The sequence below is a fragment of the Ambystoma mexicanum genome, chromosome 12 (assembly GCF_040938575.1).
Source record: "Ambystoma mexicanum isolate Mex_15411 chromosome 12, UKY_AmexF1_1, whole genome shotgun sequence".
Classification (NCBI taxonomy): Eukaryota; Metazoa; Chordata; class Amphibia; order Caudata; family Ambystomatidae; genus Ambystoma; species Ambystoma mexicanum.
This window is the reverse complement of record NC_090936.1, coordinates 572151161-572439518: the sequence shown is the minus strand read 5'-3', so window position 1 is coordinate 572439518 and position 288358 is coordinate 572151161. Positions and strand designations below refer to the sequence as shown.

At 46.4% G+C, this 288358-nt stretch overlaps 1 protein-coding gene across 1 annotated transcript; it reads right to left on the bottom strand.

Annotated features, from left to right (window-relative positions):
* Positions 1-57623: 57623 nt before the first annotated feature.
* Positions 57624-276493, bottom strand: PRPF19 (pre-mRNA processing factor 19). The gene is made up of 16 exons (XM_069628891.1): positions 276262-276493; positions 219967-220116; positions 219564-219640; positions 219346-219487; positions 181340-181419; positions 181004-181066; positions 167854-167895; positions 167662-167736; positions 163346-163421; positions 162854-162963; positions 142732-142887; positions 111405-111474; positions 87110-87195; positions 60766-60936; positions 60571-60676; positions 57624-60226 (listed from the first exon to the last, which is right to left on the bottom strand). The coding sequence occupies exons 1-16, from the start codon at positions 276278-276280 to the stop codon at positions 60129-60131; spliced, it is 1521 nt and encodes a 506-aa protein (XP_069484992.1). The 5' UTR covers positions 276281-276493; the 3' UTR covers positions 57624-60128.
* Between the last annotated feature and the right edge of the window lie 11865 nt (positions 276494-288358).

Below are 288358 nucleotides of genomic sequence, written 5' to 3'. Positions count from 1 at the left end.
ACCTCTGCTACTGTAGGCCTGAGAGCGACCCCTCTAGGCTTCCTACGTGGAGTATCCCTTGGATGATCTGCTTTATTTTCCCCTGGAGGAGCGAAAAGACAACTAGCAATGCTGCAGAATGCCAAGGGAATGTGCAGTCTCCGTCTTTATGGCTTGAAGGGATTCATCGACCACCTTCCTGAACAGATTCTCGCCATCGAAAGGCATGTCTAGCACCTACACATGAACGTCCTGGTGAAGGTTTGTGGCCTTCAACCATCCCTGCAGACGAAGGCAAACTCAAGTTTCCCCATCTGTCGGAAGTCTGCATCAGTGATGTCCACTGCCACTGTAATGGCATGGTCCAACGCCACCTTCCCTTCCTGAAAGAGGGCAAGAGCCTCTTTTCTTGTCTGGGTGGAATTCCAGGTTGAGGCCCAGCTTGTCCCAAAGCTCCCAGTCGTATCCGGACAAGATAGCCAGAGCATTAACCGCCCTGATTGTGGATGCCGCCATGTAGATGACTCTTTTCCCCATGGCGTCCATCTTCATCCCCTTGCTGTCCAGTGGGACTGATGATGCGGAAGTCAGGTTGGCCGAACGTTTCCTTTCAGCGGCCGACGGTTGTGACCTCAAGCACTTGGGTGCGGAGTCCGGCACCCTGTATTTTTTCTCCAACCGGTCTCGTTCGGTTGGAGCCGTGCATGGGTTTTTCATGAGGGCTAGGCCTTCCTCCCAAATGTTGTCCAAAAAGGGTAGCGCCATGATAGTCTTCCTCTTGGACTTACGTCACCCATATAGGAAGCCCCCCTCCTTGGTTTCCTCAGGCACCAGCTGTAACAACTCGGAGGCCCTGGAGATCGAGTGGAATGATCCCACCTCGTCTGGTGTAGAGCCTCTATGAGGGGCATCCAGGTGCAGTGATTCCTTGTCTGCCAGGACAAAGTCCTCCTCTTCGTCAGTGCGTGGCAGTCTCCGTACCAGTGTCTGTGTGTGTATCCGGGTCCGTTGGTGGAGTCGGGTCCTGACGTGGTGGAGGAGGCTGATGCAGCGGCGTCGGATGACGCTTCCTCGTCTTACATGGAGGCTGGTCAGGGGCCTGTGGTGCAACAGGTGCCGGTGCTGGGGGAAATGTCTGCTGGATCTCCGTCACTAGGGTGTAGAGAGTTGACAGGATGTCCATGGATATATCCCTCAGCTGTGGAGTGAATGATGGAGTGCTAGGCCCTGCGCGGCTGTCTTCCTCATAGACTGTATGGATGGATGGATGATTGGACGCCGTCCATGGATGAGATGAATGGTAGGGCCTTGAACTGGTAGTGCTGGCCCTGGCACCAAGAAACAGAGAAATGCTTGATGTCTCTTGTGAATGGGGATGTGAAAATAGGCATCCTCCAGGTCCAACGATGTAAAGAAATCCCCTCTTTCCAGTTGGCTGAGAACATGCTGCAATGTCACCATCCTGAATTTTTGGGATTTAAAGTATTTATTCATATGGCGTGGATCCAGGATGCATCTCCAGCCTCCTGTCTTCTTTCTGACCAGAAAGTATCGGGAATAGACTCCGGAGCCCCAGAGCCATAGGGGAACAAGCTCCATCGCCCCTTTTTGTAACATGGCTTGCACCTCTTGCCGGAGCAGAGAGATGTTCTGCTCCTGCCAGGGAACTAGTGGAATACAGGACACCATAGTTAGAACTCCAAGGTGTGCCCATGGGCGAGAGCATCCAGCACCCATCTGTCGTGGTGATCTTCCTCCACTCGCTGAGGTGCACGAGTCGGGGCACGGTGTCTTGGCCGGTTCAGGATTGCTTGGGCACTGGCGTCCTACCCTGCAGGCGATGTCCTCTGCTACCATAGGCCTGTGAGCGGCCCCTGTAGGCTTCTTGCGTTGAGGAGCAGAAAGGCTGTCTGTAAGATGTGGAGAAATTACCTGCTTGATTTTCCCTTTGTCGGAGTGAAAAGACGAGTGGTGCTGCTGAAGAGTGCCAAGTGAACGTACCATCTCTGTATCTGTTTTGATGGCCTGTAGGGACTTGTCAACTGCCTTCCTGAACAGATTCTCCCCATCGAAGGGCATGTCCATCACCTTCGCTTGGACCTCCTGATGAAAGTTAGTGCCTTCATCCTTCCCTGCCAACGAAGGCAGACACCACTCCCCATTTGCTGGAAACCTGTGTCAGCAAAGTCCACTACCACCATGATGGCATAGCCCGATGCCACTTCCCCCTTCCTGAAAGAGGACGAAGGCTTCCATCTTCTTATCGTCGGGGAGGAACTCCAGGATAGGTCCTAGTTTGTACCACAATTCCATGTCATACCTGGCTAGGATTGCCAAGTAGTTAGCCGCTTTTATTGTGGACACCGCCATGTAGATCACTTGCTTCACCCTGGCGTCCATCCTTTTTCCACCCGCTGCCCGGATGGACTGATGACAATGAGGACGGGTTAGCCGACCGTTTCCTCGCAGTGCCGACACCACTGAGTCTGGTGATGTTTGTGACCTCAGGAGCTTGGTTATGGAGTCCGGTACCCTATACTTCTTCTCCAGCCTATCCCGCTTGGCTGGATCCGTGCAAGCGTTCTTCATCAGGGCCAGGCCCTCCTTCCAAATATCGTCCAGAAAAGGCACTGCTATGATAGTCTTCCTTTTGGCTTCTCGCATTTGATACAAGAAGCCCTCCTTCTTGGTTTCCTCTGGCACCAGCTGGAAAAGCTCAGAGGCCCTGCCGATCATGCAGTGGAACAATCCCACCTCGTCCGGTGGGGATCTCTAGGAGGAGCATCCAAATCTGGTGATTCATTGTCTGCTGAGACAAAGTCTTCGTCCTCATCCGTACTCGTGGCCTTATCCGCCCCACTACCCGTCTCTGGGTCTGCTGGGGCCCAACGTGGTGGAGGAGATTGATACAGGGGCGTGAGATGAAGCTTCCTCTTTTTAGGCGAAGGCTGATCAGGAGCCCGAGATACTCCGGAGCCGGTGCCGGCCTCGATCTCCGACACCAACGTGTGGAGAGTCAATAGAATGTCCAAGGAAATGTCTCTCGGCTGAGAAGGTAAGGAAGGAAGGAAGGAAGGAAGGAAGGAAGGAAGGAAGGAAGGAAGGAAGGAAGGAAAACTAGGCCCTGCACCGTCGCCATCATCTTAGCGGATCATATGCACGGACTCTTACTCATTGTCATCCGTGGACGAGACAGCCATAGGTTGAACGGCAACCTGGGGGGACTGTTTCAGGGCCTCCTCGCCCCCCTTTTTCGTCCCAGAGGGGTCTGAACTTGGGCCCACACTTTTACCCCCTCTGGAGTGCCTGCAGCCTTTGTCAAAGCCTCTGCAGTAGTGTTGCGTCGTGCGGGCAGGGACACTTTCTGCGCTGCGGGAGCCACCCTACCTTAGCTGCCGTAGTAGTAGACACCGACGAAGTCGCTGATGAGGACTTTGTCTCTGCCAGTTGAGGCTGTTTGGGCTGGGTGGCCTTCTTCTCCTCTACTGTCCTTGGCTTATCCGATTCCTCCCATCTAAGCCAGGGTGGATGACTTCCTCTTTGAAGAGGAGCTCGATGGTAGGCTGGAAATGGAGGCGGAAAGCGATACTGATTGCACCCTATCCAACTTGGGACCTGCATCAGCAGCGAACCCGGTGGACTCCGACTTGCAGATCTTGGCCTTATCTTGGACCCCCACAGATGGGGAGACCTCAAAAGACTTAGAAGACAGTTCCCTTGACCGGCCGATCCTTGACGAGGCATGACCCTGCTCCAAGCATGGGGCAGCGGCCTTGTTCGAGTTAAACCCTGCCACCAGCCTACTATGCCTGTCTTTCGTCATTTTCTTAGAGAAACCGAGGTATATTTTGCACTCTACATCCTTATGGTTGGGTGTAGGCAGTAGAGGCATTGTAGGTGCTTGTATTCCACAAACACATTACATAGCCCAAATTTCATGCAGGGTCTGAAGAGGGACCCTCCCTCCTTCTCCTCTACCATGGTCGGAGGGCACGAAGTAGGCCTAAAATGGCCTTCTAGAAACTTCGATGATTCTTCGCCCTTGAGGGGCACAGAGCTTCACCAACAATGGATCCCTGTTGCCGGCAGATGAAGAAAAGAGCACAAGGGCTCTTTGGAACAAACATTGAAAAACTACACTAGCTTGGAGAGTATTTCAAGGACTCCCAACACTGAAGCGTGTGGCAAAAATCTGAAGATGGCTGCCAGAGGTGGGGCTTATGGAGAGGACTGTCATTGGATGGGGGCAGTATGACCCCAGAGGACAGTGATTGGTTTAGAGGAGAAATAGTTTTAGAGTGAAACTGTTTTTTCTTGTTACAGAGTATTCCCAGCCTGACGATGGGGAATATTCATGAGCATGTGAATCCATGCAGACCCCATGCTGGAGAAGGGAGTCATTCTCCCGGTTCCTTCACCTAAATTGTTGAATCAGAAACTAAGGTAAAAGATTACCAAACAGCACCTTGGAGCCTGACCAAGTCAGCCAGGAGGAGATAGCAGTTGTTGTACTGTTGGACCAGATGAAGGAAGTAATGACCCACTATTTGAGCTGATGTCAGTCTTCCTCAGGACGTGAATGTAGCATAGGGTGGTTCCTTATGTGTTTCTAAATCTCTCACACCATCCTGTATAGACTCGATACATTCTAAAATGACAAACACTTATATAAACCATTAACATCAACATTGCCTGTCCACAAACCAATGGACTACCTTGCTGCCCCCATTATTCAAAAGAAAGAGCATTTACCATTAACTCTGTAATGATTGCATGGCGGGGAAACACCTCTGACTTCAATCAAAAAAGCAGGAAACCAACCCTGCAACAACATAACGCAGAATGGGGTATTAATAATATTCCATGCACACCCAATTAAGGAATACCAAAAATCATCAGCAACCTCAACCGCAATTATAATTCTTCTGGCAGTGAGGCACATTCATTATTCTTTTACTGACTTCCCTCTTAGCGGTTCATTTATTCAAATTTTCTTGCCCGTTGAATGAAACTCTCTCTATACAGGCATATAAGGTCTGAAAAGACAGATCACAAATTGGTTGTAATTCATCAAATATATTTTGTCCATACCGTCTTGTTTTTCTTTTTGTAAAAAATGTTGGCCATACTCCAAGTCAATTATACCCTTACCTTCTTCACAGTGTTATGTGCCCAGAACGATGTCTTTCTTTCCGAAAAATGCTGGTCCTCTCTGAACGCGGCGATAAATACAATGAATCTGCGGGTTAGAGGAAGGATTTACACTAAGTGCAATACAACACGAGCTGAATTGTGCGGACCAATGGTATTTCAATAAACAATGCTGCATGGTATACTTGCAATACAGCATCATGTTTACTAAACATGGATCCATATTCAACAAGCAAAACAGGCCAAATCTCTGGCCATCTGCTGTCCTCGATGGAAGATGCCACATAATATGATTAGAATTGTGTAGAATCTAAGGACCAAACTTATTTTCCCTTTTATTCTTTTATCATTTTACCCATGCTGTCCCTGGATGGAAATAAACCTGATGTAAAATAAAACCTTGTGCCCCATACATCTTCACATGTTGTTAAAGTGGCCATTAACTGAAGCCAATCAACAAACAATGGTCATTCTCATAGCCTAAATCATACACCAGTATGCAAGATCAATTCTTCTCAAGACAATAGTAATGTGCCTGTTAAAACAGTACAAGATGTTTATATACACTGGTTCCAATCCTCTTGATTTAGTCCATTCAGCTAGCTGTGTGTGTGGTAAAGCCACCATTGTTCTCTCTGTGAAAGTTTAACTGCTGTATTCTGGCCATCACTCCCCCATATCTCGTCAATTGCCCACCATTTAAATTCTTCAGGGCTATGTTTTTCTGCCAAAAAGTGTGCAAACAGGGGCGATGTTAAACTCTTGTATCCTGGATTTGTGTTCTGTGATCCTAAGCTTTACAGCTCTGGATGTTTTTCCAATGTGTCTTATTACATGGACATGTGATAGTTGATAATTATTATTATTATTATTATTATTATAGCATATGCGATATATTACTCCCCGTAATCATATTTCTGATGCTTGTATCTGCTTAGATTCACATGTTATGCATAGGCCGACATCTAGTGGGAGTCGCAGAGTATTACATTATTTGCTTTTGGAACTCAAAAAGGGACGTCGACAGGGCATGTCAGTAATAGTATCCCTAGTGCGACATCCACTGTACCCATGATCCTTCAGGCTTCGAGGTACCTCAGATTGTTTTTTCAGCCATGATCTTCAGAAGCAAGTTGCAGAGTTCCTTCTTTATGGCTAACGCCATTGATTATACACATTTTAAAAGTTAGATTTCTTCCTATGCCTTCGACGGCCGTACCATCATAAGATTTTTGGCTGGATGTAATGGTGGGAGCCTCAACTTTGGACCCTCTTTCTGCTCAAGATAACCATTATTTTCGATTCTTTCCTTTTTTTAAAGCAAACATGGGGCGTTGTAATGTTGGATTGTTCATCTGAAATAAGTCCCAATGTCGCGAGTTTACATTCCTAATCTCATTATGATGTTTGTTCAATGTCATGACACATAACTAGTCGAGAATTCCTTCTATCTGACCTTCCATTTTTATTCAAAAGATTGTATCTAGACTGATTTCTTGCTCTTTTTTTTAGATTGTCCAAGTAATCTAGCATGGTAACTAACCCATTTTAGATAAGCGAGCTTGTATTGTGTATAAAGAATTGCCCATACTGATTATTATTTTGAAGGGTTTGAGAATGAAAACTATCATACCTCAAGACGGTATTCCTATTGAATTCCTTACAAAATAGATCCACAATTAAATGACCACCTTCTTCTTTGATAACAAGATCCAGGAATGCTATCTGTCTGGTATCAAGAGTACATGGTAAACTGCAAATTTGAATTAAGGGAATTAATCCACTCTAAAAAAAAAAAGGTTATGGCTCCTTTTTTACTGTCCCAAATGAAAATAGTGTCATCTATATATACTGCCCAAATTCCATAAGGACCCCCTCAATCCTCCTGGCTGGTAGACCCATACTATCACTATGTGGGTCTATTTTGGAACCCATTGGGCAGTTCTTCGACTTCTTTTAGAAACCTTTGGTGGCAAAATCTTTCACTTACTTGGCTGATATGACAGACGTGATAAATCAAGTAGAGGGATTACCGTTCGACTTTAATACAGATGTTCTTATTACTTTTGATGTGGAATCCCTTTACTCCACTATTCCACACAGAGAGTCTTTGACTATAATGACAGATTTTTTTTGATGAAAGTGGACATGTTACAGTTCCTAGTGAACTTTTGGGTTGAGCTACTGAAGGTAGCTTTAACTAAACATTTTTTTCGCTTCAAAACCACACATTACATGCAGATAAAGGGGACAGCGATGGGGGGCAGCATTCACCCCCAATTTTGCCACCCTTTATATGTGGAAATTTGAACAACCTTTCCTTTTGGTGGATATTTAGACGAGCACAGATATTTTACAAACATTATGTAGATGACGTTATTATCATCTGGGACAGTAAAAAAAAGGCCATAACCTTTTTTTAGAGTCGATTAATTCCCTTAATTCAAAATTGCGATATACTATGAAATCTGATACCAGACAGATATCATTCCTGTGTCTCGTTATCAAAGAAAATAGTGGTCATTTAATTGTCATCTATTTCATAGGGAATCCGATAGGAATTCCATCTTGAGGGATGATGGTTTTCATTCTCAAGCCCTTCGAAATAATATTCTGCATGAGTAATTCTTTAGGGCTAGACAAAATTGCACGAAGCTAGAATTGCAGAACTAGAAACAGTACCTAAGCCGTCGAAAACAGAAAAACATCTTGGAGTTCTGATGGACAATGAACAAACAGTAGAACCACACTCGCCATCATCTCCCTCATCCTGTCCAGAATTGACTACGCCAACCGCCTATACCTTGGAATGTCGAAACGCCTACTAAAGAAACTACAATGTATCCAATCAAAAAGGCCAGACACCTGCTCAGATTACCACAATGGGAACACATCACCACAGCACTTAAAATCCAACATTGATTACCCATCAAACAATGAATAACATTCAAAACAATGTGCATAACACACAGAGCAATCCACGGCCAAGGATCAGAATTCTTACAAAAGAAAATAAGCATCTACCTTCCAGCAAGACCACTCTGATCAAGCAACAACGTTCGCCTAAAACTAAAACCATACAATAAGACTATGTGGAGGCAGCAAAAACCTGGAATTGCCTCCCAAAAAACATATGCAATACAAAGGATCACTTGAAATTCTGGAAACTACTCAAGACTTGGCTCTTCACATTAGAATCAGAAAGGAACGACTGGCAAAAACCAAAGACTCCACTGGAAACAGAGCTCGCCCCAAAAACGTACACAGAAAAAAACAAGCCAGGGAGGAAAAACAGAAAAAAGAACTACACCCTACAATACACACTCTAATCAACACCCTGGGAACAAACCCCCCCGACAAAGACAGTGGAAGTATCAACCAATAGTGCCAACCCAAGAGGGCTCAGGGCACCCAACCCGAGTATGGTAGATACCCCAAAATAAAACTCAGGGATGCACCCCCAAACACCTAACCTAATCATCTCTAGAGAGAGGGCAGGTGGAGGCCATCGCAACCGCTCAGGCACACAAACAGCAAGAAAGATGCAGAAGAAAAACCAACACCCTACGCAGTGCTGGTCGATCAAATTGCCCCATAACATCCAACACAAAGGACGGACAGAAATGATTAGCACAGGAGTCTGAAGCAACGAAGTAAGAAAATATTCCCAATAACCAAACACTAAAAAACACAATTTCCGCATACACTCCTCAAACACAAACAACCACATCTCTGCACACCAGTCTGCACACACTTCACCACACTGCAACAACAAAACAAACACAGTCACGCAACAATAGCAGATGGGAATTGTACCGACCCGAAAATCGCACCAAAGCTCAGTGAACGGTGCAAACCGACAGGACATCACAACCACCACTCTAGCTATTCCCGCTATACCCTACTAATGCACTGCAACCCCCCCTCCACACTCTCCTTTCAGATACGCCAGTGGACCATTCCAATTGTGATTTTGCTTGGTATAACTGCCCTTTAACATTAACATTCAGTCTAACATGATACAAGCTCACTTATCTGAAACGGGTTACCCTGCTAGATTACTTAGGCAATAAAGAGCAAGAAATCGATCCAGAATCCTTTGAATAAAAATAGAAGGTCAGAGACTGAATACTCGGCTAGTACGTGCCACGACATTCAACACACAATTTGATTAGGAAGGTTAACGAGACATTGGCACGCACTTCAGCTGAACAATCCAGCATTACAACGCCCCATTGCTGCATTCAAAAAAGAAAAGACTTCGAACAGACAGAGGGTCCAAAGTTAGAGCACCCCTCATTACATCCATGTGGGGTATGGTGCCAATATCATGCCATTTCCCATGCAGAAGTTGCAGTAATCGATGCTCAATATCTGCATGCAGCTCTATTGTAGTCAATCATAAAATATGGACTTTGAGAAGTCACACGACATGCAATAGCAATAATGTTACATTTGCTATCACATGTCCATGTAATAAGACTTACATTGGAAAAACATCCAGAGCGGTAAAGCTTAGGATCAGAGAACAGAAATCCAGGATACGAGAGTTTAACGTCACCCTTTGTTGCCCACTTTTTGGCAGAAAAACAGACGTGAAGAATTTAAATGGTGGGCATTTGGCAAGGTATGGGGGTGATGGCCAGAATACAGCAGTTAATCTTTCATAGAGAGAACAATGGTGGCTTTAACATACACAGGGCTCTCTGAATGAACTAAATAATCAAGAGGAAAGGAACCAGTTAATATAAACATCTTATTCTAGATTAACAGCAACATTGCTATTTGTTTTGAGAATTGATCTTGCATACTGGTGTACGATTTAGGCTATGAGAATGAGCATTGTTTGGTGATTGGCTTCAGTTAATGGCCACTTTAACAACATGTGAAGAGGTATGGAGCACATGGTGTTATTTTACATCAGGTTACATTATTGCCATCCATGGACAGCATGGGTCACAAGATAAAAGAATAAAAGGGGAAATAAGTTTGGTCCTTAGATTCTACACAATTCTAATCATTATGTGGCATCTTCCATCAAGGACAACAGATGGCAAGATATTTGGCATGTTCTTCTGGTTTAATATGGTGCCACGTTTGGTAAACATGATGCCTGTATTCCAAGTATACCACGCTGCATTGTTTACCATTACCATACCAATACCATTTGGTCCGCACAATTCAGAGGACAAGTAGATGACTAGAGTTTGGATTTGTTCTGTCGGCCAGAAAATGGAACTAACAGAATAGGGTTATATAAGAAGAAAGATTGACCTTGGAATTACATGGTCCACAGTTCTTACCATTTGGAAATACAACAATGTGCAATAAGAGTTGAGCACATGGCAGTGGGATTTGACTCTAGGAAAAATTGAGTCATTAGACATTACAATATGTCAGCCACCGTTTTTGTATACCGCAAACTAATTTAGTTAAATGCGACGTCCGCTTGGGGGAAAAGCTGCAAATAGAAAGAAATGACAACTAGTGGCTAAATGTGAGATAGACCACTCACTTCTTTATTAATTACTCGGCAAGAGAAAAATGAGGGGGCATTCCCAAAGCCGGGTTTATTGCTGTTGCGCCATGAAAAGGAAGAACAAAATGTCCTTTGCACAGTGTAGCTTTTAAAGATTGTGGGGAAATAAAATAAGGTTGACGAGAAGGAGTAATTGAATTTATTTCTATTTGAAGAATCGGGCATAGAGACATTTAACTATGGCGCCTGGCATATTAGTCAGCTTGTGTTGTATTGCACTTAGTGCAAGTCCTTCCTCTAACATGCAGAGTAATTGTATTTATCACCACCTTCAGAGAGGACTGTTGTTTTTCCGAAAGGCGTTGTTATGTTTGTTTATTTATTTCTAATGCGTACCAAACCCATGGGTAACAGGGCGCAGCAGTAAGAGAATGCAAGACTTACATGGTTACAAGTACAGTCACAATAAGACATATATACAAATATACAGGTTAATAAGCACAAAGACAAATGTTCCAATATATCTGGGAGGGATAGGCTAAGGCATCCTAGGTGAGGATAATGCAGCGACACAACCTAATGGTCAGTGGATTTGAGCATATTGATGTAATTCCTTCTAAAGTGTAGGTACAGTTGATCTTCTCGAAGCCGGTGTGGTAGGGAGTTCCAAAGTTTGGCTGCTTTCACAGGGAAGCTGTAGCCGCCAATCTTGGCGAGTCTGAATCTAGGTACCGTGAGGCAATTTGGATTGCTGATTCTCATATGTCTGATAGACGTTCTTCTGTGAAGTCTATCTATAAGGTAGCTGGGGGCAGCATTGTTTAGTGCTTTGTGGGTAAGGGAGGCCATTTTTAGAAGAATTTTATTATGCGTAGAGAGCCAATTGTATTGGCGTCATGTAGCAGAGATATGTTCTCTTTTATTCACGCCTAGTGCAGCTCTTAAAGCGTTATTTTGGAGTGTTTGTAGTCTCTGGATAATAGCCTTATTGGCACCACTCTATAGAGCATTACAGTAATCTAACCTAGAGAGTATTAGAGCTCTGGCCAGGATCATGCTGCTGTCATTTGAAAGGAATGGTTTACCTGCCCTAACGAGCTTACAGGTGTAAGCAGTGGTAGAGGCCAAGGATTTCACTTGTTTGTCAAGGGATAGGGTAGAGTCAAGGTAAAAGCCAAGAGTTTTTACCTCTTTGGCTCTCCTAATTATGTTTCCATCGATGGTGAATGAGGAATATTCATGTCCTAATTTCTTAAGGTTAAGGTGGGTACCCAGGATAATCAGTTCTGTCTAATCATTCAGGCATAGACCGTGGGTGGCCAGCCATGCCTGGATGAGATACACTCTATTCACCAACCCAGGTCCTTGCCATAATCCCCAGAAAGTTGGAGGAGAATCGGAGTATCATCTGCATAATAAGTGTAGGTGATACCCAGAAGGCCCAGATCATCGAACAAGGGCTTGGTGAATATATTGTATAATGTGGGGGAGACACAAGAGCCCTGGGATACACCACACGTGATAGGGACAGGGTCTGCCGCTGCCGATGGGGAGAAGACCCTCATAGATCTATCGCTTAAAAATGATTCTATCCATTTGATAGCCTCAGTAGAAAAGTGAGCAGCTGAGTCCAAGTGACTACATAGGTCCTTATAATCCACTCAGTCAAATGCAGCTGAGAGATCTAACAGTAGGAGGAGGGCTGTTTTGCCTTTATCTCTTAACTCATCAACCTGTGTTTTTAGGTCTGAGGGCTGTTTCCGTCCCATGTAATGGGCGAAAACCAGATTGTCTTGCTCCCAGGAGCTTGTGCAGTTCTAGGTATTTTTGGATCTGGGTGTATGCGATCTTGTCAAGTATTTTGAGTAAGAATGGTACTGTTGTGATGGGACGGTAGTTAGTCGAATAAGTGGGTCTAGAGTTTGCTTCTTTAGAAGTGGGAGTACCCATGATTGCTTCAAGTTAGAGGGAATGGTACCGGATAAGAAGGAGGTATCGATCAGTTTAGAAATGAAAGGTGCAAGATCTCTGGCAGCATCCTTTATAATCTGAGCTGGGCAGAGGTCACCTTTGCAATTGGACGGCTTGCGAGATAGGATGACTTTCTCTACCTCTAGTATGGAGATTTTAGTGAAATGGAATCTAGCAAATTGGTCAGTAGGTATTACGCTAGAAACGGGGAGGTTATTTGATTGTGGTGGTAAGTTCAAGGTATCTTTTTTGGGGGCTATTTTATTCTGTAGAGTAGTTATTTTGTTAGATAGTGCAAGTTGAATATCTGAGCACCAAGTCTTACTTTTAATGCAGAGGTCAGGTGTGGGCATCGGGGACTCTAGTTCTTTTAGTATGGTGAATAATTCCTTCATACTGGAGTTTGCTTTGGCAATACGTTTGTTATAGGAATTACGTTTTGCCAGGCAGATTTCATTTTGATATTGCGAGGATATTTTAGTTAGCTTGGATTTATTGTCATTGGAAGGGAATAATCTCCAGGTAGTTTCACATTTCCTTTTTAGGAGACGCAAGTCCTTTAGCTATGTGGTGAACCACTTATTTAAATGGGATTTGGGTTTACTAGGTCCAAGTTTGAGTGTAGCAATTATGTCGAGTTTGGTGAGCATAATTTTGTTATATTCGTGGACCAATGTACCTGGATCTAGGTCATCAGACAGTGAATTTAAGGTGGGGAGAATGGCAGGGATCACTTGGTCCACTGTGGTATTCTTTTTATTCCTTGTAAGGTAGAGTGGAGAAGTATGTAGGGCTATCGGGAGCGGTCTAGTAGTAGATAATGTGAAAGACACAAGGGAGTTGTCTGTCCACAGTTGCGGTGCGATGGAAGTGATGGTGACAATGCAATTATAATCAGCTACCCAGTCTAATGTTCTCCCTTTATTATGGGTAAGTTTGTTAATTTTTTGTGAAAGGCCTAGTTCTGAGAGGATATTAGCTATTTTGAGGGCATGCTTATCCGCTGGATCGTTGAATCCTAGATTGAAGTCACCTAGTAGAAGTAATTGGGTAGTTGGTTTAAGGTTTTTCGATAGTAGGCTGTAGATATCCTCCTCAAATGTCCCAAGTGGACCAGGCGGTCTGTAAATTAAGTTGATAGTGAGTGACTGGGAGTTAGTAAGAGGGAGTTTAGCAGTGAGGACTTCACAAGATTGTGTGATTTGTGGAGGGGCTAGTCTCAGAGAGAGGCTAGATCTAGATATGATAGCAATACCTCCGCCTCGGGTTTCATCTCCGTCTTGTCTAGATATCGTATATCTGTCTGGGATAGCTAGCATAAGTGAAGATCCTGCCGTGTCATGTAGCCAGGATTCCGTTATGGCAAAGAAGTCCAGATTATCTGTCAGTATTGGGTCAGAGATGTCCGTTGCATGGGCAACCAGAGATCTGGCATTTATAAGTGCTCCTTTAATGAGATGTGCCTCAATTTTAGCTGAGACATGGATAGGGATGGGTACGTTGGTGCCAGCTAGCTTAGGTTTATGCACAGTCTGCTGATTTGCGATGGTATAACGGAGATGTGAGGAAGTGGCCGGGTTGGAGTTGTTAAGCTTCTCACCAATGGGGCAGTCCGTTTTCTTGTTAATCGGGGCTAGTGATCTCGTAAGTGGTTTGTGCAGTTTGGTAAGTCTGGCACAGAGTTTGAGGTTTCTGTAATTTGTCGTGCTCGGGTAAATTGCATAGGATCTTAAACCTGTTGCAATAAGGTCATTACGTTCGACAGTACTCAGGTTAACTGCCATTTTAGTCAGAATATGTGAGACCAGTGCACCCTCAGATGGTAGGAGCCAGTCACAATACGCTCAGAGGCTGGTTATAAGGAGTATAGTGGCAGCAAATAAGCTGCAAGTAATGTGTACGTTTGGCATGCTTAACAAGTGGTAAGCTGAGAGTTAGGTACGTCGAATAGCGCACAATAGGCTGCTCAACTAGGCATAGGGTGAATAGTGAGCCAGTTCTGCAGGGTATAAAAGGGCAATAGGCCGGAATGGCTAGTCAGCGGTGTGTAGACGGCTGGTTTAGTTTGGCATGGGAAAAGATTCAATTAGCAGTGGGCAGTATGATCAAATTGCAATTAGTAAATTCAGGTGGCAAATGAGCACAGTGAGCAAGTTCGAATGGCAGGTGGGTACAATGTTTAAATTCAACTAGCGAAGGGCACTATTAGCATGTTCAAATGGCAAGAGAACACAATGAGCAAGTTCAAGTGGCAAATGCGCACAGTGATCATATTCAACTAGCAAGGGGCACTGTGAGCACGTTCAAATGGCAAATGGGCACAATAATCAAGTTCGAATGGCAAGTGGGTAAAACAAGCAAATTTAACTAGCAATGGGCACGCACTATGAGCAAATTCAAATGCCATGCGAGAACAATGAGCAGGTTCAACTAACACGGGGCACTGTGAGCATGTTCAAATAGCAATAAACAGATTCAAATAGCAAGGGGCGCTATGAGCAGATTCAAATGGCACAGGATTCTATGTCAAGACTCGGAGGCTCAGATTATGCTCTGAACTTCTCTTTACTAACTCGAGCAGCAACCAAAATAAACAAACAACATGGAAAACAAATAAACTACAAATCCCAACGACACCCGGATAACATTTGTAGTCTGTTTTCCATAGATAAACATGTGATCCATTCCTCCAATCAGCATCTCTTCTCTCCAATAAACCTCCATGTTCCTAAAGTCCTTCCTCTTTCTTTGCTGCTCGAGCAGCGAGATAAGTACCTTTTATTTTTATTGCTTAACGATTGTTTGATGTTGAATTGCTAGCAAAAGGATAGCGCGCGCGTTTGCAGGCGAGCGCGGAGTTGGCGGAGCACATCCGCAGGGAAGACGCGACGGGACTCTCGTTCCGGCGTCGGTTTCCCGCTAGGAGGCACTACAGGCACGGAAGTTCGCAACGGCGCGACGGGACCTCAGAAGTTCCGGCGCCATTGCGAACTCGTAGCGGGAGAAAAGTACGAGCAGAGTGTCACGGGGCTCGTAAAGGACAATATATTCAAAGCTATTAAACTCCGTCTTCGGCACGGGCAGCAGTGTGTGAACTGAAGAGGCACGGCTCTTTGCCTAGACGGGATCGCCACCAAGTGGCCGAAGTTGATATTGCAGGCTACAACCTGCTCAGAAAGATTATAAGCTGCGAGAACAGCACAAAATCACTGACCCCTCATTCTGCCACTGGGGAGGAGGTGAGCAGAGGCTATAACCTCTGCTTGACGGGCTCAGTCCCAGGTAAGACTGTTATTACCACGAGGTCTCGCCTAGCTACTAATACTAATCTTTGACGGGGGCAGCCCAAGCAAACTGCGCAAGGCACCTTAATAGTGCTACAGAGGCACCAAATCATGAGCGACTACACCGACGACTCAGACGGCCCCCATGTCAGCGGGCGCCGTATGACCGAGGCGGTGCAGTTTCTACAGAGTGCCGAAAGGCCCCGGGAAGAGAGGGGCATTTTGCGAAGCCTGGCGGATCTGTCCCAGGGTAAGGCTCGCAAAAAGAGAGGGGGAAGCAAACACAAAACCCGCAGGGACCGTAGCGCCCAGACCCCCCCGGGTTCACCCCACAGATCGGGGAAAAGGAAGGCGAGATCCCACGAGAGAAGGGTCTCTAGCTCGAGCGAGTCAGACAACGACTACTGTAGGAGCAGCTCGAGGTCTGAATTTTACACCTCCTCAGAAGACCAAACCTCCCCGGAGGAGGAGGAGAGCCGTCCTAAGAAAAAAGGCAGGAGGGAAGAAAAGGATCTGCTCAAGGGGGAGTTCGATCCCGATGATCTTATCCACCCCAGGTCCAATGAATGGGACCCGCCGGAGAAGATCGCAGAATACCTTAGAAAGCGCCTGCGGGCACCATTAAGCAAACAGGCCAGGTCCAAGCTGAAATCTGGATGCCCAAGACCGAGGGTCCCAGACGGAGTAGCGGAGACCCCGGAGATCGACGAAAGGATCTTGACGTTCCTGGGCCGGTATGGCAGGGACGTAAAGAGGGGCATTGACAGATCCTGGCGGTCCTGTCAGGATAAGGTACTAGACATGCTAGGACCGGTCACCAAGATCTGGCAGCTGGCCGAGGAAGCAAAGGCCAAGAAAGAGCCCATGGACCCAGATATTATATCGGGCTGGGCTCAGAGAATTATCTGCCTGCTTGGCAACGCGAATACAGCGTTAGCGACCGAACGGAGAAGGTCGATTCTGATGAAGCTGGACTCCAGGCTGGGAGAGATGGCGACGTCAGAGCAGGCCACAGCAGCGAGAGGCAAGCTCTTCGGCGACCTGTTCATAAAGGACATGGCAAAGTTCGCCAGTACTTACGTGTCGTTGGACAGAGCCCAATCTTCCTTGAAGAAGATTTTTGGTCGAAGGGTTTTCGATAAGGCTGGAGGAGGAAGGGGCCGCTCGTCCAGCCGCGGCCAGCACAGAGGTTCCTACAAGGATAGAGCCTGGAGACACAAAGACCGGAGGTCCAACCCCTTCTTTCCCTCTAGGGGAAGGGGTAGGGGCTGGAGAAACAACGGCAGACAACAACACCAAAGTAACTCAGGTGAGAAATATGGTAGTCACAGAAGGGCAGGATGCAAGCATCCCTCCAGTGGGGGGGAGAGTGAAATTGTGTGTCAAAAATTGGGAAGAATTGTCTTCAGATGCTTGGATAAGGAAGACCATAAGAGGGTTTCTGTTAGAGTTCTGGCAAGTGCCTTATCAGAAAGTGTGGCCGAGACAGATAAAGTTCAGCAGAGAAGACGAGGACCTTCTAGACAAGGAGGTAGAATTGCTAAGGGCAAAGAAGGCAATCGGTCCAGCTTTAGAAAGTTCAGGGTGTTTTGTGAGCAATCTGTTTTTAGTCAAGAAACGACACAAGGTCAGACCAGTAATAAACCTGAGGGGTTTGAACTACTTTCTGGTGTACAGACACTTCAAGATGGAGGGCATCCACCTCCTAAGGGATGTTCTCCAGCAGGGAGACTGGTTAGCGAGAATAGATCTCAGGGATGCGTATCTAACGATTCCAATTCCGCCAGAACAGACAAAGCTCCTTCAGTTCCTTTAGAAGGGACGGAGGTGGGAGTTCAAGTGTCTTCCCTTTGGGTTAGCGTCGGCGCCATGGACTTTCACCAAACTTTTGAAGCCAGTAGTAACACATCTGAGAGAGCAGGGGATCAGACTGATTATTTACCTGGACGACATATGTCTGATGTGCCAGGTCAGGGAAGTGTTAGTCCAACAGGTCCAGCTAACTACGGGGTTGCTACAACAGTTGGGCTTCCTGATCAACTGGGAGAAATCTCAATTAGAGCCAGTTCAGGATATGGAATTTCTGGGGTTCAACTTAGAGACAACCCAGGGTATTCTCAAGTTACCTCTAGCCAAGGTCAACTCTGTCAAGAAGGAGATCAAAGGGATGATAATCAAGCGCAAAATTTCTTTAAGGGAGATAGCAAGACTTATAGGACGTCTGTCATCATCGATGCAGGCGATATTCCCAGGGCCACTGCATTACAGAGCACTGCAGAGGCTGAAGATCAGCCATCTCAGGAGAGGTTTTTCTTACGAACAGAAAGTCAAGCTCTCCCAGGAAGCGAAGCTGGAGTTAGAATGGTGGTACTGCCACATGGAAGCCTGGAATGGCCGGGCGATATTCGGCTCATCCCCGGACCTGGTGATGGAGTCAGACGCCAGCCGTTGGGGATGGGGAGCCAGATGCAGAGATCAGTCGACAGGAGGGAGATGGTCGAGAGAAGAGTTGGGTCTCCACATCAATTGCCTGGAGCTTCTAGCGGGCTCCTTCGCGGTCCAGTGCTGGACACAGAAAGGCACAAAATCGTCCATTCTCTTGAAGATGGACAACGTTTCAGCAGTCCGATACATCAATCGACTGGGCGGAACGAGATCTAAGAAGCTGACGGAGATAGCCAAAGGGTTTTGGCGGATCTGTCTCCAGAGAGGAATAAACGTGAAAGCGGAACATTTGCCAGGGGATCTCAATCTGGTGGCAGATTGGAACTCGAGATACCTAAGGGATTCCAGCGACTGGTGGCTGGACAATGCGATATTCCAAGAGATCATGCGTCACAGGGGTCCCTGTCGGACGGATCTCTTTGCTTCCAGGTTGAACAGGAAACTCTCCAGGTTTTACAGTTGGAGGCCGGATCCGGAAGCGGCAGCGACGGACGCTTTTCTCCAGGTCTGGGGTCCAGCAAGGGAGTGCGCGTTTCCCCCGTTCTCTTTAATAGCCCGCACAGTGGCACAGGTCAGGCGTCAGCTAGCAACAGTGATTCTGATTACACCAGATTGGAAAGGCCAGGCTTGGTTTCCAGATCTTCTAGAACTGTCGTTCGAGACTCCCATCCGGTTGCCAGTCAAGGAGGACATTTTGGTAAATCCAGCAGGGGAATTTCACCCGTTAGTCAGGTCAGGGAGCTTGAGACTTCTGGCTTGGGCGATTTCAGGGAAAACTGGTCTAAGCCGGGACTTTCGGGCTCGGCTCAGGAGTTCATCAGGGAGTCATGGGCTCCGGCGACAGGAAAGGCTTACAGAGTGGCATGGCATAGATGGAGTGATTGGTGTATGGAGAGACAGGTCGATCCCGTATGTACAGATGTAGTGCACATAGTACATTTTTTAGCAGCTCAGGCAGCGCAGGCGAAGGCTTACAGGATCATTAATAATTATAGGTCAGCGATCTCTGCGGGCCATGTTTACATAGTGGGTGAACATCCCTTGGTATGTAGGCTTCTGAAGGGCATCAGGTGTTTGAGACCTCCTACTCCCAAATACTCGCGTTTATGGGACGTGAGTGTAGTTTTAAGAATGTTTGAAGCTTGGCCGGACAATGAATTCTTGTCTTGCAAGGCGTTGTGGGCCAAGCTAACTACCCTTCTGTGCCTTATTTCTTGTAAGAGTCTCAGATGTGAGAGCATTGGAGGTAAATAGGAAATCCTTTTCACCTTCGGCGGTAGTATTTTTCATAACAAAAAGAACTAAAACGAATCTTAAATCCGTGGAATACATGGCCTTTCCTAATAAGCCTAAGTTGTGTCCAGTCAGGTGTTTGAAGGCATATGAACAGAAAGCGGATGAAGTGAGGCCTGCAGGAGAGAATCAACTATTAATAGCAATTAGAAAACCTTTTAGGGCAGTAGCATCAGCCACTCTAGCTAGATGGGTTAGGTGGTGCATGGCAGAAGCAGGGATAGACGTACAGCAGTTTGGAGCTCATTCTACAAGGGGTGCTATGGCATCGTCCGCCTTTTTGGCAGGGGCCCGCCTGGAGGATGTGCTAAAGGCGGCGGATTGGTCTAACGAGGAGACTTTTAAAAATTTCTATTTTAGACCAGTGGAGCGAGTAGCATCGTTTGTGGTAGGTAAGCTTTAAACGAGCATAATCTGAGCCTCCGAGTCTTGACATAGAATACAGATTTTCCACACATTTGTTACAGAAAGTCATGATTCTATTAAAGACTCGGAGGCGAAAGATTATTCCACCCAATGTCAATCGCTATTGTATAAGATATGTTGTCATGTTGTAGATCATGAAATTGTGCTAGAGAATAATGCAGTCTTCTTTTGCAATGATAATGGTATTGTTATGCGATTGCCCACCCGTCCATTATGGGGTTGCTAATGGTTTTATATCTGTTTCAGGAACGGAACAGAAAGGGACAGCTTAAGGAGATTACCAAATTCTAGTTGCTTACCGGTTGGGGCATGAGTTTTCCAGATCAGCGAAAGAAAGAGGAAGGACTTTAGGAACATGGAGGTTTATTGGAGAGAAGAGATGCTGATTGGAGGAATGGATCACATGTTTATCTATGGAAAACGGACTACAAATGTTATCCGGGTGTCGTTGGGATTTGTAGTTTATTTGTTTTCCATGTTGTTTGTTTATTTTGGTTGCTGCTCGAGTTAGTAAAGAGAAGTTCAGAGCATAATCTTTCGCCTCCGAGTCTTTAATAGAATCATGACTTTCTGTAACGAATGTGTGGAAAATCTGTAGTGTTACGCAATATACAGTCTAATGTGAATTATGCTGGTACTAAGTAATTGGATGTGACGATATTTGTAATAACATGGTGAAGTTATATGAGACACATTGGAGAGGAGACAAGTTACTTGGTATGACAAAATCATCAAAGCAAACAGATTTACAAAAGGCAGAATCTTGTTTGCTATATAGCGAATTCGGACTTGTGGTGTACACATTTAACTTGTGTTGGGAAAGCGTCAAGTGGCATCCGTTACAGGGTGGCGTGATGTTGTAACATAATGTTCGTGAGTCAATAAGGAAGCGGATCAAGGACTGTGGTTGCCGTGCGGGGTGAAAACGTCTTGAACTTAATGTTGGTAAAGGATTGGGTAAGCACGGACTTCAGTGGGCCATTGGCAATATGGCAAGGATGATAGCGCGTATCACCTTTGGCAGCAAATATGCACACAGGTAGGACAACAATTCTGGGATATAATAAATACCTTAGTTACATGCGTTAAGACAGCTGGAGACAGCCATGGCTGAACCAACCTGGGCAGGGGTTCTGGCTGACTGCGTGTACTTCTGGGGACAGGCTCGGGACAGGTATTAGCCTTGCTGATGTGGGCCGGCTTCCGCCTGCCGGCACGCGGTTTGGAAGATATGAGCAGACTGTAATCCAATCAGTGCCCAGCAGTGTAGACTGGGCCTGTTAGGCAAAAAGAGCCAGGGCGGTTAGGCAAATAGAGCCAGGGCCATGCAGCAGGCAGCCATCTTGGAAGGTGATGCCTTCCTCATGACAAGCAATGGAGGCTCAATTGGAAATACTACTGGCACTCCGACACAGACCACCGGAGCCTGGGCAATGGCAGCAAGGTGCATTTTAGCACAACGAGGAATGAGGAGAGCTATTCAGCAGCAAATCGAGCCAAACATGGCAATTTTTGGATTTTCAGATTTTTCGGGCGCATTTCTCCCTGTGCTTACCGCATCAAGGGCTAGTGTGCGAGGACTCTACTGAGTTGTCCACTGCTCCTGCAGTGGTCGGGGGAGCTCCTGCTCCATGGAGGGCTAGATAAAAACGTGCATAACACCGTGAAGAAGATAAGTATATAATTGGCGTTGGAGTATGGCCAACATTTTGTACTAAAAGAAAAACAAGACAGTATGGACACAATATATTTGATGAATTACAAAAAATGTGTGATCTGTCCTTTTGGACCTTATATGCCTGTATAGAGAGTGTTTCATTCAACTGGCATGAGAGTTTGAATAAATGAACTGCTAAGAGCGAAGTCAGTAAAAGAATAAAGAATATGCCTCACTGCTAGAATAATTATAATTGCGGTTGAGGTAGGCGATTCTGGTATTTCTTACTTAGGGAGTGCATGCAATATCAGAGCACCACTTATGCAAATTATAGGTCAATACCCTATTCTGAGTTATCTTGTTGCAGGGTTGGTTTTCTGCTTTTTTGATTGAAGACAGAGGTGTTTCCCTGCCATGCAATCATGAAAGAGTATTTGGTAAATGCTCTTTCTTTTGAATAATCGGAGCAGTAAGGTAGTACATTGGTTTGCGGACAGGCAATGTTGATTTTAATGTTTTATATATGTGTTTATGTCATTTTAGAATTCATAGAGACTATACAAGATGGCGTGAGAGGATTAGAAACACATAAGGAACCGCCCTATGCTACATTCACGTCCTAAGGAAGACTAACATCAGCTCAAATATTGAACTAGATGCGTTTCCGTCGAAACTAAGAAAACGGGAAGTTTATACATTGAGTATTGAGCAGCTTGCCCATCTGGGGTTTTGCTCTCCCAATAACCTTTAGTTATATATTAATAAATGAATTGGTATTGTGCATTTGCCTGCCATAACACTGTTACTCATTGATCCCCAATTGGAATAATTATTTTACACCTGCGAGGCATCAGTTTTGTAGTTTATCATCATCAGGAACGCCCCTGCCGACACCACCTTTTTGAATTCCACAAGAAAAACAAGATGCAACACTATTTTATTTATTTTTACACTTATAAAGCGCACTAAACCCGCAGGCATCAAGGCGCTATAACAACCAGTTACACTTTAGTCTTGAGTGGACATACAGAGTAGGTGGAAGGGTTCAGGGGGAAAGTGGGTGGGATATGCGGTCAGGCAGGGGCAAGGCCCTTCTGCACAAAGTTAGTTGAAGGACAATGTTTACAGTGTTCTCCTGAACACCCAGTACGATTGTTTTGCTCTCAGAGATGGCAGGAGAGCGTTCCAATGTCTAACTGCAAAGGTAGGGAAGCTTAGTCTGCTCTGGATTTTTTTAATTTAGGAAGAAGCAGCCTGTTCGTGTAGGCCGATCCGAGTGGTCTGTCTGATTGGGCTCTGTTGATCTTCTGGGAGAGGTAGGGTGGGGCTGAGTCAGAGAGGCATCTGTGTGTGATGGAAAGAGTCTTGAAAATGAATCGCTCATGAACAGCGAGCCAGTGGATCTTTTTCCTGGAGCCAGAGATGTGCTCTCTTTTGGCAATGTTAAGAGCATCCTTTATGGCATTGTTCTGGATCACCTGCATCTAGGTGATGTTGTGTTGTGAGGTGCCTGAGAAGAGAGGTCTAGTAGAAGGAGGAGAGTCGGCGTACCTTTGTCTCTGAACTCGTCAAGCTGGTTCTTCAGGTCGAGCAAAGCAGACTCAGTGCTGTGGCCTGGCCAGAAGGTTGATTGCGTTCCTAGGATGTGGTGGGCCTCAGGAAAATGCTTGATTTGCATGTAGGCTGCTCTGTCTAGAACTTGCAATAGAAATGGGACTGTGGTGATAGGCTGGTAGTTGTCTGCAAAGGTTGTGTTGAGGGAAGCTTTCTTGATTAGTGGGACGACCTAGGCTTCTTGAAGGCTGGCGGGTACTAGGCCGGTGGCAAAGAAACAGTTAATGAATTTGGTGAGGAATGGGACTAGGGAGTCTGAGCATTCCTTGACAATGGATGCTCGGTCGGTGTCTTCCTTTGCATGTGGTGGGTTTCAGGCTGTTTAGGATGGTGGCCGTTTCATTTTCAGACACAGGTCTGAAGTTGAATAGTGGGGTCTGTTCAGGGGTTTGTCTAGCACGGTCAGGAGCATGTGCAGAGGTGGGCAAGTTACGACATTTGAGAAGGGTTTGTTTGTGGAGGATTTTTATGTGTAGCAGATCTATTTTGTTAAACAGGGCATTCTGTATCTTAGTGCACCAAGCTACGTCTTTGGTGATGGCTGGTGGCGGGGCAGCTGGCATTTCTAGTTCTCTTAGAATGATGAATAACTCCATTGTGCTGAAGTGAGCGTTGGCGATTCTATCGTTAAATGAGGTTGCTTTAGCTGTGGTGAGGATGCTTTAGCTGTGGAGGCACTGGCAAAGAGGATTTTGTGCACGTCTGTGGGGCTGTTCCTCCAGTTGGCTTCGGCTGTACGTTTTTTTGGCTGAGCGCTCGAGGAGCTCAGGTTTATACCAGGCGTTGGCATGCCTTGCTTGTTTGGGTTTGCGTGGGGTGAGGGGTGCAACAGTGTTAACCGCAGTGGTGAGTGTCCTGGAGTAAAGGTCCGCTAGTGTGTCAGTGTGATTGGAATGGAGGTTTAGGGGATTCAGATCCTGTATCAGTGGTGCAATGGCATCTTTTGATAGTTTGCAGGCGCTGCAGGTGAGTGTGGGAGGCAGGGCGGCAGTGGGGGGTACAATGGATACAATGTGGTGGTTAGACCAGGGACAAGGGGTGCTTGTGCCAATGGCGATGTGGCAATTAAGGTCCGCTATCCAGTCGGGGTGCAGCCTTTGTCATGGGTAGGGGCATTGATACAGTGAGTGAAGCCCAGTGCAGTGAGCGAGTTGGCTACCAAGGCAGCATTGATGTCTGTGGGGTCATTGAGGCCAATGTTAAGGTTGCCTAGTAGTGTAGTTTTGGTTGTAGGCTTGATGTAGGAGCCTAGTAGATGAAGTTGGTCCTCCTCAAATTATAGGATGGGTCCTGGGGGGCGATATAGGATGAGGAGGTTGAGTGTTTCAGTGTGTGAGGTGGCAATTCTGATGGAGAGTAAGTCACAGTCCTTAACCAAGGAGGTAGGCATGTGTCTGAGAGGGTTTCTTTTCCAATCAGGGCAACACCACACCCCTTCCCACTAGGGAAAGTGCTGGTCTGAATGCGGCTTGCAGCCAGGTTTCAGTGGTGGCCAGAAGGTCAAGATTGAGGGTGCTAATAAGGTCATTAATGTCCAGAGCGTGCAGCGGGATAGATCTGGCATTGATGAGGGCTCCCTTTAGAGGTTGTTGTGTGGTGCTGTGTACCGTGGGTGAGGTGACTATGTTGGTTCTAGTGGCAATTGGTGAGGGGCAATGTGTAGTGGTGGTGTGCTGGCTGGTGTGGGGTCAGGGGGTTAGCAAGGGCTGGTGCACGAGGCAGGGATGGTGAGCTTTGCTAATTGGGAGTGCATGGCAGCATATGCCGATGTGCAGATTCCTATTAGCCCTGGGCTGGGAGCTTAAGGCGGTAGGAAGGTTCCAGGTCCTGGAGCATAACCTAGATTTCCTTTGAGTGCTGGGCATCTACATGGACATAGTAATGGGGGTAGGGGGGCCAATGTGCAGTGGCTGAGGTGCAGTTGACATGATGTAGCATGTTAAAGGTGTTTGTTATGTGTTCAGGGGTAGGGATGTGTGGTAGTTGAATGTGAGATGCACCGGGGGCATTGAGGGTAGATTGTGATGTCGAGATGGGCGAGTGGGGAGGCGAGAGGCGGAGCGGAAGCAGAGTTTGCGCTGAGCCTAGGAGGAGGCAAGGTATTTACTGTAGCACAGACAGGGCACACAGTGCACACGTTCCTGGGTAGTGGGTAGCCTGGAGCATTGAAGATGAGGAGAAGGTTTGCCTTCACCAGTGCAGATAGTGTTGCATGCTGGCAGGGGGTCCATGTGTGGTTGTGTCCTTGGCACTGTACGGACCCGGCGGAGACGGGCAAAGACGCGGAGTGCCATCGCGCTTGGCCTCAGGTGGTGGCCTTATGAGGTGGCCGGCGTTGCTTTCCAGCTTGGTGTTGGTCGGCAGTGATGGGTCCGGCCGTTACTATTCTGGGCTATGGCAGACAGTGTTGGCCCCACAGGTAAGACACGCTGCGTTGATGTGTGCCAAAAAGAGGTGGGGTCATCCTCTCTGGTGTCCACAAGCATTCATCAGTACTGGCTGCATATTAATGGACTCTGAATTAAGGTTGCACGTGGCATGCCTCTCAGCCAAAAATCACCTGCACACTATCCTCAGCATGAAGTCCCTGTTGCCTCCAGCAATTGCACCTCCAGCAATTGCTCTGTTGCCTCCAGCGATTACAACTGCCAGAATACAGTCATATGTCAGGAAAGCAGGTTGTGGAGAGGACGATTCCACAGCCTTCCATTAATGACCCTGTCCCTCACGCTGCTGCCCGGAATTTCTACCCTTCTGTGATGTATATGACAGTGACAGGGCTGGGGCTTAAGTCCGCAATGAGATGCGTGCCCGTGAATGGCTCAGTGGGCTAAATGCTGGCGACGACCGTGATCGGAGTCCATCCCACACCTCAATTCCCACAGGCGTCTCAATCTACATAGAGTTGTGGCTGTGAATCACACCATGGCAGAGGCGGAGAGGGAGGGGTTCACTGCTGGAGAGTCCCTCAGATGGGCTTTCCCCATCCGCTCTACACCCGGGCTCCCCCAGATGGGAGGCCTGGGGCCGTAAGCTGGGAGGTGGGAGCTTTGTGCCAGGTGCGGTGGGGCAGCACCTTTCAGGTGCAGCCCCACTTAGCATGCACATGGTGGGGGGGGAGGGGGCAGCTGTGTCCCCAAGACAAAGGGGACCCAGACTGCCGGTCGCCACCACAGGAAAGCGAGGTAAAGGGGGCAGGTGACAACAGGTAGTCCCTGCTTTCTGTCACCTCGCTTCAAGGGTCCCCCTTCCCATCCTGGCGGATGCAGAGCGGGGACCTTTGAAGGTCAAAGAGGGGCCGCCTTGCCCCCAGGCAAAATGTTGCCTTTATCTGGCAGGGCCAAGGTAGCCCCTCTCATTCTTTTCCCCCTCCATCTCAGTGACAGCAGCAGGACAGCTGCAAGAATAAAAAATGCCTCCTGCCCACCCTGCAAATAGCTGTAAAAAAAACCCACTAGCGGGGGCCAGGTAGACTATAGAACGTACACAAACACGAGGGGAGGCTAAAACACCTAGTTTAAAAAATAAAATTCAACCCCAGGACAGGATTTCATCCCTGCGATGCTCATGCTTTTGTCTCACCATGGGTTCCACTCTCAAGCTCGATGGGGGGCTAGGTAGGGGGTAGGGGGGAGACGAGCAGCACACAGATCACCATATTTCTGCGCCCCACTATGCACCAACCACTCAATGGCACCCTATGCAATCATGTGAATCTAGGCAGATTAACAAACCTCAGACACACATATACACACAGTTGGTGATGCTAAAGTGAGATCCACACTTTACACTCAATACAGTAGCAATACTTCAAGATAATTGAAAGTAAAACTATGCAAAGTGAAGAAAACAGAGCAACCTGTTCTTTTAATTACCAGACTCCTATCACTTAAGATCAGGCAAGGGAAAGTTAGGGTGTTGACTTTATGCCCACACAATCCCTATGATGGGAGAGGGATGGAAACAGCCATGCAAGCTCCCGGCCTTTACTCCCAGTTTCTGGGACCACCCCAGGGTCCTCAGATTCGGTGAGGCCGATCTTTTCTGTCATAGATCCGGTTGCTAGGGTTTCAGGGGCTGCAGGTGCAGTGGTGGGTTTCGGCATTGAGATTCAGTCAGGCTAGACGTCGGTTGCATGCTACGACAAGGTGTTTCCAGGCTTCCTATATCAGGACGGTCCGGGCACTTAAGGACAGCAACCAGAATAGGTGCCATGACAACAACAGACCTCCCACACCCGCAGGACACGGCAGAGAAGGGCAGCTGTCAAGTTCACTCTGATCATGGGAAGGCCCCTCTTCATGCATGGAGAAAAGTATCACAAGTCCCATAACAGATATCTCTGACGCTATGCTAACCTGGCTAGAATGATTGTAATAGACCGGTTGACGCCCTCTTTTGTGGAAAATCCAAGATTCCAGCAGCTCATGGGATTAGTCCATCACTGCTGGAAGGATGTGGCTACAGTGGGGTGGGCCAACAGCACTATGTTAGGCTGCAAAGGTTGTACCTGGGGGGACAATTTACTGTAGGAAGCCAAACGGAACCTATCGAGCAACCAAAGAAAATTGCACCAATCTTTCTATTGGCCAAACAGAAAAATAAATTGCCTAACCCCCTGGTGAAAATTGCACCTATCTTTCTGAAAAGATCAGCAAGGGTGGACTCTGGAACCCTGAATAAGGCTTTGAGTACTAGTAATGAAAATACTCAAGTAAATACCGCTGTGTCAATCAATTGTGTGGGTGAAAGACCTGCTCTCCAAAGGCCTGATGGAATCCAACAAGAGCATCAGGAAAGTATACATCCAGTAATTTGAAATGGAGCTACCAATAGTACTGGAATTCCAACTGGTAATGCACATATGGCACTGGGTCTCCAGAGAAAATCCAATCCATACAAGCAGAATATGGACCTTAGAGCCTTTTTCTCAAGAAAACTAACTACATCGCTAAATAATATGCCATTAAATCGCTCTACAATTCTGCTTGAAATGAAGTCAATCCCAGCTCTGAAGTACCTTTCATCAGCAGATATCGAGGTAGTGAGTTTCCCTTTTGGTACCGATACAAATACGGCTGAAATATTACTGAAATCAAGACTTGGCTGGGATTTAATTATGGGAGAGGGAGCAGCTTGGGACCAGAGGGGCTGAAAATCTTCCAGTATTGCCCAGTACCAACACCTGTCCAATTTTCTGAGTAAGCTAATAAAGAGCTCATGGGGAGTAACAAATAAGGAAGGTACCGCAGCAAGCCAACTGAAGATGTGGGATATGGTCCATGAAATAATCTCAAGTCTTTCTTAAAATGGGCATGACCCAGCCAAAGCTCTAGGGAAGAAACAGATCAATGCAGTATCTTGGAATACTGGAGGTTATGCCTCCTTCTCTCAAGTACCCAGAACGACGCACATTTTTAAGACATTTGATTTAATTTTCTTTCAAGAAACTTGGTTAACTTGTGTGGTGGGAATTGATGCATTCTCTATTTTCCAGCAGTTGGCATTGGGCTCAGAGGGTGGTAGACCAATGGGGGGGCCTTTTGGTGGCTTCTAGCAATGAAGTGTTTAAAACATCCACCGTTATATTGAGTAGAAGCCAGGGCATGCTTATGGTGAGATTGACAAGAAGAAGTGTCAGAGTGCCCGAGCTGGATTGTAGTAAATGTGTATTGGAATCTTGGTGTTCTCTCCTTATGTGATTTACTGTATGCACTCTGATGGTCTAGTTGAATGCTCTATTCCTGGCAGATGATATCCTTATTGCTGGAGAATTAAACTCTCAATGTATTTCCACGTTGGATCCAAAGTCGGGAAACTGTACGCAGAAGTCCAGCAACGGAATAATGTGGGTAGATTTCATGCAGGAGTGGAATCTCTGCATGCTGAATGATAACATCTGGTGTGATATTCCGAATGCCCCTTCCTGGCATAGAGGTACCTCTTTCGCTACGATTGACTACCTGTTTGCTTCAAGAAATGTCTTTGATAGTTGCTTTACTCTTCACATGGGGGATGAAAATGGCGATGATCACGCAATGCTGAAGATGTCTCTGAGCTATGACGGTGATTCAGTGGCTCCTCTCTATGATCAATAGCTTTCGATTAACGGTGCAGGCAATGCTATTAGGACGTTTGCTAAAGGGGGAAGATTGCTAAATGAGGAACTGAGAAAGAGGGTGAATCATCTATCTGTCCAACAACTGTCAGATTGTTGTAGCCCAGGGGTCTTTTCGCACTCTGTCTGATATGGCCCCTTTGGAGCATCTCTCACAGAAACCTCATAACATTCACAAACAGTCCTTTCATGTACAAATTATAGCTAAAAAAAAAAAGAACTAAGACATTGAAAGAACAAAGTTAAAAAGATCACATTTAAGTGTTAAAGCTTATATGGAAGGTGTTAGATACCTTACAAACAACTACAGGACTGGCTCCGTGGCCATAGGATTCTAGTGCTGCAGCACGATGGAGAGAGAATACTCTATGCTCTGTCGCATAGGAACTCTAGAAATGTTTGGACTATGGTGGGAATGAATGAAGTCAGTCAACACCAGAAGCAGGATTCTGCTATTCAGGAGCGGGTCTGGATTGACCACTTCTCCAAGGTTTATGACTCAGAGGAAGCATTGACTTTGGATGGGGTCGAAGTCTCTTGAATTTACTGTCTTGGACCTTGAATTGCTAATAAAGAAATCATCAGCCTCAAGAGCGGCGGGCCCAAACGGTTTGAGTAATTCAATCCTTAAATTGGACCCATTGACCTGGGCGAGGGTTTTAAAACAACTTTTTGACAACATCACTCAGAAGAGAATACCAGATTCATGGAAACATTCCATAGTTATACCCATCTACAAGAAGGGCGATAAGATTATTGGCTTCAAACTATCGCTCGATTTCCCTTCTAGATGCCGATAGCAAAATCTTCTCAGGCATCATATTAGGGGAATTAGAAGCCTGGGCTAAAGCCAAGGGAGTAATACCAAGGCAGCAATCAGGCTTTAGGAAGGGCCTATCTACATCATTAAATGGGCTAGCCCTGAACTACCTTGGTACGAAGTCGTTTAATAAGGGAGGCCCAGTCCTATTTGGAGCCTGGATTGACCTATCCCAGGCGTTTGATATGAACTTACTGTGGAAAAAACTGGATGTCTGGGGGATCCCCCAGGTCTACTTTCTATCCCGAGAGAGCTACACTTTAACAATTTCATGCGGGTGAGACTTTGTAGATCTGGCCTGCTCTCAAACTTGATCAGGATAGTGAGAGGGGTCCGATAGGGTTGTTTATTAGCTCCTTTTCTTTTCATCCTTTTTATGGCGGATCTAGCGTGTTGGCTGCAGGACATAGGCTTAATATCACCATCCATTGGCTATACAAAAGTAAATTGGTTAGCGTATGCGGATGATGTAGTAGTCTTAGATTACTCTCAAGTCGGGCTGCAACGTCTCTTGACCGCATTAGAAACTTATGCCAGGAATAACAATTTAACCATCAATCCTAAAAAATCCAAGATTTTAATATTCAAGAGACCGAAAAGGATAGTTAAGACCCATGCGTGGAACTTGGATCAGCTATCGATCGAGGTTATCTCTGAATTAACCTACCTGGGAGTCACACTGAGATCATTTTCAACAAAGAACAGCTTGTTGATATCCATTGACCTAAAGATAGTGAAATTGGGTGCCCAAATGAAAAATAATCAATTCCAAGTTCGGTAAATTTTCCATCCTTCCCCTTCTGAGATTCTATATAGGAAAAGTAGTTCCTGGAGTCCTGTCCAGTTTGGATTATAATTCTATAGCCATGGGCATAGAATGGGACATAATAGAAGCCAGGTTATGTAAACAAACTTTGGGCCTCACGGATTGTGTACCCATAGTATGCTTAAGATATGAACTTGGTCTTCCATCACTTAGATCATGGATGGAATGGAAGTGGATGTCACTCTATAGATTAATCCTAGATCCACCAAAGAATTCCCTTTTTGAGGAAGTGGCTCTTGAGTTGCTATCTGGGAAGAATAGGTTTTTGGTTAGATTTAGGCAAAAATGCTCAGAAATATTGTCTAAATGTGATTGTGGTATTGAATTGCTCCTTTAGAATCCACTAAAGGTGAAAGACCAGATGAAATTGGTTGATTGGATAGGCACGATCGATAATATGAGGAAAGCTAAAAATCTGCTTCCTTGACAGTGATGGATAAACGACTGTCGTTTGTACCTGCCTACTTAAAGTCTACTAGCCCACGGTTCAGATCTTCTATTTTGAGATTTCGCATAAATCTACTTCCTACTCTAGAAATACTAGCTACTAGATAGAGATAAGGAAGGGGAGATTTTTGCCAAATTGTGATAGGTGTCATAGTAATGAGGTTCCTACTACTAGACAGCTACTGTCTAAATGCCTTGGGACATGGAGTTTGAGGGTCTGAAGATTTAGCAGATTTGTTCATGATGAATCTTGGTTAAATACCGATGAATTTTGGGCGAGACTATCCTCGGGTAACAAGATGGTTCTCTCGGTAGAGGTGGTCAGAGCCCTAAAGGAACTAGAGTTGATAATATATTGAGTCACTAGGAAAGATTTGATAAGGGAGGAAATGCAGAGGCTCAAATACCTTCAATCTGGGTAAAATGTACTTAGTGTGAGACTTTGTTTTTTCATCTTTTTTTCTTCAGTTTTCTGTTTTTTTCAAATATTTTTAATCTACTCTGCTTTTAGTGATGTATGATCTTGTTTTATCTAAGTATTTGTAATCAGATTATGTACATTGACTGTTTAATTTCATTTTTCCAATTTTTGTATGTACACTTTTGTTTAAATTTGCTAAAAGTCAATTTTGGCTACTGCACAATAAAACAATAAAAAAAGCACTATGTTAGACTAAAACACCAAAGACATGTAGCCTAGTGGTCAGGGAATTCGCTGCACGGCTGTCCCAGCACACTGGGTTGCTTTTTTTCATTTAACTAACCAAGTGGGGTGCTGGAGCAATGCAAGAGCAAAGTTTTGAACCAGGCATTGTTATACATGCACGGGTTTCAGGGCAGAAGTCACAGGGGATTTGACACCTGGATAACCAGAGAGGCACTGTGGCAATGGCTTCATAGTTTGTATTTGGGCCTTGTTGCAGCAACAATGGACTAAATGTCCTTACTGCCTAACGAATTGGAAGCAAACCGAATGATCCACGATTTGTGCACGTTCTTCACGTCGTGGACCCCTGCTTGAAATTGTGAGCCTTTGAAATAAATGGTCGCTCTGGCCCAGAAGTGCAGCCCCCATTTCAGCTAGGTTTACTGGTACCAAAAATGCACTGCGCTAACCACAAGTATGCCTCAAATTGCGACTGTACAACCGGAAGACCTCAGTGGCCATCCGTTGGAGCACTACTTTACACATGCTGGGCAGTCTATGTGGGCAGTGCTGTGCCATCACAGATTACTGCCACGTTGTTGAGCAGGGCGTCTCGCTGGCGCTTTGTATCCAATGTTCCTGGTGAATGCAGTGTTGACGCCAGGCTGTCTTGAGTAGATTAGGCAACGCGGGAAACCAACCCAGGACCCACCAAAATGCGACTACGGAGTCCTGAAACACCTCCCCACACCATGGGACGGCTCTTCCCAGATTATCGTGGTGCAGGAATAGTGCAAGCACTGTCTGGGAAGGCAGGTGATGACAGTCCGCGGTTCAGGTCTCACAGTAGGTAGTAGACTGCAAAGATTTGTCGGGGTCCCAATCAGGAACTCTGGGATGGATAACAGGCTAGGACTTGCAGAGGCAGGCAAGGGGGAGCAGGCGCTACAAGCAAGGGAATGGCTGCAAGAAGGACGGCTGGGCAGAAGGCACTGGCGGGGGGAATAGCAAAATGAAAATAAAAAGGTAAGGAGAAGCATCAAAAGGAAGGGAGAAAAGGAGAGGCAGTAGGGCAAAAGGCAGGAGGGCAATGCCCCAAGGAAGGGAAGCCAAGGGCAAAACAAGGCAAGGCCCAAGGGCTAGCAAGTCTTGAGCAGTTATCCTGGAGCGCAAGACGGTGGCAACACACATTAAGGCGCGAGGCCAGGTGCCTCTCGTGATACATTTATGGAGCTGGCACCACAATGAGGCTTGAAACGCAAGCCGTCGTTGCCTAGTGCCCTAAACACCACGCATGCGTAGAACGAAGGACATGACAGTCCGCGCATGCGTGGTGATCCTGAAATGGCCAAGCCGAGTGAGTGCTGTGATCCCACACTGCAAAGTCGAGGAGAGCGCCAATGCGGATAGAGGCACCATCGGCTCAGAAAGGAGCAAGGAAGCTCGGAAGCATGAGAGGGAAGCTCCCAACAGGTAAGTGGAGCTGGGTGGGAGGCGCCTTGCCATGGGCGCAGTGTGAGACACGCTCCCAGCAGAGCTACCAATGGGACATTTTTCACCCCATCAGTGGTGGCTGCTGTCTAATGTCTGCCCTGTGCTATAGCCTTTCTAGGATGCTACCAAACAGGTTAGCCATCAAAATACATCACTGAGTGAGGTGCTCTCTCTGGTGCATCTGCTTGAGATGTACAGACGAAACATAGTGCTGGCCAGTGCCTTGGCAGAAGATGTCAATGTAGCATAGCTGGTGAGGGGCCTGCTTTCGACATTGTGTCGCAATCCATGGGGGAGGTGTATTTTAAGTTAAACTGGAGTTCCTGGTGGGTTCTTTTATGGACACCTGTTTTAAGTTAAAACGGACCACATTGCAGGGCATGTGTCAGGGGAGGAAGGCTCTCACCAAACATTGCAGTGGGGTTTAGAAGAATGAACATCAACCAGCTCAAATGTTTCCAACTGCACCAGAAATGTCAAGCTCAAGATTGACATCAATGCCTCATACATCAATGACACCTGCTGAAAGCTTTGAGTAGTGTAGGTGCGGGCTACCAGGAGGAAATGCTATGGGACACTTTATTCAGTGACTCTGGCATCTTGAATACAGACAGGCCATTAACAGGAATAGACAGCAGATCATAAGTTGCTTGATGGCTAGCTTCTGGACTCTACTCTTAATCCATGGGAAGCGACGACGACCCAGGTCAGTATTGGTCCAGCAAGGGATCCATCTGGCAGGGGCACTTGTGCGAGTTGATGCTGAATCCTTTAGCTGCCCCCACAAAGTGTGCAGTCAGACAGCGCTTTTATCTCTGTTCTCAGTAGTTTCACAGTGCCAGATGCTGAACAACTGTTTTTTTTTTCAATGACAGTCACTTCACTTCTTTGCAAAAGACTATTGAATGACATCCAGAGACATCCTCGGGAGCTCTTCACAACCAGAAGACAACAGAGCGGTTTATGGAGATAAAAACCGGGAATGGCTGCTGTCTGTAGAGCTAATTTTCACTGGAATAATCAGCATTCTTTGAAATGCACGCTCCCCTTAGGGAAGAGCGATTTTTATTGGTCAGGCTGAACCATCTGAACGAAGAGGCATAGGCACACTGTGTGAGTCTGCACAAGACTTATCTGCTTGGTATTAGGTACCCACCTTTTGGTATAGGTCTGTACTACACAGGTTGGTAGTGTGACTGAACAGCCAGGCCCATCTCAAGAGGGGTAAATGTGAGGTGTAGAGCTGTAGAATTGAAATCCGTAAATACAAGTAGAAATAGAACACTTACACTCAAGGTTTCAAATATAAATAGGTCTTTATTTAAAGTCAATGTTAAATAAGCATACTTTAAAAAGGCAAGAGATTGTAACAATACGAATAAACTTTGAAATTACTTTTCAGAATCAAACAAGCCAGTGAATAATCTTTGGATATGCTTCATACACTTCTCCTACACCCAGAGGTGACTTCAATCACAAGGATAGTATTTGCATTTATACATTACACTAGCATACTTTAACAAGATTCAGAGTTGCAGAAAGGAAAGGTTAAGGGAAGCAAAAAGGTTAGAACAGATTCTAAGAATATGAGGACAACTAAATCCTCCAATGAAGTCTAGATAAGCCTTTCCCAGCAGTAACAGTGTTTAACAAGCCACACCCTATGAGGGACAAGCAATATCAAAGTCAATGGATTAAGAAGAGTGCCTGTAGGGAGCCAGAACAGCCAAAGTTATTTGAACATAGTCCATGGATCTGATGAACTTCTTGGATAAAATGTCTTGCACAAAGTTAGAGTTCTGAAAAATCACTTGTAGAGCCACAAGCTGTTAAGCCCGTGAAAAGGGAGTTGAAATCAACTCAGACAGTAAGTAGGTGCAAGTCTCAAATGAGACATCACGATTCAAGGCAAGAAGGTAAGTACTCCCGAGCCCAAACAGTACCTTTGGTTAGAAGAAAAGGTGGTCCAGCTAGATTCCGCCTTGCTACAGCCAAGCAGGCGCTGGTTCCAGAGCCTCAGTCATGGGAACAAGAGGGAGGACGTCTGGAGGGCTGCTGCAGCAGTACTCGGGAAGGTCGTCAGCAGCTAAGGGCTCTTTTTGTTTCAGCAGCACTTTGCGGTTTTAGCATTTAGCAAATAGCACCGATGCGGATCGTTGGACACTGGTTGGACTCTAAGTGCTCCCTCGGTCCTGCACTCTGGTGAGGGGAGTCTGGATCGGGATGTCCTGTTTCTGGAGGGTCCTTAGGAGGCTCCTGTAGCTTTTAGCCAGATTCGTTCCGCAGCTGTTACGCTCACCTGGTCTCTGCGGGACGTTGGGGCACGGTTGGAGCCCTGCCAGGACTTGGCTCCCTTGGACCAACTCTCTCCCCCAGCCGCTGCGAAATTGAAGACCCAAAATGCTGGCACTGCTCCTGAGAGAAGATGAGGCAGTGAGAATGGCGTGGTGGTGTCGTGATCCCCCTCGACCCTTTCGTGCCAGAATGTAGTGAGCAAGCGTTTGCCCCTGCAAGCTCACCTGCTGATGTAAGGGCAAGCTCTCCGACCTGCTTTCTTTCAGCAGGGGCGCTGTGGATGGACCTAGTTGCGTCACTGGTCCTTAACGTGGAGGTCCAGACCAGCTGCGACCGTTCCGTCTTGAAGGTGGGTGTTTATAACTATGATTATTGTCCGTATCTTCTGTGATAATTCTCCCCCCAATGATTATTGTCTGCAACCTTATATTGTCCTTTCTCTCCGGAGGACCCACAAGTGGTAAGTGAACTTTTCCACTGAGACTGAGTCACACTGCTTAGCGTGTTAAAGTCTATGCAATTGCTAACCTTGTGTTTCCCTTTATCTTTGCAGGTGCAGCTGGTCGGCGTTTGATGGTGAGCGGTTTCCGAACTCCTGCCGGCTGCCAGGATGAGAGGATCTGTGAGGATGCTGCACCGGAAGATGGCCCGTGTTGATGGGAGTTCGGGACAGGTAAGGCTGCTAGGTGGCCCCCACAAAGGACTCGAAGAGACAGGTAACATGCGTGCGGTAGCTGCAGAGTCGGAAGTGAGTAGGAGTGCTTCAGGCGATGGCGTGGCTGACTCAAGTAAGAAGCACGGAGAGACCTCTGAATTGGAAGCAGGTTACAGGATTTCCAGCGATGGCGTGGCTGACCTCAAGGTAAGATGCGCACGGCAGCTGCAGAGTGGAAGCTGATTGCAGTGCTTCCAGCGATGGCGTGGCTGATTACTAGGTAAGATGCTGGTGGGTTCCGGAGACTGAAGAAGCTTGTGCTGAATCTGGTAACGATCTTCTAAACGGCGGTAAGCGTTATGCTACTCCAGCAGACTAACGCGAAGCGCCAGCATGCTGGTGGGGTCGGCTTATATAGCCTGGCCCAAGCCACTTCCCTTAGGCCACGCCTTGTGGCCCCACCTTGCCGCCACTCCTGTCTTCTGCACGTGCCTTCCAAACATTGGTAGGACCCTGCCCGGCCTAGGTACACATGCTTTTAGCATTCTGTGTGCAGAGCACACTTTGTAATGAGCTTGGTGCCATAGGCGCCAAGACTGGGTCCATTGGGACCCTGCAGGATGTGAAGTAACTGGCCCTTGACCAGTGGCCATGACAGCAGCAGACATTTCACTCAATATTGGTTCCTCGACCCCGGGTATTAGGCTTCTGCAGCAACGGAGAGGCACAGCAAGTCGGGAGGGGAGTCAAGTGGAGTTAGTCTCAGGGTTAGTTGGTCCCACTAACCCAAGGGGAGAAGCCGTTCCTTAGGAGCTTCTCTGTCGAGTTGAAAAAGGAGGTCAGCACAGCAGCAGGGGTTCACCGAGCATTTGAAGGTCCAGGAGGTTACAGCGAGGTTGTTCACGGTTTCTTCTTCGGATGTTCTTCCAGTGGTCGACTGCCAGTAGTCCCCCATTCATGCACGGCCTAGGCTGTCAATCACACAGCACGGTGGCTGTCCTGAAAGGGCTGACAGCCAGCCAATCAGGACTAGTTTCATTCAAGCATTCCTAGAGACAAAAGACACGGGAGTTTCGGGATCCTCCCTCACATCCTGTCCTTCCAGACACACTGGAGCCAGGGGTGGGCTTCAGGGCTAAAGCCCACCAAAGGCGAGACAAACAAAGGGCTCAAACCTGTCAACGCACAGAGTAAAACCCAAGAATGCCCTCACAAACGGACAATGGTGAAAAAAAGAAGACGGCCCATTTTAACAAAATGGTCACTTATGGGTGCTTTGCTGCAGCTGAAGGTTCATCCTGCTGTAGAAAAGCACAATGGTGGGAAAAATTAAACCACTGCCACCAGCCATTTAAAGTAGTGAGGATAACCTAAAAGTGTTACACGAGAAAATAGGGTAAGGGGCTACTAGGTAACCACCCAGCACTCCAAATACGATGGTGTGTGCTGGACATAGGAAGAGAAAAGTTAAGTAAAATATATTTCACGTTATTATTCTTGGGAACTGTAGTTCACCCAAGAAAAGGTAATTAAACCTTATGAGAAATCCAAAGGATTTCTCAGTGACACTGCACTGAAGGTGCTGTGTGTCACTATACAAAAAGCAGATGCCTGTGGAGTTTGTCAGACTCAAAAACAGTGAAAAACACACAATCCAAATCAGGTAAAAACACATGAGAGAGGGAGAAAAAGGTTCCCCTCACTCAGGAGTTAAAATTAAAAAGTCCTACGTCCAGCAAAAGAGCTGGAGGTCTCTAAGGTGGGAGGATTTTTAGCACAAAAATGAAAATTCTCCCTAACACTATGGCCCAGGTTAAGGATATTGCATCTGAAATGCAATGGCATTTGTAGCACATTGGCACATGCTTTTTATTGGCTGCATTGGTTTTATGCAAATACATAGTTGGTCTCTACCTCAACGATAGCTTGGTGTTTCTCTTTCTTAGGAATGAAAGTAATCCCGGGATAATTACAGCAACACAAACTAAATGTTTTTCTAGTGATCACGCTATGCCAAGTGTATGCAGCCCTCATCGCTGGCCGTTTTCAGCCAAGGCCCTCGGTTTTCCCATTAATTACAGTGGCTTATGCCGGGGTCATGTTCCATAGGGTGTGCACCACATGTTTATACAAACTGACAACTAGAACAATTTTTAATAGTCAGAATGGAACTTAAATAGCAGTGCCCACTCTCACTTCTTGCTTATCCACCTATAGTTAGCACACCAGCTCAGATTCTGGCAATTTTTACCCACTACTTGTCAGACACCGATAAGAGGAGCAGGGTTGTTTTATGGTACATGTGGTTGGGAAACAGATAGCTTTAGTAGTGACTGAGAGGCCATGAACAGCTGCTTACTTGCACATGCTCTTGCCTATTGCGCAAGTAATTTTTTGAATCTTAGTATTTTCCCATAATCACAAGCACCACTTGTCAAAGGTGTGGGCTCTCTCATGGGAAGCAGCCACCCACCAAAGTTCTCTAGTTCTTCAGCTCTCCCACTGATAATTGCCACTCTCACATGGGAATTCACCCTGTAAGGCCAGTCTATTCCCCCCATGACTACCAGATTCCTTCCACATCGCAGGGCCTACAGGAGGGAAGGAAGGTGGTGCTCCATGTGCCACTAGTGATCAGTCGAACTTCCACTAGCTAACAGACTGCTTACAATACATGCAGTGTATCCCAAAATGCTTTATCGTGTTATGAAGTATAGGGATTCTGCCCAAAGGTGGGGAATGCCAGTGGTGCACTGCTCCCAACCGCTTGTTGGTGCGGCACCAGCAACAGTCCATAGTGCCAAAGTTGACGGTGCTACTGGCAGGCTATGGGAATATGGGGGTTTTGGCACAGACAACATCCCTGGTATGCCTTTTGGAGGTACTAGGATACTCTTCCTCCTCATCACCACCACTGGAGGAGGTTGTGGTGGCAGCCTGATTGCTAGCAGGCTGTGCAGGTGTAGGAGACTTGTTCACCCAAGAGTGCAGATGGGGGAAATATTAATTCACCACTGCAATGAGTTGGGGTAGTAGTGTTAATTTGTTGTCCATCAACATTGAGATGTTTTAAATACTTTGGCTTCTTCCAGTCTGTTTTCCATTTTGATAGGTCATGCTATGTGCTGTTGAATGGAGAGGTTGTTCGGCATGGTCATAATTTGTTTTGTTAAGGTTGAGTTGAAAGCTGTTGCTGCTCATCCATCCATTCGCTTGTGGGAGGCAGTTGGTAAGGGTTTGGGTCTAGCGCACCACTGGTGTTGATTTTGTAGACGAGTTGCGTGTCACCAGCAGTGCTCAAGTAAGCGAGACCATGTCCACTGAGGAGTTTCATGAGTGGGGTCACATACATGTTGAAGAGTACTGGTGAGGGGATTAGCCTTGTGCAACCCCATAAGTGGGTGTGGGTGGTGTTGGGCTGAAAGGTGGCAACAAGGTGTTGGGTACGTTTTTCTACTGGTGTGGGACTTCATAAGACTTATCTTTTGGTATTAGGCACCCAACTACCCTTGGCCGGTGACTACCCCTTTCCTATTGGTCAATTTGCGGGCTATAAGAAACTGTATAGCTTGCAGTTTCATTATAGCCCGCAAATTTGGCCTTTGCTTTTTTGTAGCTCGGAAAGTCAAGCACTAACAGTGCTTCACCTCCATCTAGTGGCCTTCTTTAAAATAACATTTGCCTACAAATAACATGCTTTTTTCGTTTGTTTAAATGCATGAGGGCTGGGGGTCGCAATGAAGTCGAGGGACCCCTTTACTTGTCCCTCACGCCCCCGCCATTTCGTGAGCCCGAGCACCCACCTCAAGCTGTGCTCCGTCACTTACCTTCCCCTGTACCCCCTCACTGTGCACTCACTCACCTCCCTCAACTATCCTTTCTCTGGGATCCCTCACTTTTTGTTATGTTTTTCATGTTTTTTATGAACTTAAATATTCCACATGGAATATTTAAGCCCCCCCCCCCCAACAAAAAAACAAATATTTTAAAAAATATATATTTTTACATAAACTGTGTGTTTGCCCATGGGTTCTAATAGCTTTATAGACCTCGCCCTCTGGCCGTACCGTTGTTAAGTGCCCTCATACCTCGTTAAAGGCTCTTGCTTCGCTCGGGCCATTAAGTCTGTCTTCAGGGCCCATAACGCCCGAGACGGCCCTCGCTGCAGGTCTATAGAACTACAATATAGGCCTGCACTACACAAGTCGGTAGAGAGGCTGAGCAGCCGGGATTATGTTAGGAGGGAGTTGTGAGCTGTAGAGCAGTACAATGAAATCAGTTCACATAGGTATCCAAGTAAACACTTACTCACTTAAAGTTATATTAAAATATTTTATATATACACAAGGCCCACAAGCACATCTAAAATGCATCAACTACTAATAATATTCAATGTGAAATGAATTAATATAAGAAACAAAGATGCATTAGTATTTTTCTCTATGCTTTACATATCCAGCACAGAATGGCGTTAATCAAGGTCCGTATCAGCACTTAAATATATATATCTATATACCACTTTTGTCAATTTGAGATGGGATGGAAAGTTTCAACGTTAGGCAGAACACAACCAGCAACTGTAATTACCAAATACACTCTCCCAGATGGGTGTAGGCAGTCTGTTTCCTAGCAATGAAAATGTTCACAATTAAAACCGATGGTGGAACCAGCATTGCCAAAGCCAGTAGGATCAGAAGATGGACCTTTGGACAACCAAGACAGTCAAAGTCAAATGGACAGTTCCAGTTCTGATGAAGATCTTCAGATGACGTTTGTTAACCAGTCTGTGGTTCTGGAAGAAACACAGGAGCTCACGGGGAGTCTACCTGATAGCACACAAGCTGCAACTCTCAATTGAAGAAAACAGCACTTCCCAAGCCAGGAAGCACCGAAAATAGCATGAGGCAATTACAACCCAAGCCACACAGTACTTGCTAGTGAAGAAGAAGAAATTGTAGCTGGGGTCCTTCTAGACGCAACATTGCAGACCCCCGATTCCTGCTCCTTGGTTGTAGTGATGAAGGCGGGGGGGGTAAGAGGGGGTTGAGCGTCTGGTGGGCTTCTGTGGCAGCACTCAGGAGAAGGGGTCAGTAGCAATGGATTCAGATCACTTCAGCAGCTCTTCATGGTTTTGGTGCCTTTTTCTTAGCACCAAGAAGAAACCATTGGCACCAGTTGGATTCCCTTTGATTACTCGGTCCTGAGGGCACTTTTGCCGAATAATTCTCTCTCTCTCGAGGTCCACACAGATGCCTGCGAATTCGTTCTTTGGAAGATGATGCATTCGATAATGGTCCAGATACCCCGGGTATTGGGATTCTGCAGCTCAGGAAAGTCTCAGCAAGTTAGGGATGGCTCAAATGAAAAAGGTCTTGAGGCTAGTTGGTCCCACCAGCCTAAGGGAGGAAGTCATCCTTGGCGGATCTTCCCTGTCAATGTGAAAACTGGGTCAGGACAGCTGGACGGCTTCACCAGTGCTTTTGTGGTCCTGGAAGGTGCTGATGGCGTCTCTGCCCGTCTTCTGCTTCAGATTCCCTGTTCCAGTGGTCGACTGTAGTTCAAAAATCCTCACCTTTTATGCTGGATCCCAGTCATTCACACACTCAGAGCTGTCAATCACCTGCTCAGAGCTGTCACTTCCTGCCTTCCCAGACACACTGGAGCCTGCGCGGGCTTCAGGGCTGAAGCCCGCCAGAGGCAAAACTCACAAAGAACTCAAATCTATTCTAAAGGATAGAAGAAAAGCCCAGAAGGAACGGAAAAACAGAAAATGGTGATAGAAAGAAGACAGGGAACATTTTGAGAAAATGGTCACCCATGGGTGCTGTACTGCAGCCGAGGAATCAGCCTGCTAGTAACCTGCACAAAAGGTAGTAAAAAGTAACCCCCGTCACAAACCATATAAGTTAGACAGTGGGAACAAAAAGGTGACATGAGGAGTGTGAGAAGGAGTTACAATTTAACCCCTCAGTACCCCACACAGGGTGGAGTGTGCTGGATGCACAAACGAAAAAGGTAAGCAAGATAAAAGCTATCTTACTATTCTTGGGAACTGTAGTTCTCACAAGAAAATCTATTTAAACAAAGCGAGGTCCAAGGGACTTTTCAGTGACACTGCACATAGGGTGCTGGGTGTCAAAACAAAAGGCAGATGCCTGTATTACACATATGGAGTTTACCAGACTCCATAAAACAGTGAAAATAAATATCCCAGTCAGAGAAAACGAATGTGTGGTAAAAAGCTGCACTCACTCAGGAGATTAAAATCAAAAAAGTCCAGAGTATAGCAACACTGCTGGGTGTCTCTCAGGTTAAAGGGATTTGGCACAGAAACTGAAAAATCTCCCTAACACAAGGTGATTTCCATTCTGTCTGCCAGGAGGGATTTTATCCATGGTTGCATTGAGGAGGAACATACTATAACACCGCAGATAAAACAGACAAACAATGAAGCTGAAAAACCAAAATGATTAGATACCTGCATCTGTTTGACAGTGGAAAAAGAACAGAAAATTAGAGGCCTCGGACTGTCCCCTCATGAAGGGGAACAGGGAAACTGAGGCCCCACTGGAATATTGCTTAAGATTTTCTGGATACAGTCAAGTGCCAGTGGACATGTCGGTAGGCAGGATGTGCAACAAGTATTCAATGCCAATATCCTTGGGAATTAAGAACACCCAGGTCTGCTGCTCTGATGTTCAGTGGAGACCAGAAAAAAGTGTCATGGTGGCCCAGAAGAACTGAGGGGCCCAGTTCAACCTTTTGCTTTCTTTCTCTGTAGTAGCAAACAAGGAGACTACTGCAGAATGTGTATGCAGGTTGTCGCCTCGTTCACTGTGACAATGTCGTTTTCAAGCACCTCTCTTTTTTTAGTCAACCTCTCATCAAAACTCTTTTTTCAAAAAGTAACTCAATCCAATGAGGGCTAACAGAGGATCTCACAAAGTGGCTCATTTTGCTGGTGGTGGAATCACCTACAGACAGCAGACTTTGAGGCGCTGTGGGGCCTGTGGCACAGGCTTTGGGGTCAGACACTTTTGTGCCCATTTGTTTAAGGGTGGGTTTGGGATCTTCCATAGTAGAATTCCCTAAAATTATTACTGATCAGCTGGCAGAGGGTTAACCTGCAGGGTGATGGCTGGGTAGCAATTAATGAACTAGATCTCACATTGCCATTAAGGATTGGTACCTGTATATCGACACTGAAAAGATTGCTTCTCGATGGGACCTTGTCAAGGAAAATAACATCAGCAAGAGTCACAAACTCAAAGGACTTTTCTCAGCAAGTACCTTATTGACCAATAGGTTGCCAGTGAATCCATGGATGTAACAGTTGGGAATGGTTTTTGGAGGTCTGTAAAGCCTGAGGGTCATTGGGGATGGGAGGCATGAAAACAGGTATGAAAACAGATATCTTGGATGAGGCGGTGCTCTCCCAGCTATGTCCTTCGAAAGGATCTGGATGATGGCCAGATTTATAGTAGTTGGGAACTGGTTTAGAGAGGTACCTGGGAGACTCTAGTAATCTTGCTTTCCCAAGTCCACAATCTCATAAATGACGTTTCCTGACAGATAGGATAGCTCTCAATACAGCCTTACCCTGACAAAAGTAGATGTCATGTACCTAACGACCCTTTTCTGTTGCATTTCAGGCAACTGCTAGGAAGGCATGGTGAGCGACAAGAGCAAAGCCTGTCAAGAAGGAAAACAAGATGGACTGAGAAATAACAGTTTCCTGTTTCCAAATCCATGTTGCAAAGGTAAAAAACTAAAAAGGTCCATTGATTTTAAAAAAAATGAACAGTCAGTTGTAAGGGAACCTTCTCTCAAGTGGAAATAAATTACCAGGTGCTCTTCTGCCATTGCAGTGCATGATGGACAGTCTCTGGAGGCTGGGTCGAAAAAAGCAGAAGTGCGTACCTCTTTTAAAAGAGTTATACCACGTTTATTCCATTACTTATTTTTTCTTTTCTATCCCAAAAAAGAAAATCATTGTTGGGCATATTGTTCACTGGTGCTCAGAGGACTGTTTTAAATGAAAATTAAAGATCCCATGGTGAACAGAAAGTTGCATGCGTAGTACATTACTTGTCGTTAGAGCAAGATTTGAAACTGGTCCTCGTCTATGTTTTGTACCCACAGAAGTCCGCTCCTGAAGAAGGGGCACATTACCCCGAAACGCATAGACCTTTAAGAATAAAACATTATCTGAAGAAGATTGGAAGTTCAATTATAGAATATATTAATATGCTATTTGTGTTGAAACTGCATTAAACTGTTTGTTATTTAAGAAAATGGTTTTGGCCGGTATTCAGCATTACGGTGTGCAGGGGACGGGAGTGTCTAAAGTTTGGATACTATGTGTTATTTTATGTCACGGCTCCGTGCCAGGGCTGGTATTCCCCCCCTGCACCCATATATTTTTGAAATATCATTATGAAGATCTGGTAGAATATTTTTGCTTATTGGTGTGCACGGATTGACAATACAAGATCGGTGCGAACGCACATTATGCATTCACTGCCTTCAGGACCATACTGCCAACAAGTCTTAGCTAGGGCATCAGTCTTAGATTCCCACCTGTCTGCAAATTAGAGGTAGACGTGGCTGGTCTAGAGCTCAACATAGCAGCTTGCACACTCCGGTATTCTGCCGTTGGGTGAGAAGAAAGAAAAGGCAGCTTCCCCCCCTCGCCGGCTTACATTTTTGGGTAAGCGCTGAATACACAGCTAGAGTGGAGCAAGGTCTCAACCACAGCTTAGTAATGTGGTCGGCAATGGCAGCATTAGAGGGTAATGACCTCAGTTTGTGAGCCTTTATCAAGGATGTCTATGAGGTCAGAGGCTGACAGGGCCTCCCACAGGGTACCCAGACCCAATGCCTCAACCACCCTCTCAACCGGCCTCTGGGATTAAGAATTAGGGTGTTCATATGGAGGGTCCTACTGCATATCAATGTCAGGAGATTTGTCCAATCCACTTGCCTCGTGGAGCCTGTTAGGGAGAATTCTCAGAAATGTGCTAATTCCCTTCTACCTTAGAGACCCCCAGATCTTTTGCTGCACTTTAGGACTTTTTATTTTTATCCTGGAGAGAGTGAGACCTTTTTCCCACTCTCTCATGCATTTTTCTTTGATTTGAACACAGTGTTTCTTTTGGTTTTGGAGTCTGACAAACTCCATAGGCATCATCGTTTTTACATTGTGACACAGCACCTTCAGCGCAGTGGCACAGGGAAGTCCTTTAGATTTCCCAAAGGTTTAAATACCTTCTCTTGGTTAAACTACTGTTTCCAAGAGCAGTAAAGTCAAATTGACTTTACTTACCCTTTTGTAACTTTGTAGACCCGGCACACGCCATCTTACATAGAGCGCTGGAGGGATTACTTAGTATCCCCTTTGTCTACTTTCTCATGTAACATTTTTATACTACCCTTTCTACAATTAATGTCTGGTGGCAGTGGTTTACTTTTTCCTACCATTGTGTGATTTTAGCGTGAGTAGCATTCGCAGCTGCAGTATAGCACCCATTGGTGCCCTTTTTGTCAAAATGGCCCTGGTCGTCTTTTTTTGCCATTTCCTGTTGTAAAGGTCCTGCATGAGATTTACTCTGCGCGCCAAACAAGGTTTGGTCCCTTTGCTCGTTTTTCCTTTGGTGGGGTTCACTGACGAAGCCCGCCTCTGGCTCCAGAGTGTCTGGCAGGGCAGCTAGCAAGGTAGGTGCCTGAAACTCCCTGTGCTTAGTCTCCTTGGTTACAGCAATGCACCCAAAAGGTGATTGGCTGGCTGGGTATCTTTGGAGGGCAGTCACCCTGCTGTGTGAGTGACAGCTAGACTGCGACTGAATGGAAGAGACTTGCATAAAAGGCGAGGTCTTTTGCAAGGAAGGCAGAGTCGACCACTGAACGAAGGAATCCGAAGAAGAACTTGAAAGAGACGCTTGCTGCAACTCCTGGACCATTGGTTTGCGTAATGAAGCCCTGCTGCAGTGCAGAAGCTCTGAATTTGCCTCAACTAGAGAAGCCCTGCAGAGGAGGACTTCTACCCTTGGGTTGGTGGGACCAATTGACCCCAAGACGAACATGACTGGAAATCCTCCCTTTGCTGGCTGTACTTCCATTGCTGCTGCAGGAACCAAGTGCCAGGGAGAGGACCACCAGAATCGAGTGCATTGTTTTTAAGCAGGGCCTGAGCTGCAGGAAGACCCTCCGGACTCACTCGAAGCAGGGCTGACCAAGCCTGAGCCACCTCGACAGAGTGCTGGACCCCAGAAGCAAGGAAAGTCCATAAGGTGTCCAAGAACCGTGGTGGTATTCGCGAGAAGCTGAAACCGCGAAGTGCTGCTGATCTGAACATTGCCCATTGCTGCCGCCGACCTTCGAATCATAGTGCATGAGTACCCAGACTTCCTCACTCTTGTCCCAATGACTGAGGCCCAGGAACAACAGGATCTGCCAAGGAACAGAAGCCAACTGGAACCAATTTCTTCAGACCTAAGGTACTGTGAACTAAGGGGTACTTACCTCTTGTTGTGTAGCTTGCTTGCTCTCAGTTGAGACTTGCATTTGCTGCCTTTTGCAGAGTTGTTTGCAGCTTTGCCCATCACAAGCCTCCCAGCTTGTGGCCCAACAGTGATTTCTTTTTCTCCAAAACTCTCGATAACATTGCGCAAGACTTTTTACTTACCTTCAATAAGTGCCTCAGCTCCCCTAGACTTTGCTCAATTGACATTGGCTGTCCTGGCTCCCTGAAGACTATTCTAACCTCCTAAAAATCCTACATTCTTTACTTGTATAGCGGGGAAAGGGTTAATCTACATTGCACTGGGGGGGGGGTTCAAAAGTGTTTACCTGTTTCAGAAGCTTGTTAACCATTGTTTCCTTCCCTAACCTTTTCCTTTTTGACACCAAACTCTGTATTTCTCTAAATGTACCAGTGATATATCAATGTCCTGTGTCCTAGTTATTGAAGTCCCCTTAGGGTGTAGCAAGTGTCCGTGTGCCATCCCCAAAGGGTATCTACTGATTCAATGAAACTGAGTGTGCGCATTTTGAAGTATATTTAAGAGTTACATATTTGCTCCCTTCTAAAGAAGGCTTATTTTAAAACTGACTGTTAAACTAATAAATCATTATTTAATCAGGAAACCCCGAGTACAAGTGTTCTTAGGATACGTGTCACTGTGAAACTATGTTGCAACTCTACAGCTCACATTGACCCCTCTTGAGATAAGCCTGCCTGTTCTGTCACTCTACCAATGTGTGTAGTACAGACTTATACCAAAGGTTGGGTTACCCATTGCCAAGAGGACCGGGCTGGTGCAGTCTCCCACAGGGTACAGCATACAATATTGCCTAACAGAGCCCTTCCAGCAAGGGCAACCAAATCTACCTGGTTGGCAGAATAATCATCTCCACTAGCTCCTTCGCCCATTGGGCCAAAGCTGAAAGGCACCTAGGTCCCCGACAATTGACCGCATTGTGTCGAAAAAAGTGGAGTGAGAATTGGGAACAAAGGAACAATTAACTGTCAGTGTCTTTCCCACCAGGCCTAACGGCACCGGTATCTCGGTCCACTACAGCCAGTTTCCTGGTAGTCGTAGTCGAGCACAAAGGCATCGGACCAGACTTGACAACCTTGGGGCCGGAACCTGTGGGCACGACTGGTGCCGTGGGAGCCTGCAGCATCGAGACTGGAGCCATACCAGCTGCGCCATCTTAAACATTAGGAGTATTTGCTCCTTGAAGCCTCCCACTCTGCTATCGACACGCCCAGGTTTGAGCAGGTCTTACTGCTCTCTCAAAAATCAGAGTCAAGCATGTGTCGGTGGCGTTGCTTCTTATGGGATGACTAGGACTATGAATGGCCACGAGAATGTGAGTTTTAGCCTTTTTGTGACGTCTGTCCTTTTTCAAGCGTGGGACCCTCAGTGTTTTTGCCCAATGACCTGGCATTCAAACGAGCTGGGGATTTAGACAGGGGTTGGTAGAGTACTAGTTTTGCCGATCGCTTCCTCAACAAATTGGGATTCATTTGCTGACAAGAACCACAATCCTCGACCTCATGATCTTTAGCGAGGCACCACACTCAGATGCCATGCGGGTCGGTGATCGACATCTTGGAGTTGCAGTCTTGGCAACGCCTGAACCCAAACACCATAGGAGTAGACAGACAAAATTCATGACATTTTTGTCACATTTCAATTTTGTCTCGGGCCAATCTTTCAGAAAATCAGCATGCTAAGCGGTTGGAAAAAAGGAATAAGGTATAGGGGCATTGTGGCATAGTATGGAATACATTACTCACCGTAATTGTATTTCTGGTGCTTGTATCTGCTTAGATTCACATGCTATGCATAGATCACTTAGGCCGACATCTAGTGGAAGCTGCTGAGTATTACAGTTGTTTTCAAAACTCGAAAATGGACGTCGAATAGGGCGTGCCAGTAATACTATCCCTAGTGTGACGTGTCCCCTGTACCCATGATCCCTCACGCGTGTAGGTCCCTCAGATTGTATTTTTACAGAGATCCCAAGCAGATATATACAAAAAGCTCATATAACATCTATGCACCTTCTCTCAGGGGAGGAAGGGTGGGCGCATGTGAATCTTAGCAGATACAAGCACCAGAAATACAATTACGGTGAGTAATGTATTCCTTCTGATGCTTGTGTAATCTGCTTAGATCACATGCTATGCATAGATTAGCAAGCACCGTTATGAGAAGGTGGTGGGTTGTGAGAAGGAGTAGCGGCAAATAGATGTTTTAGAACCGCTTGTCCCACCTGTGTATAGGACTTGGAATGTGTGTCAATGCAGGAGTGCTGAGTGAAGGTGTGAACTGAGCTCCATGTAGCTGCTTTGCAAATGCGGTCTAAGGGGACGTTTGCAATAAAAGCTAAAGTAGCCCCAGTGCCCCATGAGAGCGAGCTCTTGATGTAGAAGGCAGTATCTTGTATGATAATGAATAGCATAATTGTATACATTTGACTATCCATTTGGAGATGGCTCTCTTGGAAATTAGCTCTCCTTTTCTGCCTGTAGCCATGAAAACAAACAGTTGATCAGTCTTCCTAAGCGGTTTGGTTTTATCTATGTAGTAGAGAACCATCCTCCTCACATCTAGTGTGTGGAGTTTGACCTCAGCTGAGCTAGTTGGCTTCTGAAAGAAGGCCGGAAGCTCGATTGATTGGTTTACGTGGAACTTGGAAATTCATTTAGTGGAGAACCTAGGGTGAGACCGTAAAACCAATTTGTCTTTAAGGATGATAAATAAAGGGTCCTGCACTGACAAGGCTTGGAGTTTGCGGACTCTTCTTATGGAAGTAATAGCCACTAAGAAGGCAGTTTTATAGGTAATGTGTTTAAAAGTAGCTTTATGCAAAGGCTCAAAGGGAGGGACCATGAGTTTTGCTAGCACTACATTGAGATCCCAGCCTGGCGGGGAGATTAGAGATTGGAGGGTGTAGTCTCTTCACTCCCTCCATGAATGCTTTAATGACTGGCACTTTCCAACACAAACCATTACCTTGAGAGGTGGTGTAGGCTGATAAAGCTGATAGGTGGACTCTTAAGGACCAACCCTGAATCCAACAAGTGGAGCATGTTAGAATGTGTGATGGAGTACATTCGATTGATCTGTTTAGATTGGCACCAAATGACGAATCTCTTCCACTTGAGGGAATAACAGTGTCTGGTGTTTGGTTTCCGTGCTTCTTTTAGGATACCCATACACCGCTGTGGAAGATTGAGGTGTCCGAACTCTATGACTTCAGGAGCCATGCTGCCAAGTTCAGAGACTGAGGTGGTGGGTGAATCGGTGTCCCCCCATTTTGAGTTAACAGGTTGATCTGGTACGAGAGTTGGATGGGATCACACATCACCAGCTTGTGCAGATGTGGATACCACGGTTGTCTCGCCCAGATAGGAGCAACTGGGATGAGAGTCATCTGATCCCTGTGTAGCTTGTTCACTATTCTGCTGATTAATGGTGTCAGGGGGGTGGAGGGGGAGCGTAAGCAAATTTCCCTGACCAGCTCATCTGTAGGGCATTCCCCTTGGAGTCTGGTTGGGGGAACCTGGATGCGAAGTCTGGGTATTGCTCATTTTCTCTTGTAGTGAACAAGTCTAGAGAGGGGTAGCCCCAAAGAGAGAAGATGTGGTCTACCACGTCCCTGTGTAGCCACTCGTATTCTTCTGGCAGAGGATCTCTGCTGAGAGAGTCCGCTAGAGTTATTATTTTGCATTTATATAGCGCCTTATATACCATTGGTATGGTCTGAAGGCGTTGGTAGGTTGAACGCCCTTGGGAACCAAAGTTCATATCAGTAGAGGGAGTAGAGATAGTAAAAAAAAAAAGAGTGCGTGCGAGCACCATGTATGTGTGCAGCTCGTGCGGAATCTGTGTGCTAGCTGCTTTCTAGCGATAGGTGTGCCGGTAGAGAGGTCAGGAATATGTGTTCGTTCTGGCAGGATTTATCCAGATCGGATGTGGCTGCCTGAGGAAAACGCCTGGCTGGAGGGGGGGGGGGATGTAACCAGCAGTGATTACTTAGAGTGATGCGGAGTGAGCGGCGCGTGTTGGTATGAGAACAGTTATACCGAATGGTGTCATAGTATCTCTGTGTTCTAGTTGAGTGGTGATGTAAGGAGAGTAAGCGTGGTGGTGAGATGAGTTATATGCCCTTTCAGACATTCTCTGCATTCTAAATCATACTATATTCGTCACATGCTCCTCTACGCACTCTGCCCTCTAAGCATTCACTAGTTTTATGCACTCACCCCGTCTACGCACTCGTCCCGTCTACGCACTCATCTGACTCCCGCGCTCTTTTGCTCCCCGTACTCATCTGTTTTAAGCACTCGTGCCTTTCACGCATTCAATAGCACTATCCTGTCCTATATATTCACCTCTACACTCATCTGTTCTATACCTTCATCTGTTCTGTACACTCATTCACTCTATATTCTTATCCACTCATATGCTCCATCTACTCATACGCTTCATCCGCTCATCCACTCATACGCTCTAACACTCATCCCCCTTATCCACACATCCACTCATCTGCCCTATCCACTCATTCTCTCATCCGTTCTATCCTCTTATCCGCCCTATCCACCCATCCACCCATCCACTCATCCACTCTATCCACTCACTCAATCCAATCCACTCATCCGCCCTATCCACTCATCCGCCCTATACTCTCATCGACTCATCCGCCATATCTACCCATCCTCTCAACCGTTCCATCCTCTCATCCACACTATCCACTCATCTACTCTATCCATTCATCCACTCATCCGCCCCATCTACTCATCTTCTCATCCGCCCTATCCACTCATCCTCTCAACCGTTCTATCCTCTCGTCCACTCAATCCACTCATCCGCCTTATCGTTCTATCCTCTCGTCCACTCAATCCACTCATCCGCCTTATCGTTCCATCCTCTCAACCGTTCCATCCGCTCATCCACTCTATCCACTCTCCGCTCATGCACTCTATCCGCTCATGCACTCTATCCGCTCATCCACTATCCGCCCACCCCCTCTATCCGCCCATCCACTATATCCGCCCGATCTACTCATCCGCCCGATCTACTCATCCTATCATCAGCCCTATCAACTCATCCTCTCAACCGTTGTATCCTCTCATCCACTCCGTCCACTACTCCATACTATCCATTCGTCAGGTCTATCCACTCATCCGCTCTTATCCACTTACCTGCTCTTATCTACTCATCCGCGTTCCTCCGCTCTGTACACTCCTCCGCTCTGTACATTCGCTAGGTCTACACACTCTCCGCACTTCCATATATTTAAGGCTTTATTCATATTGATGTGCACTACATACTCATCAGGTTCACATACTTGTCTTTTTTACACACTTATCCCGTTTACGCTCATCCGTTCTGGGCATTCATCTGTTTTATGCACTACTGCGTTCTACTCGCTTCCCTGTATTACACGCTCATCCGCTCTACACGCTTGTCCGTTCTACACACCCAGCCTGCTCTACACACTTATCCACTCAACATGTTCATCCATTCCATATACTCATCGGTCTACATATTCATTTGATTCCCACATTCATTCAAACTATATAGTTATTTGTTCTAAGTAATTCATCGACGCCATTTACTTTGTTCGCTCTGCAGGTATTCTATCCATTTCGGGAGTTTAAATCTCTTTCCTGTTCCCGTATGATTTATTCTTATTAACCATTTCAATGCTTGATCTACTTTATTAATTTAATTAAGTTTGCCCTTCTAGAGTGTGTAGTACCCCTGGAACATGTTTGGAGGACAGGGACATCCCTCGTCTGAGTGCCCACTTCCATATTTTCTGAGCCAGTTTCGACAGATGAGTGTATGCACCTCCCTGCTTGTTAACATAGAACATTGTGGTGTTGCTGTCTGTTAGGACTTGTACCGAGTGGTTTGTCAGGTGGTTTTAGAAGGCTTGTAATGCTTTCAAAAAACTGCCATTAGCTCCGGTAGATTGATGTGTTTCTGTGCAGTCACTTGTGACCACAAGCCGTGTGCTGTGTGGTGAAGGTAGTGGGCCCACCACCCGGAGAGTGTTGTGTCTGTTGTGACGACCTCGTGTGCTTCCGGTTCATGGAAGGGTTTCCCTTTGAGCAGACTTTCCCTTGACCACCAGCATAAGTTTTGAACCAGTGTAGGTGAAACAATCACTAGATCGTCCCACTAACCACTTGCCTGAGACCATTGTTTCGCCAGCCATTCCTGCATTGGTCGCTGGTGCGTGTGGGGGACCAGCTAAATGCACAATGCTATCATACCTAGCAGACGCACTTCTTTGCGTACGCTTATCTGGAGACCGGCTTGATACAGGGGTATTTGCCGAAGCATAAATTGTACTCTTTCCATGGATGGGAAGGCTAAGCCCGTCTTTGTATCTAATACAGCTCCTAGGAACAGTTTCGATCTGTTTGGTACCAGACTTGACTTTTTCTCGTTTTTTGAGAAGCCCAATTCGAAGAGAAGGTCTATTGTTCTTTGCGTGTTTAGCTTGCAAAGTTGGTAGGTTTCTCCGATGATCAGTCAGTTGTCCAGGTAAGGGTACATTGGGATGGACTCACTGCGTAGATGCGTTGCCACCACCGCCAGTACCTTGGTGAATACCCTTGGGGCCGAGGCTACCCCGAAGGGCAGCACCTTGAACTGGTAGTGCTGGTCTGCTACTTTGAATCGCTAGAATCTTCTGTGCGCTGGGAACATTGAAATATGAAAATAAGCATCTTTCATGTCCAATGTTGCCATGTAATTCCCCCGTTTTAACAGAGGGATCACACTTATAGCGTGGTCAAGCGAAATTTTTGTGGTTTAACAAACTTGTTTGCCGGGCGCAGGTCTAGTACCGGGCGCATGGTTAGATCTTTCCTTGGAACAAGGAAGTGCGTTGAATAAATACCCTTGCTTACCTCGCTGTATGGCACGACTTCGATGACATCTTTGAGGTGTAGAGCCTTGACCTCCTCTACCAGGATGAGTTGTTCCTCCTGTGATGGTTTCTTCTGGCGCGGTGGCAGGTTTGATGGTATTCCTTGGAGTTCTATGCAGTAACCTCCTGTCACCGTCGACCACACACACTTGTCTGATGTTATCCCCTCCCATGTGTGGGTGAAATGCGATATTCGTCCCCCAACTGGGGAGGTATGGGAGGGGACATGTAGCGGGGTGTCATTGTTTGGAGGGTGTTCCTCCACCTCTGGTGTGGGAGCCTCTCCCTTTTCCACAACCCCTGCGCCGACCCCTGGGGTAACCCTGGGACGACTGTTGGCTAATGTTCCACAAGGAACTTTGGTTCTGACTGTATCCGCGTGTCTAAACGCGTTTTGGCCACGAAAACGCCGAAAATTATTGCCACCCCCTCTGCCTTTTTTCTTTTTTAGTTGGTCAAGGGATTTAATTGTTTCGTATTCTTGCTTGGCGGACTTCAGAGCGTCCTCAACTGCCTTTCCAAACAAAATATTAGGCTCAACACGCATGTTGAGTAGGGTAGCCTGTGTATCTTGTTTAAATCCAGACTGTCTAAGCCAGGCGTGACTTTCAGGATGGTGACCTCGGCAATAACGCGTCCAGCGTTATCCGCTGATCAAAGTTGTTCTTTAGCAGGACGCCTGCTGTTGCTCTGCCTTCGGCAGCCACAAGGGAGAGCTTGGACTTAAGTGGTTCTGGCGCTGATTCTGCAAGCGCCGTAACTTCATACCACTTAGTGCAGTCGTAGTTTGCTAGTAAGGTGGAGTTATAAGCAATCCGTGCTTGGTACGCCGCTGAAGACGCTATTTTCCTTCCCATAGTATAACGTGTTTTACTCTCCTTGTCCGGAGGAGCTTCGGAGGAGGACAAGGGGTACCCGCTCTCTTGCGGGTAGTGGTAACTACCAGGGAGTCTGGTTTAAGTTGGCCCCTTATATACAAAGGGTCGGAAGGCGATGGTCGGAACATTTTTTTCGATCCTGGGGTTTACCGCCTTGGTCTGATAAGCCATCTCTAGAGAAGGTTGAATCCTTCTCTGTACAGACTTGAGTAGGGGATAAACCGAGTAGCCGGTTTCTTATCCCCCCCAAGATGTTTTCTGCAAAATCCTTATCTTGTTGGATTTCTTGTGTTTCAATCCCAAAATGTTCAGCCGGCCTGAGAAGTATGTCATTGAAAAGGGGCTGGTTGTCCAACGGGGAATTGGGTAAGGTAGGGTCTTGCGGGACTGGAGAGTCCATGGCAAAGAATACCTACTCAGTTTCATCCTGATCGTCCCTTCTATTGACGTTGTCAATCCAGACGTCTTCATAATAAGGGTTATCCTCGTCTATGTATTCATCATCTCCTGCATCTAGGTCGTAAAGGTCAGAGGCGAAGTGTCTTGAAGCCTGGTTCATCATACAATACCCCTGGGGGATGTGATCTTTTCCCTGACGGCTGAGTAGACAAACGTTACTGATTGGGCACAGATGTCTTCGAGCTTGACGCCTGGGTAGTGTGAAGCGTGTGTGCCAGACTTTGAAGAGCCAGTGGGTGCTCTTCAAAATAATTTGCTAGAAAGGTCATGCGCCTCATATCCTATCTATATCCTATATCCTGGGCAGACCAGTTAGCTGAACTGGGGATAATCCCTGGGTAGGTAGAGGTAGGGGGAGAGGGGGTAGGTAAACCACTATATAACTCCTCCTCCTCCAAATAGATGAGATCAGACTGATGTGTAGGATCAGGCTCATCTGTAATGTTCTGTACAGGAATACTATCAGGTTCCTGTGGGGTAGTTGGCTGTTCCCTAGACTTGTCCCTTTTATCCCCTGTGTCCTTATGAGAGGAACTGGACTTGGGTTTGTTTTTATGATCTTTGCTCTTGGAAGACAACTTTCTAGAGCTAGGGACCATAGCAGGGGCCTTGGGGACATGTTTCTCGACAGAACGGGACAATCTCAACTCTCTGGGCTTCTCCATGGGTGTAGGTCGAGTTTCAACTACTGGAACGGCTTGCGCGACGTCCTTCGATGTCGCAAGGCCGGGCGAGGGAGTTTTGAGTCCGGCGTCTTTTGTCTTAGCAGGCTTGTTATGAGGCGGCCGGTCGGGGCGCTCAGAGGACAGTACATCGAGGATTTGCCTTTCTCCATTGACTCTCAGCGTGCGACTACACTCATATCGCAGTGGGGTGTGCTTAGTGTGGGTGAGTGTGGTGCCCTTGCCGTCGGGTGTCAACCCCATAACAGGACCGACGGCCCATCTGCTAGGGTCAGGGGCTGGCACTGGGGAACGGCGAGGTTCCCAGTCACCCTCGCCATCTGAGAGGACGACGTCGCTGCCGTCGCTGGATGCCCCTTCGATGTCCATGGTGGCCTCTGCCTGCATGGCGTGATGGGCCCAACCTTTTGTCCGTCTATCCTTGAGGGTCTTGGGTCGGAGCAGTTTACAGGCCCGACAATGAGCCTCGTCGTGGTCCCGATGCAAGCAAAGGTGACACACCATGTGCTTGTCGACCCAAGTGTATTTTTTATTGCAAGACGGGCAGAATTTAAAAGGAGTACGCTCCATAATGGGGGCAGGCAGCTGGGCGACTCAGGGAAGGGGTGGGAAAATACATGGTGTTATGACCACCCCACCCACTCTCCCTACTGTAAGCCCGAAGCCCGATGGGCCTTCCGAGGCCGGGTGGTGCTGCTGATCTCCGTTCGACGGTCAGTCTTGTCCTTTCCCTTGAAGTCTTCACCGCGACGAGGCACGGAGTCGATAAAGGACAGAAAGATACACTAATCTTAAATACTTTGTAAGTTCAATCGCGTAAGCCGAAAAAATGCACTTCCGCATATATACGACCGATCAAAATGGCGGAAAAAAACAATCTGAGGGACCTACATATGTGAGGGATTATGGGTACAGGGGACGTCACACTAGGGATAGTATTACTGGCACGCCCTATTCGACGTCCATTTTTTCGAGTTTCGAAAACAGTTGTAATACTCTGCAGCTTCCACTAGATGTCGGCCTATGCATAGCATGTGATCTAAGCAGATTACACAAGCATCAGCAATATTGCGACTGGCATTACGTCTGGGGCAGACGCGTGGCACAGTGAGTCAAGAGGGATCGACCATAGAGTCGAGTTGTACTACGCCCCACTGTCCAAAACTTCTGAGCAGCCAATGCGGGAATGGATATCCGTCTGATGCAGAATCTGTGGGAGAATGCAATCCACCAAAAGAAAGACTAAGGCATTGACTGCTTAGAAAGGAAAAAAAGAGGCAGAAGAATGAGCTGCATAAAGAGGTCACAACCTCCCATGCAGAGTAAGGATGGGTGTTATGGAGGCCAGCAGCCACATGTGGATATAGCCTGTGCACAAACCATGTGTGCGCGCTTTGAATCACTACATTGAACGTGACAGCCCTATCCTTTACCAATATTTCAGGTTCCCTTTTGTACAAGTAGAACATTTTCCATTACTATGAAAGCAGAGCAAGAAGAAGAATGATAAAAGTGCAATACAAAAAGACACACATAGAAAAGATTAAGCCCAGTAAGTTATTTTCTTTTTTTATTATTCAACCAGGTACATACTGCCTTACAAAATACAACTCTCCCTTCCCCTCCAAACTTCTATTTCAGAATAAAACCCCTCAAAAGCTATTGAAAAAATAAAAATTAGCCCTCAAGTAGTTGCATACTTACATTTGATCAGAAGCAAGAATTAAATAGATAGGGTCAGTTCAGAGACTGGACTCTGTTCAAAAGGGGCAGGTTGCCTTCTGTGGCACAGTCAGCATCCAAGTACATAAATTCAACTCATGTAGACAGGGGTTGCAAAGAAGGGGCCGAAATAGATACTGCTATTGCTCCATGAAGGGTCTGCACAAAAAAGGGTGTGTGCTAGGACCTTAAATCCTTGCTGGGGGCAGAGCGTGGCTTGTAGAGCAGATAATGCTTTCCTCCCTGCTGAGCTTGTTCTAGCAGTGCCATAGCACAGGTTAGGCTCCCTTTCTTTGCTGCAAGATATGCATCAGAAACAAGAATGTTTTGGTGGCAAAGGTGGAGTGAGCATACAATGGACAGAGCAGATAGTTGAATCTCTTAAAATTGTAAGTGGGGGGTCATGTCAGTGCAAGAACACACAAGAGTTAAACCATGTTTATTCCATTTCTTATGTTTTCCCCTTTTTAAATCACAAAAAAATTAAATTATTGTTGGGCATATTGTTGACTAGTAATTGCAGAGATTTCAATTGGTCAATGGGTGGGTGTGTGATGCTTTTAACAGGACCATAGCCGAGATTCTATCTCAATGACTGTTAATGAGGTTTGTACAAGACCCACAGCAGAGAAGGCAGATGCAAAAAGGACTTGTACAGCAAGGCATACGGCAGAGACTGAACATACCCAATAACTGCAGAGAGGTGGATTCGGTCAATGGGTGCAGCATGTGGGGTTTGCATAGCAGGTATGGCGGCACAATCAGATAACCCTCTACAGATTCAGGTGAATTGTGAAGCAAAAAGCACAGCAGAGAGGGAAATCCTTTTGCTAGTGCATTGGGGTTGGAACAGTAAATACTGTAATTTCTTTACAGGTGTAGTTAATTTGTACAGCAAAAGCAAGAGCGTTGACGGTTACCTCCGACTGCAGCTAGGGTTCATACAGGAGTCATGACAGTAATGAGAATATCATTGTAAGTACATGCACACTTAGTACTGTAGGATTGTGGGTTTGATGGATGAGTTTAGTACAGCAGGGGGTGGGGTGTGTGCAACGGGTGGTAAAGAGATTTGAAGCTCAGGAAGACAGACTATGTCAAACAAGGGTTAAAGACAGTGACATGCCTGGGTGTGCTTTGTTTAGCAGGTGTCAGACAGAGACCAGCAGAAACTCTGGGTGCCAACGGAGGAAAAAAACCAGAATCTCTGGATACAACTTGTATACCATAACAGGGCTCATGCATTTCGTGGGCTGGAGGATTTATAAAATGGGGGCCACAGATCAAGGAATCTGATCAGAAGAGGGGTTTCTAGAACAGCAAGCAAGGACAAATTCATGTGTGACACTTTGAAATAAGTGGTTATTGTTGGTTTTATACAGAGGATTAGCATTAGAAACTGGAAGCTCTGGGTTGAGTGCGTTAGGGACTACACCTCTGAATTTCTAGGTGGATTATTTATATCTGGGACCAAAGATTGGACATGCTGGGTTGGGTTTGTGCATCATAGACTGGGTTCTCCTTGGGGAACATTTGTAAGTGGGGGTGCAGTCTCTGGGTAGTGTTTATGTACAGGGCCCAGGGTCTGGAATCTCCAGATGTGGTTTATATTCTAGAGGTGTTGCAAAGATTGGAATTACTACCATAGCAGGAAATTGGCTAATATAGCAAATACAAGATCAGAAATTGCTGGAGGAACAGTTTGTGCAACACACTCACAGAGTGGGTTTAGGACAGACAGTTTCTATGTTCGAAGTAGGTTAATATACCAAATGTTGCCTGAACCAGAGCGGTCACATCCAAAACATCTCATGGAGGACTCATTGTTGGGGAGGTCTGTAATTTCAAAATGGAAATCTGCAAGCGTTCAAGATATTTAAGTAGGAGTCAGATGAACGAAGAGGCACTTTACTAAAGGAAAGAATGGTCTTCCCTCCTCAGTCCGGTTTCATACCTTTGTCAAATGATAGGAGGAAGGAAAAAAAAGACTGCTAAAGCCAAGAAAGTCGGCAGGAACCTTGTAAAGTCCACTGCAGATTTTTACAGAGCTTGCAGATGCTTGCTCTGGTGATCAGCTCAGTGAATTCACCCCGTCACACTGCTTAAAAGGACAGAAAGGAAAAACACCAAAGTCTGTCATTCGCATTCCTGTGTTTTAGGGGGGGAAGGAGCGTCCATGAAGCACGGCAAAATCAATCACCATACATATCCATCTCCAATTCAGCAAAACCTCTGTCCTCCAGGGAGCCCCGTGGAATTAACGTGAGAAAGGGCACTGTGAAGTCACGGAATAGGAACAGGGCTATCCCTGGCAGGGTGAAGAAGCCTACAGGCTGTAGAAGCGCAAACTGCGGTCCATTCCCGTAGAGGCAATGAACTTTGCGTGTTGTCCAAATGCCACTCCTGTAGTGAGACCACTGTGTTCTGTGGAGAGAAAAAGGAGAGTGGGAGTAAATGTTTTGGGCAAAACATCAGGAAAATTATTCGAGAGAGATTACTACATTTAACGAAACAAGGAGAAGACTATGCAAAGAGAAAAGGGGGGTGTGAGGATGAGTCGACACAGATCAAAAAAGGCAGAGAAGAAGGCAGAGACGAGAAATGCTTAAAGAAGGACAGGAAAGGAATTAAAAAAAGAAGCTGGAGAAAACACAGCAGAAGAACACTGTATGTAGACAAGGTGAAAGGGATTGAAAGGGTAGGAACCAGAAGATTGTTTACCCTCACTAACAAAAACAAGGGACAAAAACAAGCAGCATGTGCTGTACCTGTGAAATGAAGCACTTCTGTCCACTGCTTACAGATGTAGATCTGCACATCTGTGCCACCCAGAGCCAGGTATGTACCACTCTGGTCGAACATCAGGGACTTCACCTGGAAAAAGAAGGGAGTGTTAAGGACTGTGACACAAATCCACAAAAAAAGGGTTCAGCATAGATACAGGGAGGTCAAAGACAACACACCTCAAAGTTGTCATCAAGTTGCAGGGTTTTGAAGTTCTTCAGTTTGCGCAAATCCCAGAGTTTAACAGAAGAGTCATCTGCAGCAGTGGCCAGATAGTATCCGTTCTCCGAAAAGGCAATGCTTGTGATGGGGCCAGAGTGACCAGGGAAGTTAGCCACGTTTGTGCGTTCCTACATAGAAAAATGTGGAGAGGAAAAAATTACTACCAAGAACCCAAAACGGGAAAGCAAACAAAGGTCAATGTACTTGAGTCCGGAGCACTTTAGCCAGTGTTGATCTAAGCCTGGCTACCTTAACCCTTTCAGTGCTTTTAGGGCTGAAAAAATACCAACATACATATGAGAACACCATATAAAATAAATGTTGTCTAGTTTTGTCACAAGATGCATGTACACATACTAATTTGGGTGAGGTGGTGAGGGGGCAGTAAAACCAGTCCTGAGGACCCCTGGGAAAAAGCATGCCAGTCCTGGCACTTAAGTCCCTAAGGATGGGGGGTATTGCAAAGGTTAACAGAAGCTGCCATCATGTGATCATTTTGGTTATCTGGAAAATGTATACAAATTGGTGTAGCTCCATGCCCCACTCTTTCCATTATTGCCTGTATGGGGATTTTGCTTGCACGAGCAGTCCCAATTACATTTAAAGATTGTATCGATCTCTGTTTCGATAATATACAAATTAGGATACAAAAACAAGAAAACCTTTTGTATAGCTGCAAAGTCTGCAAAACAAGAGTTTACACACACAAATATACAGCCATCATTAATTGACATCCCCGAACCCTAAGTGGCCAGCCACCCTGGTGTTTCTTTTTAGCAGAGTAACAGGACAAAAAAAGAATTCACAGTTTGACTTCAACAAAATACTCTGCCTCAAGTACTTGACACTAGCTGTACCACTCGGCGGGCCTATAGATGACATGCATGTGGGGGTCTGCTATAGCCTTGTGTATGTTTTATGGTGTCAGAACGTCACAAAAATCATAATCTCCCGAAATCCGCACACCCCAGACTAGAATGCCGAACGTGGGCCAAATTTTCAGCCCACCAACTGTTATGGGGCTGGTGCCAGCCCCGAACATACAAACACACTTTCACAAAATATATTATATAGATACATTACTCACCGTAATCGTATTTCTGGTGCTTGTATCTGCTTAGATTCACATGCTGTGCATAGGCCGACATCTAGTGGAAGCTGCAGAGTATTACAGTTTGTTTTTCAAAACTCGAAAATGGGCATCGACACAAGCCGTGACAGTAATACTATCCCTAGTGTGACGTCCACTGTACCCATGAACCCTCACGCGTATAGGCCCCTCAGATTGTATTTTTTCTGACATGAGGTAGCGCGAGTACAGATTATCCAAGCAGATAGAAAGCTAAGACTACAAGCATCCATGCGCCTTCTCTCAGAGGGGAGGAAGGGCGGGCACATGTGAATCTAAGCAGATACAAGCATCAGAAATACGATTACATTGAGTAATGTATCCCTTCTGAGGCTTGTGGAATCTGCTTAGATCACATGCTGTGCATAGATTAGCAAGCAGTGTTAGAAGGAGGTGGGATGTGAGAACGGTCATGAGCGAACAAATGTCTTAGAACCGCTTGTCCCACTTGAGTATCTGTCTTGGAATGAGTGTCAATGCAGTAGTGCCTGGTAAACATGTGAATAGAGCTCCATGTAGCTGCAGTACAAATGGTGTGAAGGGGTACATTTGCAATGAAAGCCAGAGTGGCTCCAGTACCTCTTGTAGAGTGGGCCCTTGGCTTAAAAGGCAGTGTTTTATCTGAAAGGGAATAGCACAGTTGGATACATCAGACTATCCATTTTGAGATGGCATGCTTAGAGACGCGATCTCCCTCTCTGTCTGGAGCTATGTAGACGAACAGCTGATCTGTTTTTCTTAGCGGTCTGGTCTTGTCTACATAGTAGAGGATGGCCCTCCTGACATCTAGTGTGTGCAGTTTCACCTCAGCAGAGCTTTTGGGTTCTTGGAAGAAGGCCGGTAGCTCAATAGACTGGTTAACATGGAATTTGGAAACAAATTTAGGTGCAAACCTAGAGTGAGTGCGTAAAACCAGTTTATCCTTATGAATAGTAAAGAAAGGATCCTGCACTGACAGAGCTTGAATTTCACCTACTCTTTTTATGGAGGTGATGGCTACTAAGAAGGCACTTTTATAAGTCAGGTGTTTGAGACTAGATTTGTGCATGGTTTCAAAAGGGGGTCCCATGAGCTAAGCAAGTACCACAGTAAGGTCCCAACCTGGTGGTGGGTTAGAAATTGGAGGATGGAGTCCCTTTACCCCTTCCATAAATGCTTTCACAACTGGCACTTTCCACCATGACAAAAAAAGGAGAAGCTCATGTTCGCTGGAGGAGTTTGGAGAAGTTAATTACTAGGAGAAGGGGACGGGACACATTGGTGATACCTCACTATGAATGTTGATAGGCAATCACAATGTACAAGGAGAATTAAACCGGTCACTGTATAAACCTTTTTCATAATTTAAATAACAATACAAAAATATTTGAATGCTAGAGAAAGAAAATACATTAAAACCACTAAAAACCATAGTGCGGGACAAACAATTTATAAATCAACTTCCGTCTGGGGTATTTCACAAATGATAGTAAAGTGCATACATCATACAGGCCATTGATAAGAACATAAATGTAAAAGGCAGTATACCAACCATAAAGAAGCACAATTTGTTGATACAGCAAAACAGCAAACAACCGCAACGGTTGTAAATGACAGAGGATTTCAGTAGAGGTAATGCCTCTGATGATTATGTGGTGGTATAAATATCTATAAAACACAAGGCATCTTGATGTAGCCCAACACAAATCTTACTCTTGTGTTAACTAACATCCATACAATATGGAGGAATGAAATATGTAATTGGTCAGTTTACTGTGGGAACTTCTTCGGGGGAAGAACTAAATAAATCAGGACCGTCTAAGCAGCAATCTGGCGTGCGTTAGCTGTGCAATTGTGCTTAACAGTATCTATAATTCAAGACTTGTTAAGTAGTCAGCGGTATCTTTCAGTCAGTATCCATAGGAGTAATCTTGTTAATGTTCTGCTTCAGTCACACCTCTCACCGTACTAGGTGTGATCCTAGACCAAACCCGTTCCTAGTAATCGGTAATGCATCTGTACACACTGCATTGCTCGTAGTGCGGCAGATAGGTATCTTCTAAAGTTGTGTGCTCTCGATAATTGTAGAGGCAGATCCACACCACAAATTCTGTAGTTGTATGTCAAAAAATTCAGAGGAGGTCCGTGGTCGCCATAAGTGCCCTTGGTACTGATGCAATAGATTTCGCCTGGACAACTGGCACTTTCCACCATGACACCTTGTTATGGGAAGTAGTGTAGGCTGATAAAGCTGCCAGGTGCACTTTAAGTGAGTTAAATACTAACCCTGCATCCAATAGGTGACAACATTAGAAGGCGTTCAATCAACTGGGTTGATTTGCTTATTCTGGCACCAAATAACTAATCGTTTCCATTTGTCATAGTAACAGGGCCTTGTGTTCGGTTTTCTTGACTCTTTCAAGATAGCCATACATCTCTGGGGTAAACTGAGATGTCGAAACTCTATGGGCCTCATTACACGGATGGCGGAGAACCATGGCGCTATTAGCGCCATGGTTCATGCCGGTAATATACCGGCACCGCCTTTGGCGGAAAGGGGAATTACCGCCCCATTCCAAGGTTGGCGGGGCGGTAATTCCCCCTTCCACCATTGTCCTTCCCCATAGGGCATAATGGGGAAGGCGCTAATTACGGTACCGCAAATTGCGGTACCGTAATTAGCTCCCTGGGTCCCTTTGCGGGTTGGTTTTTAACGCCTGCAAAAAGCAGGCATTAAATCCCCCAACCCGCAAAGGGACCTTGTAGTAAGGCAGTAAGGATTTACCGGTACCAGTATTTTACCGGTACCGGTAAATCCTTACCGCCATCCGTGTAATGAGGCCCTATGACTTCAGGAGCCATGCTGCCAAGTTCATTGAGTTGGGCTGAGGATGCACTGTCAGACCCTCGTGGTGGGAGAGTAGGTTGTACGGGCACGGGAGGTTGATGGGGTCGCACACTGCCTGTTTGCGTAGGTGTGGATACCACTGTTGTCTCACCCACATAGGAGCAACTAGGACAAGTGTCATCGGTTCCCTGTGGATCTTGTTCAACACCTTCCTCATCAGAGGGGTTGGTGGAAAAGCGTAGGCAAACATCCCTGACCAATTCATCGATAGGGGGTTCACCTTGGAACCTGGCTGGGGTAACCTGGATGCGAAGTCTGGGCATTGCCTGTTTTCGCTTGTGGTGAATAGGTCTATAGTGGGGCAACCACACTTAGAGAAGAGGTCTCCTACGACCTCTTCGTGTTCTTCTGGAAGGTGATCCCTGCTCAGAGCATCCGCTAGCGATTTGAGATCCCCTGGAACATGTTGGGATGACAGGTAAATCTTCCGTTTGAGTGCCCATCTCCAAATCTTCTGGGCAAGCTTGGACAGATTTGGAAAACGAGTGCCCCCTTGTTTGTTTAAGTAAAACATTGGCGTTGTGCTGTTTGTTAGGATCTGCACTGACAGGTTGGATAGGAGGGGTTTGAATGCTCAAACCGCTCTGAACACTGCCAGAGGTTCTAGCAGATTGATGTGGTTCTGAGCCACTGTGTGAGACCAGAGACCCTGAGTTGTATGGTGCAGGTAGTGGGCTCCCACCCTGCTAGGGAGGAGTCTGTTGTGACAACGGCCTGTATCTCTGGATCGTAGAAGGTTTCTCCTTCATAAGATTCTCTCTTTTCCATCAGCGAAGACTCTGTACTAGTGTTGGCGAAACGACCACTAGATCGTCCCACTGACCACTTGCTTGAGACCACTGTTTCGCCAACCATTCCTGCATAGGTCGCAGGCGCGCGTGGGGAACCAGGTAAATGAAGATACCATCATGCCTAGCAAATGCATCGCTTTACGCACCCTTATTTGGCGACCGGACTGATATTGAGGAATTTGCAGCAACAGATTCCGAATTCTTTCCTCTGATGGAAAGGCCAACCCCTCCTGGGTGTTTAGGACAGCTCCTAGGAACTGTTTTGAGGTGCTTGGCACCAGGCTTGATTTTTTCTCATTGATCGAGAAGCCCAATTGGAAGAGAAAGTCGATTGTCCTTTGAATGTTTAGTCTGCAAATTACGGGGGTTTCCCCTGTGATGAGCCAGTCGTCCAGGAAAGGGTACACTGGGCCTCCCTGCGTAGGTGCACCGCCACCAGCACCTTGGTGAATACCCTTGGAGCCGAGGCTATACCGAAGGGCAGCACCTTGAACTGGTAGTGCTGGTTGTTTATTTTGAAACGCAAGAATCTTGGATGTATACGAATTGTTCGAACTACAATTGTTCGAATTACAATTGGCCTTTGCACAATTGACCGAATTGTGAAGGTCAATTGTTACATATATGCGGGGGGTTTTATACATATATATATTTATATATATATGTGCGGTCAATTGTGCAAAGGTCAATTCGGACCCTCGACTTTCGGTCAATTCAGTAATTCGAACAATTGTGTTCGAACAATTTGGGTAATACCAGAATCTTCTGTGCGCTGGGAACATTGAAATATGAAAATAGGCATCTTTCATATCCAATGATGCCATGTAATCCCCTTTTTTAGTAGTGGGGTGTAGTCATGCAGAATTTTTGTGGCTTGACATACTTGTTTGCAGGGCGCAAATCACACTGGGTGCATTGTTAGATCTTTTTTTGGCACAAGGAAGTAGGTTGAATAAATAACCCTGTTTACCTGGTTGCCGAAGGACGAGTTCTATGGCATCCTTTGCAAGTAGAGTGGCAATCTCCTCGAGAAGGATTTTCTGGTGCTCCAACGAGTGTACCTTTTGTCTTGGGGGACCTTGGTGGGGCGCGCCAATAGTTCTATACAGTATCCTGTGGACACTGTGGACAGCACCCATCTGTCCGAAGTGATCCCCTCCCATGCGTGGGCGAAGGTGGAAATGTGACCCCCTACTGGGGATGCATGGGAGGGGACCCGAAGCAGAACGTCACTGTTTACTGAGTGGCGTACCACCTCTGGGGGGGCTGCCTCTACCCCTAGTGCGGCCCCTACACTGGCCTCTGGTGAATCCCAGTGATGTCTGGAATTGATTGTTGCCCCATGAGGTTCCTTGATTTTGGTAGTAGTTGGAACCCCTCTGGAAGCCTTGGCCGCGAAAGCGACAAATTATTTTCCCTCTGACTCGAAGGTTTATTTGTGAGTTGGCCGAGAGATTTTAGGGTCTCGTACTCATCTTTAGCTGTCTTTAGTGCCTCTTCCACTGCCTTGCCAAACAGAACGTTCGGCTCTACCGGCATGTCTAGAAGCATGGCTTGGGTCTCGGGTTTGAACCCCAACTGCCTTAGCCAAGTGTGGTGTTTTATTACTGTGCCTTCTGCTATCAATCTTTCAGCATTATCTGCTGCATCAAAATATTTTTTTTTAAACATATTTTTATTATTTTCTTAAAAACATATAACATCATCCCCGAACTCCCCCCGCCACACCCCCTCCCCACCCCCCGAAAGAGTAGGATCACATGTAGTCGTAATTTCAAAAAGTTATGTACCAAAAATGTCTGAGATTTTGATATTGTGCGGGCACCATTGCTCCATATAGTCCGACCGTAAATACTCCAACACCGCCCCCCCCCCCCATTCCTTCGTAAAGGAATTCTTCTGGGCCTGGAGATGGTGTGTAATCTTTTCCATTGTCATTTGTGAACACACTTTTTGTAGCCAGGTAAACACTAAAGGCTGGGCCTGTTTTTTCCAGTTTTGGGCGATTGTGGCCCATGCTGCAATAAGTAAGCCCCTGAAGCTTCTCCATTGTGCTATATGGAGTCTTTTGGCCTGAGGGTCCTTTAGCCCACATAACCAGACCCTTTCCCCCTTTTGTGCTGCATCTGGAAATATTTTTGTCATCTCCGTTTGGACTTCCCTCCAGAAACCCTTCACACCCTGACAGTCCCACCAGATATGCCTCCATGTGCCCCTTTCCGTGCATCCTCTCCAGCAGTTATCTGACATTTCCGGATACATTGATTTGATCCGTTCTGGAGTGTAGTGCCACTGTGTAATGATTTTGAGCCACAATTCCCTTGTTTGGACGGCCCGGGTACGTTTCGGGATACCGACCCACAAAGCCTCCCATTGTTGTCTTGGAATATCTTCTCTCAGTGTGCCCTCCCATCTTTTCATGTATGACCATTTCATTTCTTCTTCTGGCGCGTTAATGAATTGGTATAATGTTGACACCAGTTTTCTGTCGCCTGGGTTGGATATTATATATCTTTCAAATGGTGTTAAATCTCTCGTAGCTGCCTGAAAAATCTCCGTAGTGGTGAGCCAGTGCTTTATTTGTTCATATTTATATCTGTCCACATCCGTCAGTTTCCATATTTGTTTGCACTCAGCAAATGTCCTTAGTTCTTTGTCCTGGATCATTTCTCCAATTTTTCTGCACACAGCCTCCTCCCATTTTTCAAATCCCCCTGGTTCGCATCCCGGAGGGAACAGTGGGTTTCGGCAGATTGGAGTAAAGGTGCACAGTGGGGTGGTCATGATTCCCTTCCTGGTTTGAGCATCCCATGCCTCGATGGTCATTTTCAAGACCTCACTAATTCGAAGATTCGGATATCTGTGCTGTTTGTGTTTCCACATCAGGTCCTGCAAAGGGGTCCTAGCCACTGCCCTGTCTTGTGTTGCCCAGGTAGTGCTTTGGTCCTCTGCCAACCATTCCCTCATGATCCAGAGTTGTGCCGCTTGATGATATTTTTGAAAGTGTGGGAGTGCTAGGCCTCCTGCCTTGATTGGTGCCGTGAGGATGGCCCTTGCAACCCTGGGGGGTTTTCTGTTCCATACGAATAGCGATATGGCCTTGGACAATGCTTTGAAGAATGAGTTCGGGACTGTCACGGGAAGGGCATAAAAATAATAGAGCACCCTGGGGAGAATGTTCATTTTAACCGACTGGACTCTGCCCCACCAAGAGTCCCGAAGTGGGGACCATCTGTCTAGGTCCTTCTTAACATCTTCCAGCAGTTTATGAAAATTGTTTAAATAGAACAGGTCTACCCGGCTCATGAGTGTCAACCCCTAGGTACTTAATGCCTCCTTCTGTTATTTTTAGATCGAGTGTTCCCGCCACCTTGCCCAAGGACCCCCTATCTCCCGCCAAGAGCAAAATTTCTGATTTTTTTCTGTTTATTTTTAGACCTGACAGCCCCCCGAATACATCCAGTTCTTTTAGGGTCTGTGCTAAGGAGTTCTCGGGATCTTCCAAAGCCAGCAGCATATCGTCTGCATATGCAATGACTTTGTGTTGTCTGCCCGCCATCTCTATCCCCCTTATTCCTACTGTTTCCCTTATTTTGATTAGGAGGGGTTCTAAGAATATAGCATAGAGGAGGTGGGAGAGGGGACACCCCTGTTTCGTGCCTCTTGATATCTCGACCTTATCCGTTACTTCCCCGTTTATTGCGATTCTTATCGACGGGGAGTTGTAGTTGGCCTGACCACATTGATAAATTGGTCCCCGAACCCCATGTGTTTCAGCGTTCGAAAGAAGAATGACCATTCCACCCGGTCGAAGGCCTTTTCGGCATCTAGGGAAAGCAATACTGCCGGAGTGTGGGTAAAGCCTATTTTTTCTACTAAGTGGATAATCCTTCTTAAGTTATCATGTGTTTGTCTGCCAGGAATAAAGCCCGATTGATTGGGGTTGATTAGGGATGGGAGGAGGGGTGACAGCCTGGCAGCGAGTATTTTGGTGTAAATTTTTGCATCCAAATTAATCAGGGCAATGGGGCGATACGAGCCAGGGAGGATTGGGTCTTTACCTGTTTTGTGGAAAACTAGGACTTTCGCCTCGTTCATGGATGGGGTTATATTACCGTTGTCCTTGAATGTATTGAACAGCCTAGTTAGTCTCGGGACTAGAATGGCCGCATACTTTTTGTAGAAGGGGGCCGTGAAGCCATCTGTCCCTGGTGCCTTATTGCTCGGGAGGCCCTTTATTGCCCTGTGGACTACTTCTTCTGTAATCCTGGCATCCAGGCGCTTTTTTTCTTCTTCCGTTATTGCTTGAATAGGGAGAGAACGCAGAAACCTATCCTGTTCGGGTGCTCCGTCGTGTAAAGGTCTTGGTAGAAGGCTTTGAAGGTCTCTCCTATGCCCTTGTTGCATGTTTGAGTCTCTCCTTTGGCATCCATCACTTTCAGAATCGCCAATGTATTTAGTTTCCCTTTGAGTTGTCTTGCAAGGTATCTGTCCGCCTTATTGGCCTTCATGTAGTAGCGTTGCCTTAAGTACAGAAGGGATTTCTCTGCTTTTTGGTTTCGGAGCATATCTAATTGGCCCTGCACATGCCTCAGCGCCTTCTTGAGGCTTCTATTGGGGTGATCTAACATTTCCTCATGAATGTCTGCCATTTTTCTTTCCAATGTCCTTTCCCACTCATAGGTTTGCTTATCTTTAGTGGCTTTTTGGGCTATTATATACCCTCGTGTTACCACCTTAAATGCTTCCCAAACAGACACCAGAGGTACCTCTCCATTGTCGTTCAGATCAAAGTATTCACAAATTTTTTCCCCCACAGTCCCGCCCAGGGCTCTGTCCCCCAGGATGTCTGGAGGCATTCTCCACCTGCATAGACCCCTTCCTCTGCCTGGGATCTGGAAGTCCAGGCACGGTGTAGCGTGGTCAGAAATTGTAATAGCGCCCAAATCAATACCTCGGATCTTCCCCAGGAGGCCCACCGAAACCCAGAAGTAATCAATCCTTGACATTGTGTTATGAACGTATGAATAAAATGTGAACCCACTGGCCTGGCCCTTTTTTTCTCTCCAGACATCATGTAGTGCCAAGTCTTCCATCTTTTTTTTTCAATTGTTTGGACGGGGCTCCCTGAGCATGACTCCTCCAAACCCCCAGTCCCACCCCCCCTCGTGCTCCTATCCAGCTTCGGTTGCCAGGCTAGGTTTAGGTCTCCTCCCAGTATTAACTCACCCTTCGCGAATCCCTCTAGTTTCCCCAGGGTGTCTCTCAGAAAACCATCCTGTCCCGTGTTTGGCGCGTATATGGACGCCAGAGTAAGCCTAAGACCATCTAACATGAGGTTAGCAAATGCATACCTCCCTTCCTTGTCCACCTGTGTGTCTATGAGGATTGCCCCAAAGCCCCCCCTCACCGCAATCATCGCCCCTGCTCTTTTTTCCCCCTGCATTCGCCTGCGCCCATATCTTACACCCTTTCAGAAATATCTTCTTTTTATCTTGTGCCTTAACATGTATCTCCTGGAGGAGCAGAATATCCGCCTTCTCCCTTCCAACCAGTCCCTCCACTTTTTTCCTCTTCACCGGCAAATTCAGCCCCCTTACATTTAGTGAGAAGATTCTAAACTTCGTCATCTCATCTACTCTGTTATTGCTATCTGCCGACCTGCTATTTGTGATCCCAGCCCTCCTACCGAGGCACACCCTCCCCCCAACCCGTTCAACTTACCCTCAACTAGTAACTGAAACTCAACTTTGATCCCGAGGAGGGCCCAGGCACCTAAGGTTGCTAGGGCATTTCGCCTATCGCTCCTTGCCCTCTCATGACTCAGGATTAACTGTGCGGGGAGTCCTAAACCCCACATCACTCACAGACCCAGGTAGTGTACCCTCCGGAACCTCTGCCCGGCCACCCCATATATGATATTCCGTGATACATTCGAGTCCGTCCACTCCCGCCTTCTCCATTCTGAACATCTTCGCCTCTTTGTTCCTTTTGAAGATATCTACTTCTCACCCGTGGGGTGTCTAGCTTTTCCCCCTCCAGTTTGTTTTTTCATGTGCCTTACCACCTCCCATCCCCGAGGCCTCTTGTGCGGTTCTCCCCGGGGCCTGTCCCCACCTACCGCGCCCTCCTCCGCTTGCAGGCCCATTGTTTGGAGACCTTCCCCACAAGTTGTTACTCGTCTCTGTTTACCCTCCCACTCAAACAGAAGGCCAAAAGGGAACGTCCACTTGTATCTGATTTCTTTCCCCAGAGGTTCTTTCACTAAGGGGGCCATCTCCCTTCTTTATAAGAGTGTCGCCGAGGCCAGGTCTTGATATAGTTGGATTTCCACCCTATTCACCCTTATGTGGTCTAATTGCCTTGCCTTCCTTAGTATCTATTCTTTTTGCGGATACGATGATAGGGCAGCCACCACGTCCCTTGGCCTCTCTCCTGGGGCCCCCGATCTTTTCAGGCCCACCCTGTGGATTCTGTCGATCCCAATAATCTCTGCATCTTGTTCCTCTAATATGTCCCGAAAAACTTCTTGCACCGCACCCTTCAGGTCTTTATCCAGCACTGACTCCAGCATGTATTTTATGCGGATATTGGACCTGCGGGAGCAGTTTGAGATCCTCACATTGAATTTCCAGGTTGAGAGTCAGCCTGACCAGGTGTTCCTGTGTTTCACTGCACTGTTTTGCTTCCTCCTCCACATTTTGTACAATTCTTTCTAGGATGTCCGTCCGTTCCTCCAGCTGGGCCACCTCAACCCTTAGCTCTTGGACCGCCTGCTTCATGTCACTCCTCAATGAGGTGAACTGTTCCTGGACATGAACTTGTCCTGGAGCTCCACAAACCAGGCCCGCATTTCGTCCTTTGTCGGCTGCAGAGAGCTCTGGTTAGGGGAGGCGATATCTGGTACGGTTCTTCTCCCGGGCCTGTCCTTTGAGGTTGTAGTCGCTTCTGTGGACCACATTTGTAGCAGGTTTGGATCCTGTCTGAGGGGTTGCGATGCGGTCTGTGACGCTCCTCCCTTCGCTTTAGCCCTTGACATCTCGCCGGCTCGAGGGCTGGGGTCCGACCGGACGTCCCTGTACTAGATGTGGGAGCTGTGTGTTGCCTTTTGTTGGGGGGCGACTTTGCTCCGCTCTGTGTTTTTCTTCCTGGAGGGCCACCTCGGTGCGGGGTTTCAGTGCAACCCTCCCTATGCTGGCCCCACAATGGCTTATTTCTTCACCCCTAAAGAAGTTGTCCCCCCCCCTTGCTAAGCGCCTCTCCGATGGCATTAAAGGCGGCGCCACCGGTACTGGATCGGTGCTTGGGGGCCTCGCTCAATGGGGAGAGGTGCAGTGCTATAACTACGCACTCACCTCTGACTCCTGTAATCGCCAACTCTGGTGCCTCTGCTCCGCTCCGGTCCTCCTCCGTCTGGCTTCTCCCTCTCGCGACCGTCCCCCCACCGTAGATTCCAGGGGTGGGGGGCACCACCAGTCTCCCTGTTGTGTGTCCCCCGTGGAGGAACGAGGGGTGGCGATCTTCTTGCTATCCCTGCTCCTCGCCGGTGGCCTGCGGCCTGGCCGCTGCTGTCACTGCCTGTGGGAGAGAGCCGACACGCTCATCCGCTATACCGGTGCCACCGGACGCGGACCCCTGCTGGCAATCGTGGGTCCGCCGCCTCAGGGTCAATTATGATTATTGGGTGCACCCGCGGCGCGTGCTATGTGCCTTTGTCTGCTCCAGGCCCCCGGGTGCCGTTCGCCTCCTTTCCCAGCGCCTTACGCCGTTCCCGCGTCCTGGCTGGATTGTCGTCAGTGGGGGAGGGGCCGCTGCTTCCCACCGGTGTTTCTTTCGGCGAAAAGACGAGTTCCCTTGCTGAAACGCAAACGGCCCGTTTCACTACACCTCGCGGGGCGTTCCGGCGTCTAGCCGAGTTTAAACAGCACGGAAATCTTCATATTAAAGTGCTTTTTTGTTGGCGGCCAGGCGAGATTGCGACTCAAACGCGACTACTTCTGCTGGCGGCCATCTTGGATCTCATCAATCAAAATTTGTTTTAAGGATGCATCCAGATACAGCGGAGGATACTAAGGCAGCTACCTCTTCCCATTGATGGCAGTTATAGCTTGCCAAAAAGAGAGACACTGTTGGTGATGCGTGCCCGATAGGCTGAAGTGGAAGCCACTTTCCTACCTAGAGAGTATTTTTTTTTTTTGCTCTCTATCGGGGGGTGCTTCAGAAAAGCAAGAGGTGTACCTGCCCTCTTTCTGGTGGTTGTAACTACCAGGGAGTAAGGTTTTAATTCACCCCTAATGTACATAGGATCAGAGGGTGCAGCACGAAATATTTTTTCGACTCGTGGATTAACCGCACAAGTCAGATTTGGGGTTACCAGCGAGGGATCAATCCCCCTCCTCCTCATAATAATAATAATAATAATAATAATAATAATAATAATAATAATAATAATAATGAGACCCCCGTCTGGTCATCCACCATTTGTGGTTCTGTCTCCTCGCAGTATGATTCGGGGTGGTAAGATTCAACCACCAAAGGGTCTGTGACCAAACTCTGAGTGTACCTCAGAGCAGAATCTTTTAGCAGGGGGCTGAGAGTCCTTAGACTCTGAAGGGGCAGAGGTAGCGGGGGTGTTAGCATAACTATGAAAATAGTAAGGGTCTTTCTCATAGAAGTCTGACATAAATGACATCCTTCTCCTCACCCTATCAATATCAGCCGAGTTCCATTCCCTGAAACTGGGAATACACCTCTCCTGTTCTGGTTCCTCATCCATGCCCATATCATGAGGAATGGGAGGGACAATTTTACTCTTAGGAGTAGTGTCAGGGACCTTGGACTTCCCTATTACTTTAGGAGCTTTCCGTTTTTCCTTATGGTGTTCTGAAGGTTTATTGTGTTTATCCCCCTTCCTGTGACTAGAAGAATGTTTTCCGGAGGTTTTAGGGGTTTCCGAGGGTTTTGACGCTTCACATCGAAGTTTGGAGGTGGTCTATGACGCTTTGCATCAAGATTCAGAGGTAGTAGATGGGGGGCGTCGAATCTTGGAAGTAGACGCTACGCGCTTTGACTTGGGAGCATAGAGGTCGGAATAGTCTTCTGACGATCGAGCCTCTGGAACTATTGGGAGTGCGGCACCTTTTTCAACCGCGGACAGTTGGCCTTTGCCATGTGGCGAACGGGAACGCTCAAGAGGACACAGAATCGTTGGACCTCTCTCTCTGTGCCTTCCATTGCTGATCAATCGACACGCGTGTCGAGTCACGGCTGGGGCTGAAGTGTTTAGAGGAAGGGGTGTGGGTTGCGCTTCTGCCCCCGGGGATGCTGTCCCCATACCTGGGCCGCTGGCCAGTCCTCCAAGGTCATGGGCTTGCGCGTGGGTGTCTGAAGTCACCGTCTGATACGGCGGCGTTGCTGCCATCGCTGAATGACCCTTCGACGTCAATGGCCTCTAGCTGCCTGGCGTAGTGGGCCCAGCGCATCGTCGAGCGTTCCTTAAGTGTTTTTGGCTTGAAGAGCTTACAAGCTTGACACGCAGACTCGGGATTGTCTCGTGGGAGACACAGATTGCACGTATTGTGCTCATCTACCCAGGGAAACTTCCTGTTACACTTGGGGCAGAATTTGAAAGGCGTACTCTCCATATGTGTAAATCTGGCAGCGGGCTGTGTATATGTAGGAAATAAACGTGGGAAGGTTATGACCACCCACCACTCTCACTACTTGTACAGGGCCAAGGCCAAAAGCCTTCCAAGGCCCAAGGTCCGTCGTGTAGTTTTCAACAGCTGGTTCCCTCGATCTTCGCTGATGTCGATCTTCGGCGTAGGATGGAAGATATCAGGGAAAATTATTTAACAATATTTTAGGTATAATTGGCAAATGCCAAGGGAACTCCGCAATATGCGTCCGACAGTATGGCGAAAAAAACAATCTGAGGGTCCTACACGTGTGAGGGTTCATGGGCACAGTGGGCGTCACACTAGGGATAGTATTACTGGCACGCCTAGTTCGACGCCCCTTTTCGAGTTTCGGAAAACAAACTAATACTCTGCAGCTTCCACTTGATGTCAGCCTATGCACAGCATGTGATCTAAGCAGATGCCACAAGCCTCGGAGATACACACACACACACACACACACACACACACACACACACACACACTCTATCCTGACATGGTTATTATATTGCTTTCCGGCCTGTAACCTTTGCTCTCTGCACTAAAACCATGTTCAGTCACCAATTTCAAATGAATGGGACTGTTAGGACAGTTTTTTCTGAAGTCCAACTAAGGGCTTAGTAAAACCATTCAACTGAGACAGTACAAGACTCCACTTTTAGTATAAGGCTGTACCACCCGAGTATATGGTAGCGTAGACAGAGCAGCCAGGCTTAACCTAGGAGGGAGAGAGGGCTGTAGGAAAGTACACAGAACACTAAGGATTCAATAGAAACAGTTACAACCAGATGTATCATACAAAAAGAAAAGTTTATGATAAATAAAAGTAGGTCAAGTTAAGTCTTGGGGTAAGTACTGGTCATAGAGTCATAAACACATTATAAAACAAAGATCGCGTTTGAAATCCTGTGATGGAAATGGTCGAGGAAGAAAAGACTAAAGATTATTTTTCCGAAAATAACCTTTGGTCTTTTCTCCCCTGAACATTTCCGACTTGCCCGTCCCCCACCCCCTGCGGCGGCACACTCGCTGTGTGCTTCTGACTCACTGTGTCCCTGCGACGCCTGTTCCGTTTCACTTCTGTGATCGGCAACTGGCGCTGCAGGGTCATTTAACTTTTTTTAAAAAACTTTTTTATTTATTGGCTGCAGAGGACACCCCCCAATCCCCGCTCACAATATAGTGAACAAGGGTGCGGGAGACACCCCCGCAGCACTTAGCACTGAATGGGGCATTTGGTCAAATATTCTGGCCGTTCATGATTTTAAAACACCCGAAATTCAGCCAAATCTCCCATTCTCGCCCTTTATTTACGGGCTTTTTGGACGTTTCCATAAAACACCACAATGCTTGTAGGTACACAGACCAAGGCATAAACCTTCTTAAGAACACCTAACAGTAATTCTAGGGAAGTCAGACCTTATCATACACATTTAGTATAGGGCACACCGATTCATGGGGAGTAAAAGCACAAGTTACTTTTAGATTACTTTACAGTAAATCAGGGCAAGTAGAGCGTCAGTTATGCAGTGATACTCCACAAATAATCACATAATCAACCAACCCTGTAAGCAGGATACTTTTCTGAATAGTGGAACACAGATTCAAGGAACAGTATGTACCTATAACTACTTTGAGGATTGTTAGGACAGTTTTTCTGAAGTCCAACTAAGGGCTTAGTAAAACCATTCTACTGAGGGAGTGCAAGACTCCACTCTTAGTATAAGGCTGTACCACCCGACTATATGGTAGTGTAGACAGAGCAGCCAGGCTTATCTTAGGCGGGAGAGAGGACTGTAGAATGAATACAAGTGAAATTGTAATACAAATGATCCAAAGAAACACAAACACCATGTATTGTAAAAATAAAGGAAGTATTTAAATACAGGTAGGCCCAGATAAATCTAGGTGTAAGTAAGCACTAAAACATTATATGAAATCCCAGTATAAAAACACAACACTATACTTGAAAGTACACAGACCCAAGTATAGACCTTAATTAAGTACCCAACAGTAGTTCTAGGGAAGTGAAAACCTTTTCATACACGTTCAGTATAGGTCAAGCCTATTCTTGGAGAGTAAAAACCAATGGTTACTTTTTACAATTACATTCAGTAATGCAAGGGCAGTAGACCCTTCCAGTTGTATAATGATTCTCAGTACAAATCACTTAGTCAACTGAACAATATACTTTTGGTGCATTGTGGAACACTTATTCTAGGTGGAATAAAAACCTATAACTACTTTAAAACCAAAGGATGTAATGTACAATTACAGGTGCTTTTTAAGTCAGGGAACCCTAGATTGAGGTAAGCAGTAACTCTTGCAACTTATTTTTGGATGGCACACAGCTAACACAAGGTAAGTAAAACCCACATACTGTTTTAACCTCACAATGAAGGAGAAAGTAAAACCCAATGTTACTCTTTACTGAATGACTTAAAAGTTATTTTAGGTAGGCAACAACCTAATACAGACTTATTCTGGACAGGCTAGCAGCAAGTCAGGTGAAGCAAGACCCAGTTGGAGGAGAATCATACAATTACCCTGCAGGAATAATCTGGTGAAACCAACACTTTACTTTTGGGAAGAGACACAACCTAATCACAGGAGAGTAAAATACCCTCACATCTACTTTCTATTAGACTGGCAAAACAGTGGCTAAGGAAGAAAAGATGTTAACCATACTTTTAAGAATAGTGCATCACACATTCGAGATCAATATCTTTTGTAACTGTTCACTCTTAGAATTACAGTTACCAACCAACTCTTTACAAGTAAGTAACTTTGAAACACTTTTCTTTTGTAGGCAGAAGTCCCAATCCCTTCAAAGTCTTTCCCTTATTCTTGGAGCACAAGTGTTCTCATTGGCAGAATGGGGGTGGGAGGTCACTAGGACTAGTGACCAAAAGGCAGTGTCAGAATAGGTTCTTTAGTAGCAAAAGTCAGAGTTCCTTAGGAAAACTGGGCAAACAGGTGAGTACTTTACTTTAGAGTTAGAAGAGGGTCCAGAGGCTTCGCAGAAGACACCCTAGCAGGATTCTAGCAGTGGGACTGGGTGCACTGGATGAGAGTCCTCCCCGTCACAGAAAACAACCCACAGCTACACAGAAATCTTAACAGGCTTAAGGTAAGTACATACCCAAGCCATCACAGTACCTCAGCATTGAAGATTTTGCAGCAGGAGAACTTCAGGGTCTGCAGCCAAATACCTGGTCAGTGGATTCCTTGTCGTGGAGACTGGAAACAAGACCTCAGAAGGGACTTTGCAGCAGGGATTGATGAAGGCTCTACACAAGGTTTCCCTTGTGGCTGAATGCGGTTCTGCGGATTTGGCGCCTTTTCAAGGAGCACAGAAGAAGACAGAAAATCGCGGTTGTATTCTCGTCGTTTTAAAGGTCCAGCATTCTGGTGAGGGGACTTTTCAGACTCGAATCGGTCTCTGGAGATCCACCAGGATGCCCATAAAGTTTCAGTGAGATTCGGAAGACTGTACACCACACGATGGCTTGAGGTCCCAGGGTATTGTGGTAATGCAACAACGCAAGGTTGCAGCAACGCGCGGGATGGCTCAAAATGCAGGTCTGGAGTCTAGTGGGTCTCACCAGGCTCTGGGTCGGGGTCATCATTTTTCGGAGTCCCCAGGTCAATTGGAAGGAAGTGCTACAGCAGGGTCCGGTTACACAGCAGGCTCTCCGGTCGCTAGAAATTGTCTCAGCCACTTTTCCTTCATCTTCCTCTTCAGTTTCGGTTCCAGTGGTCGACAGGTCTTCAGCTTACAGGTTCGCAGTATTTATCAGGAATTACAGCACAACCTCTGCATTCTCTCCCTGCATTTTACAAGAAGGGCGGTTTGGTTGTCAAATCAGGACAGCCAGCCCCCCACTGGGATGTGTCCCCATTCAAGCAAGGCATATGAAAGAGCTGGGGAGTTTTGGACACCTCACTCACTTCCTACTCTCACAGACAGACTGGAGCCAGGACGGGGAATCCCGAAAACAAAAATCACACAAAGGAATTTCCCACCCTAGATGTCAGGGGAAGGAACAAGAAACAACAAGAAACACTAAAATAGCAAAAAAGAAGACGGGGCCATTTTGGTAAAAATGGACGCCCTTAGGTCCCTTTACTGCAGCTGTGAACACAGCCTGCGGTAAAGGTGCACCAAATTAATACAAGATATCACTGCCACCAGCCTTTGAAGGTAAGCTTGTCACTGTTTGTTACAGTTTTTATGTGAAAGGGGATACATTGCATCTCCCCAGCATGCCACATAAGGTGGGGTGTGCTGGTTTCATTTAACAAAATGTAAAAGGGATCCAAAGATCCTTTCTACCCCTGGGAAGTGTAGTTCACTCAAGGTTAGCACAAGAAAGTTAAAAGGGGAGCCCCTAGGGCAACCCAGCAACAACAGGCACTTATTGGCAATAAGTTGTTAAAGAGGATAACTTTAAAAAGACACTATGGGGAGTCTTAAAAATGACACCCATAAAAAGAGTTAAATATTATGTGAGTGTGGAAAAAGGTTCCCACTCATTGAGGTATTAAGGAAAAATATCACACTAGTAAAGCAAAAGGTTCTGGGGTTGACCCAGGTCAGGAAGATTTACCAGTTCTGAGCCAATCTTACCCAACAAGGAGAACGTAGTTATACTAGGTGAGTAAGACCTTTTTGGTGTAATATACAATTACAGTTGCATTTCAGCTCAGTGGAACACAGTCTAAAATGAGCAAGAACTCTTTAAACTAACTTAGGATTGTAACAGGCAGACCAAGATCAGCAACACCTAATGAAAACCTTTTAGGCAGGTAAAACCTTTTTAATATACTATTACAGTTGTCTTTCAGATCAGTGGAACAAAGATTGAGGTAAGCAATAAATCCAACATATGTTAGGATGGCACACAGCTAACTCAAGGCAAGTAAAAACCTACATACCTATGAAGGAACTACCAGTTACTTAAAAGGTAAGTATAACCTAAGGCAGACTTATTCTAGACAAACAGTAAGTCAGGGGAACCAAGACCCAATTGAGGCACTCATACATTCCTATCCTAACAGGAATAGTAAAGTGAAGTCAACAGCATGCATTTTGGGGAAGAGGCACAACCAATTCACAGGTGAGTAAAATAACCAAATATATTTTTTCAGAATGGCAAAACACACATTCAAGCTATGAACTTTTTAACTGTTCACTCTCAGAGTTAGTTATCAACTAACTCTTTTATAAGTAAGTACTTTTAAACATGGTTATACTTTTCAAGACAGAATCCTTTACTCATTCAGTTCGCTAGTCTATGGCAAGAGTTCGCTCGGAAGAAGAAGAAGGAGGAGGAGGAGCCTAGTGGTCTAGGAGCCAGCTGTAGGCAGGGTGAGATGGGGTTGGTTGCAGGTAAAAGTCAGAGTTCCTGATATGATATGATATGGCATTTGTAACGCGCCTATACACAAGTGTTTCAAGGCGCGACGAGGCAGGGAGGGGGGGGAACAAGGAGAAGACAGACAACGATCCTACTAGGCCAGGTGTCATTCAGACTGCGCAAGTGCAGGGGTAGGGGGAAGGGAAAAAGTGCAAGGGGAAGGGGAGGGGGAAGTGCAGTACAAAGTAAGTAGAATAAAAAATAAATAAATAGGGCCAGCTGGTGGCAAGTGCAAGGTAAGTGCAGACAAGTGCTGGGAAGGGGGCTGTAGGGATACAGAGACAGTCCCACAGTGCAGGGGTTGCCAGGGAGGCAGTGCAAGTGGAGAGTGGCTGGGCCCAGGACCGAGGTCGGTGAGGGTGGCCCAGTTGCAGATTCAGTGCAGTTTCAGTGAAGAATTTAGCAGGGGAGAGGTAGAGTGAAAGCAGAAGCAAAGAGGAAGGTTTTGAGGCGCTTCCAGAACCGGAGATGGTTCTCCTCAAGTTTCAGGGAGGCAGGAAGGCTGTTCTAGAGGGAGGCCCCTGCCGCGGAGAGAGATCTACCCCCAGCTCGTTGCTTCGAGAAGCGGCTGACCCTGAGGGAGTTGGAGACGGATGAGCGAAGGGCTCGGGAAGGAAGATATTTAGGAAGAGAGAGTTGAAGGTATTTAGGCCCCAGAAGGCCTTGTGGACAATGCAGAGGGTTTTGAACTTAATCCTCGCAGCCACTGGGAGCCAATGTAGAAATTTCAGTCCTGGAGAGATACAGTCCCTGGGCTTGAGGCCAAGGACAAGTCTCACAGTTCTGATATGGGTGGAAGACTGTTCAACAAATAAGTAGTTCACTTTAAAGTTATTTAGCGTCCAGGGAGGTCTGAGAAGAAACGCTAGCTGGACTCCAGCAGTGGGCCTGGGTGAACTGAATCCCAATCACAAGAAACACCCCCAAAGGTTTACAGGAATCACATAGGCTTAAGTTAAGTAAATACCCCAACCAACACAGTACCTTAACACGGAAGAAGAGTTGCAGCAAGAAGACTTCAGGGCCTGCAGCCAAAATCCTGGTCATTGAATTCCTTTATCATGAAGCCAGAAGACGGGGCACTGGAAGGACTTTTGCAGCAGGGAACACGGGGAAGGATCTAGGCAAGAGGTTCTTTGCATGGTTTACTCAGCAGAGAAGAAGAGGTTGCAGCGGGGGAAGACTCCAGGATCTGCAGCCAAAAACCTGGTCGCAGAATTTCTGGTCCTGAAGGCTGAAGACAGGACACTGGAACTGCTTTTGCAGCAGGGATCAACGGGGAAGGCTCCAGGCAACAATTTCTTTGTGGCTGGATGCAGCTCTGTGGTGTTGGCGCCCTTTTCAGGAGCCTGAAGAAAACAGAATATCACTGGTCGGATTCTCGTCACTTGGAAGTTCCAGCACTCTGATGAAGGGACTTTTCAGATTCAGAAGACCATGTACTGCACAATGGTACAAGTCTAGTGGATCTCACCAGGCTCTGGATAGAGGTCGTCCTTTTCCGGATCCCCAAGACAATTGGAAGGAAGGGTAACAGCAGGATCCGGTTACACAGCAGGGTCTCCGGTCGCTGGAAATCGATACGACCCTCGTTTCTTCATCTTCCTCTTCGGTTTCAGTTCCAGTGGTCGACTTGTCAGCAGCTTCCAGGTTCAGAGTTTATCAGGAAGGACAGCACAACTTCTGCATTTTCTCAATGCATTTTACAGAAAGAGGTGGTCTAGCTGTTGCGAGAAACCAGGTGGTGTCTCACCCGCTAGTCCTCTGTGATCTGTCATCCAGTTGGCCAGGACACGTCCATCCCTTTTGGATCTAGTTCCTGAGGGTGGACCAGTGTGGTAGGATCACCTGGGTGAGTGGTCTTCGCAGAGTGGGACACCTGAACGCGAAACACGGTATCCCCCTCCCTGTAATACCTTTACCCCATCCTACCTGGTAGGATACTTAGGAACTTTACCACCCCCGTGCCCTTTCCCTACACTCACACAGACAGCCCGCTCTGGAAGAAAACAGACTCACACCAGAGCATTGTACCTGCCCGGCTACTGTGGTCAGGCAAGGTCAAGCAATTACCGGTACCACTCACACCTGACTTCCATTAAGCTTCCCCACGCGGATAAAAGGTGGAGCACAAGAGCACACTCTGAGCGAGGTAAAGCACACGAAGGAACAGTATTTTTCCGATGGCAGCTGAATGAGGGAAGAAAGACAGCAAGCCAAGAAGGGTATGGAACGATGGAGATACCCTTGACCTTTTCATTGAGAAGCTGTTACTTTCCAGAGCCCTTCAGATTGGAAAGGTCCTTCTTGAGATTTGGTCCCTTTGTTAGTTTGGTCTTTGGCAGGGTTCACTGCTGAAGCCCGCCTCTGGTTCTAGCGTGTCTGGCAGCGCAGGAAGCGAGGGATGTGCCCAAAACTCCCTGTTCTTAGTCTCCTAAGGTGATTGGCTGGATGGCGGTCCTTGGAGGACAGCCACCCTGCTGTGAGTGACAGCAAGGCTGCAAATGAAGGGAGAGACTTGCATAAAAGGTGAGGTATTTTGCAAGGAAAGCAGAGTCGACCACTGGACGAAGGAATCCAAAAAACAACTTGGAAGAGAAGCTTGCAGCAACTCCTGGACCGTTTGTTTGCCCGGTGAAGCCCTGCTGCAGTGCAGAAGTTCCAAATTTGCCTCGACTAGAGAAGCCCTGCAAAGGACGACTTCTCCCCTTCGGTTGGTGGAACCAATCGACCACAAGACAAACTCATCTGGAAATCCTCTCGTTGCTGGCTGTACTTCCATTTGCTGCTGCAGGAACCGAGTGCCAGGGAGGGGAACACCAGAATAGAGTGCCTCATCTTTAAGCCGAACCCGAGCTCCAGGAAGATCTTCCAGACTCCCACGAAGAAGGGCTGACCAAGCCTGAGCCACCTCAACAGAGTGTTGGACCACAGAAGCAAGGAAAGCCTACAAAGTGTCTAAGAACCGCAGTGGTGCTATTCGGGAGAAGCTGAAACCGCGAAGTGCTGCTGGTCTGAACTTTGCCCATTACTGCCGCCGACCTTCGAATTTTAGTGCAGGAGTCCCCAGACGTCCTCCTCCCTTGTCCCAACGACTGAGGCCCAGGAACAACAGGGTCTGCCATACTACAACAGGAACAGAAGCCAGCTGGAACCAATTTCTTCAGACCTAAGGTACTGTGAACTAAGGGGTACTTACCTCTTGTTGTGTAGCTTGCTTGCTCCGAGTTGAGACTTGCATTTGCTGCCTTTTGCAGAGTTGCTTGCAGCTTTGCCCTCCACAACCCGCCCAGCTTGTGGCTAAACAGAAATTTATTTTTCTACAAAACTCTCGATAACATTGCACAAGACTTTTTACTTACATTCAAATGACACTGGCTGTCCTGGCTCCCTGAAGACTCTAACCTCTGACTGTGTTTTTATCTGTCCCTCCAAAAGTCATACATTCTTTACCTGTATAGCTGGGAAAGGGTTTCCTTCCCTAACCTTTTCCTTTTTGACACCTAACTCAGTATTGCTCTAAATGTACCAGTGATATATCAAAGTCCACAGTGTCCTAGTTCTTGAAGTCACCTCAGGGTGTAGGAAGTATCTGTGTGCCATCCCCAAAGAGTATCTACTGGTTTATTGGAACTGGGAGTGTGCATTTTGAAGTATATTTAAGAATTACATATTTGCTCCCTTCCAAAGAAGGCTCATTTTAAAACTGACTTAAATTAATAAATAATTATTTAATCAAGAAACCTTGAGTATAAGTGTTATTTGGATACTTGTCACTGTAAAACTATGTTGCAGCACTACAGCTCACATTGACCCCTCTTGATAGAATGTATGAGATAAGGGCTGGGACCCTCTTTTTTTCAAGGGGGCCTGACTCCAGAGGGTTTAAGCAGAATTATCGAAAGAGATGGAATCAAAGGCTACCCTTGTCACTAACACTCTTGTGGGCTTTTGTAAGCAGTGCAGCTAGGATAGCATGAATCAGCTAGCTCTTAGAAAGAACACAAGGAAGTAGGAATTGTTTACAAACAAAAACAATGCATTTTATCTGTACACATGAAATATTTTTAAAAAGAAGGGACATATGCCATCCTAGGCACAAGAAATATGCATTGATAAGTCAGCAATTACAACCAGACCGCCCCTTGTTGTAAAATGCAGGGAGAGAATGCAGAGGTTGTGCTGCAATTCCTGTTTAATACTCCAAACCTGGAAGTTGAAGACAAGTCGACCACTGGAACCAAAAACAGAGGAGGATGAAGGAAAAGCTGCTGAGAATTTCCAGCAATCGGAGAGCGTGCTGTGTAACTTGAGCCTTCTGTAGCCTGTCCTCCAAATCGACCTGAGGACTCCAAAAATCACAACCAGAGCCTGGTGAGAACCACTAGACTCAAGAAGACCTGTATTTTGAGCCATCCCATGCCGTGCTGCAATAACGCAATAGCCTGGGACCTCGAGCCATTGGGTTGTGCACGGTCTTCCGAATTCCAAATCTCACTGAAACTTCATGGGCATCCTGCTGGATCAACAGAGACACAAATCAAGTACGAAAAGTCCCCTCACCAGAGTGCTGGACCTTTGGAACGAGAATCTGATCAGCGATATTCTGTCTACTTCGGTGCTCCTGAAAAAGGCACCAAATCCACTGAGCCGAATCCAGCCACAAGGACAACCTTGCCTAGAGCCTTTTACATTGATCCCTGCTGCAAAATCCCTTCCAAGGTCCTATTTTCAGTCACCACGACAAGGAATCTGTCGACTGGGGTTTTGACTGCAGATCCTGAAGTCCTCCTGCTGCAAAATCTTCTGTGCGGAGGTATTGTGGTATTGGCTTGTTTTATTGGCTATTTACTTACCTTAAGTCTCTTGTGATTCCTGTGTAGTTTTGAGGTGTTTTCTGTGATTGGGAGGCCTCTCGTCCAGTTCACCAAGGCTCACTGCTGGAATCCTCCTGGGGTGTCTTCTGTGAAGCCCCTGGACCCTCAACTAACTCTGAAGTAAAATACTCACTGGTTTGAACAGTCTTCCTTAGGAACTCTGACATTTGCTACTTAAGAACCTATCCTGACACTGCCTGTTGGACATTAGACCCTAGTGACCCCCTTCTGCCACTGAGAACACTCATGCTCCAAGAATAAGGGAAAGACTTTTAAAGGATTGGGCCTTTTGCCTAGAAAATAGAATAAGTGTTCTGTAACTCAGAGTGAACAGTTACAAAAGTTCTTACTTACCTTGAATGTGTGTTGTGCTATTCTGAAAAAAGTATATGTAACATCTTTCTTTCCTTAGAAACCGTTTTGCCATTCTAACAGAAAGTAGATGTAAGGGTATATTACTCACCTGTGATTTGGTTGTGCCTCTTCCCAAAAGTAATGTTGGTTTCACTTTACTATCCCTGTTAGGATATATGTATGAGTGTTACCCAATTGGGTCTTGCTTCCCCTGACTTGCTGTTAGCCTGTCCAGAATAAGTCTGCATTAGGTTTTCCCTACGTAGAATAACCGCGAGTCATTTATAAAGAGTAACACTTGGTTTTGCTTTCCGTGAGCTGTTTTAAACGGACACAAAAACAGTCTTAGGTGTATACCTGCTCCCAAATTGCTCATAGCGCCTTGAAAAAGTATATGCATTTTACTTACCTTGAGTTAGCTGTGAACCATTGTACAATAAGTTACAAGAGTTACTGCTTATCTCAATCTGTGTTTCACTGATCATAAAAGCACCTGTAATTGAATATTACATCCTTAGGTTTTACTCACCTAGTATAACTGTTATCACAAGAGTAGTTGTAGGTTTTTTTTTTTTTAATGTACCTAGAATAAGTGTTCCACTATTCACAAAATGTATATTATCCAGTTGATTATGTGATTTGTTACGGAGCGTCACGGTACAACTGGTAGGATCTACTACCCTTGAATTACTTAAAGTAATTTGAAAGTAACAATTGGTTTTTAGTCCCCAAGAATAGGTGTGACCTATACTGAATGTGTATGAAAAGGATTGATTTCCCTAGAACTACGGTTAGGTTTCCAAATAAGGTTATATGATTTGGTCTGTGTACCTTCAAGCATAGTGTTGTGTTTTGTTTTTATAATTGTGGTTATATATAATGTGACAGCACTTCTTTCCCACCCCCCAAGATTTATCTTCGCCTACTTGTATTTAAATAAACCATTTATTTTTTACAATACATAGTGTTTCAGTGTTTCTTTGGACCATTTGTATTATAATTTAATTTGTACCGATTCTACAGCCCTCTCTCCCTCCTAAAATAAGACTCAGGTGGTACAGCCTTATACTAAGAGTGGAGTCTTGTACTGCTCAGTTGAACTTCAGAAAAACTGTCCTAACAGGGGTGTGTCAGCACTATTGAGTGCAGTGATAGTCGCCACTTACCTTCAAATCCCAAATCTTAATCTGTGAATCCATGGTGCCCGTACCAAAAATGAGACCGTCGGGGTGAAATTGGGCACAGGTAAGTGCTGGAAAGAGATAAGGGAGGCATTAGATTACAGAAAAAAGATCAGATACATTAAAAAAGGGAAATGCTTCAAGTACAAAAAGTCTGAATGTCCAAGAAGGAAATAAAAAGTAGAGAAAAGCAATTAACTTTTGAAGGGAAGAATAATAGCACGCCATGGTGGAGGACGACAGCAGGGCACGAAAAGAGTGCTAAAAATGAGGGTGTTGTGGGGTGAGGGTAAGAATGGAGAACTTGGTTGCTCTCTAAACAGGTTTCAGATAAACACATGAAAATGAAAGAAAACTATAGTGGAGAGAAATGGCAAATAAAACTAGAAGCACTTTATAGAAATAAGGTTAAGTGGGAGTGAGGACAGTTTCAAAGTGAGGTTTTGACCATGAAGTAGACTGGGGAAGGGTGAAAGCACTTAATAGTGGATGGGCAGAACAGCATAACAGAAGATAAAGTGGAGTGTCTCCATAGGGAGGGGCAAGAACAGTGTGCCAACATGGAAGGAAGGGAGAGTGTTAAGGAGATTTTTAATTTTGTATTCCAAATCTCCACCTGCAAACCCCCCCCCCCTCCCAAGTACTTTTTACTGGACTCCTGGATTTTTGTGTCTGTTCCGAGTGAGTGGAAGCCTTTTCACCACTCACTCATTCTTTAGCTCGGACTATGGGAACCCTTGTTCATTATCTTTGTACTTTATTATGGCATCATGCTTTCCTCTATCTTTGTTAAGGCATCTGAACTTTACTTTTGCAGCACACAGCACATTTTATGCAGTGTTGCTGGCAGCCCTATGGCATTACCCCATTTTATTTTCCTTGTGTGAACAGATGTTCGCACGAATAGGGTGATACTTTTTATCCTTCTTCCCTTTCCTTTTGTGAGATCAGCACACACCACCTCATGTGGATTGCTGAGGGGTGTTGGGAAGGCACCAGGGTCCCCTGAACCCTCAAGCGCTTTAAAGTTAGGCAAGACCTCTTTAAGGTGCTATAATAGACTGGGGGGGCAGGTGCACAGGGAAGGCTCTCTCATGCAAACATCACAGACACAGACATAGGCAGGGACTGAAGAAGGTAGTTATTGTCTAAATATGAGGCACAATTAACTACTAGCTGTTTAGATTTGTAATGTCAGATCCTAGGCATTGTCATTCTTAGTGCTGTATATGAGTCAAACTCCCCCTCCTTCTCAGAAGGAATGCAGTCTGTGATCTAAAATGGACCACAGGCACTTATGCGGTGTTCGTCACCACGGCCAGCATGCACAAAATGACTCACTAGATGCCCACTGTCCGTCAAGGGTCCATGCAGGTTAAAAAATTGTAATCACATGTTCTGTGCGACAAAATGCAGAATGGGATAAATAAGAGTCAAGCGTGGAGGAGACTACAGGACCCAGATAAAACGTGAGCAGGATGAGTGAAATATGGATAGAATGAATGAAAATTATGTGTACATAAAAAGGTTTCATTTTTCCTTGTGCTAGGCCTCAAGGTTTGTAAAAGTAAGCAGAGCTGTAGTGTGTTTTTGCACAGCTAGCAAAATGTAGAACACTATGACAAAACCGCTGACAACAAAGAAAGGCTGCTTTGAAAAATTCCCATTATGGAAGAAGGGCGGATTTGGCTGAAGTCATGATCCAGCCCCAGTGATATCATGGCAAGACGGGCCCATATAAACCCCTGCCTGAAGCCACTTTGGCAGGAAGGAACGGAAGAGGGACAGGAGAAGACCGTTCAGGCAGCAGAGTCCTTTGCTACCATCCTCATTTTGTAAGATTAAAGATTGCCTTTTTTGCCGCCTTATTTTCCTAGAGGGTGTATTGATTCTGGCGCGAGTGTAATTAGGTACACCCCAAGTTTAATTTAGTTTATTTGCTTGTACAGGGTGCTGAACCCGGAGATAACTAGGCGCTTGACTTGGTGGCGAATTAGGTTACAGACATAGCATACATATACAGGCGAATTGGTATACAGAAACATAGAAATTACAAAGATAATAGCACATGATTACAAGGTTTACAGATAAGGCATAAACAATTTACAAAATATACATAATGTACATTGTCTTTGGCGGGAATCCTTTGCGAAGCACGCCGAGGCTCCAGATTGTGTGCGAGGACAAGAAGAAGGGGAGGATCCCGAAACTACAAGCAGTTCCAACTGAAAGGACAGCCACTTGCCAAAGTTTGAATGAGGCACGAGTGCGTGTTAGGCAGAATTCTCTCAAATGAGCTAATTCCCTCCACCTTAGAGACCCCTAGCAACTTTGCTGAATTTTGAGGACCTGATTTTTTTAACCTGGAGAGAGTGAGATTCTTTTTTCCAACTCTCATGTATTTTTATGTGATTCTTGAACACGGTTTCTTTTGGTTATTGAGTCTGACAAACTCCACAGGCATCATCTTTTACATTGTGACACACAGCACCTTCAGTGCAGTGGCTCAGGGAAGTCTTTCATATTTCCCAAAGGTTTGAATACCTTCTCTGGGATAAACTACTGTTTCCCAGAGCAGTAAAGTAAAATTGACTTTACTTACATTTGTAACTTTCTAGACCCAGCACACACTATCTTACAATAGGGTGCTGGAGAAGTTACCTAGTATCCCCTTTGTCTAGCTTCTTGTGTAAAAAAAAAAAGCTATGTTACCCTTTCCTCACTGAATGGCTGGTGGCAGTGGTTTCGTTTTAACTACCGTGGTGTGCATTTACCGCGGGCTGCGTTCGCAGCTTCAGTAAAGCACCCAAGGGTGCCATTTTTGTCAAAATGGCCCTGTTCTTTTTTCGCCATTTCTTTGTGGTAAGGTCCTTTTTGAGATTTACTCTGCGCACCAAACCAGGTTTGGTCCCATTGTTCACTTTGCATCTGGAGGGATTCACAAGTGAAGCCCGCCTCTGGCTCCAGGTTGTGTGGGGTAGGCAGGAAGCGAGGGAGGTGCCCGAAACTCCCTGTGCTTAGTCTCCTAGGAGACCCAAATGGACTCTGTGGTGATTGGCCGGCTGACTGTCCAGCAAGGACAGCCGCACTGCTGGGTGAGTGACAGCTAGGCTGGAATGAATGGGAGAGAACTGAATAAAAGACAAGGCTTTTGGCTTGGAAGGCAGAGTCGACCACTGGACGAAGGAACCAAAGAAGAACTTGAAGACGACGCTTGCTGCTACTCCTGGACCGTTGGTTTTCGCTGTGAAACCCTACTGCAGTGCCGAAACATCAGGTTTGCATCGACAGAGAAGCCTCTGCAAGGATGACTTCGCCCCTTGAGTTGGTGGGACCAATCAACTCCAAAGTAAGCCGCCTGGACATCCATCTCGGAGCTGGTTGAATTTCCACAGAGTTGATGCTGGAAACTGTAGAGCCAGGGAGAGGAACACTAGATTGTGTGCGTTCCTTTTAAGCTGGCCTAGAGCTCCAGGAAGATCCTCTGGACTCCCAGCAAGCAGGACTGACCAAGCCTGAGCTCCCTCAACAGAGTGCGGGACCACAGAAGCAAGGAAAGTCCATCTCGACAGCCAGGAACTGCAGTGTTGCTATTTGTGGTAGACGCGAGGAGCTGAAATACTGAACAGCCACTGAAAGTGAAGTTTGCCAGTTGAGAGTTTTGACCGTCCCAGTGCAGGAGTCCCTCGAACAGCAAGATCTTCAGATCTGCACAGGAACAGGAGTCATCTGCTGCAGCTTTTCTTCATTTTTAAAGGTACTGTACAAAGTCTAAGAGAACTTACCTCTTGCTGTAGAGTTGCTTGCATCTTCTACTACTCTAATCAGCATGTGGCCCTAGATTTAATTCTTCTTTTCTTCAAACACTTTTAAAACATTGTGCAAAGACTTTTCCATATGCCTACCAGAAGTGCTTCATCCTATGTAAGACTTTTTGCCCATTGACTTTGGCCTAGCCTATTGTACTGAATTATTCTTTTTGGGGGGATCCAAAAGTATTAGCTTGCTTAAGAATATTTGTGGTCTCTTGTTTGTTCTAAATAATCTTTTGATTATGTGTTTAAATGTTTATTCAAGAAACCTTGAGTGTAAGAGTTTATTTGAATACTTGTACCTGTAAACCTCTGTGTAACTCCACTACAGCTCACACTGACCCCTCTTGAGATAAGCCTGGCTGCTCAACATGCTACCAAAACTGTGTAGTACAAGCTTATACCAAAGGTTGAGTTTCCTATGCCTGTAGTTAGAATTGTTTGTAGTGTTCCTAAAGGGTAATGGATACAAACTTTGCCTAACAGTGCGGATTGGCTGGCTTCCTGGATAAAAGACTGAATTCCTGGTGCACTGACAGTCGACCACTGGAACTACAGATCCGAAGAAGGCTATGACCAGAGATGCCTGCAGCAACTTCCAGCAACCAGAGAAGCCTGCTGAAGTGACCACTTCTATTCTGACCGTTTGCAAATCAACAGGGAAGCTCTGAAGAGGGTGACTTACTCCCGTGGGCTGGTAGGCATAATCTGTCCCAAGACGACCTGCAATTTGAGCCATCCCACGATGACCTGCAAGTTTCCTGGGCAGCAAACCGCCAATACCATGGGCCCTGCGACCATCCTGCAGTGCATCGTATTGCCACAAACAAATCCTCCCGAAACTTTGATTCACTCCTTCCGGACCTCCAGAGGCAAGATCCCCCTCCTCGAAGTCCCCGCACCAGAATGTAGAACAGAGCAAGCGAGGAGAATCGACCGGGTAGTAACAGTTTGGAAGGGAGAACTGCAATTTCTGTGCCAATTCCCTTTACCCTTAGAGACCTCCAACGCTTTTGCTGGACTCAGGGCTTTTTCATTTTTACTCCTGAGCATGTGGGACTTTTCTCTCACTCATTTGTTTTCCCGACTATGATTTTCTGGGTTCTTTACAGTTTTATGGAGTCTGGTAAACTCCATAGGCATCTGCTTTTTGCACTGTGTGACACAGCACCTTTTGTGCAGCGCCACTGAGAAGTCCCTTGGATTTCTCTTAATGTTTAACTCATTTTTTTTGGTGAACTACTGTTCCCAAGAATAGTAAGCCGACCCAGGTCTTACTTACCTTTTCCTTTGTGGGTCCAGCAGGCATCATCCTATGTGAAGCGCTGGGGATTACATAGTAACTCCTTTAACCCATTCCTCATGTAACATTTTGTTACGCTAACTCACCTGAATGGCTGGTGTCAATGGTTTCTTTTTTACAACTTGGTGACCTGTATCTGCAGGCTGATACCCCAGCTGCAGTACAGTATCCAAGGGTGACCATTTTCACAAAATGGCCGGTCTTCTTTTGTCACCATTTCTTGTCAGTTTCTTCTGGGCTTTTGTTCGGTTGTTTGAATCATGTTCGAGTCCTTTGCATGTTTTGGCATTGGCGGGCTTCAGCCTTGAAGCCCGCCCAGGCTCCAGTGTGTCTGGAAAGGCAGGAAGTGAGGGAGGGTCCCGAAACTTCCCTGTCCTTTGTCTCTAGGTGTGCCTGAGCAAAACCAGTCCCCACGGGCTGGCTGGCTGTCCTGAGGACAGGCACCCTGCTTTGTGATTGACAGCCTAGGGCTGTGAATAAATGAGAACATGCTTAAAAAACAAGGTTTTGGGGACTAAGCACAATCTACCACTGGAGGACAACATCCAAAGCAGAAGACGAGAGAAGTTGCCAGCAGCACCCTCCTGGACCGCAAAGTGCCTGGTGAAGCCCTGCAGCTGAGCCGAATCCGTATTCAAATCGACAGGGAAGAGTTGTACGGGACAAATTCCTCCCTTAGGCTGTTGGGACCAACTAGCCTCAAGACAAACTATTTTGGCGCAACCCCCGACTTGCTGCGACTTTCCAAATCTGCAGAATCCCAATACCCAGGGTACCTAGACCATCTGTGAGTGCATTGTCTTCTGAAGTGTGAATCCGGCCAAAACTTTGTAGGCATCCATAAACTTTGTAGGCATCCATAGGACCCCACAGAAGCAGGAAATCCACATCCAGAGTCCCCTCACCAGAGTCCAGGACCAAGGGATCAAAGACCTTCTAACCAGAGTTGTTTGTTGTTCTTTGATGCTGAGAAAAAGGCACCAAAGTCACAAAGAGCCGCTGAATCCTGAGGAATCCATTGCTGCCCAGACCCTCTCTCGAGTGCTGCCACAGGAGCACACCAGACATCCTCCCCTTTGTCACCACAACCAAGGACCAGGAACAAGGGTCTGCTGCACTGCAATCAGAAGGCATCCAGCTGAAGAACCTCATTTCAAAAGGTACTGTGGCGCTTGGGGTACTTTATCCTTTTGTCATTTGGGGTGCTTCCTACCTTTGGGACTGCTATTTAACCCTACTCCGAGTTGATCTCAACTCATTGGCCTTACAGCTTGTGCTGCTTCAAAGTGACTCCCCTTGAGTTGCTGGGATTTCCTTTTTAACACCAACTATTTAAGAAACATTTTCTAAGAAGAAGAGCATCAAACTTTCACTTTGCCCATTGACTTTGGCTGTCCTGTCTACCTAAAGGCCTCCTTCCGAACCTATTGGCTTTGGTAGTGCGTGTTCCCTTACAGGTTTTAATTGTAGGAACACTTAATGCTGGGATAGAACACTGCCTACATCCCTTTGGGAGAATCTAACTGTTTTTATAGAATATCAGTCTGTTCCGATGTAACCCAAACCCTTCCCTCCTTAACTCAATACTGCAAAGGTGAGGCAAAATAAGTGTTATACTGATATCAAATGACGTCACCTCCGGGTGCTTGAAAATGTGTAACATATGAATAAATTACTCACCTGCTTTATTGTTCACTTTTTGAATTGAATTGAATCCTAACTTTGGATTAATGTTACTGCTAGTTACTGATTTTTAAAGAATGCATGAAATATCTTTGTGTATAAATAATGTATTATAAAACTTTAAGTGGGCAAGTGTTTAATTGGATACCTGTATTTGTATTTACTGATTTCATTGTACAGCTCACATTACCACTCATAAGATGAGCCTGGCTGCTCAGTCACACTACCAACTTGTGTATAATGGCCTATATTAAGGTGGGTTACCTAATACCAAGAGATGAGTCTTGTGTAGTCCCACACAAGTTGGGCTGCACTAATTCTTACCTAACAGTTCGTCATTGGTGTCTGAAGAGGCTCCAAAATCACAGATCTGCATTGGTGCACGAAGAATCCTTTGCTGGGGGTTCCCTCTCTTGACTGCTGCTACGACATCCCTTCAAGATTCCCTCCTTTAATCACTATGACCAAGGAACAGGAGACCAGGTCTGCAGCTGTCGCATCGTGATGTCCTCCGGGTTCATCATCTTAATCACTGCTAAGGTAGTGTGGGACTCGGGGTAATACTTACCGCAAGTCATTCTGTCGCTCCTTTACTGCCTATTCCAGTATTAGGGTGTTCGCCTGTACACGTTCGCCCAGGCTTAAGGCTTGTGTGCATTCAGGGAGCTTTCTCCAAAGTACCTGAACCCTTTTTACCAACAAAAGCCTGCTACTTACTTGTAAATGAAAAATCCTCTAGGACTTTGCCTTTTCAACAGCTTTGCCTTACCTGCTTTCCTCCAATTTGACTCTGAAGAACACGTACCTAGCTAGGGATGGAGTGTGAAAGCCATTAGGCCTCTGAAAAGTATTACAAGTCTTAAAATGTGCTTACCTGCTAATTGTTGGCATTATTCATTCATTTTATCCATACAACAGAACATTTTGAGTTACTAGAACAGTTGTGGTTCTTCTTACCTTTGAATTGCATTAATTAACCGTATTACTTTTACGCTCTGGTTTACTCATCTGAATTATAGCATTGGTTGTCCATAGTGTTTATTAGATTTGAAATGGTACTCATCCATCTGAAGAGAGATATAGATATAGAAATATATATCTGGCTGCTCTGCCATACTACCAATACCTTGAGTGGTACAGGCCTATACTAGAAGTTGGAGCCTGGTATACCAAGGAAACAGTTTTATAAAGTCCTACCACAGGTGGACTTTAGGAAGACTCCATAACAGAGTACGATATCTGCTCCCAGTATCCATCAGTGAAGTTTCCCTTACAGTCTAAAGTGGATTCTAGTTGGCAGGATTTTGCCATGAAAGCACACATCCAGGCTATGTTGGTTGCATGTAAGGGATTTGCTGAGAAGAGTTGCAGAAGTATTCAATGAATGCAGAATAGATGTGGTCAGTCTTCTCCCTTCCTTAGCATTATATGGCAGGCTATCAGATCATTCATTTAAAGTGATACAAGTACTGTCAGGGAGACTGACTCAATCTGAACAACGGACCCCTGACAAGATCACATGCTGAAGTAGTAACTCCACCATCTTTTACTCAACATATTTTTGTTGGGGCAGTGGTGTTCAAGGAGGATAAGAGAACAAGTAGGCAGTAAAGAGTCTTGTTGAGAACATGTAGAAAGACAAACAAAAGCAATGGGGATAAAGGTGAAAAATAATCAAACTGTACTGGCAGTGTTGGTGGTACACAAGACTTTGGGGTGAATGGATTTGGGATTACAACAAGAAAACAAGAGGAGTTGCACAAGGTGGTGTGTGGGGGCGCAGTAGGCATTTCTGTGCCTTGCAACATTCACATGGAAATCTTCCTTTGAAAAATCGGTGCAGACGATGGATTTTACTTCTCCGAGGATGGTATACCAGTGGCGTGAACCAGGAGTGCAGATAACTGGCATCTGGAGGCTGAATGTGACTGAAGTGGTAGGGTAGGGTTAGGGGTGCATGGGTCAGAGGGTTTAGAAACCTGAGAGCACTTATGTCAGGAACTTGTACAGCAATCAGCAGTATTGGCCTGCCTGCTTCCTGACAATTTGTGAGAAAAGGTGGTAGGAGTGTAGATGGTTAAATAGGTCATTTGTAAAAAGTGAAAAGGGGGAGGCAGTGGAGGGAGGATAACCAAAAAAAGGATCTTACAGTAGTACAGCATTCTAAGGACGTGATGGGTTATAAGGTTTTTTCGCTGTCTTGAATGTGAGGCGAGTGTGGCTTAACAGACTTTGCAATTGGTATCAGGTGGCTATGCCCGTTTAAGTATTGTGTGTCTGATGAAGGCTAAAGTGAAAGCCTAGAAGACCACAATCCTTCCGATTAAGGTAGGAGGGAGAAGGTTGGAGTGTGGCGGACGAGCATAGGGTTTCAGAACTTTGATGACAACAGTGGTCTTGAAGCAGGACAGTTAAGAGGAGAAGATGTATGGAGGATTAGGTTAAAAAGGCGAGTTAGCATTCCCAGGATGATGGTTTTGACAAAATGTAGGGCTGTCGGTATGAAAGGCAAGCATACTGTTAATGTGAGGAGGTGGTGTGCTGAGGAATAGAATCAATCAAGATCGAAGTTAAAGAGAGTTAAAGTTGGATGAGAGAGAGCAGAAATATTAAAACTATTTAGCTCTTACTGGAGAGGAATGCAGGCAAGATGCTTTCAGGGGTGCAGGATCAGAGGATGGACGATCAGGGCAGGGGAAGAAAGCGGTCATGTGTATTGGAGTGTTTAGTGGGAGGAGAAGGGATATTTTGATAGTACTAGGATTTTCATTGGTAGAGGGGTGCTGAAAAGTTGAAGAAAATAGTTTGCAAGTAACCAACTACTTGAAGAGGGTAGTGGTATACCACCTGCAGAGAAGAAATAGTTACTTACCAACTGTAACATTCTTTCGACTGGATGTTCCTCCCATGTATGCCTCATCTTAGATATATTCGTCAGCTTGCTGCTTCTTCTGGAAAATGTTTTGCCAGTGGGCGCTGTGCTCGAGGCCGCGTAGCTTGGTCTCTCGAAGGCCGCCGTCAACGTCATCCCTCGTATAAATGGCTTGAGCCGCGCCTGTTGGTTCAGTTCTGTTTTTTCGATATTAATGGTTGCATCAGTTGTATTTTATGTCGACAGATGTCAGGCTCTTAAGGAAGTACAAGTGCAACAAGCGTAAGAACTGTACGGAGGGGTAGGTTGGGAGGGTCGATGAGGAATACGTGGGAGGAACATCGAGTGGAAAGAACGTTACAGTTGGTAAGTAACTTGTTCTTCGAATGGATTGTGTCCTCCCACGTATTCCTCATCTTAGATAGACTCCCATAGCAGTTGTAATTTAGAGGAGGAGGGAGTACCATAGTTCTTCAATTATGCACAGAATGAAGGGAGGCTTTTGCAAAAAGGCCTCCTTGGAAAGAAGTGGTGTCTAAACAATGTTTTGCAAAAGTGTGCATTGATGACCAAGTGGCCGCAGCCCAAATGTCTTGCACTGGGACACCCCTCTGAAGAGCCGTGGAAGTTGCTATGCCCCTGGTTGAATGAGCCCTTAAAGGCATGGTCTAGTAAAAAATGTTATTGTCCGTACGGGTCGGCCATGTTTTTTTAAGCCTAAGTGACTTGATTTTAGAAAACTTTCTTACGGACCTTTCCCGAGTTTTCGTCCATTAGACGCACGCGAAAACAAGCACCAGGGAGCCGCCATTTTCTGATAATCCTATCAGTTCCCCCATCGCCCTGGCTGACCTGCTTTTGCGGCACTAAATCAAATCCCCCGCCCCTGAGCCTGTCATCAGCAGACTCGTACCGCCCATTTCCCAACGCCAAAGCACGTCTTGTGTCAACATTCGCTGCGCTTCAGCTAATGACGTGTCGCCATGGAAATGGCAGGACGCCTCTTTCCTCAATAAGTATAAACAGACTGTTTCACAACACACAGCAGCAGACTTTCGATTCCATTCCTCTCTCTGTGTTACTTTGAGTATTCTGCGACTCGTTTCAGTGCTCTGGTCAGCTACTTTCGCCGCTTGTAGCCCGTGTGAACAGATACCAGTACCACGGCTATAAATTATTTTAGTTTGTTTAACACACAATGGCTACAATAATGCCCTACATGTACGAGCCCGAGTATACCGAGGAGGAACTACTGGAAAGGGAAGCACGCGAAAACGATAGGGAGTCGGACGGCAGCTGGCAGGACGAATCAACAGATGAAGAGCCTGGGCCTAGTCGCATGGACGGCGTCTCCACCTGGTGCACATGCAATCGGTGCGAGCTAATGCCAACTGAGGACGAGAACTGCTGCTGCCGAGAAAACTCGGGATGCCTGGCCTACATTCCGGAAGGCGAGCCACGACCGCAATGCATCACCGAGCTGACAGACTTCAGGGCAGCCTGCCTCACACGGGCCGTGTTGAGAATAATGATGGTGCTTATGCACGAACTTCGCGCAACTGTTCGTCCTCGTAATCCGAGTAACGAGCAAGTATACTCCGCTTGTCATGCCACTCCTATTTCATCTTCTTCTACTATATCCAAAATTACATCTACATATCATTGTAACGCATGTAAGTCGTTCAATAGTGTGCATTGTCTAGATAGCATTTGTCCGTGCAGAATGCCATTAGTTACAAGAATTGTCATTGACAACAAACGTTTATTAAACTTATCTTGGTCATTTAAAAACAGTTTGTTTCATTCCTTTTCACAGGTGGTACAGGCTGGTGGCCTATCGTTCCTTTACATGGTGGCTCCACGGGAGGCTTGGACACCGCGTTCGAAGAGTGATACCCGCCTGTGCCGTTCGTGCCATTAGAGAAACGTTCCCGAGTGACAGCGGTCAGTACAGGGGATTTTCTCTCGCTGTGCTGCATCCTGACCTGTATAATCTTTAAAGTCTTGTATTTTTGTGTCATGAAAATAAGATACAAAATAAAACACCACATATATTTTAACAACGGTTGTTTCGATTTTTTAAATGAATCAAGTGTGTCTCCATTCAATGATGAACGTCAGACATCTGTGCTCCGAATGGGTGAAGGTCTGGTCGCTGTGAAGCAGGGTGGTCACTATCTATCTACGCTAACATAACATTCTCGATAATGCACGCACTAAATAACACTTGTTCAAAGTCTTTCAGTAGGTTATGTCTCTATAAAAGTCACACATATATCTATACTAACAATTACCATTGGATTATACAGGCCTTAGGGTCTTGACCACTATAATACACCGGTTGAATTGTGGGTCTGTGCTCACAAGAATCTCCGGTATGTGGCATTTGTTATTGATAAGCAACGATATACTATCATCGATATAAAGGCGATATACTATATTGATATAAAGGCGGTTCGCGCCAGTGGATGAGCGCTGGCATGGGGGGCTGTCAGGGGCGCGAAAGGCCAAGGTGCCAAACTACATGTACACTTCAAAAGGTATCCCACGCAAAGGGGCCATCGGTCACATAGCCTCCTCAGACCCCGTGTCTCCAGCCAGGCCTCCCCTTGAAGCAGGCCACGACATACATACGTCATTCATTCACAAACACACCCCTGTTTCTAAAACTTTATAAACCACTTGATGTCTCATGAGAACATCTTTGTGCTTTGCAAGTCAACTCCTGAACGTGTTACCTGGCAACCACTGAGATCTACGCTAATCTGCTCGTCGTCGTGCTATCCGTGAACTTCTGTGACCGCTTAGAGCAAACCCATCAGTGTGCTACCTGTGGCCACCCACCTATACTCCTGCAACATACTGCTCTGCTTGCTGAATCCAACTGTTTGTTGGTCAAGGTAAGGCCATGTATCCTAGTCATTTTTCGCAGATTTTTAAATTTCTATATATTTGCGAGTTGAGTACACAATAGTGCTATGTTCATTGGTCTCATCGCTATTGACTTGAGTTTCCATTGCTATGCTATCAATAGATCTATTTATTTTCATCTGTGTCTATCGTCATCGAATTGCATTCTTCGGGGGTTCAGTCTATAATGTAAGCATGTTTCCTTATCGTGCAATACAGAACATCCAAGGGATGAGTCACATGTTCAGATTTTAGTCACATCATTTATACATTTCTGCAACTTATGCAAATACTAAGCCGCACATAATGAACTGGTATAGTTCCTGCGACCAAAACAAACCTTGCATTGATCATTGTATGATTCATTTACTTTTGTATCAAATCTTTATTCTTGAAGATTGTATAATAATGTCGATATTTACTTTTCAGATTTATCAACAATGCCTGCCTGTTCGATTAGCGGTTGCCCTTCGAAGACCCATGCGAAATCTGAAGGCACTAAAATGCATGTATTCCCGAAAACTGTTGATCGAATAAGAGAATGGGTCAGACATTGCGGATATCCACTGGATGAGCTGGAAAGTAGAGTCCAACAAGTCTTACAGGACAAGAGGGGTGATTGATACCGCATCTGCAGCCGGCACTTTTCCTTGGACATGTACACAACATCTTGGGTAACAAAGAAGAATAAACGGCGAACGACACGGAAATTGCTCGAAAACGCTATTCGTCCACATTCCGCCACCGGTGAGTCAAGTGTCCGGATTTAGCTTTAGGCCTTGTGGTAGTGTGTAGGTATCCGAACGGATTAATTGATATTGTAGGTGATCTATCCCTTGTAATAATTTCGATATTGATATGAGTGTATAGTTTTTTGAATGACATTTATCAATATATTCTTTTTCGATTTCATAACCCACAAACGCAATGTATATATATGGGAACAGGGAACTGTGCTGTATTGAGCATTTTTCAAGTATTCTGTCGCCTTACATGGCTATTTTTAATATTGGCATTTCATTATTAATCATTAATTTACCTTTACAACTTCTTGACTATCCCTTGAATCTGAAGCAAGAACATTCTACATCCTTGATGTGGTCGCAGTTATCGACCACTTCTAGCGCGTATCAGGTAATCTTACTAGGCTAATCCGCTACAGACTTGTTTTATGCACGTCAAGTAATAGTTTTATTTTATCGTGTAATTATTTTACCGAATGTTTGGTTAGTGCTTTCCAATTGATATACACCTTAGTTATCGTCCACTGGTGTTTGTTTTCAGTTATAATTAGTGTTATCCATACTAATGCAAGTACCGTCTTTCAGGGAGATGCTGAAGCGTCCGCCACATCTACAACATTTCTAGATGTTCTTCACCAGCAGGAGGTATGGATACTGACAGCTCCATCAAGCATCATCAGAGCTGGAATTCTTGTCGTTTGATTGTTCTACACAATTTTTAATTTGTGGTTAGCCGTTGATATGTACCTGTGCTGTCGACCCCAGGTGTGTGTTATGTTTTCACTATTGTAATCCTCACTAAGTTTATGTTTCAGGCAGTTGATGGAGCGTCAACCCCTGCACTTGATGCAGAGCCTGACATTCAAGTAATTCCAGGGGAAGTGGAAGCGGGACCATGCGTATACGAATCGGCGCAACAGCTTTCGGAAGTGCGCACTACATTTGCAACATCCATAGATATTCTTCAGCAGCACGAGGTATGGATAATGACAGCTCCATCATGCGTGATCATATAACGTGATTCCATTTGCTATACTTTCTTCCCTATTAACGCAAGTGCTGTGTTTCAGGGAGACGACGAAGCTTCCACTACAATCACAACATCCAATTTAGATGATGCAGATGTAAATAAATCGGAGAAATAAATCGATGAAATGTGATCATATTTAGATTTTCCTTGATTCTTTTGGACAATGCATCATTTGTGGTTATCTCTTTATATGTACCTGTGCCGTCGACCCCAAGTGTGTGTTGTGTTTCCAATATTGAAAAGCATACTAATGCAAGTACTGTGTTTCAGGGAGATGCGGATGCCTCCTCTCCAATACCACCATTCATGGCAGTCCATGCAAAGCCAGAGGTATGGATACTGACAGCTCCATCGAAATAGATCATCACTGGTCGAATACCTGTCGTTTGATTGTGGCACACAATGTTTAAATCGTGTTTGGCTATTGAGATGTACCCGTGTGTTCGTCCTCACGTGTGTTTTATGCTAACAATACATAGTAATGAAAGTACTATGTTTCAGGGAGACGATGGAGCCTCATTCCGTGCTGTCTATGTGGATATAGAAAATATAGTCCTTGCAGCGCAAGAGGAAGGGAGGACATGCGGAAACGAATCGAAGCTACAGCGTTCAGATGTTGAAGGTCGAGTTAAAAAAGTTGCAAAGAAAAAAAAAAAAAAGGTTAGTTACAAACAGTTCATAACTTTAAAAAAATGTTTGTGCTGGGGACTATTATATGTTTTTTTCCAGTCAATTATACTACACTTTATCTTGTGTTTAAACTGAACATCCTTTTTCCAATCTCTCCTCCAGTTACCCGTGGGTGTCAGAACTATACATACACAGACAGTGAAGCGAATGAGAGATGTGGCTTGCCAGACCGTGTACACTATGGAGGAACTATTAATTGAGGCGAGGCGTGTTCAGGCTCGAGATGCTCATGTCCAATGGCCAGAACATGAATTAACTGTTTTTGGAGACTACAGCAAAGTTGCATTGGACCATAGCTACAGTGCGACCGCACCACCACAAGAAGATGTTATTGAATGTATTGAAGATAGCTCTGAAGTAGTTGCAGATCAATTCACACAATCTACACCCGCCAAAAATTTTGCCACCAAAAAACCTGTCAACATTGTTGTGTTCTCCCATCAATGTTGAAGTAATAGATGTCAAAATGTCAGAGAATGAACCAGCCGCAGCATCCATAGACGCATCAGAACTTGATATCAGCGATATTACTTTCCAATGTGTTGAAATCTCCACGTCGTCACAGGCCGAAACAACGTTGACGCAGGATGACAGTCTAATGAAAGAGAGCAAATACATTGTATTCGACAGTTGTTTGATGGAAATTATAAGTATGCTGAAATGTGTGCATTCAATTAGATGGAAAGTATGTGGGAAGCCACTGATTAATGTGACTCGTCAAATAAAAGGCAGTAACGTCAAAATAAATGCTGCCTGTAAATCATAGGTTCTCATGGTCTGTACAACCGATGCTGGGGAAACTGCCAGCAGGCAATCTACTGTATGCAGCTGCATCACTTTTTTTTTTATAGAAAGTTAGAGGCTTTCTTTCAGTTTGTGGGACTCCATTTCATTTCTAAAGCGCTGTACTACATATACCAACGTGATTATCTGTTTCCGGCCATTAGTGATGCTTGGAAAATTAAACAATTGTCTCTAGCAAGTACATTCGAAGGTAAACGATTCAGGCTAGCCGGCGATGGACAGTGCGACAGCCCTGGATTTTCTGCCAAGTACTGCACCTACCACTTTCAGGACATGGATAGTAAGAAAATGGAGTTCGGTGGTCGTGCAGATAACACAATGTACATCGCCAGTGGCCATGGAGAAACTAGGATTTATAAAATCAGTGGAATATATACAATTGAGGGGAATGCACATCAACCTCATAGCCACGGATAGACATGTTTCAATTGCCAAGACAATGAGAGAGCAGTTCCCACATATTAAACATCAATTTGACGTATGGCATCTTGCTAAATCAATCAATAAGAAAATCTCGGCTCCAGGGGAAAAAAAAAGGTTTTGAAAGTATTTTGCAGTGGTCCCATTCTATCACCAACCATCTTTGGTGGAGCTCAAAAACTTGTGAAGGGTCAGTGGAAATACTACTTGAAAAATGGCGGTCACTGATGGACCACTGCACCAACGTTCACCGCTGGACAGCAAATCAACATTTCCACCAATGTGAACATGGCCCTTTGTCCCCAGAGGAGGCACGGAAGAAGAAGTGGTTGATTCCATCTTCACCGACACACAAAGCCATTGAGAAGATTGTTTTCGACAAAACTATCAAGAGATTTGAGAGGACTGACAGAATTCTGTCACACAGGAGATTTAGAGGTGTTCCACAATATGTGCCTAAAGTGCTTGCATTTTAGCTTTCGGGGCACTCTACTAGCGGTCTTGGCCCATAACAGCAATGTCGGACGTGAACAATCTAGGACTAGGGGTAAAGTAAGGATGCCTCGCTACACTAAGGTGTTTTTAAAACGAAGTAAGCAATGGGTGATCAAACCAGTCTATGATGAAATGCAGTTCGACTGTGTGAAAGGCCTTATTGTTGCTGTGTTAGAGAAGCACAGATATGGAATTTTGGACGTTTCTGTGCAGAGCAGTGATCCATTGCCACCGAATATTGCGACTGTGCCATGCCCATCCGAAGCACAGCTGATTGTGAAGTACAAATCCCGGTTTAAATAATTGCAATACGATTGTCTTTTTGTAAATAAATGTTATTGTACAGTGTACCTGTAACCCTAACCCCTACCTTCACCATCATGGGTGGCGAACAAGCTGGGTGTCATCTTTGAATTCTCTCTATTCACCTCATATGTGTATGTATATATTTTTCTCATGTCTCATCTCATGTAAATGTAAATGCTGCGCACTGTTAACGGAGGGGAGGCTTGCGTATTGCAAATAATAAAACAAACAAATAAATCTCACTTTTAACTCAACTCCTGTGGTACTTTATACTTTCCCTGACCTTCCGCCAAAAATTAAATGTCTCAATTTGGGCTGCAAAGCTCGCAGACAACGGGGACAAAATTGGGGCACTTAGAACGCGCCAGCCAAGCGGGCCGTGGCATTTGGGAGAGAAGCCCGTTCGCATTTGCACATTGAGGCGCACTACATTAGTTCTCATGGATGCCTATACTATGTGATGTTGCAAATAAAGAATGCGAAGGACAGCGGCTTTGATTTTCAGCTCGCGCCCAGATGAGGCCCACAAGTCGCACTGGAAGTATAAGGGTCTATTGTTTTTTTACCTTGAGACAGGGACCATGCTGAAAGAACTACATTTGAAGGGGGTGCGCAATAACATAAGAGACGATAAGGCAGAAAATTCAGAAACTAGACAGAGTTTCATTTTAGTTCAGTATACGAAAAATCGTTGTCAAGAGCACGGTCCGTTTTACAGACTGCATTACGAAGAGACACAATGGAAATTTCAAATATAATGTAAGTAAATCTTTACACGCTTTTATACCGGAATGAAGATTTAATGAATGGATGCATGAATAAATGAATAAATGAAGAGCTAGGAAAAGCAAGGAAAACGTGTTCGTAGTGGGCACATGGACATGCAGGTCCACTGGTCTCACCGATCTCGGTCCTTGGCCCAGCCACTTTTCCCTGCACTGCCTACCTGTATCCTCCAGCCCCTTCTCCCAGCATTTACCTTGCACTTGCCACCAGCTGGCCCTATTTAATTTGTATTCAACTAACCATGTACAGCACTTTTATCCCCCCTCCCCCCTTCGCGATCAGAAAGACAGCTGGCCTAGTAGGATCGTTGTCTGTCTGCCCTTGTTCCCCACCTGCCTCGTCGCGCCTAGAAACACTTGAGTATAGGCGCGTTACAAATGCCATATCATATATCATATCATTCCTCACGCATGTAGACTAACTGTCGTTTATCATTGTGTGTTGGCCTCGATTTATTTCGTTACTTTTCACATTGATTTTAGAGCCGAACATACTCCATTGAACTATCCTTGCAAGCAAATAGTTTCTGATCGGCTGTAATAAATAAAATGAGTAATATTAATGAAGATCGGCTGGCGAGACTAATTATAATTTTTTTATTTTCATAACAGGTATTTGCTCCCCTTCTGCTACTGCCATCGGTTTGAGACACCAGCAGATGGCTTTTACAGTAGACACCTGCAGCTTTGTGTGAACAACTGGAGCACACTGACAATTTTATGGGACAATCGCCAAGGGCCCACATGCCCTTACGCTGTACTAGTGGCTAGAAGCAACATATCAACCTTTACTATGGACTGGTGCCTAGTTGATGGAACAGCTTTGCGGTTCTTTTAACGAAAAGCAACACCCTGTGTACCATGGCGGATACAGATAAAAGAAAATAAATGGCTTTCGGAGTTCATATGGCAATTGCTGAATATTCTCTAAACATTTAATGTAAAATAAATGTACTTTACCAAATGTACCGTGTTGCTGTTTGATTTTAAAGTACAGTTTCATATTCCGAATTGTGGCGCGCTGTGTTGTGAGATGGTCTGTGTTGGTTTCCGGGTTCTGTGTGGAGTCGCGTAGAAGACGACTGGGCGCGTTTGCCTACGCAGCACAGCAACGTCACGGAGAGAGGCGGGGAATATGAATGTTTGGATAATGTCAGGCTCAGGGGCGGGGGAATTGATTTAGTGCCGCAAAAGCAGGTCAGCCAGGGCGATGGGGGGAACCGATAGGATTATCAGACAATGGCGGCTCCCTGGTGCTTTTTTTCGCGTGCGTTTAATGGACGAAAACTCGGGTAAGGTCCATAGGAAAGTTTTCTAAAATCGAGCCACTTAGGCTTAAAAAAACATGGCCGACCCGTAGGGACAATAAAAATTTTTACTAGACCATGTCTTTAAACCATCTGGAGGCTCCTTCCCAGCCTATTTGTAACATTCAGATATTGCTAGGATAATCCATATGGATATAGTTCTTTTGGACACCCTAAGGCCCAATTTGTGTCCAGTATAACCGACAAACAACTGATCTGTTTTCTAAATCTTTCCAGTCTAGATATGTAGAAACTGAGAGCCCTTTTAGGGTCTAGTCTGTGGAATCTTTCCTCCTCTTTACTAGCGTGCGGAGGAGGAGGATAAAAGGATGGTAAAGGGATTTTCTGTGACAGATGAAAATCCGAAACTATTTTAGGTAGGAAAAAAGGCTTGACCTTAAAGCACCATGGGAGTGGTACACTGAAAAGGATCCACACTGTTATCCCTGCACCAGTGACTGAATTTCTTCCAACAACACCAGTATAAGAATTTTGTTGCTGGCCTTCTGGCCGAAAGCAAAATCTCCATAACGTCATCCGGGAGGTCCCAATCCTTATATCTCAACCTCTCAGAAGCCAGGCGTGAAGGTTGAGAGTTTTGACCTCTGGATGGAGAACCCAACCTTCCTCTTGCGAGAGAAGATCCTCTCTTTGTGGAAGACGTATTGGAGGGCAGATGGACATGTCCAGAAGGTCCGGGTACCACGTCCTCCTGGCCCAGTCTGGGCCAATTAGGATCATGGTTCTCCTGAACTTTCTCAACCTCCTGATTACATGAGGAATCACAGGGACTGGAGGAAACGCGTAAAGGAGTGGATATACCCAGTCCACTACGAACGCATCCCCTATAGCTCCTCTCGGGGGAAATTCCCTTGAGCAATACAGATCGCACTTCTGGTTTGCCCTGGTCGTGAACTGGTCCATTTGAGGGGTTCCCCAAAGAGCGAAGATCTCTTGAAGGACTTCCTGAGCTAACTCCCACTCGTGGGAGACTCTGCCCTGCCGGCTCAGAGCGTCCACCGCCGTGTTCAGCTCTCCGGCTAGGTGAACTGCCGACAGAGATTCCTTCTTGCATTGCCCAGAACCAGAGCTGCATTGCCTCTCTGCACAGTGGGAGTGATCCTACGCCTCCTCGTTTGTTTGAGGTAGTACATGGCCACTGTGCTGTCCGTTATTATCAGGACATTCTTTCCCTATGCAGAGGGAAAAAAGGCCTTCAGCGCTAGTCCGATTGCCCTCAGCTCTAAAAGGTTGATGTGTAGTTTTGACTCCGATGGAGACCAACGACCGCTGATTGTTAGATCCTTGGTGTGGGTTCCCAACCCTGTGATTGAGTCGTCCGTCACTACAGTTATCTCCGGCCATGGTTGCCAAAAAGGTTCCCCTCTGAGGATATTTTCCTTGTGAGCCCACCAAAGGAGATCTTGAGCCACCTTGGACGCGACTTGTAGAAGATCCCACATCTCCCCTGAAAACTGGGACCATTGAATCCTGCGGGCCCATTGAAGTGATCTCATCCTCATTCGGCCTAGCAACCTTAGGAAGTCGAACGCCGGTAGATGTTGGGCATTCTGAAATTTTGTTACCATCTGCAGAATGCGGTGAGCTCTTTCCTCGGGAGGCGAGGCTTTCACTGAGGTGGTGTCCAGGACCGCTCCGATGATTTGGAGTCTTTGGCTCGGAATCATTTGTGAATTCTTGCAATTGAGGGAGAAGCCCAATTTGTGTAGGAAGTGACAGGTAATGGCCAGATGTCCCTGGGCCAGTTCAGGTGAACTTGCCCTGATTAGCCAATCGTCCAGATAAGGGTAAATGTGAATCCCCTCCCTCCTACGACTAGCTGCCACTACCGCCATTAGTTTGGTGAAGACCCTCAGGGCGGAGGTGAGCCCAAATGGCAGAACTCGAAACCGATAATGAGATCCGCCAATTGCGATCCTCAGGTACTTTCTGTGTTTGAGATGGATTGGCACATGAAAGTAAGCATCCTGAAGGTCCAATGAAACCAGCCAGTCCTGAAGCTGAAGAGCCGGAAGGATCTGAGAAAGGGTCACCATCTTGAACTTGTCCTTCCTGAGGAATTTGTTCACGTTTCTCAAGTCCAAGATGGGTCTCAAACCTCTGTCCTATTTGGGAATGAGAAAATAAGGGGAGTACCAACCCTTGTTCCTCTCCGCTACAGGTACATGTTCTATTGCACCTTTCTCTAGCAGGGTTAAAATCCCCTGCACAAGGAGCAGGTCTGGAATTTTACAGAGTTGGCTCCCGGTGGATGATCTTGAGGCCTTTGATGAAAAGGAAGGCAGTAACCATGGGTCACTATCTCTAGTGCCCAGGCATCTGAGTTAATGCCCCGCCATTCGTCTAGATACTGAGTGATTCTGCCTCCCACCGTGGTCTTGTGGGTTAAGACCTCAAAGTGGCTTTGCAGTGGCTGAGGAGGTAGTAGCCGCTGCTGTGGCCGATCTAGCACCTCTCCCTTTTCCACCACAAAAGAGTTTTCTTTGTTGTCCCCTCTGACAAGCCTGCCCTCTCCCTTTTCCAAAAGAGGAATAGAAGCGAAAAGGACGACTCTTCCAGGAAGATGACCCTGCGTAAGAGTGTTGTTGAGGTTGCCTTATAGCGGCGCTGAGTGATTTTGCTGCCGCTTTCGAGGTCTGCAGCTTCTCCAAGCTCTCGTCTGCCTTGCTGGCAAACAACCTCAAGCCGTCAAAGGGCATATTAAGTAATCTGGATTGTACATCAGATGCGAAACCAGATTTTCTCAGCCATGCAAATCTACGCAAGACTGCGCTAGATGCCATGGATCTGCTTATACTCTCTGCAGTATCCAGTCCTGACTTGAGGCACTCTTCCATAGCTTCCTTCCCATCCTTTACTATCGCCAGGAAACCATCCTGCTCCTCACCCTCCGGGATGTGATCAGCCGCTGCATCTAAACAGCTCCACGGGGTGTAAGTGAACCTAGCTAATGTACAAGTCACATTAGTAGACTTAAGGGCCATACTACCAGAAGTAAAAGCCTTCCTCGCCCAGGCATCAATCTTTTTGTCGTCCCTGTCAGGGGGCATAGAGGGATAAGCCGACTGTCTATTCGCAGTCGCAGCTTGCATACTAAACTTTCAGGAGAAGGATGCTTAGATAAATATTCTGGATCCAAGGGAGCAGGTCTATACTTTCCTACAAATTTCTTATTTACAGCTGGTAGAGATTCAGGTGTCTCCCAATTTGTAATAATTCTCTTTTGAAGAGCTTTGAGGAAGGGAAGGACTGGGTCTCTGAGGTCCTTCATCAATAATGTCTGTTAAGTCGCCCTGGTTATACCTTGGGGACACCGACTTCCACCCCATAAAATCTACCACTCTTCCCATGAGGTTCCTATACCCCGGTTCAGCATGGTCTGTGGGGTCAGGCCTTTCAAAATCTACCTCAGGTGAGGTATCTAGGCCACTGGCCGATTGTAGGCAGTCAAAGGTCTGACATTTTTGAATTAGGATCTACCAGTTCCTCAGGGACATCTCTTGTCCCAAATCGAACACCAGCTGATGTAATTTCCTCATCAGAGGTTTGTTCCTCAAAAATAGCAGACAGATTTTAATAATTCTTGCCTGGGCGCAGGGTGGACATTTTTTTCTGGTAAAGGTGGAATAGACCTAGCCTTAGCCATAGTTGTCATCTTGGGAACCGGTATGAAAGATTTTCCAGACAAAGGCGTCGACAGAATCGACACCAGCTTCCACATACTCGAAGGAATCCCCGAGGTAATCGAGGATGGCTTTGATGTCGAGTAAGGCTTCGATGCCGAGGCCGCAGGTATCAATGCCATTTTTGGCTTAGACGGCGTTGTCAAAGGACGCGTCAAGTCGATAGCGGACTTCGACGATGATGATGCCATTTTGTCCTCAGACAACCGCGATATATGCACTGATGGTTTCTGTACAGTTTTGTGAGGCGCTGGAGAATCATCTTCCGAGGACGCCGTCGACTTTTTGTCGTATTTAGTGCGATACCTTTTGGATTTCCCTCTGCTACCTTTAGAGTGGACAGGGGCATGCTCTTCACGCAGCTTTTTTGAGGGGGTCAGGCCACCTTCTCAAAAATGTTTAGCATTGAAGCCCTAAAGGCCTCCCCTTTCTTTGGGGAATCATGGTTCGAAGGACAAGAAATTAACCTTCTGTCGGGCGAGGAAGAAGAGGACGAAGATCTATGATGTCGCTTTTTTGATTTTTTTTTCGATGACGAGGAAGAGGACTTCCTCGAGCGACTTTTCGACCTCGATCGCCTCGACTCATGACGAGATTTAGATCTCGATTCTCTCGAGTCTTTCAGCAGACTTGAAAGACTCTTCCCCCACCGCCAGCTTACCTTAGCATTCCTTAAGAGCCTTGTTCGACATCACCTGACGCGACGCGCACTCGTCAACTCGGTGATCAGGACTAAGGCACCAAAGACAGTTGCGGTGAGGATCCGTAATGGACATCTTTCTTCCGCATTTGAGACACTTTTTAAAACCTGTCTTGGGTGTTGTCGGGGTTGAGGAAGAAGAAATTTCTCAATGAGAAAAACTGACGCGCCGTTTTCAATACACAAAGCAGAAGCTCGGAAAAACAGAACTGAAGCAACGGGCATGGCTCGAGCCATTTATACGCCGGATGACGTCGCCGCTCGATGGCAGCCTTCAAGGCACCACGCTACGCGGCCTCGAGCACAGCGCCCTCTGGCGAAAAAAGTTCCGAAAGAAGCAGCAAGCTGACAAATATATCTAAGATGAGGAATACGTGGGAGGACACAAACCATTCGAAAGGTGTTTGCTGGGCCTCCTATCGCCGACTGTCAAGTGTGGGAGACAGGTAGAGAACATGCAGGGTGAGTAGGCATTGGGGGAAATGTTGAAGTAGTTGTGGATGTATAGGGTGTGATGATTTTGAAGCAGTCTTGGGTGAGAATTTGCAATTCAAGATCAGACAGGAATGGGGATGGTCACGGTAGGAAAAAGGGAAACGCATTGGAAATGCTGACATGAGAGGGCAGGCAATTAATAAGATATAGTTAAGTCATAGGTAAGATATGCTCTTGGGATGGTTGAAATGAAGGCAATACCTAGAGGAAGAGCAACTTACCACAGCCGGAGGTATCATCTGTCACTTTAGTGAGAACACGTCCCATGTGGATATCCGAGAATGCCCAGTACTGAAAAACAAACAGATTGTAACCCCATTAGAAGGGCAATGTCTGGCTCAACAAGCAAACTTTTAGTCAGCAGCATTCACACTCACTAGCGAGAACTAACAACATTAACAATAAGAAAGCTAAGCAGCCACAGTCCCTCACATTGACTAGTAACACTTACCTGCACACTATACACAATAAACATGCTTCTATAATCACCATGGCATTCAGGATCATTAAACATTTAACTAGAGGGAACGCACTGAGGATTATGCTTTGCCAAATGCTTGCTAAGGCTTCCAATTGGCAGGTCAACTCAGCCCTTCATTCTTAGGCAGATACATAAGTACCATTACATTGGGTAACACCACCTGATATCACAGAGCTTAGAAGCAGGAGACACCTAGCATTCAGCTCCAAATAATTAAAATTGTTATGATGGATTTCTAGAATCTGGCCTGGTGGTTGCGATGGTTGTAGTGAACAGGTAACTCTGAGAAGTTAGCCAAAACCCAATCAAGGTAAACGTGGAGAGCAGTCAAGGCTATTCTCAGGAGTGTGTGAGTGGGGTCAGGGATCCAAGAGTCCACACAATAATTCAATTTAGTCAGAAATGTATACAAATATTTATTCTAGACCTTTACACACACTAAACAATGAAACTAGCAGGTGATATTGTTAGGGAGATTCATCGTTTTTATGCTCCTTCCCCTTTTCTAGTGAGACCCCCAGCACCTTTTTCCTTCTATCCTGAATGAGGGGAGCCTTTTTCCCCACATTCATTCTCACTTGCTCTGACTTCTGGAACTCTGTTATCTGTGCTTTAACTTTTCTATGGAGCGTGCTTTCCTCCATATCTCTTTAAAAAGGCATCTGCATTTAACTTTTGCAGCACACAGTAACCTATGTGCAGTGTTTCTGGGAACCGTTTTGGGTTCTCCTTTGCGATTCTTCACTATCCTGGTGAACTACATTTCTCCATGATCGAGGGATACTTTGTGTCCCTCCTAAAACTTTGTACTATGAGATTAGCACACACCATCTTTTGTGGAGTCCTAAGGGGATGCCTAGCATCCCCCTTCTCTCTGCTCTTGTGACTTTTCAGTCAGATGGACAACACTATAGTTATGGCTGGTGGCAGTGGACCTGTTCTACCAATTATTAGTCTATTTCTTCTGCAGACTGTATTCATGTTCGAATATGGCGGCTCCTTTCTTTTTTCACCATTTCTTTCGTGGTTATACTTGTAAGGTGCGTGCGCGTCTGTGTGTCTGTGTCTTTGGCGGGACCCCTTGGGTGTCCCAGGCTAGGCTCCAGTGTGTCTGTGGAGGCAGGAAGTGGGGGAGGAGTTTAAAACTCCCCTGCTTTTTGTCTGCTGGAGTGCCTGAATGGAATCAGTTCCCACTGGAGAGCTGGCTGTCCCGATTGGACAGCCACTGCCCCTTTCTGTAAAAGGCTGAGAGTTTGCAGAGGCGTGGGTTCCTGAGGTGAAAGGCAAGTCGACCACGAACAGAAGATCCGAAGCGGAAGACGACCAGAGACACTTGCAGACCCTTCGAGTATCCGTTAAGTGACCACTTCTGTCCTGACTGTTTTCTTATCAACAAAAGAGCTCCAAAGAGGATAACTCCTTCCCTTTGGCTGGTGGGCCCAACCAGTAATGAGACGGACTAAAAATTGAGCCATCTCCCGAAGTGCTGTTCCTTTCCCGAGCTGTAGACCGCGAATACCAGGAGACCTCCGAACCTTTCGCAGTGCAACGTCTTTGCAAGGCCTAATCCATTCCCGACTTTGGCGACGTCCAGAGGCACGATCCTACTCATCTAGGTCCCCTCACCAGAGTGCAGGATTTCAGAATCAAAGATCGATCGTGCGAATACAGTTCTTTGTTGGAGCTGATAAAAAGGCGCCAAATCCGCAGACCTACCAAGGAGACCGAAGAAATCTGTGCCAATGGTCCTCTCTCTCGAGATTGCTGCTGAGACATCCCATTCAGAATCCTTCCTTTCATCACCAGACCAAGAAATCAGGAGACTGGGTCCGTCGCTGCTGCACAGATGAGAATCCAGGTACAGTTACTTCTTCTAACTTAAGGTACTGTGGGGTGAAAGGTAGAACTTAACTTGAACCGAAGAGTCACTCCAGTGTGGCTGAGTGTGTGAAGAAGTGTCCGGGTGTCGACCCTACCTCTGACCCAAGCTTGCCAGCATATGTCCCTTTATGGAGTCCTTTTGCAGTGTCCCCTTAACTTGTGTTATATTCTTCAGCATCTTATTCTAGTGAATAAAATGATCCTGAGGAACTTTGCCTATCCTGCTATTACAGAAGACTGGCTCCACTGCTACACTGACTTTCATATAGTTAGGGATTGGACTTTAAAAAGTGTAGAAGCTAGGAAAAGTGTACTAGAAGTTTAGGAATTGCTGCTGTGTGTATAACCAACCTTTTTCCTTCCAAAAGACTATCTGAAATGGTTTGCTAACTAAGTACAATTACCGGTTATCTGTAAAGTAACGTGAATGCACGGTAGTACCGATAATACAGTAGAATTGTCATTAGTGTCAAACTCTATTTTAAAGGGGAGCAACTACTATTGAAGTTATTACCTCTGAAGAGTATTAACTCACTAGCATCCTCCACCGCCTACACATGCAAGCTAATTAGGGCAAGTAGAGCCTTCCTCACCCAAGCTAGCTGCATCATCATAGCCAACGCCCTAATACTATCCAGACTGGATTATTGCAACGCCATGTACCTAGGAGCCAACAAATGCATAACCAACAAACTACAGACACTACAAAACAACGCTCTCAGAACAGCCCTCAACCTACCCTCTAAGGAACACATCTCCAACAAAAGAAGAGAACACAAATGGCTTAAAATCCATGACCGCATCTCCCTCAAAACGGCATCACTCACCCACAAATGCTTAAACAACGCAGCCCCCCCCCTATCTCGCATCCAGAATAAAGAAAAAAACGTCCACCCGCCCCACCAGATCGATCAATTCCTACTGCCTGCAGGTACCCAATTTCAGACAAAAGAAAACCGGCGGCAGCAGCTTCCCTGTCCTGGCAGCCCAACACTGGAACGCCCTCCCACTCCACATTAGGACTGACCAATCCTACTATAGCTTCAGGCGAAACACCCTCACCTGGCTGCGGGCCAATGATCCTCACGACTAACCCTGCCATCTAATCTGATCATGCCAGTGCTATAACCTGACTACCATGCACAGCCTTAAATTTGTAAATATGTAAATGCAACCGAACTGCCCCTACGCACAGTATTAATATGTAAATTTGTAAGCCTTCGCTCAACTATATGTATATATGCACATCCCACACAATGTAACTGTAAATGCAATGCACTTTTTCTCATGCCTATCTTATTCTGTAACCAAGTTTTTAAGTAATCCTATCTTCCTGACCTCTGTTGCGCCCTGTTACCTCTGGGTTTTGCGCGCTATACTAAATAAATAAACAAACAAACAAACAAACAAGAATTCCTGTGTGTGCTATTAGTGAAATAAGTATTCATCTACATTCCTTGTGTAAATAGGAAGAGATATATATTTTTAATATAACATTTACTGTATAAGAGTTTCTTTGGACTATTGTATTTACTGGGTTCAGTGTACTTGCCTACAGCTCACATCTTCCTCCTATGATAAGCTTGGCTGCTCTGCCATTCTACCAAGATCCTTTGGGTAGTAGACTTATACTAAGATTTGGGGACCTCTATTCCAAGGGGTAGTTTTATCAAGTCTTACCCAAGTGGACTTTAGGAAAACTCCCCTAACAGATATTGCACAAGGAACAAGTTACTTACCTGTAACTATTGTTCTCCAGCATGGATTCACATGCTCATGAACATTCCCCGTTGTCAGGCTGGGAATTCTTGGTTAAAAAAAAAAAAAACAGTTTCACTTTCAAACTATTTCTCCTTTAAACCAATCACTGTCCTCTGGGTCATACTGCCCCCATCCAATGACGGTCCTCTCCCTAAACCCCTCCTCTGCCAGCCATTGTTAGGGAGAATTTTCATTTTTGTGCCAAAATCCTCCCCCCTTAGAGACTCCCAGCTCTTTTGCTGGATTTAGCACTTTTTAATTTTAACTCCTGAGCGAGTGGGACCTTTTTCTCCCTCTCTCATGTGTTTTTACCGGATTTGGATTTTGTGTTTTCACTGTTTTTGGAGTCATCTGCTTTTTGTATAGTGACTCGCAGCAACTTCAGTGCAGTGTCACTGAGAAATCCTTTGGTTTTAATACCTTTTTCTTGTGTGAACTACAGTTCCCAAGAATAGTAAAGTGAAATTGACTTTACTTAGCTTTTTTCGCTTTGTATGTCCAGCACAACCCATCTATGCTGGGATGTTAGGATTAAATTCAAAACAATGTGCATCATTCACAAGGCTTTCTGTGGCCTGGGTCCAAAGTACCTTCAGCTATCCCTCTGCAAATACCTCCCTTCTCGACCTCTTTGCCCCTCTTCCTCCAACTCCCTCCGGGTCAGTCGTTTTTCTAAGAAACGTGCTAAGGGGAAGATCTCAGCCTTCGGCTGGGGCCTCCCAGAATAGCCTCCCTGCCTCGCTGAAACTTGAGGAGCACCATCTCTGGTTACGGAAGCACCTCAAGACCTTCCTCTTTACTTCTTTCACCCCCCCACCCCTCTTCCCTGCTGATGTGTTCTCCGTCTGCACCGTGCACCTGGCCTACCCTCCGCCCTCCAGGACCAGGTACCTGACCACCCTGCCACGCTCACGCACTGCCTCCTGGCCATCCCCTGCACTGGGGTCTGTATTCGTACCCATACCGTCCACCCCCGTTTTCTTCCTGCACTTCGAGATTCCCTGTCTGCTGCCTTCACCCAGCACTTGCTCTCACTGGCTGCTCTACAATGTCTCTTTTTTGTTGTTGTCTTTATTAATCTGCTTCTCTCCTTTGTTCCACACTTTCCACGTTCCCCTCCCCCATACACGTTTTCAATGTCACTGGGCCTAGTAAGATCATTCTTTTTTCTTCTCCCTGTTCCCCTACCTTGCTTGGTCGCGCTCTGAAACATATAAATAAGTGATATAAATATCATATCTCATGTGGAGTGCTTGGGGGTTACTTAGTAGCCTTTTCTACTACTTTCTCATGTAACATTTGTATGTTACCCTCGCTATTTTAAATGGCTGGTGGCAGTGGTTTAATTTTTCCTACCATTGTGCTTTTCTACAGCAGGATATACCCTCGGCTGCAGTACAGCACCCAGGGGTGACCATTTTGTCAAAATGGCCCTGGTCTTTTTTTCTGTTTGTGAGGTCTCTTGGCTTTTACTGAGCGCGTGGAGACAGGTTTGAGACCTTTGTTTGTCTTGCCTTTGGCGGGCTTCAGCCCTGAAGCCTGCCTATGGCTCCAGAGTGTCTGGAAGGACAGAATGTGAGGGAGGGTCCCGAAACACCCCTGACCTTTGTCTCTAGGAGTGACTGAACAAAACTAGTCCCGATTGGATGGCTGTCCTGAAAGGACAGCCACCCTGCTGTGTGATTGACAGCCTAAGCTGTGCATGAATGGGAAAAACCTGCTTAAAAGGTGAGGGTTTTGGGACTACAGACAGAGTCGACCACTGGAAGAAACATCCGAAGAAGAAATCATGAATGAGGCTCGGTGCAGCCTCCTGGACCTTCAATTGCCTGGTGAAGGCCTACTGCTGTGCGGACCTCCTTTTTGCACCTCAACAGAGATGCTACGTAGGAACGACTTCTCCCCTTGGGTTAGTGGGACCAACTAACCCAGAGAAACTCCACTTGGCACCATTCCAGACTTGCTGCAGAAGCCCAATACCCAGGGTCGAGTGTCCATAATCAAGTGCAACGTCTGCCGCAAAACAAATCGGGCCAAAATCTGCAGGAGCCTCCTAAGAACCCCCCCGCCCCCCAGAAGCAGGAAATCCCGATCCAGAGTCCCCTCACCAGTGCAGGGCCGAGGGAGCACGGAAAGTTCAACCGTGTCCAGCATTCTGCATCAGTGCGTTAAAGCGCTGAAACCGGGAAGTGCCATTGAAATGAAAAGAGCCCATAGCTGCGATGACCTTCCAGAGTACTGCTGCAGAATCCCTGCAGAAGCCCTCCAGACGTCCTCCCTCATATCCCCACAACTGATGTTCAGGAACCAGGGTCTGCTTGGCTGTAGCAAGATGGAACCCAGCTGGACCACCTTTTCTTCTAACCAGAGGTACTGTTTGGGCTTGGGGTACTTATCTTCTTGCCTTAAGTCGTATTGTCTCACTTGAGATTTGCGCTTGCTTAACTAAGTTGATTTCAACTCCCCTTTGCACAGGCCTAACAGCTTGTGTGTCTTCAGTGATTTTCTGTGAACATTCTGACTTTGTGAAAGACTTCATCGAAGAAGTGCATCAGAACTATAGACTTTGTCCAAATGACTTTGGCTGTCCTGGCTCCCTAAAGGCACCCTTCTAAATCCATTGACTTTCGCACTGCTTGTCCCTCCATAGGTTGTAGCTTGTTGAATACCGTTACTGCTGGGAAAGGCTTACCTAGACTTCATTGGAGGATTCAGTTGTCCTCACCTTTTTAAGAAACTGTTCTAACCTTTGGGTTGCATAAAGGAAGGGCTAATGAAAATTCAAAGTCTACAAAGTATATTGGTGTGATATATAAATGCAAATACCATTATTGTAATTGAAGTCACTTGAGGGTCTAGGAGAATTGTATTGAGCAAGAATATTCACCAGCTTTATTGATTCTGTAAAGTATTTCCAAAGTTTACTTGAACCGTTACTAAGAATTGCATTATTAAAGAATGCTGATTTAAAACCGATGTTAAATAAATATTAACAACTGAAACCTATGGTGTAAGGGTTACTTGTATTAACGGATTTCATTTGTACAGCTCACATTTACCCCCCCCTTAAGATAGGCCTGGCTGCTCAGTCACACTACCAACTTGTGTAGTACAGACCTATATCAATAGGTGGGTGTTAGGCAAAGTTTACATGCAGTACCCTCTGGGAACACTACAAACAACTATGACTACAGGTATAGGCAACCCAACCTTTGGTATAAGCTTGAACAACATAGTTTTGGTAGCGTATTGAGCAGCCAGGCTTATCACAAGAGGGGAAATGGGAGCTGTAGTGGAGTTGCACAAAGATTCACAGTTACAGGTATTCAAATAAGCTCTTACACTCAAGGTTTCTTGCATAAACAATTATTAATTTATCAGTCAGTTATAAAGCCTTCTTTAGAAGGGAGCAGTATACTAGTAACACACAAATACACTTCAAGTTTCTGAACCAGTTAAGACCCTTTTGGGATGGCCCACAGATACAACCTACACCCACAGGTGAATTAAATAACTAGGGTGCTGGGGACATTAATACCTTAATGTTGGCATTCAGAATACTTTTAGAAATTGGTAAAAGGCAAAGGTCATTAGAACACAAGAGACCACAAATAGTCTTAAAAGGCAAATACTTTCAGATCCTAAAGAAGAGTCATACAATGCAATAGGCTAAGCCAAAGTCAATGGGCAAAGGTCTTTTATAGGATGAAGCACTTCTGGTAAGTAAATGGAAAAGTCTTTGCACAGGTTCTTAGGAGTCTTTGATGAAAAGAAGAATCACATCTAGGGCCACAAGCTGATTAGGCTTGTGAGTTGTAGAAGTTTCAAAGCAACTCTACAGTAAGAGGTAGGTTCTCTTTAGCCTGTTTTACAGTACCTTGGAAATGAAGAAAAGATGCAGCTGATGACTTCTGTTCCTGGGCAGCTCTGCAGATGTCACTGTTCCTGGGCCTCAGTCGTGGGGACAAGAGGTATGATGTTAGTGGGACTCCTGCAATGCACTGGGAGTGTCAAAACTGGAAACTGGCAATTTCAGTGGCTGTTTCGCGTTTCAGCTCCTTGTGACCACCGCAAAAAGCAACACAGCCGTTTCTGGCTGTTGAGGTGGACCTTCCTTGCTTCTGGGGTCCTGCACTCTGTTGAGGGGGGCTCAGGCTCGGTCAGTCCTGCTTCCTGGGAGTCCAAAAGGATCTTCCAAAAGCTCTAGACCAGCTTAAAAGCAACGCACACAATCTGGTGTTCCTCTCCCTGGCTATATGGTTTCCAGCAGCACTCTGTAGAAATGCAGCCAGCTCTGAGATGGATGTCCAGGTAACTTACTTTGGAGTTGATTGGTCACACCAACTCAAGGGGAGAAGTCGTCCTTGCAGGGGCTTCTCTGTCGATGCAAACTTGGCAAGTTGGCACTGCAGCAGGGCTTCACCGGGCAAACCAACAGTCCAGGAATTGCAGTAGGCATCCTCTTCAAGCTCTTCTTCAGTTCCTTCGTCCAGTGGTCGACTCTGCCCTCCAAGCCAAAAGTCTTGCCTTTTATTCAGTTCTCTCCCATTCATTCCAGCCTAGCTGTCACTCACCCAGCAGTGCGGCTATCCTTGCCGGACAGTCAGCCAGCCAATCATCAGAGAGTGCATTCAGGTCTCCTAGGAGACTAAACACCGGGTCGGGCACCTCCCTCTCATCCTGCCTACCCCAGACACTCTGGAGCCAGAGGCAGGTTTCACTCCTGAAGCCCGCCAAAGCCGAAATGAACAAAGACCAAACCTGGTTTGGCGCGCAAAGAAAATCTCTAGAAGGACCTTTCCACAAAGAACTGGCAAAAAAAGAAGATCGGGGACCATTTTGTCAAAGATGGCTCCACGCCATTTTGAAAAAGATGGCTCCCGCGGTTACTTTACCGGAGCCGCGAACGCAGCCTGCGGTAAAGATATACCATGGTAGTTCGAACGAAACCACTGCCACCAGCCATCCAGTGAGGAAAGGGTAACAAAAATGTTACATGAGAGCTAGACACAGGATACTAAGTAGCCCCTCTAGCACCCTATTGTAAAATAGTGTGTGCTGTTTCTAGAAAGTTACAATGGTAAGTAAAGTCAATTTCACTTTACTGCTCTGAGAAAAAGTTTATACCAGAGAAGGTATTTAAACCTTTGGGAAATCTGGAAGACTTCCTTGTGTCACTGCACTGAAGGTGCTTTGTGACACAATGTAAAAGATGATGCCTATGGAGTTTGTCAGACTTCACAACCAAAAGAATCAGAGGTAAAATTCTCTCATGTATTTTTATGTGAGTATGAAAAAGGGTCTCTCCAGGTAAAAAAAAAAAATCAAGTCCTCAAAATCCAGCAAAGTTGCTGGGGGTCTCTAAGGTGAAGGGAATTAGCACATTTCTGAGAATTCTCCTTAACAGTGGGTTACCTAATACCAAGCAGTAAGTCTTGTGTAGTCTTGCACAGTTTTTTCTTACCTAACAAACACTTCCACTTGTGAGCGCAGCACTTCAAAGTCAACAACGCCCTGGTCTTGACGAGGACCTCCCTACAGTCTGCATGCAACTCGTACCATCCAAACTCTAGGGCTGCGGGAGCCAAGCCCTGAGGTTCAGCGATCCTGGGTCATGGTGAAGGATTGCGCCTCCTTCTCTGGTAAGATCTGGAACCACCGGAGGCGACACCGACAGGCAGAGAAGGTCCGGGTACCATAACTGCCTCTGCTATGCCGGGGCGATGAGAATCATCCTGCATTGGCACTGTCCGAGTATGTTGATGACTCGTAGCAGGAGAGACAACAGAGGAAACGCGTACTGCAATGGTGTCAAGCAGGACTTTGGATAATTGTTGGAAAAATCTAGATCGTTCAGCAGCTTGACAGCCGGCTCTGTGTGTTCGACGACCAACTCTTGCGAGTGGGCCCGGATGAGCCAGTCGTCGAGGTACGGGTATCTCCCGTAGACGCAGTTGGGTCATCACCTGTGCCAGGCACTTCACTGTCCTTGCACTACGAAGCCTAGAAACCTTTGTGGTTTCCTGTGAATGGGACATGGAAGTAGGCGTCCTCCAGGTGCAGCAACGTCAAGAAATCCTGCCTTTCCAGTTGGCCGAGCACGTGTTGAAACATACCCATCCTGAATTTCTGAGACTTGAGGTACTTGTTCAGACGTCGCAGGTCTAGAATGGGCCTTCAGGCCCCAGTCTTCTTTCTCACCAAAAAGTATCTGCAAAAGACTCGACACCCAGAGTCGCTGGGGAACCAGCTCTATCGCCTCTTTTCGTAGCATGGCCCGTACCTCCTCTAAGAGCTGAGGGATGTGCTGCTCCCGACATGCCACCTGAGGGATCCGCAGAAACCTGTGCTGAAACTCCAGGGTGTGTGTTGGGTGACAGCGTCCAGCACCCATCTGTTTGGTGGTGATCTTTTGCCACTCGCTGACCAACCTAGTCAGCCGGCCTACCACCGGGGTGCACAACCCACCGGCACCCTGCCCTGTGGGTGACGGCAATGCTGTCCTCGCCACCATAGGCCTGGGCATGGCCTCAGAGTCGTGGATCTGGAAGGCTGATGGTACGATGAGGAGAAACATTTTGAGGACCTGCCCAACCTTCCTCCGGAGGAGCGACAAGAAGAGTGTGCTGCTGGAGGGTGCAAAAAGAGAATGGGCCATCTCCGTATCCACCTTGATGGCTGGTACAGACTCGTTGACAAAGTTGCCGAAAAGGTTATCTCCGTCGAAAGGCATGCCCAGTACCTTTGCTTGGACCTGCTAGTGGAAATTCCTGGCCTCCATCCGCCCTTGGCGACGAAAGCAGACACTGTTCCCCATTTGCCGGGACCCTCTGTTGGCAATGTCCAGAGCGGTCAGACGCTAGTTCCCCCTCCGCAGGAGACCGATTGCCTCCATCCTCTTGTCCGGGAGGAACTCCAAAACCGGACCCAGCTTGTACCACAGCTACCTGTCGTACCTGGCTGGGATCCCCAGTGCGTTGCCCTACTTGATAGTGGACGATACAGTGTAAATCACCTTCCTTCCCATGGCGTCCACCCGCTTGCCCTTGCTGTCTGGAGAAACTGAAGATGACAAACACGGTTAGCCGACCATTTCCTTGCAGCCCCCAAAACAACAGAATATGGCGATGATTGTGATCTCAGGCACTGGGGTGCAGATTCCGGCATCCTGTGTTTATCCAGCCTATCCCGTTTGGCTGGAGGCGTGCAAGGGTTCTTCAAGAGAGCCAGGCCCTCTTCCCACACGTCATCCAAGAGGGGCGCCATTATGATCGTCTTCCTCAATGCCTCGCGCCTCTGGTACAGAAAACCCTCCTTCCTTCGGGTACAAGTTGGAACAGCTCAGAGACTCTGGAGATGGAGATCATGGAATGAAACGACCCCACCTCGTCCGGTGGGGACGCCCTAGGCTGCAGGCACTTGCTGCCCGCAATGATCTCGTCGTCCGTCATGGACGTATCCCATCCCCATACCTGGGCCTGCTGTGGGAGAGGGGCCCGACTCGGATGTGGAGGCTGAAATGGGGACATCAGATGACTCTTCCGCTGACGGCTGATCAGGGGCCTAGTGGACCATTGAAACCAGCCCTTGTGGCATTCTCTTCAGGATCTCCGACACCAAGGTGTGGAGGGCTGATAGGATGTTCAGAGAGACATCCCTCGACAGAGCTTGCATGATCGGAACACAAGGCCCAGCGCCGCTGTCGCCGCCCTCTGCCACGTCCTCGTGGACTGTGTGTACGGGCTCCAGGTCCTAGTCATCCGTGGATGAAATTTCCATGGCTTGGGCCATGGGTGGGACTGATCCGGGTCCTCCCCCCCTCCCCCATTTCCACCCTGAGGGGCTGGAAAAAGGTTCTGAGACGGTGTCCCCTTCTCCGGAGTGCCAGCAGACCTAGTCAAAGTCAATGCAGCGGCTTTGCGCCTCAGAGGGAGGGATACCTTCTGTGCTGTGGGGGCTACCTTCTCAGGTTCAGCCCCCTTAGCTTTCGAAAAGAGCAGCCGCCACTATCTCGGTTGTCAACAAAGACGTATCCTGTGCCGCCGGGGCATTCTTCAGTAGTTCAGACTTATCCTCAGTCCGCAGCTTCTCTGGCTTCTCCTGCAGTTTAGCCGGGTTGGACAATTTTATCTTTGAGGAGCTTGATTGTCGGCTGGCAATGGAGGCGGAAGATGATGTTGATCAAGCCCAGTCTGCCGTGGGACCAGCTTCCACGGCGACACTGGAGGACCCGGATTTGCAGTTCCTAGTCTTGTCTTGGGCCCCCACGGAAGAGGCACCCTCACAGGATTTAGAAGACTGCTCCTTGGACCAACCGGCCCTGGGTGAGTGTTAGGGAGAATTCTCATAAATGTGCCAATTCCCTTCACCTTTGAGACCTCAGCAACTTTGCTGGATTTTGAGAACTTGATTTTTTTTTTTACCTGGAGAGTGGGAGCCTTTTTTCCCCCACTCTCTCATGTACGTTTTAATTGTGTGTTCTTTGATTATGGAGTTTTAGGCAACTCCATAGGCATCATCTTTTCATTTGTGTTACACATCACCCTCAGTGCAGTGACACGGAAGCCTTTCGGGCTGTCTCAAGGTTTACATACCTTCTCTGGGATAAACTACTGTTTCCCCAGGGAAAGTAAAGTTGAATTGACTTTACTAGTCATTTTAAATTCCTAGACCCAGGACACCCCATCTAACAATAGAGTGCTGGAGGGGTTACTTAGTATCCTCTGTGTCTAAATACTCATGTAGCAGTCAAATGCTGCCCTTTCCTATCGAAATGGCTGGTGGCAGTGGTTTTACAATGAATTACCATGATTTTATCCCGGCCGCGAACACCGGTAATGAAAAATTGCAGGAGCCATGTTTTTCAAGATGGTGTCTGAGCCCCCTCTGTAAAAACAGGTCCTGGTCTTTTTTCACAGTTTTTCTTTTTTTAAAAAAAGATCATTCAAGAGTTTGTTTCTGCGCACCAAACCAGGTTTGGTCCCATTGTTCCTACGCCTTTGGCAGGCTTCAGGACTGAAGACCGCCTCTGGCGCTCGAGTGCCTGGGGTGGGCAGGAAGTGAGGGAGGTGCCCGAAACTCCCTGTGCTTAGTCTCCGAGTAGATCCAAATGCACTCTGGAGCGATTGGCTGGCTGACTCTCCGGCAAGGACAGCCACCCGGCTGGGTGAGTAACAGCTAGGCTGGAATGAATGGGAGAGAACTGAATAAAAAGGTGAGTCTCTTGGCTTGGAAGGCAGAGTCGACCACTGGAACGAAAGAACCGAAGACAAGCTTGATGAGGACGGCTGCTGCAACTCCTGGACCGTTGGTTTGCCCGTGAAGCCCTGCTACAGGTCCGAATCGTCAAGTTCACCTCGACAGGGAAGCCCCTTCAAAGAAGATTTCTCCCTTTGAGTTGGAGGGACCAATCAACTCGTAAGCCACCGGGACACCATTCTCTGAGCTGGTTGTATTTTCCTCAGAGTGCTGCAGGAAACCGAATAACCAGGGAGGAGGACACCAGCTTGTGTGCTTGAAGCGAGCTAACGGAACCAAAGATTTGCCTTTGACAGCTTTTTGACCAGTCCCAGTGCAGTGCACGAGTCCCCCGACGTCCTCCCTCTTGTCCCCATGACTGAGGCTCAGGAACAGTGAGATCTGCAGGAACAGAAGTCTTCAGCTGCATCTTTTTCTTCATTATAAAGTTACTGTGAAACCAGATCGAGCTAACTTACCTCTCACTGCGAAAGTACGTGAAACCCTTTGCAACTTTCAGGCCTGATCAGCTTGTAACCCAGCATATGATTCTTCTTTTCGCATCCTACTTCTGAGAACTTTTACAGAGACTTTACAGTTTTACTTACCAGAACCATTTTATCCCATCGAAGACTTTAGCCCATTGACTTTGGCCTAACCTATTGAATTTTATTGACTCTTCTGGTGAACTCAAAGCATCTGCACTAAGAATACTTGTGAACTTTCTTTGTGATATTCTAATAACCTATGTCGTTTTGCTCCTACCTCAAAGTGCTCCGAGTGCCATTTTGCTCCTACTTCAAAGTGATCGAAATGCCTCATAAACTTGTAGCTTAGTACTGAAGTATACTTGTGTAGAATATTTAGTTGCCTCCTTCTAATGAATGTTTTTTAACTGACTGTGAAATAAATAAGTGTTTTACCAAGAGACCTTGAGAGTGTTTATTTGAATACTTGTGATCGTAGACCTCTGTGTAACATTACTGCTCACATTCCCTCTTGAGATAAGCCTGACTGATCAGCCCTGCCACCAAAAACTGCATAGTACAGACTTATATACCAAAGGTTGGTTCTGCTTACACCTGTAGTCCTAATTGTGTGCGGTGGTCCCAGAGGGTACTGCATACAATTCTGCCCAACAGTGAGGCATGACCCTGCTCAGAGCACAGGGCAGAGCCATTGTGGTTGAGCCACGCTGCCAGTCTACTGAGCCTGTTCTTTGTCGTCTTCTTAGAGAAGCCACAGCATATCTCGCAATCTCCTTCCTTGTGGTCCGGATGCAGGCAATAGAGGCATTGTAGGTGCTTGTCCACCACAAACACTTTTTGTAGCCCGCGCATGGTGCAGTACTTGAAGAGGGACCTTCCTTCCTTCTCCGTCATGGTCAGAGGGTGCGAAGGAGGCCAGATGGCCTTCTGGAAACTTTGAAGATCTTCGCCCTTGAGGAGCGCTGAAATTCACAGACAACGGATCCGCACTGTCGGCAGATGGAGAAGAGAGCACACAGGCTCTTTCGGAACAAAAACAGAACCTTTTTCCACCGAGAAACACGAAAATAGGTAAAGTAGCTCACAGAGCAAATTCGAGGACCCCCAACACTGAAGTGTGCAGTAAAAATCTGAAGATGAGGAAGGGAACAAACATTGCCATCAACAAGGCGCCTAGGCTTGACCGCCCTGTCGATTCATCCAGGAGTGTATTAAATCCTACTGACCCTTACTATGGGGCGGGAGGGTGGTTGGGCGAGTGTTAGGGCAAATTTTCATTTCTGTGCCAATTCCTTTTAATCTTAGAGAACCCTAGCTCTTTTGCTGGATTCAGGGCTTTTTAATTCTTACTCCCGAGTGAGTGGGACCTTTTCTCACTCACTCCTGTGTTTTTCTGACTATGATTTTCTATGTTCCTTACTGTTTTATGGAGTCTGGTAAACTCCATAGGCATCAGCTTTTGCATTGTGAGACACAGTACCTTTTGTGCAGTGCCACTCTTAAGGTTCAACTACATTTTCTTGGGTGAACTACTGTTACCAAGAATAGTAAGCTGACCCCCCCCATCTTACTTACCCTTTACTTTATGGGTCCAGGACACACCATCCTATGTGGAGTGCTGGGGGTTTACATAGTAATTCCTTTAACTCATTCCTCATGTAACATTTGGTTACACTAACTCCAGTAGGGGAGGAGTGGTCCAAAAGACCCCCCTGGCCTACATCTCCACCCCAGGTGAGGGCCATGGCTCATCGGGTGCCCCCTCCTTACCACCTGGGCCCAGGTGGTGGATGGCTCACCTGCTGAAGACATTGCCCACACGTATTGAATTTAGCTAGGCCTCAGAAACCATTTTGTCTAATAAAGATGGTGTGAGCGTAGCGCACTGCAGCGCGTCCCCCACCCTCGGAGAGTTTCAATTATCCCTGCCGCCGCAGCACCCTGGCAGATCCGCTGTGAGCACGTTCCCACGAACAGGACAGACATGAGCTAGCATAAGATACTAACACTGTAACATTTCACCGTCCGCAGTGTATCACTGCTCCCAGAATGACCCGGTCAGCAAGGCCTGGGTGATGGGAAGATCTGTAGAATGGTCATCTGATGAAAGCAGAAAGGTACCCCAGATATGAATGTCAAAAACCACTTTTAACACATGTATCCTTCCCATACAACCACTTTTACTAAAGAAACCTGTAAAATTGTGTAATTATTGTACATGACACCAGCCATGAAAGACCCACACCCCTGCAGGGGTGTGCAAATGATAAAAGCATTCCGGGGGAGTGTTCCTTATATGTATCATTGAAAACCGTACACCCCGCGGTCCCGCGCCATAACTGAACTAATGCTGCTAGAGTACACAAGAAAACGAATGTAACCATACAGGGGGCACATGTGAAGGGTGTGCGAGAATGCACTCGTCAGGCGTGTATGTCTAAGCCCCTTACATGCCACCACCGTCACATACGGTGGCGGGTCATTCTCTATGTACTCCACCAACCTCAATACTACCTCACTTACTGCAAATATATATGCATATAGCTAAATACTGTAATTGTTGAAACATAGTGTACGAATAAGGTGCTCAGACTGGATATAATTGAAACGCCTCTAGCGAAATGAAATGTATGTTTTCAAGTAATTCAAACAAATATTATAAAGTGTTCTAATGATTGTGATGTTTTCGCCTCCAAAAACCGGCAACACGCGAGGAAGATACCTTTGTAAATATGTGCAAGGCCATTTCCCCTCCCACCCTGCGGAGACTGCCAAACATGAGAGCAGAGGCCCGCGCCGCGCTGCCCCACCTCCCCCAACTAGACTGGAGCCGCTTCAAAGATGTGTAGCCCCCTCTGCAGCACCCAAGGCCACGGGCCGCCACCTGCATTATTTACAGCACAGCAGTAAACCTCTGCCTGAACCCACACTTCCAAAGGCGCCCCCTCGTAAACCCCACAACCCACCAGATCATCTTAGACTTATGGCCCTGTGCAATCAGGACACCCAACACTGTGGCAACACACAGCGGCATATTTATAACCACATCTAACAAGACAGGGAGGCTTGTACCGTCCGTCCCATGCCCTGAAGCTTAGCCCCTCAACCTATGGCTCCGGTCAACAGGACACTGGTAACCATGCCCTGACGAATGACCATTAGACCCCTCACAAGGTGCATTCCTCCTGTGTTGCATTAACCTGTAGAATAACCTATTGGAAGATTTACTAAAGAAGATAATATTGCAATGACTGAATGACTGCGGTGTGCATGGCCTAGGGCAAATAAGTCAGGAAAAGACATTCATCTCTGACACTGGCCGCGATGGCACAACAACACCGCCCGGATGAACTCTGCCAACCTGCCAGGCCCAGCCCAACCCACAAGGCTGACCAGTGACGTTCTCCAGCCACGGCCAACCACATCGCAGCAACACCTATAGTTAGTCATCGCCACCCAATCCCATTGAACTTGTGCCCCCTATAGTATGTAGGTTCTTATGACGTTTTTTGTAAATATATACGCCTGTCTTTCCTATTGTCAGACGGAGCACTCTCGGAGTTTGCAGAGTTCTTTGCATGCCATATTCTGATTGATAAACTCCCATTTAAGCTCACCCGCACTCTGTCTTGGCCTTATTCCCAACTTGGGAGAGTCCTTCATTGTCTCTCATTGCGGGGAGGATCGTGCTGGCTGGGGACGCTTGCCTTCACTCCCTTGCATGGTTGGTGGCAGTGGTTTCTTTTTACTACCTAGTGACATGTATCTGTAGGCTGATACCTCAGCTGCAGTGCTGCACACAACCTTTTTCTGAAAATGGCCCTTATCTTCTTTTTTTGTCATTTCTTGTTAGTTTGTTCTAGGCTTTTACTCAGTTATATTTGCATTAGGTTTGAGACCTTTGTGTAGTTTGCCATTGGCGGGCTTCATCCTTGAAGCCTACCCAGGCTCCAGTGTGCCTGGAAAGGCAGGAAGTGAGTGAGGTTCTGAAACTTCCCTGTCCTTTGTCTCTAGGTATGCCTGAGTGAAACCAGTTTCAATTGGCTGCCTGGCTGTTCTGGAGGATAGTCACCCTGCTTTGTGATTGACAGCCTAGGGCTGTGAATGAATGGGAACTTGCATACAAGCAAGGTTGTTGGGACTAGAAGCAGAGTCAACCAATGGAGGACAACATCTGAAGCAGAAGACGAGAGAAGACGCCAGCAGCACCCTCCTGGACTGCGAAACCCTGCAGCAGTGCGAACCCCATTTTCAAATCGACAGGGAAGACCCATAAAGGATGCCTTCCTCCCTTAGGCTGGTGGGACCAACTAGCCTTTTGACAAACTGGCAAACTATTTTGACGCAATCCCAGACTTGCTGCGACTTTCCAAGGCTGCAGAAGCCCAATACCCAGGGTACCTCGGCCACTTGTGAGTGCATTGTCTTCCGAAGTCCGAATCCGGACAGATCTTTGTGGGCATCCAGAGGACCCTACAGAAGCAAGAAATCTGCGTCCAGAGTCCCCTCACCAGAGTCCAGGACTGAGGGATCAAGGAAATCCTAACCAGAGCTTTTCGTTTTTTGTTGGTGCTGGGAAAAAGGCGCAAAAGTCACAAAGAGCTGCTGAATCAACAGAAAACCATTGCTGCAGAGTCCCTCTCTCTCGAGTGCTCCCGCAGGAGCCCGCCAGACGTCCTTTTCTTCACCACGACCAGGAACATGGGTCTAATGCATTGCATAATGACAGGAACCAGCTGGAACACGTTCTTCATTTTCAAGGTACTGTGGGGGGGGGGTTATTTATTTTTATAGCCTTTTGCCATTTGGAGTGCTGCCTAGCTTTGGGAGTGTGATTTAACCCTACACTAAGTTGACCTCAACTTACCTGCATTGGTCTTACAGCTTGTGCTTTCTCTTTGAAACACTGACCACTTAAGAACATATTTCTAAGAAGAAGAGCATCAGAACTTTGACTTTGTCCATTGACTTTGGCTGTCCTGGCTCGCTAAGGGCCTCCTTCTGAACCTATTGGCTTTGGCATTGCGTGTTCCCTCAAAGGTTTTAAATGTTTAACACTTTAATGCTGGAATCATTGACTGTCTCCATCCCTCTGGGAGAATCTAACTGTTCTTATCACTTATCAGTTTGTTCTGATATAACCTTAACATTTCCTTCCTTGACAAACTCAATATTGCAAAGGTGATACTATATAAATTCTATACTGACCTAAAATGACTTCACCTCCGGGTGCCGGAACATGTATAACATATGAATGAATAACTCACCCGTTAACTTTTTGAATTGAATCCTAACTGAGAATTAATGTTACAGCTAATTACTGAGTTTTAAAGAATGCTTTTAATATCTTTGTGTATAAATAATGTATTATATAACGTTAAGTTTGTAACTGTTTAATTGGATACTTGTATTGACTGATTTCATTGCACAGCTCTACAGCTCACATTACCCCTCTTAAACTAAGCCTGGCTGCTCAGTCACACTACCAACTTGTGTAGTACAGGCCCATATTAAAAGGTGGGTTACCAATGACCAAGAGAAGTCTTGTGTAGTCCCACACCAGTTGGACTGGTTCTTAGCCAAAACTCCCCTCCCCCTGTGTGACTGACAGCTGTAGGGCTGTGAATGAACGGGACATTGCATAAAAGGCGAGGATTTTAGGACTACAGGCCGAGTCAGCCACTGGAACATCGTATCAGACGAAGAGGACGAGCAGAGACGCCAGCAGCACCTTACAGGACCGCAGAATCACTGGTGAAGCCTTGCAGCTCTGCTAACCCCATTTTCGTTTTGACAGGGAAGATCCATGCAGGACGACCTTCATCCCTTGGGCTAGTGGGACCAACTAGCCTCTTAAACAGCTTCATTTTTGATCATTCCCCGACTTGCAGCGACTTTCGTAGGCTGCAGAATCTCAATTCCCGGGGACCCCTGACCATTATCGAATGCCTCGTCTTGCATAGATCGGATACAGCCAAAACTTCGTGGGCACCTTCAAGGACCTCCAGAAGCACAAAATCTCTGTCCAGAGTACAGTGCCGAGGGACCGAGGAAACACCAACCGGAGCTATTTGTTTCTCTTTGGCGCTGAGAAAAAGGCAGCAAAATGATGTGACCTTGTGGGCAACAAAGGTCCGCCAGACAGGCAAGTCAAGTAGTAGTAACTTTTATTGTTAGTTAGAGTGAGGTACTACCCTAAGATGGTATGAGCGACAACGGCAACATCCCACCCGGCAAAACTGTTCGCTTCAAATGTCAAACATGGAACGCAACGTCGTAATCGCACACTGCACGTTCTCATTCCACAAGCCCAGCTACACATTCACGTGCACATCACTCCAGCACGTAATACACATTACGACACAAAACCACAAAGAACGGCTGAATCCTGTGGAATCCATTGCTGCCAAGTCTCCCTCTAGAGTGCTGCCACAGAAGCCCACCAGACCTCCTCCCTTTCGTCACTGCGACAAATGACCAGAAACAAGGGTCTGCATCACTGCATCACGAAGGCATCCAGCTGGAACCTCTTCACCAATTGTAAGGTACTCTGGGGCATAACTACCTTTCGCCATTTGTAGTGCTGCCCGGCGTGGGAAGTACTATTTTAACCCCTCTAGAGTGACCTCAACTTACCTGTGCAGGCCTTCCAGCTTGTGCTCCAAGTGGGCTCCCCTTCAAATCCTGTGATTTTTCAACAAACTCCTGTTCAATAACATTTATCTAAGAAAAGCTGCATCAGAACGGGAACTGTCCCATTGACTTTAGCTGTCCCGATTTCCTAAAGGCTTTTCTTCTGAACCCTATTGGATTTGGCATTGCTTGGTTTTAATTGTTGACACTATTATTGCTGGGATAAAAGACTGCCTACCTCCCTCTGGGAGAAACTAACTATTGAAGCAATTGGACGTGTGTTCTACTTTAACTGTAACCATTCTCCCTCCTCAACCCAATGTTGTAATGGTTAACAAAAATAAGTGCTAATACTGACCTTGATTGATGTCACTGTGTGCTGGAACATGTTTTAGCATAGAAATGAATTACCCACCTGTATTATTGGTTTTTATTTAAATTAATTCTATCTTCAATTGAATGTTACTGTTAGATGCTGCTTTTAAAAAAATAATAAATTTACCTTGTGTGTATATATAAATAAATGTAATACAAACAAGTGTGCGTTTACTTGGTGCCTTGTGTTTACCAATTTCATTGTGCTACTCTACAGCTCACATTACCTCTCCTAAGGTAAGCATGGCTGCTCAGTCACCTTCCAACTTGTGTAGTACAGGCATATATTAAGAGTTGGGTCTGCCTTATACCAAGAGATAAGTCTTGTAAAGTCCCACAACAGTTGGACTTTACAAATCGTACCCAGCAGGAGTCTCCAGGTCCACTGGAAGGTAGGGCTGCAGCAGGCTCCGGTTACACAGAAGGCCGTCCGTTCACTGGAAATCGTCTCAGCTGTGCTTTCTTCATCTTCCACTTCAGATTTGGTTCCAGTGGTTGACTTGTTAGCAGCTTTCAGGTTTGGAGTTTTTATCAGGAGCTACAGCACAACCTCTTTTTACAACAAGGGGTGGTCAACAATCAGGACAGCCACCCCCCCCCACTGGAAGTTATTCCCTTTCAGGCAAGATAGAAAACAAAGGGCTGCATAGTTGTAGGCCTCTCCCTCGCTTCCCGCCTTCCTAGACACTCAAGCCTCTGCAGGAATCCTGTGCATTCCCGCCAAAGACATAACAGCCATGAGGTGGTTCATGCCTAGAATGGCAGGGGAAGACCTCCAAAACAGCAAGCACGCAAGCAATGGCAGAAAAAGAAGGGATCCACCATTTTAGAAAAATGGTGGCCCTTCTGTGCATTACCGATGCTGAAGTAACAACCTGTGAGTAATAAAGACAAAGTAATAAAAAGGTAAAACCACTGCCACCAGCCATTCATGTAAAACACGCAATTTTAACAAAATGTTACCAGGCAAGTAACAAAGGGGATACATTGTATCCCCCCAGCACTCCACATAAGGGGGTATGCTGGCTCACTATATAAAATGTAAAGGGGGATGAAAATCCCTCTTTACTACTTGGGAACTGTAGTTCACCCAAGTAGATGAAAGAGAAATTAACAGGGGAGCTCATGGAGGCAAACACAGACTAAGCCCAAAGGTTTGTAGGAAACTAACTTCAACCATACGCTATGGAGAGACATAAAAAGGTCACCTATACAGAGTAAAAGACAAGGTGAGGGGGGGGGATTCCTCTTCACCTAGGGACAAGGTCAAATAGTTACCCTAGTCAAATGTTCCGAGGTTGACACAGATCAGGAAGATTTATCATTGATATGAGAATCTTACCTAATAGTAAGTTTTGCAATAACTTACCCCCTGTACTCAGATTATTCATGCGACTTGCCAGGTAGGTTGAAGACGTTCCGAGGCCACTTTTTTAAAAAACTTATTAGTGGTCACAAAAGATACATAGCACTACTCCACATCGCACCTCACAGATTATACAAGGATACATTACATGGTTCATTAATACATTAGATATTACAGAGACTCGTCGTCATTAGGAATCATGTCACACAAGTACATTCTGGAGGGGCCCCAGATGTCCTTGGGCCTACTTGTCACAGGTTGGGTCAGGACAAATTGTTCTTCTGATTCATTAACATGTGTTAGTTCACGGAGAAAGTGATTCATGCTCGGTCGCCCAGAGCTTTTCCATGTTTGTAAGATCCATTTCTTGGCCACCGCACATGAGATGTTGAACAATCTCCTGATTTTTTCAGAGCACTTGGCAATGTCTCCAAACAAGTATTTCTGAGGGGTTAGTTCAGGGGGTACCTGCGTGATCTCTTCCAACATCACAGCCACCGCACTCCAGAATCCCGCCACCACTGGGCAACCCCAGTACATGTTGAAGGATCCCAACCGAGGCGCCCTGCATTTGGGGCATTCGTCTGGGCTATCTGCTGCAAATTTTGCTATTTTAGCCGGTGTATAGTGTAGTCTATTAAAATCTTAAATTGAATTAAGCGTAACCCAGCATTCAGTGACACATTTTTAGTGAGCGAACAGTACTTGCCCCATTTCTTCTCTTCAATGAGCATTTGCAGATCTCTCTCCCACTTGTCCTTGACCTGGTTTGCTGTGGGGGTATGGGCCTGCACCGCTACATATAGTTTAGAGATCCCCAGGCCCTCCTTAGCCTTAACTAACTGTGTACATGGATATGTGGGAGGTTCATCCGGGAAGAGCGGCCACCTCTTTTGAAATGCAGATCTCATATGGTAATATTGAAGGAGTCTTAAGTGGCCCCCCACCCAGTGCCCTCACCAATTCCTTCAGGGCTACACATTGCCCACTGATGAACATGTCTCCCAGTTTTATCTCTCTATTTGGGTCCCAGGATTCTTGCAAGTTACTATCATGCATTGGGGGTAGGCCCAGGAAATTCCATAGGGATATTTCTGAGTTATAGGGTGTTTCTATTCTCAGCCTCTTGTATATCGCCTCCCATGCCCGGACTGTGCAACTTACCGGGTTATATTCCAAGTATCTTTGTATCATGGATCACAAATTATAGATTGTATGTTCGTAGGGTGTGTGGTGTATTCCTCTATCCATGTGTGGGGTGATCCATCTGAAGCATTATACCAATATTTCCCAAATTGTGCTTGAGCAACATAGTAGTAGAGCTCAAAGTCAGGGGCAGCTATACCACCCGAGGAGTACGGTTCAGTCATTTTTTCCCACCCCATCCTCGTTTTCCCGTTCCAAAGGAATGTTACTACCATAGATCGGAGTCTGGCGAAGAAGGTCCTTCCCGGCCATATAGGGACTTTCACAAAAAAATATAGTAACTTGGGTAAGACTATCATTTTGAGAATTGCGATCCTACCATACAACGAGATTGGGAGGCGCCCCCACATCAGAAGTTTAGTGGTTCGTGATTGTAGCGCGCTTTCATGATTATCTAAATATAAGGTAAGTCTATCCCTGGAAACTAGGATCCCCAGGTTATCTGATATGTTGTTCCGAACACTTGAGATCACATATCGTGTCTGGGCATTTGGTAGCTGGAGTAAGTGGAAATATTTCGGATTTGGCACCATTTATAGTGTACCCGGAGTATGCAGCAAACGCTTGTATTTCTGCCATGATGGGTGCAATTTTCTTCTCGGGCTCACAAACATACAGCAGCGTATTGTCAGCATATAACGAGATTAGTTGGGTGGAGCCTTTCATCTTTATCCCCCTATCTGCAAGTCTTAGTCTCACTGCAGTTGCCATCGGCTCTATGGTTAGCGCAAATAGTATGGGCGAGAATGGACCCCCCTGCCTAGTACCCCTGCCCAGTAGGAACAATTCGGAGATGGATCGATTAGTTAATACCCGAGCGCCGGGATCAGTATACAACACCTTCACGTATCTAATAAAATTGGGCCCCATTCCAAAAGCGTCCAGTACAGCTAGAAGATCAACCCATGAGAGCGAATCAAAGGCCTTTTCGGTGTTGAGAGATATAGCCACTGCGCATCTCTCTGGGTCAATTTGTGCCATTATACCGAAGAGCCTACGAAGATTCAGGGCCGTGGACCTTGTGGGAATAAACACGCTCTGGTCAGGATGGACTAGGGTAGCCACTACTGGCAGAAGTTGGTTGGCCAGTACTTTTGCAAATATTTTTGGGTCAGTATTTATAAGTGACGGGGATCTATAGGACGATACATCTTGTGGTGGTCGCCGCTGTTTAGGGAGCACGGTTATTATAGCCTCTCTCATTGTTGGGGGTAGTATATTACTCTCAAGGGCTTCTTCCCATACCTGCATCAGTATTGGTACTAGCTCTCCGCGGAACTCTTTATAGAATTCGGCACCTATCCCATCCGACCCCGGTGCGTTGCCGAATGACAGTGCTTTGATTGCTTCCGTAATTTCCTCAGCAGTTACAGGCTGATCATTAGCCAACCACTCCTCATCAGGGAGTTTTGGTAGGGAGAGTGCCGCAAGGTAGGATTTAATTTCAATGTCCGTTTTCTTATCTTTGTTTGCATATAGTTCTTTATAGAATTTGACAAATTCCCTGTTGATCCCCCTCCTCCCTCAGAAGTACCTCCCCTTGTGCTGTTTGTATGCTAGTGATCTGTTTTGGTTGTTTTTCGTGTTTTAGCAGGTTGGACAGTGTTTTCCCAGCCTCGTTTCCCTCCCCGTACCTGCGTGCCCGTATGGGAGCTGCTCTATAGCACATTTCTCTAGTGGCCAAGTTGTCAAATTCCTGGAGGTGTGTATGTATTTCAGCCAGTATTCCTTTGTCTTGTGTACGAGTGTAGGGTTCCTCCAGTGTATCTAATTTGCTTTCAGTCTCGGCTAGCTCACCTCGCACACCCTTCAGGAGATCAACGGACTTTGATATCAGGATTCCCCTGACCCACACCTTGAAGGACTCCCACACAGTGGAATACATATCAACTGTTCCCAAATTATTAGTGAAACACTCTATTTTGACGTGCAGTGATTCCACCACACCAGGGTCACCAAGCATTCGATTGGGCATCCTCCACCTTCTTACGGGTCTGGCAGCATCACGGAGCGCAACCTCCAACAACACTGGGGAATGATCAGATTGCGTGTGTGGCAAAATCTCACATTTTCAGTACTGCAGTTATAGCAGAGGAAACAAACCAATAATCAATTCTAGGCTCAGAGTCATGCACAGAAGAGTAATATGTGTATCTCCTACTATCAGGGTGTAGTTCGTGCCATGCATCCACCATTGACAGCTGCGGTAGAATGTGACCCAGGGTCAGGACTGTTTTATTCAGTGCCCCGATAGTTGTCATGGATCTATCAAGTGTGGGATCAAGGGCCACATTGAAATCCACCCCCCATATTATAGTGGACACATTTATTAAGGTAATTAACTGATACACATTCATGTAGAAGGCAGGGTCGTCAAGATTAGGCCCATATGTGTTTACCAGCAGTAGTTGCTGGCCTGCGTCCTCGCCCCATACCACAACATATCTCCCAAGCTGATCCACCTTCTGGCTCTCTAGCTTGAATCCCACGCTTGGATGAATAAGGGTGATAACACCTCTGGAATGGGATGAGTAATCAGTATGGAACCTTAGTTTGCCCCATTTGAGCAGTATGTGCATATTGCACGCTCCCATTGTGTGTGTTTCTTGTAGCATTAGGATTTGGGGGCCATGTCTGGCAATATAGTTGCAAATTTTCTTAGCTTTTATCTGGTTGTTCAGTCCCCAGACGTTCCATGACAGCAGTCGTACCCTCAACACGTCACCAGTGCATTATAGACAAGTGTTTTGACAATGTCTCGTCTCTGAGGGTTACGACATGTGCAATATGGGCAGCGCCAGCATCAGATAACCACAAATTTAACAATCAACAAACATTTCACCTCCGTTAACCTCCCACCGGGACATAACGACTTCCAATGGCCATACATTTCCAATTTATACCATAATATGTCTGTTTCAAAACAACAACAAACTCCAGACCCTCGTCCCTCCCACCCACCTTCATCATCACTCCCAACTTGACGATGTTCCCACATGAACTTGTGGAATATTCCAGGGGTAGCCATGTTGCTTCACATGACCGCAAACTTCGGCTCCGCTACTCCATTTAAACATAGTTTGTGGGGCCGCCTTTGGTAACTAATGCAATATAACTGCTGCCATAAAGGATACGGTAAATCTTGTATGTATTTCTCCAGTGCGTGTCTTTAGTCTGCCGGCCGGGGCCTGTTCTGTACTGGTCTGCTCCCTCTGGTAGGCATGGGTATAGAGTTTTCAATATAACTCATGGCTTCAGACGGAGATTCAAAAAAGTGCGCTCTTCCTGCATGTTGAATTCTCATTTTGGCCGGAAACATCACGGCATATGAAATTTGGCTTGCCTTCAGCAGTTTTTTGACTGGTTCATAGGATCTCCTGCTCGCCTGAACCAAGGCGGAAAAGTCTGGGTATATGTGTATCCGGTTTTCTTCATATTGCAGTGTTCCAGCCTCCCTCGCCATCCACAGGATTGCATCTCTGTCCCTGTAGTTAAGGAGTCGGGCAAAAATCATGTGTGGTGGCGCACCCGGCTTAGGTATTGGCGCCAGTGTGCGATGTGCTCTCTCGACTAGGAAGTGTTCAGAGAATGATTCCGGCCCGAATAGGGACTTGAGCAGCGTTTAAAGTTGCTTTTCCATTTGACCTTTCCCAAAGGATTCCAACACACCCACTACTCTGATGTTGTTCCTCCTTTATCTCGATTCAAGGTCTTCATATTTATTCTGTAGTTTGGACATAGTCTCTTTAAGCAGGGTGATGCCGCGGCCATGATGTGCAATGGTGTCTTCATTGGTACTTATTCTGTTTTCGGTTTCCGCGACACGTGCACTTTCTTTGTCCACTCTGGCCTTCAGGGAGCCATTAGTGGCTACTATATCATCCAGCTTGACGTTGAGTGCGAGGAATCCATTTTGCACTATAGTTGTCAGCCTGCAGCCTGTCTTCTCGTTCACCAATTTCGGGCTCAGTGGTCTCAGTAGGACTAGTGTGTACTTCTGCAGTGGTAGTTTGGTTCTGGCTGCTGGTGTAGGTATCCATTGGGACTTTCTTTTTATTGCCAGGGGTCTTTGCCGCTTTGCCCGATTTGTGTGGTTCCCCCATAGTATTATAGCAGTATATGATGCTGCAGTTCCTACAATGGTCGTGTCACGCCCAATGGTTAGACTGTTACACTCCTGCGCAATGTCCCCTCGGCATCTATAGATTGTCTCTGTATAGGATTAGAAAAAGTTTCTCAGGTTGGGGGTGTTATGTTTGAGCAATCATTCGGATGTAGTCCTTCACCACGTGGTTGCCACGAGTGGACTGTGTCCTTTCACGTATTGTATTGCAGCACTGCTCAGCTTATATTAGCCCATAGTGTTGTGCCCCTTCCACAAGTTTTCACAGCTTCCAGTGTTTGCCCAACAACTTCTGCGCGTCTTCCGCCTGCCTCCAGGCCTGCTATCCAGAAAGAATCAGGGGGTTATGCCCTCAAACACTTCAGATTGTCAGGCGACAGCATCCCCAGCGTGCTGTGTTGCATTCACGCACCCATATGTGGTTGGCCGTTCAGCATGTGGTTGCACAGTCTATGTTAGCCAACAGTGTTGTGCCCTATATACAAGTATTCACAGCCTCCCGTGTATGGCTGAGTAAAGAGTAGCCTCCCTGGCGCGTAGTGTTTTGCTCATACAAACATTCAGAGTTGGCCATTCAGCACATGGTTGCCTCGAGTGGAGTGTCCTTCCACGTAATGTGTTGCCAGACTGGGCAGTTTATTTGGCCAGGGGTGTTATGCCTCTCTCCAAAGCATTTTCAGTTCAACTTTTTGGCCGATAGTTACTGTCGGCCAACCGTTTGCTTGCAGACCTGATTCCAGGGTGGAGTCAGGGACATGTGCCCTTAAACATCTCGCATGGCCTGGGTCCAGCAGTCCGGGCGTGCCTTTACCAATGTGCCCGCATCGCCTCCCGCCGCCAGCCCTTCACCCATCCGCCACTATGATAGCCGGGGCCTCGGCACTCGGGAGCTGCACGCGTCTTGTGGGGCCCCCCGTGCGCAAGCCGGCCTCCGCCAGCCGTGCTAACCGATGCCCGGGCCAAGCGAGAGCTGCGCCACGGAGCGAGCCCACCGCCTCGTGATAACAAAACGGGCCAAACGCGGCACCGCTCCCCTCCCGTCACACCTCTTGCCCTCTTAGTGTTATGCGGCGTGTGTTGAGCCAGTTCCAGGCCCTTTCGTGTTGCAGGGCTATAGCACTCTTCGGCGTCCCGGGGGGGTAGGGGGGAGGGGATCCCCCACGACAGGGATCCTTCCCTCGATATGCTCGGAAGGATCAGTAGGCGGTATCCGTTCACTAGGGGTGGGAGCACGATGCGAGCCCCGGCCCAACAAAGAGGTTCGCCGGCCCTCCTCTGCTTGTCGCCTTCTCCGCACCCGCGATCCAGCTCATGCGCATGATTCTAGGCTCTGGGCGCGAGCCGTAGGACCAGGCTCCGCCCACCCGGGGCCTTCCGCCTCTCTGCGTCCCTGGCGCCTGGGTGGTTCCTCGCAGTTCTCACAGCCGGGTTGCGCCAACACTGCACGTCGGCTGATGTTTCAACCACCACAACTTTGGCACACTTAATCGTTGCTTGTCAGGGTATTTGGGCTATCGGCAAATCTGCTTTCCATGCCTGTAGGCGGCCCCTCAAAGGATAACTCGGCTCAGGATGTTTCAGTAGAACGGGAACTCTCGAATCAGGCAGCCATTCCTTCTGTGCGCAACAGCGACCCCCCCCGCACCCCACATCGCGGCCACTTTTCCCGCCGTCAGCCTCAGCCCTTGATCCCCAGGGGTTGCAGGTTCGAGCAGTTCCCCGGTCAGCGACTGAGGCGGGTGCAAGGACTCTCACTAAAAGAATGCAGAAAGACCTGATGCAGGGCCCCCCTCAGGACAGGAATAGATGCAGGTAAGAAATTTTGGACAATGGCCAGCGATGCAAAGGGTTTCACTTGCTGCGGTCAGTCTTTCCCTCCTATCTCAGGTCCCCTTGATCCTAGGACAACAAAATTGTGCAGATGTAAGTCTTGTTGCACACACTAAGAAACCCCGAAGTTCCAGGCCTCAACTCGGAACGGCGACGTCTGCAGCATGGTAGCCCAAACTCAGGGCTGGTCAGCCACAGGGCAGTCCTGGGGCACTTCCGAAGGCTCTTCTTCGTAGGACTCGGAGCGGACTCCGAGAATAGATATTCTCTCCACTCCAAGGGTCGCAGCTCCTTTGCAGGACTGCTGGAGATCTTCCACAGGACAGGGCTCTAACACTGCAGCAGAAAAAGTTGGTTGCCAAGCCTTCTTCCGACAGTTACAAGGTCTCCTTGCAAGTCTTGTAGCTGGACAGGAGTCTTGGCTCCTTCCAGGATCTCTCCAGAGTGGGTGCAGTGGTCCTCTTCTTATCCAAAAAGCCAGGTAACAGCCACTAGCCAATGACAGATCTGACGCACACCCCCATCCAAGCAGTGGTCCAATCAGGACCACTGGTGGCAAACCTCTCATTCCACCCAGACACACTGGCACCAGTATGTGGATTGGGACCAGCCCACTTCCTGGCAGCAAACACACTAGCCCTCCAGTAGCACGCCAAAAGCCTCTGCTTCTCCCGGCACTGGAAGTCCATATAAGGATTTCCCTGGCCTTACAGGCCAGGAAGAAGGGTACAAGACAAGATTGCCAAAGGACAAGCAAAAAATATCATGTTTGACCACTAGCCACAGTTGGTAGCCAAACGCAGTAAACGCGGTAAGGCTAAAACGAAATGCACCAAAACATTTTTTTAAAGTCACTGCTGTCACCAGCTTGTCCATTTAGCACACCTACAGTAACCAAAAATCCTCAGTGTTAGTCTAGGGCAAAACAAAAAGTGTACCCATTGTAATGCATTGCAAGATGCATTGTACAATGATAAAAAGTTACCACAAGTGATAAAAAGTTACTAAAAGTAGTAACAAGGTAACTGAACTAAGGGAAACAATGTTACCCAGTACTGACAGCCTGAAGGACATGTCAGTTTCCCCAAAACAGATGAGCAAAATCCGGTCTAGTGAAGCTTAAGGCTTCACTGCACCGTAAAAAGAACAGGTCAGATACAAAAATAAAAGCAAAACGTTTGGGGGTCCATAGAAATGGAACGGCAGGTGCAGTAAAGAGGAATCTTTTCTAACACTACTCCCCAGAAAATCACCACACTTTATTACAATAAGTCTAGCATGACGGGACACAGAACAAACTCTTTTTTGAAAGGTTTTTTTTAAATCTTACCATATCAGGTTCCATTACAATTGTTTACCAACAAAAGTCACCTTTATAATGTCTAATCTTGACTAGGCTACTCTTGGCTCAGTTTTGGCAGTCCCAGAATTAACATTGTAAAATGTGACCGTGGCACAATTTACAGAGATGCCTAGAAAAATAAGCCCAGGATTTCCCATGCATGCTCTCCAGCACGCCCCCCCCCCCCAACCCCCTCATGCAACCAAAATTACATTGTGTGCCAACTTAAAATTCTCCAAATCAGCATTGGAAACCCAACCCTATTATCATAGAACTTAAGGACAGGACTGCCTCTTCTATTTTGTATAACTATGGCCCACCTAACAGGACGGACCATGCACCCATGCAATCACAAAACATTCTTACCAGTCAAAGCCCTCCCCCCTCTCCATTTGTAGCACCTATTTCCATTTCCCCCATCTGCTTATATTGCCCTTGCTCACTTTCTCTCCTTCAGAAGAATATAACCTGGATGCCCCTGCCAAGGGCACTCCACTCACAAGCCTAGGCACTCTGAAACTATTACAGTTGCAAAGGTTTCATGCAAGCACAGTGAAGCTTTGTTGAGCAGGGAAGGTCCATGCTTGCATCATACAGACACAAGTATGGTAGTTCTTCCCAATCACCTACTCCTTTAACACCACATAGCATTACTCCCCTTTGCAAACAATAACGAACCTGCACACGCTTACTACCAAAGCATATCAATTCCACATCCTATGGGCCCCCCCCCCCACCTCTGTGGTTGCAACTGATGAATGGATTATAGATCCAGGCTTGGCAAATTGAGATGTGCCCATACCCCTCCTACCCAGCTCTTAGTACCTGGTCATCGGAGGAGCTGAGCAGGTAGTCGCCAGTTGCGTGGAGGCTCAGACCAGTCACAGCGCTCTCGTGGGCACGCAGAACCTGTACACAGGAGGTGTTTGGGACTGACCAAATCCGGATTGTGGCATCTGGCGAGGCAGAGAACACCAGTTCCTGTAAGAAACAAAACATAAATGGGGAGAGGGTCATTACTTGGAAGTTCCTTCTATTGAAAAGAAGTTTATCAGTACTAGATGGATTACTGAACAACTTCTGGTGAGTGACGTCCTACCATCTAACCTAAAGGCAAAACAGAGTTCAACCTAAAAGGTAAAGTAAACTTCCCAGAAGGTAGCTGTGAAAGAGCAGTTAGGCCTAACTAAAGGAGAGGGGTCTTGTAGTGAAGTACCATAGCTCACAAAAAAACCAAAATAAACACAACACACTGGTATACAAAACAATATAAGATATGACAAAATATTACATACCTGTAATTGGCTTTCTGATGTTTGTATCTGCTTACATTTAAATGCTTAGCACAGGCCGAAATCTAGGGGTTGGTGGGGAGTATTGCAGGACTTTTTTTTTTTTTAATTGGAACAGGGAAGTCAACAGGGCGGGTTTGTAATACTATCCCTAGTGTGATATGCACTGTACCCATGGTCCTTCAAGCGTCGAGGTCCTCAGATTGCTTTGTTTTCCGACATGAGGGAGCATTGTTAGGCAAGATTTTCATAGATGTGCTAAATTTACCTCCTTTGTGAAACCCCCAGAACTTGTTGATTATTTTCAATGCTCTTGGGTGAGTGGGAATCTTTTTCCCCACTCACTCTTTCTTTTACTCTTTATGGGTAACCTTTTTAGGTCTCTCCATAGTGGGTCTGTCGATTTATAGTTCCCTATAACATTTGGGCTTAATGCATTTTACTATGGCAGCACAGAGCACTTTATGTGCAGTGTTGCTGGGTTGCACTCGGGGCTCCCCTTGTTATATTCTCTTGATTTCCCTTGGGTTAACTACTGTTCCCTAGGGTAGAGAGGGATTTTCATGCCCTTTACGTTTAATATGCGAGACCAGTACACCCCACCTTATGTGGAGTGCTGGGGAGATACATGGTATCCCTTTCTCACGGACCTAGTAACCTTTGTTACTGTGGCAAGCTAACTCTTATGACTGAAGGCAGTGGATATACTTTAATGACTTAAGCTAATATTACACGTAGGCAGTAATGCGCAGAAGGGTCCCCATTCTGCTAGAATGGTGGCTTATTTCTATTTTCAGCAATCGTAGGGTGATTGTCATTTCTTGGGTCTAATGTCCTAGGTGGGGGAGGTCCTGGTTGAAGTGTTGTTCTGTTGGGCGGGAACCATTTGAGCTCCCGCAGAGGATCCAGAGTGTCTGTGAAGGCAGGAAGTGAGGTAGGAATCTGAACCTCTGCAGGCCTTTGTCTGGTGTGCCTGATTGGAACCAGTTCCCACTGGGGGGCTGGCTGTCCTGATTGGACAGGCAAACACCCTTTTCTGTAAACTGCAGGGAGAGTTTGCAGATGTTGTGTGTGGGTTCCTGTATAAAAGTCAGATTCTGGAAGCTGAAGTCAACCACTGGAGCTGAATCCGAAGAGGCAGATTAAGAGCAGACGGCTGTAACTGATTCAAGCGACAAGACATGCGTGTTGAGCATCCAGAGCCTGTTCTGACCCTTTATTCCATCCGACCTCAGAGTCCCAAAGATGACTCCGACCTTTAGGCGGATGAGCCTCACTAGTCTTGAGAGGACCTGCATGTAGCGCCATCCCTAGACATGCTGCGAACTTGCTGGGCTTCAAGCCGCCAATACCAGGGAGCCAGGACAGTCAAAGTCAATTGGAGCACAGTCTATGCAGCTGAGCCACTTATTAGATAACAAAGTCATGCACAAAGTTATAGAGTTAGTTGAAGAAAAAATACTGTAGTGTCACAAGCTGTTACAGTTGTAGAGGATAAAGCTGAAATCAACTCTAGCAATGTAGCTATGGCAAGTATCAACTGAGAAGAGCAAAGCTAAAGAAACTGAGGCAAGTATCCCAAGTCAGAACAGTAGTCCAGCTGGCTTCTGTCTGGTTGCAGTGCTGTAGATCCTAGGTTCCTGGGCCTCAGTCGAGGGGACAAGAGGGAGGACGTCTGGAGGACTCCTTAAGTCGGCGGCAGCTACAGGCTCTTTTCAGATCAGTGGCACTTTGAGGTTACTGTGTGCGGTTGACAGCACCACCGTGGATCTTGGACACCGGTTGGGCTTCCTTCACTCCTTGAGTCCAGTACTCTGGTGAGATGACTCGAGCTTGGGTTGTCCTGCTTCAGGAGGGTCCTCAGCAGACTCCTGGAGCTTTTGACCGACTTACAGCCATTGCACTCTACTACGGATATCTTAACCCCTGCTACTCGGTTCCAGCAGGAGCAATGAAGTACAGCCAGTTGGGGAAGGTCTTCCAGCACTCTGTAAACTGCACCACCGCGGTTCTTGGATACCAGTTGGGCTTCCTTCACTCCTTGGGTCCTGCACTCTGGTGAGTGGACTCTAGCTCTGGTCGTCCTACTTCTGGGGGTTCCTGGGGAGACTCCTGGAGCTTCTGGCCGGATCACAGACGTTATACTAGAGTACGGAATTCGACCCCTGGCACTCGGTTCCTGCAGCAGCAAAGAAGTACAGCCAGTCAGGGAAGATGGCCCACTGGAGTTCGTCTCGGGGTTAGTTGGTCCCACTAACCCAAGGGAAGTAGTCACTTCCGGAGCTTCTCTTGTGGATCAGAAAAAGGAGTTTCAGCACAGCAGCAGGGCTTCAGCGGGCCATTCTAAGGTCCAGGAGGATGCAGCAACCTTCGCTCATGGTTTTGTCGGGTTGTTCTTTCCAGTGGTCGACTGTCTTCAGTCCCAAAACCCTCACCTTTTAAGCAGTTTTCTCCCATTCATACACAGCCTAGCTGTCACTCAAACAGCAGGGTGGCTGTCCTGAAAGGACAGCCAGCCAATCAGGACTGGGTGGATTCAGGTATTCCTAAAGACAAAGGACAGGGGATTTTTGGGAACCTTCCTCACTTCCTGCCCTTCCAGACACACTGGAGCCAGAGGTGGGTTTCAGTACTGAAGCCCGCCAAAGGCAAAATGAAGAAAGGGCTCAAACCTGGCTTGGCGCGCAGAGTAAAACCCAAGGAAGACCTCACAACTGGAAAATGGGGAAAAAAGACAATCAGGACCATTTTGACAAAATGGTCACCAATGGGTAATATACTGCAGCTGAAGATTCAGCCTGCGGAATCAAAGGTAGGAAAAGGGGCTACTAATTAACTCCCCCAGTACTCCACATAAGATGGGGTTTGCTGGATCTACAAATAGAAAAGGCAAGTAAAGTCAATTTCACTTTATTATTCTTGGGAACAGTAGTTCACACAAGAAAAGATATTTAAACCGTAGGAGAAATCTAAAGGCTTTCTCTGACACTGCACTGAAGGTCCTGTGTGCGTCAACATATAAAAAGGAGATGCCAGTGTAGTTTGTCAGACTCCAAAAACAAAGGAAACGCATAATCCAAATCAGGTCAAAAGACAAGAGAGTGTAAGAAAAAGGGCTCACTCACTCCAGGGTTAAAATTAAAAAGTTCTTGTTAGGGAGAATTCTCAAAAATGTGCCAATTCCCTTCACCTTAGAGACCCCCAGCAACTTTGCTGGATTTTGAGGACTTGATTCTTTTTTACCTGGAGAGAGTGTGACCCTTTTTCCCACTCTCTCAAGTATTTTGATATGTGTTTTACCCTTGTGTTTTCTTTGGTTATGGAGTCCATAGGCATCATCTGTTTAATTTGAGTCACACAGCACCCTCAGTGCAGTGATAATGGGAAGCCTTTCAGGCTTTCCAAACTTTTAAATACCTTCTCTGGGATAAACTAGATTCCCAGAGTGAGTGAAGTGAAATTGACTTCACTTAGTCTTTTACATTTCTAGACCCAGCACATCCTATCTTACAATAGAGTGCTGAAGGGGTTACTTAGTATCCTCTGTGTGTAGTTACTCATCTAGCAGTCAAATGCTACCCTTTCCTCTCAGAATGGCTGGTGGCAGTGGTTTTACAACAAACTACCAGCATACTGTCTGCAGCTCCTGTAACGTTAAATTGCGGAAGCCATGTTTTCCAAGATGGCGTCAGAGCCTCCTTTGTTAAAAACAGGTCCCGGTCTTCTTTTTTCACCATTTCTTTTTGGAAAGGTCCTTCGAGTATTTCTCTGCGCACCAAACCAGGTTTGGTCCCTTTGTTCATTCGCCTTCAGGAGTAAAGACCGTCTCTGGCGCCCGAGTGTCTGGGGTGGCCAGGAAGTGAAGGAGGTGCCCGAAACTCCTTGTGATTAGTCTCCTAGGAGACCCAAATGCACTCTGTGGTGATTGGCTGGCTGACTGTCCGGCAAGGACAGCCACCCTGCTGGGTGAGTGACAGCTAGGCTGGAATGAATGGGAGAGAACTGAATAAAAGGCAAGTCTCTTGGCTTGGAAGGCAGAGTCAACCACTGGACAAAGGAACCGAAGAAGAGCTTGAAGAGGACACCTGCTGCAACTCCTGGACCATTGGTTTGCCCAGTGAAGCCCTGCTGCAGTGCCAACTTGCAAAGTTCTTATCGACTGAGAAGCTCCTGCAAAGATGACTTCTCCCTTCGAGTTGGTGGGACCAATCTACTCCAAAAGTAAGCCACCTGGGCACAATCTCGGAGCTGGTTGAATTTCCTCGGAGTTGCTGCAGGAAACCATGAGACCAGGGAGAGGGACACCAGTTTGTGTGCATTGCTTACAGCCACAGGAATTGAAGTTTGCCAGTTGCAAGCTTTTGACAGTTCAAGACAGTTCAAGTGCAGTGCAGGAGTCCCCCCGACGTCCTCCCTCCACACGACTGAGGCCCAGGAACAGCGAGATCTGCAGGAACAGAAGTCATCAGCTGCCTCTTTTTCTTCATTATAAGGTAGTGTGAAACAAGACAGAGAACTTGCCTCAAGCTGTGAAAGTGCTTGAAGCTTTTGCAACTCACAGGCCCAATCAGCATGTGACCCAACATATGGTTCTTTTTACAAGCTACTTCTGAGAATCAAGGTCTTTCTCAAGGCAAAGCTCTGTACTGTTATATCATAAGAACAATCCTGGTGTATTTGTCATTCTGTGATGCAGCCAGCCATAGAATGACATTACATAATTGAACTGTCGTCCGCACCCGTCCGTTTCATTGCAGATTCATTGGAATGGTGCAAACTGTTTAGACTTGGGGTACTTACCTCAGTGTCTTTTTGAGCTGTTCTTTGCCAAGTTGAGACTTGCAGTGGCTTTCCCTTAGAGGGGATTCCAACGCTTCTTTTCACAGGCTTAACAGCTTGTGACCCTACAAGTGATTTATACAAAACTCTAACTTTGTGCAAAACTTTTTTTTATCTAAGAAGTGACTCGGCTCTATAGACTGTGCTCCGATTGACTTTGGCTGTCCTGGGTCCCTGCAAACTTCTAATCCATTGACTTTTACATATCTCTGTCCCTCATAGGTGCTAACTTGTTTTAGACTGTTATTGCTGGGAAAGTCGTCTAGACTTCATGGGAAGATTTAAGTATACTCATATGCCCCGAGAACCTGTTTAAACTTTTCCTTCCTCTAAACTTCCCATTCTGAAACCTCAGAATCTGCAAAGTATAACAAGTGATTTATGAATGCCATTACTGTCCTTGTGAATGAAGTCACCTCCGGGTGTAGGAAGTGTGTAAACAGCATATCCAAAGAGTATCCACTAACTTGTGCCGATTCTGGAAAAGTATATTTGATTGTTACCTGTGTTATCCTTTTTAAAGAACGCTTATTTAAAAATTGATGTTAAATAAATAAGTATAACTGAAACCTTGAGTGTAAGTGTTACTTGGCTACTTGTATTTGCGAATTTCATTGCTACAGCTCTACAGCTTACTTTTATCCCTCTTGAGATAGGCCTGGCTGCTCAGTCACACTACCAATTTGTGTAGTACAGACCTATATCACAAGGTGGGTTCCCTAATACCAAGCAGATAAGTGTTATGTAGTTTCACAATGTTACTACATCAATTCTTACTTAACACACAGAAGGGTCACCATTCTGCTAGAATGGTGGCTTCTTTCTTTTTGTGCCATTTTTATAGTGTGCTTGCCCTATATCTTTGTCCTCCTTCGGCAATCTTGGGTAAGAGAGGTTCTAGCTTTTTTGTCTTCGGTGGGAATCCTTTGTGTAGCCTGCCAAGGCTCCAGCTTTTCTGTGCAGGCAGGCAGGCATGCGTCAAACTCCACGCACCTTTACCTTCTGGTGCACCTGAGAGAATCCAGTCCCCACTAGGGGGTTGGCTAGCCTGATTGGACGGCCACTTCCCCATTCATAAACTGCAGGGAGAGTTTGCAGAGGTTGTGTGGGGGTTCCTGTAAATCTGGCCTTGATCTTGGAGCTAAAGAAAAGTCGACCACTGGAACAAGACTGCTGTAGCTACGACCAGAGATGCCTGCTATGTAACCGCTGCCTGTGCTGACCCCCTTCTTTGATGTGACAGAGGAGTCCTGAAGACAACAACTACGACAGAGAGACTGTTGGATCAGTCTTAAGACTACCTGCATTTCGAGCCATGACCTTCCTGGGCTGCGAATCGCTAATACCCTGGGCACTCCAGCCTGAGTGCTGTGCAACCTCTTCCGTAGAACGAATCCTGTTGAGACTTTAGTGGACTCCTGCTGGACTTCCAGACATAAGATTCCACACCTTGAAGTCCCCTCATCAGAGTGCGGGACTGCGATAATGAGGCAAATCTAATCTGTGATGACCGTCCTCCACCTGGTTCCTTGAGAAGTGCGCCAAAACCACAGAGACGTGAGAAGCACCACATATTCCTTTGTTGAGAGCCTTTTCTGTCGACTGCTGCTGAAAGTTCCCATACAGTGTCTGTTCATTCTTCACCACAACAAAGAATCTAGAGACCGGGCCCTGTACTGCTGCATTGTAAAGGTGTCTGTCTGCAAGCTCTTCTTCACTGGGGAGGTACTGTGTGGCTGGTGGTGTTAGGCAAGATTTGATGTAGTAACCCTGTGGGAGACTACACAAGTCTTGTCCTCTTGGTATTCCGTAACTCACCTATTGGTATAGGTCTGTACTGCATAAGTTGGTAGAGGGACTGAGCAGGCAGAATTCTCTCAAGAGGGGTAAAGGTGAGCTGTAGAGCTGTAGCATCGAAATCTACAATACAAGTACCCAAATAACACTTACACCCGAGGTTTTCTAGTAAAATATTATTTATTTAACAGTCAGTTTTAAATAAGCATGCTTTAAAAAGGGCAATGCGCAACAATAAAAATACACTTCAAAATACTTTCTCAAAATCAATGCAAAGCTAGTAGACACTCTTTAGAGATGCTTCATACACACTTCCTACACCCTGAGGTGACTTCACTTACTAGGACAGTATTGGCATTTATAAGTTGTAAAATTCTGGAGGTTGTAAAGGAGGAAAGGTTTATGGAAGGAAAACAGTTCAACAATCCCCAATGAAGTCTAGATAAAACCTTTCCCAGCAATATTTGTTAAAAATCAATGTATCACCTCTGAGGGACAGTCAGAATCAAAGTCTATGGGTTAGAAGGGCCTGCAGGGAGCCAGGACATCCAAAGACAATTTAAACAATGTTTATGGAGCTGAGGCACTTCTTAGATAGCAAGTCTTGCACAAAGTTAGAAAGTTTGTTGTAAGAAATCACTGTTGGGCCACAAGCTGTTACACTTTTGAAAGGTTAGAGCTAGAATAACTCTAGAAAAGGCAGCTACTGCAAATCTCAACAGAGACAAGCAAGCTACAGACAAAGAGGTAAGTACCCCTTAGACAGAACAGTACCTTAAGTTAGAAGAGGATCCAGCTGGCTTCTATCCTGGTTGCAGACTTGCAGATCCTATGTTCCTGGGCCTCAGTCGTGGGGACAAGAGGAAGGATGTCTGGAGGACTCCTGCACAGCAGTTCAGAGGTCAGCAGCAGCTACGGGCTCTTTTCAGTTCAGCAGCACTTTGCGGTTTCAGCTACTGGCAAATAGCACCACCGCCGATATTGGACACTGGATGGGCTTCCTTCACTCCTGAGTCCAGCACTCTGTAGAGCTTGGGTTGTCCTGCTTCGGGCGGGTCCTCAGATCTTCTTGGAGCTTCGGTCCGGCTTAAAGACTTTGCACTCCACTACGGATTTCTCATCCCCTGGCACTCGGTTCCAGCAGTACAGCCAGTTGGAGAAGGTCGTCCAGCAAAGTTAGTCTCTGGGTTAGTTGGAGCGTCTCTTGTCTATTCGGAAAAGGAGTTTCAGCACAGCAGCAGGGCTACACCGGGCAGTTCAATGGCCTAGGAGGATGCAGCAAGCTTCTCTTCACGATTCCTTCATCGGATGTTTCTTCCAGTGGTCGACTGCCTTTTATGCAGGTATCTCCCATTCATGCACAGCCTAGCTGTCAGTCACACAGCAGGGTTGCTGTCCTGTAAGGAAGGACGGCCAGCCAGTCAGGACTGGGTGCATTCAGGTAACCAAGGAGAGTGAGGACAGGGAGTTTCAGGCCTTCTCCCTCGCTTCCTTCCCTGCAAGACACACTGGAGCCAGAGGCGGGTTTCAGTACTGAAGCCTGCCAAAGCCAAAACTAACAAAACTGGTTTGGCACGCATAGTAAAACGCAAGAAAGACCTTGCAAACAAGAAATGGCAAAAAAAGAAGACCGAGCCATTTTGACACAATGGTCACCCATGGGTGTTATACTGCAGTTGAGTATTCAGCCCGCTGTAGAAAAGCAAAATGGTAGGAAAATTAAACCACTGCCACCGGCCATTTAAAAGTAGTGAGGGTAACATAAATGTTACATGAGTAAGTAGGAAATGGGGTACTAAGTAACCCCCCAGCACTCCACGTAGGATGGGTGTGCTGGACATACATAGGAAAAAGCTAAGTAAAGTAAATTTCACTTTACTATTTCTTGGGAACTGTAGTTCACCCAAGAAAAGACATTTAAACCTTTAGAGAAATCAAAATGATTTCTCTGTGACACTGCACTGAAGGTTTTGTGAGTCACCATACAAAAAGTAGATGCCTATGGAGTTTGTCAGACTCCAGAAACAAAGAAAACAAAGAGCCCAAATCAGATCAAAAACAAATTAGGAAGAGAGAAAAAGGTCTCGCTCACTCCAGGATCAAAATGAAAATTCCTAAAGTCCAGCAAAAGAGCTGGGGGTTTCTAAGGTTGAAGGAAATTAACAAGAAATTAGAATTCTCCCTAACGGGGGTAATATTCATCTAAAGTCTTGTGTTGTTCCTGTGTGGCTAGGGCAGTGAATCGTGTGTTTGGGAGTTCACCCATACCATTTCACCAGGCCCAACACTGGAACACATATAGGGAACCAAATCTGTGAACACTAACTCCAAAGTCTGTACCTACTTGTTGGACGAGAAATCCTCTGGCACTCCGATTTTCCTGCATCCGTGCCTTAGCCTGACCTGCCTACTGTTGGCCACTAGACCACCAGTGTGCCCCCCCCCCACCTTCTGCCTCCGAGATCACTCATGCCTTGGAATAGGGAAGCACGTATAAGGCCTCCGACTAGAAAACGGAACAAGAGTTGCAAAGTACTTCCTTGCTATGTGCTAGTGTTGTAACTGGTTATCTCTGACATAGAATAAATTTTAAAAAAATAATAATAATAATACTTTGTTTTAAGTGTTTTTATTACGTTTTCACATTCCATAACAATTACACCACACAGAGCAACTGGCTCACCTACAATACTTCCACTGTCCTCCATCAATTGCACCCGCCACCGCGCTCCAGACCCCCAGCCTGCCCGACTGTCATTTTTACGATCGCGATTATTGCATCTCCCTCTTCCCATTCTTGCGCATTCAAAATAACTTCAGTACTAGCAAACAGCATTACCGTCAGCGCTATCCATCTCTGTAAACCTATTCCGGACTCTTCTGATTGCACCCCAAGTGCTTTCTCCCACACCCCTGTCTCCGCTGTACACCACTTCTCCAGATCCCGCCACCATCTGCCTGCGCTCGGTGCTCTCGTATCTTTCCATCCCATAGCTATACTACGCTTCCCTGTAATATATATCAAGTCTCAAATTTATTCAATGGTTTGTCTTTCTTATTCCTTTTGAATCACCCAGTTTGCAGGCCTTAGGCTTCGTGACATCTAGGCATGTACCTCCCTGGGCTACCTTAGATGCCACCTCCTCCCAGAAACCAAGTAGCATCGGGCACCCCCAAAACGTGTGAGAGTCCCGCCTCCTCCTCCTATCTGCACTTGGGGCACACTTGTTTCACCGCCCCTTTGAATGTGGAGATCACAGCCGGTGTAAGATACGCCCTGTGCACAATATACAGTTGTATCAATTTTAATCTGGCCTTTCTGGACACTTTATGGTATCTCTGAATCCCCCTCCACTCATCTTCGAATGCCCTCCCTAGCTCCTTCTCCCATTTGCCTCTTCCATGCAGTTCAGCCCGAGCAGTGCAGCCCAGTAACACCTCAAATTCTGGACACCTCATGTCCCCCTTCTGCCGCTGTAAGAATCATCTCCACATCTGCATGTTCAATTTCCCCTTCCGTTGCGTTAGACCATCTTCCCCAGAGTAATCCCATGACCGTAATGTGTAGTAAGAATTGGCCCACCTGCAGCCCAGTGCCTTCCTGTAATTCTTCGAAGGTTTTCCACCTCCCTTCACCCCTCAGGTACCCCACCGTAACTACTCCATGCATCTCCCAACTTGCCTCTACCGTGTTCCTGTCCCTGGCCCTGTTTCCCAGCACTGCCACTATTGGTGTCCGCGGAGAGAGCAGGTCTGCCATCCCAACCACCTTGCAAGCCCTGCACCAGATTCGAATGCCCAGTTTCACCAAGTAACAGTTCCCCATCTGTGTCCACGCGGGGGTCCAGAGGAGGTCTCTGGTGCCATCCCCTTAGCGTGGGCTGCAGCAGCGTTGTCTCGATCGTGGTTTCATCTGCCATCCATTTCACCACGTGCCGCAGCCGACACGCCAGGAAATACAGTTTGAAATTTGGGGCCCGCAGCCCTCCCTGGTAATACGGTCTCTGCAGTGTATGAAGAGCCACCCTATGCCGCTCTTCCTGCCACAGGGACCCTCTGCATAACTTATCCAGTTCCCTGAAAAAGCACCCCGGTAGGTCATATGGAACATTCCCGGAGCAGTGCATGAGCCGCGGCAACGCCACAATTATTAGAAGTGCTACTCTCCCCATCACTGACAAGGGCAACTTACTCCAGAACCCCATGGAAGCAACTAGACCTGCCTTGGCACGCACTGTGTTTTACTCATGTTCTTGGGAGGGGTCTCAGTGGATGTTAATACCCAGATATCTAAATGTTATCTTGCTCCAGGGCAGGGGGAGAACCGGCAGTGTGTCAGCTTCCATGAAGGCGGTAGCCGGCAAGAGAAACAGGCACGATTTCATCTCATTCACTTTGATACCTGTAAGCTTACTAGAGTTAACCTGCACATCCATCATATACATCAAGTTTTACTTTGGGGACTCGCATGTACAACACATCATCTGAATACATGTCTGCCCCCATCCACCTCTATGCCCATATCCCCATATTTCTTTCTCAAATAAGCCTCTATGGGTCCTGCTGCCAGTATATAGAACATCGGGGACAGCGGCATCCCTGCCTAGTGCCTCTGTACAATTGCCAGGCCTCCGAGTAGCTCTTGCCCGTCTTTACCCTGGCCATCGGTGACATGCGTATCAGGCGCATCCACCTCATGTAGCATGGACCTATCCCCATTTTTTCCATCGTTGCATACAACCAGTCCCAATGCACCAAATCTAATGTGTTAACGGCGTCTAGGGAAGCTACAGCGCCTTGGATGGTGCTGTCGGACGTTCTGTAAATCACATGGTGGAGCCGCTTCAGGTTCTCTGAGATACTTCTGCCAGGCACATACCCTGTCTGGTCCGGATGGATCTGTCTATGTAGCACTCTCCGGAGCCTGCCTGCAAGGACGACGGTTAGGACTTTACAATCCTGATTCAGTAGGGACAATGGTCTAGAAGATCCGTAGTCCTAGCTATTCTTGTTTGGTTTAAGCAGCGACACTATCAGGGCTTCTCTCATGCTTGCAGGCAATAACCCAGTATCGAACGACTCATTGTATACTTTCATCAACAGCGGCGCCAAGATGTCCACATTTGCCTTGTAGAACTCACCCGGAAGCCCATCCATACAGCGCCTTCCCTGTAGGTAGGGCTCCAATAGTGGCCACCACCACCTCAGCCGTTATGGGAGCCTCTAGTGACTCCACCTGGGAATCCTCCAGACTGGGTAGATCTATCTGCTCAAGTACATCCTGTATCTCTTCGGCCTTGCTTTCCTGGGGTGCTGCATATGTTTTATAGTATTCAGAAAACACATCATTTATCCCTTCCTGTGTCCCCACAGTCTCCATATTCTCATTACCGACTAGACAAATAGGAGGCCTAGCGGTCTCACGTCTGCACAGCCACGCTAACAGCCTCCCTGGCTTGTCTCCTCTTAACGCATGGCTCCTCTTAACATATTTGGCGTAATTAAACTTTCCCAGCATGTCCCATTAGGAGAGCCCGGTTTTTCTCAGTGCTACCATCTTATTCAACTGCTGCATCCTGCCAAGGCTTCTCTCTCCCGCCCCTCAATTCCCCGTTTTCTACAGTTCCCTCACAAGTACCTTTTGCACTCCCCTGATACGGCTATCATCGCTCATCTTATCATCACCTTATATGCTTCCCAGACTGTTCCCACCTCATTAACACTCCCCTTGTTAACTTTTATACATTCTACGGTTTCTTTCCTAACATGTTTGGCAAATGGCACATCCTGTAGCGCCTCGCTCTTCAGTCTCCACGTGGGGGATCGGTGGTCTGGGGCCGACACCCTCCACTTCGCCACTAGCGGAGAGTGATCAGACAATATTCTGTCTAGGTCGTCCGTCCGAGACTTCTGGTCCACTCGCTTCCCCTGTGAACATGTAATCTATCCTGTTGTACACTTTATGTGGCGCAGAGTAATACCCTCTCAATTCGCCGTGTTCTACCCTCCACAAGTCGCATAATTTAAAGTGTTCTACTAGCAAGTTCAGTACTTTGGCTGGGTACCCTCTTGTGTTTAGAATCCGACCTGTCCAGGTTCAGGTCTCATGTACAATTATGGTCCACGCCCCATATCAGAGAACCACTTCTGTACAGCCCCAACCTTGTATGCAACGATCTAAAGAACACACTGGCATCATGATTCGGAGCATATGTATTCACCACACAAACCTCACGGTTCTCCACTAACCCTTTCACCATCACCATCCTTCCCTCATTGTCAGATTTCATTTTCCAATACGTTAAATGGTATGTCTGGAGCTATCCAAATAAGAACTCATCTCGCATACGTCGTATATGTAGAACCCACCAGCACTCCGCCCCATGCTTTTTCTAGGTTCCTCTTCCTGTCCAAGTGCATCTCTTGTAATAACGCTATGCCCAGCTTATGTCTCCGGATATACATGCTCACCCTCTTCTGCTTCACATTATTATTCAGACCCCTCACATGCCAGGTCATAATTCTGATTGTGTTAGCCATCACTGCTATTGTTGGAAACTTTGTGAGGCCACCGCCCTATGGCAAGACTAAGGAGGAGTTTGATGCATCTCATTGTATCTCGTGACAAGCTCCCCTTTACCTTTCTACTATCCCATATCTCCCCCCTTCCCGCACCCAACTATAACCCCTACAAACACTGCAAACATAACTCATCCCACTATGCAATGCATGCCCAGACTTTCCTGTTTCCGCTCCATACAATCCAGTCGCTACACTGGCTTCCTTGTGCCCTACGGACAGGCCCAATACAGTAGCCCTTAAACTTCTTCTCTGAGGGGTCAGTGGGTTCACTATAAGCGTTCCCTCTGCCAGGTTTCTGTAACTCCTGCTTGTCCTGAAACTTTATTGCTTCGTTACTAGCTTCCATGTCGCTTATAATTTTAATGACAACATCATTATCTAAGCTCACAGTGCGAGTGCATACATCGCACAGTATACATGCACGGACATTATCTTAAGTCTGCTGCCGCCGTCTGCCCCCGGACTCCATCCCTCGCTCAGTTCCGCTGGCTTGACTTCGCTGTCTCCGTTATCTGCTCTCTGTCCATCCATTCCTGCGCTTCCCCTGGTGTCTCAAAGAAGAGGGCTTTCCCATTGTAGAACACCTTGAGCTTGGCCGGATATATCAGCATTTATTTCGGTTCTGCTTTCCTGAGCCTAGCCTTTATCGCAATATACTGGGCTCTCCTCCTCTGCACCTGGAATGTGTAGTCCGGATACACAGAAATATTCGCCGACGCCCTTTGTATTGTCCCCCCTGATCTAGAATAGGCCAGGATTTTCTCTTGATCTTTATAATTCAATACTTTGGCTATCACGGGTCTGGGTGGCGCCCATGGTGGCGTACGGTGCACCAGGGAACGGTGCACCCTTTCGATTGTGAACCCTTGTGGGAGTTCCCCTGCCCCGATTTCTTGGAGCAACATGTTTTTATATAGGTGGTCGGGTCGGACCCTTCCGTGCCCTCCGGCAGGCCTACAATCCTCACATTGTTCGTTTATGCGCGCCCTTTCGCCTCTTCTGCTCTGTCTTCCAGCAGTTTCACCTTCTGTTGTAGAACATCTATGTCTTTGGTACCTGCACCCTCGCCTCGTTATCTTTAACTTGACCTTCCAGTTTTCCAGTATGCTCAGCAATGGCACAGACATCGTGCCTCAGTAATGCCAAATCGATGGCCACTGCGTCAATCTTAGTTTCCAGCCTCGTTTGTAATGCCGCAATGGCCTCCAAGACTTGTGCATTCCCCCCACCTGCCATGTCCTTAGCTGAGGCTGTCTGCCCCTTTCCTTCCCCGCAGCTGGCCGTCTCCTGTTGGCTGAAGGGCTCTTTGTGTGGCCTGCTTATTCTTGCCCTTGTTGAGCTCGGACGCCATTGTCCCCATGCACTTCACTACGCTCCCTGTGTGCTTTAGCTCCACAGGGTCTTTTGTTTGCTCCGGTCTCCTCGGCTCGGTCTTGTGTCACAATAGCAGCACACCTAGTCAGTCCTTTGGGTTCCATGTGATAAAATCGAGGTAAAAATTGCTGTGATTACAACATTGCAGCAAAAATGCAAAAATGCTGTGGTTTTTGCGCCACAATCCATGTAAAGGATGCAGGAGACACTCACGCAACCCCTGGACCCATTATACCATTTAAGAGGAGCGGGGGACAACCCCGCAGCCTCCGCTCCCCTTAAATGGTATAATGGGGCATACCTTTACCGGGTCAAACCACAGCATTTTTGCCGCAATTCTTTACCGCAACATTTTCGCTGCGATTTTATTACCCGATACCATCCTTTCTTTCTTCGATGACCTCTTTTATGTACCCTCTTTGTTAAGGTGGGCTTTCGGCTCACAATGTCATGTCTCAATGCGGAGGGTGGGGGGCACTCTCTCGTCTGGGGGAGACTGTTTGACCTGGGCGTGTCTCAGCAGCTCCCCTGCCCTACGATTTCACCCTTTTCTCGGTTGGGGGTGCACCCCAGCGCTTCTCTCCCCTAGGACCTTCAAGTCTGTTTGCAAGTGAGGATTAGTCCCATTAGCAGAGCTTCAGCATTGTACTTTGTCCACTCTGGGTGACATTTCCCGGGAGGAGTTTCTCTACCTCCCCCTTTACAAAGTGCCACTTTCAGACTCTTCAGATGTGCTCTGGACTCAGAGTGTGGCCCCTCAGTCTGCAAGGGGTGTCTCCTGGGGTCTATACCATTAGTTTGGTAAGTTGTTGTGGGAGTAAGAAGTTATAGGGGGGTCCCCTGCTTCAATGTTACAATGTTATTTTCCTTGCTCAGGGCTCCCCCTTCCTCCACTACTTACCCTTTCCTCTGATGCCCTTTGTATCATATCCCGCACTCCTCGCCGTCACCGTTATGCTTGTGTCACTTCTAGCTTCAGCCGGGGGAGCAGGCGTCAAGTACTCGCCTCCGGTCCGTAGTTCTGAGTACAGCCGCCACCCTACATGGGCCGCGCTACTTCTCCAAGGTCACCAGCTTACCGCTGCAGTGCTGACCGCAACAACTCTCAGTCGTGCCTCAGCTAGCGTAGCAACACTCTTGCAGGCTAACCCCGGCTCGGAACCTGGTGGACCATGCTATCAGCCTCTTTTATCCGAGCTGGCAGGGCTTCTTAATCAAGCCTCTCAGAGTCTTGGCACGAGGAGGAGGAGGAGGAGGAGGAGGCGCCCCACGGGGCGCCAGGTCCTTTGTTCTGGCCTTATTATGTTACGCGTGTCCCGGCCGCCAGAGCTGTATTTTGTGCCCTACAGCCGACGCTCCTCTTCACTTCGGTCTATCCGCACTGCGCTTCATGATTTGCACCTGCATCAGTTCTGGGGCAGCCCGGTGCAGCGCTGTTTTTGCTGCGATCGTTACTTCCCTCCTGGTCGGGCACCCCGGGCTCCTTCAGTTTAGTTTCTTTTGTCACAGGGTCACCGCCATTTTCCAGCGCTTCACTGCGGTGGCGTTTCCCTTGCTCAAAGTTCGACGGGTTCCAAGTCTTCCCCGACTGTGGCACTCGGTATGGGGCTTCCCTCTGAGTTTATATAGCCGCACGGCAATTGTTCCGCATTGTCTCGTCCTAGGATCGCTGCATGGAGCTCTTTATTGTACGGATCTGCAGGAGCTCGCAGAGAGTATAGCCAACTCACATGGCCGTTAACCCACGCCCCCCAGTATTACAGAGTTATTACTTACCTGTGAATTTCTTACTGCCATTTTGAAAAGTATACAAAGTTGTTCACTAACCTTTGAATTGTGTTTCACAATACTAGAAAAGTAACAGAGGTGGTTTTACTCGCCCTGAATAGCATACTGACATTCTAAATGTGTAACATTAGGGTTTACTTACCTTTAACTGCTTATTGCCTTTCTGAAAAGATTTAGAGTTCTTGCTTACCTTAGAATTGCGTTCCACTATTCTGAAAAATAACATTGTTTTAACTATTAATCCTGAAATAGAATAAGTGTCAGAGTTTATTACCAACAAGTGTGAAAGTCATGCACATGGGCCAAAGTGGGTGAGGAGAGACATCTGTACTTCTATATTTCCAAAGGCAACAGCTTATTTCCAAAGGCAACAGCACCCTCTAGTGGAAACAAAATGTGAAGCGGGCAGTCTCTATTGCGTCCGACTGCATCGGACAAACATACATCTGATCCGTTAATATATTTTAGGATAAAGTTTTACTCAGCTTGAATATCATGCTGCCATTCTAAATGTGTAATAATGAGTTCTTACTTCTCTTTGAAGTACATACTGCCATTCTGAAAAGTATTTCATAATGTATTGCTTACCTTTGAATTGTGTCCCACTATTCTATAAAGTACTATGGGTGTAACTATCATTCCTGAAAGAAGAATAAGTTACACATGTTGCAATGTACTTACTTGTAACATTGTTGGTATAACTATATTAATCCTGAAACTGAATAAGCGGTTTGCTACCAATAGGGTCTGCTTACCTTGAATTACATACTGTCATTCTAAAAGTCTACTAATGTGGTTTTTCTCAACTTGAATAGTGTTAGGGATAATTCTCAGACATGTGCTAATTCCTCTCTACCTTAGAGACCCCCAGCAACTTTTCTGGATTTTGAGGACTTGAATTTCTAACCTGGAGAGAGCAAGACCCTTTTTTCCCCACTTTCTCATGTATTTTTAATGTGATTTGAACACTGTTTCGTTTGGTTGTGGAGTCTGCCAAACTCCATAGGCATCATCTTTTACATTGTGTCACACAGCAACTTCAGGGCAGTGGCACAGGAAGTCTTTCAGATTTCCCCAAGGTTTAAATACCTTTTCTTGGATAAACACCTGTTTCCAAGAGCAGTGAAGTGAAACCGACTTTACTTACACGCTTAACTTTCTAGACCCAAGCACACACTATCTTACAATAGGGTGCTGGAGGGGTTACTTAGTATCCCCTTTGTCTAGCTTCTCATGTAACAATTTTGTGTTACCCTTTCCTCGATGAATGGCTGGTGGCAGGGGTTTACTTTTAACTACCGTGGTGTACTTTTACAACAGGCTGTGTTGGCAGCTGCAGTAAAGCACCGAAGGGTGCCATTTTTGTCAAAATGGCCCAGTCTTTTTTCACCATTTCTTTGTGGAAAGGTCCTTCTTGAGATTTACTCTGCGCGCCAAACCAGTTTAGGTCCCTTTGTTTGTTTTGTCTTTGGTGGGATTCACGAGTGAAGCCCGCCTCTGGCTCCAGTATGTCTGGAAAGGGCAGGAAGTGAGGGAGGTGCCTGAAACTCCCTGTGCTTAATTCACTTTGGTTAAAGGAATGCACCCAAATGTGATTGGCCGGCTGGCTGTCCGGCAAGGACAGCCACCCTGCTGTGTGATTGACAGCTAGGCTGGAATGAATGGGAGAAATCTGCATAAAGGGCAAGGCTTTTTGGCTTGCAAGGCAGAGTCGACCACTGGACGGAGTAATCCAAGGAAGAACTTGGAAGAGACACCTGCTGCAACTCCTGGACCGTTGGTTTGTCCGGTGAACACCTGCTGCTGTGCTGAAGCTCTGACTTTGCCTTGACTAGAGAAGCTCTGCAAGGACGACTTCTCCCCTTGAGTTGGTGGGACCAATCAACTCCAAAGTGAACTCGTTTGGACATCCTCTCGGAAGCTGGCTGTACTTCCACTGCTGCTGAACCGAAGTGCCAAGGAGAACACTACTGAGTGGATCGCTTTTAAGTGGACCCGAGCGCTAGGAAGATCCTCCGGACCTCCCTGATGCAAGATTGACCAAGCCTGAGCCACAGAGTGCTGGAACCCAGAAGCAAGGAAAGTCTGAAGTGGTATCCCGAGAACCGCAGTGTTGCTATTTGCTGTCAGACGCGAGGAGCTGAAACGCTGAAGTGCCACGGAATTGAAGTTTTCCCTTTGCTGTCGCCGACTGTCCTGTTGCGTTGCAGGAGTCCCCAGAAGTCCTCCCTCTTGTCCCCACAACACAGGAACAAAAGGATATGTTGAGCCACACAGGAACCGAAGCCAGCTTGAACCATTTCTTCTAACCAAAGGTACTGTAAAGTCTAAGAACGTACCTCTTGTCTTGTAGCCATACTTGTTCTCAGTTGAGACCCGTCTTGGTTGCTCCTGTAAAGTTGCTTGCATCTTCTATACCTCACAAGCCTCCCACCTTGTGGCCCTACTTTGATTCTACTTTTTCTACAAAGACTTCTAAAACATTGTGCAAGACTTTTACTACCTGCAAAAAGTGCTTCAGCTCACCTAGACCTTTGCCCATTTGACATTGGCTGGCTTGGCTCCCTGAATGACTCTTCTCCTCTCTGAATGTGTGTTTTTACCTTCCTCCCAGGAAAGGGTTAACTTACTTTGCATTGAGGGGTTCAAAAGTACTTAGCTGCTTCAGAATATTTGTGTGGTCTCTTGTCTTATTCTGAAACGTGTTTACTTTGACACTCATCTTAGTATTGCTTTAAACGTACCAGTGATAGATTAATGTCCATAGTGTCCTAGAAACTAAGAGTGTTTATTTTGGAGTGTATTTGTGTGCTACTATTAAATTTGCCCCTTCTGAAGAAGGCTTATTCAAACTGACTGTTAAATCAATAATTGTTAAATCAAGAAACCTTGAGTGTAAGTGTTTATTTGGATACTTGTCACTGTGAATCTGTGTAACCACCCTATTGCTCACATTGATCCCTCTTGAGATAAGCCTGGCTGCTCAGCCACACAACCAACCTGTGTAGTACAGACGTATACCAAAGGTTGGGTTCCTATTGCCAGGATGTCATGGTTGTTGTAGTGCATCCAAAGGGTACTGCACCAAATCTTGCCTAACAAGGAGGCATGACCCCACGGGTACACAAGCCTGGGGAAACAAGGGACTGTGAGTCAATAGACTATTCCACAGAGGTAACAGGGTGGCCAGAGTAGATTGGTCACATAATCCCTCATGAAAATGGGAGATGGAACGGGAAAAACAGACAAAGATTAGACACATCACATGTTCTTACTTGCGAAGGGTGAAAGACCACACTGGTAACTTTCTTGGTATGACCTTTGAGAGTTGCAAGGATCTGTTCCGAGCTCTTGTCGAAGACAACCACGTTCTTATCCGCCCCACCTAAGAGGGAGAGACAAAAAGGATGGAGCAAGTCAGATATAAAAATAAAACAACATAATGAGACATTCTGCAGGCTTTGGATGGATGTCTACTGTGCCAGTTGAGGCCATAAATAACATATTTCTCATGCCACATAGACCACACAGACAATCTAGCTTCCACTGTGTTACACAACTTGCACCAGCATCACTGTTCTACACGCAGCACAATTACATTAAAGCTCAGATAAAAATGATCAAACCCACACAACAAAGTTGCACCTCCAGTTACACAGATCTCACAGTCCCAGGCTTTGAAGTTAAGATACCATCAAGCTAGATAGTTCCTTCAGAGACATGCACTGGCTCGATAAATCATGTCAGCAGGAGCTTCAAAAACTCACCTGTGAGTGTTTTGTTGGTGTCGGAGGGACAGAGATCGAGGGCCAGGATTCCTGGTACACTGGCGCTGTGCAGACCCTGAGGGTGGAAATCAAACGCAGAAGCTAAGACACAGAAATACAGTTTGTAACATATGCATGACATTAGACTCAGACATGCAGGGGAATCCAAGGAGCTGAAGAGTCAAAAGGTGGCATGTAAAGGGGGAGAAGAAGGACAGCCTCCCTGCAAGACACACTTGTGTCCCAGTACATAAACCAACAATCGGAGACTCAGGTGGACAGAAGACAGAGTATCTGTATTGTATGGAGGATATGGTATTTCGACACAGAAATTCACAGGTAGAAACAGTAGCCAGGGCAATCCTGCAAGCTGGTATTTTACCACAGAATTTGTACAAAGGAAAAAGAACTAGGTGATGTTACTATTGAAGTAAAATATTATAGGGGTGCAAATGTAACTGAAATTATGGCAGAGATGGGTGATAGAAGGAACGAGACGACATGGACGGGCAGTGTGGGACCATTTTCAAAGTGAAGGAGTTGGACCTTAAGGGCCGTTTTGAATGCATGAATGTTGGTAGCGTTTTTGACTTTAGAAATTAGGAGTTGGTGGGGAACGAGGAGTGAGAAGGAGAGTAGGCATGGGGTGGGAGAGGGCCCGAGATTGGTGCTAGAAAGAGGGTGCACGGTGGGGGGGATGTTAGGAAGAAATCTAATTTCTGTGCTAATTCCCTTCAATCTTAGAGACCCCCAGCTCTTTTGCTGGACTTTAGGACTTTACATTTTTATCCTGGAGTGAGTGGGACGTTTTTTCTCACTCTCGTATTTTTGATCTGATTTGATCTGATTTGGACGCTGTGTTTTCTTTGTTTTTGGAGTCTGACAAACTCTTTAGGCATCTACTTTAGGCATCTACTTTTGTATTGTGACACACAGCACCGGCAGTGCAGTGTCACTGAGAAGTCGTTTGGACGTCTCATAAGGTTTAACTACCTTTTCTTGCTCCCAAGAATAGTAAAGTGAAATTGACTTTACTTTCCTTTATCCTACGTAGATCCAGCAATCCCCATTTTATGTGGAGAATTGGGGGGATACTTAGTAGCCCCTTTTCCTACTTACTCATGTAACATGTTTTATATATGTTACCCTCACTACTTTAAATGGCTGGTGGCAGTGGTATAGTTTCACTACCATTGTGCTTTTCTATCGCAGGTTGAATCCTCAGCTGCAGTATAGCACCCATGGGTGACCATTGGATCAAAATGGCCCGGTCTTTTTGCGCCATTTCTTGTTTGTGAGGTCTTTCTTGGGTTTTACTCTGCATGCCAAAACAGGTTTAACCCTTTTGTTTGCTTTGCCTTTGGCGGGCTTCAGTTCTGAAACCCGCCTATGGCTCCAGTGTGTCTGGCAGGGCAGGAAGAGAGGGAGGTGCCCGAAACTCCCTGTCCTTAGTCTCCTTGGTAACCTGAATGCACCCAATCCTGATAGGCTGGCTGGCTGTCCTTGCAGGGCAGCAACCCTGCTGTGTGAGTGACAGCTAGGCTGTGCATGAATGGGAGAAACCTGCATTAATGGCAAGGATTCTTGAACTGAAGACCGAGTCAACCACTGGACGAAACATCCGATGAAGGAATCGTGAAGAGAAGCGTGCTGTATCCTCCTGGAATGTTGAACTGCCCGGTGAAGCCCTGATGCTGTGCTTAAACTCCTTTTCCGAATCGACTAGAGACGCTCCGGAGGACGACTTCTTTCCTTGGGTTAGTGGGACCAATTAATTCCAAGACTAGCTTTGCTGGAGGACCTTCCCCAACTGGCTTCTTTGCAGCTGCTGGAACCGAGTGCCAGAGGACAAGAAATCCACAGTCGAGTGCAACGTCTTTAAGCTGGAGCGAAGCTCCAGTAAGATCCGGAGGACCCTCCCGAAGCAGGACGACCCAAGCTCGAGTGACCTCACCAGAGTGCTGGACTCAAGGAGTGAAGGAAGCCCATCCAGTGTCCATGAACTGCGGTGGTGCTATTTGCCGGTAGCTGAAACCGTGAAGTGCTGCTGAACTGAAAACAGCCCGTACCCGCCGACAACCTTCAAACTGCAGTGCAGGAGTCCTCCAGACGCCCACACTCTTGTCCTCATGACTGAGGCCCAGGAACACAGGATCTGCAACTCTTCAACTAGGACAAAAGGTAGCTGGATCCTCTTCTTCTAAACTAAGGTACTGTCTTGACTAAGGGGTAGTTACCTCTTGTCTGTAGCTTGCATGTTCTCACTGGAGACTTGCAGTAGCCGCTTTCTCCAAAGTTGATTTCCGTTCTCACCTTCACAAGCCTAACAGCTTGTGGCCCAACAGTGATTCTTTTTCTACAACCTCTCTAAAAACATTGCGCAAGACTTGTGTGCCATCTAAAGAAGTATCTCAGCTCCCTAGACAGTGTTCAAATTGGCTTTGGCTGTCCTGGCTCTCTGCAGACTCTTCTGACCCATTGACTTTGGTTTTAACTGTCCCTCATAGGTGGTGCATACATTTAACTTGTATTGCTGGGAAAGATATAAACTAGACTTCATTGGGAGATTGAAAAGTATTCACATGCTCTGAGAATCCGTTAACCTTCATCTTTCCCTAACCTTTTTCCTTTTCCACAAGTGATATATCAATGTCAAACATTGAAGTCACCTCAGGGTGCAGGGTGTGAGTGAGTGAGTGTGTGAGTGAGTGTGTGAGTGATCCCAAAAGGATATATACGTGCTTATCTTAAATCTGAGGAAGTGTATTTTTATTGTTGCATATTGCCATTTCTAAAGAAGACTTATTTAAAACTGACTTCAAAAAATAATTATTTTACTAGAAAACCTTGAGTGGAAGTGTTATTATTTAGATACTTATAATAGGGAATCTCAGTGTTACATCTCTACAGCTCACATTTACCCCTCTTGAGATATGTCTGGCTGCTCGGTCACTCTACCAACTTGTGTAGTACAGACCTGTACCAATAGGTGGGTTACCTATTACCAAGAAGACAAGGCTGGTTTAGTCTCACACAGGGTTACTACATACAATCTTGCATAACACAAGGGAGTTGTTCTATGGCTCCTCCGAGGGCCTCGGATGGCATTGAAAGTACCCCAGATCGGTACCACGGTAGGGCTAGTTTAGAGGATAGGTTTGGACAGAGGACTATTTTTATTACTTGGACTATTGACGAGTACCTTAATTTAGTTAGGAAACTCCCTTTTATTAGTGGGGCCGAGTCATTTTCTTTTAATTTAAATAAACCTACTTTCAATTATATCCTCTGGTCTGAGTCATCCTAGCTGGCCACACTTGCTATTCTCTTTATGTGCTGAGTATATTAATAGAGTGGTTCTTCATCGTATCCTCACTGCTAGTGGAACCGAGAGGGATCTCTAGCCAATGGCCTTTCCAGAATTTGATCAGGCAATAACTCCAATGATTGGGAGGAAAACAGTATCACCACCTGTATGGAAATCCGATACCATCTCCATTAACTGCTTAAGAGACTCAGGCCAGCATTCTGCATCATTGAAGCCATGTAGCAAGCATATGGTGCCTAGCCTGTGGTCACAAGGTTGCCTGGCCAGAGTCTGAGAATCTTAAAGACTTAATCAGACCAAGTGCAGGACAGTGACTCAATAAGCTGTGCTATGTTCAGCTAGAACTGAAAACATTGGCAGAGTGCTAGGACATAGTGAAGGATGGTTGGGTGCTAGCGTTTGTAAGCCCATGCTGCACGCCAACTGCACAGCCAAGCCTCAGGCAAACATGTTAAACAGCAGAGTAGGCCTGTATGGGGACCCCCCCCCCCAGAGACCTGACAGAACATCACCCCTTCCTGCACCCATATACTAGACAATACAACCTCAGTAAATGCCATGAAATTGGTAGGTTGCACAATTTAACTAACGGGAATATAATAACCATAGCAGCTAGGATGCCAAGCGGGTGGTACCACCATCGCACTTTTCTAGTCTCAACATCCGTAAGCAAGCACACATTTAATGAAGTGATACCAACAGCTCCTGGAAGTGCCTCAAACATTACCACTCCACTGCCTAATCTTGTGAATACAAGAAGGAAAGACAGTAGACTCCACTTAATGCAAGAATGGGGACAACCACAAAACGTGTCGAGATAAGGGCACCCCCCCATGTCAGTACCATAAAAAATGTTTCCCACTTTGAATCCAATGTACCAAAATTGAAGACACAATATAAGCTAGAGTGGAGGCCACACTTGTTGCCCAACCACAATACACCAGCAACCCTCAAAAGTCCTACCCCCAATGCAGAACCCAGAACTCACCACATGGGACGACACTTGGTGGTATTTGCTTAGTTCCTCTGGTTTCACCAGGTCCTCTGGAACAGTCTTTCCTCTCTAGAGGGGGGAAAACAAACTGGATGTGATTATACTGCTGATTATTAGACCCAGGTTTTGACACCCTCCCTTAATGATAATAACACTCCCAACTTGGAGAACGGATTGTTCTCTTACCTTCTTTCTCTCCGTTGTGAGCACCGTTGCTTTGTCTTGAAGCTAGTAAGGAAAGTGAAAAAATAGTTAAACACAAACACTGAAGGGTGCAAACAATTTGTGCGCCACAATCACTCTGGTGCAGCACTGCTCACTGTGCTCATTGCTTTTTTGCCTGCTAATTTGATTTAGATAGTTTACTTTGTGTCTTACGTTCTATCGGGATTAAAACAGTATATACCTATGGTATAAACATAACTCACATTTTAAAAAATAGTTAATTGATCACACACGTGAAGACAGTAAAAATTGAAAAACGCCACATATGCACACATTTTTTCTTACTCTTGTTCGGAGAGCATGACACTTTCATATTTCGAAAGCACAAACATACAAATGCACAAAACCCAATCTTGACCATAAGTAAAATATTTGGTTATTAAAAAGCCAGAAATCCATGTGAGCTTTAGCAGTTCTAGTACTATAAAAGTATTTTTGTATTGTTAAAAGTAAAGCCCTAACCTGAAGGTATAAGGTTGATGTACAGATGAGCACATCCACAAAGATCATAAAAGCTGTCAAATTACTGAAAAACAATAATCATGAACACCTTGGCCTAAAGAGTTTAAGCTATACGAACAAAAAATCAAAGAAAGAAGACAACAAATGGAGGTGGCAAGGGAATTCCAAGCCTTTGAAGCAACCACGAAAAATGCTGGAGCAGAAAAATAGAGCATAACAAAATGTAGGTATGTTAAGGTGGGAAATATCGTGGCTTTGTGCTTTGCTCAAGCCCCCAGCTCTCCCACAACGTATTGGTCAGTTAAGAGTGCTTTCCCACGACCACCTAAGGGAATGCAGCGAATCTTTAAAAAAACATGCACATGTAAAAAGGGTAACCAATGAAACGAAATTAAAATTGATGAAAAGTGGTCAAGCATTTTCTAGCAGTGGTCAGCCTGGCTGCAGAACGGAAGGCATTTTTTTATAGGAGTACTTGCCAACAGTGACACCCAACACTTTCTCCACTCTTCCCATGGTCTAATCCTGAAAGGGGTACCTCGCGACTATCCAATGCCGATGAGCAGCACTGTACAAAAGTAGAAACCCATTGTGAACCGGATTCTGAAAAACCCTAACTTCAATAAACCTGCTGGTGTCCAACATAATAAAGATCCAATTCTTTGCCCTGTATTTCTTATATTTAAACCCCACCCCCTACCCCCGCGCTCCCCCACGCTCAAAGGCATACTTCTTTGTCAGGGAGACCTTCAAATAGGCATAGTCTCAAGTAATCCAAACATCCAGGTATATATTTTTCGCACTCCAGGGCAAACATATGCTTTCTGTTGCAGAGATTAACGTGTGAGCCACTGAGCAAGCAACCAATGAAGCCCTTGCCAAACTATACAAGATGGATTCTCCAGAAAATATTCGGAGGCATGCTGTCTGCCATACATAAAAGTTCCCTAATTTTGTAATAGAGCATCACCTAAAAGCGCATAGATTTGAACAATGTCTTTTAACCGGTCAAAGGGAATTGGGACTCGTTCGAGACAAGCACCCCAGATGTTAATTATTCCAGCCAAGATACAGCTTCACCAAAAAAGGTTCCACTTCCATATTCATTTTCAATGCAGGATTATACCACGATGAGGCTTCCATATCAAGGCTATATTATAATTTCTAATTGGTTATTTATAACGTGCTTAATACCCAGAGGTTTCTAAGCGAGAACCCGGGGATCAAACAGGTGTGGCTACGCATCATACTGCTTCCAAGGCGAGCGTGTTGCCCCCGAGCTATCCGCCCGAGTCTAAATAATGATTAGGGCCCAAAGCAAGGGGGACATTATCAGTTGTGCATAGTAATTAACGATACCAGAGTGAAAGAGGGAACTGTGCAACTGCTCGGCCCCCACCTCAACCAATTCCGTAGTGCACTCCTTTTCCTTTGGAAAGCAACAATGTGATTCACATAACTAATTCAGCATCTCATTAAATTGGCTATCTCCATACTGACCCCCAGCCCCCCTAAATATCAGCATGCGATTTAATGGGACGGATAGGAGCTTCCGTTTAAATAACATGGGCAACAATAGTACCCTTCTTATCTTGTTCACGTCTGTAAAGCAAGCCTTTCTGATGTTATAATAAAGGAGCATATGAGGAAAAACATGCTCCATGGCAGTTTTAGTGTTGAAAGGGCTGGGCTGGTTTTGCATAACCAGCAACCTGCTGCAAAGTAATAATTTTCACAGGGTCACTCTATGGTGCATGGCACATAGAATTGATGCGGTATCAGGATGGCATCCAACTACTTTCATAATGTCTTCGATATCTGTTATTTATGGTCAGATTTTACATTTCTTAATTGAAAGATATTTTCAGCCATAAAAAAAGTGGTCCCAACAACATGTACTCTGTAGTCAACGGGGCCTCAAAAAAGTCCATTTCATATTATGAAACCTCATTTGTACTTTTAATTGGGAGTTCCACGTTAAGTAAAACCTATGCTATGAAATTTAAGGAATGTCGGCTCTCACAATGGAAAGTATTCTTAGATTGGTACTTTATGGTGCAAGATCCCTCCCACATTTTCCTCACTAACACTGCCAAAAACGTACACATGCTCCCCTACTATTGCACTATTTGTGCAGTTTATTTTGTCCTTGCACAAGCCAAATATATATCGAATATATTAAAAAAACAAATCGCCAAAAACAATAATAGTATAGTTAGAGACCAGCAGGTCCCACTCCAGCTCTAATGCAGCAGTGATTTTCGCATTAGTGTATGCCCGGCTTAGCTAGAAACGCGCCACAGATCCTCGTGTTTCACCACCTTCTCTGGAACATCAGGAATCATGGGAACAGTGTACTGACTGCTTTTGCGCAGAGCTGGAAGGAGGCCACAGATATGGTAACAACGGGGTCGCGCACATTTCCTCTTGTGCCACGCCGGCTCTTGCGGAGCAGTGATTGTTGTGTTGCTGTACACACTGCATTAGCAAAATAATATCCAGCTGAAGTGGCCGAGGGGCCACATGCAATTCTTGTGAAACGGACACTCTCGCTTCGCATTCTCGTTAACAGAGGATTGTAATGTCCTGCTGCAGTGTTATTGCTGGGTAACACAGAGTAGAAACAAGCCCATGGACGCAATCCTTGCACCGTATTCACATTAAACAAGTTATGTTTGCAGATTTATAAAAGCTAATCGGAGAGTACGGAGCCAGACAACACAATGGGACACCTGCTATGCCCATTTGTATGTTTGACTGGTCCAGAGAAATAAAGTAGCCTGTGCAGTATCCGAGCCAGGTGGAAGTGACTTCAAATTCAGTACTTGGAAACGATGATTGCAAAGGGGTTTGTATACTAAGTGGGGTTCAAGTCTCTTCCTAAAAACTCACTGCCTGACCGATGAAAATAGTCCGAATTGGACAAAAAATAGACAGTGTGGCGGCATCATGAAGTAGACAGACAACTGAATTCAAAGTAAACTTAGAAAGTTTTATTAACAAAAAGAAGTTTGGAAAAAGGCATTTCGTGTCCCATTGTATGGTGGGATTTCCCCTACCAAAATAAAGAATAGTCTGTGTCAGGAAGTCCGAAGTAAAAGTCTTTGTCCCCAAACATATACTTGCCCTCACGTCCATTAGGAACACAATGTGCAGGGATGTCATTGTCAAAATGAGAAGTGTTCAAATAAAAGTTCAGAACTTCTTCCAGCTCTAGACTTGTAGAGGATTTCCCATCTCCAAATTTCAAACAGTTAACAATGCAAAAGGGGTTCCCTTCTCCAAGCTTCCAGGCCTTTGACCTTTTCTACAACACAGTTCTTGGTAATACTTTCAAGCGATTCTGGTTCGGTTATCGTTCACCAAGTTCACAAAGTACAGTCCCTACATTTCAATTCACAGCACGTTTCCTTAATATTCAAACACAAGCTTCGTTATGGGTATTTTGAGTTGCATTTGCATAGGCAGGTGTCCTCGGTCTAGGCACAGTTGTCAGAACACAAGGTCCACCCATTACAAGTCACGCAACTGAGACACCGGTCTTGCATCTTCTTCCTTGTAGGCACGTTGCCACTGTTTCAACTCTACAAATAGTACTTAATTTATTCACATCCTCATGATGCTTTACCATTTGCTTGCTTTGCCACTGTTCACTTGTTGCACTTTCATATATATTCTTATGGCTCTTGCCAATACTTGGTTTCTCATATTACACAGTTCCTTTACAACGTAGGATTCCACAAAACTTCTTTCATTCAGCTCAGTATTTAACAGTACTTGCTTTTCATTCGGATCGTTGTTCAAAAGTGTTTACTTTCTTGCTTTCATTCAAATCTGTATTAAAAAAGGCCTGCTTCTTGCTTTCATTCAATATTCAAAAAGGTTCTTTCCTTTAGTTCGGCATTAATTAAAGTTGCATAAGTGTAACATGCGACTGCCGCCCTGGTGTCCCCCTTCCTAGGCTGACTCACTGGTTGGTGCTTACGGTGTTCCTGACAGTCTGTCTGCCACAAGCTTTTCTTTTTCTTCCCTCCCTTTCCCTCTCTCTTCGTGGCTTCGCTCCTGCCACTGATGCTTCTCTCACAGCTCGGGCTTCACTATGCAGATTCGCCTGGTCCCGCTGGTACCTGTTTCACCATTCGCCACAGGCCTCCAGCTTTTTTCAGTCTTGCTTCCCACTCCATACACTGTGCATCGTACTCAAGCACTCAGTCTGCCAACGCCGCCTTCCAGGAGAGGTCAGCGCTCCTCCGGCAGTCCGAAGATCGGCTTCCACAGCCGACTCAATTTTCACTGCTCTTGCTGCTTTTAAACTTCCCGACATGCTGATTGGTCCAAAAAGGACTAGACCGCTCATTGCGGACTTGGAAGGTCTGCATTGCTCTTGCTCGCCTCCCCCTCGTCCCAATACATAACTGGTGTGTGTATGTCCGTGCGTCAATAAAGATTATGTAGTTCTGCAATGGGTCTCTTCCTCGTCCCAGTACCTAAATGGTGTTTTTTGGGGACTGATTTAGGGTAAAGGTAGGTAAGGGATTGACAATCGCCAATAAAAGGCTTGAAGGACAGTGGACTCATGGTGAAAGTGAAATGGGGGATACCATGTCTTACCCAAGGGTGCCTCATTTCTGCTCCCCAAGTCTCCTCCACACAAGTATTCCTCCCTCACATATCCACCCCCAGGGTCTGGATCCAATAGCGACAGCCTTTCACTAGCCACTTGGGAGGAGGTTATTTCAGGGATAGAAGAAGTGAGGACGCCCTGAGGTTTCTCACAATAGGCACCAGACAAAGACACACATGCACATATGCACTAATTGCAGTACATGGAAATGTATGAAACACATTTGAGCAAAATGCATTTTAAAACCGTGATGCCTGCACTACAATGCACCTGTTAGTTTTAACCAAACTAGCCCACAGAAATGACCCACACTGACTTGTTGGGCTGGTCCTTTGAGCCTTGGTGAGCATGCAAACAGGCTGTCTCCTCTTGCAAACATCACTGCTAGCTTAGCTCTGTGCAGGAAGCATACAGCCCTAAGGTTGGAATAGGGCAAGGCAGTGACCTGTAGGCTCAGACAGAAGGCGGGTTGGGCAGTTTGCAGGCAGTTTACGCCCATAGAAGGGTACAATACCCTTCAGTGACCATTTACAGACCCCTAGTTACAAAAGAAACCTTGCAGACACACTCAGCGAAACTCTGACAACAACCTTCAACCTACATCCAGCACTCACCATCCAAGAGGATTACAACATCTGGTTTTACTACCCTTCAAACCCCATGACCAGTCCACTCACAAACAACCTAGAAGTCTTCAACCTGACAACACCCACAATGGAGGCCACACCCGCGATGCGGTCTTCAGCACCACAAACATATCCACACTGCCTCGACGCCCCCCCAACATGGACAGATCACTCCACAATCTTCTCTGTACCACTCTCGACCATGGCCACGCCAAAGGCCACCAACCTCCCCAACTCTCACCCCACTCTGGAACAAAGTAGTTATCACCCTGGATCTAGCCACCTCCCTCCTCAATTCACTCCAAGCACTCTCCCTCCAGGACCCACCAATACAATTTAGACCACTGGGTCTCCAAATCCCTCACACCGCTCACCCCAAAAAAACGGCCCTCGCAGAGATCAGGCCCCACACACAGGTGGTACACCACCGACCCCAAAATTGCTAAAAACCCTCAAGTACCATCTGGAATAGACCTGGAAAATCAACCCAACCGCCCAAAACAAAACTGGCGTAGCAAGACTAACAAGGGCCTACAGATAGGAAATTATAAAAACCAAGAACACATTCTATGCAAACAGATTCTTGAACTCTCGCAACCCAAGCAAGGAACTGCAGAGAATTGGTTCTCAATTAAATTCTCCAGGTTGCTCTTCCCCGCCTCCACCCAACTCCCAATCCCTATGCGATGCCTTATCAGAACATTTCCACAAGATCGCTATCGACTGACTCTGCCATCATACCTAAATTTAGAAATACTGCCCCAGCCCACGACCAATTCCCCGCCCAAACTCCCTCCCAATGCAACCCTTTGTCTCTTTCTCTCCGATCTCACACCAAGAGTTCCTCTCGCTCTTAGCAAAAAGCCACCCGTCAGGTTCCCCTGAAGATCCTAGCTTGCACACCCTCCCCAAAAACATCCTAGCCTCAACCTGTGCAAGCATTATCGCATACTCAATCCTTAACCACTCTCCAAGATCGGGTAACCTTCCCGAAAGCCTTAAAAACCTTCTACATCAAACCCCATACTCAAAAAAACCTATGCTCGCCCCACTCCTCCCCCAGAACTACAAGCAACTCGGCCATTTCACTGAAGCAAACAACCTCCTAGACCCTGCCCAATCTGGCTTCAGACCCCTCCGAGGAACCGAGTCCTCCTAGTGTCCCGTTTGGACAACCTAAAAAGAAAAGCGGACGCAGAAGGATGCGCTGTACTCATTCTCCTTGACCTCTCTGCCGCCTTCAATACCATTGACCACACCATTCTCCTAGACAGGCTACACTCTTTAGGTATCAAAGACACTGCACTCAATTGAATCTCCTCTTTCATCTCTAATCACTTGATAATCATGCTCCTCCACCCTTTCACCTCTACATCCCAATGAGTACCGAAAGAGGTCCCACAGAGAGCACCCCTATTTCCCCTCCTCTTCAACATCGGAACCCAGTCCCCGCACTCATCCGCTCCCACAATCTCACCTGCTACAAATATGCAGACAATCCCCAGATCATCCTTAAAATCCCCAAATCAGGCTCCAATCGCCAAGGTCATCATGCCTCTCGGATATGGACTACTGGATGACGACCAACCACCCAATCCTCAATCCTGGGAAAACAAAAATCCTAGTCTTCAGGGAAACAGTGCTCCTTCCCCAACCTATTCCCTGGCCTCACTCCCTAGCCCACCCCAACCACCCCCGAGCAACATCAACCTCTGCGAAAAACCTTAGGTGGACACGTATTCATCCCTCTCTTATCACAACTCTGTATCCAGAACCTGGTTCTTCCACCTACACATCCTCAGGCATATCTAACCATACCTCACCTATCCTCACCGTTTCTCTGCCATCATCTGCTTCATCCTCTCCCCCTTCGACTACGCAAATTGCCTTTATCTAGGCTCATCAGCGTTCCTGCTAAGGAAACTGCAAATAAACCAAAATGCTGTGGCCCGCCTGCTCATTAGCCTCTCTCCCAGACAAAACATCATCCTTACACTAAGAGTCCTCCACTGGCTCCTTATTTGTCGACGCACTTCCTTTAAAGCCATGTGCATCACCCACCGTGGCATCCACAACACCGGGCCTAAATTCCTCCAAGACAAACTCATTCACTACCACCCCTCGCGGACACTCAGATCCAGCACAGCATCTCTCGAGTTGTCCCACATTAAAACTGCACCAGACTGGGCAGATCCTCCTTCTCCGTCCAAGCTCCGATCACTCTCTGCCCCTCCACATACGAAACATTGTTAACCACTTGCCATTCAGAAAGGCACTCAAAGCCGGGCTCTTTCCTTCCTATTCTTTTTGTTTTGTAATCACTTTCTTTAACTTTCGGTGAAATAAAACAAATCCTACTCTTGAAAGCTTCTTGCACTCTATACTGTTAATATGCGCACAGAAGCACTGGCCCAAACCAGACAACACACCTATCCACCCAAACCCTCACAGATGCAGGCAGCGTTTGCAGTGGCACACCATTAAAAACTCCCCGCTCCGCCCCTGAGCCCCAGACAATTGTACATCACTCCCCCGTCCATCTGGGTCCCTCTCCCACTGCTCACACTTCAATCTAGGGAGATCACAGCTGTCGAGACCAGCCCATCGCGTTGGACCTAGGAAAACATGGAACATGAACTCCATCCGGGATTTAAGGTATGTATACCTTGCACCACGTCTGTTAGGGAGAATTCTCAGAAATGTGCCAATTCCCTTCCATTTTACTGACCTCCCCAGCTCTTTTGCTGGACTTTAAGACTTAATTTCTAACTTGGAGAGAGTGAGCCCTTTTCCCCACACTCTCATATATTTGTCTGTGATTTGGACAATGTGCTTCTTTTGACTTTGGAGTCTGACAAACTCCATAGGCATCTTTAAATTGGAACACACAGCACCTTCAGTGCAGCGACACAGGGAAGTCTTAGATTGCCCAAAGGTTGAAATATCTTCTCTTGGTGAAACTACTGTTTCCAAGAGCAGTGAAGTGAAAATTGACTTTACTTGAATTTTGTAACGTTCTAGACCCAGCACACACTATTTTACAATAGGGTGCTGGAGGGATTACTTAGTATCCCCTTTGTCCATTTTCTCATGTAACAATTTTATGTTACCCTTTCTACAATTAATGGCTGGTGGCAGTGGTTTACATTCTCCTACCATTGTGTGTTTTTACCGCAGGCTGCAATTACACTAAGACACTGATGGGTGCCCATTTTTGTTAAAATGGCCTGGCTTTTTTTTGCCATTTCTTGTTGGAAAGGTCCCTCGTGTGGTTTACTCTGCGTGCCAAACCAGGTTTGTTTTGTCTTTGGCGGGATTCAATGGTGAAGCCTGCCTCTGGCAGGGGCAGGAAGTGAGGGAGGTGCCCGACACTCCCTGTGCTTCATCCACTTGGTTACAGGAATGCACCCAAAAGGTAATTGGCTGGCTGTCCTTAGAGGACAGCCACCGTGCTGTGTGAGTGACAGCTAGGCTGCGAATAAATGGGAGAAACCTGCATAAAAGGCGAGGCTTTTTGCTTGGAAGGCAGAGTCGACCACTGGACGAAGGAATCTTAAGAAGAACTTGGAAGAGACGCTTGTTGCAACTTCTGGACTGTTGATTTGCCCGGTGAACCCCTGCTGAATTGCTGAAGCTCTGAATTCACCTGGACTAGGAAAGCCCTGCAACGGACGACTTCTCCCTTTGGTTTGGTGGGACCAATCAACCCCAAAGTGTACACGTCTGGACATCCTCTCGGAGCTGGCAAGATTTCTATTGCTGCTGCAGGAACCGAAGTGCCAGGGAGAGGAACACCAGATCAAGTGCATCGCTTTTAAGTCGGACCCGAGCTCCGGGAAGATCCTACGGACTCCCTTGAAGCAGGACTGACCAAGCCTGAGCCACCTCAACAGAGTGCTGGACCCCAGATGCGAGGAAAGTCCATAGTGGTATCCGAGAACCGCAGTGGTGCTGTTTGCGAGAGATACAAGAAGCTGAAACCGCAAAGTGCCGCTGATCTGAAGTTTGCCCATAGCTGCCACCGACCTTCCATTCAAAGTGCTGGAGTCCCCAGACGTCCTCCCTCTTGTCTCCACGACTGAGGCCCAGGAACACAGGATATGGAGACCTACACAGGAACAGAAGCCAGCTGGAAGCATTCTTCGAACCAAAGGTACTGTAAACCTAAGAGGACTTCCCTCTTGTTGTGTAGCCTTGCTAGCTCTCAGTTGAGACTTGTCTTGGTTGCCCTTGCACAGTTGCTTGCAACTTTGCCCCTCACAAGCCTCCCAGCTTGTGACCCTTCAGTGATTTAATTTCTACAAACCTTTCTAAAAATATTGTGCAAGACTTTTACTTACCTGCAAGAAGATCTTCAGCTCCCCTAGACTTTGCTTAACTTACATTGCCTGTCCTGGCTCCCTGGGAGACTTCTTACCGCTGACCTTGTGCTTTTGCCTTTCCCCCAGGAAAGGGTTAATTTACTTTGCATTGGAGGGTTCAAAAAGTACTTACCAGTTTATGAATTATGTGTTAACCTTTGCTTTATTCCCCTATCTAACCTTTTACACCAAACTCAGTATTACTCTAAATGTACCAGTGATAAATCAATGTCCACAGTGTCCTAGCTATTTAAGTCACCCGAGGGTGTAGGAAGTGTCCGTGTGCAATCCCAAATGGGTATCATCTGATTAGAGGAACCAAGAGTGTGTGTTGGAAGAGTCGCTGATTTTATGCCGCGGTGCATCATGGACCCAAGTCCAGAAGGGCTGGATTCGGGAATTCATGACAATTCGTAATCACTCTGCCTACTCAAATCTGCATCCAACCTCCTAAACTCACAACCGCCACAAAAAGAAACTGTAAAGACGTCAAAAAAAGCAACCTATTCGAACAACTGGAGTTAACCAAGCCCTCAACAACAAAACACAAAGTCAGAGGTCAGAAGAGTCTTCAGGGAGCCAGGACAGCCAATGTTACTTGAGTAAAGTGTAGGGGAGCGGAGGCACTTCTTGAAGGCAAGTAAAAAGTATTGCACGATTTTATAGAGAGATTTGTACAAAATGAAATCACTGTTGGGCCACATGCTGGGAAGCTTGTGGGGGGCAAAGCTGTGAGCAACTCGGCAACAGGCAACAACTGCAAGTCTCAACTGAGAGCAAACAAGTTACCCAACAAGAGGTAAGTACCCCTAAGTTCACAGTACCGTAGGTCTGAAGAAATTTGTTCCAGCTGGCTTCTTTTCCTGTTGTAGTATGGCAGATCCTGTTGTTCCTGGGCCTCAGTCGTGGGGACAAGAGGGAGGACGTCTGAGGGACTCCTGCACTACGATTCCAAGGTCGGCGGCAGCAATGGGGAAAGTTCATCAGCTGCACTTCATGGTTTCAGCTTCTCGCGAATAGCACCTGCGCAGTTCTTGGACACCCTGTGGACTTTTTGCTTCTGGGGTCCAGCACTCTGTTGAGGTGGCTCAGGCTTTGTCAGCCCTTCTTCGAGAGAGTACAGAGGATCTTCCTGGAGCTCGGATCCGGCTTAAGGAGGATGCACTCGATTCTGGTGTTCCTCTCCCTGGCACTCTGTTCCTGCAGCAGCAACGAAAGTACAGCCAGCAATGAGAGGATTTCCAGATGAGTTTGTCTTGGGGTCGATTGGTCCCACCAACCCAAGGGGATAAGTCGTCCTTTGCAGGGCTTCTCTAGTCGAGGCAAATTCAGAGCTTCAGCACTGCAGCAGGGCTTCACCGGGCAAAACAACCGTCTAGGAGTTGCAGTAAGTGTCTCTTCCAAGTTCTTCTTCAGATTCCTTTGTCCAGTGGTTGACTCTGCCTTCTTTGTAAAAGACCTTGCCTTTTTATGCAAGTCTCTCCCATTCATTTGCAGCCTAGTGGTCACTCACACAGCAGAGTGGCTGTCCTGCAAGGACAGCCAGCCGGCCAATGACCTTTGGGTGAATTCTTGTAACCAAGGAGACTAAGCACAGAGAGTTTCGGGAACCTCCCTCGCTTCCTGCCCTGCCAGACATGCTGGAGTACCCCGCCAAAGACAAAACGAACAAAGGGACCAAACCTGGTTTGGCACGCAGAGTAAATCTCAAGAAGGACCTTTCCAACAAAAATGGCAAAAAAAGACGACCAGGGCCATTTTGACAGAATGGGCAGCCCACGGTAAAAACACACTATGGTAGGAAAAGTAAACAACTGCCACCAGCCATTAATTGCAGAACGGTTAACATCAAAATGTTACATGAGAAAGTAGACAAAGGGGATACTAAGTAACCCCTTGAGGACTCTATATAAGATAGTGTGTGCTGGGTCTACAAAGTTACAAAAGTTAAGTAAAGTAAATTTCACTTTACTGCTCTTGGAAACAGTTTAACCAAGAGAAGGTATTTAAACCTTTGGGAAATCTAAAGCACTTCCCTTTGCCACTGCAGTGAAGGTGATGTGTCACAATATAAAAATATGATGGCTATGGAGTTTGTCAGACTCCAAAACCAAAGGAAACAGTGTATAAATCAAATAAAAATACATGGGAGTGGGGAAAAAGGGTCACTCTCTCCAGGATAAAAATTAAAAGTCCTAAAGTCCAGCAAAGGAGCTGGGGGTCTCTAAGGTAGAAGGGAATTGGCACATTTCTGAGAATTCGCCCTAAAAGCAGTACACACTAAAAACCCTGACGTACCTCAACACCTCTGCCGTTAGCTGTACAGCTACAGCCTATGAACAATGTCAGTCTAGCAGGGCACACTGAGTCTCCAGCACTAGCATTCTATCCAAAACCACCAACAGCACCCGCCCACACGGCTGACCTCTGGGATGCTTACTGGAACCTAGCCAGCCCACCCAAGTCCTAACCTGGCAAAATGCACACATGCATCTTAAAGTTAACTCGTAGAATCTCCCACAAATGGACTTCGGTCCCAGAGAGCATTCCAACCACAAAGCGCATTGAGCCCATGCATATGGGGAAAGGGCGCTATGTAAATGACAAATACAATACAATTCACTTCAGGTTCAGTGACCTGCCGGAAGAGCACTCATTTAGAAGGAGCAACAGTATGCTACAGGGAATGTCCACATACAGTCCAACTGCTACAGGTGGTCAGAGTTTTCAAGTGTGTATGCCCCTTTCGTCATTTGGGAAGAGGGGTAGCATCCTTGAAGTGCTCAGCAACATGGTCAACGGTTGCACAGCATGTTCATCAACTGGCTCAGTGTGCTGCATTATGCACACACTACAGTGTAGGTGCCAATTAGGATACTATCATACAGGCAATGTTCTTCCTCAGAGTCAGTGGTTAACAGATGGATTCAACATTACATTCAGGTGATGTGCTGGGAGTATTCACCACCAGGTTTAAAGATTAGCCAAAAGCAATCATTTATAGTCAAAGACCTACAAACCCCAAATACACAGCTTACCTTTTGGACAATCTCTGGGGTCATTCCCACCAACTCGCCAAGGTCCATAGGCTCACCGGCTCCCTAAAGAGAGACATATGAAAAGAGAATGTTGAGTGATCTTGAAATCCACGGCTATGGAACAGTCATAGAAGAAGGAGAAAGACAAAGGATGGCACGAAAGCAACAAAGCAAAGAACGAGACCCATAGAGCGAAGACAAAGTGGCGACAGGACTGAGCGAAAGACAGAGCAAGGCAAAGAACAAGAAAGAGCACTGTGGTGGGCTGATATAGCTGAAGACAGATGAGATGGATTGTGGGAGCGAGATGACCAACAGAGGACATGCCATACTCACAGCAGCAACAGCAGCAGGTTGTGCGGCAGGTGCTGCCTGTGGGATGATGAGACCAGCTTGGGGCTTCAGGGTAGCCAAAGCTGTTGGAGAAAATGGACACAAATTATTTATGCAAGTGGTTTTACACAGCGCGGACCAGACCTTGGAGGGCGGCATGCCACACTATACGAAGTAATTTGCACATCGTTACAGAAAGAACAATTGTAATTACACATAAGAGCAGAGATAACAATTTACATCCGAGTTCATTGTATGTACATAAGTCACTAATGTGGTGTACGGGCAACAGAGGAGACAGTAGCTGTAAAGAGTACATCACACGGAACAGAAAGATAACATTTGGGGGATGGGTGAGTTTTGGTAACTAGAGAAGGTACTATTATCTATTAGGTTGACATGGTATAGCGATGATGGGGATAGGGGTGCAACCGATGTTAAGTTAGCTATTTTAAAAGGGAGAGGAAAACACTGCTGGAAAGCTGACTGCCATGGATGGCTGAATATTAGGCACAATCAAGAAGGGCAATGGATTAATGGTATGTCCCAAGTAGAAGTCACATGGAAGAGGACTGAGACTCTTGGTGCCAGAGGTAGCTGCCCACTAACCAACAACTGCTAGAGTATGAAGGATCCCACAGACAATCTCTCCCTCGCCTGCTGAGTGAAGTCACGCCTATAACCCTACCTCAATGAGGGAGAACTAAGTCATGGGAAGCATTGGGGCTAAATTAACACGGATCCCGAGCAGAAAACGGCTTATGGAGATGGAACTGATTTGTACAAAGCAGTCTGCAAGTAAAAACTGTGGGATAGCTTAAGCACTGACCAGAACAGTAGGAGACCAGTCTGCAAGGTACAAAGTAATTTTGGTTTTGGAGGATGGTGGGGACAAGGGAGCAGAGCATTGGTGAACCATGGCAGAATCAGGCAGTTGCTCTGACCATACTGATTCCAGGATGACAGAGGGCCCCCACCATGCTCTCAGCCAGAAGAGCTGCTGGAGTTAAAAATGAACAATTAGGATGGGCCAATCATGAGGGCCGAAGACAACAAGGGAACAGGAGGCACCTCAAGCGCCAAGCCTGAGCCACAGGAGTAGCTTGTGCTAGCCTCATGCAATAAGGAGGAGCAGAGGGAAGGCAACGTTGTGAGAGTTAGGATGTAGTGAGTTGTGCAGAGGAGCGAGTAGTCAGCGTGAGAGGTTAAAGGAGGATGTTAGGGAGATATTTCCACACCCCTGCGGTGAAGGATGTGAAACCATCTAACTTAACAAAATATGTTGCAGCCAAAAGATAGACCAGTGCCAACTATAATGGTAGCTATGGCAGAGCAGTCAGGCTTAACTCAAGGGAGGGAGAAAGGCAGGTAGTAAAGTACAGTTAATTCCCAATAGTTAACTCCCACAGAATACACTACACTGGTATACTAAAAAATAGACTATTCATTACAAGATCATACAAGGAATAGCAATAAGGTCAAACAATACATTAAGCTAAACAGAATACAGTAAAGCACAGTGTGTATAAAAAAACAGTGTTAGGAAAGAAGTGATAGTAACAGATTCTTAAGCATCGCAACCAACCAAATGAAATCCTGCAACCGAAAGGGACCTCTGCAGCCGTGACCCCTGGGCCTTCCTAGATCGGACCAAGCACAAAAGACTGTCCACAACTGATTCCAGAACCTCAGGATGGGGCTCTGGAGAAATCAAGTAACATACCTGTTTCTGCCCTCCTATTACATGGCTGGAAAGTTATGTCCCTAAGCTACTCTTCCTGATCAAGGATCTCTTCCTGGGCCTATCCTAGTGACTAGGGATGTGCTAGCTTACTTACCTGAACTTAACTTACCACAAGGCTCCAAACCATCTTACCTTTCTAACTTTAATTATTGGTGGTGTTCTGCGTGGGCTGATTGTAGGCCTAGACCACACTCAGCCCTGCTAAGACTAAGTCTTGTCGCCCTGCATCCTTACCTTGATTAGGTTGGCTAGTCCCCAGTGTGTCCCTGTTCACCATAATAGGGTGGCCTCCCAAAATCCACCCCAGGGTTGATTTCAGAAATCCATCTTAATCAGCAATGGTCAGTAAAAACCCACCTCACTCTAATACTAACCGTATGCACACTACCAGGTGGCACGCACAAGAACACCTAGGTTAAGAGTTGGGAAAAGGGAAATCTAGACCTTAAAAACTATTTGTTTAGAGTCATGATCAGGACCCAAAACACCACACAAAGTGGTCATGATTCACGCTCACCTCTTGCACCTTTAAGCATAAGTGACACAAATGCATGCCAAACATGAATATAACTCCTAGAGGGTGGAAAACATGTCAATACTTAAGCAACCAGTTGCAAACGGCCACCAAATATTTAGACGCAATTAAACACACAGCACCAGACCTAGACGGTCTCATTACACTCCTAGAAACAATGATACACACGCAACCAGACTGCCACAAGTCATTTTCATAGACAGAAGTGTAATCTATAACTCATAAAATACAGTTAAAATAAGTAGTGCATGCTAAAATACCAATTATTTGGGCTAAAACTTCAAGACCCAATGGGGATTCAGGAAAAAGAACAAGTTACTTACCCCTGGTAACGTTCTTTTGACTGGATTTTTCTCCCACATTCCTCATCTTTGATATCGAGCTTCGGAATAGTTTATTTTATTTTTTTCGGCAAAGGGTGCTGTGCATCGATGCAGTCGACTCGATGTCATCGAGAGCATATAGCGCATGCGCAGCTCCCGTTGGCTTCAGTTATGCTTTTTCTTACAGTAGAAACTACACACATAACCACGGGTTTGACCGTACTAAACTTTGAAGGAGCGAAAGCTGTAAGAGCATGGGAAATTCTACTGTATGGTAGGCTGGGAGGGCGATAAGGAATACGTGGGAGGAACTTCCAGTCAAAAAAAAGTTACCAGGGGTAAGTAACTTGTTCTTCAAATGGATTGTGTCCCCCCCACATATTCCTCATGTTTGATAGACTCCCAAAGCAGTGTTTGATTTGGTGAATGGAGTAAGAATTTAGTTTTCAATGGTTTTCATGAACCGAATGGATGACAGCTTTTCCAAAGCTTCCATCCTGACCGAGGGAAGACTTGCGGCATTCCGAAATTGCCTGAATGATCCACCTGGATAAGGTCTGTTTTTGTTACAGCCTAACCCAGTTTGTGACCTATATAGCCTATCAAAAGCTGATAGTCAATACAAAGTTTGGATAGCCTAGATATGTAAAAGCTCAGCTCTGCATGGATCCAAACTATGTAACCTCTCCTCCTCCTTATCAGGATGAGGTAGAGGATAGAATGTGGGCAACCCAATGTTCTGCCCTACATGAAAATCAGAAACGATTTTGTGCAAAAATTAAGGCTTAAACCTGAGAACAATCCTATCCTTGTGGAAGATAGTAAAGGGTGGCTTGGATGAAAGTGCCTGCAATTCACAATCTACAGGCTGAGGTTAATGCTACCAAGAGAATGGTTTTAAATGTTAACAACCTTAACAGACATGAATGTAAAGGTTCAAAGGATGGACACATTATAAATGTTAGTACCAGATTAAGGTCCCAAACTGGAACCTGGAAAAGAGATGGTGGGTGGTTAACACATTGGCTAGTCCCTTTAGAAATTGAGCAACCAGTGGGATTTTTAAATATGAACATTCTTCTGACGAGCGCTTAAAGATGGATAGTGCTACCAAATAGCCCTTAACCCTTTAAGTCCCAAGGACAAGTATACTTGTCCTTTTTACATAGACTTCAATAATAGCCTGGCACTTAAGGTGTTAATAGTTCCAACTTGGAGCCCCCGATTGGTTAAGGATAATAGAAAAGATAACCCTTCCAGTGTTTTGAATAGAAAAGGGTCTACATTCTTATCTTTGCACCAGCTGCAGAATGTGTTCCAACGGCACAAGGACTTTGGTGCTGGCCTTCTGGCCGAAAGCAAAATCTCCATTACGTCATCCGGGAGGTCCCAATCCTTGTCTCTCAACCTTTCAGAAACAATGCGTGAAGGCTGAGTATCTTGACCTCTGGATGGAGAACCCAACCCTCCTCTTGCGAGGGCAGATGGACATGTCCAGAAGGTCCAGGTATCATGTCCTCCTGGCCCAATCCGAGATACTTAGGATAATGTGTTTCCCGAACTTCCCAACCTCCTGACCACGTGAGGAATGATGAGACTGGAGGAAACGCACACAGGAGTGGAAGCTCCCAGTCCACTACAAATGCGTCCCCTAGAGATCCTCTTGAAGGAAATTCCCTGAAGCAGTAATGTTCATACATCCGGTTGACAGTGGTTGCGTACAGAACCACTTGAGGGGCTCCCCAAAGGGCGAAGATCTCTTGAAGGACTTCCTGAGCTAGTTCCCACTCATAGGAGACTGTGCTCTGCCTGCTCAGAGCATCCGCCGCCGTGTTCTCTTCTCCGGCTAGGTGAACAGCTGATAGAGAGATTCCTTCTTGAACTGCCCAGTACCAGAGCTGCATTACCTCTCTGCACTGTGGTAGTGACCTTACACCTCCTCTCTCGTTGTCCGTCATTATCAGGACATTCTTTCCTCGTACAGAGGGCAGAAAGGCCTTCAGTGCAAGTTTGATTGCCCTCAGATCTAAAAGATTGATATTTAGTTTGGACTCCGATGGAGACCAACGACCGCCGATTGTCAAGATCGTTGGGTGTGGGCTCCCCCACTCCATGAGTGAGGGGTCTGTCACTACTATCATCTACATCCATGGTTGCCAAAAAGTTGCTCCCTTCAGAATGTTGTCCTCGCGGGTCCACCACAGGAGATCCTGTGTGACCCTGCTTGGAAATTGAAGTAGGTCTGACATGTTTACCGAGAACTGGGACCATTGTGTCCTGAGGGACCATTGAAGGGATTTCATTCTCAGGCGAGGCTCTGGCACCAGAAAAATGCATGATACCATGAAGCTGAACAACCTCAAAAAAAAAATAATAATCAAGGGCTGGAGACGTTAGGCACTTTGGAGACCATCTGCAGAATGTCTTGAGCCCTCACCTCAGGTGGCAAGTTCTTTCCCAAGGATGTATCCAGCATAGCTCCGATGAACTGGAACCTTTGAGAAGGTGTCATATGGGACTTCTTGTAATTGAAGGAGAAGCCCAGTCTGAAGAGTGGCAGATGACGTTGAGATGATCCAGGACTTGTTCAGTAGAACGCGCCCTGATCAGCCAATAGTCCAGGTAGGGGAAGACAGGAATCCCCCCCGCCCCCTCCCCTGAGACTCGCTGCCACCACTGCCATCAGTTTGGTGAAAATCCTCGGGCAGAGGTTAGCCAGAAACTGATGCGAACCGCCAACTGCGAACCTCAGGTATTTTCTGTGCTCGAGATGGATTGGGGAGGGGGGGGGCGCGGAGGCGTGACATGAGCTCATGGCGTGAGGCTGCGTATGCTCTGAGCTCCTGCCGAGATCCTGCAAGATCCTGAGTAACTAAATTATAAAGCGGACTTAAACTATAACAAGAACATTGCTCGACACGTAAACCGATTCTAAGACCCTGGAGCCAAGAAATATAAATAATCGGTACTGAACAACTGCAGGAGGTGACGCTGAAGGGGACCCCCCTGTGGCTCCAAAATGGTGGCCATGGCGCCTCCGCAGTGAGGAAGAGCAACAGAGGCGCAGAGCGGGGAGCACAGCCACAACACCACATCGGTGGCTGAAGGTGAGGACACAAACATGTCGGCATAAACCGGACCCAGTGAGAAGACTGTTGGGACGCCCCACGCCTGGAAGAAGACCCAGACTAAGAACCCGTAAGAAGGTGAAGGGTGCGGAGCCCAGCCCAGGTACGACAGCGCTGGATGGACTGGCAGGAGCACAACGAGGCCGACAGGGAAGCAAGGAGCCAGGAGCAAGCGAGACGCGCGACCCGCTACCCTGGCTGCGCGACTACTGCAGCGGACTAACTGGAGCCCCTAAGAGAGACAGCAGGACGAGTGACAGGAGCGCGGGCAGGCCGGAGGGCGGCAACAGAGTGCATGGGTTACGGTGAGTTGAACCAGCGACACCCAGGAGCCACGAGTGGACGAGAAATGGAGACATCTGCCCGCTGCACACACTGAACCAGAGGAAATGAAAAAGGGTTGCCCTCCCGGGACCAACGGTAGAGCAGTGGGTGAGCCCAGGCACTGAGGGGGGGCCCGAACAGAAGCTCAGTACATACCGCATCAACGGATGCTAGGACAGTAACTGCACGACACTGCGCCCCCCAACACAAAGAGGCACAACCTGGACCGGAGGGAAGTTAGGCCACCTCCTACCCCGAAGATACAAATCGGGCCGAGGAGGGGAACTGGGGCTCGGACACCATCAGCAAACAACTGAACACAGTGCGCAACACCGACAATACGGTGTGATCTAGAAATGAAAGGCTGGGGCCCCGGTGCCAACAACCAGAAACGGGAGAACACGAGCACAAAGGAGCCTGGGCAAGCAACCCAGCAATAACGTGTGAGCTGAACTAAGGTAACCGCACACGGGGGAAACAACAGCGCCAGCCTACTGGGCAAGGTAACCATAACCTGGGAGGGTGGAGGGACAGTCGCCCACAGTACACTGGTCAGAGCGGAAATAAGAGGCGAACCAAGGCCCACAACGTGTTACCACCTGCAGCGCACTAACAGCACAACACCACACAACAGAAATTGTGCTGGCAGTACGCGCATCAACACCTAACAAAAGGGAGAAACCCATAGGTGGTGCCCAAGCATGAAGGAAACATAAATCTTAGAACGCTTAATAAGTCTGAGGGACCCCCGCACGGGAGGAACAGCAACACAAACCAAAGGCGCGCCGTAAAACAGATTGGTCAAGTGAGGCTTGGGAGCTCACAGTGCCTCCGACCAGGGCGAAACAGGACACCGAGCTCATGGCAGCATGGCACCTGCAATGAAACAATAACCCGGTGCAGCGAGAGACGCACGTAACAAAGACAGGTGACGCCACACAGCAGGACGAAGGCCCTGGCGCCTGAGATCAGACCCCAAGAACACAAATACAAGAACAGGTGTGCAGTCATAATGTCGACTGCAAAAAAGTCGAAAACGAAAATGTCGAAAAAAAAAATAGAATGTGTTTTTTTAAATGTGTATTTTTTTTGGGTTTGGGTAGTAAAAATAAACGGGGGGGAAGGGGAACCCCGCCATTAAAAAAATAATAATAATAAAACACGACATTTTTGTATTCAACTTTTTTGAATTCGACATTATCACTATGAACCACAAGAACACACAACCATTATATCTCTAAAGAAACTACCGCTGGACAGATACGCGAAAACCCACAAGGGGGAGGCGCAACACGAATCAGAGGTGCGCCCACCACCAGTACTACACTCTGCATATAACCAGGTGACAGTGAAAAAATGCCCTCAACAAAAAAATAAGAAAGACGCCACAATCATGGACTCCTTTCATGCCGCCAAACCGAAAGGGCAGCCGCAAAGCAACCAAGACGGCACAGACTAGTAAGGAAACCGCTACTAACGCTGGCCAAGTGATGGAAGCAATTGCAGCGCTCAGAGCCTTCATAGACACCAAGATAGAAGAGGTTAAATCCGATGTACAGTTGATGAGGCAAGATGTCCGCAACCTCACTGAGAGGGTCACAACGGGCAAAACAGCACTAAAAGAAACGGGAACCACCAATGAACTATAAAAACAGCTGACAGAGCTAGAAAGGAAGAATGCGGCACTAGAAGCACGGGCGGAGGATGCAGAAGGGCGCGCCCGGCGCAACAATATACACCTACTGGGGATTCCGGAAGGAATGGAAGGACCCAACCCCAACAGACTTCGTGGAAATCTTGATCCTACAAGAAATTGGCGCTGTGGTAGAAAGGGCACAAAGATCCTTGCAGAAAAGACCGCCACCGGGCTCGCGCCCTCGCCCCATGATAGCAAAGATACTGAACTTTCGCCACAGTGTGACTATCTTGAAATTCTCCAGAGGGAGGGGAGATACGCAGTTACAATGCCAGCATGGCTATATATTTGTATTTGTTTTATTTGTAGCGCGCACCGTCAGGCCCAGAGGCATCAGGGCGCAACTTTAGACATGGATACATAACAAGCATACATATATACAACATTGGATACAGGACAAGTATTTGTGCAAAGTATTCAGAGCAAAACATCAATATACATTTACAAAGTAGGGATTAGCATAGGCATTTTACTGGGACGGGGCTCCCAGGTACATATGAGATCCGAATTTCAGGGCTGATTGAAAGGATATTGTTTTGGACTTGAAGGCACTAAAGCATACTTCAGATCTGATGGTGAGGGGGAGGGCATTCCAAAGCTTGGAGGCTAGGACGAGGAAGCTTGAGCCGCCCGCTTTTTGTAGTTTGAACCTATTGAACGTAAGGATTGTTAAACAGTGGGTCTGGGCGGTTCTTTGAGGGCGGGAAGGCGCGTGGCGGGATAGCTGGTTGCAGAGATACGGTGGGGCTTGGATGGCTAGGCATTTGTGGGTAAGGCCTAAGACTTTCAGTGAAATTCTCTGTTTGACAGGTAGCCAGTGTAGGTTGGATCTAGATTCCGAGATGTGGTGGTTTTGCGGGATGTTAAGGGCTGCTCTAATAGCGTTGTTCTGGGCTATTTGTAGTTTGTTCAGATTCTCTTGGCTGGTTCCTAGGTAGAGGGTGCTGCCATAGTCGATTTTGGACATGATGAGGGTTCTGGCCAGTGTGACCGTGTTTGGGGTGGTCAGAAATGGCCTGCAGGCTGCGATGAGTTTGCAGGTGTAAGCTGAAGCAGATCTGACTGCATTTGTTTGTCGGGATAGGGATAAGGTGGCGTCCAAGTAGAAGCCTAAGGTTTTGGTGTCTTTCGAAACTTGGATGGTGTTGCCATCGATGATAAACGATTGGTAAGACGGCTCAAGTTTACTAAGGCATTGCGAAGTGCCCAAGATGAGGAGCTCAGTCTTGTCGTCGTTGAGGCATAACTGGTGTTGTGCCATCCAAGCTTGGATGACCAAGTAGACGTCATTCAGGGCCTTCGTGTCAGCCAAGTAGTCTCTAGTGATGAGGATGAGTATCTGGGTGTTGTCCGCGTAATTTGTATAAGAGACACCCAGATAGTCAAGCACATCGAAGAGTGGTTTTGTAAAAACATTATAGAGTGTTGGCGACACGCAGGAGCCCTGGGGAACGCCGCAGTGAATAGGGGAAGGATCTGCAGCTGCGGATTGAGAAAAAACCCGCATAGATCTATTACTCAAGAATGATTTGATTCAGGCTGTAGCTGACGGAGAGAAATGGGCGGCAGAGTAAAGATGCTTGCAAAGGATTTGGTGATTGACCAAATCGAATGCCGCTGAGAGATCAAGTAGAAGTAACAGGGCTAGTTTGCCCTTGTCCTTTAAGACTTCAATTTGAGTTTTTAAATCTAGTGGAGCTCTCTCCGTTCCGTGTCTGGGGTGGAAACCAGATTGTCTAAGACCTAGAAGGTTATTGGCTTCCAAGTACCCTTGGAGTTGCAGGTATGCTGCGCGGTCTAGAATTTTTAGCAGGAACGGGACAGTGGTAATAGGTTGGTAGTTGGTAGGTATGCTTGGGTGAAGGGAGGGTTTTTTGAGCAAGGGGATCACCCAAGCGACCTTAAGGTTGTCCGGGAAAGTTCCCGTTTTAAAGGAGGCGTTGATAAAGGATGTAATAAATGGGGCCAAATCGTGGGCAGATTCCTTAATGACCGGGGCGGGGCAGGGATCGCCCTGGCAGTTAGATGGTTTGATCCTCAGGATAATGTTTTCCACTTCAGCAGTAGTAAGCGGTGAGAAGGTGAACCGTTTGAGATTGGGCAAGTCAACGGAGAGTGCCCCAGCTGGGGTAGAAGGGCGATTGTCCAGTTTCAGGTTAACTTGTTTATACAGACTACACACATGCAGAGCACAGGCCGAGGACGACAAGCCAGGCAGAATGTTAGTGTGGCTATGTAGTTAGAGAACACCCAAGATCTCAGACCACAGAGATCAAAGACACAACATGCACAACACGTAAAACACAGCAAGAAATCAATGACATTTTTCGAGATTTCTACTCCCACCTCTACAGTCATGACCATCAGGTACCACAAACAGACATACTAAACACACTGGATAATAGGCCTTCCCAAAAAAGATCCATCACAACAGGAATCCTTCGAGGCCGAAATAACAGGGGATGATATCGGAGGCAATACTGTCACTCGCCTCCAGTAAAACACTGGGAAGTGACGGACTCTGCCCAGAGTTCTATAAAACATATGAAGCAAATCTCACACTGGTGCTGCTTCAAGATTTCCGGGAGGCATACACCAAAGGGGAACTGCCGGAATCCATGAAGGAGACCCTAGTTATACCAATACCTAAACCCGGGAAACCAATGGATGAATGTGATCGTTCCGCCCACCATCGATGCTGAACTATGATGTCAGAATTTTAACCACCATACTGGCCAAGCGCCTGAACAGGATAATGGGGGGCTTGATACATAGTGACCAAAACGGCTTTATACCAGAGCACAGCACAGCGCTAAACTTACACAGATTGCAACACATACTCGAGCAAACAGCGGCATCTCAAGAACAGTATGCCATACTCTCCCTAGACGCCACAAAGGCTTTCAACTCAATATTTTGGGAATGGCTAGTGGCAACACTGAGGGAATTTTGATATGGGGGAGGATTCATCTGATGGGTGCAAATATTATACACGAACCCAAAGGGAAGGGTTAAAACAAGGCGGTTGGTGTCAGCAATCTGGGACATCAAGAGAGGGACGAGACAGGGATGCCCACTATCCGCAATGTTGTACGTGCTGGGACTCGAGCCCATAGCAATATACCTCAGGAAGTAAAACCTGGATTCTGGCATCTGGGATGGGGGAACAGGACACCTGCTGTCACTTTATGCGGACGATGTGCTGCTGTACGTGAGAGACCCGCACCTGAATGTACCGGTGATCCTCAACATACTCTATAACTACGCGAAAGTGTCAGGGATCCATTTCAGCAAAACCAAATCCTGCATACTCCCGTTGGCGGGGCTGAAGGGGAAGAATGTTGATAAACTACCTGCGGTGGGACTTAATTGGGAGGTGGACATGAGTACCTGGGGGTGAACATTAGACCTACACCAGAACAAATGCACGAACACAATACAGCAAAGGTAGCGCAGGGTTTGAGGAAGTCTATGAAGTTCTGGTTGAAGCTGCCACTATCACTGTTAGTTAGGGTAGCCATTACCAAAATAATTATTCTCCCAAAGTTCCTGTACTACTTCAACAACGTGCACCGCTAAGTAGGAGCATCCTTTTTCCGCTCCTTGGAGGGGCTGCTCCAAGAATTTTTGTGGGGCACCAACCGCCACAGACTTCCACTGGCAATTTTATATCTACCATACGATAAGGGCGGTGTGAAATTGTCAGATCTTGAAAGGTACTACCTGGCAGCGCTGCTCAGTCACGTAGTTAAATGGCTAGCAGACGAGTCCACCTCAGAAACAGACCTACTACAACACCTAGTGGCTCCCATCAAACTGAAAGAAATACTGTGGGTAAAACAGGAGGGCCGAAACACACTCCACTAATGATAACACTGGGCAGGAAGGTATGGAGGAGAGCGCACAACCTATTGAAACTAACAAACCCCTACTCACTGGAGGTGCCGATAGCGGCCGATACATGCAGAGACAGCACAGATATGGCAGTAATAAGAAAATGGGAAGGGATGGGGGTATACATATGGTGTGACGTATACGAGGACGGGGTCTTCCGGGAATTTGACTCATTGCAAGAAAGGGAGGAGCTGCCGAGCGGGCAATTCCTCTGGTACCGCAGAGTCTGGGAAACAGCCAAAGAAAGATGGGAGGTCTGGCCAGAGGAACCACAGGCGAGTCCACTGCTGACCCGGATGTATAATTTGAATGACCGATGGAGGCCGACTTCTAGGCTGTACAGCATGCTGATAAACACACCCAATCCCAAGGGCACGGCACTAAAGGACAATGGGAGAGAGACCTAGGTGCAAACATAACGGAGAAAGAATGGGAGGGAATACTGCGCTTCCCTAAGTTTGTATCAAGGAACCAACGCTTCAAATTAATACAATTGAATGTGCTGTACCGCACATACATGACCCAGCACAGAATAGCTATGTTTAAAAAGGAAGCGAGTTCCCAATGTCCACGGTGCAGGGGCAAAGATGTTGACATGCTACACATGTTATACACATGTTCTGGGGGTGTGCGCGTGTGCGATGTTTCTGGGCACCCATAGAGCGAGCATGCAGTGAGGCTGGAGTAAGTAGGTATGAGTGGTCACTGAAAGAATGTCTGCTTGGTGCCTATCCCAGGGATCTGCAAACAAACATGGTTAGGTTTATGGACCTGGCAAGCATACTAGCCAAAAGAACCATCGCCATGTCCTGGAAGGCTGCTGCCAGGCCACAATATGAAAAATGGCGTAAGGAATTTGAAAGGTGGGCAGAGGCGGAGACCAAGGTGTGGGTGGAGTGAGAGGTCGGAAGCAGATGGCATGGACAAATGTGTGGCATGGAAAGCGCTGCTCTGGAACATGTTCCACCCGTCCGATGACAAGTACCCATGAATGCACCAACTAAAACAAAGAAACACCCGAGTTGTGGTCAACTAATCACCCACCCCCTCCCCCCTCTGACAACAAGTGACATTCCCCAACTGGAGATGTGAGGGGCGGAAGCTACAGCCCCAGACATCGAAGAGCTTGCCCCAGTGGAGGTTATAAGTAACACAAGCATGTGTAGGAAGTTGTTTGTTAAAGGGTTGTTTGCTGTTGACTAAATGCAGGCATGTGATATGGAAACCTGAAATGCACAACTTTAACTATACAAATGCCAATAAAAACATCTAAAAATGAAATTGAGATGGATTGACACATGCAAATAAGCATCCTGAAGGTCCAACAACACCATCCAATCCTCGAGTTGGAGGGCCTGAAAGATCTGAGAAAGTGTGACCATCTTGAACTTGTCCTTCCACTTGTTCAAGTATCTAAAGTCCAAGATGAGTCTCAGTCCTCCGTCCTTCTTGGGTATCAGGAAATATGGAAAGTACCATCTCTTGTTCCTCTACGCTACAGGCACCGGTTCTATAGCACCTTTCTCTAGCCGGGTCAACATTTCCTGCACAAGGAATGGATCTGGAATCCTCAGAGTGGCACCCCGGTGGATGGTTCTGAGGTCTTTGAATGAAATTAAGGAAGTAACCGTGGGCTATGGTTTCCAATGCCCAAGCATCCAAAGTAATTTCTCGCCATTCTTTCAGATGCTGAGCCAGTCTGCCTCCCACTGGTGATTTGTGACTGAAGACCTCAGGGAGGTTTTGAGGCGGCTGATGCAGTGGCTGTTGGTAAGGATGCCCCTGCTTGAGCAGGCTTAGCACCTCTCCCTCGTCTACCATGAGGGAATCTTCTTTGACCAGCCATTCCTCTCACTCTTCCAACTGAGGAGTAGTAACGAAAAGATCTACCAATCCAAGGCTGTTTACTGGGGTGAAAAGGCTGAGGCTGCCTAATAGCAACACCTAAGGATTTGGCTGCCACCTTTGAGGTCTGCAACTTCTCAAGGATTTCGCCTGCCTTGTTGCCAAAAAGGTGAGACCCGTCAAAAGGCATGTTGAGAAGCGTGGATTGCACATCCGGCACAACAGTGGACCTCCTCAAAAATGTAAATCTGCATTACGGTGCTAGTTGCCATGGCTCTGCTGATGCTGTCAGCAGAATCCAGCCCCGATTGAAGAGACTCACAAATGGCTTCCTTGCCGCCATAGCCAAGAACCAGTCTCTTTCCTTCCCCCTCTGGAATGCGCTCTGCCACCATGGAAATACAGTCTCAGAGTGAATGAGAATTTTGCAAGGTCACATGTGGAGTTGACAGATTTAAGATCCATGCTCCCTGCAGAAAATACTTTTCTTGCCCATCCATTTACTCTCTTGTCATCCCTATCTGGAGGGATAGTTGGATAAGCTGCCTGCTTAGAAGTTGCGGTAGCTGCCTGTGCCACCAGACTCTCTGGAGTGGGGTGTTTAGACAGGTACTCGGGGTCACTACTTGAAGTGTGGTATTTGTTGGTCAGATTCTGGTTTGCTGCCGGATTAGTCTCTGGTGTCTCCCAATTAGCTGGCACCCTTTCCTGGAGAGCAACATGAAATGGTAAAATAGGACCCATTTGCAGACCCTTATTCAGGATGTCGGTCAGATCATCCTGTTCAAATGGGAGGGTAGGCCTACTCCACCCCATATAGTCTACAACTTAGACATTAGCCGTCCATATGAAGCATCTGCATGTTCACCAGCTTCAGTTCTACCAAAATCCAGCTCTGGCGACGTTTTGGTGTACCAAACTGAAGACCAAAAGGCACATCATTGTCTGATGGTTCATTTTCCTCATAAATTGAGGTGAGGGATCTGAAATATTCTTTCCTTGGCCAAGGTATATAGGACTTGTCTGGGATAGGCATTGAGGGCTTAATTAATTGTGAATTGGACACTCGAGGAGTCGTAGAAATTGTTTTCTGCTCAGATGATACGATTGTTTTAGATTGCGCAGTTGGAGTCGAAGGTACAGCTGGCATCGATGGCGCAGCTGGCGTCGATGGGGCCAATGTCTAGGGTTTAGCTGGTGTCGCGGACATAGCTGGCGTCGACCTGTGTTTGGACTTACGGGCCGAAGGATCCTTCAATGACTTGTCATCACGCTGAGGCCTTGACGGCTCTCAATGAGGATCTGGCCTTGACCCCGGGCTCGAGGGTGTGCAGGATTTGGCTCAAGCCCTTTCCTTCCCGGCTTCTTTGGAAGGCGCAGTTGGAACATGGCTTGCAAGGGTTTTTCTAAATATTTTTTGCATTTCAGAACTAAATGCTTCCCATTCGGCAGGTGTGGAGCTTTTCATGGGACAAGATACCCTCTCAGGGGAGGTGTCTGACAGCAAACAGCAAACAGCAAAGTCGAAGAAGGCGACCTGTGTTGCCTCTTTTTCGACGAGTGGTGGGAGCCACTCCTCGATCTTGATCTTGATCTTTTAACCTTCTTCCTTCGAGGAGAGTCGCCTCTCAGCTCGTCGGACGAAGGTTTCTTGGACGGGGTAGTAGATTGGGATTTTTGTGGGGTTTTACCTACCACCAATTTCCCCTTTCGCTCCTTCAGAGCCTTTCTTGTCATTGACTGGCACTTGGAGCAGGCCGAGGACTTATGCTCCACCCCGAGACACCACAGACAAACTCTGTGTGGGTCGGTTAACAACATCTTAGAAACACAATCTCGACACTTCTTGAACCCGGTCTTCGGAGTAGTAGCTTTCAAGGACAAAGACATTATTGCGAAGAACAAAGGAAGAGCGCTATAGTTTCTCGAAGTGATAGCTCACGCAGAAAAAGGAACTGAAGCCAATGGGCACTGGCATGCTATATATGCCTTAGATGACATCATCCTCGAGACAGAGAGCACTCGAGGGACATCGAGTCGACTGCATCGACGCACAGCGCACTCTGCCAAAAAGAAAACCCGTTGGAGCTGAAGCTGGATATAGAATATCAAAGATGAGCAATACGTGGGAGGACAATCAATTTGAATGTCCATGTACAGCCAAGTACCTAGGAAGTCACTTTAAAAGCTTGAGTTTTAGGATAGTTCAAGAGTTCCCCTTAGGGTATAACGTGAGAACATCAGTAGGCAAAACTGTGCATATGGAGAAAAGCCAGAGAAGTGACTTCAGCCCCATAGGAGAAGGCAAACGAGTGCAGAGGGGTGCCAAAGGAGACACAGAAGACCCACTCACGGTGTCAGAAAATGCTGCTCAGAACAGCGAAACACATTAAGTAAAAATCTTGACTTGCTGGTCAAGTTACAAATTGCGGACACTGAGCGATGACATATTATTAATAGGTCGTCACAGGTGGGCGACCCACTTTCTAGGAGTGACGAGAAAGACACCAGAAGACATAGCAACTGGACCAAGTGGATCTGGATGGTTCATATGGCAAGACGTGGCAGCTAGCCAGCAGAAAACAGTCCCACAATGGAAACAATGGTGTAGGCAATACAGAATGGCCCAGATGAACAGCAGAGGGTGTCCCACCACTCTTCTGGATTATGGCAGCCTCCTACCTCAATGTGCACGAGCAGCAGGATATTCGAGTAATTTGTGGGAAACCGTGCATAAACTGTCCCAGTCTGGGACATCCAGCCCATCCTTCAAGGGCAACTGACAACCTAAATGAAAATAGCCGATTAGGACTTAAAAAATATATATAATACATTAGTACCCGCAACGGCTACCAAAAAGGTACACTGGGCTACTGATGCAGAAAAACTGACATATCCCCTGATGAAGTAAAACTAAATTACGTATGCCACCAGCCTAATCCACAAAACCGTATTAGGGTGATCAAATAACTATGGGGCTAAAACCGGGTGCTTAAAAAGTACCTTCATCAAAGGAGCCATATGGGATACCATAGGACCATATACTAAAAACAAGTTGCAGGGGACTTCAGTAGCGGTTCGTCTAAAAGCAAAAAAGTCTGAGATCCTAACAAACCAAAGGGAAAAAAACAACATATTTAAGGGTCCCCTAAATGGGACAGCACATGCCCCAAAAATGGAACTCTTCCCTAAGAGAGAAGGAGTAGAAAGAGGAGGAAGGGCGAGAGGTGCAAGGGAAAGGGTGAAGGAGGAGAAGGGGCAGCAACAGGAGATGGGGCAAGAGGTGCAAAGGAAAGGCTGGAAGAATGAGGTAGCGGGGGAAGAGCGGGTGAGAGATGTGTGGGGGAGAGGGACGAGGGGCCATGGCATGGAGCAAGGTTTACAGACTTGCAAGTAACTATTTGCAAGTTGAAAATCATCTGGTTGGTTGAAGAAATAGGTAGCCAGCCCCCCCCCCCCCAGTACGCCCTGGTTCTATTCAGGCAAAGGGCAGGAGAGTGAATAACTCGTCCCCCACTTCCTGCCTGCCCAGACACTGTGGAGCCCTAGGCGGGGACACCCAATGGTTCCCACCAAAGGCAAAACACGAACACAGACATCCCCCTCCCAGAATGGTAGAAGGGCTAACGAAGAAGAACCAGGATAGAAATGACGAAAAAGAAAGGAGCCACCATGTGAGAACATAGGTGACCGTATTGTGAATAAACGGGACTGTGAATACAGTCTGCAGTAAAACAAATAGCACAATAGTTGGTAGAACACGTTCACTGCCCCCAGCCATAACTATAGAGTTGGCTATGAAACTAAAATGTCACAGGAGCAGAAAGAAGGGGGATACTAGGTATCCCCTTAGCACTCCACATAAGGTGGTGTGTGCTAATCTCCCATAGTATAAAGTTTTAAAAGGGATACAAAGTATCACTCTATCCTTAAGAACTGTAGTTAGTAAGGATAAAGAAAGAATCTCAAAGGAGAACCGAAAGGGTTCCCAGCAACAGTGCCCATAAGGAGCTGTGTGCTGCAAAAAAGAACAGAGTTCCAACAGTCAGAGCAAATAAGAATGAATTGGTGGAAAAAGGCTCATTCAGGATTGAACAAAAAGGTCCAGAAGTCCAGAAAAAAAGTGCTGGGTGTCTCACTAGGAGAGGGGATGAAGCATAAAAATGTTATCTCCCTAACAAGCAGAGTGACAAAATGTTAATCTGATTGGTCCACGTTTTTCCAAGTTTGGAGTGAGGACATTATATAGTATGTGCATTCTGAAGAGGCATGGGTGCATCCAGCGAGAGCAACCAAGGGGAGGTGAAGGAAATTACTTCTTTCAGGTTTGCAACATGGTCTGGGGTGAATTCTGGGAGCACTATGATTTCTGCAGACAAAAATGTATAGTTACTCATCGTAGTGACTAACGTACTCCTAAATCCATAGTCCCCTTTCCTCCATACTGCATGGGCGTCCCTCGCTAGGAACAGGAGACAGAACCTTTTTTACCAGAAAAAACCTTCCCCTTTAAATTTACAGGCGTGCAGGGGCGTGGCCCTGGGAGCGGGCGCTCCCCTGACTCCGCCCACCACCACCACTCAGTCCCCATTGACACATCGACAATATTATCATTGCCCAATGACACTAGTATTATTAGGGCGGGAGGATAGAGGGACGTATGGAGGTAAGGGGACTATGGACTAGGAGTACGTTAGTCACTACAGTGAGTAACTATTAATTACTCCCATGTCCCGTCACCTTTCCTCCATACTGCATGTACTATTACAACTGAATGTAGCCCCAGGGTGGAGAGGTGACACTCCTTAAGCGAACAAGTTCCTTAGAACCGCCTGTCCGAAAGCTGCATCTGATTTAGAGCCGGCGTCCAAACAGAAGTGCTCACAGAAAGCCAAAGGGATGGCCCAGGTGGACGCCCTGCTGATAACCTGCCACAGGACCTGCAGCTGGAATGCAACAGCTGTGGACTTGGCTCTGACAGCGTGGCTGTGCATGTTAGCTGGGCGTGGTTTGTGCTTCCCCTCATAGGCCTCCTTGATGACCGAAACCATCCACCTTGCTATAGAGGCATTGGATGCCTGATAACCTGGCCTTGACCCCCCATACCCCCCAAGGGGACAAACTAATGTCCGACTAGCGGAAGCTCTTGGTCCTGTCCAGATAGGATTTCGGAACGAGTCTGACATCCAGACAGTGCAAGACCCTCTGAGCATCATCCTTAGGATCATCAAAAAACATAGGTAAAACGATCTCCTCGTTTAGATGGAAAGCAGAGACTACCTTAGGTAGGAACGCAGGGTGTGTTCTCAAGACAACCTTAACTCTGTGAAAAGTAGTATAGGGCTCTGATGCCACCAGCGCCTGGATCTCGCTGACTCTGCGAGCAGAGTTGAGACCCACCAACAAAGCTGTTTTTATTGTGAACAATGTGATGTCCGCAGACGCCATTGGTTTGATAGGTTTGTGCGCCAGGGTGCCCAACACTACATTGAGATCCCACATGGGGTGTGACTTGTTGATGGATGGGTAGAGCCTGGTGAGGCCGACCACATGCCGCTTGACCACCGGGTTTGGAGGAGGTGAAGACCACCTCCTCAGAATTCCTGTAGGCCCCTATGGCAGCCAAGTAGGTGCAGGAGGTGTCTATTTGCACCCCTGAGTGACCGAGGTGTGCTGAGAATGGGAGCACATCGTCCAATGTGCAAGTAAGGGGGTTGATCTCCTTAGAGTCCGCCCAGTGACAGAACCTGGTCCATTTACGCTTCTACTGGCTCCCATTAGCCCTGCTCCTAGCGCCCTGAATGATGTCCAGGTTAGCCTGAGACAGGTGTTATATTGGGTACCTGGCCAATAATGACACGGACACCTTTGCAGGAGCAAATATCTTCTTTACTATGCTCCTGGTACATCAGGTCAGGTAAGTCATAGGGAAAGGAAACATCCACCGGCATCCTCTCTCAGTCACATCATCATCCCAACTGACATTCAGGGAACCCCTCATAAGATAACATGCTCTCTCTCAGCATTCCACGTCAGTCACTCACAGCATTCCATCCATATAAAGCAGGGTGCAGGTAAAGCTAGTCATAACAGGCTCAGATGCTTCAGTGTGACCTGTTCAGGAACCAGGCTGCAAGGGCTAATTTCTGTGGAGCACGGTGGATGACCCTGTCCCCCTGCTGTGAGAGGAGGTAAGGTGGGCACAGCAGCAGGTTAATGGGTGGCCTGTCGGAGAGGCCGAGGAGCTCCGAGACCCACAGCGTTGCCGGCCACCACAGAGCTATCAGAACGATGAGAAGGGGACGCAATTCTTGTATCTTGCAGATTACCCTGTGGATCAGGGGTGTGGGAGGAAATGCATACACTGTTAAGCCATTCCACTGTATCTGGAATGCGTTGCCCAGGGAGCCGGGGCCTTGCCCCTGCCAGGACACAAACTGCTGCCATTTCCTGTTGGACCAGGAGGCAAAGCGGTCCACCTGAGGATGTCCCCCTCTGCTGAAGACCCTGAGCAGGACCTGATCATTCAATTGCCATTCGTAATTGTCTGCTCCCAGTCTGCTGAGCATGTCAGCTTCCAGGTTGGACTCCCCCAAGAGGTAGATTGCAGTCAGGTAGATGCTGTTCTCCAGGGCCCATTCCCACATGCTGTCCGCTAGGCTGCACAGCGGAGGGGGACCTGGTGCCACCCTGCTTGTTCACATAATACATGCTGGTTGAGTTGTCCGTCTGGATAAGGATGACCTTGCCCCCAATGAGCGGAAGGAAAGCCTTGAGAGCTAGCCATATACCCTTCAGCTTCAGCAAGTTGATATGAGATTTTCTCCTGCAGGGACCAGCCTCCATGGACACTGGTTGTCCAACGTAGACCCCCAGCCTTCCAGGGAGGAATCGGTGGTGATGGTGACCCTGAGGGGGGAAAACTCTCTCGGAGCTCGTGTCCCACATGAGGGCCAGAAAGGTCAGGCTCCGAGTAGGCTTCAGCTGAGACTTCTTAAGGCTGATGGAAAATCCCACTTCATGGAGAGTGGTCATAAGAGCGGAGGAAGAGTGATGCACCGCCTTCGGAGATCTCGCCCTGACGAGCCAATCATCCAGGTTTGGGTAGACATGGTGATCCTAAGTCCTGAGGAGAGCCGCCACTGCATTCATTAGTCTGGTAAACACCATGGGGGCTGAGTTGAGGACGAAGGGCAGAACCTTCTATTGGAAATGCCAGCCTATGATCCTGAACCGCAGAAAGGATCGATGAGGCTGCCAAATAGGGATGTGTAGAGAAGTGTCCTTCAGATCCAGGGAGCACATCCAGTCTTCCCTGCACAGTGTCTCTGCTATGAGTGCTGGCGTAACCATCTTGCATTTTTGAAGAAGTAGGGAGAGGATGAAGGTGGAGAGGTCCAACACAACTCTCAGGCCAGCCTGGTTCTTCTTTTGTATGGCAAAAATCCTGGAGTAGAAGACCAAGCCTCGCTGGGAGGCTGGGACTTCTTCCACTGCCCGGCTCTCGACGAGTGAGCGAATTTCCGCCAACAGAGTTGCTGTCCCAATCTGTGCGAGGAGTCGGTAGACGCTACCCCATGGACACTAGGGATAGGATCCAGGGGTCCGCAAACTTCTGACACTAAAACTGTGCGTGAAGGGCAAGCCTGCCCCCCACCAAAGACACGTGGACCCGAAGGGGCGCGTCATGCCTTCTTTCCCTCCGAGGGACTGGAGGAGGGGGACTAAAAGAAGCCCTTGCTCCCCCCCCCTTTTGTTTGTGCCGGTGCTGACTCAGAGACCGGTCAGGCTGCCTAGACCTCTTTCCTTGGAAGCCCCGGAACCTGCTGAACGCATGCCCCTTATCGGGGCATTGATGCGGCTGGGTGTACGCCTTGGGCGTGACCTTCGTAAGGATAAACACTTCGCAGTTTGGGAACTGTTTTTCTTTTTATCTAGCTCCTCCTCTGTGGTGGAGTGAAAGATGTCACCACCCTTGAATGGAAGGTCCAATATGCGTTCATGGACGTCTGGGTTGAATTTAGTAGCCCGAAGCCAGGCAGTCCTCATGTCTATAGCGATGCATATGGCCCGGCCAGAGGAGTCAATGTGGGCTACGGTGGACTCCATGTCGTCTTGTGCCACCAATTTAGCCTCTGCCAGTCTCGCCTTGAAACGTGACTGGCTCTGCACCGGAACATCTGGAAGGAAGTCGGCTATTTTCCGCCAAAGCCTCTAGTTAACGGCTGCCAGCATGGCATCCGCGTTGGATTTACGAAGGTGCAGTGAAGCGTTGGAATAAAGCTTCTTTCCATAAACCTCCAAGACCATCTTCTCCTTGCCTAACAGAGCCGAGGACAAGGTGGCCAAGGACGAATTAGGCTTTGAGTAGAGTAACGCCGCAGCGATCACCGAAGAGTGCGCTTGAGGATGTGCCGATAGCAAGAGTGGATCCACCTCCATTTGCCTATACTTTGTGTTGAGGCGCCGATTGACAGGCTGGGCCGAGTGGGGCTTAAGCCACCCCTTTTTGGCAAAGGCGACAACATCCTTCTGCATCAGGATCCCTGTTCTAACCATGGGCATAGAGGGAGGACCTCGGCCACGAACCCCACCTCTGGTTGTTTCACTTCGGGCTGAAGTATTGATATTTATATTTTATTTCTATTGCGCTCGTGCACAAGTGTTTCAGAGCGTGACAAGGGAGGAGAGGGGAGGGGAGGGGAGCAGGGGAGAACAAAACAGTAATCTTACTAGGCCCAGTGACATTGAGAACACGCAAGTGCATGGGAGGGGGGGAGGGGAAAAGTGCATGGAAGGGGAGAGAAGTGGAAAGTGCGAAGCAGAGGAGAAACAGATAAATAACAATAAATAAATAATAAAGGCAACAAACAGTGGTAGTGCAGCCAGAAATGTGCAAGTGCTAGGTTTAATGCAGCAGACAGGGTAGGTCTAATATGTGCAGGAAGAAAAGGGGGGGCTGTATGGGTACAGATACAGACCACATTGCAAGGGGGGGGGCCCGGAGGCAGTGCGGGAGGGTGGCAGGGTGAGCAGGTACCTGGGCCAGGAGGACAGAGGGTGGACAGGTGCGCCGTGCAAAGAGAAAACAGATCAGCAGGGAAGAGGGGGAGCGAAGGTAGAAGAAAAGAGGAAGGTCTTGAGGTGCTTCTGGAACGGGAGATGGTTCTCATCAAGTTTTAGAGTGGCAGGGAGGCTGTTCCAGACGGAGGCCCCAGTCGAAGACAGATTTACCCCCCGCTCGTTTCTTTGAAAAACGACTGACCCAGAGGGAGTTGGAGGTAGAGGAGCGAAGAGCTCGAGAAGGGAGGTATTTGCAGAGGGATAGCTGAAGGTATTTTGGACCCAGGCCCCAGAAAGCCTTGTGGACAATGCAGAGGGTTTTGAATTTAATCCTTGCATTCACTGGGAGCCAATGGAGAGATTTCAGAGCTGGAGAGATACGATTCCAGGGCTTGAGGCCAAGGCCAAGTCTCGCAGTCCTGTTCTGGATTAGTTGCAAAGGGCGGAGAGTAGAGACAGGTAGATTTAGAAAGAGGCTGTTACAATAGTCGAAGCTCGAGAGAACCAGAGCTTGGGATACCATGAGCTTCTGGGGGGAAGGAGAGGAAAGGCTGAGTTACCTAGGAGACGGTGCAGTCGGAAATTTGACTTTTTAGAGACCTCAAAGATGTGGGCGGAGAAGGAAAGGGTGGAGTCAAAGATGACCCCAAGGTTTTTAGCCTGGCAGGTGGGGGTAGGAGGAGGGCCAAGGGAGGCCGGCCAGAGAGTGAGGGGAAAGGATGGTGAAGGTGTGAGGAGGATCTCCATCTTGCTGGCTTTCAGACAAAGATCATTGGCGGCACACCAATCTTGAATGGCAGTTAGGCAATCAGAGAGAAAGAGGAGGTGGCAGAGGGAAGCCTGAAAATGAGTTGAGTGTCATCAGCGTAGCACTGTAAATTTGAGCAGAAAGTGGCAATGCAGTGAGCGAGAGTTGCCAGGTATTGGTTGAGAAGCCAGGGCGAGAGGTTAGACCCCTGGGGAACACCACAGGTAGAGAGGAAGATAGATGAAAGGAACGACCCAAGTTAGACCTGGGAGGGTCGATCTGAGAGGAAAGAGGTCAGCCAGGCCAGAGCCTGATCAGTGATACCCATACCCAGGTTTTCACAGAGACAGTTGAGCAGGATGCTATGGTTGACTGTGTCGAAGGCAGAAGAGAGATCGAGGAGGATGAGGACAGAGGGAATGTTAGAGTCAAGGTTGCAGAGCAGATCTTCATGGATGTTCAGGAGAGCAGTTTCCGTGCTTCTGGCAGCTCTGAAGCCAGACTGGTGATCATGGAGACGGCCAACGGAATTGGAATGAAGGTTAAGCTGAGAGATGGCCAACTTTTCCAGGAGTTTGCCCAGAAAGGGAGTAATGGAAATTGGGCGATAGCTGGACAAGAAGGATCAGCTGTGGGTTTCTTGAGAAGAGGATGCACAAAGGAGTGCATCAGAGGGGAGGGGAAGGATCCCGAGGCAAAGGAGTGCTTCAAAAATCAGCAAGGGACGGAGTGATGGTGTCGTGGTCCTTGATGGTTTTAGAGGAACAGGGATGAACCTGTTTTGACAAGGCTTTCAGAGATCAGACTTGACTAGCGACCTCATCAGGGGAAAAAAGAGGAAAGGACGAGAAGGATGGTAGGGGGTGGCTAAAGGAGGGTCAGCAAGCACAGATGGAGAGGGGAGAGGAGGGGTCTGGGTGGAGAGGGTGGACAGGATGTCCTGAGTTTTTTAAATGAAGTGAGAGGCAAGGGCATTGCAAAGAGCCTGGGAGGCAACAGGAGGGATAGAGACTGCAGCAGGGTTGGCCAGAAACTTGCAGATTTTAAAGAGTTTGCCGAGTTGTTAAGATGCCGCAGAGACACAAGCTTGAACATGGACTCTCTTCTTTGTGAGGACAGACAGTCGGTATTGCCTTTGTAGCAGGCGACAGGCCAGTTTGTCAGAGGATGAACAGGAAGTCCTCAATTTCCTCTCAGCTGCCCTACACTTACGTTTAGGTGTAGCAACGTCAGAGTAATACCAGGAATTGCACTTGGCTTTGGACTTCAAACGGATCCTCATGACAGGGGCAAGAGTATCAAGTGTATTTGAAATTGAAGAGTAGAACAGAGACAGGGCTGTGTCAGGATGTGAGACAGCCAAAAGGTGGTGGTGGGGGAGGAGGGGGGATAGAAAGTGGCGCCAAAAGCCTCAACTGACACACGCTTCATGGGCCGGATGCCCGAGAAGGTAGGTGGCAGTGTTGGGATAGGCTTGGCTTGGGGAGAAGAGAGGGAGAGAGGAGAGGAGGGAGTGATCACTCCAGGAGAGAGGAGTGGTCAGAGGGATGGAGAGGGGGAGGTCAGAGGAGAGCAAGACATCGAGTGTGTGCCCTGCAGAGTGAGTCGGGCCAGAGGGGAGGATGGACAGGGAGAGGGAGTCGCAGAGGTCACGGAAGAGTACAGAGGAGGAACAAGGAGAGTCTAAATGTATATTGAGGTCACCGAGGAGGAGGAGTTGAGTGGTAGAGGCCGGGAGGGAGGAGAGGTCTGCCCACTCAGAGAGAAGAACTAGTTACTCTTACCTTGTAACGTTCTTTCGATGGGATGTTCCTCCGACGTATTCCTTATCTTAGATAGAAATCCTTCAGCTTTGCTGGCCTCGGAAAATTTTTTCGCCAGAGGGCGCTGCGCGTCGATGATCGCCGAGTCGATGACCCTCGACGGCCTCCGTGCCGACGTCGACGTCATCCTGCCTATAAAGGCCGCGCGCAGCGTCCGTTGCTCAGTTCCGTTTTGTAGTCCCCAGTAATGTTTTTGGATTAGACTAATCACCTTGAAGGAGCATAGGCTGCAAACCCACAGGAAGTCATACTGCGGGGATGGATGGGAGGGTCGATAAGGAATACGTCGGAGGAACATCCCATCGAAAGAACGTTACAAGGTAAGAGTAACTAGTTCTTCGAAGGGATTGTGTCCTCCGACGTATTCCTTATCTTAGATAGACTCCCATAGCAGTGGTATTGTGACTGGAGGCGGGAGTAATAAAAGTTATGTTACCCTTCCAGAATGGACAGAGTGTAACACAGCCTTGCCGAATCTAGTTTCTTGACTAGAGGAGGAATCCAGGCTATAGAATTTGGTAAATGTATGTGCGGACGACCATGTGGCAGCCGCACATATATCTCGAATTGGCACCCCTCTTTGAAGGGCTGAGGATGTTGCGATACCCCTGGTAGAATGAGCCCTTAGATTTTGAGGAGGCTCCTTTCCTGCCAATTTGTAGCACTCCAGAATGGCTAAAATAATCCATCTGGAGATGGTTTGTTTTGTTATTGGAAGGCCCAACTTATGTCCTGCATAACCTACAAAGAGTTGGTCTGCTTGTCTGATCTTAGCCAATCTGCTGATATAGAAGCTCAAGGCTCGCTTAGGGTCCAGCCTGTGCAGTCTCTCTTCCTCCTTCCCCGGATGAGGAGGAGGGTAGAAAGAAGGTAATATAATCTTCTGAGTGATGTGAAACTCCGAGACTACCTTCGGGAGGAAGTTAGGCTTCACCTGAAGAACAACTTTGTCCTTGTAAAAGATTGTATGTGGAGGTTTACACGATAAGGCTTGCAACTCGCTAACCCTTCTAGCAGATGTCAATGCTATTAGCAAAACAGTTTTGAGGGTGAGAAGCTTCAATGAACAAGAGTGTAGTGGTTCAAAAGGGGCACCCTTTAGGAAGTTTAAAATTAGGTTTAAATCCCATAAGGGAACTTGAAAAGGTTTCGGGGGATAAACATTAGTTAATCCTTTTAGGTATTGTATTACCAATGGAATTTTGAAGTATGAAGGCTCCTCTGCAGTGCGCTTAAAGATTGATAGCGCTGCGAGATAGCCCTTAATTGTGCCAACCTGTAGGCCTGAATTAGCCAGGTAAAGTAAGAATGACAACACCATAGGTGTACCACAAGAAAAGGGTTCAATATTCTTTTCTCTGCACCAGCTGCAAAATTTGTTCCAACGGCAGCGGTATAGAGTTTTAGTTGCCGGCCTTCTGGCCGAAAGCAACACCTCCATAACATCATCCGGAAGGTCCCAATCCTTGTACCTCAACCTTTCAGACACCAAGCGTGAAGGTTGAGGGTCTTGATGGCTGGATGGAGAACCTGACCTTCCTTCTGCGAGAGAAGATCCTCTCTGTATGGCAGTCGAATTGGAGGGCAGATGGACATGTCTAGAAGGTCCGGGTACCACGTTCTCCTGGCCCAATCCGGGGCAATTAGGATCATGGTCTTCCGAAACCTTCTCAACCTCCTGATCATTTGAGGAATGACAGGGACCGGAGGGAACGCGTACAGAAGTGGGAACTCCCAGTCCACTACGAACGCATCTCCTAGAGCTCCTCTCGGGGGAAATTCCCTTGAGCAAAATCTGTCGCACTTCCTGTTGATACTGGTGGCGAACAGATCCACTTGAGGGGTTCCCCAAAGGGCGAAGATCTCTTGAAGGACTTCCTGAGCTATCTCCCACTCGTGAGAGACTGTGCTCTGCCTGCTCAGAGCGTCCGCTGTCAAGTTCTTCTCTCCGGCTAGGTGAATTGCCGATAGAGAGATTCCTTCCTGAATTGCCCAAAACCAGAGCTGCATCGCCTCTCTGCACAGTGGTAGTGAGCCTACGCCTCCTCTTTTGTTGAGGTAGTGCATGGCCACTGTATTGTCCGTCATTATTAGGACGTTTCTTCCCCGTACAGACGGCAGAAAAGCCTTCAGCGCTAGTCTGATGGCTCTCAGCTCCAACAGGTTGATATGTAGTCTGGACTCCGATGGAGACCAACGACCGCTGATGGTCAAGTCGTTGGCGTGAGCTCCCCACCCCGTGAGTGAGGCATCCGTGACTACTGTTATCTCCGGCCATGGTTGCCAAAACATTTCTCCTTTCAGGATGTTCTCCCGACAGGCCCACCACTGAAGGTCTCGGGCTACTTTGACCGGGATCCGAAGGAGATCTGTCATCCTTCCTGAGAACTGTGACCACTGAGTTCTCAGTGCCCACTGGAGGGATCTCATTCTCAGGCGAGCCTCCGGCACGAGGAATATGCAGGATGCCATGAGGCCTAGCAACCTCAGAAAGTCGTAGGCTGGGAGATATTGGGCATTCTGAAATCTGATGACCATCTGCAGAATATCTCGAGCCCTCACCTCTGGTGGCAAGGCTTTTCCCAGGGAAGTGTCCAGGACTGCTCCAATGAATTGGAGTCTCTGTGATGGTATCATCTGTGACTTCTTTAAATTGAGGGAGAAGCCCAGCTTGTGAAGGAAGTGGCAAACATAATCTAGTTGTCTCTGAGCCTGTTCCGAAGATACAGCTCTGATCAACCAATCGTCTAGGTAAGGGTAGACATGAATCCCTTCCCTCCTTAGACTTGCAGCCACAACCGACATTAGCTTGGTAAAGACCCTCGGGGCGGAGGTTAGCCCAAATGGCAGAACTCGAAATTGATAATGAGAGCTGCCAATTGCGAACCTCAGGTATCTCCTGTGCCTGGGATGGATCGGCACATGGAAATAAGCGTCCTGGAGGTCTAGAGATACCAACCAGTCCTGAAGCTGGAGGGCCTGAAGGATCTGAGAGAGAGTCACCATCTTGAACTTGTCCTTTCGGAGGAATTTGTTCAATTCCCGTAAGTCTAAGATGGGTCTCAGTCCTCCGTCCTTCTTCGGTATTATGAAGTAGGGGGAGTACCAACCCTTGTTCCTTTCCGCTACAGGTACCAGTTCTATGGCACCTTTCTCTAGCAGGTCTAAAACCTCCTGCAAGAGGAGCGGATCTGGAAGCTTCAAAGGGTTGTTCCCCGGTGGATGACTCTGAGGGATATGTAGGAAGGGCAGGCAGTAACCTTGGGCTACTGTCTCCAGAGCCCAAGCATCTGACGTAATAGCCTGCCATTCCGTCAGATGGTGAGTTAACCTGCCCCCTACTGGTGTTCTGTGAGGGGAGACCTCAGAGTGGTTTTGAAGCGGCTGATGCAGTTGCCGAAGGTAAAGTGGCTCCTGCTCCTGCGGGTGCGGCTTTCTTTCCCCTACCCCGTCCACCACGGGTAAATCTTCCTTGGCCTCTTTGAGCCGGTCGTCCCCTGCCCCTTCCATATGAGGAATAGTAACGAAAGGACCGTCCTCTCCACGATGATCCCGAAGGACGAAAGGTATTCTGACGGATAGCAGCTCCCAATGACTTGGCTGCTGCCTTGGACGTTTGCAGTTTCTCCAAACTGTCATCCGCCTTCTTTCCAAAGAGGGTAGAACCGTCAAAGGGCATATTCAAAAGCCTGGTCTGCACGTCAGAGGCAAAACCAGACTTCCTCAACCACGCATGCCTGCGGATTGTGGTACTTGCCGCCATGGCCCTGCTGATACTGTCAGCAGAATCTAGGCCAGTTTGTAGGGTCTCGCACATCGCATCTTTACCATCCCTGATGATGTTTAAAAATGCGTCCCTTTCCTCTCCTTCTTGGAGGCAGTCAGCCGCTGATGAAGCGCACTCCCAAAGGGTGTGGCTGAACCTAGCGAGCGTACAGGTCGCGTTAATAGACTTTAACGCCATGCTACAGGCAGAAAAAACCTTCTTAGCCATGGCATCATATTTTTTGTCATCCCTATCCTGCGGAGCAGTGGGGTATGCAGATGTGCTGCCTGATGAGGTTGCAGCCTGTACAACCAAGCTCTCAGGAGTAGGGTGTTTTGACAAATATTCAGGGTCAGAACTAGCCACCCTGTATTTTGTTGACAGTTTTTTATTTACTGCCGGGATAATTTCTGGCGTTTCCCAGTTTGTCAAAATCCTTCTCTGTAGAGCAGAGTGAAATGGAACCACAGGATCCTCCTGTGGGCCCTTGTCCAGTATGTCAGTGAGGTCATCCTGCTGAAAGGCAGGAGAAGGTGCAGACCAACCCATAAATTCTATGATTCTAGACATCAGAGCTCTATATGGAGTCTCCGCATGTTCTCCTGGGTCTGGTTTGATAAATTCTGCTTCAGGAGAAGTGTCCAAGCCACTAGCTTCCTGAAGTGCATCCTGAAGATTTTTTAATCTTCCTTCCTCAGAGGCGAAAGTCTCTGGCTCTGGTGATGTGGTCCTCTGTAAATCAATATCTTGGTCTGAATCCTCCCTTTCCTCAAAAATCGAGGTTAAAGGGGGATACATTGGTTTTTGGAATGGTATAAACCCCATTTCCAATGCAGAAGGAGCCATCATCACAGGCCTTGAAAACGTCGATGTCGTCGACACCGACGTGAAAGTACTCGAAGGCGCCGTGAAAAGCGTCGAGAAATGTGTACTAGGCCTCGAAGAACTCGAAAGGATCGGAGTCTTGCTCGAGAACGACGTCGACGTTCTCGGCGTCGAGTCGGAGGTCTTTTGTCTAACCGTTGGCTGTGGAGTAGCCGTGGTTCTTTCCTTCACCGGCGTCGATATCGGCGTCGACGTCGGCGTCGACTCGATCGACTGATGCGCCGATGAATCCTTCGACAACGGCGTCGATGGCGCCGACCTCTGTTTCGAAGGAGTTTTCGACGATGGCGTCGATGATGCTTTATCTCCCGATGGCTCGAGGCGCTTTCGGGTTGACTTTTCCGCCGGGTACTGCGACTCGCGGCGTTTAGATTTTTTGGGTTTTTTACCCGGGGTATCACCCTCAGCTGTCTTCGAGGGGGACGAGGCCGCTTTCTCGAAGACGCTTAGCATCTTTTTCCTGAATTCCTCCCACTCAGCTTGCGAGCTGCGTTTTGTGGGGCAATGAACTCTCTCAGGAGAACTCGACGAAGATGACGAAGGGGATCTCCTACGTCTCTTCTTCGAGTGTCTCGATGTCGACGAGTGGTGGGAGCCACTTCGTGATCTAGATCGAGAGTGTTTTTTATGGTGAGGAGACGAACGTCTCGACTCTACCGAAGAAGCTTTCGAGGAAGTTAAAGTTGACCTACCTCTCTCGAGCTTCCCCCTACGCTCCTTCAAGGCTTTCGCCGTCATGGAAAGGCATTCCTCACACTCCGAACTCTGGTGCGTGATTCCCAGACACCACAAACAGACCCTGTGAGGGTCCGTCAACGACATTTTCTTCCCGCAGTCTCGGCACTTTTTGAAACCGGACCGAGGGGTCGTCGGGTCGGAGGAGGATGCCATCGATATCGAGGTAAATAGTAGTTATTATATACGTTATCTTGACGAGAACTGAGCAACGGTGTTCCGAGGCACAACGAAGCGCGGAAAAACGGAACTGAGCAACGGACGCTGCGCGCGGCCTTTATAGGCAGGATGACGTCGACGTCGGCACGGAGGCCGTCGAGGGTCATCGACTCGGCGATCATCGACGCGCAGCGCCCTCTGGCGAAAAAATTTTCCGAGGCCAGCAAAGCTGAAGGATTTCTATCTAAGATAAGGAATACGTCGGAGGACACAATCCCTTCGAAATGAGGTGATTTGACCAGGAGGCCGGTAGATGGTAACCACAATAAGAGAATGGGTAGGCGAGAGAGAAAGCCTACAGACAAGGCATTCAAAAGAGGAGTAGGTCTGAGTGGGAATGATATAGGCAGGAATCCACTCAGGAAAGATCAGGGCTACCCCCCCCCCCCCACCGGACCAGGAGAATCTGGGTGCCGAGAGGATCTTGTAGCCATCAGGAAGGAGAGTGTCAAAGCTTGTGCCAGAGCTGGCCGTGAACCATGTCTCAGTAAGACCAAGGACATCAAGGTCTAGTTCAAGGAGGTGGCAGATGTCAGAGGAGTGTTTGACAGCAGAGTGAGAGTTGAGAGTGGCAATATGAAGAAAGTTGCCAGCCTTAAAGACCTTCCGGGGAGGGGTACAGATCAGAGGTACGCCCTGCGGAGGAGAAAGAGCCCTAGGAGGGGCCGAGGCGGAGGGGAGAGAGAGGGCAAGATAGCCAAGGGGAGAGAGGAGGGGACAGCAGGAGATGAGAGGAAATTGATGAGGCGGGGGAATCGCCTATCAAAGAGGAGGAGACTGGCCTGAGGGCCCTGGACCATGACAGTGCCATTTAGGTAGACATTAATGATAACTTTAGTGGAGTCGAACAAGCCATGAGAACTTCCCAGCGAGTGCCACCATTAATGGGAGGAGGAGGAGATAGGGCAGAGCACAGATACCATATGAGGAGTCCAAAGATCTGGTGAAGGAACGACAAAGAGGATGTCGTTGAGGGTCTGTCTGGCAGAAGCATTGAGTAGGTGTCAGCGATATGAAGACCAGGGTTAGAGGCCAAGATATCCTTTTTGAACTTCTTCCTACCAGACTTCATGAGAAGGGAAGGATAGTCAATGGAGAAGCAGTTGGAAAATATAGGAGAAACAGAAAGCGCAATTGGTGTGGAAGAGAGGAGAGGATAGAGATACTGGGGGGGGCTAAGGCAGGTAGGTGTTGCACAAAAGAGTGATGAGGTCACTGGGCTGGCAAGTTACAGAGAGGAAACAGTATACAAGCAAAATACAGAGAATTTCGCAATGGACAGCAAGATTTGACTTTTTAGAACAAAGCAAAAACAGCAAGATTTGACTTTTCAATCTTGGAATCGGATGTTAGCAAAGGGTTTTAGGAAGCACTGTGCATCAGGATGACAACGTGGGAGTAACAAGCAGAAAGAACTGTGATACTCAAAAGTGGTAGGAGTGAGTCAATAAGGAGGGATCTACCCCATAGTTCTGGAGGAGGCAAAGTCAAGGCAGTCCGGATTTCTTAGAGGAGTGAGGTGGCAGCATCATTGTGGTTAAGGTGCAGGGAGGACCCAAATTAGCGTTCCGGAAGTGGACAGGGAGCAGACAAGGGCCTTAGAAGTGAGCCTTGCTGAGAGGGCTGGCTGAAGCCTGCCGGTCCCTGATTGGAGGGAAGAAAACACTCATCAACCAATGGGAGTGCAGCACAGGGAGAGGTGGTTCAGCACAGCCTGTCTACACAACAAAGAAAACCACAGTGGCCATCTTGAAAGGGCCAAAAAACAGTCAAATAAGCAGGCAATAGAGGGAAATAACATGTGCTTTCAAAATAGCTCCAGGTATGATAAAAATGCCAAATAAAAACAGTCCTTTCCAACAACTTTATACAAATTGTTTTTTTCTTTTCTTCTCTTTTTTTCCAATTTCGATTTTTCAGGTTCAACAATTCCCCTGGAGGTGCAGTAATGCACAGAAAGTGCACCTACCTAATGGAATGGTCAGCAGGCAGGCACCAACTCCACATGTGCAGGAAAACAACAGATGGCCAGGAGGGTGGAAACAGGACCTCACTCTCAGTGAGAAGCAGTTGAAAGAAAGCCCCCCGAGTACTCTGCCAAACCTGTGAGCTGTTCGTGGAAGGCCTTGGCTGACGACAGCGTGTCAGGGTCCTCTTCCTCATCAGTGTCCACCAAGGTGTCCGGCTGGCCCGGAGCGGGTGGAGGAGTGCTGGGCGCGGAGGGCTGCAATGTGGTGACCGGAGCCAGAGGCTGCAGCAGAGGCTGGTGTGGAACCGCCTGAACTCAGGGAGGCAGGAGAGCCGGAATCGGAGGAGCCGGCAAGGGCAGCAGGGGCTGCACCGGGGTATGTGGCGCTAGAGCCATAGGAGGAATGACTATAAGCGCAGGCGGAGAGACTGGAGGGAGCATGTTCCTGATCACATCCCGAAGGATGGCCCCCATCGGAGGAGATCTCATGAGAGTTAGAAACTTTACAAAGAACCTGTCCTCACAGGCCGGTGGGGTGGCAGGTGATGTTGCTGGGGTAGCGGGCGGCTGCTGGGGCTAGTACTCGGTTTAACCGGTTGGGGGGGTAAGCCTGCCCTTTGATGCTGATGGATAAGCTGTACGCGAGGTACCTGGTTGGCAACAGTCCCACCTTGTAACTCGTTCTCCCACCTGCTCTGTTCCAAGGCGTGGTATCGGACGAGCAGCCATTTTGTCTGGTGCAGCGGCCATCTTGTCGAGCTGCGTGACACGTGCCAAAGTCGTGGTGATTGGCTCACTGGGGCCGGCCTCCTCCAGGACTCTTGCCTACGCTGCACCTCAGGACGGGGCCTAGTCGATGTGTTGCCCTCGGCAGTAGCACCGGTAGTGCTGCATACAGGTGCCCCCTCGGACATCTGGCTGGTACTAGGGTATAGCCCCTCAGTTGTACACCCGGTAAAAGACTGTGCAGTACCTCAATACTGTCTCCGGAAGGATCCAACGACCCCTTTGACTGGTGGCTGGTAGCTGAAATAGCCTTGGTGCCAGTGCTGGTGGGAGAACCTGAAAGGTTCCTCCTGCTCAGGCGTTTCTTTGGGAAAGAGTCGCCCTTGTGGGGTGCGATGGGAAAAAAAAAAAAAAAAGAGGCCCCTACCTTGCGCCTTGACTTATGACTGAAGAAGTCATTCAAGTCCTCTGGAGGCGACTTCTCAAAGAGCTCCCTCCATCAAGCTAGCCTGTTTTTCAGAGCACGGGGTGCAAGCGCATTGCATGCGGTACAACACTCCCAGCCATGGTCAGGGCCAAGGCTGTGGAGGCAAAGAGCGTGGGGAATCGGACGTAGGGAAGAGCCCTTTGCAGGCTGGACACCTGCTGAAGCCCGTTAATATCGACATGCGCCGGGGAGGAGCATGGCGCCAGAGGAGAGAGTACCCGATTGATAAAAAGACAACAAAAAGACAGAGGTATCTGGGGAAGAGCACGTAGTATTACAAGGCCGAAGCCAAACCCAGGAGCGCTGGTGAAATCGGCCCATTCCCGTCGACGCAAAAAAGGGGACCGAGGAGTGGCGCCAGTGGGCGGAGTCCAGGGAGTGCATGCTCCCAAGGCCACGTGCAGCTAAATTTAAAAGGGGGAAGATGGTTTTTTATGGTGAAAAGGTTCCGTCTCCCGTCCCTAGCGAAGGACGCCCATGCAGTATGGAGGAAAAGGTACGGGATGTAGGAGTACAGGTAACGGGTTACCTGGATAGATAACACATGCTGGTGTCAGGAGGGGGTAGTGATCCCAAGGGCCTGACAGTTCCTTCAGAACTACAGCTCGCCCCACCCAACCGGAAAACTGTCCGGCTTCTAAGGTGGGCATGCCTCCTCCACATGGAAGCACAAGCAACATCGGACATTGTTCTACCATGTTGCCCCATCAGTTAGTTGCATCATTCCGTAGACATGGTGAGCAAGGGACCGACATATGTGTATATGCCTGTCAAATATGCCGGGGTGCTCCCTTATAGGACTCGACCTAAGGTTGCTTGAAGCCCTGTGCAGAGGGGACATGGCCTGGGCAGCTTCATTTAGGGGGTGGGACCGCAATAATTATTTTCTAATGGTTGGTTCCTTTTTAATGGAACGAAAAGGTGCCTAGTGGCATTCTCACTGGTTATGATGAATCCGTAATCTTCCCAGTTATCACTTTTTGGTGTGTACAACCCATGTCGCCAGATACGCAATGTATAGCAGTCATTCCAGAGATGTTCTGTAGAACTCTGCACCTGCAGGGCACACGTCCAAATACTAGGACATTTTTAAAATGACTGCTGCGGGCAGGGCTCAAGTCGAGGGTACACGTGGGTGGACGGCATCCACGCACTTTCCATAGGGCGGACGTTGTTCCCACCTAGGTATTTTGGAGGCCGTAGGTAAAACAAAGTATTCTGCACTGTGTATTTCGAAGTTTAACAATGTCCTCCTCGATCGCAACAGGTCGCTGGGGATTCGAACCCTGGTCGCCTGGTTCACAGGGCGGGACTTCACCACTGCAACACAGGACTAGATGAAAGAGCTGAAACAACTGAAGGTGTAATGTCACATATATGAACTGTGCGCTCCAGGGAAAGCATTGGTATCGATTCTACCCGGGTTACCTGGCGAGCACTGTGGGTCAGGTGGAACGGGAGGGGAGTGGAGGAAGCAGGTGCCGAATTGTGCATGCCTAATCCTGTTTAGAGCAGACTCATATTGCTAAACAACGAGCAAGCTCCAAACTTCACCAGTTTGCACACACAGCTGAAAAGCCTGATTCTCTTCATCAGTGCGAGTTGGGGACTGTCTAGCCCCTCTCCCCTCATAGACAAGTCACTGTTCTTCTTCACGCAGCTCAGCACTTAGTCTCCACAGTCAAACAAAAGTGTCGGACTAGGCAGCAGGCCAGGGCTAGTGCTTGGATACTCTAACCAACCCTTCTGGGCACTGAGCTGACTTTAAACCTCAGGGGGCTAAGGCTACTAGTAATACCAGCAAACTGTCAAGCAAAGGGTGGTAAATGCAGGAAGCAAACTCCCAGCAGGACCAGTGGGTGCTAAATGGTTGTGCGAGGGAATAGACATAGATGGAGACCAGGGCATAAGTCGAGGGATCTTATGGTTTGAGGAATATTAAAAAAAAAAATGGTGCTCCTTGCACACATGAACAATGCCACTACCAGGATTTGAACCACAGTGGTACGGGTGGGAGACTTCATAGCAAGACCACATGAATCCTCGACAATGGCCAACTGAAATGTTGGACTGCCGTTCCGTTTTACAGGCCAGGTTTTGTTGAAGATTCTCATCTTTAAAAAGGTGCGTACCTTCTATAATTAGACAGCAGTCTTCTAAAAGAAAGACTAGTTTAATTAAATTTGCATTTTTAATTTAAAGATCTGTTCACGTCATGTGATGTCACTTCCCAATGCGTGTGTCAGAGTCCCCCCCCACTTTTTTTTTAGGACTGGCTGCAGGTCCCTTTGTTTAACCCACATGTCACAATGTAATTATCAAAATGGCTATAATGAACTATCACTAGTTACTTGGAAAATCATTGTCTCCCAGCTTCAACACTTGGCCAAATAGCATAACGTAACAGATGAAATGCATTCGCTCAGTAGCATCATTCCCTGATCACCCAAAATTATAGCAGCCCTTAGAAACAGGCCATACGTTGGCAGTGTGGGTTATCATCAAAATTAACAAGAACCCCAACCCTTCGGGCATTTATAAAGGTCTGAATGGTGCAGATTCCTTCGCTTTGTAGGGTGGGGGAGTGGCCAGCTGGGATTTTGCTGTGATGTAGGCAATCCCGCTTCGACTGCACTGTGCTCCCTACAGGTTTTTTGCAATCTTGTATAACGGGTCCATAGAAGGGAAGCCCTCTAAACACAGTCTTGTGAATTTAAGTCGTATTCTTCTGATGAATCAAAACCCAGAAAATAAAACGAGAGTGAAAAGACTCCTCTCCCGAATAATACCTTCTACATGTGGTGCCGAGACATAAATGTCTGGTTTTGGGGCACCACGAATGATAATATCCCTGGTGCTCTAGCGGTGGATTGGGACATCTACGTCATCACTTGTCCCATCAGTGTCCCCACAGGGTCATGACGTTTGCCTCACAGCTCAAGAAGGAGTAGACATGCCCGCCCAAACATCAAGTTTACAGAAATCCTTTTTTCTCAAGTGCCACTTACCGGAATTAGCTGCTTTTCAAGTATTTAATGGGAGATGAGCTCCTTGAACAAACCATCTCCAATGACCGGGGTAAATTTCCGGAGAAATTGGAATCCACACAAAAGTTCTCTTCAGCTGCACTTCTAAATTCTAATCTGGAGGTGTGCTGATGACATCACTGCACGAGGCTTTTGCCACAATGGGCCAAAAGGCTGTTCCAGCAAATGCGGTTTAAGAGACCCCAATGTTTAAAAGGAGAGTGGGGGTGTGCATTAAAGGAGATCCTCCCAAACCACTGAAATGTAAATGTGCAGTACAATACTAGCAGTAGCAATGGAGGAGTTATCAAATTATTAGTATTGAATATGTGCTGTTTATTTTCTGGTGGTTCTTCCACTCCCAGTCGACCAGTAACAATGTCAGATTGCTTCCTCTCTATGGCTCATGTGATCGGCTATACACAGACAACTCAGAGCCAAACAAAGGAACACATCTAACCTGTTGTGATGGAAGGATATACAAACTTAATGCAAATGACATTTTGTAGTCGGTGTGCTTAAAAAAAAAAAATAAATCCTATAAACCCTACAACGAGTAAAGGGATTTTGACTCATTTGGAGGCTTCTTGTATAACACCATTATAGGGCTGATGATGGAATAACCAAATGGTTGACATAGTGTGTGCCTAATCACTAATTGAAAAGAATTAACAAAGCCACAGTTGTTAATAGTGATCTATATAAAACAGAAATACATAAATTATGTATTTCGGACAGGAAGGGGCATTTCTGTTTTTGCACCTGTACTGCAACTTGTAACTGTAGATCATCATTTGTAAAAACCTCTGAACAGTTTTTGACAATTGCTAAAAGCCCAGACATCGCCCTTAAGGTCTATTCTGAAACGGTTTGTTTTCCTAATTCTATTATTTTTGAAGACTAGCAACTCTCATCGAATGGAGAGTATTGTTGTGGTGTTGCTAGTGGTTTCTGCTTATTGAGTAGCACATACATGTAGTAATTAACACACAATTGCTTTTGACACCTTTCCTACAGCTTGAAGCAACAAATGGGAATATGAATGTCTGGATTTCAGACCCCTCTCCTCATACCTTCTCTGGCAGCGGTCACCTCCTTGGTAAGACGAGCGATGACTCTACAGGCGGCATCGTGCTGGTAAAGGGCATGGGAGAGCTCTTGGCGGGTGGTCTGAAGTTGCTGCCGTAGTGTAAAGCTATGCAGCATGACAGCATCCTAAGAGAAACCAATAGCGGTGAACTACAGTAATTAGTACCAGACAAAAGACCCCTCACAGACTGAACAAGCATACCCACTCATCCTGCAGTGCCTTCAGGATAGCTGGGATACTGGTGGAGGATGGAGGCTTCGGACGGATTGGATGGGCAACTGGATACCAGAAGGAAGAGAAAACAAATTAAGTAAAACAGCAAAGATGCTTAAGGGAGAAAAAGATCAAAAATATAAACATAGTTTAAGAAAAAGAGAGAAATAATAGGACCAAAACGAACATTCCAGAAACAATGAATAGCATCATCACCACATCAGATTCATAACCTCCCGAACAAACTTTGCACTTCTGCCACAACTGGTCTTCCCCAAGGTACCTACACACGAATTAAGAAAACAAGGCAACTGGCAAGAGGGCCATTTGAAATGCCACAAAAGTTTCCTTGTTTATTGCTACCCAACTGCTTACACACAACGACCCTCACCCTTCAGATCGATGAGTTGCTCCTCAGACAACGGCTGGTTGTTCACTGGGTCCGTTCCATTTTCTGCAATGTATTTTTCAATCAGTCGCCTCTCAAAGACATGATTGGAAACGGGAGAAACACAGGGGTGATCTGGAACCTCATTGGAAACTGCATCAGAGAGCGAGAAGGAGATCAAAAGATTAGATAAACTGAACTCCGCTGAACCCCTTACTGTGATATTTAAGAAGGTGGTGGACAGAAAACGGTATTACCCAAATTGACCTTTTGCACAATTGACCTTTATATTGTATTGGGTTGGTTTTGGATTATAAATATAAGGGGATTGGGTGGGGGGTTGCAGGGGGTTTTGGATTGGGGGTTGCGGGGGGGGTTTCCCCCTGCATATATGTCCTAATTGACCTAAATTAGGTCAATTCTCCCGAGGTCAATTGTGAAAAGGTCAATTAGCATACAACCCAGAAAACAACTAGTTAATGCTTCACTCTACATTAGACGTGTCCTACAAGAGACAAGGTAACAATGAGGAATACCATACTAGAGGCTAGTGTACCACATCATCATGCAATTGTAGGCACAAAGACAACCCAATAGTTCAAAGAAGGTAGGGATCAGTGCTCGAGATAAAATTTCGAAGTGGGAGTAATATACTCCTTTTTCTAAGTTGGGAGTAAAATGTTTTTTTAGGAAGCAAAAAAGTAAGTCCCATGAGCAATAGGTGTATTTTATAAGCAAATAAAAATGTTTTAATTACGAAACTGAAATGTTTTTGTAATATTTATTTTCTCCTAGTTATGCACATTCAAAAAGATACCTCTTCAGATCAGGCAGGAATAGCAGCAGTTTTCTTTTCCCGTGGCAATTCGTGTATTACTGATACAAACATATTAATGAAGCTGTATGGACGAAAGCAGTGGGACAAGCTCCTATATGTTCGTTTCCTATTTTTGCTGCGAGTATTTTTACTCCCTAGTTTTCTTTTTTGGCAGTATTTGGCTATTTCTTGGGAGTAAAAGTGGCTAAACACTCCTTTATCTGTAGGCCTGCCCCTTATAATTCAGGAGACGAGTAAGATAAACAACCCATTATATTACAGAAAGCAGAAGGTATACACAACATCATTTTATCCTACAAGAGATAGGTTTTCATAGAAAGGTTTTCATACACAAGAAGCAGGAGCACCGTTATACCACCACTGGTGCAGGGGTTTAGAGAGACTAAACTGCAATGAACATGCAAGGTTTCACGAAATGTTAGACCAACTCAATTGAAGTGTGACTGGGCAGTTGGGTTTCACGCTTAGGAGCAGTACACACTGGTATAGAGCACAAGATAGAAGCATTATGCACATTATGTTTAGTTCAACTACAAGACAAGCAATTATACACACACACACACACACACACATCACAGGCCTTATAAAACAAGCCAGCACAATCACCAATACGAATTTAAAAAGTCAGATCCAGCCCCTGCACAATTCTCCAAAAGGTCACAGTTAAGTAAGCTATTTTATTTAGGAACGATGTATATCAATATACACATTGTCCCATATTCTAGCATAGGTTGAAGTCAATACACGTGCGGTTAGTGTGTTACCTAGAGGTTCCTTCAAGAAATGGAGAGCCACAACCAATCTGGGGTATCAAATGGATCCCCAACAGCAGATGTATACGTCCAGGGTCTAACACCAAAGACCAGACTGGGAATGGCAAGTGACAGATTTTATGCCCTATGGAGATTTACGTGTTGGGAGAAGGGGAGGATGGGGCATACAACGAGATGCAAAGATACTACAGACCCTCCCACCCATCACCCCCTCCCAAAAGCTAGGCAAGCCACTCCAGGTAATCAGAGGACTTGATAAAGATTACACAAGCCGATGTTTGCAGTGAAGACCACCAAGGGCTTGTGTGTGCATAGGTGAAGATGGGGGACCGGACTGGGCCTGACAGGCAGTGGTTCTGGTCTCAGTTTCAGAACTCCGTCATGGATGGTACCTGTAGCTGGACTTCACGATCCAGACTATTAGGAAGGATTTTCAGAATCGGCACTGGTGTGGGTTTCTGAGAGGGCAGACTAGTGGATAAGAAAGGGTTTTACACACTTGGTCTAACCAAACCATCCCAAGGTAACGTAGGCTGGGCAGTAGTACTGTATAGACTAGGAGATTGAGGGTTTAGTATGTGTTAGGAAAGATTCCACTTCACTGCACCTTTTCTTCCATTTCTATGGACCCCCAAACTTTTTGCTTTTATTTTTTAATCAGACATGTTCTTTTCCCAGTGCAGTAAAGCCTTAAGCTTCACTACACTGGCGTTTTGCTCATCTGTTATGGGGAAACAGACATGTCCTTCAGGCTGTCAGTACTGGGAAACATTGTTTCCCTTAGTCTTATTACTTTGTTACTACTTTCAGTAACTTGTTATCACTTGTGGTAACTTATCATTGTACAAAGCATTTTACAATGCAGTACAATGGGGTACATGCACAAGCTGGTAGCAGCAGTTACTTTTCCACACTTTTTGGGACTTTTTCGTTTTAGCTTTACTGCATTTGGCTACTAGTCAAACATGGCCATGCCACAAGGTTTTTTGCTTATCCTATGTTCATCTTATCTTTTAGCCTTCTTCCTGGCCTGAGAGGCCAGGAAAATACTTCCAGTGCCCCGGAAAGCAGAAGCTTTTGGAGGCCTATGTTTGTCTGCTGCCAGGCAATGGGCTGGGACTGTCTGGTCCCAATCCACATACTGATGCCAGTGTGTCTGGGTGGAATGAGTTTTGCCGCCATTGGTCCTGATTTCGGGGGGGGGGGGGGCAAAGAGGGAGAGAGGTGCGTGTCATTGGCTAGTGGGGGCTGCTGCTCTTTTTTTGGATAAGAAGAGGATCACCGCACCCACTCTAGAGAGATCCAGGAAGACACTGATGTAGCCAAGACTCCTGTCCAGCTACAAGACTTGCAAGGAGACCGTGGACCTGTCGGAAGAAGGCTTGGCGGGCCAACTTCTGTTGCTGCCCAGGTAGAGCCCGGTCCTGTGGGAGCTCTCCAGTAGTCCTGCAAAGGAGCTGTGACCCGTGGAGTGGAGGGAACATCCATGCTCGACGTCAGCTCGGAGTCCTACGGCCGATCAGCTTCGAGTTTGGGCTGCCGTGCTGCAGATTTTGCTGTTCCGAGTGGAACTTGGGGGATCCTGACCTTGTCCTATAAGACTTAACTCTGTGAAATTACATTGTCCTAGCAACAAGGACACCCAAGCTAGGAGGGAAAGTCTGACCGCGGCAAGTGAATCCCTTTGCGTCGCCATGCATCAGCGGCCGTCGTCTGACATTGCTCACCTGTGTCCATTCCTGTCCTGAGAGGGGCCCTGCATCGGGTTTTGTTGCATTCTTCCACTGAGAGTCTTCTCACCAGCATCAGACACTGACCGGAGAACTGCTCGAACCTGCACCGACTGAGGATCAAGGGCGGAGGTTGATGGCGGGAAGAGAAACATTGGACATTCTTCAACCAACCTGCCAAGTCTCATGAAGAATAGGAGTACATGGGATGAGTTATAGCAATACTTACCTGTCCCCTATAAACTCCCTTTAAAAGTTTGCTTTTATAAAACATTTCTAACACTTTGTCTTTGCCATTGCTTGTTCACACAAGCACTCTGAAAGTTGGGAACACACTTATTAGATTAAATTGTCCCCCAACACTTGGAACTGTTCACTGGACCCCAAAGACCCTTCATTTTTTCCAGCTTCACAAACTGTGTGAATTTTTACTGAACATTTGGGCACAAGACCCCAGAGAACTTAGGGTTGGACTTCCGAAGTTAAGGGTGATTCTGTGTGGGCTTGTAGTGCTAATACTAATCTGTACGTTTTTTTCCAGGGGTTTGATATTTATGTTGCCCTACACCAGTAATTGTATATATGTATCACATTTTTAGTATTGTGCGTTAATATTACCTGTTGGTAGTCATTTTTCTCTGTGATCATTGGCCATCAGTAAAGAAGTATTTTTATAACTGTTTGCCTAAGTGTTTTCCTTTACTGCTTTGCTGTGTGTGCTCATTGTGGACCTCTTACAAGCTCACCACCTCTTGAGACTTAACCTAGACCTTTTGCCTTGCTACCTTGAACTGGTTTGGCTACAGCTCCCCAGAGTTGTCCCTGTCACAATATAGGTTGGCCTTCTATACATCTGTCCACCAGACAGGTGTAGATGCGTGTGCGAAAAAGAGCTAAAAAAACATGGCACAGTGCACAGCCATTTTGGACATTCATTTCCATAGCCACAAAGGAAGTCTAAGTTGCGGTAAGCTCAATTAGCAGGCATGAGTTCCGCCACGATTGTAATGTTTATATTTGGAAGCAGACGAGTTCATTATGGAGGATAGTCTGTGCATTGTTCATTCAAGGAAACACCAAGAAGAAGAGTTGAAGCTGTGCGGGAGACGAGCTGGATTTTTCCACTATGTGCCCCCCATGCTTGCTGTCTGCCCTTCGGCCTGGGATGGTTGGCAACCTACGGTCGGCGGGGATTTGTTCCCCATAAGAGAAGGGGTATTCCAGGTAGTAGAAGCAGAATTGCAACCCCCGGGTGATTAAGTCTCGCTGAGAGGGAGGACGCTCCGCTCCAGACCCTGTTAGAATGTGTGATCTCTCTGCCCACCTGCCTTGGGACTGGGTGGTGTTGTAGTGTGCGAGATGAAGTTCTCTTCAGCTACTCTAACGGTGATGTATTTGCTCTATTCCTATTGAAGCCTTTGTTTATGTAAAACCAACCTTATTCATCTATAGTGTTGTGTGCATGTTTATGTTTTATGTGAATAAAGGGCCTGTAAAGAGCCAATTATATTCCAACTATTGGTCCAAGTGTGTGTTATTGCCTCCCAGAGTCCAAGAAACTTTGGTCTGTTAAGTGGTTTCTACGGTAACTACCCACGACGCAAAGCAAAACAAGAGAAAAGCCCTAACAATATGTAGGTTCAATTAACACAGACTGTCGAGGAATAGCAGTCACACAGATGACCCATCCTTACCTACCCCACTCATTCAGATCCGCCCGAAGGCCACATAAATGGACCAGAGCATGGTATAAATCCTAATAATGTAAAACGCAAGCATAGAAATGGCCAAGCCCTGGGAGAAATTTAATGCAGGGAAGTAGTTCCTGGCCACAATGTTCACAGTCAGTTAAAAGGGGTATGCACAGTGAATCCCTATGGGGGCAACTAGCCACCATAAATGGCAAGTACACTCTGGCCCCAAACTCAGATTCACAAAACTACTGAGGTTAAGTCAAAATCACTGGGGAGAGCTATTCAAGGCTTTATTTCAGGGGCCCATGTAATCATGGTGTGTAGATGAAGGGGAGCATTAGTGTCTAGTTTGGGTTTGGCTAGCAGCGATTCTGATCTCCTGAAGCCGGCACAGTGCCAAAGATTCACCAGTTGGACTGGACCTCGGAAGATGACCACTCAGATACACAGGTCTCCGAAGGCGACGCGAGTTGGCAAGATGCCCCAGTCAAGGTCAGACAGGCTTTGACCTTGGCAGTGGCGAAACATAGGCTCCTAAAAAGCCACTTCACAGTAGAGAGCATGCCGAGGACCACATGTTGCAGATGTGCCAAGTGTTAGGCTTCCAGGAGAGACTCTCTTGTGCAGTGATAATGCCCCTTTAGTGTATGGGCAGCTCCTGTAATGCTCCACAGACACTTCCGAAGTCCAGTGACGGCAGGGCAGCAGTGCTGCACGTGACTGGTTAGGACCACAAGTTTAGCGAAAGAAGGCACCAGGAAAGGTCTTCCCTGGACGTAAAGGTCCATAGGTTCACTGTGGCTGACTTGGCAATGCTTGCTCGGCAGCAATTCATTTGGCTCTCCTTGAAAAGATCATCTTTCTTTATAATCTTGGTCCTAGTGGGCGACTTCCAGAATGACTCCAATTCCCCTTTGACAAAATCAGAGGCAGTGCCTCACATTTGCCCAGAAACAGACATCGGCTGGATTAAGTGCGGCTTGAGCTCAAACAACCGCAATCCCAGTTTCAGCTAGCTCCAGCAACACAAAGCACTGACTGGGTGTCCAAGACTGGATCTCGCCAAAGAACTGACGGGTCAGAAATGAGAAACTGACACAAAGTTGTAATTTTCTCAACACTTGCCATCTTTAATAGAAATAACAGGGGGATGGGATAAGGCCCATCTGTCCCCATCATTTAAAGAATGTCCCTGCCGAGCAAACTAAAACTAAAGTAAAGTAAACTGATCTTGTGTCGAAATATATCGGACCCTCACACTATCATACACCCGTATATATGTAAGGTAAATAAATGTGCACCTTTCCAGTTCAACCAAAAATGTGGAAAATTCAAATTATAACTCCAATAAAGTAATCCTTGTGTCCAGAGTTTGATTCCTTTCTCAATTCAGGAAGAAGTTTGTAAGACGTTTTTCCCAACAGTATTCGATTCAGTTCAATGGAAAAGGTCTTTCATCCACCATGTTCCTCAAATTGGCAAAGTAAATGTCTCTTCCATATAACACTTGTTTAAAACCAAAAGCAACCGTTTCTTTCACCCAGTATTCTTCTCAAGATGTCAAAATGTTTACTTAATTAAAAAAGGATAGACCTTCATTCAATTCTGTAGAATACGCTTGTCAGAACGGCAAAATAAATGTCTCCTGTTGTACAATGGTTTGCCAGAATGATGAAACAAATATTTTCTTTCCCCAAAACCCTTTATAACGACAAAGATTTCTTCTTTAAAGCAACTGCTCCTTTCCTGCTTTACTCGCCTGCCAGGAACGGTTTAACATCACAACACAACTGTTAATGCTCACAAAGTTCACTTCTTGTGGCAGTTTGTTCCAATATTCTCCACACCGACATCCCATAAGAGGAGATTTATAGAATGTTTGCCTGTTTCTTTGCTTGTAGCAAAATGGGCACCAGGTTTCCCCAAACTGACATTTCATGTATGGAGAAGGGTACCCTTTTTGCCCCTCTGTTTCTGCTTCAGTCTTTTGGCTGATGGTAGTACAGGTTCCAGGTTTCCCCAAACTGGTGTTTTATATAAGAATTGTTCCCTTTTTGCCCCCCTGTTCTATTTGGTTGGAGTTTAGATTGCATCCCCAAGTGTGCATCAGCGTTACCACGCATCCCGGGTCCACAAATCCTTGTGGTTGACTCACAGGTTTAACGTGCGTCTGCCATGAAGAACCGTTACTGGGCCGACTGCCCCAGGTACATAGCCCCTCTCGGTTCCCCGTCGGGCACTCGCACCTCCGCAAATAGAACCTTTGCCGTTCCGCAAGACCGCGACTCGTCGTGTTGTGCAGCAGCTGACTTCTACCGGAGTCTCGTTCCTCCAGCATGCGACGCCTCCAGGCGGGTGCCGGTGAGCGTCGTCGTCCTTCAGCACGGCTCACCGCTGTGATTCTGCTTTGGAGTCCATTTCCCACTCCACATTCTCAGTGTCTTTCCGCTTCTTCTTCCTTTAGACTGCAGCCACCTTCTCCTGTCCTGCCACTCTGCTCTGCACAGTAAGCCACACCGTTTTTTTAAATCTCCTGCACAGCTGATGATCATGGAAAGAACTAGCCTGCATCTGTAGCTTAGGGTTGTGCGTTTTCCACAACAACTCCTTTTCTCCTCGTCCCAGTACCATGGGAGTTATGGGAATTGAAGTTCATAATTTGCTTACACTTTTCAAGGTTATTTTGTTTCAATTGTTTGTGGGACGTTGGAACCAGAAGATGCTATGTAAATATCATGTGCAGTGATAATGTGTTTAGGAATGTTACCCAAGACAGAAACCTTATAATCAGGGGAGATCACATGTGGCCCATGGCTTCCTATGGAGGGAAACCTACACCGTTTAGGGGGTTTCTCACATAATGTACTTTGGGTTTTAGCCTAGTAGGCACCAGCGCAGTGACAGCATGCCATCAAGTATTCAGGGTTACAGAACCCTTGTCCTAAAAGGATGAATACCGCACCTCTCCTAACTTCACCCCAACAGCCATCTCCTCCCATGTGATCCTCCCTCATGCCACCCACGGGGTCAGGATCAGGTAGCGGCTGCCTTCCCCCTGGCCATATTGGAGGAGAGTTTAGGCTGGGGATCAGTGATTACTCTGCAGGATACCTAATTTGGGAGTTTCCAGACCCAGAGGTTTATATTATACAGATAACTGTAAAAATGATGGAAAACGGGGAGAATAAAAAACACATCTACTTGTCTGTTATTGGGCACATCTATAATGTACCAAAAAAGTTGTTAGACCAAAAGACAAAAAGGGACCTACACCCGTGCAGGAGGTTTACAAAGCTACTAGCCAGCCATCCCTCCTAAAGGCATACAAATTGCGGAAAAGTATCGCAGATCGCCATACCGGCCACCCGAACACTGCACATACTTATTTGCCAACTCTATAATTACTATTTGTTAATTATTGAATATCAGGCCTCTACCACATACTGAGCCATAGAATCAGCAGTTCTCTACTATTTTAATCCACCTCAGGTGCACTCTTTTCTGTGATTCAGAACTATTTTAAAGTTGTTCCCTCTACCTTGAATACTACATTGGGATCACCTAGTAGTATCTGCATTCCAATGCCATGCATGTTGTGCCTTTGACAATATTTAATTTCTAGCCTGCGCCTACATAGTGTTGTGCTACACTGCGTTTTGCCTAGGAGCACCTGCATTCTAATGTTATGCCATGTTGTGCCCTTGACAATATTTCGATTCTAGCCTGCCCCCACATTGTGTTGTTCTATACTGTGCTTTGCCTAGGAGCACCTGCATTCTAATGTTATGCCATGTTGTGCCCTTGACAATATTTCGATTCTAGCCTGCCCCCACATTGTGTTTTTCTATACTGTGCTTTGCCCAGGAGCATATGTAGTCTAATGGCATGCCATGTTGTGCCCTTGACAATACTTCGATTCTAGCCTGCCCTTACATTGTGTAGTGCTCCTAAGTTTACAAAGTATCATTACTTCTGCTCTTACAGCTCTATGTCACACGACACCAATCTCCACGCTGAGACTTATGCCAGCTAAACACAGCCCGCTCTCGCACTCCCATTAGCTAACATTACACTCAACATAGTTATGCTAGGCGGAATACTCTTTACCATGTTCCCTTTTTGCTTAGTTTTAGTCATCATCCCCTGCACAGGGAACCACTTCCTTGTCTTCAAAAATGGTCTGTCCAAACAGACATGTCCAAGACACTACCCCATACCCTGTTCTACACCCTTCCTCCCACATTCCGCTCCCTTCCCAACCAACACAGAACAAACTCTCAAAGATAGCCTCCCTACTACGATTCCAGAGCAAGCCTTCACTCACGCACACTCATATCCCACTTCCATTATTAAGACTATCCTCTAACCACTAAGGCCACCCTAGTCTCCAAAACATACCCTATCACTGGAGACCATAGAGCTCATCGACTAAGATCACGCACTAAACCAAACCAATACAGCCACACCCCTACACCTTTAGCTACCAAACCAAACAAATACTACTCCCGCCAAAAGAAAGAGTACAAGCCACTCACTACTGTGTCTTCAAAATCTACTCACCTTACACCCTACCCCCTAAGCCTAAGACCACTATCGTAATTAAACCCAAGACACCTTCAAATATCAAATGTGCCCTCATTAATGCCCGCTCACTTGGAGCACATTCCATGGAAATCCATGATCTCATTATTGAACAGAACTTTGATTTACTGTAGTCACAGAATCCTGGCTGCATCAAGATTCGGGACCTCTATCATCTTTGGCCATCCCACCCGATTATTCCATCTTCAGAGTAGATACAACCCACTCCATAGGAGTTGTGCGTCTATCAAGGTTAAGAGCAATTTGGAATTCAGAACTAGTACCACCAAAGTCCTCCTAGGATACGAAATACTGCTAGCTAAACTAGCCTGGAATGACAAAACGACAATCAATTTTTTGGTGATATATAGAACACCCAGCATCAATAGTCACCCGGAAATAGACATCCCATTCCTCCTTGCCCCTTCATTAAACCAAATACGAAATGTATAATGCTTGGAGATTTAAATTCAGGCTTCAATGATGAACTAGACCCCAAAGCCACAGCACTACACTCAGCACTCAAAGATCTGAACTTCATCCAATTGGTGAATGATCCTACTCATATCAAGGGCAGAACCCTCGACTGGATCCTCCCACTCAATACCACATTAACCATTGATACCATTTCTCCTCTGAGCTGGTCTGACCACCATTGCATTAACTTCACTCTCCTGAGCGACGAACCCCAATCGCCCAAGTCAATAGTAAAGGAACCATTCCAAGCTAGAAATCCTAGAAATCTCACTGTAGAGAATTTTGTTCCTACCCTAAATAGAACTTTAGCAACCAACCTAGTTATCAGCAATGATCCTAGCATCAACGCTGACTACTACCATAGATGCCTTACCCTCACTATCAATGAAGTAGCACCCATTACAACCAAAACCAGACGTGGCGACAAAAAAAATCCCATTTCTGGTTTGATGAAGAACTAGCCACCCTAAGAAGAACTAAACGTGCCTTGGAACACGCCCATAACAAACACCCCTCGCCCGATTCAGCTAAAGTATTCAAGGATGCCAACACAAGCTATAAAAATAGCCATTATCTCCCATAAAGCTAATTCCTACAATACACGCATCAGTAATGCCGCATCAGACTCCAAAGAATTGTTCTCAATCCTTAGAGATCTAGAAAATCCTATCCCCACTGCACCTCTCAATAACGCAAGCAGAGAATGGTGCACCACTATTCAAGATGCACTTGCCCCTAAAATTGCTGTGTTACAAAATATAATAAACAAAAGACTAATACTAGAAGGAAAAAACAACACTTTAACCACCGTCCACCCCTCCCCCAACCAATGATAACACCAACTCCCGATTCCACTTCTCACCGGTCTCCCAAGAACTAGTGCTGGACACCATCTCCAAATTAAAAGCATCCGATTGTAAAGGAGATGACGTCCCAACCAAACTAGTCAAAGCTTGTGCACCTTCCCTCACCATCACCAACTTTGTCAACTCCTCTTTCCTCACTAATACAGTCCCAACCAGCATCAAAGAAGCCTGTGTCACCCCACTTCTGAAAAAGTCCTTGTTGGACCCCACGGTACCCACCAACTACCGACCAATAACAACGGTCCCTTTCCTACTCAAATTTATAGACAAAATAGCCTATACACAAATACAAGCCCATCTCGAACAGAACCACCTACTTGGAACTAGACAATCCGGCTTCAGACCCAATCATAGCACGGAAATGGCCCTTTTGGACCTAAAAATCCAAATGGATACCATCAGAGACTCCGGGAAACTCTGCATCCTCATGCTGTTAAACCTATCTGCCGCCTTCGATCTCGTGGTACATGACAAATTGAGTAAATCATTAGCCAAAGACTTCCACTTTTCCAATGGTGCCACTATGTGGGTCAAATCATTTCTTGCTGATCGCACCTCTAGAGTGGCCATAGGTAAAGAAGTTGCCGATCCTATCCCAGTCCCCATTGGAGTGCCACAAGGATCATGCCTCTCTCCCACTCTCTATAATGCCTACACCAAACTATTATTCTCGGCACTACAGGATATGGGTGTCATCTACACTAACTTCGCGGATGACACCCAGATCCTCATACCCATCTCAGGAAACTATGACCAAGATACCATGACTATTAACAAAATGTACACCATTATACAAAACTGGATGGTGTTAAATAGTCTTTGCCTCAATGATGAGAAGACGGAAATTCTCATTGTGGCCCCCCCCCCGTCCAAATTAGCGGCCCTTCACCTCGACTACTCCTCAATCAATATCGACGGCACTTCTATTCCAGTACTCAGGCAAGTAAAAACATTAGGAGTATACCTCGATTCCAACCTCACCCTGTCCAAACATGTTAGTACACTCTCTTCCACCTCAGCATACACGTCTAAACTCATAGCATCCAGTAGACAATTTCTGACTCCAACTAACTGCCTCACCTTGGCAAGGGCCCTAGTACTGTCCAAGCTAGATTACTGCAATGTCTTATTGCTAGGAATATCGCACAATAACTTCAACAAATTGACACTGATTCAAAAAAAGGGATTTAAGAGCAGCACTTGGGATAAAAAAGTGAGCATATTACGAAGATAAGGAAGGAAGCCCACTGGCTCCCCATCAAAGCTAGAATTATTTTTAAAACTCTCTGCATTGCACACAAATGTCTTGCTAAAAAAAAGCCCCTTTCTACCTCAACAACGCTCTTCAGAAAAACAAAATACACCAGAACTTTAAGATCTAACGACAACTTACTCTTAATGACCCCACGATACAAAAACACTTGAGCGGGTGGTAGCAGCTTCCAGGTTTTAGCACCTAATCACTGGAACTCCCTCCCCATCATCATCATTAAAAGAAAGAGACCGCCCTCCCAGGCTTTAAAAAACTGCTAAAAACCTGGCTATTCAACCAATATTAGAATTAAGTACACCTGTTTGCTAGTGTAATTGTTTTGAGAGAACTGAATATTCTGCCTTTCGTAATAATGTCTTGTAACTGTACAAATGTATTACCAATTTGTCTTAAGCTGTCTGTAACCACGCCGTGATACCCCAGGGTCTGGGCGTGTAACAAATGAATAAAATAAATAAATAAAAAGTCAGATCCCAACCACAATTATATAAATTATGTGACAAATTAGGGAATTCATCTCTTCTCCCCAAGAGGGAGCCCTTTCCTGTGAGACTAGGGAGGTGAGCCTGCTCTGCAAAACCCTCTGTAGGGGTTCAGGCAAGTGGGACCTCACCCTGAGAGACACCCCCCCCACCCCCTTGGGGAACAAGGACTCCCGTTCCCGTGAGGAACTCCCTACAGTTGCACACACTATAACCTACATGACAAGCGCCACAATACCAAAGGCCTTTGCATATCAAGAATGGGATGAAGAAACTCCTCACAGATACCATTATCTTATTGGAAATTAATGTGTCCCTTTAAGTCCAAACATGCAACGCACTGAGGCAAGTACATTAACTAACATTCCATTGAGGCCTAGAGGGGGACCTGTGTTACATAAGACTGGGAGGAGGCAGAGTATGCAAAGGAGAACTGCAAGTTTGAAACTTGCTCGAGAATTGAAGCTGGAATGCCAAGATCAAGGCACCACACTAGAATGAGAGGATATCTGAGCAAGAGCCCACTACAAGAGGGGGGGAGCCGCCAAAGTCACGGCACTGACCTGACCGGATAGAGCATCAGGGTAGGAGCCCGATATGAGAGACAATGACACCAGAGTCGTCAAGCAACCGCAGTAACACCAAAGAGGACACACACAAACACGTTCCAAGGCTCAAGAAGAGGCCAAGGAACAAGGCTCCCAAGGATGTTCCCCCTCATAAAAGAAGGTAACTGGGAGAACAGGGACAATGGGGGAGCACAGAGAGATGGTTGTATTGTGCAAATCACTCGTCCCAGTAGAAATGAGAGACTTATCTTTAAACCAGTTGAATCTTCATTGTTGGAAGAGACAGACAAAAACTCAAATTATCAGGACGACAGAAATGGAGACACGGAGAAGAAAAAGTTACTTACCCCTGGTAAAGTTCTTCCGATTGGATGTTCCTCCCACGTATTCCTCATCTTTGATAATTATCTTCCAGTTTCAGCTGCTTCGGAAAAAAGAATTCTCGACAGAGGGCGGTGTGCGGTAGCGTCGATTACTCAATGTCCCTCGAAGGCCTCTGTCAGATGGTCCACGTCATCCACAGTATATGTAGCACACGCAGCGCCCATTGGCTTCAGTTCTGGTTTTCCATGTTTAGGAGGAATTATTAGTGCCTCCTTAGACATTAGAAGACAGAGCGCAGAGTGTAAAAAACGTAAATTCTGCAGCGGGGTAGGGTGGGAGGGGCGATGAGGAATACGTGGGAGGAACATCCAATCGAAAGAACGTTACCAGGGGTAAGCAACTTGTTCTTCGAATGGATTCGATCCTCACACGTATTCCTCATCTTTGATAGCCCCCCCCCCCCCAAAGCAGTAATAGTGTTGGAGGTGGGAAAAGAATTTAGATTGGTCTTTAGCAGTTATCATGGACAGAATGCAAGACAGATTTCCCAAAAGCTCCCTCTTGAGTAGAAGTGTCCAGGGAGTAATGTTTTACAAAAGGCGTGTATGGCAGACCAAGTGGTTACCACACACATGTCTCTAGTAGGTACTCCTCTCTGAAGAGGTGATGTAGCAGCCACGCCCTGGTTGAGTGAGCTCTTAGACCCTCTGGGGGGATCTTTACCAGCCACAATATAGCATTCTTGGATAGCCAGAATAATCAATTTGGATAGAGTCTGTTTTGTTATTGCTAACCCCAATTTATGACCTGAATAGCTGATAAATAATTGGTCATCCAGGCGAATTTATGACATCTGCGAGATATAAAAACAGAGAGCCCTGCTATGGTCCAGTCTATGTAACCCCCTCTCCTCCTTTCCACGACAAGGAGAGGGATAGAAAGTTGGTAAAACTATATTTTGGGACAAATGGAAGTCAGAATATTTGTTTTTGGCAGAAAGGAAGGTCTTACTTTAAGAATAACCTTATCCTTATGGAAGGCCGTATGTGGAGGTCTACACGACAGTGCTTGCAATTCGCTCAACCTGCGGGCAGATGTGATTGTGACTAGAATAACAGTTTTTGGTGTCAGTAGTCTTAATGGACGTGAATGCATGGGTTCAAAAGGGATGAATGTTAATACAAGATTTAAATCCCAAATAGGGACCTCAAAGGGAGTAGGAGGAAACACAAGAGGCCTTTAAGAAACTGAATGATTAAAAGGTATGTTAAAGTATGAGGTTTCCTCTGATGAGAGCTTGAAAATCGAAAGCGCTGCCAGATAGCTCTTTATTGTTGTCATCTGGAGCCTCAGATTTGCTAAATCAAGTAGAAAAGATAACACTGTAGGTGTATCGCACTGAAATGGATCCACATTCTTATCCCTACACCAGCTGCTGAACTTGTTTCAACGACAGTGGTAAAAGGATTTTGTTGCTGACCTTCTGGCCGAAAGCAACATCTCTATTAAGTCTCCCATTAAGTCTTCCGGTAGGTCCCAATCCTTGTACCTCAGCCTCTCAGAAACCATGCGTGAAGGCGGAGTGTTCGGACCTCTGGATGGAGAACCTGGCCCTCCTCTCGCGAGAGAAGGTCTCTCTTTGTGGAAGACCCATCGGCGGGCAGAAGGACATGCCCCGAAGGTCCGGGTACCATGTCCTCTGGGCCCAATCCGGGTCAATTAGGATCATGGATTTCCTAAACTTTCTCAACCTGCTGATGATGACGGGGACTGGAGGAAACGCATACAGAAGTGGAAATTCCCAGTCCACCACGACGCCAACGCGTCTCTTAGAGCTACTCTTGGAGCAGAATAGCTCGCACTTCCGGTTGACACTGGTTGCAAACAGATCCACTTGAGGGATTCCCCAAAGGGTGAAGATGTCTTGAAGGACTTCCTGAGCTAGTTCCCACTGGTGTGATACTGTGCTCTGTCTGCTCAGAGCTTCTGCTGCCGTGTTCTCCTCTCCGGCTAGGTGAAATGCTAATAGGGAGATTCCTTCTTCAATTGGCCAGTAGCAGAGCTGCATTGCCTCGCTGCACAGTGGTGGTGACCCTACACCACCTCTTTTGTTGAGGTATTATATGGCCACTGTGTTGTCCTTCATTATCAGGACATTATTTCCCTGTACAGAGGGCAGAAAAGCCTTCAGCGCTAGTCTGATTGCCCTTAGCTCCAAAAGATAGATATGTCTGTTAGACTCTGATGGAGAAACATGACCGCCAATTTTCAGAAAGTTGGTGTGGGTTCCCCACCCCGTGAGTGAGGCGTCCGTCACTACTGCTAACTCTGCCCATGACTGCCAAAAAAGTTATGCCAGCAGAATACTGTCCTCGCAGGCCAAACACTGAAGGCTTTGTGCGACTCTGCTCAGAACCTGAAGGAGGTGGGACATCCTGCCTAAGAATTGGGAAAATGGAGTCCTGAGAGCGCATTGGAGAGATCACATTCTCGGGCAAGCCTCTGATGCCATGAGGCCGAGCAACCTCAAAAAATTGAAGGGTAAAGGACGCTGGGCACTCTGAAATTTGGTGACCATCGGCAGATTGTGATGAGCCCTCATCTCGGGTGGCAAGGCTTTTCCCCGAGAAGGCATCCAGGCCTGCTATGAAAAATTTGAGTCTTTGAGATGGTATCCTGTTTGACTTCTTGTAATTGAGGGAGAAGCCCAGTTTGTGGAGAAAGTGGCAAGTCACGCTGAGGTGTTCGAGTGTCTATTCGAGAGAACAAGCCCTGATCAGCCAATCGTCCAGGTAGGGGTAGACGTGAACCCCCCACCCACTCTCTCCCGAGACTTGCTGCAACCACTGCCATCAATTTGGTAAAAACCCTCAGGGCGGAAGTCAGCCCAAATGGCAGAAATCGAAACTAATGAGAACCGCCAACTGCGAAAATCAGGAACTTTCTGTGCCTGTGTTGGATAGGCACATGAAAGAAAGCATCCTGAAGATCCAATGATACCATCCAGTCTTGCAGTTGATCTGAGAAAGGGTAACCACCTTGAACTTGTCCTTCCGGAAAAAGTTGTTAAAGTTTAAGACCAAGATGGGTCTCAATCCTCTGTCCTTTTTAGGGATTAGAAAATACGGGGAGTACCAACCCTTGTTCCTCTCCACTGCAGGTACTGGTTCTATTGCACCTCACTCTAGCAGGATCAAAATTTCCTGCAGAAAGAGCGGATCTGGGATTTTCAATGAGCCGTTCCCCCGGTGGATGATCCTGGTGCCTTTTTAGAAAAGGAAAGCAGTACCCTGGGCTACCGTGTCCAGTGCGCACACATCTGAAGTAATGTTTTATGGGGGAATAAAGAAGCAGTCAATTATAGACATGGATGTGTGGGTTCCAGAGTGGAACAAGAAGCCTCTTCTTGTGTATGCAGTGTCCTCCATGCGTCCCTTCGACCTATTGCCAAGGTGAAGGTGCACATTTTGGTGAAGGTGCAAAGTTTAGTGAGTGTGCACAGTTTTTTCAATCTGTGAGCGCGTCCATAATGTCATTAAAGTCTACACCGAGGATCCATGGTGAGTGGTTAAGAAGTTTTGGATATTGTTTAGGAGTTCTATGGATTGTGGTGGAGGAGCGTACAGAGCAATGATGCAAATAATGCTTCTCCCCCCTCAAGATTTCTCCCAGTAATAGAGCGGATCTACCTCATAGGTCTTGCGTTACTGATAGGATCTTGCGCGGTAGACATTTATGTACTAGAATCAACACACCAGAGAACCCGGCATGAATTAAGGTCTTATAGTTTGTTCTGTTAAAGAAGTTGCACTCTGAGCCTGCCAGATATGTCTCGAAGAAGGGCCACGTCGGGTGTATATTTCTTGATGTATTGCAAGACAAGCCCCATTAGGAAATAATTCACCTATGGGCTCCACCAATACCAGGGACAGTATCCTACGGTTAAAAAAGAAAACTTTTCGCATAGAGCTACATGCCCACTCCCTACGGCAACATCTCAGGGCAAGTATTATACCTAATGGACTTATAGTAAGAAATACTCCCTGCTTATTTCTGGACAATAAAGAGTACGTAACAAACTTTAGTTTCATCACCACCAAATGTAGCTGCGACCTAATGGTCCAGACGATCACGGCAGCCCAAAGAAAGAGCCAACAGATGCAGAAAGGGCTGGATACAGAAGAGACCAAATTTCAAAACAGTACCACCATTACAGACGTCAAAAACCTATTAGTAGATTTGAACAAACAATTTGAGGACTTCGGAAACACTTGCCAGAAAGACAAACTACAAAAGGACATAAAAAAAGATTTCCAACTAGATGTGGTGTACCCTTACATTTCGGATAACTACATTCCCAATGAGAACCAGGGAGGCCCCCTAGGTTCAATTCCACTCAGAACACAAAAACTGACGCAGAGGAGTCACATTATCTGGGTCCAGCAGCAGATCATCCTTGGATGATCAATTAAGGCAGCAGCTAAGCCAGCCACAGACGAATTATACCTATCCACCACCTCAGTTCTTTCCTTTTTTAGGAGGCGGCGGGTTTGGCAATCCCCAATGGGGCCACCCACAGTGGGGCCCACCGCCCAGAGGAGGGAGATCCGGCCTCTGGTCACGCTGCCGGAGACCGAGAGATTAACATCAAACACTGAGGCTCTAACACCCATTTTCAACCTAGCCAAGATTGACGTCATAGAAACACAAATATCCGTTTTGACTAGGGGTGTACCGAACTTCGGCTTCGAGTAAACATTCGGCCGAATTCTGGCTGAAACCAGCTATTCTGCATCCGGACAAATAATTCTTGAATTGGCTCTCGAAGCCGAAGGTCCACCCCTAATTGGTAATGGGAGCCATGCTGCTGTTCTGTGGCAACATCGTATGCGTCATGCGGCAGTCCTTCTGGGCCTGGGTGTGCCAGCAACATTACCATTTCATGAAAGGGTCACAGCCTTCTTGTTTGTATTGTAAAGGTTTAAGAGGCGGAGCACAGCAAGAGTTATTTTTGTTTACACCCAAAGGACAGCAAATGTCAGCAATGGGGTTGTGTTTTAATGGGCTGGCGTCTAAGAGGTGGGGGGGTAAGGGGGATGGGGGCAGCCCACTGCTTTGCAGGCATTTCATCGCAACCGTGTTTGTAACATTCTGCGGACTGACAGAATGTAGACCCGCTGCAATCAATCATTTGGTTTTCCTATGTTCACACAGAGGGTGATACAAAAATGGCATGAAAACATTACTGCGCCGTTCCATGTCATCATTGCGTAGGGGGAATTTATTTACTGCAACATACTACAAAAACTGCTCGCATGTAAAAATATGTGCGTTTCACTTAAACCTCTGGGCTATTAGGCATCCTTATGCAATTAGGTCGAACGAACTGGCACCTCTGCGCTTAAGGGTTATGTGTAAACTGCTAGAGTAGGTACAACAAGAACATACATGCTCTTGGTGACGGGCCGTTTCTACCTCGGGTATAACAGTCTCTGGTGCTGCAGCACACACAGCTAGACGGGCTCCCAAGAACACATATAGCACTCCAATAAGGAAACAGGAACCTTTGCCGGGATGAAAGTACTCCTTCAATTAAGGAATGGTGCATAATGTTGTTGCAAAGATAACCTTTGCAACCTTTGTCATCTGCCCCACCCTGCAGCTGATCACTGTCAGCACCCCCTCCTGAGCGGCCTTCCTCTGTTGCATAGAGGATAAAAGACCTTTTGTTGTCAGTGGGAGGCTGAAAGGCTACACTCACCACAAACGGCACTGCTTCTCATTAGCCCCTCCTCAAAGTCTAAAGCTGAGTGCTGCCCTGATCCTGTTATCCACTAATGGGGTGAGAAAGGATAGTAGTGCCTTAAGGTGTCCCACATGGCAAGGGGCCTCGTTGAAGCTCCAGAAACTGAGATAGCTGGAGGGCATCACACAGGTGCAGGACATACACTGACACAGCCTGTGGAGCTATACCACATCTAAGCAGACCGAGGCAGCTTGGAGTTCATGTAGTTTATTATTAATAAATGGCATTATTATAAGTCGGGATTAAATGGCATTTTTAACACAATGGGTACAAGAAATGCACTTTAATGGGTTAAATAGATAATGTTTTCTTTCACTTACAGCACATTCTGTGTATCCCGTGCCATTAATATTCAATTTAATCCCAAATCATGATTGGGTGGTATTTTAAAAACATGTGCTGTATGTTTTTCACATTGCCACAATCCTCATCATGAGACCCAAATTAGGAGTGATGCATTGCACAGTCCCAGCGAATTAAGGGCATCTTGACAACCGTTGAGGTAACACTAAAACAGATGTTATTTATAGAATACTTCCTATTTTAGCAGCACCAATACCTTTAAATTACTTTTTAAAAGGTATTGCTTTGTTATTAGCAGTGTCATATAGTAATATATATTTTTAAGTAATTGGAGTTGTGATGGAATGTTTTACTAGACAATGGAAGCAAGCAATGATAAAACTCCCCTTCTAAAGCTTAGTTACACTTATAAACTATTTATAAGCACTATGCATGTCCTTCACTGAAGTCCTGTTAAAACAAGCATTGGCAAAGCCAACAGTTTTGGCTTGTTATGCATACATTGACACATTTGTAGTAATTAATGACTATTTCGGTTCACTATTCGGCTTCGGCCGAATTCTTCGGCCAACTATTCGGTTTTCGGCCGAATGGTAAATGTACTATTCGGTACACCCCTAGTTTTGACCAAAGGACTCTCCTGCATTCCAACGAAACAGACGGAGTGGTACGACTCAGAGATTGAAGTTTGTACCTTTCTGCGAAAGGTTAGACTCCGAACCTTCTTCAAAGAACACCCTCAGGAGATGGAAGATCAGGAAGCAGACACAGGTCTGCATAAACCCTCCACTTTCATCCCCTCGGATAATCAAGTGCCACCTAAACTCGTGACATTTGAAAATGTGTCTTACACGACCTAGCCAAATTGAAGACTAAGAAAATGAAGTTTAACCATAATCTCATAGGGATTAAACCGGCAGATAAGGGGGGTGCAGAAGTTATTATGTCTACCACCCAATATAAAGCTATGGCACTCACACTACTGGACAATAGAGAATGTTACTCCATTCTCCGGATGGATGCCACGAAAGATTTGGAACAAGAGATTAGGGAAGCCGTAGACTTTGCATCACAACGAGACTGGATCAACCACAAAGAAGCAGAGTTCTTTACCAAACTCCCTGCTTCTACGCTCTGCCTAAAATACATAAGGACCCCCAGAACCCACCCGGCAGACCAATAGTGTCGTGGTGTGGCTCCATTCTAGAACCCCTCAGCAAATTTGTAGACACTTTCCTACAACTCTTAAGTATGAAAACTACCACATACCTAAGGGACACCACGCATACACATAAAAGTCCCTGTATTCCAACATATCACAGGAAGCGGCCATTGAATGCGTACGTGAATGGCTCACTAAAACCCCTTACAACATTGGGTACCTACCAACTTTATTCTGGAGTTGGTGTCCATCGCTGTACGAAAGAACTTTTTTACATTTGACGGTCAAATCTATTTACAAACCAAGGGGACGACAATGGGGGCAGCATTTGCCCCCAGCATGGCGATATTATACATGGCCAAATTTGATAAAGAACGTGTTCTCCCCACTCAAAGCTTGGCGTGACCAGGTCAGTCATTGGTATAGGTACATTGACAATGTGATCTTTATATGGACGGGACAAGTGGACCGCCTTTTGCAATTTTGGGAGTGGCCTAACACATGTAATCAAGATATCCAGTTCACCATCGAACACAGCACCACACAAGTTCCATTTCTGGACCTGATAATTCAGCATAAGGGTGGAATCCTTGAATGGGATTTGCACCGGAAGCCCACAGACAGAAACACGTCATACCACACTAGCAACCACCCGAACCACACAAAAGATAACTTGCCCAATGGACAAGTCCTACGGATTCGTATGAATTGCACATCTAAGGAAGACTTTAAGAAACATTCGACAGCTTTATCCACCAGACTAAGAACAAGAGGATATCCCAAACAACTCCTGAACCGAGCAGCCAAAAGAGCACTAAATACCAACAGGGAAACCTTATTACAACCGTCTGACAAAACAAGCATGAACAGTGAAAACCGCCTTACCTGCGTAGTCACACATACGTCACAGATCAAGAGAACCATTATTCATCATTGGCACATAACCTGTCTCAATTTGCCTGATGAACCGCCTCCCTGTTTGGCATATAAACGAGGGAAAAATATTAAGGAATATCTGATGCATTCACTTTGTCAACCTGATTCGAGACAAAATGGGGCAAAGAACTTTGCGCCCACTGCAAGGACAGGTAACTGTGTGTCTTGCAAGTTTACCACTAAGCTCAAATCCTTTCTAATTGGCCAACGGGAATGGTTCCTTAAGGATCTGACTAACTGTAAGAGTGCAAATGTGATCTATTGCATCCAGTGTCCATGTGGCCTGAGATATGTCGGACAGACTACCCAAGCAATACATCTTAGGATATCGGAACACCGGTCTAAGATACGGTGAAAAACTTTGACAGCACCGATAGTTACACACTTCGTAGAAACCAGAGATACCCCAAATTATTTGTTCTGGTAGGTCCTGGAGAGAGTAAAAGAAAGACCTATTATAAAACAAAGTCTCCTTTACAGGGAATCCAGGTGGATGCATGGCCTGGATACATATTACCACGGCCTCAATGAGATTATCCAATCGATTACCTACTGAGGAGGTTACACATTCTGTGACTTTACATGGGGACCTTTCACCTATTTAAAGGACCCCCCCACTAACATCAGGAACATTATATACCGGGCCAGAGAGTGCCACATAGCACAATCATGCAGCCTCTCAGTGGCCACACCACTAGAGAATGTATCACCCTGCACCAAGGCCACAGCGGCCACGGCACCGCCCAACTACAAGGTGCCTCCACAGCCCAGTTCACAGTTTGAGACATCTTCACCACAGTCGGGACTGGACCAAGTCCCGCCAGACTTCCTGGAATAGCCTTAGCCACTTACCCAGGATGAGTTAATCCAGCATGTAGCCTCAGAGCACACATTACATAGCCAGGGAGTCCGCACGGCAGCCCGCGCCTCCTGCCACTACATGACACACATAAGTAGCAGAGACGCTGCATCACTTAGCCGCAGGCACCAGCAGTTACCATTACGGATTTACAAGCATCTAATCATCTCCATGACGGTGGCCTGAGTTGGTAGTAACATTCCAGGGCCAACCACGTCATCACGCAGCGGGAGAGGCATCCAATAGAACCTCCATGCACCGAACGTAGTCAACATGACTACGGTTCTGTTTTTAGGAAGTGCAGAGCCTTAGCAATCATCCATTGCAGAAGCACGGCCGAGCCGATAGGAAATTTCATTCCGCAGCTCCCAGGACACGAGGTAGGAAACCGCTGAGGCAGACAAGACCGGCAGCAGCCGCACACTGCAATAATAATTCACAAACAGGTCATGTCCCCTAAATACTGAACAGCGTGCACGCTCTTGTCGCGGTTTCGGGCAATGTCCCTCCACTACTATGTGGACAGGCAATCCAGCAGCAACCTTTACTGGGCTGCATAATCTTTTTACTAATTTTTTTTAACATGGGCCCTGAGTTTGTAGTAAACTTCAGTCTCCGTTTCTTTCTCTTTCCCGATTAGGAGAAGGACCAACAAATGGCTGGCCTCCCTTTAACTTACTCATCTGGATTCCAACACGGAGGGACACACCATCAGAAACCCAGGTAAGATCCGGTCTCCACAGCGTTAGGGTGTCTTTTCAAATGTATCTAGATATTATGCAGATTGCACAATATAATCCACATAAACATACTAATAGTGGTCCTCTTTCGCGTAGATATGGCCACACGCCATGGTCTGCCTCGAAGCCGGGGGAAGGGACGTACTACGAAGATCCATGCCAGCCCCCCTATGTTCACAACTACAAGTCTCGGATAACTAAGACTCAAGTTGAACAAATTGAATTTTCTTCTAGTAAAGCGCATACCAAGTTACACACCTCTTCATTAGGAGGTCCGGTACTCATGGCACAAGCTTTCCTTTATATTTTCTTGGAACCAGAGAAACCGAAGCGCCGGAACCAGGTTTTTCGGTTGACAGCTGAACGCAGCTTAACGCATTCCTGCTATGTCGTGAGAGCCTCCAGAGCCTGTTTTGGTTTTCCACTGTGGGCAGGCCCCGTAGCTTGGGATACAGTTCCCAGCCAGTAACTAGAGTTTTGAATTTAGTTAGTCCATGCTTAGTAATTACAAGCACTTCTTTAGAGGTCCACTCACACTACCTTTATGTATTATGTGCTGGGTCTTCAAATATGATGCCCTGAAGAAGGCGGTAACAATAACCACGGCATCCGCCAAAACGTGAAGACAATAGGGAACCACAATTGACTCATTTTAGTCCCATGCATGTTCCCTACAAGTGTTTATCGCTTACTAGTTCACGTTGGCAAGACAAAGATACCTTGTACTTTAAAGTAACCTTTGAACTTCTTTTTGACTTTCTCCATCTTCCTCAACACAAAGTTTAACAATGAATTATAATTGATGAAAAATCAAGATTTTGATTTAGGCTTTAGAGAGGTATGAGATTTGATTTAAACTTGAATTGAACAGTTTTTTGTTTTTTCTTACCTATTTTACATGATACACAGAATAATCCTTGTATTGTGTGCTTTTTTCAATTTGTTTTCTTTTTAATCGGAACATTATTTTTCTATTCACACGAAATATTAAAAACCTATTTGAATTTCTATTGAGTATTTTCCATGTTATGATTTATGTCATACATGTAAGAGTTATGCGAGTGGTTCTCCTTAGATGATTTGTCCATAAATTGCCACAAATAAGGAGTTAGGACAAGGAAGGAACAAACCTGACATCCACAAGCCAATGGAGTGTCGAACCCAGTTATTTTTCACTTCGAGATACAGACAGGAGCACATTTTTAACGGACCATTTTAATGCAGTTACACAAGCCATTCACATTCCATGTTAAGAACTTTAAACTTCGTTTATTTTATTTTTTAAAGCACTGACCTAGTTCAAGAGCAGCAGAGCGCTGTACAGAGTGTGGGTAGCCGGAATTTGGGCTAGCATCTTTGAACAGTAGTACAGTACTGTGAGGTCTGTGCATCGGTTTTTGCATCCATTGGAATTAGTCCTTGGTCAGGTGTTGTTGAAAGAGGCATGTTTTGAGAGATTTGTAAAATAGGAGAATTGTGGGGGCATACTGAGCCAACACCGGGATCGAGTTCCAGAGGGTGGGTGTATGGCAAGAGAAGGATTGTTTACGGATCCTTTCTATGCGGAAGAGTTGGTTCTATGCAGTTGGTCGATTTGCTGTGCGAGGAGTGCGTGCCACCAGATATGTGGAGCTTAACCACCAGGTAAACCGGTGAGCTGCTTGCAATTCCTTTGTAGAGAATACAAGCACACTTCAATAGTATCCTGGAATGCCGTGGAAGCCAATGTAGTTTGTGTAGGATGGGGGGTAATTCAGTCCTATTTCTGTGATCCCGTAATAAAACATGCTGCAGTGTGGTGGACTGCTTTTAGGGGAGCCAAGTGAGCAGCAGGGAGCCCTGTCTGGAGAGAATTCCCCCCCCAATCGATGTGCAGGACCACAAGAGCCTGCACTGCGGTATGGAATTCCTGCGGCGGGATGAAGGGTTTGATAGAAGTGTAGAAATTCTGAGCGAGTCTATCGGGCCTTCTTGGCTATGTGTTTCTGGAAGGACAGATTGCTGTCAATAGTGAAGCCTAAGGATTTTCCTGAGGCAGAGCTGTGGATCAAATCCTTCTTGGCGCATATCACTGAGCCATTGTTGGACATGTTTTTTAGCAGGTGGACCGATGGGGATGAATTCAATCATAGATGGGTTTTAGTGTGAGGTATGCAGTCGACATCGAAGACTGGATGATGGCTAAGTAATCGCAGAGAGAATGATGTCCTGTGCGCCATTTACTCTCATGTACAACAGAAGTGGATGGCTAAATTGGGATCTATGAGGAGAGTCCCCAGAGGCTCCATGTAAAGGTGAAAAAGGATTGATCAGAGAATGGAGCCTTTGGGGACTCCGCAGGAGACCTGTAGTCCGTTAGAACACAACAAGTTAATCCAGACAGCCTGGTGTCTGCCTGATAGGTAGGGAGTGAACTAATGCCGGACAGTGCCAGAGAATCCCATCCTGCCAGCAAGGAGGGAGAGATGTGGTGGTTGACTGTGTCGAATACAGCTGAGAGGTCAGGGAGGAGGAGGAGGCATGAATCGCCCTATCCATGATTTGTAGAGTATCATCCACCACCTGGATGGTGGCTATCTCAATGGTACACTTGGGCAGAACCCCAACTGATAGTCATTTAGGAGGCATAGTTGTTCCATTCTGGCGAGTGGTTTTCTAGCACCTACTTTTTCCAAGATTTTGCCAATAAATGGGAGGTTAATAATGGGCCAGTAGTTGGCCACGTCATCTGGCTGTAGGGTTCTTTTTTTCAAGAGGCCTTATGAAACCAGTCTTGAGGGAGTCTGGGAATGATCCTTCCGCGAATGAGGTATTGAGGATGCCGAGGAGCGCATGGACGCCAGGCTAGTTGTTTGTTAAATGATGAAGTAGGTTTGAGGGAGACAATTTTTACGAGACCCACAGGAAAGAGGAGAGAAGTCAGTCCAGAGGGACAGTGTACGTGCGTGCCGGGGTGCAAGGGATGCTAATGCTTCGAGAGGTTGATTCGATGGTCTCTCGGATTTGATCTATTTTTTCAATGACAAATGTGTTGATTCTGCTGCATATTTCCTGAGTTGCAGCAACCTCAGAGTCGGTTGAGGGTTTGGTACAATGCTTTATTACTTCAAAGAGGGGTTTGCTCCTGTTAGAGACTGCTGCAAGGGTGGTGGAGTAGTAAGCAGCTTTAGCTTCAGTAATCAGAATCCTATGGTTTGCGCACAGAGATTTGAGGTTTGGAGAGGTCTCCAGAGTTATGTTTTTTGCACTAGCATTTCTCGAGGGTTGTGATTGAGCATGTGCCACTGTTTCTCTAGGGCTCTGATTGAGCATCTGTGCAGGCTATCTTGGGGTGTACAATGGGGTGGATGGTTTGGCCTGAGCCTAGCTGGATTTTAGAGAGGCACGAGTGTCTACCAGTTTCATAGAGTTGCTAAATAATTCCAGGAAGCTCAAAGCATTCCCTGTGGTGGGGAGTCATAGGCGAGTGGGTGACTGATAATAAGATGGCGGCGTGGTCAGACCAGTGAAGTGGGAGAGTCTGTACAGGTGATGAAGGGGGATGATGTGAAGACCAAGTCTACGGTGTTGACTTTGCTGTGCGGGGGGAGAACAGTTTATTTAAAGGTCCATGGAAGCGGTCAGTGCAAAAAGCTTGCTTCGAGTGTGGTGGTCAGCCTGTGATTCAGGGGCGTTAAAAATCACAGAGAAAAACATTATTTGAATATGCAAATTTGGCAGAGGAGAGTAAGTTGGAGATGTCTGCAATGAAAGTCACTCCTGTGAGGTGGTCTGTAGATGAGGTGGAAGGTGATGGATTCCTAGTGCGATAGAAAGGATCCAAGTTGGACTTGGGAGGGCCGGTCAAGGAGGAAAGAGGACAGCCACGCCAGGGCCTGATCCATGATGCCCAGGTTCTCGCGGAGTCGACTGATCAGGGTGGTGCGACAGAGGAAAGATCAAGGAGGATGAGGACAGAGGGGGGAACTGGATTCCAGATCAGATCTTCAGTAGAGCTGTTTCTGTGCCTCTGGCTGCTCTGAAGCCAGACTGAGGGTCATGTAGATCACCAAATGATTCTGTGTGGAGCTGGGAGATGGGCAGCTTATCCAGTAGTTTGCCCAGGAAAGGAGCGATAGAAAAATCAGGTGATAGTTTGCCGGACAGGTAGTATCAGCAGAAGGCTTTTTTAGGAGGGGGTGCACAAGGGAGTGCTCGAGGAGAGAGGGGAAAGATCCAGCGGCAAAATAATGATCACAGAAATCGGCCAGGGCTGGAGCGAGGGCAGAAATGTGGTTCTTAATAGTTCTGGAAGAACAGGGGAGCACCTGTTGGACAAAACTTACATAGATAGGACTTGTCTAGAAACCTCATCAGGTGTTGTCAGAGAGCAGGAGGAGACTAGAAGAGAGGGAGAGGCGGCCAAAGGGGAAGAGGGAGAGGAAGAGGAAGGAGGAGGAGGAAAGCAAGGACAGGATGTCCTGAGTGTTAGTGGTGAAGTGAGTAGCCAAGGCCATTCAGAGGGCCTGGGAAGGAACAGAGAGGTGGAGACTGCAGTAGGATTGGCCCGCTTCTTGCAGATTTTAAAGTGTGTGGCTGTGTTGTTAGAGGCTGCAGAGACGTGGGCTTGAATATGGACCCTCTTCTTGGAAAAGACAAAGTCTGTATTGGCTTTGGAGCAGGCAGCAACCCAGTTTGGCAGAGGATGAGCCTGAAGCCCTCCACTTCCTCTCAGCCACCCTGCACTTCATTTCAGGGCGGGTCAGAGTGATACCAAGAGTTGCATTTGGAAGTAGGCTTTAGACGGATTCTCATGACAGGGGCAAGGGCGTCCAAGGTGTTGGAAATGGAAAGATGCAGGTTAGAGCGGGCTGTGTCAGAGTGGGAGTCAGCGGCAGGAGTAGGAGGAGCAGGTAAAGTTGAGGCAAAGGCGGCCACTGACCCTCGCTTCATGTGCCGAATGATCAAGAAGGAGGGTGGCAGTGCTGCGGGGGGGCTTTGCCTGGGGGACAAGAAGTTTCAGATGGAGAGCAGAAAATGGTCAGTCCAAAAGAGAGAGGAATGGTGAGAGGGTAGGAGAGGGGAGGATGTCAGAGGAGATGAGAACATACAAGTTGTGTCCGGCAGAGTGCGTCGGCCCAGAGGGTAGAATGGAAAAAGAGATGCAAAGGTTGCGAGCCCAGAGGAGGGATTAGCAGCATCGAGGTGAATGTGGAAGCCTGAGCAGGAGAGGTTAAGGGGTAGAGGCAAGGAGAGAGGAGGAGAGGTCAGTCCATTCAGAGAGGAAGAGAGTGACATGGCCAGGTGGCCTGTAGATGGTGGCCACGGTCAGAGAGGCCAGGAGAGATCGCGAGCATGCAGACCAGGCAGAGGAATAGGCCTGCGTAGGAATGACAGAAGCAGGGACCCACTCAGGAAAGATCATGGCATCTCCACCTCCGGGCCGGTTCGTTCTGGACTCTGAGAGGATCTTGTAGCCCTCAGGGAAGAGAGTGTCAAAACTCGTGACAGAGCTGGACGTGAACCAAGTTTTAGTGAGAGCGAAGACATCCAGGTCAAGGACTTTGAGTAGGTGGCATATGTCAGGAGTGTTTGACAGTAGAGCAGGAGTTGAGAGTAGCGAGGTGGAGCAGGTTGCCACTTTTGAAAGACTTCCATGGTGGGGTACAGGAGTGAGGAACACCCAGCTGACGTGGCAGAGGGGCCCAAGAGGTGATAGAATAAGTAGCAGTAGATGGAGGAAGTTGATAAAATGCGGAGACACCTATCAAGGAAGGAGAAGGTTGGGCTGAGGACCCTGGACCATGACGGTACCAATTAGATCGACATTGATGATGGTCATGGAGGATTGGAAGGGGGCCATGAGGACCTCCCACCGGTCACCACAATTAATGGGAGGAGGAGGATAAAAGAGAGAACAGAGACCATATGACGGGTCCACAGGTCTGGGAGGGAACAACAGAGGATGTCAGTGAGAGTGTCTGTAGGAAGCGCTAGTGTAGGTATCAGCGATAGGGAGCGCTGTGTTGGAGACCAGGATAACCCTCTTGAACATTTTCTGTCCAGACCTAGTGAGAGGGATAGGATAGGATAGGAGTAGCCGTTTCAGAAGATGGGAGAGACGGAGAGCACCATAGAAGGTGCGAGGGGACAAGAGGGGAGAGAAGAAACACAGCCAGGGCCATGCAGCACAGGAAGCACTGGAGGGGGTGGGTTCACACACAGGGGGGCACAAGCAGGTAACACAGCTCAGGGGTAATGCAGGAACAGCGAGGAAGGGAAACAGTGGTTGGGGGCTGGGGGGTAAATACAATGCGAAAAACACCCGGATTCGACTTTCCTAAAAAGAGGAGAAAAGTCCTAGTTTTAAACACAGGTCCCGAGAAGGAATTTATTTTTACAAGTTGTACAAATTCCCCACAGAGAAATCAAGCACATAGAGCGTGCGCGTGTTTTCATTTCCAGGTCTGCACAAGGATAGTAACACACAAACATCCCATTTATCATGCGCACGCTCATTCACATGCTCACCAAGCTCACACATACATTACATACACATTCCTTGCACACATACAGAATGAGCCAACATCCAACACCATTTAACACTCCCAGTTTCAGAAAAGGCTTCCTCGCCTCTCTGCTTAACAAAAAGCAAGAAGGCACATCAGCCCCATCCCCTCTGATGTGAAAGAATACATAACGTTGTTATATGTTTGCTCGCATCTGTGGCGAGGGGGCTGATGTGTGAATTTGATGTTGGTAAGGCAGAGCAGCGATGGAAGCATTTCCTGAAACTAGCAGCTTTAAAGTCTTGCTGTGTTTTGTGCAAAAAAGACACAGTAACACTTGAAAGCCGCCAGTTTCAGGAAAGGCTTCTCTCCCCCTCTAACAAAAAGCTATGTGCGGAAGCCCAGCCCCTTAACTCACATTTCAGGGTGTGGTGTGGCTGGAGCCCGATTAGCTCAATGATGTTGGGTGCCTGCATGTGTGTGTTGTATGCGAATATTCCTGTGCACTGGGTGTTGTGGAGGGATGGAAGAGTTTGTAGTTCGGGAGTTTCATGTCTGAGGTTTATGTCAAGTTGGTTATGTAATGTGGTAGGTATGCAAAGAGTTAGAAGGTTAGAGAGTTATTAGTAGGATTGGTCGAGCGGTTTGGGTTTGTTGCAGTGGGTTGGCCTTTTCGCTTAGTCTTGTTCCTGGTACTTTTGGAACTGGCATTTGAGTGGTCCAATCTCGTGGAGTTCTCTTGTGCGATGGGTTGATCATTTGTCGCTCTGAAGTTTCTCAGCTCTGAGCGTTTAACCCTGAACTCGGTTGTTTGTATTTCCTTCGGGAGCGAGGTCCAGAGTTTCACCACTATGCAGGAAAATGCTGATCCCAAAATGTTTGTTTTGATTAATGTTTGTGTTTGAGGTGGATGTAATTGCTTGATCTTAGGGTTTGTGTTGGTTTGTAGATGATTTTCTCATGTATGCAGTCCGCTCCTTGGCCATGGATCGATCGCTCTGTGTGTTATGCAGAGCGTTTTTAAGAAGATGTGTTTTTGCTGGCAGCCAACGCAATGTTCTCATTGCTGGTGTGATGTGTTCTCTTCTTGTAAGTTTAAGGAGTAGTCTTGAAGCTGCGTTCTGTATTTGTTGTAGCTTCCTCAATAGGAATTCTGGCATTCCAATGTAGATGCTGTTGGTGTAGTCTATTCTTGACATGACGAGAGAGATGATGGCAAGCGTTCTCTGTGTGGAGGAGAACGGAAGTATTTTCTTTATCGTTTATAGGTGGTAGAGGATTTTCTTGACTACTGCGACTTTTGGTTTTAGTGTTAGCTCGTTGTCCATTAGGATTCCAAGATTACTGACCACCTTGGACGGTTCTGGCGAGTTCCCTTGTTCAGCAGGCCATGGAATGTGCTCGTTATTTGCCAGGTTGCTTGACGTAATCATGATTTTGTTTTCGTCCGGGTTGAGTTTAAGGCTGTTGGTGCTCATCCGCTAGTTTAGCACAATGAGGCAGTTGGTTAGTGTTGGGTTTTTGCTCTTCATTGGCATTGATTTTATAGATTTGGGTGTCGTCTGCGTAGTTCTAGCAGGTGAGGCTGTGTTTTTTGAGGAGGTTGATCAGTGGAATTCACGTAGATGTTAAAGAGCAACAGTGAAAGCAATGAGCCCTGTGGGACTCCACGTGTTTTCCAAGTTGTGTTAATTTGAATGGCTCTAGCCAGACTGTTTCTGTTCTTCTGTCAGGAAGAATTTTAACCAGAGAAGAGCACTGTTGCCAATACCAATATTTTCTAGTCTTTTGATGATCATCATGGCGACTCTGTCAAAGGCTTCTGAGAGATCGAGTAGCATTGGAGTCTGTGTTGGTCTTTGTTCCGCTCATGGGTTTGAAGCCTATGTGAGGAGTCAGACTGACACATAGGTGGAGTTTTCTCATAAGCCTTATTGTAGTATAAAATGGTGAGCTACATGCCTATCTTTCCCTAACCTAACAGGGTATTCCCTACCTATCAAGGCTAAAGGAAAGAGACTTCATGTACAAAAGTATCTGTGCCTCACACTTACACATACAACAAACTCAGAGGAATCATATGGTGGTTTCAACTTCACATAATAACATATTCAAAACAAAGAAAATAGGAGTCCTTGCGACCAGGGTTGGATCCCCTTCCCCTGGATCAATTCAGGATGTTTCAAAGACCAATGTTCAATTGCAAGAAAGTTGTTTTCACTAGCCATGTTCCACCTCAAGTAGAATACACAGTACGTTTCATCTAGTATGTTCTTCACTTGGCAAAGTGACTCAGTTTCAAACAGATTTCTCACTCTTAAAACAACATCGTTTTCACAACCTTCTACTTGGCGAATCACAGACTTACTTCATTTATCAAGTTGAAAAATCAATGTAAAAAGTTATTTTCTCAAAAGACCAAGCACTTTGTCACATTGAATTTCTTCTTCATAAGCAACACCTTAAATCAGAATCGGTCAGGATGGTTGTACAACAGTTCAAACACAGTAGTGGAATGCCACTTCTTTCCACCACAACCTTATACCACAGTATTTCAAATCATCTTCTTCCTGGTCCACTCGCCTGCCAGAACTACACACTACTTGTTCCTTTCCTGGTGTACTTGCCTGCCAGGATAAAGCTCCTACTACTACTCATACTCTTTGGTGTGGTTTGTTACAAACTTTACACACAAATTGTTACCAACAACGGCTTCTTAAGTCTTTATTTATTTTAAGAAGACAATTTGGCTCAAATCAGGTGACTTTTAGCAACACAACAGCAAGAGACTACAAATGTTTGTTGAGCAGAAAGCACACGCTTACACATAATGCAGGAGCTGCTTTCAAGGGCCAAGCATAGACACATGCATCAGATAATATAGGTTCCATTAATAAAAAACGAACATGTGGCCAGCAAAGAACACATGCATAACCTGCTGCTGGGCTGTAGTGAAAGGCGAGGAACAGGAAATGGTAGCTTCCTCTTTCCAGCAGAAGAAACCTAACCACGAGTGGCAGCTTCCTGTCTTAAACGGCATATAGCGAGTTCAAGAGATGCCTTTCTTTTTTTACACCAGTTAGATCTGATAAAACAGGAAGCACCCAATACATGCACACAGTTAAGAGTGTGTGAAAGCAAGTGTCGCTTTTTACCTCTTCAGAAGCTCAGTTACTATAATGGAGTTGGAAGTTGTGTAGGAGCAAATGGCACGCTTTGCTCATTCCCCGAGCAGAAGCCCAGTCACTCTAAAGGAGACAACCAGTGGTCACAGACAGCACCTGTCTCTTAAAGGAATAGTACGCTCAAAAATGTTATTGTCCCGAGCATTCAGCCATGTGGTTTTAAGCAAACTGTGATCGATCGTAATTTACTATGTACCTTACCTTAGTTTCTCACTTTTACACATGTGAAATCAAGCTTCGGGGTGCGGCCATCTTGTGATAATCTTATCTGTTGCCGCATCGCCCTAAGTTAAACTGCCCTTGCAGCACTAAATCATATCCCCCGCCTCTGACGCAGACATCACTAGACGGGTACGGCCCATTTCATAATGCAAATGCACATCTCGTTTCAACATTCTCTGTGCGCCAGCTAATTACGGGTCTCCATGGAAATGGCAGGATGCCTCTTTCCTCAATAATTATAAACAGACCGCTTCTCAGAGTTGCTTTTTCAATCGTTTCACAGTTTGTTTTTCCTGTAGATCCTGCGACTCATTTCAACTATCTTTGTTGCTCATAGCCTGTGCGCACAGATACTAGTACTAGCATTAATATCATTTTGAATTTTGTCGTATAATGGCAACAATACAGCCCTACTAGTACGAGCCAGAGTGTTCCGAGGCAGAATTAGTTGAAAAAGATGCAAAAAAGGTGGGGCATCGGACAGTTGGGAAGAGGAAACACTGGATCATGAGCCTCACGCTAGTCGCATGGAAGAAGTTTCCACCTGGTGTACCTGCAATCGGTGCAAGGTCATGCCAAGCGAGGAGGAGAACTGCTGCTGCAGAGAAAACTCTAGAAGCTTGGCCTACATATTGGAAGAAGACAGCACCGCTATATGCGTTACCGAGCTGCATGACTTCAGGGCAGCCTGCCTCACAAGGTCTGTGTTGAGGATTATGATGGTGCTAATGCACGAACTTCGCGCAACACTTCGCAATCCAAGTAACTAGTAAGTAAACTCCAGATATGATGTCACTTCGGCCACTAACATTTCATGTGTGTCTCCTATATTGTCGTAACTTTGATCTATCATTGCCAAATGAATGTAGTCTGGTAATTCAATACATCTCTCGCGCTACGGGGAAATCATAGTGGTCATTTTATGTGTCTTTCACGTACAACCAAGAAACAATATTTCTATGTGCCCCAAACGTTATGGATTGCATGCGCCTTCCCTTTTGTAATGCGTCTACACTTTAAAGCCCAATTTGAATGATCCATGAAGTAACATTTTTACGGGCAACTATGCCACACGATACAAGATTGCATTTTCAACTAAGGTTCGTACAGGTTAATTTAAATACAGTTTGTATGTTTCTCTTCCACAGGTGGCTTAATGGGAGGCTTGGATACAGCGTTCGACGAGTAATACCCGCCTGTGTCGTTGGTGCCATTCGAGCCAAATTCCCCAGTGACAGCGGTCAGTACAGGGGATTTTCCCACACTGTGCTGCAACCCCAAGTATACAATTTGTAGTACATTTGCGCCATCAGCAACAAAATTAAAATAATCTTATGAATAGTTGTTTCAATTTTTCAGTGAATCAAGGACACGCTCAGGGCTGCCAGGGTGGAACAGGGAAGGTGTCCAAACACCATGTAAACTAAAGGTATCTTCCGCACAGGGGCCATTGTACACACAACCTCCCCAGACCCTGTGTCTCCATGCAGGCTCCCCTGAAGCAGACCGCGCCCCTGCAATACACATAGGTCTGCCTCTCCCTTCAGCAGTTTTCCGGCCCTTTTCTGCACTCCTCATGCCCATCCACGCCCCAACCCCATCCACCATCAATAGCAGTTTGCGCCTTTGGCCGTGCCCTCCGAACGGGGCAGGCAGGGTGGGAACGGCCAAGGTGCCAAACACCATGTACACTTCAAAAGGTATCTTCTGCACAGGGACCATTGTATACACAGCCTCCCCAGATCCTGCGTCTCCAGGCTCCCCTTTCACATACACACCCACTTTTCTAATCCTTTATAAACCCCTTGATATCTCTGAGCACTGGGAGTCAACTCTTGATCGTGCTACCTGTTCTCCTGTTACTAACTACCCTGCTTGCTGAATCCAATTGTTTGTTAGTCAAGGTAAGGGCAGGTCACCTAATCATATCTTCTTGATCTCAAAATTTCTATCTATTTCGAACAAAGGTTACCAGTTGTCAATTGTTCATTCATCTCAATGACTTTACCATCGTCTACTGTTTAGAGTGTTCTGATCTCGATATATAGCAAATTTCATCTGTGTCAATTGTGATAGAATTGCATCTTTCTCGCACCATGTCTATAAGCATGTTTCCTTTCGATGCATGAAAGTACATTTGAAGGACGAGGAACATGTTACGATGTCCGTCGCATCAATCAATTCTGTATGAAAGTTATCCCAGTGTATATTCGACTACGCTAGACAGGTTTTGCTTCTTTGACCAAAACAAACATTGCATAGAAAACTTTGATATAATTCCATCAATCTCATGCATTCAGTAGAATATTTTTTTTGTTGTAATTGTGTACTTTTTTTTATACAGGTTTTCCAAGAATGCCTGCTTGTATGGTTTTCGGTTGCCGTTCTAGGAGCCATGTCAAAAGTAAGGGCACAATCATGCATAAATTCCAGACGAATATTGATTTAATAAGAGAATGGGTTCGACATTGTGGATTTCCGGTGGACAACCTTGAAAGAAGAGTCCAGGATGTTTTGGGAGACTTGAGGGCCAATCGATTCCGCATCTGCAGCCTGCACGTTACCCTAGAAATGTACGACCAATCGCAGTACACAAAAAAGCATCGACTCAGAACGTCTTGTAAATTGCTTCCAAATGCAATTCCAACTCTATTCATGCACACGCTGCCTCAGATGAGTCCCGGATGATGAATTACCTGTTCAGTACCCCACCGGCTCCAGCTAACTACATGATTGGTGCTTTTGGTGTAAATGTGTCTTACTAAAGTTTGAATATTTAATAGATTGTGTTACTTTTTAACAATACCCCATTTTACTACACATCTGTCCTTGGTTTATGGAGCATCATAGAAAGTAATTATGATCATAGAAAACACTGCCATAGTGCCCTTCAAAAGAAGCATAATCTTTTTGTAATCGGTTGCTTGACATGTACATTTTCTTTAGGGGAGCATACTGGCGGAAGCACAGACCTTCGCAAATGACGAAACCACCGACATCTCCAGTATACCAATGGTGAGCCCTACAGACTTGCAGAAGTTCAAATTATCGACAGTTGGATCTTCCCACATATCTAATCCAAATCTAATTTTCCCTTTTACCACTTAGTGACAATGCAATGAAAATGAAGGAGCAAGATTCTGCATCCATTTCTTTTCCGGAGTCAACAACAACTTCAAGCGCCTATCAGGTAATTTTATTTCACTTTTCAATTACGAGAATGCATTATGCTTGGAATTTAAAATAATATGAAATGGTTTATGTATCCTGTTGGTTGTTTACACTGTCATTTATGGGTTTCTCTTTATATGTAACATTGTCTCTGTTCCATTTCGCTAAATTCATCCATACTAAAACAAGTACTGTGTTACAGGGGGATGCTGGTAGTTCGACTACAATTACATCATCCTTTGGAGCTGGTCCAGAGTACGAGGTATGCATACCGACAGTTCCCTTGAATGAAAGAAAGTAAATCCTACATAGGATACTATTAGACAGTTACATTCATATAAACATGCAGCGTTTCAAACTTTTATCATTTCAGTTCTAATGTTACACTTCCTCCCTAATGAAGAATACATTGCAAAATGTTTGAGGGCAACATTACAATTAGTATGTTTTGCACGTGATCTCCGATACAGTACACTTGCCATCAATCAGGTATATTTTCACTAAATGGCGTATACTGTGTAGAAAGGTAATTATGTAAGCGATGTGTGCCATGTAAGATTTTAATTTCAAATACGTTTGACTTTTGTTTTTTTTTAATTAATATTCTATTCAAGGAATGTGTACAAGGTCGGGAATTAGAAGAGGAGGTACATGGATCAGGGTGGTGGACCACCTTGGCGGTGCGGTCGTTACAAAGAAGAGCATGGTTTCACCGAAAATCAAGAAAAACAAGTGTCACTAACAATTTCATTTTCTAGAAGTGTTTTGGGCTGGTGTTTTCTTCATAGCATGTTTTTTTTTATTTAAAGTGCTATTTACTGTATGTGTGATTTACATTGAACATGTTTTTACAACCCATCTCCTAGAGGCCCAGAAGGAAAAGAAGTATAAAGACAGACAAAAAATGAAACCAAAGATGCTGCTTGCCAAACAGATTTCACCATGGAGCAACTACTATTTGAGGCGCAGCGTAGTCCAGTCAATAAGCAGACAGCTTGTGTCCAATGGCCAGAAACTGAATTGAACGTGACCGGCGAAGCCAGCAAAGTGTTGCTGGACCATTGCTACAATGTGAGAACTCGACAAGATGAAACCGAATATAATGAAGATGCTTTTGAATTCCTCGCTGACCAATTGACACAATTTACACCCGCAAAAAAAGGTCCACCCAATAAACAATCAACGTTGATTGTTTCTCCAATTCGTATGCAAATAAAACAAGCTGAACTAACAGAGACTGAAGCTTCAACGCAATTGTCCGAGGAACTTGCCAAAGATCTCGACTACAGTGTCTAGTGTGGGTGATTTGTCCACCACAGCTGAGTCACAAACTACATTCATGCCGGACGATTGGCTAATTAAGGAGCATAAATACATTGTATTCGACAGCCAAGAATTACCAAATATAATGTACGTTTTACTGTAGACGAGTTTATAGACGAACGAGTCAAGGTTTCATTTTCTGACCGGTAGTGCTTGCTTACATTTTAATGGGTTGCTGGCTGAGGCATATTGTGATGACACGCAAACACAACCTGTATGTATTTCTCTTTGTCCCGGGCACATTGGCAGTCCAGCACCGAAATGCATGGAGTCCATGTCTAGGTTCCCTCAGGTTCCACCAACGCCAAGTTAGTTGCTAATATTCCGTTATAATGCCATCTATATGTCGTTCGAATTCTTCCGTCCGCATCCGTATCCCATTGCGAGCTAAACCTACTCGACAGCACTAACCTCTCAAACACATCGTAGACTCCAACTTTCCACGATGTTTTCTCTGCGTTTCCATTGTTTCTGGTTTGTGTTCATTATTAGGTTTCACCCGGCGCAGAATTAAAGGGTAAATTGATAAATTGAATAAAGAATGGCTACTGAGATATATTTCTGTTATGTTTTCTACACAGATACATCCTTCCTTTCTGCGAATGTCACAGTTTCCAGATAGCCAGTGGCGGGTTCTTTAACAGGCAGTGGCAGATACACCTAATTGGCTGACTTACAATTACACTGATGTGAGACGATCGCCCCGGACAGATGTGCCCTTTGGCGGTACCAGCGACAAGGAGCAACTTGACATTGTTTACGGTGGTCTAGCAAGAAGCTGATGACGAAGTCTTACTATTCAAGATGCATCCAATGCGCTTCTGCCGAAAGGAACACACTGCCCCTCATGATAAAGATTTGATGCTCAAAAACAATTAAAATTAAAAATTTGGTTGAATATGGAAATTGCGGATGTTCTCGGAGCGTTTATTGTGAAATAAAAGCACATTATAAATTGCATAGTATTTATGTTTCCTTTAAAAAATTGTGTTTTCTATTCCGATTTGGGACGCGCTGTTCTGTGAGAGGATGGGTGTGTTGATATTCCAGGTTCTGCGTGAACTAACGTTAAGGCGTAGGTGATGACTGGGTGCATTTGGCTACACTGCCCACTAACGTCATGAAAAGAGGTAATATCGCTAGGAATAGTCGGGGGATATGATTTAGTGCCACAAGGCAGGTCAATTTAGGGCGATGTGGCAACGGATAAGATTAGCACAAGAAGCCGCTCCCCACTGCTCGATTTTGCATGTTTAAAAGTGAGGAAAACTAAGGCAAGGTGCATAGGAAATGTCTTTACGATCGATCAAAGATTGCATAAAATCACATGCCCGTAGTATGTGCAAGCAAAGGAACGCTCTTAAGCGCTAGGTTTTAAGCTCCCATATGGCAGGATGTGACGCTCAAGTCTGATCCCTTTATACATATAAAAGGCGAGCTAAACGGGCAGAGGAGAGGCAATGCAAATCAGCAGAACTCAAGCACTGGGGGCTGGGAAGAGATTGAGCATCGCAGGTCCCAGAGCAGCGGAAGACGCAGGCCCAACTGACAGGAAGCTGTGGTTGATTCGTATGCAGCACAGCTTTCCCTGAAGCGCGAGTTTAAATGTGGAAGTCTTGCTGTGTGCATTTTGGGTCCAAGGGCGTTGTGTTATGTTAGACGTTGGTATGTTACACCATACCATAGCATAGGTCAACATAACATAAATCTCATGTCACTCACAGTTGCTAAACTAAAATGATTACTTGTTCTTTTCTCTATTAATGTAAACCATGCTCTTAGCTTACACCAGTGGTCTTCAAGCTTTTTTGTCCAGGCCCTCCCTCCCCCCTAGCAAAATTTGGCCAGGTCGGGACCCCCCAGAAATGCCAAATGGACAGTATATATTGCGTGCTCCCTGCTCCCATCACAGTCACTGGGCATCCTCATCCCACTACTACCCTGCCCCTGGTCTCTCCCCACCCCATCACACACCCTGGGCTCTCCCCACTCTGCTCCAACCACTATCCCATGGTTCCCGGCCATTGTGCTCCCACCATAGTCCCTGGGTTCCCCCCATCCCGTTCCCACCACAGTCTGAGGGTCAGTGGCGGCTGGTGATTTTTTTAAGTGGAGGGGCATAACTATTTCCCCCAAAAATGGCATAGAGACCGAGCATAGTGAGGGAGCCCGAACCAGTAAAGCAGGGTTCAGGGGTTTCCTCCTGTGAATTTTTTTTAAATAATGGGTTAAAATGTTGCATTGTAGAGCATACTTTTAACAAAAAAATGGGTAAATAGCCAAACAGTTTGCAATTGGGGCTGGGGGACCGAGGGGGCAGGCATGACATTTTTTACTGGACATCTATGATAGATGTCCAGTAAAAAGATACCATCCCTGTCCCCTGGGCCCCACTGGGCCTAACACAATGAACATGATTATGTGTGTATGCAAGGCACTGCACATTCATACAGCAAGCACTCCATCATTCACACGAGCATCCATCACCATACACTCACTCATAACATAAGCATACACGCATCCATACATGTTTACATAAAAACAATGAACAAAAACGTACCTTCTGCATTGGCCTGCGTGTGGGTGCTGAAACGCCCTGCTGCGGGCTACTCTGTCCGTATGTGCGAGGAGGCGCAGGAGCTCCCCTCAACATACAGTGCCCCAGCCAGCATTTCCAATGAGCTATGCAATGCTGGTGAAGCAAAACACCCCAGCACTTGCAGGGCTCAGTGAGCATGTGCGGCTGGGGAACTAAACTGAACTGTCAAAGGACAGTTCAGCCATCCCAGGAGCACTCCATCAGCTGGAAAAAGCAGCTGAGTGAGTGCTCATAGTTTCACTGGGCTGGCTCCTTAGCTCCTCCATAATGGGTGAGGGGCGACTGGGTGGGCGCCCCCTCGTAATTATGGATGAGCCGCCAGGCTCGGACTGGCCTATAGGACAATGTCTGTAGCAAAAATGTAAAATGCTAGTGTGGGCCAGTCAAAATGGGCCACCATTTTGGCCAATGTGGACCAGTTTGATGAGCAACTTAACTATGCAGTTAGTAATGTTGACCATTGTTGCTGAATAGATCACAATTTACTTACATTTTAACACAAAGCACCCCCTTGGGTACTATTGGCCCCCGTGGGCCTCATTACAACCCTGGCGGTAGCTGTGCCGGTAAAACCGGCACGGCTGCCGCCGGAGTTGCATCCAGGTCCGGCACCCACGAATGGGCAATTACCGGGTCATGCCAAGTTAGGTGGACCTGATAATTGCCCTTTCGCGGGTGCCGGTGCTCGCGGGTGCCGCACGGCCGGCTAGGTCAGACCTGGCGGGCTGTCAGGCACCCGCGAGCTCACTATGGCGGTACATCTAAAATAAAAACAAAAAAAAGAAAAAAAAACGTACTTTTTTTTTTTATATTTCATGCCGAGTTCTCAGGCCCCCCCCAGGGATGCACCCGCGGACCCCTGGGAGGTTGCGCCCCACAGTTTGAATACCGCTGGCTTACACCACAGCTCTTCTCATATGTATGGTAATGTTGCTTTTGTAATAGCATGTGCAATGCAAATTCGAGTTTGTAAGAGATAGCTGCGATATTAAAAATATATTAAACTGCTATCCTCAGTGTCAGCTTCATATTTCCGAGTAGTGCTTCAGAATGGTATCTCTCCGATTCCAAAGAACTTCACAAAACGTCCTGGCTGCATTTTTGTTAATTATGCTAAGGGAAGCGAACACTCAGGAAGATGGTCCCAAGCTCTAGGCCAAACTCCTGGGGCACCCATCATCATAAAAATGACTTCGGACTCACTGTCCACTTTCCACAGCCTCACCTGGGGTGGAGGGGAGGGGCAGGAATCAAGCTTGATCATGAGCAATCAAGTCATTTTGCCTTTTAACACAATTGGGCAACTTCGTTCACCAACATGTTGTACACATGGACAACGATTCTCACACTGATCTGTTTGCCATAGGCAATGCATGTTACTGTTCTCTCCCCCTTGATGCCTTCTACAAGCAGGGCTTTTCACCCGCCATCTCTGTCTTCTATTTACACAACCTATTGGCTGCTGGCAATGTAGTTGACAACTTTCTTCCACACGGTATCTGAGACTACTACATTCAAATTGCCCTGATGTTTCCGTCAGTTTTGTTTGACTTGGGCAATGCAATTTACAATATCCCTTTGTTGGACATCCCCTTTTTGGAAAATTGTATTCACTTTGTTTAATTCTTGCCCTCTTTTGGCTTTGGCAATGCAGGTTACAGTATTGTCCAATTTGGCTTCTCCCTTTTGGGGCATTACATTCACTTTGCTCATTTATCAGATCTGTTTGCCTCTGGCAATGCAGATCACAAAGTTCTCCTGTTCGATATCTCGCATTAGGAAAATTGCCTCAAATTTTCTTTTGTTAAACAGTTCGGTATTCAAAATGTAGACTTGTGCACATCAGTCTACTTCGGAGCTCCCTGGGGTCACCTCTATTAGGCCAACTCACTGGTATGTCCTGGCGTCTCCTTTTGACTCGCTGTTTCCACTTCTTCAGAAGCTGGGGTCTCCAGAAAGTTTGACAGCCCCGTTCAGCTTTCTTCTGCTCGCAGTGTATATCAGTGGAGCACGCACGCTCAGGTGAGTCTCACACTGGAGCAAAATGCAGGGCACAGAGAGCTTCTGCCTCCTTGGCCTCCACAATGATTCCCGGTGCGCATCCTCTGTATCCGACTGGACCCCTGACCCCTGCCAAGTGCTCGGCATGGAGTCCCACTACTGGCAATGTGGCAGCTCTAACTCCTGCTGCCGCTTCTTCTCTTCTTCCAGCAACTTAAAGGCCTTTAAATATTTAAAGGTCCTGCTCAGATGTGGGTCATTATAAACACTAGACGGTTCACTAGAGTTTTGCAACTCTGGACCCCCCACTTCCTAGTCCCAGTACTAAGAGCATCATGGGTCTTGAAGTCCATAATGTTCTTAGTTTGAAATCATTTAATCCACTTTGTTCTTGTACTTCATAGGAAGCACTTTTAAGGGGGGGGTTTAGGGCAGCAACTGTTTTCTCTGGGATTTATCATCCAAGTAAAATGTAGAATATGAACTACTAAAAGCAGTTGTATTAACTTTGTGTCCCTTATAGTTGTTTCCAAGGTTACAAAAAGGGATAGCATGCTTGATACCTTGGGTAAACCCAGGAGAGGAGGTCCTACTGTGGCAACATGCCATCAAATATTCAGGCATTGGGAACCCTCATCCTCAGAAGAGAATAAATACGGCGTCTCTCCTGGTGGAGTGACCACATTCCCATGACAACCTTCTCCTCCCATGTGATCCTCCCCCTAAACCCCCCAGACCACCCCTAGGGTTAGGATCAGGTAGCGTCTGCCTTTGCCTGGTCACATGGGAGACTTCAGGCTGGAATTCTGTGATGACTCAGCAGGAGTCATCACACCTACTTGTGCCTGATCCAGCAGCTGGTTGTTTTCGACATATTCCAAGATTTGCTCATAGTCGTGGCTTTCTAGTAGCTTTGCCGGGTATGGTATATTTGAAATTGGTCGGTAAATGGCAAGGTTTTACAAATTTAGTGAGGTATCTTTAAGGAATGGTTTGATGTAGGTCGATTTGAAGGCTTGCGGCACTGATCCTGTTGCTAGTGAGAGGTTGAGGTAGTACTCTGCCGGTGTATGCTGAGCGAGGATTGTTCAGTAGACATCATGCGGTCAGGGATCTGCAGGGGAGCCCGCTCTGTTGCTTTTGCTCACCGGGTTGCTGAATGTATTTGTTGAGATAGGTGGGAAAAGGCTTAGTCTGGTAGTTGGCGCTGGTGTTGGCTAGTTGAGGTGGTCTGTGGGACTTTTTGTCTTGCTTTGTATAATTAGTTGAATGTTAGTGATTTTATTCTTAAAGTGGTCAGCGAGGTTGTCGCATAGTTTTTGTGTAGGGGTATCAGTGCGTTGTTGCACATAGATGGGTTTCTCATCTCGCTCATGTTCTTGAACATTTCTTTTTGGGCCTTTCCTGCTTTTGTGATCCGTTCAATGTGGAATGTCTTTTTGGCTTTTAACATTTCAGCTTTGTATAGTTTACTCTGTGTGGTTTGCAGTTTTTTCTCTGTTCGTCGTAGTTTTTTCTACATTCTTTTTCTAGTTTACTTTTTGTTCCCGGTGCTTTCAGATGGGGCATGAACAATCTTGCGATTGTTTTCTTTCGTGATGGGTGGAAACGTTTTTCCCGGTACAATGTTATCTATTGTTATTGCAATCCATTTTAGGATTTCAACTGTCCTTTCTTCTATGCTGGTCGGTTTGTGATGGTTTTGTGGATTCCAGTGTCGCGTTTGGTCTAAACGTTTGATGGTTTTCCAATGTATTTTCTGGGTTGGTGGGTTATTAGGGAGAATATCAGGTATCCTTGATGGTGGTTGGATTACAAAGGGTATACACTAAGGCGGTCGTTCCAGAGGATTTGCTTTGGGGGTGCGATTGGGACCAGTTTTTTGTTGCCAAAGACTGTATCTAGTATATTGCCTGCTGTTTGTGTTGCTCCCTTTACCATTTGTCTTAGATGCATTGTCACTAGTTGATTGTTTAGTGTTTTGGGCGAGTTGATGTTCTCTTCTTCTAACCAGATGTTTAAATCTCCAAGAATGATCAAGTGGTCGTTCTTAATTGGCATTCTAGTGACAGCTTCTACAAAAGGGGTCTACGAATGGGTAATACGTTGCTGCATGTAGACAAGTATAAACCTTACATCGGTTTGAAGTTCTGAGGTAAGTTGTATGATGAGCGATTCACAGTTTGTGATGTTTAATGGTCCAGTTATTTTTAGGTGGTCCTTTTATGCTACGGCGATCCTTCCCTGCTTTTTCCTGGTCTGTTGGCTTGCTTGAGATTGAAGTTGTTGGGTATGCAGAGGTGCACTATGGCCTAGTCGTTTTGGGTTAGCCAGGTTTCAGTGATGAATAGCTGGTCTATCCCTCCATCACATAGCAGATCGTAGATTTCTGTTGTGTGTTTGGACATGTATCTTTGTGTTTTTTTGTGGTCTGTTTTGTGTTTGGCTGTGCCTTTTGGTGGCCATGTTGGTGTTGCATTATTACTGGTTGATTGCATGTTTGGGTCTGTGGGCCTTCATTGAGAAGTTCAGTCAGGTTCCATATTGGGTTGGTCGTCTGTCGACATTGATGGTGTCTATGGTTGCTCCAGTTTTTAGTGATGAATGGCGGGGTGGTGTTGTTTCCTTAAGGTTGATTTGTGGGCTTTTCACGTCTTTCTCCTTGGTGTTCCTTTATCCCGTTAATGTGCTTGAGGTACATTGGAATCATCGGCTGTACGAGTGATTGGTGTGTTGGCATGCACAGTGTTAGGTAAAGCAATTTTGGTCTGGTTTCAGTGAATGGTCTTTTTCTGTCAAGCAAGCTGTTTTATCCCTTGGTGAGCATCTATTTTCAGATGTGGTGTTCTACGATTGTTCCATTTTGTTTGCTCTATTTGAGTTGTCCTCGTCGGTCTGTCTTTTCTGGTGCGTGGCCTATGGTACTGGTTTCTAGTATTAGAAGGCTTGTATTCTAGGTGGGGCGGGGGCTTGTCTCGAGTGAACTATTCTTCGCACCAGGATATCCCTTGGGTAGTAAACTACCAGTATCATGCACCCCACAAGGAGGGTCTCCCTGTGGTCATCTGCTGTGGCCTGTGGTTAAATCTTCCCTTGTGGGGTGTCTATCCTTGTTGATTGTGGCAGTTTTTTATTTGTATCAGGTTCACAGCTGTGAATGCCTCCCTGTGGTACCCATTGGTTTGATCTTCGCTTGTGGGGACCGTTAGTTTTCTAGTTGTGTCGGGTTCACAGTGGCCTTCCTGTGGTGATGTAGTCGTTGTGTGGTTCTGTATGGTTGTCTCCTTTAGTGGATTCTCATAGGTTTGCATTTGTATCAGGTTCCACCATGGCGAAAGCCTCCCTTTTGGTAACCTGTGGTTATTTTTTCCTTTGTGGGGTCCTGTGTGGCTGCCTCTCCTTATGGGTCCTGCAGTTTTTTGTTGCTTTCGGTTCACAGAGGCGGTGGCCTTCCTGTGGTGGCCAGGTTCTTGATAGTTACTAGGTGTTGCCTATCTTACATTTGAGTTGTTCTGTGGGAGGAAAAGCTGTGGGACCAAATGCACTTCAATGCGGTGTAGCCCACCACTACTAGTCTCAGTGGTACATTACCGTAGTTAGATTTAAGGGGTGGGTGTGAAGTTCACATGGGTGCAACTGTGGCTATACTCTAATGGCTCTATTGGCTTCACCATGGGCTGTATTCTAAGGATGTACGTGATTTTACTGAAAATAATTCAAAAAGGAGAAATATTTGAAAATGGTCATGGAAACATTACCGATAAAAACAATATGTTCGAAAATATTGGCAAAGGTGGAAATGCACCAATCCTTCTTACTGTTGTCGGAAATGCGACATTTGAATTCACTGTCACTTTTGGCGATCATCCTTTGCCATTCACTTGCACATACAGATGCCGACTCTTGTGGCTGAGAAGCAATTTCAGCAAAGAAAACGCCCATCAGCCACAGATGCATAACACACGCACAATGTGGTTTAGCAAACTCACAGGAACACGTGCACCGGTAAACACTTTGCAGCCTATCACAGAAGGCATGCAGAACCTGCCGGCAGAAGGACACCAGCACCACATACAAGATTGAAATGATTAAAGAATGTTTTCTTTCAATGTGTGCAAGCAAAATTTCCAACTACCTTAAAATACACAAATCTCGAAATATTGGGAAGAGTATGATATGATATGATATGGCATTTATAACGCGCCTATACACAAATGTTCCAAGGCGCGACAAGGCCTGGGAGGGGAAACAGAGGGAAGACAGAGACAACAATCCTACTAGGCCAGGTGACATTGAGATCGCGCAAGTGCAGGGGGAGCGGGAAGGGGAAAAGTACGATGGGAGAGCGGAGGGGACAGTGTAGTACATAGGATAAAAGTAAGATAAATAAAGACAATAAATAAACGTGCAGCCATCAGGTGTCAAGTGCTAGTCGGGGCATTAGGGGTACAGAACGGTCCCCTAATGCAAGAGTTGCCAGTGCCGGTGTGCTGGCGGGGAGGGGACCTGGGCCCGAGGTAACCAGTGCAGTTTCAGATTCAGCCAGGAGATCAGCAGTGGAAGAGGAGGAGAGAAAGCAGAAGCAAAGAGGAAGGTATTGAGGTGCTTCAGGAACCGGAGATGGTTCTCCTCGAGTTTCAGAGAGGCCGGGAGGCTGTTCCAGAGGGAGGCCCCAGCAGAAGAAAGATCTACCACCAACTCGCCGCTTGGAGAAGTGACTGACCTTGAGGGAATTGGAGGTGGATGAGCGAAGAGCTAGAGAGGGAAGATATTTAGGAAGAGCGAGTTGAAGGTATTTGGTCCCAGACCCCAGAACGCCTTGTGGACAATGCAGAGGGTTTTGAACTTAAACCTTGCTGCCACTGGGAGCCAGTGCAGAGATTTCAGTCCTGGAGAGATACAATCCCTGGGCTCGAGGCCAAGGACAAGTCCCGCAGTCCTGTCTTCGATGAGTTGCAGAGGGCGGAGAGTAGAGGCAGGTAGATTGCGAAAGAGGCTGTTGCAGTAGTCCAGCCTAGAGAGAACCAGAGCTCTGGAGACCGTGAGTTCTGGGGGACGGAGAGGAATGGAAGAATACATCTGAGGAGGTGCAGCTGGTAATGCGACTTCTTAGAGACGTCAGAGATGTGAGGAGAGAAGGAAAGTGTGGAGTCGAAGATGGTTTTTAGCCTCACAGGTGGGAGCAGGAAGAGGGCCAAGGGAGGCCAGCCAGAGAGTGAGAGGAAAGGAGGGAGCAGGTGTGCCGATGAGGAAAATCTTAGTATTACTGTACCAAAAAAATAAAAACTGCACCCACTTTCAGTAATCATTTTTACTGCAATCGAGATTGTATAGGTAACCCAAATGATTAAGCTTCTTTCTGCCTTTAGTCGGAAGAAAATAATTTGCCTTTTCCACAGTACCACGAAATTCTGGTGCAATAAAATAAAGAAAAATTACTATTCTATACTTCAAATTACGAATGAAATATAGTCCAAGACGAAAACATAAAATGTTTACTTACAAGGAATAATCCGGTGGCAGGAAATGGGGAAAGAAGATTTTCAAATAAATAGTATGTCTAGGGTAAGTCATTTTTGGAAAGAATCTATCTGTAGAAATGGCATTCGATCAAATATATGGAAACGGTATTCTAATAGTTAGTCTAGATACTGTGGTGGCTGTAATGTAAATACACATGGGTTCCTCAGTGGCTATACTCCAAAAGTTCTCTTAGGTTCAGTAGTGGCTTTATTATTAAGTTCAGAAGAGTTCTACAGTGGTTGAACTCTAGTGAGTTTCCCAGGTTTGGCCGTAGCTATACTCTAATAATTTGTCTAGGTTGAACAGTGGCTATGTAACTCACATGGGTTCATTAGCAGCTATATTCTGGGAATACACCTGGATTTAACAGCTGCAATATTTAGAAATTCACATGGGTTCAGGCAATGGTTATAGTATGACATTCACATGGAGTCAACAGTGGTTATTTTCCAATATTTAACCTAATTTCAATAGTGGCTATATTGTAAGAGTTTGCTGAGATTTAAACAGTTGCTTATGTAAAGTTCATATATGAGTTCAACAGTGGCTGATTTGTAAGAATTCAATATAGGTTCGACGGTGGCTATGCTCTGGTATTTCACCTGGTTATATTGTATGATTCACCCGAGTTGTGCAAATTCACCTAGATTCGACAATGGCTTTGCTCAAATAATTCCCCTAAACTCAACAGTGGTGGCCACTTCAGACCATAGCAGAGTGCAACATATTGGCCAAACGGGGGCGCAGCACAGTGGCAACCACAGTGCAGGGTGAGGTTCAACACAGTTGCCAACTAAGCGCGGCACAGTTCAACACAGTGGCAACCTCAGTGTAATGTGGGGTTCAACACAGTGGGCCATCTTAAAGGCGCAACACAGTAGCAACCACAGTGCAAGGTGGGGTTCAACACAGTAGCAGCCACTGTGTAAAGTGGGGTTCAACACAGTGGCCAAATTAGGAGCGGAGCACAGTTCAATACTATGGCCAACCCAAGAGCGCAGCACAGTTCAATACAATTCAATGGCAAATGTTCTAATACATTGTGTGGGAAATACGCCTAGATTAAAAAACAAACGAGGTGTGAGAAATACAGCCAGGTTCAAACATATGCTATGTGGGAGATAGACCTAGATTCAAAACATACAATTTGTGAAGAGTACTGCAAGATTCAAAACCTACACTGTGTGGAAAAATTTGGATTCAAAACATACACTGTGTGAAACGATCCAACAATAAACGAGTAAAAGTAAACCTGAAATCAGTACATTTGCCAGGTTCACCACGTTACCTACCCTCCACCCTTTCCCCAGCATGACAGTTTGGTCACCCTACCAGAGCCTCTAGATGCGATCTAGTGGCAGTGCAGTGGAAACTAAAGAGCACAGTGTAAATCAGCACAGTATTAGGAGCAGGTAGTATTACAAAAGTGGAAGGGTTTTACCAGGGCACAGTAATGGATGTGCTCTCTGCCCGCAACACCTTACCCGAGTTTGCGCTGTAGGATGTTACTTCAGGCGTCCATGGGTGAACATGGACCAACAAGGAAAGGGAGCAGCCCATTGCTCTAGCACTTTAGCTGGCTGCCCCGGTAGGGCCCCTCAATGAAGGTGTTTGGGCCACGTGTGCCGGAGAGGAAGCCAATCATGTCTCGGGAGGATAGTTCAGGGGGAAAGTGCTTGCCTTGGAAGCAAGACGACACGGAGCACCACAGGTTCGATCCCCGGGTTCCGCGCTTAGAAACCTCTGGGCATTAAGCGCGTTATGAATAACTTATATCATATAAGGGAGAGCGGGACAAAGACTAGGCCGGGGAAAGAAAACAGAAAACCAAACAATGCACCCCAAATAGAAAAGCACACACCACAATGCAGGAAACAATGCAGATGTGCAACTTACACTTTATATGTCTTCCAGATGTGTTGCAATGCTCATTTATAAACAGTCCCAAACAGAGTTAATGACATGTAGGACTTTAGAATGTTTGTGTGGCACCAATTGGCCTCGAGAGTCAAAAAACTCCCGTGAAGCGTTGGTGTCAAGCCAAAAAGGCCCCCCTAAGACATTAACAGGAGGTAGATAGCTTCCAGCTCTTAGCAATTTCAATCGCTAAAAACATTCAATTAAAGATCATCTACCCAATTCAGCTTCTCAGAAGAGATACCCTGTAATAACATTCCAGCCCACTGCGTGAAGTAGAAGCCATATTTAGCACAACACGGAACAAATTATGCAGGTATCGAAAGGGCTTGCTGCCTTCTTAAGCATAGCCAATAGAGGCATTTCATTTATGTTTTTCCACAGGTGATTGTTACTTCTTTTTGAGCGGTTTATCTGCAGTGGGAATTCCTGCAACAATGAGAGCCTTCAAAATTACTAGGTGATGTGCACACCCTGCTCCGTTAATGCACATGGAGAACCATAGTGTTATACTTAGAAGTCAAATGTAATGTCAAAAGAAAATTTGAAAAAAAATGTTGCGTCCAGTGGATTATTCTCACCGTTTGTGCAACAATCTTCCAAAAGTTGAAATTTTGTTTACAATCGTTAAGAAACACCCATCTCAATATTAAACGGAAGTCTTGTTTTTAACATCACCTGGGTTTCTGCTTGTACCAAACTCCTCTAATTCTTTTGGCATCTAGCATCTTAAATACTCAATCATACAAGGCATGAAATGGTCCCCATAACGAAGGTATTCGTCCTCATCTTTAGCCTTTAATGATATGTTTTCTTACTTAGACAAAACCTGTAAATCCACTAACCAGTACTCAACAGGTTTCTTCCTTGTCTTCCAGACCCCAAGAATCAGACTCATTGCTACCAACATGACCTTATCTATCCAGTTATCAATGGGCCTTTATAGTTCACTTGCACCATCTGAATATAGTTTGTTTCAAAACCCATTTGTTTCATTACTTGGAATAGGTACGGCCATTCTACCCTAATAGGTAAAGCCCCTTCTCTATAAAAATTGATACCGTTCTAGTGTTGTCCCATGTTTGCTTTCCAGAGATAAAACCTGACTGGTCTGGTCCTGGCATAGCGTCATTGGCAATATATTCTTCATTCTACCCGCCAATAACCCCGGGTATATTTAAGCATCTATTTTCAACGCCGCTATAGGTCGGTAGGAGCCACAATTGACTAAGTCTCTATATGCTTTCCCAAAAAGTACTACCTTCGCCTCCAGCATGGAGCAGGTTATATAATTTTGTAAGGAATGGTGTGATGTCCTTGCTCAGGGTTTTGGAGACAAATGCAGAGTATCCATCTGGGCCTGGTGTTTTATTACTGGGAGGTGTTTGATAATGTTGCCTACTTCTACTGTTATTTCTCTTTCGAGTGTCTCTATATTCATGTGTCAACTTGGGCATATCGAAGTTATTTTGTATGATTAAATGGTCTGGTCTTTCTGAGGAATATAATTGTTTGTAGAAGGTCGAGAAGGAGTCCATTATGTCATTAGACTCAGTAGAGATTGAGCCATCTGGCAATGTGATGCCATCTATGTTGTTATTGCTGCTCTGTTTCAGGAGTCTAGCTAGCATTTTGTCCGTTTTATTAGCCCTGATGTAGTATCTCTGTTTTAGATTTAGAAGCGCTTTCTCTGCGCTACTTGTTCACAGGAGATCCAACTGTCTCATACTGTCTTTCACTTTATACTAACCTGTCTTGTTTTTTGTCGCCGCCAGTTGTCTTTGGGCCTCCTTCAAATCCTCCTCTAGATCTTTTTCTTACCTAGTCTTCACTTTTGATTTTTGTGCGCAGAGAGAGATAATTTCTCCCCTGAACACTGCCTTGAAGGCATCCCACACTACATCTAATGGGGCCCAGTTTGTGGTGTTAAGTTCAAAGTAGGTTTTCATTTTCACCCTCAATAATTCCTGTACTACTGCATCATGGCAGACCTCCCTAGGTATCTTCCACGCCCAAACCCGGCTTTGTGGCCTCATCCCTTTCGGCTGGAGCCATATGGGGGCATGATCCGATAGGGAGATCGGGTCTACCTTTATCTCCGACATTGCTCCTAGAATCTATGGGGTTCCCCATGCGTAGCAAATCCTATAGAATGTGCAGAGGGCAGGGGAGAAGCAGGTGTATCACACTGCGTTCCTCTTTTTTGCTCTCCATAGGTCCCTTAATGCCAACTCTGTGAATGTGTCCTTTAGGGTATTAAATGGGCCGAGCCCCCTAGTGGGACCTCGACTACTCCCGTCTTTGTCGGGGTCCCAGGCCATGTTGAAGTTGCCTGTCAGTAGAACCTCCCCTTTTGCAAAGCCTTCAAATTTCCCTAGGACTTGTTGCAAGAAAGTCTCCTGTCCCGTATTAGGGGCATATACTGTGCCTATCGTGAATGTCCTGCTATCTATTTATCCAGATCCGACTTGACATCTACCGTTGGGATCGATCTGCCAAGGTACTACTTTGGAGCAACGCAAGTTCCTAAATCCTATCAGGACTACAGTGTTTTTATTTTTGTCATTAGCTCGATAGGTTATCGCAAACTGATGTAGATGAATTCTAGAACTTCCCCCCCTTTTTTTATGTGGGTCTTTTGTAAGAGGAACATTTCTGCCTCCCCTTTGTTAATTTGGGCTTCCATTGTTTTACGCTTCCTGGGGCTGTTTAGGCCTCAAACTTTGTGTGATAGTATTTTCAGCAGTTTCCCCCACCCATGGATCGGATTCTTTTGGGTTCGGTCCTACTGTAACCTCATGTGGTTCCGCATGTATCTCTACTGCGTTCCCATTGATCTTCCTCCCCCACCCTTCCTGTGCCAGCTTCGGTAACCTGGTGTCTAACTTCTGAGTAGGTTTGTTATCTAATTGCGGATCCCTGCTCCGCCTACATCATGGCTTTAGACACTGCCCTCCACCCCCGTCTTTTACCCCCTCCCTTCCCAACCTCCCCCCTCCCATTCCTGGTCCTTCCTACCCCTATCCGGTCAAGGTTCGGTATCTTGCGATACATACCAACTTCTTTTGGGAACCGGCCTGCGTTTCCCCAGAAAAAAGATTTTTGGTCTATTGGCCTTCTGTGGATTCCAAGTGGTGCCTTCTCAGTCCTGCGCTTGGCCTATTTTAAGAGCTTGTTTCTTCTTGGTCTCTCCTTTTCCACGTATTAGGTTATATTCCTTCCCCGCCCTCCCTGCTGGCTGTCTTGCATCCACTTTATTTGTTTTCTTCCTCTCTCTGTTTCCGTTGGGGGCCCTTCAGTTTATCGCTTCTTTTCCTTGTTGCGGTGGATCAGTCCTATAGCCTTGTCCTATGTTGGGATGACCCTACCCTGTTCTCGCTGGGTCTGCCTCTTCCTCCTCCATTCCCAGTATTGCGAAGCCTTCCGTGCTTTTACTGACCCCTCTGTTGCTTTCCGTCCAATGAGAAGTGGAGGCCAAAAGGAAATTAATTTGTATGGAATCTTTATCTATGAGAACCTTTGTCAGCCAACAACCTCCGAGACCCTGCACAATCAGGTTTCAGGCCAGTCAGGGGAACAGAATCTGACCTAGTCTCCATCTGGGACGACCTAAAAAGAACAGCTGTGTTGCGCTGTATTCATCCTACTGAACCTTTGTGCAGCCTTCGATCACACTATCCTTCTGGACAGGCTACAAACGCTAGGAATCAGAAACACAGCCCTCTCATGGATCTCCTCTTATCTCAAATCGATCACAAATCATGCACCTCCAACGGTTCACATCCACATCATGACCAGCAAGAAAAGGTCTCCCCTAATTTTCAATTTCTACCTAAATCCACTGCCTACAATCATCCGCTTTTACAATCTTACTTGCTACAACTATACAAATGGGTTTATAGTGACTTTTTCGACAGTCACTATTTTGACATACCAATATGTCGAACCAAAACTGGTGAATTTTTTTTCTTCTAATGCCTTTTTTTTGGGAGGGGGGATCCCCCCCGCCAAGCCCTATTTTTTTTTTTAAACATCTTTTTTTCTAACTAAACAAAACACTATAAAATAAAAACAAATTCGAAAATATAAATTCCGGCACTCTTGGTTCAACATTTTGGTATGTCGAAAAATAAATTCGACATTAACTGGATCCCATGCAGATGACACCCAGATCATCCTTAAAATCCCAAAATATCAAAGCTCCGGTAGTCCGGACCCGTCGGCATGCCTCTCGGATATTGAGCACTGGATGACAACTGACCGCCTCATCCTCAACTCTGGGAAAACGGAAATCCTAGTATGCGGGAAAACAGCCCTCCTTACCCAGACCTGTGGCCTCCAGTACCAGCAATTTCAAACATGGAAAAAAAACCTTGGCTGCACATTGGACTCACTTCGCCCAGCACACCACCACCATATCTAAATCCTGTTTTTTTCATCTATGGATTCTCAGGTGTATTTTCCCTTACATCACCTATCCCCACCGTTTTTCGGCCATCAACTCCATCATCATGTCCCGCCTAGATTATGCAAACTGCCTCTACCTAGGCGCTCCGACATCTCAACTAAGGAAACGCCAAAGATTCCAAAACGCGATGCAAGCCTGCTCATTAACCTACCCGCCAGAGAACACATCAGCCCTACGCTATAAGTCGTCCATTGGCTCCCGATTGGTCGACGCACTACCTTTAGAGCCATGTGCAACACCCACCGCCCCATCCACAACACCGGAATTCCTTCGAAACAAAATCCTTCCCTACCAGCCCACAAGGAATCTCAGATCTCGCACAGCATATCGCCCAGTGGTCCCACCCCACAACTCCTCAATGCTGGGCAGATCCTCATTCTCTGTCCAAGCACCAATCATCTGAAACTCCCTACGCCTACACATTCGAAACACTGAAAATCACCTGAAATTCAGTAAGGCCCCAACATCCTGGCTCTTCCCAATATCCTCCTGAATCATCTCCTCTCGAAACTACACTGCCGAATGCAACATTCCTACACAAATTAAAACACAGATGCCGGCAGCATTTGCAGCGGCTCACCCCAAAAGATCACCACCCCATAAACAACAGCATTCCTACCTGACAAATATAATAGGGAAGCCAGCAGCTTTCGCTGTGGCAGACCGCAATAAACTCACTCGCCCTGACCGCTCAGACTCTCACACCAGAGAGACCATGAATAATGACACCCTACCGCCCTCACTGGACAAAGATCGCTGCAGCCAAACAACATCAAAGCCTATGGTACGTATACCGGCTTACACCATGTCTGTGGACATCCATGCACTGTAGAATGCAGCTATGGCTATGCTCATCCGATCAAGCAGCGCACATAGCCGTCCACACTGAAACACCAGACGTACCTCAACACCTCTGCCACTAGCATACAGCGACTACCAACGAAAATAAATTGGGTATAGCTGGCCACACATCGACTCTTTTCAACAATAGTACTCTATCGCTAACTGCCAACATCGCCCACCCACGTACCTGACCATTTTGGGCTGCTTAGTTAAGCCTAGCCGGCCACCTAAGTCCTAGACCGGCGAAAATGCACACGTGCATCTCCGAATCAAAAACTCTACGGTTAAGGGCGTTCCAACCACAAAGTGCATGGAGGCCATACAAATGGGGAAATAAATGCTATGTAAATAAGCAAATACAATACAATGGGACACACTAGGGTTAAGCATAAAGATGACAAAATGTGGCGGTTTACGGTCTGTTAGTAAAGTCCTCTAGAACAGCAACTGTGCAATTAAGTACAATTTTGATTTTGCTTAAACTACCTGGATTGGTTTCCAATTTAAGGCGTAAACGTGTTCCAAATGTAAAATACAACATTCTCTATATTTGGGAAAGGGCATGAGGGGTGGGGTTCACATGCCACTCCACTAGACCCACGTCAGGCAGGTGAAGCCCACCTCCCTTCTAGACACTGTAGTCAGTCCTTACCGTATGGCAATATTCAAAACCACAAGCGCAAAAACAAAACTATCATTAATGGGGGAAGGGGACAATGCAAATATGTGCGGGGCCATTTAATGCTGGTAAGGTCCACTAGTCCACGTTTGTACTAAGCTAAGGTGCTAACCCTACTACAATCGTGGAGAAAGCGTCCTTTATTAAATGTCAGTGCAGCGGATGTACAGTCTGTCTAGAAACGCTGCATTACTCTGCCATTTTGTTTTGGTAGATGTGACAGAAAGCGATTGCCAGTGGCATTTAATCTATACGTAGGTGGAAGCACAAACTCTCTTCATCTATACATAGTCTGCAGATATTCATCATGGCTCAAGGTTTGACTAAGATGCAAACGTGTTTATCAACGTGACAATTTTTTTGTGAATGGATAGGGCTAGAGTACTGTTTATATGCAGTGAGCCGGAGTATAAACATCCTAAAGTATTTCCTCCATGTGAATGATCGAGGGTCACGTGGTACTTACTGGAGCAGGTCAGAGACATGTTTTTGGGGTTGACGGCTCGCGCCCAGACTCACTCTCAGAGGGAGACTCGCGCTGCCACCTCTCCCCAGGGCTAATGTGTACGTTCTGCACGCAGGGTCCTTCCGGTCGATGACTGACCGCCCTCGTTCGGTTTACGCACACCGAATTCTGCAGCACAGTAGGCAGAAGGGTTTCTCGCGACGAATTCCCCTCTTCGACCAATCAAAATCTTTCTTCTGCGCAGCCGCAAATCTGCCGTGTTGTGCTTGTGCGCACGCCGATGACGTCATGCGGCAGCTCAGTCGACTTGAAAGTGAAACCCGATATTGAAGGTACTGTGGGAGAGTCCCCACAGAAGTTACTGTTGTGCACGTTCTTTCAATCAATAGCTGATGATAAAAGGAAGAGGTGAAGTGAAGTAGGAGAGACTGAAGCATAGAGAACACAATGTACCACATAGCTCTCAACTCACCCGCTTTTGGCGGGTGTCACCCGCCTTGCAAAGGGCTGACTCACCCGCCAGGCCTCCTGCACGCCCATTCATTCCAATGGGCGTCTCACCCGCCAGAAAGAAAATCGGGTGTTTTCACCCGCCTTTGCAAGACAAATGGTTGAGAGCTATGGTACCAGGAGTCCAGGACTCTGCCATCGTGTCTCTCTCTGCCCTCAAAGGTGGATGTTACGAAGCTAACATTTCGGATTGGCCCAAATTCCGAAAAACGGGGCAGCGAGTTCCAGTTTTTAAATTCCTCAAGCACGTTTTAGCATGGCATGTGTTGCTCTCATCCTTTTGTACATCACAGACCAGTTCCACGTACCTACCTGGCTCTGGACAGGTTCCTGATTGCTGGCAGATGATTATTGCCACCGAGCTACTGTACAGAACCCCTGATTTGCATATGTATTGATATCACAGAAAATAACATCATAGCTGCCAAGTTTCCCAGTTACATGTGTTGACACCTCAAGCCAGTCCTGATTGTTTTTCCAGTTGCATGCTGGAACTTGTTTCCTTTTTCCATTGTAAGACTGAGCTTACAAGTCCCAGCATGTGGGCAAAACAGGACTGGTTTGAGGTGTCTGTTAGGGCGAATTTTCGTTTCTGTGCCAATTCCCTTTAACCTTAGAAACCCCCAGCTTGCTGCACTCAGGACTTTTTAATTTTTACTTCTGAGTGGGACGTTTTCCCCCCATTCCATTGTATGTTTTTCTGACTAGGATGTTTGGTTCCTTACTGTTTAATGGAGTCTGGTAAACTCCATAGGCATCTGCTTTTTTGCACAGTGACACACATCACCTTATGTGCAGTGCCCTTGGACTTCTTTTGATGTTTAAATACATTTTCTTGGGTGAACTTCTGTTACCAAGACTAGTGAGATGACTTTTCTTACTTACCCTTTCTTTTGTGGGTCCAGCACACACCACCCTATGTGGAGTGATTGGTGGGGGGCAGGAGGGGTTACATAGTAACTCATTATCCCACTTCTCATGTAACATTTTGTTAAACTAACTAACTTAAATGGCTGGTAGTGGTTTCTTTTTTTACTACCTTTGTGCCATGTATCTGGAGGCTGATTTCTCAGCTGCAGTACAGCACGTAACGGTGACCATTTTTCCAAAATGGCCTCGGTCTTCTATTTTTTGCCATTTCTTGTCAGGTAGTTCCTTCTGGGCTTTTACTCAGTTGTTTGAGTCCTTTGTGCATTTTGGCTTCAGCCCTGGAGCTGCCCAGGCTCCAGTGTGTCTAGAAAGGCAGGAAGTGAGGGAGGGTCCCATAACCTCCCTGTCCTTTGTCTCTAGGTGTGCCTTAATGAAACCAGTTCTGATTGGCCAGCTGGCTGTCCGGGAGGACAGCCACCCTGCTGGGTGATTGATAGCCGTAGGGCTGTGAATGAATGGGAACTTGCTTAAAAGGCAAGGTTTTGGGGACTAGAGGCAGAGTCGACCATTGGAGGACAACATCCAACGAAGAAGATGTGAAGAGACGCCAGCAGCACACTCCTGGACCGCGAAATTCCCAGTGAAGCCCTGCAGCTGTGCTGACCCCATTTCCGTTTTGACTGGGAAGACCTGCAAGGGATGACTTCCTCCCTTGGGCTGGTGGGGATCAACTAGACTCGAGACACGCTTGAATTTGGCCCAACCCTCGACTTGCTGTGACTTTCCAAAGCTGCAGTATCCCAATGCCCTGGGACCCCTGATCATCATAGCGTGCATTGTCTTCAGAAGTGCAAATCCAGCCAAAACTTTGTGGGCTTCGAGATGACCCTACAGAATCAGGAAATCATCACCCAGAGTCCCATCACCAGAGTCCAGGACCGAAGGATCAAGTAAGTTTGAACCAGTGCTTTTCGTTCTTCTTTGGCGTTGGGAAAAATTCACCAAAAGCACAAAAGGCTGCTGAATCCAGGAGAATCCATTGCTACAGATTCCCTCTGTCGAAAGCTGCCGCTGTACCCTGCCAGGCATCCTCCCTTTAGTCACCACGGCCAAGGAGCAGGAACAAGGGTCTGCTACACTGCAACAGGAAGGCATCCAGCTGGAACCAATTCTGGGGTACTGTGGGGTTTGGGGTGCATCTACCTTTTGCCATTTGTGCTGCTTCCTAGCTTGGGGAGTACGATTTTAAACCCTTTTGAGTGGACCTCAATTCACCTGCACTGGCCTCCCAGCTTGTGCTTCTTCAGGGTGGCTACTGTTGAGCTTCTGTGATTTTTCTACTGACTCTTTTAAAACATTTTCTAAAGGGAGAACATCAGAACTTTGAACTGGCCCATTGACTTTGGCTGTCCTAGCTCCCTAAAGGCTCCTATTCTGAACCTATTGGCGTTGGCAGTGCTTATTCCCTCACAGGTTTCAATTGTTGAACACTATTATTGCTGGGATAAAAGACTGCCTACATCCCTCTGGGAGAACCTAACTGTTTTAAAAAAGGGAGGGTTGGGGAGGGGGAACCCCCCCATTTCGAATAAAAACTGAATTTAAAAAAAAAATGTTCGACATTATTTTTTCGAAAAAATGACTTTCGACATTTTTGAATTCGAAAAAAATTACTATGAACCTGCTAGAACATGTTTAGCATAAGAACAGTGTACTCACCTACTTTTGAGTTAATGTTATTAGTTGCTGCTTTTTAAAGATTGTCTAATTATCATTGTGTGTATATATACATAAATATTTATACTATAATTTCCAAGTGTGTAAGAGTTTAGTTGGATACCTGTATTTATTAATTACATTGTACATCTCTACAGCTCACATTACCCCTCTTAAGATGAGCCTGCCTGCTCAGTCACTCTGCCAACTTGTGTAGTACATGCCTATATTAAAAGGTGGCTTACCTAATGCCAAGAGATAATTCTTGTAAAGCCCAGCACCAGTTTGACTCTACAAATTCTTACCTAACAGTGTCACATATAAAAGCAGGTAACTTGGCAGCAGTGTAACTTAAGGAGTGTCATCAGTCTTTGATACTCTACAGCATCATTGGTAATGATAATAACGTTTCCATGTGTAAGTGAAGAGACAACATTTGTGATGTGTAGCATATGAATGGTTACTATTCTGATGTATGTAAGAACTCGTTAGCATACCATTAGAGAGGTTGTTTTTTTAATAGCAAAAGATACAAATTTCATCACTTCTAGAGACTCACAAATTTGACAGATAAAACACAGTAAGATGAAATGATTTGCCCAAGATCACACAGGATTTTGTCTCGGTTGATTTAAGCACTTGATCACATATCTTCCCAGCTATAGTTTATATAAGTATTTGCTAAGGTTTCCGTTTGAAGAATTTAAATGATAATTTGTTTTAAAGCAATGCCTTGAAAAGTACACAAATGACACAAGCAATTCACATGTCGAGCAAATTGATAGATTATAGATGTATTTTCACCACTGTGTGAGAGGCATGGTATCACAAGTAGACACTGACACAAGAGCTGCACCTTTCAAAAATTTTATTGATGGTTTAAAAGGGGTTAGAAAACTCCTATCTTGCCCTATAACTAAGATGGTAGTATTCTCGACCATCTAACAAAAAGAAATTACAGTCCTAAGCCAAAAGAAAATGGGCTATACTAATAAACCTAATGCCTGCCCTCTTTCTAATACAATAAATGTGTAAAGGGAATGCGTACTGCAAAAATGCAAAAAGGAAAATCAGTGTTCAAAAGAAAAGTCAGTATGGCTAAGTAAAACTCGCTTTGACACGTTTTGTAGCGCAGGGTAAGGTGGCACAATTGGACCTTGTGACACACTGACTTTGGACACAAGTATGCAGTTCATTTTGTGGGCCAAGGCCCATTTAACCTTCCACGAAAAGTCTTGTAATACAGTTCAACAAAAGTTTGTTTCCTTCTGGTTACCATAATTCAGTACAGGTTTCCCTGCGCCGGGCTGAAAAATCACAATTTATAGGGATTCCCTTCCCCAAGCTTCGATTGCACTTTCATAGGCTTCCCTCAGTCGAGCTCAAGCCCCCTTTCACTTTCCTTCCAGTGTCGAAGACTTTCGAAACTGTGAGGCTTATGCTCCTACCTCGGCGTGACCACTTCGACCTCAAACGCCACTTTTTCTCTCCTACACCAAGGCCTCTTGGTAAATGTAGTTTCAAGCACAGTACTTATTTCAAAGTTCGGAGATATCTCTCATATCCAGGTTTTCCTTCTGCCAGGATCAAACCTAACAGTTTAAAGACAGCTCTCACATTCAGGTTTCCCTCGACCAGGATCTTGTATCTCAGTTTCTTTCTCTTCCCGCCGCTTCTACGGCATCCGACGTTTCACAGAGACTTTTGATTGGGCAATCTTCATTCGACAGACCACTCTGTTAGTTAGTATCTTTAATTTACAGTTCTTTTTACTATGCTTTGATTTCTATCGTGTCTTATCAGCACACGTGCAACCTTCATTCATTGGGATCCTGTTGCCATCAAGTTTCATTTAACACAGACTGGACTTTCATTGCTTTCATCAAGTCCCCGGCTGTGTTAATTCATTTTCGTCTTGAGTGGTTTTGATCCTGAAGTCAAGGCTAATACCACAACTACCGCTGAACATCCCCAACTCTGCCGTTCACCGGGCAGAATGCCTGGTATCTTTAACATCACAGTTCGTTCACTTAACTTCTCATGGGTCTCCCTCATTCAGGCTCGGACCCCTCCTTTACTTCTCACAGGGGTATCCCTCAGCTGGGCTCGGACCCCTCCTATACTTCTCACATGGGTCCCCCTCAGCCAGGCTCGGACCCTCCTTTACTTCTCACACGGATCTCCCTCAGCCGGGTTTGGACCCTACTTTCCTTCTCAAACAGGTCTCCCTCAGCCAGGCCCGGACCCTCCTCGCTTTGCACAAAGAGTTCAACCATAAAAAAAGTCTCTGGTCTTCAGGTACCATAATGCAATATTCTTATTTCACACCTACTTCGCCAGCTCCCCTAAAATAGCATTCCGGCGGTTTTGGGAGTTGCAGGTTTTAAATAGGATGTTTCCTGAGGTCAGGGTCTCACCACCTGCCCCTCAAAGGCCTGGGCTTTAGTATCTGATCCAGGGGAGGAGCTCTGGCTTGGGCACTGCCAGGTAACCCCAGCTGCCCCTGGTTTGGCTCCCTCACCATACTGCAGCCTTCCCTGTACTCGCAGACTCAGTATTTTGGAAGTCCTTCTTCCTCCAGGGTTCCTCCAGCTGCAGTTACTTCCTCCTGGCCTCTGTTCTTCCTCCAGCATCCCCAGCTCACTCAAAGTTTGCCTGTGTGCTCCACCTTTTATACTGGCTGGGAGAATTAACAGGAGTCGGGTGTGAGTTGTTGTCCAGCACTGCCTGACTCTGCCTGACCTTGTTAACAGGACACAATGGAAGTTGCCCATATGAAATGATCCATTGTTTCCTATGGGCAATCTTCATGGCTCCGACATGCCTCTTCTTTGTCTCAGTGGTTTTAGGAAAAAACAGTGGGGAGGAATTATGTGCTTCCTACTGATTATGGGTAAATCGGGTAGAATGTTGTCAGGAAAAGGGGGATACTCCTGTTGCTTTAGGACACTGGGTGATATGTGTAACTTCCTTTTCCCAGTTCTCCTACGTCTCCCTTTTGTCTTGCTACCTGTTGTAATTGGAGAGGCGGCAACAGTATAGGATTCATAATGATGTATGGCGGTGGAGGGAATGGCGGGTAGGTAGGTGTTAAGGAAGGGGGACACCATCTCTCACCTTGGGATTCCTCCTCCCTCTCTGGTCCACTCACCCTCCCTAGCCACACCCGAAGAGGATACCAATGGGGTTGATAGGGAAAAGCCCTTGGGTTTTCACACCACCCTGAATGGAAAATGACAGCAGCATCCTGCAACCATATGTATTTTGGGTGTTAAAACTGTATTTACGTCTATGAAAATAGAACAAAATATGAAATCATCTGTGCGAGTCATTATGTCACACAGTATGCAGATTTAGGCAGCTATCCCGTTTATTCAACAATCATTACCACCCTTCCCCTCAATCAGCATCCAATTTCTCTTATTATGCTGTTCTGCTGACAAAGAGCAAGACCTTAAGGGAGCAGCTGGGCTTCGTTGTGCTTTGAACTGTCATGCGAAAACGTGTGAGCTCAGAAGCAGGAAGGCTTTGGACTGCTGATAACGGACAGGGACAACATGTCAGGACTTTTTGCTGTCATGGACAGACTGTGTGTGGGACGCGGGACACAACCCTTTAAATCGGGTCACTCCTGCAAAATAGGGGACGTTTGACCACCCTAGAAAAAACAAGACTGGATGAACGGCCTTCTCACTCGTGACAAGGGCAAACTTGAGCTTTCCGTTTATGTTTGTTGTATTCTGTTTGAATGTTCACATATATGTTCAGAGTGACATACATGCCCTACTCCAGTTGGGAGATGTTACACTAATCCAGGTTTTAAATTGCATTCTACGACTTGTAGTCCTTGGTTTACAATGGGAAAGTTCATCACTACGTGTTGCATAGATGAATCCAGGAATGCACTATCATCTCTCGAATTGAACGGGGCATTTTGGAATGTAGAGGATGAGCGTGATCTATGTACTATTTTTCTTTTTTGCTGTGCATAATCCGCTTTCACGTTTACCAGTTCCATGCTTGAGCCGTTTAGTCATGTTTATTCCTCTTGTAGTTTTGTCTTTTCCATTTTAAATCTTGGACAGCAAATTCCCGAATTCTAAGGAAAAAAAAACAGGAATGGGCTGCTTTCCCACACACGAAATGGGGAAACTTGAGAGCTATACACAATTCATTTAAATCTTCATAATAAGCACCAGAGCTCTCAAATGTACCCCTACATGCGTGAGTAGGTTATCCAATCGTGCATTATTTGAATTCTGGGACTTGTAGTTTCTAAAATGAGAAAAGCAAAACTGCAAGTTCCAGAATGCAAAGAAAAAAGACAGGACTGGATGCTATAATCGAGCATGCAATGGTGATAGCAGAGAGCCCTGTAATCAAACAGCCTACAATTACAAGCCCGATAAAACAGTCTCAAACCAGTTTAAATATCGTTACAAAGGGCAACACCAAAATCCCTATACAGACAATATTAAATATTTACACCATAGCAAAATTATGTTTTATTGGCAGTCTTCAAACGTAGTTTAAGCTAAAACCCAATGTTAAATGGCAAAGTGCTATGCAAAGGGCAAACATCAGATAATTTAGTCCACTTATCCTGCATTCTTTTATCTGATATAATTTGCTTCGAGCTTGTTGACACAATATTCTTTAATATAAACATGGAAGGTCCAATAATTAATTATACCATTGTGAACTGATAAGTGGCGCTTCATTTTCCCATTCTCTTGCTATTATTAATTGAAACAATAGTATTCTACGTGTGAGAAACCTGAGGTTATTCTTACCCCTAAACCCCCTGGATCCTCTTCTCAGGTGGGCAGGCAAAGGCCATCGTGTTTTGATCCCGACCCTGGGGGTGGAGAAGTGAGGGAGGATCACCTGGGTGGAGGGTCCTCAGAGTTTGGGAGTGGGGTACCCTCTGGCGAGATATACTATCCCCCTTTTCCTAATCTTGGCCAACCTAGCCCTCCCTTGACCTTTATGGGTTATTGCAAGACCTCTCCCCTCATTTCCCCACATTTAACACTTGGAAGTACTGGGACGAGGAAGATGAGACTAGGAGACGTTCCATGGAGACGCTATGTCAGGGGGTTTTACCCTACAATGCGGTGTACCCCAAGGTTTGTGTTTATCTCTTGCCTTGTTGAATTTATTTATGCTCACTCTGTTTGATCAACTGGATGCTGACGGCATCTGTTACGCAACTATGCTTACAATACTCGGTGTCTTTTCCCGCTCTCAGGTGACTACACTAAAGACGCTGAGGTTATCAATGCCTCCTATAACCAAATTCACCATTGTATGGCGCACAACGGTCTAGCCTTGAACAACTCCAAAACTGAGATTATAATCTTGAGCACTGTTACTAAATTGCACCTTATAGATCAGGCCTACTCATACGTCCAAATTGCAGACTGCCTTCTCCCCACCCTGAAAAAACAAAAGACCTCAAGAGTCACTATTGACCAAGAGCTCTCAATATATCAAACTTCTGTCACAAGTAAGGCCATATCTTGATGTATCCAGCTGTGCCTCCCTGGCCAGGTCTATCTTTGGAAGCCGACTGGATCACTGTGCCAGCAGGATGGGTAAAGGAGAACTCAATCGCCTGCAAGTTGTACAGAACAACGCAGTGAGGGCTCTAATGGGTGTGCGTAAAACGGATCATGTGTCAACTGCTTGGAGAGCGTTTTAGCTGCACAGTCAGGGCATGGGAGGCTATATTCAAAAGGCTTGGACTGGAGGCCCCCTACAATCCTGAGATACCTCTTTGGAACTTTCCGGGGATTCCTCCTACACATGACACGAGCATACAGGTGTCTTGGGACCCTAACTGTGAAATGAAGCTCGGCAATATGTTTGTCAATGGCATTTTTTCAGACCTGGAACTGCTGTTGAGGGCGCTGGGTGATGGTCCACTGAAAACGTTGCAATATTACTGCATGAGAGCTGCATTTCAGAAAAAGTGGCCTTTGTTCCCGGATGAACCTCCACCGCATCCACGTGTACAACTGGTAACAGCCAAAAACGGCCTGGGAATTTCTAGGCTATACAGTGAAGTTCAGGCCCATACCCCCACAGTGAATCAGATAAAGGAACTATGGGAGGCAGACTTACAAGTTCCCATCGATGCAAAGCAATGGGCCAGATTTTATTCACTAACTAAAAAGATCTCGCTTAATTCTGGCCTGAGGTTGATCCAATTTAAAATTCTTAACAGATTACATTACACGCCGGCCAGGATTGCTAAATTCGCACTGGGTTCTTCGGAGGCCTGCCCTAAATGTAATGCCCCTCAGGCGGATTCCTTTCAAATGTACTGGGAATGTCCGGTGGTTAAGGGGTTCTGGAGGGAAGTAGCAGAAGTATTGGAAGGCATAACTCAGGTTCCTCCTGATCAAACCCCTCCAGAAATATCTTTTTGGGGACATAGGCAAGCACTCAGAAAAAATCAGAAGACTATTCAACATTTCATGTGCGGTTGCCAAAAAATGTATTTTATTGAAATGGAAAAGCGCCATGCCGCCCAGCATGAACCAATTTCTACAAGAATTGACACATGTTAATGAATTGGAGGAGCAATTTGTTTTGACCCAACCTTCGATGTGCAGACCCAAAGACATATGGGGCCCATTCAGACTCTACCTGTGCAAAATGATTACTGATGTCACCATAATATTGTTATGTGAAACTGCATTGACCACATTTATTCCAGTTGTATCTTTGAAATGTACTGTACAATGGTGCTGTTGGCCTCTCTGTTACCACTAATAAAAAAGAGTTTAAAAAAAACTGCTTGGAGAGTGTTGCACTGGCTTCCCATAGCAAAGATAATCTTTTTTCATTCCCACTGTATTGCACACTGCTGCATGTATGGCAAGAGTCCGTCCTACCTGGCCGTAGAGCTGAAATGGCTTCCGGACAGACGCAGCCTGAGATCTAACAGTGGTCTACTTCTTGCACCAAAGGCCAAACTGGTGCTGGTACAGAGGTGTTGCTTCCCAATCTCAGCTCCTCTTTTGTGGAACGCCCTCCCGCTTGATCTGAGGCTCTGTCTCAGTCTTCCTTTTTTCAAACAAAACCTAAAAACCTTTCTTTTTGAATAAAATATCTTTCCTTCTGTGAGCTCCTTTCCCTGGTTCTTTTCCGAGTCCCTCTCGGATTAACTTGTTCTTTGTTGCATGTTCTGTTAGTGCCCTTATTTCTCAGGGCCTTCTGTCTCAGCGCTCTAGAAATAAAATAAATAAGAGAGTAATGAACACTACACCTTAATTCTATCACTCTGGTACTGAGACAAGAAGGATGCCTGTAAATTCAGGCAAGTCCCCTTACTTACGGTCAGGCAAGTCTAGTTAGACATCCACACCGGCAGCCTGTCAAGGAGCTCCAGGTGTATAAAGGGAGACCATTAAGGAGAGAGGGAGAGCGACAGGGAGGCCTGTATAGGAGAGACCAGGTGACCCTTTCCGTGAGGAGAAAGTCATGGTGGGACGTGAAGTGTGATCAGGACGTCAGTGGACAATCCCGAGGTGTGCGAGACTCAGTGACCGAGCATAAGCAGCTAGAAGCTGCGAACGAGCAAAGGCGAGAGAAAGGACGCTGGCCACATCCATGCAGCGGCAACAGGGTTGCCAGCGCATGCAGAAGTGGAAGTGACATGCAAGCGGGGCTCGCAGAGTTCAGAGCGCCAGCCTGGGAAGGCCGAGAAAGCAGCAAGAGCCGCCGGAGTAGGACGCAGCTGATCGGTGAGTGTTGGGGAAAGACAATCGGAAACTGGGGCGCTCCAGGCGGGCTGCGTGCAACAAACGAATAGCTGTATGATTGAAAACATCAAAGCACGATAAGTACATATTGAATGCTAAACTGAATGGAAGTTTCTAAATACCGCTACACTGTATATATTGAATACCGAATTGAATGGAGGTGAACGTAAGCACTACACTATACCCATTGAATACCGAACTGAATGGAAGCTGAAAACAGCCCTAAAACTATATATATATATATATATATATATATATATATATATATATATATATATATATATATATATATATATATATATTGAATACTGAACCGAATGGAAGCTGAAAAAAGCCTTAAAAAACAACATAAATTGATAAATTGAATACCAAACTGAATGGGAGCTGTAAACAGAATTAAGCAACGCATATTAAATGCTGAACCGAATGGAAGTTTTAAAAACAATGCTACCCCAAGCAGATTGAATACCGAATTAATGGAGAACCCAAGAATTTAAACCAGATTGAAAGGAAGTATAAACTTTATAAACAAAGCAAATGGCTAATAAGGACTAAAAAGGAAAATGCCCATATGAAGGCAACCTATGGTGAAGAAAACAAGTATGAAGGAGTGCAACCAAAGGTGGGGCATGAACACGATCCAGTGAGGTTGGCATCATTGAAAGAGACACAGACAATAGATGTAATGTAACAGAAGTATGTCAGGATGGTGTAAGGCCTAACTTGCCCTATGTGAAAGTGGGATTTCCTTACCTAAAGAAACTAAGGATAGTCTGTATCAGTAAGTTCAAATTAAAAGTCTGTCTGTGTTTTCCCCCACAACTAAAACAAACAATGTGTAGGGATGTCAACCATAAACTAAAGAGTGTTCCAAAAGTAAAGCTCTGAGCTATTTCTAGCTTGGGCTTATTCATCAGCTCCTCCTCCCCAAGTACAAACAAGTTCACTGCAGTGTTCAAGTTACCTTCTCTTGGATTTAAGGTAAGTAATTCCACACCTTTTAAATGTCAACATTCCCTTCCCCAGGTTCAATGCAGTTTCATTGCAGCAAGTCTCAGGGTTCCCTTCCCCAAGTTCAATATAACAGTTGTCACAAAAGGAAGCATCTTGAGGCTCCGTCTTTAAAAGAAGTTCCAACAATTCTTCATAATTCAGGGTTCCCTTCCCCAAGCTTTAAATGCACCTATACTAGTTTTCCTTTTTGACACAATAGTAGGATTCCTTTTCAG

Coding starts and splice junctions, on each gene's coding strand:
- PRPF19 (XM_069628891.1), bottom strand. Junction 219,488..219,563: donor AGGCACTGCAGGATGAGTGG/GTATGCTTGTTC, acceptor GGTTTCTCTTAG/GATGCTGTCATGCTGCATAG. Junction 181,420..219,345: donor GGTGACCGCTGCCAGAGAAG/GTATGAGGAGAG, acceptor TTTCTCCAACAG/CTTTGGCTACCCTGAAGCCC.